General features: G+C 41.8%; 4 protein-coding genes and 2 pseudogenes across 9 annotated transcripts; 3 read left to right on the top strand and 3 right to left on the bottom strand.

Moving 5' to 3' along the window:
• Positions 1 to 10,034: 10,034 nt before the first annotated feature.
• LOC309817241 (RE1-silencing transcription factor-like) lies at positions 10,035 to 35,529 on the top strand (the record flags this gene model as incomplete). 3 transcript variants are annotated; one of them, XM_082645364.1, is made up of 4 exons in its annotated part: positions 10,035 to 10,196; positions 16,558 to 17,461; positions 22,530 to 22,613; positions 29,926 to 35,529. In XM_082645364.1, 3 exons carry the CDS (start codon positions 16,567 to 16,569, stop codon positions 31,893 to 31,895), a joined length of 2,949 nt encoding a protein of 982 aa, XP_082501490.1. In that variant the 3' UTR covers positions 31,896 to 35,529. The 3 variants fall into 3 exon arrangements, with proteins under 3 accessions (XP_082501490.1, XP_082501489.1, XP_082501488.1); XM_082645363.1 differs by lacking the exon at positions 10,035 to 10,196 and adding an exon at positions 11,142 to 11,231; XM_082645362.1 differs by lacking the exon at positions 10,035 to 10,196 and having other exon boundaries at positions 16,552 to 17,461.
• Positions 35,530 to 45,445: 9,916 nt separating this feature from the next.
• On the bottom strand, positions 45,446 to 56,975 carry LOC309798930 (nitric oxide-associated protein 1). The gene is made up of 7 exons (XM_082611695.1): positions 55,677 to 56,975; positions 54,375 to 54,539; positions 53,536 to 53,741; positions 50,449 to 50,580; positions 49,303 to 49,419; positions 46,188 to 46,308; positions 45,446 to 45,741 (listed from the first exon to the last, which is right to left on the bottom strand). The coding sequence occupies exons 1-7, from the start codon at positions 56,824 to 56,826 to the stop codon at positions 45,539 to 45,541; spliced, it is 2,094 nt and encodes a 697-aa protein (XP_082467821.1). The 5' UTR covers positions 56,827 to 56,975; the 3' UTR covers positions 45,446 to 45,538.
• A 733-nt stretch (positions 56,976 to 57,708) lies between these two features.
• On the top strand, positions 57,709 to 104,519 carry POLR2B (RNA polymerase II subunit B). 2 transcript variants are annotated; one of them, XM_082630896.1, is made up of 25 exons: positions 57,709 to 57,823; positions 60,267 to 60,339; positions 63,581 to 63,731; positions 68,217 to 68,329; positions 68,455 to 68,674; positions 69,054 to 69,212; positions 72,828 to 72,992; positions 75,110 to 75,306; positions 75,470 to 75,589; positions 76,604 to 76,790; positions 80,204 to 80,347; positions 80,615 to 80,754; positions 80,852 to 80,963; positions 84,621 to 84,775; positions 85,660 to 85,858; positions 86,170 to 86,338; positions 96,583 to 96,679; positions 97,798 to 97,892; positions 98,908 to 99,158; positions 99,239 to 99,328; positions 99,917 to 100,024; positions 100,769 to 100,882; positions 101,277 to 101,437; positions 103,573 to 103,768; positions 104,272 to 104,519. In XM_082630896.1, the coding sequence occupies exons 1-25, from the start codon at positions 57,805 to 57,807 to the stop codon at positions 104,359 to 104,361; spliced, it is 3,525 nt and encodes a 1,174-aa protein (XP_082487022.1). In that variant the 5' UTR covers positions 57,709 to 57,804; the 3' UTR covers positions 104,362 to 104,519. The 2 variants fall into 2 exon arrangements, with proteins under 2 accessions (XP_082487022.1, XP_082487023.1); XM_082630897.1 differs by lacking the exon at positions 57,709 to 57,823 and adding an exon at positions 57,958 to 58,061.
• Positions 66,510 to 67,721, bottom strand: LOC309797285 (coatomer subunit zeta-1-like; annotated as a pseudogene). Its single transcript has one exon. The product of its transcript is annotated as a coatomer subunit zeta-1-like (transcript).
• Positions 104,429 to 189,399, bottom strand: IGFBP7 (insulin like growth factor binding protein 7). The gene is made up of 5 exons (XM_082630918.1): positions 188,876 to 189,399; positions 122,273 to 122,382; positions 106,586 to 106,702; positions 105,803 to 105,929; positions 104,429 to 104,702 (listed from the first exon to the last, which is right to left on the bottom strand). The coding sequence occupies exons 1-5, from the start codon at positions 189,348 to 189,350 to the stop codon at positions 104,683 to 104,685; spliced, it is 849 nt and encodes a 282-aa protein (XP_082487044.1). The 5' UTR covers positions 189,351 to 189,399; the 3' UTR covers positions 104,429 to 104,682.
• Positions 145,872 to 146,900, top strand: LOC309795520 (protein FAM3C-like; annotated as a pseudogene). Its single transcript has one exon. The product of its transcript is annotated as a protein FAM3C-like (transcript).
• Positions 189,400 to 288,358: the final 98,959 nt, after the last annotated feature.

The raw sequence follows: 288,358 nt of genomic DNA on the forward strand, positions 1-288,358 counted from the left end.
GGATCTTCCCAGATCAGGGCTCGAACTCGTGGATTCTTAACCACTGCACCACTAGGGAAGCCCTAATTTGTTTATTTTATTTATTTATTTTGGCTGCATTGGGTCTTTGTTGCTGCTTGCAGGCTTTCTCTAGTTGGGGCGAGCAGGGGCTACTCTTTGTTTTGGTGCACTGGCTTCTCACCATGGTGCCTTCCCTTGTTGCGGAGCATGGGCTCTAGGAGCGTGGGCTGCAGTAGTTGTGGCTCATGAGCTCTAGAGCGCAGGCTCAGTTGTTGTGGCACATGGGCTTAGTTGCTCCACGGTGTGTGGGATCTTCCCGGACCAGGGCTTGAACCCATGTCCTCTAGCATTGGCAGGTGGATTCTTTACTACTGTGCCACCAGGGAAGCCCCTCAGGTAATCTTGATGAGCCTCTCTGCTTCCTTTAATCTGGCCTCAGGTAATCTTCTCTGGTATGAGGAATGCTGACATAATCCATTTGGGGGGTTTTAATTCTATAAAGAGCTTAAAGACATTGTTATGCTATTCCTTGAGAGGGAACCAGGACCCTGCTCCAAGGCTGCACTACTGTTTCTTGGTTGCTCCTCCTTTGTCTCTGCATCCCCTCCCCTCCCTGATTAGCAACTATTTGAACCTGCCCTTTGGAACTCAGTGAAAGTCATGGAGGCCGAAACCTATTCCCTACAAACAAGAATCAAGGGACACGGAAAGGCTTCCTTGCCCAGAAGCCCCACAGGGTCCTGCTTGGTTTCACTATTGAAAGGGTCAGTAATACCCACTCACTGTGGCATAAAAATTATTTTATCAGAAGGCATTTGAGTTTGTGAAATCTCTTATCTTCCTAAAAGCAGAATTAAGAACTCAATTGTCATAAATCCCCTACCCTAGAGGCCATCCCTGGGATCCACCAGGGATGATTGACTCTAATCAAGAGCCATGAGAAGTCTCCACACCACATGTAAACAGACATTGTCACACAACTATCCTATCTCCCATCTGTTCTCCTGAGGCCAATTTATCTTTCCAGAAAGTCATTTGTTTCCCCATGAATGCCCTTTCTCCCTCCCTTTCCTTTATTGAGAACTCATTTGTTTCCCCATAAGTGTCTTTCTCTCCCTCCCCTTCCCAATTAAGATGGTATATAATAAGCCCTAAATTCTAACTGCCCCTTGAGTCACGTTTTTCTGCGCACCCTCTACATACCTTAACGAAAATATGGTGATTGAATGTTATCTTTTGTTAATCTGTCTTTTGTCAGTTGAATTCAAAAGACCTGAATCAAGAAAGAATGAGTACAGGAAAAGTTTTTGTTGTTGTTGTTCTTTTCTTTTTTTATTAAAGTATAGTTGATATACAATGTGTTAATTTTTGTTGTACAGCAAAATGATTCACTTATACATATATATACATTCTTTTTTAAATATTCTTTTCCATTATGGTTTATCTTAGGATATTGAATAAAGTTCCCTGTGCTATACAGTAGAAATTTGTTGTCTATCAATTCTATATATAATAACTTACATCTGCTAACTCCAACCTCCCACTCCATCCCTCCCCCAACACCCGCCCACCCTTGGCAACCACAAGTCTGTTCTCTATATCCACGAGTCTGTTACTGTTTCTTAAATAGGTTCATTTGTGTCATATTTTATTTTATTTTTTAAAGAAATTTATTTATTTATTTATTTTTGGCTGTGTTGGATCTTCATTGCTGCGCGCGGGCTTTCTCTTTTTGCAGTGAGGTGGGGCTACCCTTCATTTCAGTGTGCAGGCTTCTCATTGTGGAGCACGGGCTCTAGGTGCATGGACTTCAGTAGTTGTGGCTCGCGGGCTCTAGAGCGCAGGCTCAGCGGTTGTGGCGCATGGGTTTAGTCGCTCCGTGGGGTGTTGGATCTTCCTGGACCAGGGATCGAACCCATGTGCCCTGCATTGGCAGGCAGATTCTTAACCACTGTGCCACCAGGGAAGTCCCTGTGTCATATTTTAGATTCCACATATAAGTGATATCATATGGTATTTTTCTTTCTGACTTACTTCATTTACTGTGATAATCTCTATCTCCATCCAAATTGCTGCAGTGGCATTATTTCATTCTTTTTTAGGGCTGAGTGGTATTCCATTGTATATATGTACCATATCTTCTTTATCCATTCATCTATCAATGGACATTTAGGTTGCTGCCTTGTCTTGGCTATTGTGAATAGTGCTGCTATGAATATAGGGGTGCATGTATCTTTTTGAGTTATAGTTTTGTTTTGTTTTGTTTTGTTTTATTTATTTATTTTTTGCGGTACGTGGGCCTCTCACTGTTGTGGTCTCTCCCGTTGTGGAGCACAGGCTCCAGACGTGCAGGCTCAGTGGCCATGGCTCACGGGCCTAGCCGCTCCACGGCATGTGGGATCTTCCCGGACTGGGACACAAATCCGTGTCCCCTGCATCGGCAGGCGGACTCTCAATCACTGCGCCACCAGGGAAGCCGAGTTATAGTTTTGTTAGTATATATGCCCAGGAGTGGGATTGCTGGATCATATGGTAATTTTATTCTTAGTTTTCTGAGGAACCTCTATACTGTTTTCCATAGTGGCTGCACCAACTAACATTCTCACCAATAGTGTAGGAGAGTTCTATGGGAAAAGTTTTAACTCCTAGACACTTTTGTATGAGTGTATTAAAATTTGTTTATTCATTCGCTAGCTGGGCTTTAGGATTGTTTCAGTTCTTGGACACTAATCTATAGGGTTTTTTGCATGGCATAAGTTTTCAGTTCTCCTCAGTTGATACCTGGAATGGCATATCTAGATTGTATTCTTTGTGTCTCTATAAGAAACTTTAAGACTATTTTCCAGAATGGTTGTTATGGGGGATGTTGAACCAAAAGACAGAAGCAAGCCAAAGATTGGGAGAAGTGAGGATTTATTACTTGCAGCAAATAAGGAGAACACTTGGGATGTTTCCTAAAGCAGTGTCTCCCAAACAGCAAAATTGGGGAACTTTTAAGCTAAGGGTACATACATATTCTTGAAGGAGCTAGAGCAGAGAATTCAACACAGAACTGGGACATAGGTTGACTGAGTCCAAGCTTTAGTTGATAGAAGTCAGAAAAGGTCAATATCATCATTGCATCCTCCACCTGGGTAGGGGCCTTGGTTCCTGCAGGGCTCAAAGATATGTAACAGATTGTTATTTATATCCCTTGAGGAGGAACTAAACTCGTCTTATCTCTGAACTATTGTTTCCTGACTGCTTTTCCTTTGTTCCTTTCTTTCCTAATTTCCCTTAAGATCATTAATTACTGAGGCAAGCATGGTGCCAGGCTTAGATGCAGAAAGCTTAGGCCAAATTAGTTTCTCTTATGTTGGGAAAGCCATGCCTGGTTCTCTTTCTCTGGGGACCCCCTACCCTATCAGTTGTACCAGTTTTCATTTCCATTATCAATAGATGAGAGCTCTAGTTGCTCAGCTTCCTCATCAGCACCTTATATGGTTAGCTATGTTACTTTTAGCCATTCTGGTAGGTTAAGTGATTATTTGAAGACAAATAAGGAACTGTCCATTGAAGAAACATTTATTTATAAAACCACCACCTGGTTTTAGCTTTGGCTGGGTTGATATAAATACTTTGTTTGATTTTATTGACGGTGTCAGAAATAAGATCATGTGGAGAACACACAACACAATTCTTTATCTCTTCAGGTCCTCATGGTCAGGTCAGAAAGGGTGTAAAAAGTATGTACAATAGTATACCTCTCATGGTACTCTGGAAGATTTTGCCTCTTTTTGGGAGGAAGGGAAAGACAGCCAGAAGTCGCCTTTTGAATCAAGTCCCATTTCCCCTAAATCGACAATGAGCTTTGTAGGTTAAAATGTCAATGCTGGGGCATGAGTGTTTTAAAAGCAATGGAGGACAATAAGGGTTTCCCTTGCCAGAAGGTAATCTTAACCTTAAAATAGGCTTAAGAGTTAAGGAAATGTGGATCTGAAGAGACTTCTTACCTCAGATATACACTATCTGTATAGCCATTGAACAAAGTAATTCACCAGGCCCAAAAGAGTAAAAGATGTTTTAGGTAAGGGCAGACTGCTGCCAGTGAAGAGAATTTAAGGCACGTGGGAAGGGCACTGGACCGGTTGGGAATCTGTGTCCCTGGATCCAAGTTCCGGCCGTGGCCTAACTAGTTGTGCAAATCTGGACAAGCCAAATGCTTGCAGGCCTGTCTCTTTTTATCTATAAAACAAGAGCTTGGACTCCTAAGATCTCTTCCAGTTGCGACATTTTGTGGTCAGCATATGACATGGAGGAAGGATTCTGGGAAGAAGGACAATAGGAGAGGCCAGAACAAAGAATGCAGGGGAGGGGCAGGGCTGTGCAGGGAGAGGGGTGTGGCTTGTATTTAAACAGGGGCAGGGAATTCCCTGGCAGTCCAGTAGTTAAGACTCCTTGCTTTCACTGCTGAGGGCCTGGGTTCAATCCCTGGTCGGGGAACTAAGGTCCCACAAGCCGTGTGGTGGCGTGGCCAAAAACAAAAAACAAGGGGCTTCCCTGGCCGTCCAGTGAGTAAGACTCTGTCCTTTCCCTGCAGGGGGCACGGGTTTGATCCCTGGTCACAGAAAGTCCCACATGCCATGTGGTATGGCCAAAAAAAATAGAGGCAAAAAACAAAAAAACAGGGGCAAATGGAGGGACCCTTGAGGCCCAAACGGACTCTTAAATTTCACCAAGGAAAATCCAAGGAAAGACTGGTGTGTGGAACTAGGAGTGTGCTAGGAATACAATATGCAGAAGAGCAGGAAGGGAGATTTTCAACAGGAAGGCAGCACATAGGGACCGGTGATCTGAGAGCATTTATTTATCCATTCAATAAATAGCTATTGAAAAGGGGATATTTTAGGGGCCATTCAAAGAGGCAGGCCAGCATTTAGCATGAGGGAAGTCTGTGATGGGTATTGAGCTGGGGGTACCAATGGGGATATGAGGGGCCCCATTTTGAGACTGTGACACCAAGCTAGGATCCCGTAAATTTAACAAACACTTGTTGAGCAACTACCATGTTATAGGCACTGGAGACAAAGACTAATTTCTCTGCTCTTCTGCACCTTGGTTCTAGTAAGGAAAGATAAACAATAAAATGATCAATAAAATAAATAAATAAAATACATGTCATGTTTGTTAGTGATAAATGCTAATACGAAAAACAAAGCAGGGAAGGACAGTAGGATTGGGTGTAAAGGGAATGGGGCTGTAATTCTACTAAAGAGTGTGGCCACTGAGAAGATAACATCGGACCCAGGAGGGGAGGGAGTAAGCAGCATGGACCGAGAGGTACTGGATAGTCTTTCAGAAAAAGAACAGCAAGTTGCGAGAGTAGCCAGGGTTCAAGGAGGCCAGTGAGGTGAAGGGAAGAGGAACGAGGCGAGAGTAGTTCAAAATGTGGTCTGGGCTCCATGAGGAGGCAGGAAGGATCCCGGCTCATTCTGGAGCTCCCTTGCTCACCTCCTTCCCGTCCCTCAGCATTTAGGGAACACCTCTGTGGCTCAAGCTGCAGATACTGTCATGGATAAGACACTGTGTTCCAGTTACCAGAACCAGAACAGAAGGTCGGGACTCAACTGGCAGCGAGGGTAGATGAAGCTGCCATCAACAGCACTAGATCAGGCCTTAAATCCCTGTCTTCAGACACCATCAGTCTTGAAGGCAGTGTGACTCAAGGCCTACTGGTGGGTCTCCCCACAGAGGGCAAAAGAAGCTACAGAGAAGAAACTAGGACTGCCAAGTATATTGAACTAATATATATAATATATATATTATATATAATATATATGTGTTCTAGGAAATACCTGCACAAGATTCAATTTTTTTAAAATAAATTCATTTATTTATTTATGGCTGTGTTGGGTCTTCGTTGCTGCATGCAGGTTTTCTCTAGCTGTGGCGAGCGGGGCTACTCTTCCTTGCGGTGCGCCGGCTTCTCATTGCAGTGGCTTCTGTTGTTGCGGAGCACAGGCTCTAGGCGGGCGAGCTTCAGTAGTTGTGGTGCCTGGGCTCAGTAGTTGTGGCTCGCGGGCTCTAGAGCACAGACGCAGTAATTGTGGTGCCCGGGCTTAGGTGCTCCGTGGCATGTTGGATCTTCCCGGACCAGGGCTTGAACCCGTGTCCCCTGCATTGGCAGGCGGATTCTTAACCACTGCGCCACCAGGGAAGCCCAAGATTCAAATTTTAACAGAATAAAATGCACCTTATTGCTGTACAGCAGAAACTAACACAACATTGTAAGTCAACTATATTCCAATAAAAATCTAATTGAATAAAAAGCGCACCTTAGACTACTAAGCTGCTGAGAATTTTAGCCATCAATAGTGCAACCTCTTCATTTTACAGAAGAAAGTCAAGAGCAGTGATTTCTCAAAGCAACATAGGGAAGGAGAAACCGTTCTCTAGCCTATCTGGCCAGTGCACTGTCTAATCTGTTGCTGGAAAAATGGGGCAGGAGAGGATAGTCATGTCCCAGGTCTCCAGTGAGTTCCTGGGACGGGCGCCAAGTGAGGGTCCTTGGCTTCTCGCAGGAAAGAATTCAAGAGTGAGTAAAGTGAAAGCAAATATGTTTAGAGAGATACACATTCCATAGACAGATTGGGGCTGTCTCAGAAGGCTAGAGGCCCTGGGGTGTGCAGGTGTTTACTTTTTATGGACTGGGTAATTTCAAAGGCTAACAAGTGGGAGGAATATTCTAACTATCTTGGAGAAGGGGCAGGGATTTCCAGGAATTGGGGCAGCACCCACTTTTTGGCCATTTATGGTCAGCCTTGGAACTGTGATGGCACCTGTGTGTGTTTCATTTAGCATGCTAATGTATTACAATGAGCATATAATGAGGCTCAAAGTCTACTGGAAATCTAATCTTCTGCCGTCTTTGGCCTAGTAGGTTCTAACCCGTTTCTGTCATATCCTGATCTTCTTAATAGTTATATCATTCTTTTATTTGTTGTGCCCTGCCCCCTTCCTTTTCTGTCTCAAATCGATCACAGCTTTTGTTACTGTCCCCAAAAGTTTCAGAATAAGATTGTAGAGAGCACAAAGCAATATTTTAAGTTACTGTAAGTTATTGTTAAGTTATTGTAAGTTATTATAAGTTATTGTTAAGTTATTGTAAGTCACTGTGAACTAAATGAGAAATGGAAATTGTGCTGACTCAGAGAACACACATTTCAGAGCCAGATTTTAATCCTTACAGGATCAGTTATAACTGGAGGAGACTCCTGGAGGTGCAAGCTGGAAATGTAGGGAAAATGGGAGAAAGACCCCAGGTATTCGTCCAATGTTACCTCTTTGGCTGGTGATAGTGATAGTGGAACCATAACATTTCAATATCAGGATGGAGATGTTGTACCCTAATTTTTAATCAACACAAACCTTGAGTAAGATGTAACATTTAAAGTAGATTATTGAACTTCAGTGTAACATTAAAAAGAGCTCAGTCAAATTAAGCTCTTCCTGAAGAAAAAGCGAATCATGGTCAGGAATAAAAAGCATAGAAGCTCAAAAACAATATTTAACCAAACTTATGAAGTGAATCTCTAGAGAAAAATATCACTAAGAACATATGATAATTAAAAATTTTTAAATGATGAATTAAATTGCTGGGAAAGAATCCATGGGCTCAGATTTTAAAAACCAGAAATCAGTGACAGTTTAAAGTCTTTATTTTGCAGAAGATCTTAAATTTTGGATGCAGCAAAGTAATACAGAGCTTCTTGAAAACAAGTAATAATTAGTTTATAGAACCAGCTTCTCCATGGATAGTTTCTATTGATTTGTAACTTGGCTTTGAATTTGACCTGTGGCCTTCATGTCCTGATAATTTGGGTCACTCTGAATATGCCATCTCTTGAACAAGGGCCTCCGCTAATTTTAAATGAATGCAGCTGCTGATTTGCCATTCATCTATTTGCATCACAATATGTGGGAATAAATTCCCAATTAATAAAACATTTCCAGTAAGCAGTCAGACTGAGGAATGAAGGACATTTATCTAGTAAGTTTAAAAAGAGATGTTGCCTTTTTGGACATGAAAAAGGGAAAGAATGTTAACATTTTTGAGGGCTTTGATAGAGGACAGAATTGTTCCCTGGGCTACAGCATCTAAAAAACCCATGCAACCTCAAATTAGATTTTAGTTAAAAAAAATTTTTTTTAACTGAATAAATGTAGAAACATTTGGGGGATTCCCTGGTGGTGCAATGTTTAGGACCTGGCGTTTTCACTGCCAGGGGCCTGGGTTCCATCCCTGGTCAGGGAACTCTGATTCCTGCAAGCCATGTGGTGTGGCCAAAAAAAAAAAAAAAAAAAAGTTTGTTACCGGGCCTACAAAGGTTTTCTTCCTTCTTTCCTTTCTTCCTTCCTTTCATTCCTTCTATACTCCCCCCACCCCCCATTCTCTCTCTTTTTTTTACTGTTCCCTTCTGCATTTTTCTTTTTCTTTTGGGATCAGTGAAGGTGAATACTTCTTGATTCATGGGGAGAGTTTGCATTTGATATTAAGTATCAAAACCTTTGGTGGTTAAGCACCATAGGACCTTCATTCCATTTTGCATCTGACATTGCATTAATTAATAACATTGTCAACAGTTAGGAAAAGAAGTCTACTGAGGAGTAGACCAGAGTCTGGAAGCTCTCTCATAAGAGAAAAAAGTGAAGGAACTTTAAAGAGAAGGAACTGGGGGAGCCTGAGAAGGAGGTAGGGAAGTCTCAGGTAGGTTTTTGAGCTTGCTGTTTTCGCTGTGTATAATGTTCCTTCCCTTATTTTCTACCTGTTGAAATTCTCCCAGTTCTCAAGGCCAGATCAGATAATCATCTACTGTGACGTTTCTAGATCCTCTTAGTTAGAAACTATCTCCCTCCTCTAAACCCCTAAAGCACTTGCTGCTACCTCTTTTATAAAACTGATAGTCCAACTTATCTAGATCTGGGTAGTCAGGACCTCGAATGCCACACTAAGGGGTTTAAGGGAGCCATTCAATTTCTGAGGACAGCTGTTATTTAAGACATCTAAGGCATTTCTGGTACAAAAAGAAGGGAAAGGGGCATGAAACTACTCTCTCTCTCTCTCCCTCTCTCTCTAGCATATTACTATGTAGCAGGTAGCATGCATGGGTTACCCCACTTTATAAACGTGGAAGCAGGTTACTCTCCAAAACTTGCTCAGGAAGCAGCCTCCACGTGCTCACCACCCTCTATACCCTCTGTAATCTAAGGGTAATTGCTACACTGAAATAGTGCTTTGAAGGCTCAGCAATGACCTTCCATGTCTAGGGACTTGTCCCCTCTGTCCTCATTCTCACAATTTTGAATCCACGACCTTCCTGAAACATTTTCTTTTCAGAACTCACTAACTGATTGCGTTTTTTTTGGCTTACAGTTTAAAATTTGGAAGGCATTTTTTACGTAGAAGCTTAAAACGAAGCTTAATTAGTTAAGGGTGACGACTTGAAGAGATTCTGAAAGGTATTTTCAAGCACTTTAGACTTGAAAGGGAGGGTGACAAAGCTTATACATTTTTCTTTTAACAGTGCTGTTCTCATGCATGCACGCCAGGGCTGGGAGTTAACTTTTCTGATGTTTATGATGGGAATCAAGAAAGGGAGGCGGGCTCGCTTCTCTTTAGACATAAGGGTCAGAGTTGGGGGTCTGAGGAAGTTAGGGTCCGCTATCCGTGGGCGCGCCCCCAGCACGGCCGGGGCCCAGAGCAACCTCCTTCATCCAGGGGCGGGGCGCGCCAGGCGGCCACGCGCGGGGGCGGTGGAGGGGGCGTGTCCCGCGGGCGCGCGCGGGAGGCAGAAGGGGCGTGTCCCGGGAGTGGCGGCGGCGGCGGCGGCGGTGGCGCCGCGGGCCGGGTGCGCGGCGCAGCCTTCTGTGCTGGAATGTGCGGCTCCCGAGAGCTCACGGCGCAGGAGCAGAGCAAGCGCCGCCGAGGCCCGGGGCCCCAGGCGGCGGCGGCGGCGGCGGCCGGGACGGCAGGGCGAGAGCTGGAGGCCTGAACACTCTCTGCAGTCCCTCTCCAGGGTCTTCGCGGGCCTCGACTGCCCCAGCGTCCAACTTTTCCGCCCTCTCCCTCCCCTCCCCCGAAACTCCAGCAACAAAGGAAAGTAGTCCGAGAAGGAGCGGCGACGCGGGTCGTCGCCCCTCCTCGCCCAGGAAGGCCGGTAAGCGTGGCGCGGTCTGGGAGACGGTCGGGTGGGGGCGGCGGGCCGGCCGGGCGGTCGTGGCGGCGGTGGCCGTGGGAGGGGGAGGGCGCGGAAGGACGCGGAGCGAGGCGCTGTCCAGGGCTGATTTGCAGATACTGTGGCTCCGGCGGTGGCGGCCGCGTCGGGCGGGGACTGGCGGCTGAGCGGGATCGGGTTACATCGTCGCGGTCCGGGGGCTGGGCCGGGGGCGTTGGTGGGGAGCGGCGCGGCGCCGGGACCCCCTCCTCAGTTGAGGCCGGGCTGTCGCCTCCGCGCGGGCCTGGGCGTCCCTGGGAGTCTTGTCCTGAGGCCAGGAGCGGAGCTGCTTGGGGCCCTAGTTCTGAAACTTCCTCTCGTGCTCCTGCTCCAGGTCCCGCCGCAGCTCCTTGCCTGCCGGCGGCCCTCCCGCCCCCCTCCCTCTGCGGCCTTTCCCTTTCGCCGGAAGGCGCCGTTGAGTGCGGCCGGGAGGGTTGAGTCAGCCTGGGGCTCGGGCGGTTCTGCCAATGGGGCTGGACAGCGATTTCTGCGCTCGGGCCGCCCCGCCGCCGGGGCCCTCTGCGCGGGGCCACCTAGCCGCCGCTGTCGGCGGGTCCGGGGCGCGCGTCCCGCGGGGCGCCGTGGGGGAGTGAACCCGCAAGCTTCCGGGGCGCAGGGGGCCCCCCTCCGGCGCTCGGGGCCCGGCGCCTCGGGAGGGCGCTCGCGGCGGCTCCTCGGCCCCCTGCGGAGGGCGAGCCTGGGGCCGGCGAGCAGCCGGGACGGCGGCGACGCGGTAACTTTCCTCCCTCTTCCCGGACTCGGGCGCGCGGGCCAGGAGGGGGCAGCCTGGACTGGGGAAGACTTGGCCTGGCCCAGCGGCACCCCGAGTTTGCCCGTCTTGCAGTCTTGAGTGTTGGGGAGCCCAGGGAAAGGTTCAGGACGAGTGTGGCGGCAACTGGTGTGTCAGTGGTGCAGTGAGCGGGCCGAGCCGAGAGGAAGCGAGAGCTCCCGAGTTTGCAAAGAGCTGCTTTGTGTTTGGTACGTATTTTGAGAAAATGGCCGAATGCCTATTTCAGTTAGGAATGCCGCCGCCGAGGCAGGCGCTGGTGGCAGCAGCACGTAGGAATTCGCGCAGCATGTTGGGCTTTCGGACTGTGCTTGGACAGTCTTCCCGACCAACGTTAAAATCCCTTTGGGGATGGTAGTTAGGGTTTGGGAAGAATTAGAAATGACCGAGTAGTCTGGGCTGTTATGTTAAACCCTTGGACAGCGTTTGCTTTGTGTGATGGCATTTGATTCCAACTTTTGTTGGTACCTATGACTCAACGGGTTTGTGTTTATGCACTTGGGTGAGACAGGATTACTTTTTGTATTTTGGGTTTAACATTTTTTTTAAGCCTTTGCCACCTATTTTGCTTTTTCTAATTTGCAGGAGAACACCTAATTTGAGAATTACACCGTTTAGATTTGAAAGTAGCGTGGTTAAGACAGTTTATAAAAAAGCCCAACATGTTTTCGAGGTGATCTTGTTATGGCTCCGCCAGGCAAGTGGGCCAAGTCAAGCGCAATGCAAGAAAGTTGCTGATTTGGAGATGAGTTGTCCAGTTATTTTATTAAGGGGTTTGAAAGTTTCTGTATTTTCATTTGTGTATTTTTGAATACACCAAACTTCCCTTTTCACAGGAAGACAGGTCCATAACTTTTGTTTACTTTGAACCAGGTCATCATCAAAAAAAAGAAACTAAGTGGTACTTCAATGGTACTAAGTACGTTTTCAGAGTACATTGGACCCTTGAACAACAGGAGTTTGAACTGTGTGGGTCCACTTATATGTGGATTTTTTTTCAAGAAATATATTGGAAAGTTTCTTAGAGATTTGCAACATTTTGAAAAAATTTACAGATGATACACATAGCGTAGAAGTATCGAAAAAATTTAGAAAAAGGTACCTGAGTGCATAAAATATATGTAGATAATAGTGTATTTTATCATTTGCTACCATAAAATATATACAAATCTAATAAAAAGTTTAAATTTATCAAAAATTACATAAACACAGACCACCCATGGCACCATTCCACTCCAGAGAAATGTAAACAAATGTAAAGATGCAGTATAACTCATTACTGCGTAATATTAACTGTAGCCCATACTGTAGTACTGTAATAATTTCATAGCTACCTCTTTTTGCTATTTTGGTGAGTGCAAGTGTTGCAGGTATCCACTCAAAACGTCTTGTGAGTCTAATCATTTCCGGGTGAGCAGTTGGTCTCTCCAGTAAACTGTGTTTGCAGTAAAAAAAAAAAAAAAAAAAAGTCACCCCTCGCAGTTCCTGAGTGTTTTTCATCGTGTTTAGTGTGATACCAGAAGCCTTGAATAACACTGTGGGGCCTATATGAAGTGCTCTAGTGAGGCTGGAAATGCTCCCAAGAAGTAAAGTCATGACATTAGAAGAAAAAGTTGAATTGCTTGATATGTACCATAAACTGAGTTCTGTAGTTTCTGTTACCCGCCATTTCAAGATGAGTCCAGTGTAAGGATTGTTGTAAAAAAAGAAAAGGAAACTTGGAAACTGTCTCTGCATTTTTGCCAGCAGACATGAAAGACTTGCACTTTTTGCGAAATGCCTCTCTATCTCGTATTGAAAATGCATCTTTTACGTGGGTATAGTATTACTATAAGAAAGGCATACCTATAGAGTCTAATATGATTCGAGGAAAAGAGAAGTTATATGACGACTTAAAGCAAACGGAAGGTGAAGTTTCTAAATCTGGAGAATTCAATGCCAGCAGAGGATAGTTTGGTAATTTTAGAAAAAAATATCAAGATACCAGAACCGGCTTTGAGTTCCCAGATGCCGTGAACACAATTATTATTATTATTTTTTTTTGCAGTACGCGGGCCTCTCACTGTTGTGGCCTCTCCCGTTGCGGAGCACAGGCTCCGGACGCGCAGGCTCAGCGGCCATGGCTCACGGGCCCAGCCGCTCCGCGGCATATGGGATCCTCCCGGGGCACGAACCCGCATCCCCTGCATCGGCAGGCGGACTCTCAACCACCGCGCCACCAGGGAGGCCCATGTGAACACAATTATTGAAGAGAAAGGCTGTCTGCCTAAACCAGGTTTTTAACACAGAGAAATGTGCCCTACTCTGGAAAAAATTGCCAAAAAGATCATTCATTAGTAAGAAAGAAGCGAGCATCAGGATTTGAGGCTGATTGAAGACTAACATGTTTTGTGAAAATTGATTTTTTTTTTTTTTTTTTTTTTTTTTTTTGCGGTACGCGGGCCTTTCACTGTTGTGGTCTCTCCCGCTGCGGAGCACAGGCTCCGGACACGCAGGCTCAGTGGCCATGGCTCACGGGCCCAGCCGCTCCGCGGCATGTGGGATCTTCCCGGACTGGGGCACGAACCTGTGTCCCCTGCATCAGCAGGCGGACTCTCAACCACTGCGCCACCAGGGAAGCCCAGCAAATTGATTTTTTGATCAGATCTGCTCTTATCTATAAAGCTGCTAAGCCCATTATCCTTTTTTTTTTTGGCCACACTGTACGGTTTTCGTGATCTCAGTTCCCTGACTAGGGATTGAACCTGCGCCATGGCAAAAGCCTGGAATCCTAACCACTAGGCCGCCAAGGAACTCCTGAAGCCCACTGTCCTTAAAGGGAAAAAAGATAAACACCAGTTGCTATTCTTTTGGTTGTACGATAAGAAGCCCTGGGCAATGAGAACACTTTTCTGGATTGGTTCCATCAGTGCTTTGTCCCTGATCACTAAGTACCTTGCAGTAAGGGACTGCATTTTAAAGTTCTTTGGTATTGGACAATGCCCCTGGCCACCTAGAACCATGAGTTCAACATTGAAGGTGTCAAAGTAGTATACTTGTCCCCCAGCACAACGTCTTTGAATGAAGCCTGTATCGAGGTGTTGTAAGGACCTTGAAGGCTCATTACATGTGGTACTCTATGAAAGGATTGTCAATGCTATGAAAGACAACCCCGATAGAACATCATGAAAGTCTGGAAGGATCACATCATTGTGATAGAAAAAGCTGTGAAAGTCATCAAGCCTAAAACAATAAATTCCTGCTGGAGAAAACTGTGTCCAGATGTTGTGCATGACTTCACAGGATTTACGACAGCCAATCAAGGAAGTCATGAAAGAGATTGTGGGTATGGCAAAAAGGTGGGGGGGGGCGGTGAAGGGCTTCAAGATACAGATCTTGGGCTTCCCTGGTGGCGCAGTGGTTGAGAGTCCGCCTGCCGATGCAGGGGACACAGGTTCGTGCCCCGATCCCGGAAGATCCCACATGCCGCGGAGCGGCTGGGCCCGCGAGCCATGGCCGCGGAGCCTGTGTGTCCGGAGCCTGTGCTCCGCAACGGGAGAGGCCACAGCAGTGAGAGGCCCGCGTACAGCAAAAAAAAAAAAAAAAAAAAGATACAGATCTTGGGAATATTCAAGAGCTAATAGACACCATACCAGAGGAATTAACGGAAGTCGATTTGGAGTTAGGTGCTTCTGAGCCGGTTGGTGCCAGATGATGAGGAAAAAGACATGGAAGAAGCAGTGCCAGAAAACAAATTGACATTAGACTGTCTGGCAGCAGGGGTCCTTTTGTTGAAGACTACTTTTGACTTCTTTTATGACTTGGACCCTTGTGTGATACAGACACTAAAACTAAACCCAGTGGTTGAAGAAGGATTAGTACCCTATAGAAACATTTTTAGAGAAGTGGAAAAGCAAAAAAGTCAGACAGAAATTAAGATGTATTTCCCTCAAGTTACACAGAGTACCTGCCTCTTTCCACTTCCTCCACCTCTTCTGCCTCTGCACCTCTTTTTGCCTTCCCTTCCACTTCCTCTACCTCTTTCCACTCTGTGACTCCTGACTCAGCAAGACCAACCCCTCCTCTTCCTCGCCCTCCTCACCCTACTCAACTGAAGACAGAAGGATGAAGACCTTTATGATGATCCACTTCCACTTAATGAGTAGTAAATAATCATGCCATTCAGTTAATAAACTTATCTGTTGGGTATGTGTGTGTGTGTCTTGTGAAAATCTAGTAATTGTATAGCAAGAGCTGGGAGACGTTGTGTCATCATTGTCATTACCTAAGTATTCATTATGTGCAAGACTTGTACAGAGGTATAAGGTGATATTTAATATGAAGTTAATAATGTATTAGTTTTTCTACTGCTGTATAACTTTGCTTTTAAATACTTACATTAAAATACAGTATACCTCTTATAATTTGAGAAAGTGTATCAGCGTATCATCACATGTATGCAGTTTTTTAAAACCAAACAGTATTTCTAATACTATATTATGAATATGTCTTATACTATATGCTTAAAAATTTTGTGATTCATTCATTTGCATATAGGCTAGGCTACTGTGAAGCAGTCCTATTGATTACAATAGACTACCATAAAGCAATCATATTGCTGCTGCTTCTTTATTGGTGCATTAATCGTTATACCTGTAAATAAGTATGAATTTCTTTTTCACATTATCTTTTCTCTTTTGATGCCTAGTGTTAGTAATACCTATAACATCTACAGTATTTTGCATCATATAATACAATATTGATAAAGATACTGACAAGCACAATTCATCTTGTACACTATTATATAATGCACATAACATGCAAAATACGTTAACTGATTGTTAATGTTATCCATAAGGCTTCTGGTTAACAGTAGGCTATTGGTAGCCTAGTTTTTATGGACCCCAAAGTTACATGCAGATTTTTAACTGCACTAGGGGTTGGTGCCCCTAACCCGCTTGTTCAAGGGTCAACTGTAGATTATTCTTTTGGAGCTAGTTGAGTTCATATGAACTTCAATTCACTAACTATAGGCTTCTGCTTTTCAGGCTGTTTGTACTTAATAAATGCACAGGTAGCTTTTGGATTTTTCCCCTTTGTGATTCAGACCAGTAAACTTTTGAAGGGGGAGTTGAGAGGACAGCAGTTTACTGTTCATATATGGAATTTAAAATAAAATTTTAATTAGCACTAAAAATGAAGGTTACTTATATTTTTCCACTAGAAAAAGTAAAACTGCTTGAGGGAAGGCAAGCCAGTGGTAGACCTAGTTGATGGATGAGTTGTGTCAAACACTTGATAGAATTTTTTGTAGGGGGTCATAGAAATTTTTTTGATGACTGCAGTAAAGAGAATTTGGAATTACAAACGTATTGTAAAGGCTTATTTTCAGTAGTTAATGAGGCCGATTGAGTTGAAAGATTATATGGGAAAATGTATTTTTTTAAGTTACGAAGAATTACAGTGATGTTGTTTTAGACCAGTAAAAGTTGTGTTTACACTGGTGCTTTCGTGTTATTTGTTTTGTTTTGAATGCAGAACACCGTTATGGCCACCCAGGTAATGGGGCAGTCTTCCGGAGGAGGAGGTCTGTTCACCGGCAGTGGCACCATGGGCATGGCCTTGCCTAACGACATGTATGACTTGCCTGATCTCTCCAGAGCTGAACTGGCTGCGCCTCAGCTCATCATGTTGGCAAATGTGGCCTTAACTGGGGAAGTAAACGGCGGCTGCTGTGATTACCTGGTTGGCGAAGAAAGACAGATGGCAGAATTGATGCCTGTTGGGGATAACAACTTTTCAGATAGTGATGGAGAAGGACTTGAGGAGTCTCCTGAGGTAAAAGGCGAGCCCAGTGGGCTGGAAAACGTGGAACTGGAGAGTTTGGAACTCAGTGTTGTCCAACCACGGCCTGTGTTTGAGGTGTCAGCTGCCTCAGAACCGTACAGCGCAAATAAAGATCTTCCTCGGGAAACACCTGTAGCAGAGGACAAATGCAAGAACTTGAAGACCAAGCCCTTTCGCTGTAAACCATGCCAGTATGAAGCAGAATCTGAAGAACAGTTTGTGCATCACATCCGAGTTCATAGTGCCAAGAAATTTTTTGTGGAGGAAAGTGCAGAGAAGCAAGCCAAAGCCAGGGAATGCGGCTCTTCCACTGGGGAAGAGGGAGATTTCTCCAAGGGCCCCATTCGCTGTGACCGCTGTGGCTACAATACCAATCGCTATGATCACTATACTGCTCACCTGAAACACCACACCCGAGCCGGGGACAATGAGCGAGTCTACAAGTGCATCATTTGCACGTACACCACAGTAAGCGAATATCACTGGAGGAAACACTTGAGAAACCATTTTCCAAGGAAAGTATACACGTGTGGAAAATGCAACTATTTTTCAGACAGAAAAAACAATTATGTTCAGCATGTTCGAACTCATACAGGTAAGAGGACCTTTCTCGTTTATAAGTGTACGCTACCCCCCAAATGAAACACTTTAAGAATGAAAAATTTCAAACATCTCAGAAGTAAAGAGAATGCCCCGCTGCACCCATGGGTCCCCATCACCTATACTCAAGAGTTATTAATATTTTGTCATATTTGGCAATTCATTTTTTTAAATAACAGCTTTATTGAGATGTACTCCACTCCCACACAATTCATCACTGAAAGTTAGAATGCATTGGTTTTCGTGTGTTCACAGACTTGTGCAGCCAACACCACAGTCAATTTTAGGACATCTTCACCCCAAAAGGAAACCCCTCTCAGTGGTTGCTCCCCATTTCTCCCCAACACCCCTTAATTATTCACTTTTAAATTGACTTTCAAATCTTTGTAATTAAGGGGTCTCATTTTTTAAAAACAGTCTTTGTAACTACTGATAGTTATGTTAACATTTTCCTTATACGAATTGGTACCTTTGAGGACTGATTACTGGTCTGAACAAAATGGATAGGGTAACCTAGTACTCTGCATCAGAAGTGAAAAGGGGCTGTGGAATGCTGTTTGCATCAGATCCCTTTTGCAGTAGTTGTCACTCTGCAGGACTGAACCCCGTGCTGAAGTGAGTCATACTGAGGAGAGGAATTGATGTTGCTTTGCTTAAGTGGTAGACATAAACAAGAAAACTTGCAGATGAAATTCCATTATAAGGAAGACCATGTGTAGCAAGATTCCTAAGCTCTAGTAGATGGCTTCTGTGTAATTTAAAGCTTTAAAATCTAGTTATGTAAAAGAATTTGCAGTCTTTTTGGAATTTGTTATAATCTGTGATTGATTGTCTCCAGGCTTCAAAACCATTTTATTTCAAAAGTAAAAAAGTACAAACACTTCACAATTACATGGCATAGGAAATGAGAGTTACCTGTGAATCCTACACCATTAATCACTTAACAGTTTTAATTAAACAAACTGTTAGACTAAACTAACCTCACCTGCAGTATCATAAAACAAATCCCAGATACCATATATTCTTTAGCCATAAGTACTTTATGTCCTTTCACAGTTTTGTGAAAACCTTGGGGCCTAATTTAGAATTGGCCATAATCTGTAGGGCTTTCAGGTAGTAACTGTGACATATGGTAAAAGTGCATGACTTTTATGTGTACACCTTTATGAATTTTTTTAAATTGAGGTATTATTGACAATGATGAAGTTTTACAAATATATATACTCATAGCCACCATGCAAGTCAACATAAAGAATATTACCAGTGTTGGGACTTCCCTAGTGGTTCAGTGGTTAAGACTCTGTGATCCCAATGCAGGGGACCTGAATTCGATCCCTGGTCAGGGAACTGGATCCTGCATGCCGTAGCTAAAAGATTCCCGCATGCCGCAACTAAGACCCAGCGCAGCCAACTGAATAAATAAATAAATATATTTTTAAAAAGTATTAAAAAAAAAAGAATATGACCAGTGTTTTTGTCTTATTAAATTTTGATTTTTTGGTGTCAGTTGTATTTTGATACTTTCAAAATTGTTGAGTCACTGAACAGTTTAAAAATTTTCCCCAAAACCTAAAAATGTTTTCAACAATAAGTCTAAATTAGTTGATTTAAGAAATTTTTAGAATTAAAAAAAAAAGGAGGGCTTCCCTGGTGGCGCAGTGGTTGAGAGTCCGCCTGCCGATGCAGGGGACACGGGTTCGTGCCCCGGTCTGGGAAGATCCCACATGCCGCGGAGCGGCTGGGCCCGTGAGCCATGGCCGCTGAGCCTGCACGTCCAGAGCCTGTGCTCCGCAACGGGAGAGGCCACAACAGTGAGAGGCCCGCGTATCGCAAAAAAAAAAAAAAAAAGGAGAATGGAGAGAACTGGGAAAATTTCAGTTTTGTTGTATATTTCCAATTTTTTATGTATACTTTTTTTTAAATAGGATCTCTACTTTTTGCCATTTCTTAATTTTTTTTCTTATAGTGGTTTCTTTTCACTTAATTACAGTCTAGGTGACTAATTTTAATGGCTGTATTTTATATACGTCATCATTCATTACTTAACTTTTTCTCCACATTAAAGTTGCTATTTCCACAATAAGGTTATGACTTACATACCTGACATTGGTTGTACATATCTCATTTCATTTTAGTATTAAACTTATTTGGTCTTAATACATTTTTTATTTAAAAAAATTTATTTATGTGTCTTTTAAATTAATTAAAAAATTTTTTGGCTGCGTTGCGTCTTGGTTGCTGCACACGGGCTTTCTTTAGTTGTGGTGAGTGGGGGCTACTTTTCACTGAGGTGCGCGGGCTTCTCATTGCAGTGGTTTCTCTTGTTGCGGAGCACAGGCTCTAGGCGCGCGAACTTCAGTAGTTGCAGCACGCGGGCTCAGTAGTTGTGGCTTGCGGGCTCTAGAGCGCAGACTCAGTATTTGTGGTGCACGGGCTTAGTTGCTCCATGGCATATGGGATCTTCCTGGACCAGGGATCGAACCTGTATCCCCTGCATTGGCAGCCGGATTCTTAACCACTGCGCCACCAGGGAAGTCCTCACAAATTCTACTTTAAAAGATGACGTTTTTGCCTATATGTGTGACTGAAAAATTACTAGTGCTTCTAGAGTATTTATGCCTATTTTGGTTAGTTGCACAGGCAGAAGCAATTTGTTTCGTTACGAAGAATTTAAAAGTAAATTATCCTTAGTTGATCCTTCATGTTAATCTGTAAGGGTATCAAATTTTTCTTCCGTTAACTTTTTTTGGTAACAGCTTGACTGATACACAATTGATGTACCATACAATTCACTGTAGATTGGCCTGTTCTGAACATTTCATATCAATGGAATCATATAATATGTGGCCCTCAGTGGCTACCTTCTTTCACTTAATATAATGTCTTCAAGGTTCATCCATGTCCTATGTACAGTACTTGTTTTCCTTTTACTGCCAAATAATTCTCTCTTGTATGGGTAAGCAACATTTTGTTTATCTATTCATCAGTTAATGGATTTTTGGATTATTTCCACTTTTTGGATATTATGAGTAATGCTGCTGTGACCATTCTTATACAAGTTTTTGTGTAGACATATGTTTTTATTTCTCTTGGGTAAATATACACCTAGGAGTGGAATTGCTAGGCCATATGGTAATTATGTTTAATCATTTGAGGGATCGGCAAACTGTTTTCCAGAGTGGCTGTACTGTTTTACAGTCCCACAAGCACTGTATCAGGGTTCCAAATTCTCCACAACCTAACAAATAAACGTTAACGTCTGTTATTTTGATATAGCCATCTTGGTGGGTGTGAAATCTTCATCTCACTGTGATTTTGATTTAATTTCTCTCGTGGCTAATGATACTGTGCATCTTTTCATGTGCTTATTGGCCAGTTATGTATCTTTTTTTACAAAAATACATTCAACATTTTTTTTTTATAGTACGCGGGCCTCTCACTGTTGTGGCCTCTCCCGTTGTGGAGCACAGGCTCCGGACCTGCAGGCCCAGCAGCCATGGCTCATGGGCCTAGCCGCTCCGGGCATGTGGGATCTTCCCGGACTGGGGCACGAGCCTGTGTCCCCTGCATCGGCAGGCGGACTCTCAACCACTGCGCCACCAGGGAAAGCCTACATTCAGCATTTTTTAAGCTATCTTAAAATTCATCCAGGCTAAAGTAGGCATTCTGTTACCATGAGCTATTTATGTCTAATCTATAGTACCAGCTAATAACAGCTGAACAGTTATTAGGAACACATTTCACACTTATCACCACATTCTCTTTTTATTTTTCACTCTGTCTATTCCTTTCCTTGTCCCATGTTATTAAATACATCTGTTGCTGTAATGTATAATATAGACAAAATAACAACTGGTGTTTATTGAGTGCTTTATGTGCCAGGTACAGGGGTTGAATGCGCTACATGTATTATCTTAAATTCTCACAATTCTAGAAAATGAAGGTAGTGTTACTGTTATAGATGAGGAGGCTTGCCTGAAGTCATACTTATTATCTTGTGGCCAAAAAATAGACAAAAACAAATTGTCAAGGTGTCTTTTTCAGTATATTTTGTGGTCGACAACCCATGTCCAAAAAACACATTTTCTGCCTTTGAATCTTAAATTCTTTAGTAGTAAATCACTGGTCTGTTATTGTCAGCTGGTTGTTGTCCCTGTGGCTTTATGAGTATAATTTAAAACTGACCTGAGTCTGGGACTTCCCTGGTGGCACAGTGGTTAAGAATCCACCTGCCAATACAGGGGACATGGGTATGAGCCCTGGTCTGGGAAGATCCCACATGCCGCAGAGCAACTAAGCCCATGTGCCACAACTGCTGAGCCTGTGTGCTAGAGCCCATGAGCCAGAACTACTGAAGCCTGCGTGCCTAGAGCCAGTGTTCTGCAACAAGAGAAGCCACCGTAATGAGAAGCCTGTGCACCACAACAAAGAGTAGTCCCTGCTCGCTGCAACTAGAGAAAGCCCGCACGCAGCAACGAAGACCCAACGCAGCCAAAAAATACATAAATTTAAAAAAGAAAAAAAAAACTGACCTGAGTCTTCTATAAAACTTCTATTTACCACTTGAAATTTTTAGCTTAAAACAATAGCCTCCCCACTCAAAAATGTTATTGCTTTAAGCTAACAATTTAAAATGGTAGATTTATCATTTACAAGGATCCAAAAAATTACCCAAGCCATAGCATCAGAAAATTTGGGTACATGTTTTTTTTAAGGATAATTCTGATTTTCAGAAGTTGATTGATAGCTGATCAAGATAATTTTTCAGTTCTTAATATTTGCTATTACACATGTAGCATTACTGTGAAAATTAAAAGGGCTGTAATTCAGAAAGCCAATGATACTTTTTCTTCAGCAAAGCAGAAATAATGTAGTTATGTGTGTTCTGAATTAAATCATTTACTGTTCCAATAAATGATAAAAATTGGCCATTTTGCCAGGAATAGGGAGAAAAAATTCTTGGTAAAAAATTTATGCTCAGTATTGAATAATGTATGTATTGTTAGTGAGAATTGTATTTGCCTTATTTTATTATTTGAACATTAATCATTATATTTTTGTAGGAGAACGTCCATATAAATGTGAGCTTTGTCCTTACTCAAGTTCTCAGAAAACTCATCTAACCAGACATATGCGTACTCATTCAGGTTGGTAAGAAATTGGAATTTTTCTATCATTTTTAGTAAACTACCATTATAAGGAAGTTCTTCTAGACCTGGAACTGGGTCATTATTTAGGATTTATTTTTAATATAATGTGGATATTTATATACTTTTAATAATTTCAGTGTGTGGCTGCTGGGTTCCAGGGATTCCTACTGAGCTGCTTTCCTGAAATTTGGGTTTGTTCTCGTGAGAGTTGATAAGGTTTCTGAGGATTGATTAACAAAAGCCAAACTTTAACGAATGATTGATAATCCAGGATCCCAATTTATTAACCTATAATAAATAAAATACAGGACTATAACAAGTGAGAGATTTATCCACTCTAGAACTGAAATAATCATTGTCACCATCCAGAATTGGTCCCCTTTATGAAGGTATCTAGATGGCAAAGTTAAAAAGTCAATATTAGCATAGGTGGTCTTGAATGGATAATTATTTCATTTTGGCCACACTGACCCTTGGGTGGTCCTAGAGATATTGACGTGATCCACAACTCTTCCTTTCCTTTTCTCAGTAGATAAGTTACCATTTCATCTTGGATGAAATATTCCGTACTCGAGGAAATACATCCAGTTGGTATTTGCCTTTGTAATATTTTTGTAGGTATCACACTGGATAGTTCCCCCATCCTGCTAACATAGGAATTCATCTCCCATTGTAAGCACAGTGAATGTGTGTTAAAGGGAATTGACATCTTATTAAGTTTTTTCACGAACTACTCTTTTTTTTAAACATCTTTATTGGAGTGTAATTGCTCTACAACAGTGTGTTAGTTTCTGCTTTATAACAAAGTGAGTCAGCCATACATATACATATATCCCCATATCTCCTCCGCCTTGTGTCTCCCTCCCACCCTCCCTCCCACCCTCCCTATCTTACCCAACTAGGTGGTCACAAAGCACCAAGCTGATTTCTCTATGCTATGTGGCTGCTTCCCACTAGCTGTTGATTTTACATTTGGTAGTCTATATATGTCCATGCCACTCTCTCACTTCGTCCCAGCTTACCCTTCCCCCTCCCTGTGTCCTCAAGTCCATTCTCTACGTCTGTGTCTTTATTCCTGTCCTGCCCCTAGGTTCTTCAGAACTTTTTTTTTTTTTTAGATTCCATATATATGTGTTAGCGTACGGTATTTGTTATTCTCTTTCTGACTTATTTCACTGTATGACAGACTCTAGGTCCATCCACCTCACTACAAATAACTCAATTTCATTTCTTTCTATGGCAAAATAATATTCCATTGTATGTATGTGCCACATCTTCTCTATCCATTAATCTGTTGATAGACACTTAGGTCGCTTCCATGTCCTGTCTATTGTAAATAGAGCTGCAATGAACATTGTGGTACATGACTCTTTTTGAATTATGGTTTTCTCATGGTATATGCCTGGTAGTGGGATTGCTGGGTCGTATGGTAGTTCTATTTTTAGTATTTTTTCTTTAACTTTTAAAAAAATTTTATTTGTTTTATTTATTTATTTTTGGCTGCATTGGGTCTTTGTTGCTGCATGCGGGCTTTCTGTAGTTGCAGTGAGCGGGGGTTACTCTTCGTTGCAGTGAGCAGGCTTCTCATTGCGGTGGCTTCTCTTGTTGTGGAGCATGGGCTCTAGACACACGGGCTTCAGCAGTTGTGGCTCACGGGCTTTAGAGCGCAGGCTTAGTAGTTCTGGAGCACACACTTCGTTGCTCTGTGGCATGTGGGATCTTCCCAGCCCAGGACTCGAACCCTTGTCCCCTGCATTGGCAGGCAGATTCTTAACCACTGCACCACCAGGGAAGCCCTATTTTTAGCTTTTTAAGGATTCTCCATACTGTTCTCCATAGTGGCTGTATCAATTTACATTCCCACCAACAGTGCAAGAGGGTTCCCTTTTCTCCAAACCCTCTCCAGCACTTATTGTTTGTAGATTTTTTGATGATGGCCATTCTGTGAGGTGATACCTCATTGTAGTTTTGATTTGCATTTGTCTAATGATTAGTGATCTTGAGCATCCTTTCATGTGTTTGTTGGTGATCTGTATATCTTCTTTGGAGAAATGTCTATTTAGGTCTACTGTCCATTTTTGGTTTGGGGTGTTTATTTTTTGATGTTGAGTTGCATGAGCTGCTTGTAAATTTTGGAGATTAATCCTTTGTCAGTTGCTTCATTTGCAAATATTTTCTCCCATTCTGAGGGTTGTCTTTTCATCTTGTTTATGGTTTCCTTTGCTGTGCATAAGCTTTGAAGTTTCATTAGGTCCCATTTGTTTATTTTTGTTTTTATTTCCGTTTCTCTAGGAGGTGGGTCAAAAAGGATCTTGCTGTGATTTATGTCATAGAGTGTTCTGCCTATGTTTTCCTCTAAGAGTTTTATAGTGTCTGGTCTTACATTTAGGTCTTTAATCCATTTTGAGTTTATTTTTGTGTATGGTGTTAGGGAGTGTTCTAATTTCATTCTTTTACATGTAGCTGTCAGTTTTCCCAGCACCTCTTATTGAAGAGGCTGTCTTTTCTCCATTGTATATTCTTGCCTCCTTTATCAAAAATAAGGTGACCATATGTGTTTGGGTTTATCTCTGGGCTTTCTATCCTGTTCCATTGATCTATATTTCTGTTTTTGGGCCAGTACCATACTATCTTGATTACTGTAGCTTTGTAGTATAGTCTGAAGTCAGGGAGCCTGATTCCTCCAGCTCCGTTTTTCGTTTTCAAGATTGCTTTGACTATTTGGGGTCTTTGATGTTTCCATACAAATTGTGAAATTTTTGTTCTAGTTCTGTGAAAAATACCATTGGTAGTTTGATAGGGATTGCATTGAATCTGTAGATTGCTTTGGGTAGTACAGTCATTTTCACAATGTTGATTCCTCCAATCCAAGAACATCGTATATCTCTCCATCTGTTTGGATCCTCTTTAATTTCTTTCATCAGTGTCTTATAGTTTTCTGCATACAGGTCTTTTGTCTCCTTAGGTAGGTTTATTCCTAGGTATTATATTTTTTTTGTTGTAATGGTAAATGGAGTGTTTTCTTCATTTCTCTTTCAGATTTTTCATCATTAGTGTATAGGAATGCAAGAGATTTCTGAGCATTAATTTTGTATCCTGCTACTTTACCAAATTCATTGATTAGCTCTAGTAGTTTTCTGCTAGCATCTTTAGGATTCTCTGTGTATAGTATCATGTCATCTGCAAACAGTGACAGCTTTACTTCTTCTTTTCCGATTTGGATTCCTTTTATTTCCTTTTCTTCTCTGATTGCTGTGGCTAAAACTTCCAAAACTATGTTGAATAATACTGGTGAGAGTGGAGAACCTTGTCTTGTTCCTGATGTTAGAGGAAATGGTTTCATTTTTTCACCATTGAGAATGATGTTGGCTGTGGGTTTGTCATATATAGCCTTTATTATGTTGAGGTAAGTTCCCTCTATGCCTACTTTCTGAAGGGTTTTTATCATAAATGGGTGTTGAATTTTGTCGAAAGGTTTTTCTGCATTTATTGAGATGATCATATGGTTTTTCTCCTTCAGTTTGTTAATATGGTGTATCACATTGATTGATTTGGGTATATTGAAGAATCCTTGCATTCCTGGGATAAACCCCACTTGATCATGGTGTATGATCCTTTTAATACGCTGTTGGATTCTGTTTGCTAGTATTTTGTTGAGGATTTTTGCAACTCTGTTTATCAGTGTTATTGTCCTGTAGTTTTCTTTCTTTTTGACATCATTGTCTGGTTTTGGTATCAGGGTGATGGTGGCCTCGTAGAATGAGTTTAGGAGTGTTCCTCCCTCTGCTATATTTTGGAAGGGTTTGAGAAGGATAGGTGTTAGCTCTTCTCTAAGTGTTTGACAGAATTTGCCTGTGAAGCCATCTGGTCCTGGGCTTTTGTTTGTTGGAAGATTTTTAAATCCAGTCTCAATTTCAGTGCTTGTGATTGGTCTGTTTATATTTTTTTATTTGTTCCTGGTTCAGTCTCAGAAGCTTTTGGTTTTCTAAGAATTTGTCTATTTCTTCCAGGTGATCCATTTTATTGGCATATATTGCTTGTAGTAATCTCTCATGATCCTTTGTATTTCTGCAGTGTCAGTTGTTACTTCTCCTTTTTCATTTCTAATTCTGTTGATTTGATTCTTTTCCCTTTTTTTCTTGATCAGTCTGGCTAATGGTTTATCAGTTTTGTTTATCTTCTCAGGACTACTCTTTTTAAGATGAAAAAAATATTTTATTCAGCAAAAATTTTTTCCTCTCACGGAATACTTGATGGTTACTATGGAGGCACTTTTTTTTTGGCTGCGCAGCTTTCAGGATCTTAGTTCCCCGACCAGGGATTGAACCTGTACCCCGTGCAGTGGAAACACAGAGCCCTAACTGCTGGACCACCAGGGAATTCCGTGGTGGCACTATTTAATAGCTGGGTCATTTTATGGTTTGAGAGTCTTTTTATGAATTTTATTTATTCATTATTTTTTTTTTGCGGTATGCGGGCCTCACTGTTGTGGCCTCTCCCGCCGCGGAGCACAGGCTCCGGATGCGCAGGCTCAGCGGCCATGGCTCACAGGCCCAGCTGCTCCGCAGCATGTGGGATCTTCCCGGACTGGGGCATGAACCTGTATCCCCTGCATTGGCAGGCGGACTCTCAACCACTGTGCCACCAGGGAAGCCCTTTTTATGAATTTTAGATTTTTTTTTTTTTGGCCACACCAGGCAGCATGTAAGATCTTAGTTCCCCCACCAGTGATCAAACCTGTGCCCCTTGCATTGGGAGCTCAGAGTCTTAACCACTGGACTGCCAGGGAAGTCCCTAGAATAATTTTTTAATAATTTTTACTAAGGTTTAATTTACACATACGAAAAGGCACACATCTTAGGTATACGGGGCAGTGACTTTATGTATGTTTTCTCTTGTTTGTCTGCCATCTAGGTGGAGACATGAAATGTTTTACCACCTTCAGAAAAGTTCCCTCCTTACCCTTTCTAGTCAGTACTCCCATAGTCCCCCCTCAACTGATACTCTGACTTATGTTAAAAAATGTAACATCTTTCTGTAAAATATTTTTGAGATTGATTTCATGCTGCGTTTTCAGAACTCTATATTTATTGCTGAGTAGTATGCCCCTGTTACTCACTAATTAAAATTTCCCTTGTTACTCTTTCTGGGCTCTTCTTGATAAGAATGTGTAAAGCTTATAAAACTCCCTTTTTGAATTTGCCGTACATCTATAAATTAATTTGGGAAGAATTAAACAGACATCTGACATTTATAAAGATGAAAAGCAGGTAAAATTTTACTAGAACTGGAAACGGGAATTAAGTTAAAACTGTTGGTACAGGGCAAAAGAATTTTCATTCAGCTAGGTATTAATAAGCTAAACTTGATGAATTGATTTTCCAATATAAGAAAGATTTGATGGCAGTAAAGCAAAAATGGGTGTGGGGTGAATGAATCAAATAAATGATGTCACAGTTTTATACAGAGTCCTAGGAACTCCCATTCTCTGACCGTTTCACAGGTGGAGGCTTGCATCTTGTTTGATGCTGGCTGTGAAAATACTCTCATTCATTAGGGCTTATAAAATGATGACATTTTCTTTATAATTCTTTTAAGAGCACAGCTATTTTCCTGAAGAGATAAACTCCATTTATCAGCCGTTTGTTTACTCAAAAGTAGGATTTATGTACTAAGGCAGGATAGGCACATGAAATCTTCCCTTTTGTTTACCTATTCTAAAACTTACCAGTTCATTCCAAAGGTGATGACTTCCAGGTAATGAGTATTGACTGCTTGGCTATCTGTACTATGCTAAGAGCTCTATGTGGATTAGATTATTTATAGCTCACAACACTTAAGAATACTTTACAGATGAGGAAATTGAGCCTTAGAGAGTTTTCAGTACCTTGCTCAAGACTTCACAGTAAGTTGCAGAGCCCATATTAGATCTCCCCATGTATTTTTACTGTAGAACAAGTTCTTAACCGTTATGTCACATACCTTTTCCCCATTCTGTATCTATATATGTTAAGTAAACGTTTGTCTCCATTAAAGTCATTCAATGGAGAGGACAAGATAGGGCGAAGTATAGAGTAATGTAGCATGTTGTTAGAAACCTCTATTTATGAATCTGTTAGTGGACTAATATGGAAGAGTTGTCCAGTTAGCTGCATTTACAATCTGACATAGGTGGATAAGTTTTTGTTTTTGTGATTGAGTATTCTATCATCAGACATTTTTTAATCATGTAAAGCTTACCATCTACATGGTTTTACTTCATGTCTGAGTAGTTTTGCTTTATGAAAAAATTAAATAAGATTTGATGTGAATTTGAGAATGTTTGAGAGATGAATTTTCATAAATGTCAATTTCCATTTTTCTGCTATGCATTCCATTGGACCAGTGGGGTATGGATACCATTTGGTAATATTTGCTAGAGTGTGATCTAGATGGGTATGTATTCAGGTAGAATGAGTTAATCTTAATGCCTTTAATTTGGGGGTTGGGGGTGGGCTTCTAGTCTTGTATGTACGTGTGATTACTTCCTTTGCTAATTTTATATACCATATATATTTGTATGCCCCTTTTCACTTACCTAGTTTCTTTGCCCATTCTTTAGAAGAAGGTGGGAGAAAATCAAGAAAAGATTTCTGACTTGTTATATTTTTGCTGCAGAATAGAAACTCCAGCAGTGAAAAAGTTTGCTAAGTGAAACTTGACTCAGCTCTTGCCACGATGCACAAAAGGGTTAAATTTAAAGAAAAATCCTTTTGCTCCCTGAAGCCAAAGCATTCTTTTAAAACTTTTACACGGAAGGTCTGGGAGTGTAGCCTAGAGTGTATAATATTTCTTTTGAAGTCTCAAGGTTTATCTGAAATGTATGGGATTTTTATGTTCTATTCCATTATACATTTGTTTTAACTAAACATAAAAACTTTAAAATTATCTCATCTCTTTGAGTGCCCTTGCCCCAAAATTAACATCAAGAGCCCAAGTCACTTTTCCAGTAATTGTGTATTTCTTGATGAATCTGTGTCCTTTATTAGTGCTTGAGAGCCCCAGCTTGATGAACTTTTTAGAAGATGGTGATTAACTGAGATAATTATTCTCCCATTTGTTATGAGAATCAACGTCAAGAGATAGAGAAAGGATATACAAATAAATATGGTAAATGTAATTTGCATGATAAAGTCTTCAAGAAATAGTTTGGTGGTTTTTTGTTTGTTTGTTTTTTTACATATATCCAATTCCTTATAAGTATGCTTGAGTAAATCTTGAATTCATTTCTTAATGTATGCCTTCTGCAACATCTCTTGTTTACCTTCAGGTGAGAAGCCATTTAAGTGTGACCAGTGCAGTTATGTGGCCTCTAATCAACATGAAGTAACCCGTCACGCAAGACAGGTTCACAATGGGCCTAAACCTCTTAACTGCCCACACTGTGACTACAAAACAGCAGATAGAAGTAACTTCAAAAAACACGTGGAGCTACATGTTAATCCACGGCAGTTCAACTGCCCTGTATGCGACTACGCAGCTTCCAAGAAGTGTAATCTGCAGTATCATTTCAAATCTAAGCATCCTACTTGTCCTAATAAGACCATGGATGTCTCAAAAGTGAAACTGAAGAAAACCAAAAAGCGAGAGGCTGACTTGCCTGATAACAAAATCACCAATGAGAAAACAGAAACAGAGCAGACAAAAATGAAGGGGGATGTGACTGGGAAGAAAAACGAGAGGTCTGTAAAAGTGGAGAAAAAAGATAATGTTTCAAAAGAGAAAAAGCCTTGTAGTAATGCCTCAAGCCAAGTGACTACCAGAACTCGCAAATCGGCACTGGAAGCTAAAGAAATGGACGTGCACCCAGGAAATAATGCCGAAAAAAGCTGTAAAAGCAAGAAAAGCAAAAGGAAGACAGAAGCTGAAGCCCGTTCCTTACAAGAACCTGTTAATGATGAGGAACCTATGACAAAAAAGAAAAAGAAGGCAGAAAGCAAACCCAGAAATAGTCAGGAGGTGCCAAAGGGTGACAGCAAAGTAGAGGAGAATAAAAAGCAAAGTATTTGCATGAAAAACAGTGCAAAGAAGAAAACTCTGAGAAGTAAATCATGTAAAAAAAGCGGCAAGCCTGCTCAGAGAAGACCCACTCAGATAGAGCCTCCTCCTCCCATGGAGTCTGCTGAGGGGGGGCCTGTTCAGACGGAGCCTCCTCCCGCTGCCCCCCCATCTCCTCCTCCTCCCCCTCCCCCCGAGCGGCATGCTGAGGTCGAGGTTGTTCAGACGGAGCCACCGCCTCCTCCTCCCCCTCCTCCTCCCCCTCCTCCCCCCCCATCTCCTCCTCCACCTCTTCCCCCGGTGCGGCATGCTGAGGTCGAGGTCGTTCAGAAGGGGCCTTTTCATGCGGAGCCTCCTCCTCCTCCCATGGAGCCGATCCCCAAAAGGTCTCCTCAAAAAGATAATGGCAAGGAACAGTCCAACCTGCAGAGTGAAATGGCACAGAAGGAGCAAGTCCTTATTGAAGTTGGCTTAGTGCCTGTTAAAGACAGGCAGCTTCTAAAGGAAAGTGCCGGTGCACAGGATCTCTTACCACCATCACCACCTCTGCCAAAGGAAAACTTAAAAGAGGAAGAGTCAGAAGACCAAAAATTAGTGCCTTCAGACGAAGGACATAAAGAAGCTCCTCTTCAAAAAGTGGAAGCAGAAGAGGCAGATAAGAGTCTAGCTGGTCTTGCTGCTGTTACCAAGGCATCTGCCAATATTTCATCCTCTGAACAAAACTTGAATATGCCAGAGGCTGAAACTTTAGATGGTAAACATCAGGCTGACACTATGCTTTGTGAAATGAAGATGGACACTGATGAGAAGAAAACAGAGAATCCCCCTGGCAGAGACTTGGCGGTTGAAGAACCAACTTCACCACCACTTCTTCCTCTACCGCTAGAAAAATGTGAAGCAGCGTCCACAGCTACTGTGGCATCACCTCCTGTCACCGTGGCAGTAAATGAGTCTCAGGAAATGGATGAAGACGAAGGCATCCACAGTCATGATGGAAGTGACCTAAGTGACAACATGTCAGAGGATAGTGATGACTCTGGATTGAATGGGGCTCGGCCAGTTCCACAAGAGACTAGTAGAAAAAATGGAAAGGAAGCCTTGGCAGTCAAAGTGGCCGAGGGAGATTTTGTTTGTATCTTCTGTGATCGTTCTTTTAGAAAGGAAAAAGATTACAGCAAACACCTCAATCGCCATTTGGTTAATGTATACTTCCTTGAAGAGGCAGCTCAAGGGCAGGAGTAAATAAACGTTGGGCAAGGCTTCAGTTCTTAGTTTGTAAGGTCTGTGACATTTTGTATTCATTTGTAGTAATAGACAACCTTTTGTTTTTAACATTGCTTTAATTAGTATCCAATCTTGATTTTTAAGTGGCATTCTTTTCCTTAGGAATCCGTGTACCTATTGATGTACACATTTTAGCAAATCCAAGGGAGTTAGTGTAATAAACCAGCAGACATCTAAATCTATTAGCTTTTGCTTTTAATTGAACCCAGAAAGCCAAGGTGGTATTAGAGCATTCTGTCGATTTGTTCAGCTATAACTTGTGAGTTTTTTCCTCATGTCTATCTTCCTGTTTCACTTTAGTTTATCCTTAGTTCCTTGTTTAGCTCTGTAAAAATTAGCATACTTAAATAGCAAATTACTTGAAGAATTTGCCTGCTTTACATAAAGTTAGCACTTTAAAATTGTTTTAGAGATGAGAAGAGACATTTAAATTGAAGAGAAATTCTCCCAACAATGGACGTTATATCAGTCCAAGTATTTACTTCCTGAGTTTTGATCAGTATATGTGTTTTGTGTATGTCAATCGTCATAAAAAGTGATTTTGGTGGGTTTTTTTTTCTTTTGGTGCTTTAATGCCTTAAGATGTTGCACATTGTTGTTTTTAACCTATGCAGTTAAATTTTTTATAGAAATAGCATTTGTGTTGTAACACTTTATATATGCATGTTTATTTTGACCTCTTTGGAGGGATGCTTAAGTCTTGTTGGCAAAAGAGCAGTTTTCTTTTCCCCTGCTGCAATTGTCTTTTTTACAGAATATTAGTCTGTTCAAATTTGTGAGCAAATGAAAGATGCAGGTTCAGTCCATTGATTTTGATTTTAACATCTTATATCTATGCCAGAATCTGTATTTCATATAAGTTATTTATTTTAAATTGATGTGGTGAATCACAGCTCTCAGTTTGAACTTTACAATAAATAAACCACTAGGCTCTATACTGAATGAATTTTTATCTCAAGTACCAACCGTAAGTAAACTTTTGGTCTGTTTTAGTAGATTTACTTCCTAAATGTATGGTGTTAAATCGTATCTTAGAGGAAAACCTCTTCTTATAGATGGCTGGTGTTTTTATGGCTACTCCGCTGAATAAAGAACTGTAATTTTTATTTGGAAGCTGCAAATCTGGAATTAGGAGGCATAATTACTCCTTCAAGTTATACAGGATATCAGTTTGTGAGATTCCAAAGCCATAGTGATTATACAGAAAACCTAGGATGAGAAAGGTAGTATGAGTGCTGGTAGACCAGCTGCTACTTCCTGTGAATTCAATGAAAAAGGCCTGGTGAAAGTTCAGTTCAGTCCAGATTAAAAAATCATACTTTCTCAGGGATGTCCTGGCTGTTCCCAGGACAGCCTTTTTCTACAGGTGAGGCCTCAAATGAATAGAAGCTATTCTGGTGTTCCTACAGGACCACTTTGTATGGAAAAGAGTATGTACCCCATATTTGTTAGTAGGTTCTTTGGCCAGTCACCAAAGAATATGAAAGACTCTAACATAGGTGTTTTTCCTTGCTGATAAGTTATTCATTACAGTAAAATAAAATATGATCCCAGTAGGGAACTTTGATTCTGATCCTCCCATGTTCTATTCTGAAGTAACCACTTTATATTTCATTTATTTTCTTTTGTCTGGTGATCTCTGAGGCAGGTTTCAGAGTTTGGCAATGCAACATGAAAGATTAGGAAAAGTATTAAAGTGTGGGTAGAAAACTTATTAACCTGAGAATGAAATTTAAGGTAAAAGACATTTGAACCTTGGAATTGGCTGGGAGGCCAAAGATTTAAAGAAGCAGAAGATTTTCTCAAGACATGAGTAAGTTGTTTGTTACTGGTGTGTGTTTTGTGTGCATGATGGGGATTTGTAAATGATGTTGAATTCTAGGTGAATTCTCAGCTCTGACAATCATTGTCAAACAGATCAATCTGCAAATATTTATGTTTTAAAACTTAAATTATAAAGCTAGTTAAACTTTTCTAACAACTAGAGTTAATATTCATGGATACATTTTATGTTAAAAAATTACCTTTTACAGTACATGTGAAAATATTCATGTTAAGTTCAAATTAGAGATTGGGAATCCGTTTGGGGAAGAGGTTTTGTGGATTCTTTGACATTTCAAGAGAAAAAAATAGACTTCTGGGGAATTGGACTAATTTTCTTATTTAGATTTAAAACTAGAATTCCAAAAACAAAAATGTGAAGGAAATTAAAACCCCTTATTATTAAAGTGATCTGTGAAAACATTGTTACTGGAAATTGAATGAACTTGAGGCCTTTCCTTCAGAAAACAAGGACTTGATTGTCAGGCCTATATTAGGTTCTGAACTTTAATGCCATGTATTTGTTCTTATTAAAAATTGTTTCATTGAAAAGTATATTAGTAATATGAACTTCTGGTCTAGTTGGGAGTTTTTCCATTTGAAAAATGTGCTATTTGCATGAGACTGTTTGAATCTTTTTGTTTTCTCAGTTTCCCCTCCACTGGATAGGATTGAAGCTAGACTTTTCCCTTTTGATAACAGAATAAAAAGTGAACATCTTGTTTGTAAATTGATGTTTAGTATTAGAGTGAAAGTTGAAATACTTAGAATACATTATAAGCCTAATGCTAGGTAGCCTTGTAAAAATAGATCTCTTTTAACTATCTTCTGCGCCTATATTCACATTGCTTTTCAAGATATTTTAAGTTATATTTTTTTCCTCTTTTCAGAGCTGCTTCTTTGGGGCTCTTTTTTTTTTTTTTAAATTGAGGTGTAATTCACAAAGGGCTACATTTTTTTGATAAGACTTCTTATAACTATTGCTAGATGTTTTGCTGTAGTCTTCCAGGAAGGGCCATTTTATTTTTTAGAGTCACTTCTAAAGTCATGTGGTCCTTAACTTTGGGGACTCTTGCATCTGAGTGCTAATTCAGATTTAAGCCTAAGTAACCTCATTGCCTCTCACCCCATGAATGTTGACAATGGATGAAATACTTTGCTGTAGTTCTGGACTAAAATGCTGGGGAAGAAACTTAATTTTCTTTTTTGCACAAATCAGGAAAACAGCTACTGTGCAGAGTTTCCTTTTGACCTCAGCAGATGAACTGGACTGATAGTGTTAATTCAGATTTAAGAAATTATCTGAATCTTGGTTTGAGTTGATTCGGGATCTACATGCAATATTAACTAGATCGGATACCTTTTATATTTTCACATGTATACATAGGCTTTCCTCACCCTCATCAACATCCATTAGTTATTGAACTTTGTGAACTGGCATTGAAACATTACAACAATGTTTTGTTGCACCAGTTTTGTAAAGTTTTACAGTGCAATACCTGTTACTTTTCAGAGACAAACCAAAGGTTAATTTCTCAAGGATCTTGCTGTTTGCTTTAGCAGCATTTGATGGAGTATCTTTTTTTATATATATACATTTGTAATAGATAAAAAATAAACCAGATTGCAAATCCTTTTTTTTTTTTTTGAAGCAAACCATGTACCAGGTATTTGGTCCAAATTGTGTAGGATAAGTTAAATTGCATTCTATTAACCCATATGAGTGTATTTCTGTATGCATAGTTATGTTGAAATAAAGTTTTAAAAAGCATTTTATGCCTTTGTTTATTTTTGGTACATCAGATGTCAAGGAAGCCAAATTTACTTGGCCGGAACTGCAAGTGTATTAATAATTCTCAAAATATTTTCCCCCCGATAACCTAGGTAAGTAGAAAGGTTGTGGAAGTCTTTATTTGGGGTAAACAATCCAGTGGGTAGTAGTCCAAATCCTCTCTTCCTATAATCTTCATTCTGGGAAGTGGATGTGGAGGTAGGGGAGAAACAACCTGAAGACAATTTTATAGGAAGTTTTATGTGGTAATATTTTCCAAACCACAGGTCCCCTTAACAGTTGTAATATACATGTCCATTCTCAGTAGCAGGCCTGGTATCAGTAAATTTTCACGCATAATTGGAAAAAGATGCATCGAAGGGAAAATAAGATTAAGTTACATTGAATGTTCACTGAATGCTAGGGCAGTATTTTAAGGATTTTTCTCTACTAATGGAAGTCTGAGATGAAAATGAAGTCCAAGGGAAAGTGATAAGCCATATTGTAGTAAGGTTCTGCTTCTTTTGTTAATGGAAATAAACAGTTGTGCTGTATGTTGAAGGCTTAGGTATTTGTGGACTTGAGAGAAAAGGGAGAGTGAGCTGGAGAAACATCAGAACAACTGGATTGCATTCTGTCCTGATGCAGCAAGTGACCTAGAAGATCGTGAGTCAGGAAAGAATGCATATTTCTTGAATTGATGAGTGATTCACCCTTTTTCCTCTCTTGCAAGACTCTTTATCAGTGAAAAGCAAAATGAATTTCCAAGCATTTATTTTATTGGCATGGTGGAATCGATAACAAGAAGTATGAAAATTTCTGCCTGACTAAGGATATATGGGGAATTTATCACGAATATATAAATGTTATTGATGTGTGACTTGGTTTGTTACCTTCAAGTTACAAGTGTGTTTGGTTACAAGTATGTTTCTCCAGTCCTTTGCTACTCCTTTCTCAGTCATCCATTTTACGTTTACCCTTTGGCCATGCTTGTATTCTGCTTATGTCTCACTAAGGGCTTGACCCTAGTTTGTAGGCAGAGTTAACGGTACGGTAGTATGAGCTCCCCTCCAAGAGTAGTTCAGAGGTCTCATCCTCAGCTCCATAAGGGCAGGTTGGTGAAGATGCTAAGGATAATGTACTGATCTCTGGTAATCAGGGGAAGTTTCAGTGTCACAAAATGCCTTTTTAAAGGATTTTGATGCTTGCTGTACTAAGTGCTTGGTTGACCTTGCAATTAGAGCTGGTTCACGATGGGCCTCTTACTGCTGTAATTGGGCAAATCATTTTTAACCTTACTGAACCTGTTTCTTCATCCAGAAAATGGGGGCATATGGTACTTCTATCCATAGAGTGGCTTTTGAGTGTTAAATGCTTTTGTTGGTTTTTAAAATATTTTTTTTGGCTGTGCTGCATGGCTTATAGGATCTTAGTTCCCAGATCAGGGATTGAACCTGGGCAATGGCATTGGAAGCACCGAGTGCGAACCACTGGACCGCCAGGGAATTCCCGAGTGTTAAGTGCTTATTAAGCACTTAGCCTAGTGCTTGGCATGTAGTTTTAGTATTAAGACCTTTTGCACTAGATAACAAAGCAAGTAAGTATCCTTAAATATATAAAGTGCTTCCTCTATTTGGCATTGATTAAGTTGTATAAGCCACCTGCTTCTCTTCCATGTCTTGCAAAATAGCTTTTAATGTTAAAGTAGTATGTGGGCTTTTGTGTCAGATGATATTGTAATCTCCACTAGAGTCAGAATGCTTTTGTATTCACTGCTTTACTCAAGTACCTAAAACAATATCTGGCCCTTAGAAGGGCAAATAGTTGATTGCCCAGGCCAAGCATTGTGTGTGTGGTGTTTTTCTGTGTGTGTGCTTCTCCTTGATTTCAACTAATTAATATACAATGGTCGTTTTACTGTAATTTAAAAATTCTGGTAATACAGAAATCTTGGTTCATAGACTTCGGTATTGTCTGGATGCATTAACAAGGCAAGGAGGAGAGTTCACTCAAGTAGCAGGAAATAGCAAGTCTTGAGAAAGCGACTGTAAGAAACAGAAATGTGTAAACTTACAGAGAAGTTGGAGGAATGGTACCCTGAAATCTTGTGTACCCCTTATTTGGATCCACCACTCACATTTACCTTCTGTATATTATGTGTGTCTTATGTGGTAGACCCCCAGAAATTAAGTTGTAGGCATACCCCTTCATCTCTGAATACTTCAGTTTGTATCTCCTAAGGATAAGGGCATTCTCTTGTACAATCATACTGTAAAAATCAAATTCAGGACTTTAAAGATTGGTGTAGTTCAGATTGTGCCAAATCGCTTAATACTAATCTTTAACAATCTCCCTGTTCCTAATCCCTCATTGTATTTAGTTGTCACATCTCTTCAGTTTCCTTTAATTTGGAATAACTCCTTAGCATTCGTCCTTCACAACATGAAGAGTTGGAAGCTGTTTAAAGAATGCTCCTTAATTTGGATTATTCTAATTGCTTCTTCATGCCTCAATTCAGGTTATGCATCTTGGCAGGAATAGTAAGTACTGGTGCATTACATCAGAAGACACATGATGCCATTATTGGTTGTGTTAATTTTTACTATTTGGTTAATGTGTTGTCTACCAGATTTCTCCACTAAGTTATTATTTATTTCCCTTTGTAGTTAATATTCTGTGGGATGATATAGCGAAATTATCTTACCCTTCAACAAACCCATTGATTTTAGTGTATATTGATTTTTTGCTTGAGTCATTTATATCTTTTATGGTAACTGATATTCTCTATGAAAAAGAGCTTTCTTTCCCCTTTCCCCATAGATGCAGGTTCTTGTTTCTGTGTTATCTCACAGTCATTTGTTTACCCTCATTCATCCTGTGGAGTTGGGGGAGGGTGTCCTTTCAGGCTCCCTAAATGAGACTCTTGTGAGACTATTACACTGAACGACTGAAACTCAGATTTATCACATTTCTCTCTGCTTATCTTGTAACAGTGCTATAAAATTTATGAACGCTTGATGGAATGCCTTAAGGATTAAGTTGTGGAAATTTACCAGTGGTCAAGATTCTACCACCAGAAGGGGCAATTTTAGAGAACAGAATCCTAATTCTTGTATTGATTTTGAAATACCACACCTTTCATTTCTTTTTTATTGTGTGCTCTACTTTTTAAAGATCACATAATGCGCGTACAACTGCATACTTATAAAACTCAAACACGTTAAAATCTATCTTGACTAGCTCTCTTCCTACTAGTCTTATTACTCTCATTTGTTTCTTCAGAATTAACTACTATTAATGGTTAATATTAACTCTTTACCTCCATATGTGTATGCATGTTAAATGCTTGATTTCTATGCACTTTACATAACTGAGGTTATTGATACTCTGCAGTGAGTAGAATTTGGAGATCTTTAGTCAGTATTTAGGACTATTTTCATTCTTTACAACTATCGTGTCATGTTTTATTGTATGGATATATCTGGTTTTATCACTTTAATTATTGCCAAAATTGGTTGACACTCAAAGTACTTTGAGAGTGGACGCCATGTGAAGTGAGTGATTCAGGGAACCCATAATATCGTACAGCCTTACAAGTTATGTTTATGCTTGTGTTCTTAAGATAGAACTTCTTTCAGGGCTTCCCTGGTGGTGCAGTGGTTAAGAATCCGCCTGCCAATGCAGGGGACACGGGTTCGAGCCCTGGTCCAGGAAGATCCCACATGCCGTGGAGCAACTAAGCCCGTGCGCCACAACTACTGAGCCTGCGTTCTAGAGCCCGTGAGCCACAACTACTGAAGCCCACACACCTAGAGCCCATGCTCTGCAACAAGAGAAGCCACTGCAATGAGAGGCCTGTGCACTGCAACGAAGAATAACGTCCACTCGCTGCAACTAAAAGCCTGCATGCAGCAACGAAGAACCAACGCAGCCAAAAATAAATTTAAAAAAAAAAGGTAGAACTTCTTTCAGATTTGCTAATAGTAATCATGTCTTGCACTCTTTATGTTCAAGTTGTTTTTTTTTTTAACACAGATGTATATATTCGGGATGTTTAGTGTTGCTTATAATAACAAAATGATGGATAACGTGTTAATTTAACATTCAGCATTGATGTGGTAAGGGAGTAGAGATAGCCTAGATTTGCATCTGAATAATTTTTGGTCATCTTAAATTTAGGAAAGTAATACACCCACAGTTAAAAAAAACCCAGACTATTCCTAAAAGATTTATGATGAAATCAAAATCCTACAGCCTTGTGTTCCGTCCTTTTCTCAGTCACGTAGCTACTCTATGTATCTGACTCCTGAGGTAAATTTAAGTTAGCATCAGATTTCTTATTTGATAAATTTACAGTGGATTCTCTTCACGTAGGTCAGAATATATAGCATATTATACTGCATTTTCCTCAAGGTGATGAACATGCTGAAACCTTGTGGTGGATGAAAGTGGCCACAGATTCTTTGCAGCCCTTCCAATCAGCTCGAGTCTGCTGCCATTGCGACTTGCTTTGACCAATAGAATGCAGCAGAGTGACATTGCGTGATTTCTGAACTTCAGCCTCCAGAGGCCCTGCAGCTTCTACTCTCATGCTTTTTCTGAACACGATGACCTTGTGAACAAGCCTGAACTGGCCTACTTTAGGATGATATTCTAGGTAGAGAGAGGGACCCATTGAAAAAGGTCCAGGTTTCTCACCTATTACAGCCATCCCAGCTGAAGCTTCTGACATGGACTGAGGTCTGTAAATGCATGTCCCCATAGAGCAGAAGAACCACTGAGCTGAGCCCAGATTAAACTGCCCAACTAAAGAGCAAATAGAAGCTGTTTCAAGTCACTAAGTTTTGGGGTGGTTAGCTGCTCAGCAACAGATGTGGATACAAACCTAATTATGCCCTCAATCTGGTTAAAAAAGAAGCATTTCCAATTGACAAATGAGTAACTGTACCTAGAAGTTACTGAAGCCACACTGAATGGTAGAGTTGGTGGGTTAGTGGGACTGCTAAGCATTGTTTTCTTTTATTGAACAGTCTTAGCCAAGTCCCCGTGTTGCAGATCTTCAACACATTCCTCAGAATTACTTTATGTGATAGCCTTAGTTGTCCAGTGAAAAACACATTTTCTTTAGCTAGTGCTTCAATAAAATACATCTTTCATCTGATATTTTAAGGGACAGTCGTCCCCATGTTTCTAATTTTCCTTCCTGTTGAATATTTAACCATAGTTTAAAGTCAAAAACAGGAAAAAAATCTTTTTAGGCCAGATGTTAAATGCTGAGGAAAACTGGAGATTAATAAAAAGTCTTTAAGTGGGCAACTGGGATCCCCTTTTAGTGAAAGTAAGATGTGAAAAGGAACAGGAAACAGGATGAGTGCTACACAAGTACAAAAGACAAGGCCACTTAAACAAGTTCAGGGCCAAATTTTGTTTTTGAAGCTATTGGTTTTGTGAATAAATACGGACCACCAATTCTCCTATGTCACTAATAGGATCAGGATTTTAAGTAGGTTTCTATTTTAGGATAGTTTAGTGATCTAATTCTTTGGATGTTTGCATTCCAAATTTCCTGTGTATGTAATTTCCTATTTTCTTAATCAGGATTGTGGGTTAGGATCTCCACTCATGCTGTGATCTGTCCGTGGTACTTGGCAAAGCTCACTAGCAATGTGAAAAGATTCCCAGCCAGCTATGAAAGCACTTTCATTTTAAAGCTGCCTGAGATGGTAAGACAGCATGGAAATCACAGTGGGACACTTGTTTAGGTTTGGGCAGCATTGCTGAAGTAAGACAGCAAGGGTGCAGCACACCACACACGCACACACACACACACACACACACGCACACACACACACACCTGGGTGCTGTTGGAACTTTTCTGTCCTGATTATGGTGGTCATTAAATGAACCTATACGTATATTAAAAATCCATAGAACTGTACATTGAAAGGGAAAAAAAGTCATTTTTACTGTATAATTAAACAAGCCCACAGGGTACTGGAGCTTGTGTTTGTTTGAATCACAGCTCTGTCACTCATTAGTTGTGTGACCCTGGGCAATTACTTTTACCTCAGCTTCATCTCTAAATACAGGTAATAATAGTATATACCTCCTATATGGGGTTGTTCTAAGGATACAGTTAAAATATATAAAATGCTTAAAACAGTGCCTGGCTCGTTGTATGTGCTAAATAAGGGCTAGCCGCTAGTATTATTATAAGAATGTAAGGAATTAAAATAAGCTATATGGGCTATCATGTGATCATAGCAGCTAGGAATAGTCTCACATACAACTATCTTAAGGTATTGCATTTAGGCAGGATGGGAAGAAACCCTAGAAAAGTGTCAGTGCTACTAAGCAAATTTAAGTCTGCTCTATTACTATTTTTCAGGGAAGGCAAAAAACAACCCCCCAAATAGAAAAGTCCTTTCGTTCTCCTAATTCACTCATTCCTGCACTGAATGCTGGCTATTTTCCAAGGACTTACTGAAAAGTTAGAAAGAATCTTGGCAGTCTCTCATGTCCAAAATTACCTGATGATGTGTTCTCTAGCACATGTGTCTGTGTGTGTGTGGCCTCAGTTTTCTCAGATTTACCAATGCTCCTGGCCAGAGGTACTGACTGTCTGTGATTAAGCATCATACCTGTTGCACCTACCAGTGAGAATATTATGACCCAATTCTTCCACTAGGTTGATTAGCCAGAAGGTAAATTCTGAGAATTGTTTGAGAAGCAAAAGGAAGCTTCTGCAAAACAGGAACCTGGGGCTCCAAGCCATGGGTATATTAAGTATGCTCTTAGGTATATTCAGATCATGAGACTCCTGTACTAAATGAGAGAATATCGATGGTCTTTGACCTGAAGGGGGAAAGTGAGGCATCATTCCTATATGATGTTAAAATGTTAATCTTTAGCCATTCCCACCCACTACAGGGCATCAGTGGGGCAGACAACATGACAGAGACATTAAGAGCAGGCAGAGGTGCTATCTATTGGATTCACATGAGTCTGAAGTTTTGTTTTTATTGTTTAAGCTCTACTCTTTGACGGTTGACAGAAAACAATCCCCTGGGGAGGAGGAGAGCAGCCAAGAGAAAATGGAACATTCTGAGAAAGAATGGAAATGATTCTATTGCTCCACAAGACAGAGCCAAGTGGGAGGGAAGCCAGAGTAAATGATCAGAGGCCATCTACAAAACAGCTCGCCTCAGCTTCAGTGCTGGGTGCCTACTCAGTGAATAACAGCTCTGCCATGTCTGGCATAGCTGGAGCTCCAAGTTAGTCATCTGCAGGAAACTAGCCTTGATTTCCATTTTGCAAAAAGTGTCTGAGTGGTCAGGAAACACAAGCACACAGGATTGCATCTGTGCTCCGCTTTTCCTTGGTTGTCATGGGAAGTGTCCCAAGTATCATAAACACATTTAGACTCTGGGGAACTACACAGTAAAGCCCTGATGATTGGTAGGGCTTGCTGTTTATGGTAATGAAAAATACAAAATGTGTTAAGCTTCAATTTGTAACTTTGAAGAAAATGCTGCTGTTTTAAAGGTGACGGCAGGGGTGGTGGGGAGAGAGATGGGGGTACTTCAACCTCTGTCCTGTGGACAGGAGGGGGCTGTCCTGACACCTTGCCATTAATTTCTACTCTACTAATTCCTGCATGCTGCCACAGTGTAAATGATTAGCGATGGAAGGGCAGTCTTCCTTAGATCAATGGATTAAGAAGTATCAGTAAGCTGGGCTTCCCTGGTGGCGCAGTGCAGGGGACACGGGTTCGTGCCCTGGTCCGGGAAGATCCCACGTGCCGCGGAGTGGCTGGGCCCATGAGCCATGGCCACTGAGCCTGCGCATCCGGAGCCTGTGGTCCTCAACGCGAGAGGCCGCAACAGTGAGAGGCCCGCGTACCACAAAAAAAAAAAAAAAAAAAAAAAAAAAAGTATCAGTAAGCTGACTTAGAAACCAACACAGAGAACTTTCTTATAGCAAATCCACTGTGAATCAGTTGGATCGACCGGCAGTGATCCTGGGCTGCATTATGTTGGCAGAATGTAAATTAATAGCAGATTCTAGCAGCAGTTCTCCACTGTCTTATGCTCAGAGGGCCTTTTTTTTTTTTTTGTCTGAGGTATTGTAACCACCCTTTCCTGGGTTTCCTGCCTGTTTTTGCTGAGAATCATAAAAGGTTAGGACTGAGAAATATATAGTGTAATTCCCTCATTTATAGATGAGAAAATGATGACCCAAAGAGACTAATATAACCAGGGAAACAAACTTACTTAGTAAATTGCACTATTTGAAACCGCTAGCAAGGTACATTGGAACATTTTTAGATATGCCTCGGTCAAAACGTAACCATTGAATTTTAGAGGTAAGAGAAACCTGAGAATATAAGTTATGAACATTTAAAAATGGAATCTTTGCTAGTAGAGAGGTGTAAAAGCCTAGAGAGATTAGGAGGGAGAAATGTTCTGCTCTCTAAAATACATTATAAGCATCGTTTTTGGGGTTCTGTATATTTACACAAATGCCAAATTTACCATATTTTCTTCATTTAATCTAAAGACTCAGGCCTAAGCTCCAAACTATGAACAGTACATAGAAATATAATGGTCACAATTTTAACTTGTAAAATTAACAGTATTTCATTCTCTCCAAAATCAACTAGAAATCGACTACCAATCATTTTCTCAACTTGGGAAGTTACCGCCCTCTAGAGGGTGGGTCTGGAAACGTTAGGGGTACTTCTCAACTATCACGATGAGGTATGGGGCTGGAGTGTTGCTCCTGGCCTTTCATATCTGGGGATGAAGGATGCACATAAAGAACTACCTTACCCAAGATGTCAATAGTATTCACTTTGAAACTCAATGAAAGTGAGATCTACAGAGTTTTGACAAGTTTCATTTTAAAACACTGACCGTTTATCCTACAATGACTTACTTAGTGAGAAGGGAGCTAGAGTGTACACATTGACAGAGAACATGGGACTATTGAGAAGTTCATGCTAAACCTGAGTCCATGGGAAGCTCATGGATCTGTGTTTCAGCCCAGCTTACTCCACGAGCTTTTATCTCAACATTGGGATCTGGGACTTGACTGGCCAGTTCATTGTCCGCAGCTCTAGTACCACTTACTCATTTAGGAATATATAAAGGTGAAGACTTCTGACTGATGTAATGTTATACAGTGTTTACAGGCAAATGTTGATGAAATGGTTAAAGTGCTCTGATCCTTGCAGAAGAAACTCTGAATGCCAGAAAGACATAACATGAATTCTTTTCTAAGATTTTCAGGCCCTTTTAGATTATGTAAGGGAAACTTCTACTTGTTTTCCAGTTCCCATTCTCCCCTTCTTCCCTTAAGTAATACAAGTCTGAAACCCCATTTCCCTCTACATCCTCCAGCTTCCCCAAGGGGGGTGTGGCCATGTAAGTGTTGACCAATGGGCACTGTGAGTGGGGAACTTCCAGCACTTCCCCCTTTTCAGTAGGGGGCTGCATGCTCTTCACTCTCTTCTCTTTTTCCCATTGTGAAAGGATGACAACTTGAGCAACCACCTTAGACCCAGAGATGGAAGCTGCGGCATGTTCCCCCGGTTGGGTCCCTGGATGACTCTGTGGAGCAAAGCCACTTACTCGCTTCTATCTCATTTCAGCCCATGTATGTTGAAGGCATTGATGTTCTGCCATTTTTTCATAGGCCAACTGCTAAGCTGCTCTCTCAACTAGCCTCCAAATTAGAAATGCCATCTGGTTTCATTAAAAATATAGTGGGAGAAACCTGAATTCAACAGAACTCCTTTTTAGGTATATCTGAATCACAGATACACACATATACGTACCCAGCAAAAAATAACTTCTGTTTACAAACTCAATTCATTAAAAAGAAGCACGGTCCTTGGTAGCTTAAAAAGGGTGGCGGAAGGTTTTATTATAGCAATATTTAATGCAATGTAATGTATACAGTATGTTCTGTATTGTTAATCTTCAGTGTGAAGGTCAGCTTCATATATTTATCTTTTTTTCTTTTTCTGCAGATTGTACACAAGGGCAGGAGGCTTTTTGGTTTTATAGGCCACGCTTCTCCGGATGCGCTCTCCTTTGATGTTAACTACATGTGGCAAGAGTGGGCGCCGGACCGTCAGAACTGTTCCTTGAGGTGTGTAGCCTCGGAGGTGCAGTTTGTCCTTAAACTGCGGCGTTACTGCTACCCAGCCTATGCAAGAACACGGCAGAACACAGACGGTATTAGCAACTATCTTATTAAAAACACCAAACACAGCTCAAAATGGAAACCCAAGGGAGGCTACTGCTGCCTTTCACTCTATTTTTTAAAAGCATGCAATGCATTTGTGAAAAGGTACAGATTTATTTTCAGAGTAGGTTACATCTTATGAATAATCTAGTATGTATTTCTTAAAATATTCAGCTTATGTCAGTTAAGGCACATCTGTATAGAAATATACTAAAAGTCAGTAAGGCTACTTTATTCACCTTTTCAAAAGTGCTTGGTGTAGGGACCTCCCTGGCGGTCTAGTTGATAAGACTCCGTGCTTCTATTACAGGGGGTGCGGGTTCGATCCCTGGTCAGGGGGCTAAGATCCCACATGCCATGCTGTGTGGCCAAATTAAAAAATAAAAAAGTGCTTGGTGTAAAATTACCTGCAGAGGAGAACTTGATGTCAGCCACTGCTTCAGATTCCCCAAGTCCTTCATCTAATGTGATGTCTTCAGCAACAAGAGGAGGAAATCCTGCCATTCTTTCTTCTCCACCCATTGGAACCTTCCATTGGGAGGAGATGAAGATATTTGGAGGTTTAAATTAAACTCCTGATAACTCTAATATTAAGTAAGGCACTGATAAGATAATACTGTACAGGTATCAAGAATAAAATCCTTTTAAACATTCAACTGTTGAAAAAACCTCAGATCACTTCTAGGTCAAATGAAAAACCCGGGAGCTCTGTGATAGGATGAAACCTATAGATCCCAGTGACAAGGGCCCCATGCGGGCATCCATCTGGTGATAACCTCCAGACAGCAGAATCTTGCTTTATTAGCTTACAGTTTTTACAGTCCTCCATAAAGCTTCAGACACAATAATTTTGGGCAATTAAAGCAACATCCTTCCAAATACCTTAGTACTTACAGGCCTGGATGGACACAGAGATTAATCCCTGCCTCATCACCTCTCAAGGGTACATGGATAATGGGTAAGATTCAGGTGTTTCCATGAATTGGAAGTAACTGGATAATAATTTACCTGTTTATTAACAGATCTCTCTGTGTTTAGCACTGAGGACACAAAGATAGCTACTACAATATGTTCTATATGGTCCCTACCCCCGAGGAGATCAGACGGTGGAAACAGCAAGTAAATAAATTACAAGGTAAGAAACGTGATGAGAGGCATCTACTAAGTACTGTGATTGTGAAGGAAGTAATGAACAAGGTTTGGTCAAGGAAAACATTAATGAAGAGCAGACTTTGAAAAACAGCTTAAAGTTACTCAGTGGAAAGGTATCCCGGGTTAGTATTATGTACAGACACACAAATTGGAAAAAGGATAATGAGTTCAGAGAACTGTAGTTTAACTGTGCAGAGTATGTTATGTGTGTGTGTGCATTAGTGATGAGGCTATCAGTTTAGACTTCTCTCAGTAATGTGGAACTACCAAGGAATTATAAGCAGGAAAGAGAAAAGAATCAAAAAAGAATACTGTGGCCTGCTTTGTATTTTGGAAAAATCTGCATAGTGCAGGGTTTCGCAACCTCAGCACTATTGACCTTTGGGGCCAAATAATTCTTTGTCTCGGGAGGCTGTCCTGTGCATTGCACAATTTTTAGCAGCCTCTACTCAGCATCCACCAAGTTGTGAAAACCAAAAACGCCTTCAGTCTTTGTCAAGTGTTCCCTTGAGGTAAGAGTCAACCCTGGTTGAGAACTACAGCTGTGGTGGGGTGAGGGTGGGCAGAAGGCAGTAAAACTGGGAGCTGGGAAAATACCGAAGGATCTCAAAACAGCCTAAAGAAAGTAGATTACAGTTTGGACTATGAGGCTGGTCTCAGTGATAATTAGGAGGCAGGAGTGACTTTGACTTGGGAGGTGAGTAAGAAAACCAGAAGGCAAGGATGAGCCACAGAGCAGCCCAAGGAACCATTTGTATTACACCGGGAGAGAAGCCTCAGTGTTGTTCTGAGAAGTATCAGTGAGTCCACTCTGAAGACTACACGGATGCGTGGGGGTGGAGCCTTACCCTGCAAATCCTACATGTCTCTGGAGTATTAACTTTAGGGCATTTATTTCGATGGAGTTTTAATTTCACTCTGGCTTTCTTAGGAAATCCAGAGAGAAAGAAGCATTTACTTCCCAAGTCAGGTTGGTTTTATCCTTGTTGAAGGGCGGGTGTGTATTTTTGTGTTTTGACTTATTTTCAGTTGTATGAGCATTAATTAATGGTAAATCACCTCTGCATTGGACGTACCCGCTATTTTTGCAGTAGGTATGTCCCATAATCTTCATCATCACAAACACTTACGTAGCAGTGACAACAGTCCCCTTGTGCTTGATCTTCTCCACAACCTCGTGGTGTAGGTACAACAGAGAGAGGTAAAGGAAACTTACCTAAAGTCCCACATCTTCGTTAAGTGGTGGAGCAGAGCAGGCTTTGGACCCAGCCTGGCTCCAGAGATCTTCACTATCATACACTACACACCAGCCAACAGTGTGTAGCCATGTCTGGTTAAAGATCTGTAAACAGGCCCCATTCAGTCTCTGGTGAACTTGGAACAATTTCGGTGGCATAGAAAGGGCACAACAGGGACTGCAGAGGATGGGACGTGAGGAGTAAGCTTGATTGTAAAGAGGAGGAACGAGCGGGACACTGAGTCTTGTTTTGTTTTTTTAAAGATTAGAGAGGGACTTCCCTGGTGGTCCAATGGTTAAGACTCTGTGCTCCCAATGCAGGGGGCCCAAGTCTGGTCCCTGGTCAGGGGACTGGATCCCACACACATGCCGCAATGAAGATCCCAAGTGCCACAACTAAGACCCGGCGCAGCCAAATAAATAAATAAATTAATAAATAAATATTAAAAAAAAATAAAGATCAGAGAAATTTTAACACACTGCTTAACAGGTCAAAGGAAGGAGCAAGTAAAGCAGGAGAGAGGAGGTACGATAACCTCTAAGTGCCTGGGATTAAGAACCTGGGAGGAGATCTTTTCCACTCATACAAGAGCTTCTCAACTCAGCACTACGCACGTTTTGGAACAGATAATTCTGTGTTGTGAGGTGCTGTCTTGTGCATTGCATTATGTTTAGCATCATCTCTGGCTTCCACCCACTAGATGCCAGTAGCATCACCCAGTTGTGAGAAAATCTGTAACTTCACTCACAGTATACAGCACAACTTTCTGCAATGATGTGACCGCTGGGCAGTTGAAAAGTGGCTAGTACAAGTGAAGAACTGAATTTTAAAGTTTATTTCATTTTAATTAACTTATTTAAATATGCACACAGGCCTACCGTATTGGACAGTATGGCCTAGAGAAAACCTAGGTGTGTCACTATTCTAGGATCGGTCTAATCCAACATCCCTTTTCTATAGGAGCCTACCTCACATTATAGTCAAAATCCTCAAGGTGAACAAGGTCAGGGGAGAGCTAGCTGAGGGTGTAACAAAGATGGTTCTGTCCAACAAAGGCTTTTTTAGCAGGGCCGTGGGACTATCACAGGGTGTGTTAACCTAACTATGCAACCATCAAAGCGTATTGCCTCACCTTGAGTAACGTATGACCCCTGTGCTTCTGATATACAGTGTCTGCCTTGTCCAACGAAGTAATGTGAACGGGAAGGAAGTTGGAAGCCACAACTGTAAACCAAGCTGACTGATTTCCCTTAAGAAAGGAAGAAGGAACTTATTTTATATAATGAAAAACTTGCAAAACCAGCACATTACAAGGTATGATTAAAAAAAAAAAATTGGGGGAATTCCCTGGTGGTTCAGTGGTTAGGGCTCTGCACTTCTACCGCAGGGGGCACGGGTTCAATCCCTGGTTGAGGAACTAAGATCCTGCATGCCGTGCAGTGCAGCCAAAAAAAACAAGGTGTGGGGGGGCAAAATATGGCAGAAGCACTGCATTTCACCCATTTATATAAAACTATGATTCCTTCCATAGGTTTGTTGATACTTAAAAAAACCAAACAAACATCTATTATAAAAAACAAAAGAAAATACTGTCTGCTTTAAGTGTCCCTGTGTAAAGTTTGGTTTAAAATGTTAACATTCTGTGGTCTCTATGGAAATACATAAGGTTTTAAGTGTGTAAGCCTAAATTTCCAACAAATTATGAACAAACACAAAACCAAGAAGTGTGCTAAGGCAATGGCTTGCAGGTTGCATTTAGTGTTGTTGGACATATCAATGTTTCATTTTCCATTTTTCTCCTCACTTTGGTAAAACGGGGATCAATTCTATAGATGCTCTAAAATCTCTGAGTGATGCTATGTAAATGAATACCAAACCCAAAAACACATCTATAAAAGTATACACATCATGGAATATAAAGAGCATGGAATATATTTAATGCATATTAACCCTGCACTTAAAGGTACGATCTCTGATTTCCACATAAGACAATACCACAGGAGAGGGAAAGTATCTTTGCTTAATGCCAAGCTGTATGGGGCACTCAACTGCCTATTGAAGATATAGTTTTTTAAGACCTATTACTTTTTTTCCCCCCATTTCATTATCCCAGGTTTTTATTATAGACATTTTCAAACACACACAAAAGAATAGTATACCAACCCCGACATAGTCATGACCTAGTTATCAACATTTTGCTAGTCTTGATCGTATATCTGCTTCCTTAAAGTAAATCCCAATACTACAGTTATTTTTAAATGGTACGGACTTTCCTTACCTTCAGAAAATCTATGCGGCCTATGGCACCCAAAAATAGAACCATTCCTGGTTTAAGCACGAAAGTTCTTGGAACAATGGAATGTGTTGGCAAAACAATATTTACTTCTTTTTCTGTTAGAAGACTTAAAATCTGTAAAGCAGAGGGCAGATTTTTTAGAGAATTACTTTCGATGAACGTCTGATATATCGTGCTTTACCTGTAAGATAAAAAGTTATTATATATTCCAGGCTTCACAATAAATCAAAGTATATATTTTAGAATTTGCTGCACATAAAATTCATATATTCTTTCCAAATGAATCAATTTATAGATGGCTTTACTCTTGTTTCACAACTTAATCTTGAGTAATGGCAAAATAACTTTATAGGAATATGAAACAGCAGCATCCTCCGAATTCTGTCAAATTTGCTGTGAATTGAAAACACTGATGATTCAATCCCAGGAGAGAAAATATGTTCTCTCGTCAAGCCTCCTAGGGAGCAGTAGTTTTCAGATAAAGGTAAGGTAATGTGCTATATTCTGTCCTAGTGGCAGCTATGCATGCGTTAAAGGAAAATGATCACCCCATTCTTGGAGCAGGTAAACAGCTTGAAGAAGCTTTTCTAAATTCCAGTCTTTGGTTTCCTTATTTCTTCCAAATACTCAGCAAAAAAAAAATGAGAGAAAGTTATAAATCCTGTGGCTTCTAAGGATGAAGAGTTCTTAAATAGACTAGAGAAAATGGAAAAGAAAAGCCAGGCAGTACAAGATTCTGATAAGACTTAGGGAATCAAAATCTGATTTAAAAAATTTTGAGAAAGTAAAAAAATGGCTAAAAATCTTTTGTGAACTTCTTAAGAAAAATAACAAGAAGATAACAAAATATGTGATACCTAGGGAGACTCACAAGAGAATATGTAAGGGGGCTGTGAGTAGTTTTCTTCAGTATTTGTGCTTGAAAAAGCACATTAAAAGCCACGTGCAGTAAAGAAATATTTTAACCCTTTTAGCAGAGACCCTAATACTTCACAATAGAGTTCCTTGGTTCAGTTTGGGAAACACTGGTTCAAGGCATTAAATAAATGTGTCAGTAAACTGACAGAAAATCAAACTGCCTGAGAGAACTCTTTTTTTTTTTTTTTTGCGGTACGCGGGCCTCTCACTGTTGTGGCCTCTCCCGTTGTGGAGCACAGGCTCCGGACACGCAGGCTCAGCGGCCATGGCCCACGAGCCCAGCCACTCCGCGACATGTGGGATCCTTCCAGACCGGGGCACAAACCCGTGTCCCCTGCATCGGCAGGCGGACTCTCAACCACTGCGCCACCAGGGAAGCCCGAGAGAACTCTTATATCTAAAAACTTGAGGCTCTCACTGCAAATTAGCACATCTGAATTTGCGAGTTAGCAAAGTCTTGCCTTTCTGACTAATTGATAAGAGGATATACATGACTGAAGTAACTGCTATCCCTGACCTAACTGAGCCTAAAACTGAAGAATGAGTTGGTGAAGTTAAAGCGATAGAACATTACTAGGAAGCAGTACAGTTACTCTGAAGTTCTGGATTGCTAAGGAAGTAAAGACTGGACACAATTATTCTAGGAGAGAAAAAAAAAAGTTAGAAGATCTATATAGGTACATCAAATTCTGAGAATGAAACTATAAGTGATTCTGATGAGGCAAAGGAAGGAAAAGTATCTAAGAATCTAATGTTGTTTCACAGGGATATACAGAGATAACTAGGTGAATTAGAACCTGGTCACTAACCAGATTCAAAGGAAGGTGATTAGTGGATCTGTTGAAAGGCAGTATCCTGGATACACACTTGATTCAGTCAATGACTTGGATAATGATCAAAACTGCAAATGAGGGCTTCCCTGGTGGCACAGTGGTTAAGAATCCGCCTGCCAACGCAGGGGACACGGGTTCAAGTCCTGGTCTGGGAAGATCCCACATGCTGCGGAGCAACTAAGCCTGTGTGTCACAACTACTGAGCCCGTGTGCCACAACTACTGAAGCCCGCGTGCCTAGAGCCCGTGCTCCACAGCAAGAGAAGCCACCGCAATGAGAAGCCCACACACCGCAACAAAGAGTAGCCCCTGCTCGCCGCAACTAGAGAAAGCCCACACGCAGCAATGAAGACCCAACCCAGCCAAAAATAAATAAATTAAATAAATAAATTAAAAAAAACAACAACAAAAACTGCAAATGAATAAAAGGTTCTGAGATATAACAAATATGTAGGATATAGGCTGAATTTAAGATAAAATCAAAGTTGCCCGGGAGATCCTGCAACTGGACTGAAAAGATATACAAGGGCAAGATAGGTAGAGTTGATCCTATTCTAAATTAGGTTCATCTGAGGGCACTTACATAAGAAAGTTAGTTCTTTGTGTCATATTTTCAGGAACAAAAACAAATTAGAATTCATTCTGGAAAGGGTCCTTTGTTCATAGCCTATTCTCATAATAGCTATGGGAAATGAAGACAAACCGTCTGGATTATGTCAGCACAGTAAGTGCTCCATGTTTGTTGGCTGAACTAATGAAAGAGAAGAAAAGGGTAGAGTGAGGAAGAGAGAGGATATTATACTCTAAAACATTTTAATGTCTGGCAAAGGGAACTAGACATTATATTTGTTCCATACACCTTTGGGGAACAATAGGTACAAATTACAGGGACACTGCTCGGCTCAATATAAAGAGCAGGGTGACCTTGGGAGGTGATGTGATACTGCTTCAGCTGATGGTGAGTCACTCCTTACTTCAAGGTGGATGCACCTCCTGGTGAATATGTTATAGAGGGAACTCAAGCATGGAACGGATGGCTGGACTGCAGTGATATTTATGATTTCTTCCAACCGCAGAATCTAGGGTTCTGTAAATGTCTCCCTAACTAAGGTAACAACCACAAGGATAGAAATAGATTGTTAGCAGTGACGTCTACCAAATGGCATACAGTACTTGATGACATATAGATTCATCCCTGAAACACTTCTATGCATGAATCAGAACTGAGTCTAAAATGAAAGGATACCTCTTTTTCTGCCAATTAAGACAGTACTCTTGCAACTGAAAGTTAATGTTTCTAAAAGACATTAAATACCTACACAATTTTCTTTTGTAATTCCAGGGGTGTCATAAAACCAGTGGGCATCTTTCACATCTTGTGGGGTCAATTCTACTCGTTTGGTGGATTTATCTGCAACCATAACAGGTTCACTTCCCATGTCAAAGGCAAGTGAATCGGCATCAAACTCAAAGGCAGCTTTATCCTTCTGTTCTTCTGAATACAAGAATGTTCTTCCAACTCTTCCTAGAACAAGTTATACTGAAGTTAGTAGTCACTCCTTTAAAGCTTTTGACTCGAGACAGGTAGTTCTTATGTTTGCCTCGAAGAAGTTACTAGGACTAACAATGGTGTTTGGAAGGAAGTGAGACCACAATGATACTTTTGCTTTATTTCTAAATGCAGTGGGAGTCAGACTCTTGCATTGATCAAGTATGTGTGGCTGGCTGTGCACACTGGGCGAAGGGGGAGAGTGTTGGGAATCAAACTGTTTTTAGTAAAGAAAGGTTGTAAAGAGATACCAAGGAAAGGGGGACAATCCAGTTTAAACCTGCTACAGGTCAACAACTTGTACTGGTGTGTAAGGAGGGGGCTGGTATCTTAGTGAAAATGCTTCTGTTGCTGACAATGGCCAGATAGGCAGTTATTTGCATTTCCTTTCCTGGATCTCTCCAAGTATCTACTGTCTCAGTTTTCCCAACACAGTGAATTCTGGGTTTCCAAACAGTAGCCTTGCCTCTAAAAGGCCTCTACGTTCCAGAAAGAGGAAGTGTCTCTCCCCACAAAAACTGGCTAGCCCCAGAGAGCTCTATTTCAGGTTGTTCTACAGAAAGTTTTAGCATAGGCCTAAGGAAGAGTTTTCCTATAGAAGATGCTTACCTACTACATAACCATGCTTTTTCAAGAGATTAAGTTTATTTTGTTCTTGCTGACTAAGATCTTCTTCTGCTTCAGTTGCATCTCTTTTAAGCCTTTTTTGCCTTTGGAACATTCTGTAAGGAGTTGGGTTACAAATAGGAAACTTCAGAAGGTTTAATGTAGTACCTGAAATACCAAAGAATACATACGTTGTTATAAACATTGTACAAGAAAATGGAATAAAACATTTATGAGGATCTACTCTGTCTTGGAAACTGTGATTATTCCTCTTAACTTTCATGACAACCCTCCACAAAATTATTCTTACTTTACAGATGAGGCAATAGGTTCAGAGATCGGCCCACAAGCTCAACCAGGATTTGAATGCCAAATCTATAGGCCTGATCTTTTTCCATCTTCTGCATACTCCTAACCGGTATAAAAGCACTTCTGTGTATAAGTCAACCAATGTCCCTGACAGAGAAGTACAGCTTATCAAGCAATGTTCAACACTGGTTTCAAAGGATCAAATGAAGTAGTTCGCTTTGCCAACTGTTAGATACAAACAGGTCACAGAAGGACCCATTTTGCAATTACTACAGACATTTCTTAAAGTCACAAAGCTGATATTTCTTTACAACAAAGCCACATATATTGCATTAGTGAATTATTCAAATGTTAAATCTGTATAGTACTCTCCTGACTAAACTCAAGATATGAAGAGTGAGACTGAAGGGTGGCGGGAGGTTTAGAAAGTAAAAGGACTTTCTGGAGAAACGTACGAAGAACTAAAGTTACGAGGGGAACCTCCAAGAGAGCATACACTGCTTTGTCCCCTGGTTCATCTACAGTGCCTAGAACAGTGACTGGTACCTAGAAGTACTCTAATTATTTCTATTGGAAAGTTACTAAAACATGTACTGAATTTCCAAGCATTAAACTGACACAAAAGAGAAATGTGACCGAAGGAGGTAGAGAATTTTTAAAGGAAGCCTCCAGCCAGCCCCTGGTGTACATTAAGGAAGGATATAGGACTAGGTGCCTGAACTACGATCAGACTTCCAGCTTCTCAGAAGACGAAGGAGGGTACTTCCCTGGTGGTGCAGTGGGTAAGACTCCACGCTCTCAATGCAGGAGGCCTGAGTTTGATCCCTGGTCAGGGAACTAGATCCCACATGCATGCCACAACTAAGAAGCCAGCCTGCCGCAACTAAGGAGCCCAAGTACTGCAACTAAGGAGCCTGCCTGCCTCAATTAAGACCAGGCACAACCAAATAAATATTAAAAAAAAAATATGAAGGGGACGGGCGTCCTAAGGCTCACCAGGCCAAGAGGAGATGGTGGCTCTGTCGATAGCCTCAGCGCCCTTGGCAATGCAGTAATCGGACTCCAGGAGCTTGTTGAAGAGAGTGGACTTGCCAGCGTTGGTGGCGCCAACCAGGTAGACGTCGCCGCGGTAGCGCCAGGAACGCTGGAGCGCGGAGATCAACTCTTCGACTCCATAGCCAGTCTTGGCGCTGATGAGCCGCACGTCTCTGAGCACCGTGCGGGACCTGGGCGAAAGATTCACATTCTCTTCCCCGTCCCGTGGCCGGTCCCCGCTGGGGTGTTGTGGCCTTCGGTAGCCAGGGGGCGGCAGGAGCCCGGCGCGGGCACAGTCGTCCCACAGTCGCTCCCGGAGCCGCTGTCGGTAGCCGGGAGTATCCTGGGGCAGCAGGTCCACCTTGTTTCCCAGCACGATCAGCTGCTTGGGGCCCACCAGCGCGGGCAGGTGGGGCAGAAGGGCGTCGGGCAGATCAAGCAGGTCCACCATGTACAGCACCAGCGCGGGCTCGGGCCGCCGCAGCGCGGCGGTCACCAGCTCCAGGTACTGCTCGCGACTCACCTGCATATGCAGGGCGCGCCGGTGATGCACCAGCAGCCAGCAGCGCTGGCACACGGTCTGCGCCAGCCCGCCGTCCTCCTGCGCCGCCGCGCTGAGGAACTTCTCGCTGGGCAGGTAACCGGGCACTCCCGGGTCCTGGCAGTGCAGCTCCGCCCCGCAACCCGAACAGTTCAGGCCGCTGGGTGGCACCGTCGCGTCCGGGTGCCCCACGACCGGGTGCACCCACCGGCCGATGCGTAGTTTCTGCTGCCGCCGCTCCTCCCGCCGCTGCAGCACCCGTCGCTCCTCCTCCTCCTGCCGCTGCTGCAGCTCCTGCAGCTGGTCCTGGAGGGTCACTGCGGGCTCCGAATCCGGGACGTACTCGGGGAACAGAAAACTCTCCTCCATGTCAGCCCTTCCTTGGTTATCCGTAGTCGCTGTCGCGCCACGGGGAAGCCCACATCCCTGGCCGGATGGGTGCCGGGAGGTGGAGTTGGCCGCACATCTCCTCTCGAGGAGCGTCTCCCAGGGGCCATGGCGCGCTATCGTGGGAGTGGATCCCCGCAGAAAGCTGCACAGCAGCCTACGAGTGAGGCCTGCGGGCAGCATGAGAAACGCGGGCGTGGGCAAAGGGGCTGAGCCACCTTTTCGCACGTGCTCTGTGGCCCCAGACGTGCGTAAAACAGTAGCGACAGCCCGGGACTACCTGAGAGCTGTCATTTTTCAGCGTCGCACTTCAGCTCCTCCTCCTGCGTCTAATCTCGTGAGTTCTCGCGATGAACTCTCTGTGGTCAGAGAGCCGATTTAAAGCGGAGATAAATGCTCCGGGCACCTAAACTGGGGTGGGTTGGCCGAATAGGCTAGTGAGTGAGGGTTTATCCACTTTCAGGCTTCTTCAACGCGCCGCCGCTGGCACTGCCTGCCGTTAAGAAATCACATTTTTTAAAGCTTCGTGTTGTTTTGTCTTTCGGACTGGAAAATAGAAAATCTAATGCCGCAGACTTATGGCCACAATTAAAACCTTTTATTAATACGTCTTCCTGGCGTTATTATTTTTGGGGGGTGTCATTATTTGTGCAACAACATTAAAAATAATATTTCTTAAACATTTTTTTTAAATTTGACTATGGTTTATGTACACAGAAATCATTTTTTAAAGCTTCGTGTTTTTAAATCTTTGGAACCAAAAAAAATAAAGCATGGCTACAACTAAACCCTTTATTATTAAATCTTTGTGACTTTTCTTTTTAGGTGCCATTATTTGTGCAACAACACTGAAAAACAAAGTTTCATTGTCTAGATCCGACTCAAAATGTAAGGAACAGTCCTCACTGTCAGGCACGGGGGAAACTTCAGCCCACAAATCGCGCATACACAATACTAACCCTTAACACAGCTCAACCTACCCTTCGCGCAGGCGCAGACCTTAATTGGCGTCTTTGTGGGCGGAGCTTCGTGTGGAACGCAGAGTATTCTGGGAACGCCGGAGACGGAAATTATTTCGCCTCACGCTGCGGACGTGGGAGCTGCTGCGCGCCTTTCCGTGTGTGATTTCTAGAGTTAGGAGCTTGGGAACTGTTTGCCAATATGTATGACGCCGACGAGGGTAGGTGACCACTCAGAACACTCCGCGGCGACCCATTAAGGGGGGGAAACGTGGGTAGCTGGACGCATTGAGGATTTGCGGCCTCCTCCTCGGTCCGCCGCACCATGGCCCCAGTCGTTTCCCCACACTCCCGAGGCCGGGAACGAATCCGGGATTTTGAGAGGTGGAGGGTGCAGGGAACGTAGCCTTTATCATCTCGGTCAGGGTGACTCTTGTTCTCTCCTCTGTCTGCCCCTGGGTGAGTCTGACACTCCCTTCCCGTGTTGAAAATAGCGCGCAGAGCCATGCGACAGGTTCCGTTGTTCCGACTTTGAAGCAAAGGACTCCTTTCTTGATTTCCCTTAGGCCAGAGTTAATGAATTTATGAATAGTTGGATTTTTGAGCGTCAGCCTGTGCCAGGCATTGTGTTAGGCTCTGGAAGAACTCCGGGGACAAGGAATATAGTTCGTGTGTGTGTGTGTGCGCGGCGCGGGGTCAGGGTTTGGTTTAGTTTGGCGTTCCCTCATGCTGTCATATGCCTAAGTAAATTATCTTAAAAGATGACCTTTACATTTCCTCTTTCCGCGTGATGACACATTTCTAGATGGTATGTATTTTAACGAACAGGGACAGTATGTCTTTTTTTTCTTTTTACATGTAGAGTTCGTAGTCACGTATAGTGTATTTTCATTGTATATTTTTAATGCTCCCTCTTCCGTTCTCCAAAGCTGTTATTTCAAAGTTCGTTTTCTTCTAGCTCCCAATCTCCTGGCCACCGCTTACGTTTCTCTTTATTCCCTCAGCTACTTCATGGAGAAAATAGAAGCAAAAACTTAAACTCTACTGTTTAAACTTCTGTCTCATTTTTATCTTGCGTCTAGAAATTTATTAGCATCATTGTATTCTTTTTCTTAACTCCTGAGAAAAAAATTCAAAAAAATTTTTTTCAGCTTAATTTTTTGAGTAGGTAATAGTCTCATTTCTCAGAGGCTAGAAAACATAAAAATGTTAAAAAGGATAAATGATCTACAAGTATAACTAAAACTGACTTCATTATTACCTCTCCTTTTCCAACCTTCCTACTTCTCCTGGGTGGCTGTGATAATAACATCTAGTGTGCCATCAAAGCTAGTAATCTCCAAGCCATTTTAGATACCTTTGTCTATTTTACCTCTCCCCCCATGTGTAGGAGTCAGTAATTCCAGAGCATTCAAGAAGCACTTATTAATAATTTATTTTGGATATGTATCAAATTTTGAATCAAAGTTGTTAACTTTTACAGACTATGTATATAGGTCAGAATAGAAAAACAAAACTACAGCACATTTATTCTTTTGCATAAGAAGATGAGACTAATACTAGCACCAGTGCACACTGATTTTTCAAATGCCCCATTTTATAAATTACTGTTGCTGCACAAACTCCCCAAAGTTTTGCTGCTTAAAAATTATTTAATATGTTCATGGATTAAATGAGCCAGGAATTTGGACAGGCATAGTAGGAATGGCTTGTCTGTTGCCTAATGTCTGTTAGTGGTTGAACTGGGAAGACACAAAGGCTGAGTGTTAATTGCTGGGGGCTGGGTGATCTGGAGTGTTTACTCATGTGTCTGGCATCTAGCCTAGGAGAACTCAAGGACTAGAATTGCTGATTGCAGCATCTCGTAAGTGGGCCCTCCCTTTAGATTTTCTCACCTAAGTAGTAGGAGTTCTTAATGGCAGCTCAGGGCTCCAGAAGTAAGTGTTTCAATAAAGAAGGTGGAATTGCATTGTTTTTCCTGACCTAGCTTCTAAAATCATGTAGCATTGATTTAGCTGTATTCTCTTAGTTATGGAGAGTCAAAAACCCACCCAGATTGAAGGGGAGGAAGCATAGACCCCCTATATCTTGATGGTAGGAGTGTCAGGATCACTTTATAAAAGAGCATGTGAAATGGAAGATAGTTGTGGCCATCTTTGGAAAATACAGCCTGTCATCCCTGTCCATGTGTGAAATGTTGCTGTAATAGGCAGCCCACCTTAAGGTATTGCCCAGCTATTGGAGTCCTTTGCTGACTCCTCCCTCTTAACCTGATCTCTGGTCTCTGAGGAGCCTATTGATAGAGGATTATGAGCTTGCTCCTAGTTATCATTCTAGTTAGTTATTAATGAGAATTATATGGGCTTCTTGGAGACGATGGAACAGTTACAGATTCACACGACTTGCACTGAACCTTTCTCATGAGGCCTCTTTGTGTATTGGTAGAATACCTATGTGACGTAGACCTATGTATGTGTACATATATACCTGTGTATATTGTTTCATTATAGTTCAAGTAATGTGATGACTGAAATTTTAAAGAAGTGGGGTAAAGCGATTGTTTTTTATTTAGTAAAGAGTAAATGTGTTTTTGCTACTTCACATCATAGTAAGATGTGATCTAGCAGTATTTATTGCAAGTGAGAATGATTTTTTTTTTTGCAGATATGCAATATGATGAGGATGATGATGAAATCACACCAGATTTGTGGCAAGAGGCATGCTGGATTGTAATTAGGTAACTTTTTAGACCAAACTGAATAAGTTTTAAAAGGCACTGTAAACTATACAGGGATTTCCTGCTTATTCTGTGTTTTAAAATTAGATGTTTTATGTGAATATGCTGCATGAGAGCTGGTTTGTCATTTTATTTATTTATTTAACTTTTAAAGTATTTTGATATACAGAAAAGTTACACAAAGAATTCATGTACACTTCACCCAGATTCCCTAAATGTTAACCTTATGCTATGTTTTCTTTGCCTTATTCTTTCTCTGTCTACATGTTTTTTTCTGAAATATTTGAGTCAGTTGTTTACCTAGGAATATTCTTTTACAGAATCATAATCTTATTAAAATAAGGAAATTAATACAGTAATCTTATTTAATCTAGAGACCTTATGCAGATTTTGCCAGTGTCCCAGTAATGTTCATAGCAAAATAAAAATTTTCTTATCCTGGATCCAACATAAGATCATATATTACATCTTGTTTTCATGACTTATTCTTTTGTCTCCTATAATCTAGAACAGTTCCTCAATCTTCCTCTTTTCTTTTTTTTTTTTCTGTTTTTCAAACTCACCATCTCTCTACAGCTTCCCATGGCCTCACTTTTTTTTTTGACCTTGACATTTTTGAAGAATATAGGCAAATTACTTTTTAGACTGCCCCTCAGTTTGGGTTTGTCTGTTTCCTCATCATTAGATTCAGATGATTACTTTTGGTAACAGTGATGTTCTGCTCTCAGTCCATTGTATCAGGAGGCACATGACGCCTATTTGTTACATTACTGGTGCTGTTAATTTGATTCCTCTTGGTTTTCGCCTTGTTTTAAATGGATAAAGTTATAACAGGTGGTATTTCGACCCACATTCCCATCCAATTCTAAGTGTAATTAAACTGTAATAAAACTCAGCAGCAAGCCTTACATATAGGTAAGAGAAGTAACTTTTAAGTAATAAAGTAACATCCTGCTATGTTAGGATATAAAATGCTACAAGTCTTCTCACTTACCAAACTGACAGGTGCTTTGTATATAGTAACATTTTGATGCCTGTTTGAGCCCCACCATCTCCAAGATGCACATCCTCTCAGTTGACACTCTCCCTTTTCAGAGAGCACAAGCTTCTGACATTCTACCAGTTGTATATGGAATAAAACTGAACCTTTTGCTGAACGTTGTTTTGTTAAAAATATGAGTTTTGGGGATGTAAGTATGTATTTATTTTTCCTATTAAACATGGGCTATAAACACTTTGTATTGAGACATTTGTATCTTCTATGATTTTGAGTATTAATCACGAAGAGACATTTTACTAGGAAACAATAGCCAGATATTTGGAGTATGCCTATATTCTGTGATTGCCAGGGAGAAAGAATATTTTGATCTTAGCCAAAAAAAAAATTGTTTTCAACTTATGTGACAAATTGCTCAAGGATTATATATGCTATTTGACAAGTCCTTGCATTTAACATTTGTTACAGAATAAAATGCCATTTGATTTTTATATTTTAATTGATTATAGGTGCTTTAGTTATTTGTGATATGACTTTGTTTTTTCACTATTTAATATCAAGTGATCTTTCCCAAGCATTGTGAATGTGATATTACTTAATATATAGTGACTTCAGTAAGATGTCTCTTGGACAATAGTCATGGCAGTAGATACGATAAATAAGAACTATTCAAATAGTTTAGGTGTTTAAGGGATGGCATTCTAATGAAGTACTGTCCTAATGATTTTGGGGAGAGTAACTATGGTTCAGCTTCCTGGGAGGATGAAACTTGTCCATAGTTTTTTAAAGATTTTTCATTGTAAATTGTCCATAAAAACCATTGCTGTTTACCTTACAGATTGTGCTTTCCATGTGCTTATGTACCAATGGCTAACCCAAATGGTTGTGAGAAATTTCTTTCCTGTCAGCTCACAGTCTCTACTGAAGGAAGTTGCCTCCACTCTTCTTGAGTCTGTGCTGTATACAGGGATGAATGTGTACTGTGTTCTCTGCCATAGAGAGCTTCTAATATTGGTGGTCATTGTTGATTGAATCAGGGTGGAACCTTGACCCAAAGCCAGCCAATCTGTAGGCTGGCCAGTGACGTGTGAGGTGATCTGATGATGCCAAAATGGAAGGCTGATGATTAGTTGGGCTACGAATGTTGTCTCAGAAAATTGATGTGAGGATGGGGGGAGTTAGTTACTAGGCAGAGAGGGCAAGGAGCTAATTCCAGCTATGCAGCTCTTCCGGTGTGGTGGTGAGGGGAGAGATTCCTCTTGCAGTGTGTCTACTCTTTTCGAGTCTCTGTCCTTCTTTAGGGCTTCAGTATTTGATTTCTGTGTCTGTACTAATAGCTTTGATCTTTCACCCTTGCTCCATTTTTAATCAGTCATTTGCTGAGTATTTTCACTTGAATGACTTAGTCTCATCTTACCTTTAACATATTCAAAGTAGAATAATCTTTAACCTAAAATAGAAGTTCTTACACATGCTATATTTTAGTCATTGATATCATTTTCTTCCCTCTTATTCAAATTAAAGTTCTTATTTTTATCTTTTTTTTCATGCTTTTTTTTGTTATATAAGTTTTAGGTGGACAGCGTTACAGTTCAACATCTGAATACACTACAGAGGGATCACCACCACAGTCTGGTTACCATCCATCACCATACATTTGACCCCTTTCACCCATTTCACCCACACACTAACCCCCTCCTCTCTGGTAACCACTAATCTGTTCTCTGTGTTTGTGAGCTTTTGTTTTCTTTTGTTTGTTGGTTGGTTTTGGTTTGGGTTTTTTTTTTTTTAAGATTCCACATATGAGTGAAATCATGTGGTATTTGTTTTTCTCTGACTTTTTTCACTTAGCATAATATTCTCTTGGTCTGTCCATGTTGTCATTTATTTTTCTCTTTGACTATGCATTTCATTAATTTTGAGAAATGTTTCAAGAGGTTGGATGAAATTTATCTATAAAGGACATTTATAAATTAGGGCTTCCTTATACTTCTTATGTTGTGCTTTAATAATTTTACCCACAAGTATGTCTCATTTCCCCAAACTTGACAATAAGTTCTACAAAGAAAGTGTTCCTAATCTCACCTCTTTTTTGGATACCTCATAGTATTTTATGTAGTGATGGGTGCAGAGTGTTGGTATTTAATGATTAGTATTTGTCAAATTTGATGATAATGAAAATGGGGAAATATGCTAGAAAACATCACTAGTTGTAACTGATTATGAACTCAAATATTTTCCCAGTTCCTATTTTGATGAGAAAGGCTTGGTCAGACAACAGCTGGATTCTTTTGATGAGTTTATTCAGATGTCTGTTCAAAGAATTGTGGAAGATGCTCCACCTATAGACCTACAAGCCGAAGCTCAGCATGCTAGTGGAGAAGTTGAAGAACCGGTAAGATGGTTCAATAAAGTAACATAAATAAGGGTATTGATTTGAAATTTCGGTCCTTCTCTCACCTGGCTTAAAGGTTAAAAAAAAAGGGGGTTTTTTTTTTTGTTGTTGTTGTTTTGCGGTACGTGGGCCTCTCACTGTCGTGGCCTCTCCCGTTGCAGAGCACAGGCTCCGGACGCACAGCCTCAGTGGCCATGGCTCAAGGGCCTAGCCGCTCCACGGCAGGTGGGGTCCTCCTAGACCGGGGCACAAACCCATGTCCCCTGCATCGGCAGGCGGACTCTAAACCACTGCGCCACCAGGGAATCCCCAGGAGGTGTTTTTATTAGTGTACTTATAACGTTTCCATCAGCTCCTGATTTATTCTTACTAATGGAGAGATGCATTTTTGCAAGTAATGCAGAACCCTAATTCTTATTCAGATAGTATGTGTTTAATAGCCAGGAAGAGGAAACTCAGAGGTATGATGAACTACAAAGAGAAGCAAGCTAGAAATAGTCATGTTGCCTCAGAAAATCCCACTTTTTTCTTTCACAGAGTAAGGAATCAAAAGAAAAATAGGTGAAGGACCTTTTTCCCTTGATTATTTGTTGCATGAAATACAGTATTATATCAATATAAGAGATAATAAGGGAAAATCACCCAAATATATTAGCTCTTTTAATTTTTCTAAGTTCATTGTAGTCTTTTTTTTTACACATATGCATGTTTTCAGCATTGTTAAATCATAGCAAGGCTATCATTTTAGAATCTAGTTTTACATGAGTGATTGTAAATACGTGTGTAGTCCAAAAAATGACTGTCCCTAGTTTTTTTTTTTTTTTAAACATTTATTTATTTATTTATTGGCCGTGCCACCTGGCTTGTGGGACCTCAGTTCCCTGACCATGGATTGAACCTGGACCACGGCAGTGAAAGCCCAGAATCCTAACCACTAGGCCACCGGGGAACTCCCATGTCCTTAGTTTTTGAGTAGAGAGGCAGCATGATGGGCCTTGAGGGACAGGGAAAGCTAAAAAAAAAATGAGGTAGAGAAGAAGTAGAATTAGACAGAGGGAGAGATTATTATTTCCTGCCAGTTCAGTCCCTCTTTTTTGTAGCTTATCTTGTAAGGGCTGATGTATTATTCTTATTCTGGTTGGAGGTGCTGCACAGACTTTTACTGTTAAGAACAAAAATAATTGGCTCTTCTGGCACTGTGTTGGAAAAATGGGTGTAAAATGCCTTTCCTATACTTACGGCGTTTTCTCTTCATGGTCTTTTCAAAACAAGAGAGATAACAATATAACATAGCAGCTTCATAGTGCCAGAATAAGTACTACCAAAGAGATCTCTCAAGTTTGGCTATCAGAGCTTAGTGGAAAAGATGGGAGGGACTTAAGCTGACTGTGAAGGGTGTTTGTCTTAGTAGGGAAAAGATATTTAATCATTTCAGCAAAAATACTTTGTGTTTTTGGCTTATGGCTGGAATAGAGGGACCACAGTAGTCAGTATATTGTTTTTGGTTTGATCTGTTTTTGATAGGTGTTCATGGAAGATAAGATGGAACCAGATTGTCACATGCTTTGGATGTCATTGGATGTCATGGGGCATTGTGGAAAGATTGTCAAAGAATGTGCATGAAGCGTTATTTTTAAAAGGTTACTTTGGAAATAGTGTTTACTTGGAGTGGGAAGAGGCTGGAGTCAGATTAAAATCTTGGAATAGCTGAAGTTTTAGTTAATAATGTCCTAGATTAGGGTAATAGTGGAAATGAGTAGTTGGATGTCTGAATTCCTTTTGGTTCATTATCACCACTAGTTCTCTTTGCTCTTTACCTACTCCAGTTTGGGAAACTTGGGTATTAATAATTTTCCTTCAGTGGTCTGCTTAGTCCCATCTTTTCCTTTTCTGATATTTGATTTAGAGAGAAATCCACTATCCATTTAGCTCTGGAAAGTTCTCATGGATCTTGTTTTATTGGGTAGCAGATAGATATTTAATTGAAAACTTTTCTTTCTCCTTTCTTCCTTTCTTTCTTTCTTAACTATGGACTGAGCTAAAGTCAGCCAGGGTTGGAAATTCTCATTCCTTTATGTAGAATAGTAATTAGGATTTTCTGTGTGTTTTTAAATTCCTCTTTGCACAGAGCAGTATATGAAGGTGGCTGTCATCCTGACTCTGTACATCTCTTACACAAAAATGCCCCCCAAGGATGCCCAGTTATCCACCCCACTTCAGTTTTGGAGAATTGGCAGGTGGGGCAAAACGCTAAGTCTCAGGAAGGTTTCTTGAGACATTTTTGTGGGAAGTTTTGGGTCAAGGGGAGAGATGAGACCCAACAGTGGGTGTTCCATCCTCTGCTTTCCTGGGGAAATCCAAATCCCAAAAGTTTTCTGAAGAGAGGCACCTCTCTCAGTGACCTAGGGAGGGGAGGTGACCAGATGACCAGACCTACTGCCTGGATGTAAGGCTGAGGCACAGAGAGGACAGGGTTAAGCAGATATCTCACACCCAAGACAGAAGAATGAAACGCATGAGGTGGGGAGAAGGGGACTGAGAGATCCCAGAGGCCCAAGTCATAAATTCCACCCTGTCTCCAGTTCTCAGCAGAAACTCTTCCCAAGACTGCAATGGAGTTTTAGTTCAGGGACTGGCTTTGCTCCAGAGCACAGAGAGGACAAGCCAGGCAGAGATCTCACAGGTAGTGAAGGTGGAGAGTTAAGGTATCGCACAGAAAGATGGACACTCCCACAATGAGTACGCACAGACCACAGCAGTTTTGAAACTATAAGCCAGGATCAGGGTAAAACATGCAGCTGTGGCTGAAATATAGAATGTTATAGGCCCTCTCCAATAAAATTTAAATCACTGCTTATTCCACTCTGTCCCCTGCCTATGAGCTGTTCCCAAGCTTTCTTCCAAGGCTGGAGTCCTGGACAGTAAGAAGGAATGGGAGAAAATATTGAGGCCAGCATGTAGGGCTGCGGCTGAGACTTGATATGCCTCTCCCCACCCCCACTCATTCTGTAGAAAAGAATTTGCTCTCCCTCCCCTTGATGGGCTGTTGGGATGAAGGCAGGGTAAAAGACAAAGGGAGGAAAACACTCAGCACATTCTTTCTCCTGCTTTGATCTGAAGTGTAGCCGCAGCCAAAGAGCACAGAAGTGGGAGAGAAAATACGGGGGATAGGAGAGCATGGGAGCTTAATCCAGTTGAGAAAGGAAGAGGGTTCTTCCACTGCCCTGTGTCCAAAAATCTGCTGAGAGCTTTAGTCCCAGAACTGCAAAAAAGAGTGCGAAGGAATGGGAAGCGTATACGGGTTTGTGGGGGAGGCAGCCACAGACAGGATGGAGATCTAAGGATCCCTGTGATCCCCGAGATGACCCTGAGAGCATTAGTTGGGGGACTGGATGAGAAGTCACAGCAGACGTGGATTTTTTGAGGGGGTAAGGAGCCAGCAACAGTGAGGTCTTCACCGAAGGAGTGACCTGACCACTTGATCTGTTCTTTGGCTGACTGCAGCACCTGAGACTCGGTCTGCTCTGTAAGGGGGACATCTCCCCTTAGTGCCACCCACTGTACCCCTTGCTGGGGATTGCTCTTTAGGATCTCCCCCAATCTACGATTTCATCCACAACCAAGAAGAACCCCTCCATGTTCTCCAGCAGAGCTCGCTTTTCTACATTTTTCCTCAGCATCTGGCTCAGTGAGTCGAAGAAGAGGCAGTTCAGAATAGCCATGAGCATCATCTCATTTTCGTATGAGCTGCCAATCATATAGAAATAGAGATCGATACTGCTTTTGCATACCACTGTCAGGCCTCCCAAGAGGGCAGTTTCAGTGTCAGTCTGACAGGTTTTGTTGAAAGTGTTCTTCTCAAAGGCCTTTTGCTCCTTGACACCGGGGTAGCTGTCGTCACAGTAGTTGGCAAAAAATATCTCCATCATTGTCCAGAGTCAGAATGGCTTTGACGGTGTACAAGGAGGGGTCCAAAATCAGTGCATCCATCTTGCCCCATAGCTGGTACCGATGTCTTCTGTACGTTTAATTGAAGAGATAGGTTTACTTTTTTTCTGTCTTCTGTTGATTAGTTTAGAACACGCTTCTAATGTATGAATTTATCTTTTCTTTGTTTTCTGATAACTTTGTTAACCTGATCTAAACCTGACCTAAGGAGAGGGCACATGAAACAGCTATACAGATCATTAATGCAAATCCATTTCAGTTGTTTGATAGGAACTCAGAGCTTAGTCTTTATTTACTTGTGATATATTAAATCTCCTTTTGTCTTCCACCTTAAGAAAGTGATGAAGTATAAAACTTGACATCTGTGGAGTATGGATGTTGCCTTGGGAGAGTCACCATTTTAGTAAAGTGGATTAACTTTGGCATTTTCTAGAGCTGTTTCTATTCAAAATGTTAATGTTGATTAAAATGGAATCATTAAATCGTTTATGGAAGAAAGTTATTTACCCTTTTCCATTGTTTTTGTTTTCATTTTAGCCAAGATACTTGCTGAAGTTCGAACAAATTTACCTCTCCAAGCCTACCCATTGGGAAAGAGATGGTGCTCCATCACCGATGATGCCAAATGAGGCCAGATTAAGAAATCTCACGTAAGAAAGATATTTCTTCTCCAGCAGCTGATATTGAAATAAGATTCAGAAAATAGACTTTTAGCCAGTGGAGAGTTTTCGTAATCCCCTTACTGTTCACTTGTGATCTGCTTTTACTTGCAAAGGTACTCTGCTCCCCTCTATGTTGATATAACAAAGACCGTCATCAAAGAAGGCGAAGAGCAGCTGCAGACGCAGCATCAGAAAACGTTTATAGGGAAAATTCCAATCATGTTGCGTTCAACTTACTGCCTATTGAATGGCTTAACAGATCGTGATCTTTGTGAGTTAAATGAATGCCCCTTGGATCCTGGTGGATACTTCATTATTAATGGATCCGAAAAGGTATAGTAGCATTATTTTTTTTTAATTACCAAATGATGATTAAGATTTAAATCATGAAAGTTGAAGTCAAAAAGTAAACTTTTGTATAATCTGGAAGTAGCAGTTGAATTCTTAAGAAGGTGACAGCCGAATTTATATTAAGCCAAAACTTTGTTTAGTTGTAAATATTGGGTTGGTCAACCCAATAATATACACTAGAAATTTGGTCTGTTTGAGCTTATATGTTTTGGTGAAGCGTTTATGCAAAATGGAGTGTGTAAAGTTCAAGAATTGATGTTTCAGTAAGCCTATACAGACTAAATAAAGATGCAGCTTTCACTGTTCTTTCTAATTCAAAGACCTTGTCGGTTTTATGGCTGTAATTTTATTGTCCATATAGGTTCTGATTGCTCAAGAGAAAATGGCAACAAACACAGTCTATGTGTTTGCCAAAAAGGATTCTAAATATGCCTACACAGGAGAGTGTAGGTCATGTCTGGAGAATTCTTCTCGACCCACCAGTACTATCTGGGTTAGCATGCTGGCAAGAGGAGGACAGGTATGGACTATTCTATGCTATTTGGGTTTATTCCTTTTGGTCTAGTTTTGTAAGTTAGCAGGCTGCATGTTTAGTCAAAAAGCTTTTCTGGAGCATATTATCAGTGTTGTATGGTAGGCATTTTATTATTTACTTATTACTGTGTAATAAATCATTCCAGTAGCAACAGTTATCATCTCACAGTGTCTGGATGTGGATTAGCTGGGTCCTCTGGTCACAGGGCTGCAAACAAAGTGTTTGGGCTGCAGTCATCATCATAAGGCTTATTTGCATGACTGTCGGCAAGATCCAGTTCCTTGCTGCACGGCTCCCCTCCATATAGCCCCTGACAATATGGCAGCTCACTTGTCAGAGAGAGTAATTAAGCAGAGCCATAGAGCATATGAGCAAGGTGGAAATCACCATCTTTTATACCTTAATCTTGGAAGCAGCATCCTATCATTTTTGCCATGTTCTTTTTGTTAGATACAGGTCAGTACATCTAGTCTGTACTCAAGGGGGGACTACACAAGGCAGTATTAGTAGGCAGGGATCATTAGGCACCATCTTAGAAGCCACCTACCATAGGCATGTTACTTACAATAACGTAATCTAATAATAGCATTTCTTGACTGTTTGCTATGTGCCAATTATGTTACTCAGATTGCTTGATTTAATCTTTGCAACTATACTGGAAATTTGTTGTAATTAACTATTTAATTTCATGTACATTTTTGTTTGTAAAAATTTAAAAAATAAGTCGTGTACACATTAAATAGTTCAAAAAAGTACAAAAAAGCATACACTATAAAAATTAGTCTTCCTTTGACCCCCAGATCTCTTCTCTAAGAAGCAGCTGGTTTTGATAATTTCTCATGAATCCATCCAGAAATAGTCTTAATTAAAAAATGCAAATGGGGGCTTTCCTGGTTGTACAGTGGTTAAGATTACGCCTGCCAGTGCAGGGGACACAGGTTCGATCCCTGGTCTGGGAAGATCCCACATGCCGCAGAGCAACTAAGCCCATATGCCACAACTACTGAGCCCACATGCCGCAACTACTGAGCCTGCATGCTGCAATTACTGAACCCTGCATGCCTAGAGCCCGTGCTCTGCAACAAGAGAAGCCACCGCAATGAGAAGCCCGTGCACCGCAACGAAGAGTAGCCCCTGCTCGCCCCAACTAGAGAAAGCCCACTTGAAGCAACGAAGACCCAATGCAGCCAAAAATAAATTAAAAAATTTAAAAAAAAATGGGAGCATGCTATACACACTGTTTGAACATTGCTGATATCTTTTAAAAACAGGTTTAGATCAGCAGTTGATCATTGTTTCTAAGTTGTGATATTCCATGCATAGATATAGCATAATTTATTGAGCCATTTCCCTTGTGATGGATGTTTAGGTTTCCAGTTTTGTGCTCTTATAACAGTTCTGCAGAGTCTAATGTCACTTTAATAAGTTTTATAAAGAAGAAGAACTTGAACATTAGAGAGGTTTAAGTACCTGAAGTTAAAACCCTGTGTGGAATAGGTGTTTTAAAGAATTAAAATGGTTTTTACTTGTGAATGGGGGTAGAATGGGGCCCAAGTACAAATGTTTGGAAAAGATCCCCAGGTTATTGTGATGTGCATTCTTTGTTGATAAGCATTGGCCTGAATTATGGAGGGCAAAAGAAAAGAAAATCGTCTAGATTTAGTGATAAGTTTGATATGAGGATGAATCAGTTAAGATTCTTCGGTTCTTTCCAGAATTTTCATTTAATCAATTTAAGAATCGGGCCTGGGTGTCCATGTTGCTGTTGTTTTTAATTCCCCAGAGTACTCTAATGCGAAGCCAGAGTTGAAAATCACTGAGCAAAAACACAAGGTCTTTGTCTTATAATCATGGGAAATAAAATTAAAAGGATAATATTTTAAAGGGAATGAAGTGAACAGTCAAGGTGTATGGTCTTTATTTTGTTGAAATTCAGTATACACGTATATTTCTGTGTAGGTTTTTTGTTTTGACCTTGCCACTTGGCTTGCGGGATCTTAGTTCCACAACCAGGGATTGAACCCAGGCCTCGGCAGTGAAAGTGTTGAGTCCTAACCACTGTACCACCAGGGAACTCCCTCTGTGTAGTCTTTTTAATTTTTTTTAATTCACAGACAATTGTTCATAGTGATTCTGTTGACTTGGACGTTGTGGCTAAAAGATGTAGCCAACTGCCCATTCCCATACTCTGTGTGCTTTCGGGGTGCTTTGTAGTCAACCCTGGCTAAGTATGGGACAGTTGGTATCTCACAACTCCTTGTATCCACCAGACTTTGTGTAATCATTGCGAAGGGCTTCATTACGCCCATTAGTGCCCACAGTAGCTATTTTAAAACAATCTGAAACCTTCCCTCACCTTTCCAACTTTACAAATTACTTGCCTTGGGCCTTGAGGCTTGCTGGCAATGGAGTGAAATTAGGATTCTCAGCCACTGAATTTCCTGTATTTTATTAGGCTTCTAAAGTGTGTGCACCCAAAAAGATGACTAGTCTGCCTGAGCTGCCAACATTGTGATTATAAGTATCAGCAGCACGTGGGCAGCCGCGAAAAAAATTCTATCGTTCTCTTCTGAGGTTCTAGATTAAATAGAGAACGTCCAAGAATTGATTTTTAGAAAGAACCTAGTGAGTTCAGTTTTAGACAAAATGTTTGGAGGGGACGTGGTGCATGGTGTAGGCATTCTTTTTGAATGTTTTGTGTATTCTGAAAAAGGTCTATGATGAAACTAATGGAATAATTGAAAACTAAGTTGAAACAGCCAAATGGCACTTGGGATGGAAGGGTTGAGAGTACAGGAAAAAGGTCAAGATGAAGATTTGCCTGTCCTTTATGTAAAGTTGTTACTGAACATCCGTTAGATGGGTTAAGGTTTCTAAGGAAGGAGGCCTGAAGTAGGAGGAGGAAGACAACAGAAACTTATTAGATGGACCATGATAATGTAGGGTTATGAGGCCAAGAAAAGATAGAGTTTGATATTGAAAGAAAGAAATTTGATTAATATTGAGAAATCAGGTGTTTGTATGCCAGTGTAGTAACTTTTTTCACTTCTGTCTGTGTTGCAACTAAAGAGGGAGAAATTGGAAGAGAATCTTATGTGAGAGAGGCTGTTTGTTGATTTTGAAATATTATTCATATTTGGAGATATGTCACAGACCAACTCTGAGTTAGTACTTATTTTTCATTCTGAGCTTTTTTCCACATTTGTCTAGCTATATTCTCTCTTATTTTCCCCTCATCTATTTCTTTCTTCCAAAATTTTTAATTGTTTTGGTTGGGGGAAAGGACGGGGGGTGTCTGTGTTCATACCTGCAGCCAAAGGTCATTTCCAAATACAGTCTGGAGCAGTTCTAGAGGATCTTGGCAGACAGAGAGTAGAGAATGGAAGTTCTCTCAGGTTCAGATGACCAGTCTATCCATCAAATAAGTAAACCTCTTGCAGTGGTTTTTGAAAAGCAGCCATAGGACGTTCCTTAGAATATGAAAGGCATGCCTCTTTTGAAATACCTACAATGAACATGTATATAAAATGGTTCTTGTGATGTTTATGTATGGCTATAACGTCTGTATTCTCATATTCTAATGATTTTTTATTTTTCTAGGGTGCAAAAAAGAGTGCTATTGGTCAGCGCATTGTGGCAACCCTACCATATATCAAGCAAGAAGTTCCCATCATTATTGTGTTCAGAGCATTAGGTTTTGTGTCTGACAGAGATATTTTAGAGCATATTATTTATGATTTTGAAGATCCAGAGATGATGGAAATGGTAATGTGCAAGCAAAATATATTCATAGTATTTTTCAAGAGGTTTAAAGTTACTGACTGTTGCTAATCCAAAAACATAGTAGAAAGCTGCTCTGAAGATCAGTTTAGCTGTTGCAAACCCCATGCTGTTTAATGTGTAGTGAAAACCTTCAGCCCTGCCTTGGCTTCTTTCTTATTTATTTTTTTTAAAGGCATATAAATACCAGAATTTAATGAATGAATTTTCTGTTTTACCTTTTTTTTTAAACACCTTTATTGGAGTATAATTGTTTTATAATGGTGTGTTAGTTTCTGCTTTATAACAAAGTGAATCAGTTATACATATACATACATCCCCATATCTCTTCCCTCTTGCATCTCCCTCCCTCTGACCCTCCCTATCCCACCTCTCTAGGTGGGCACAAAGCACCTAGCTGATCTCCCTGTGCTATGCGGCTGCTTCCCACTAGCTCTCTATTTTACATTTGGTAGTGTATATATGTCCATTTGGCTTCTTTCTTGACAATTCTCTGTAAAATCAACATGAAAACTAGAGGCAGTCAGAGTTCATTGACAGCAGCAAGAAGAAACAGTAGTAAGGAAAATCGTAAAAGCATACTAGTCTGATGCAGTTTAGTAAAATGGGAAAATGTAGTTGATATCTTTTTTTTAAATAACTTTTTATTTTGAAATCATTTCAAACTTACAGAAAAGTTGCAAGTAACTCCTGTATACTCCACCTATTTTAAGCAGTTGTTACCTTTGCCGCGTTTGCTTTAGGATTCTCTTTATCTATATATACACATTTTTTTTTCTGGATCATTTGAGAGTAAGTTTTAGGCATCATGCCCTTTTATTCCTAAATACTTCAGTGTATATTTCCTAAGAATCAGGATATTTACTCACATAATCATAGTATTACAATTTTTAAAATTGGTACTTCAGTGCAGTACATACTGTTAACTTGGAGATCTTATTTAGGTTTATGTCAGTGGTCCTGATCATGTCCTAATGGCATTTCTTTTTTTTCCTGGTTCAAAATCCAATCCAGGATAATGTATTGCATGTTGTTTTTATGTCTCTTTAGTCTCTTTTAATCTTCCTTTGTCTTTTTCCTTAGTGTTTCATAACACTGAAGTTTTTGGAGAGGATACGCCATTTATTTTGTAGAATATCCTTCAATTTGGGTTTTTCTGATATTTCCTCATGATTAGATTCAATTTATGCATTTTCTGGCAGGACAAATACAGAGATCATATTGTGTGCTTTCCAGGGCATCACATCAGGAGTCACATGATTTTATTTTGTCCCATTATTGGTAATGTTAATTTCACAGTGCCGTCTGTTGGGTTCCGCCACTGTAAAGTTATTTATTTTTGTGGGAAGGATTGTTGAGTCTAGAGAAATATGCATTTCCTTATCAATCTTTTCCATTGATGATCCTTGGCTAAGGAGTAGTTGATATTCTTAAAGTTGTCCTGAATCATCCAGAATCTTTAAGACTACAGACAAATAAGGTAAAATACAGGCTAAACATCGGTCACAAAGAAAGTGGAGTATATTTTAGTTATTAGAGTATTTATTGATATGGTTACATGACAAAAATGGATTCTGGTTAGATTTTTACTTTAAGTTTTTGGCAATAGTCACATGCTTTTTTTAAAAAAAAATCTTAAAGATAATAAGTATTTAGATACTTAAAAGATAACCTTTTAAACCAAGGCTGAAGACAGTATGACACATTTATTCATTTGAGACTTAGTAAATTTTAATTTGAGTGTTAAACTTCTCTAAATTGATTTTAGACATTTGAAAGGAACTTTTTAAAGCTATTGTTCATTAAAATGTAAAAAACAAACAAAACATCCCCAAGACTCACTGTGCTCTGTTATAATGGAATTATTTGTATTTTTCTGGAAAGTATAATTGTCTGTGCTGATGAGTGGATTTTTTTTCAGAGGTCCTTAGATCTCTAAGGTGTCTTCAAGTTCTAAGATTTTGTGATTGCTTGAATTTCTAAAAATATTTGCATATTCAGTTAGGTTCATAGGGATATTTAACATAAATTAAGTGACAGTTGCCTTATTTTAAAGTAAAGATATGAATTTGAAAATAATTTTTATTTAAATTAACTGATAGGTTAAACCTTCTCTCGATGAAGCTTTTGTCATCCAAGAACAGAATGTTGCACTAAATTTCATTGGTTCAAGAGGGGCAAAGCCTGGTGTCACCAAAGAGAAAAGAATTAAATATGCAAAGGAAGTATTACAGAAAGAAATGCTCCCTCATGTTGGCGTCAGTGATTTTTGTGAGACCAAGAAAGCTTATTTCTTAGGGTATGTCAAATTTCATTGTTTTAAGTTCTTTGCCAAGCTGTGATTGAGATAAAATTTTTCTTAAAGCTAAAAATGTCAAAATTGATGTTTTTAATGTATAAGTTTTAAAAAAATCCCAAACCATATGCTTTCTTTTTTACTTCTTTCTTTTCTTTTTTTAAAGGTACATGGTTCATAGGTTGCTGCTAGCAGCTTTGGGTAGAAGAGAATTAGATGACAGAGATCACTATGGAAACAAAAGATTGGACCTTGCTGGACCACTACTTGCATTCTTATTTAGAGGGTAAGGAATTACAGAATGATACTGTTAAAAGTAGAGAGATTTCACTTCAGATTGTTTATTGCACTTGAGATGCTAAACTATCTTGGCATCCATATTGGGTACACATGAAGTTAGCTACATTCTTTGCCACTTGCTCAGTTTAGTTCTATTGATACTTCATATTTGAGAATTTCAAGATTGTGAGGAAATTTATAACTTGTTTACATTTTCTCTACAAAGCATTTGAGAAAGCTGAATTATTGCCTTGATTTTCTAAGTGCTGATACTGGAATTTTTTGAATTTTTTGTTTTTTTGTTTTTTTTTTGCGGTACGCGGGCCTCTCACTGTTGTGGCCTCTCCCATTGAGGAGCGCAGGCTCCGGACGCGCAGGCTCAACGGCCATGGCTCACGGGCCCAGCCGCTCCGCGGCATGTGGGATCTTCCCGGACCGGGGCATGAACTCGTGTCCCCTGCATCGGCAGGTGGACTCTCAACCACTGTGCCACTAGGGAAGCCCTGGAATTTTTATGAGTTCTGCTTTGCAGTTTATAAAAACACAAAAGCTGGAAGGAAGTCTATCAAGATATTAGCAGTGGTTGTCTCAGTATTGGGGTTATATGTGATTTTTATCTTATTCTTGATATATTTTTATATTTTTCATATTTTCTATAATGAACATATAATACTTCTATAATTAGAAAAACTTATTTGTAAAAATAATGTGGGCAATTTAATACAGAAATAATATTAGCAATGTTTTGTACGTGTTCTGTTATTTATTATGTTGTATATTAGTGTTTTTCAACCTCATTTTGTTATCGCCCCACTAAGGGGCCTCTTTTGACTATTTTTCTCTAATTGCTTTGCTTGTATATGTTTATGGTACCATATGTACGTCTGTGCTTTTTATATAAAATGTAATAACACTTCCCTCCCTCTACCTCAACCACTTTTCGCCCCCTTGTGGGCAATATTGTCCTTGTTAAGCATGCATATTGTAGACCTTTACATGTTTAAAACATTTTATTGGGCAGAATGTTTAAGAATTTGCTTAAAGAAGTACGGATCTATGCCCAGAAGTTCATTGATCGAGGAAAGGATTTTAACTTGGAGTTGGCAATTAAAACAAGGATTATATCTGATGGCCTAAAATATTCTTTAGCTACTGGGAACTGGGGTGACCAAAAGAAAGCTCATCAAGCCAGAGCTGGAGTATCTCAGGTAAGGATGTTAACTGTGACTACAGGTTTGATAAAAAATGTTATGGGACTAATAGAATCTTTCATTCACTGAATGTAAATTGTTTTGCCTTTTTTTTTTTCTTGGTCAGATATAAAAGTACTTGGGGGCTTTTGAATTATGAAAGTGAAATTTTTCTTAAATTAGCTGTTAGCATTATTAAGAGAGATTTAAAAGTTTTGACTTGCATCAAGATATTTAATGAATTCGAGTAGCTTCTTGGGAGGTGAGACAGTCCATGTTTGTGAAATTTTTGTCTTTTTTTTTTTTTTTTTTTTTTTTTTTTGTGGTTCGCGGGCCTCTCACTGCTGTGGCCTCTCCCGTTGCGGAGCACAGGCTCTGGACGCACAGGCTCAGCGGCCATGGCTCACAGGCCCAGCCGCTCCGCGGCATGTGGGATCGTCCCGGACCGGGGCACGAACCCATGTCCCCTGCATCGGCAGGCGGACTCTCAACCACTGCGCCACCAGGGAAGCCCTGTCTTTTTTTTTAATGCTGTAAATATTCTTTTTTAATTAATTAATTTATTTATTTATTTTTGGCTACACTGGGTCTTTGTTGCTCTGCGCGGGCTTTTCTCTTTAGTTGCTGTGAGCGGGGGCTAGTCTTCGTGTGGCGTGTGGGCTTCTCGTTGCAATGGCTTCTCTTGTTGCGGAGCACAGGCTCTAGGTGCATTGGCTTCAGTAGTTGTGGCACGCAGGCTCAGTAGTTGTGGCTCACAAGCTGTAGAGCACAGGCTCAGTAGTTGTGGTACACGGGCTTAGTTGCTCCATGGCATGTGGGATCCTCCCAGACCAGGGATTGAACCCATGTCCCCTGCATTGGCAGGTGGACTCCCACCAACCACTGCGCCACCAGGGAAGTCCCAGTTTTTCTTTCTTAAAAGCTCTGTATTAGAAGCTGATACCCAGAGAATAAATGGGCATCTACTTCCTTTTTTGCAAAATGTAATACTTCTAACAGTGATTTCTCTATGTTGGCCTGTTGTTATGTACAGTGATTGCAGTAGCTACTCTCAGGAGGGGTAATGGGGGAAACCTTTTACAAAAATGTCTCACTAGGTATTTTTATTAATTTTTTTATTTTCATATAAGATTGAAAATTTATAGTCTAGCTTTATGGAGGGGATCTCCCCCTCTTTTTTTTTTTTTTTTTTTTTAAAAACTAGCCTATACCAGCATCACCTGATTAGTTTGGCATTCAGACACCAACTTTAAGCTCCTGATTCCTAGAAACCTAGATGCCTTAAGAAATTCTGGAAGGATGCTTATAGCCCAGTTAAATTTCTAGTTCCTTTTAGTTTAGTAAGGATTTGTTGAGTCTACTTGGTGTTTGTGATGCTGGGTTCACAGGGTTGAATGAGATGCTCTTCTAGCCCTCGAGCTTATCATCTATTAAAGGAAACATTCGTCCGTGTACAGCTCATTTTGCCTTGAGCTGAATTATGATAAATGCCATCCTGCCAATTCAGTTCAGTGTGTGTACTGGGACCTAAGATGTGCCAGGCAGTCTGTCACACATTAGAGATACAAAAATGAATAAAACATGATCCTTGATCTTCAGTAGTTCACAGTCTATACTCATAGATGTAAACAGATATTACAACATGATACAGTGAGTATTAAATGAGAGCTGTTCACACCTGCTCTGTGGGAATGCCAGAGAAAGGCATTTAGCACTGGCTGAAAGGGTGAAAAGAAGTGTTTTCTTTAGGAGGTGACACTTGAGCTGAATCTTGAAGGGTAGTTGGGAAATAGCCCAAGTCTTGGAGGAGGGTAGAACCAGTAGCTCATAGGAAAACTGGAGAAAATTAATATCCTGAACAAAGGTACAGGGAGGAAAGAGCATGTGCACGTGGAAGGAACTAGAGCATTCTTGGGTTTTCAAATCAAAGCGGGAGAGTTAGGAGGATGGGGTTGGAGTGGAGAGCTGGAACACCTCATAGAGGGGGGTGACATGTTCATTTTTGCGTTTTAGGTAGCTTCACAGTAATTGGCAGTGTGGAGAAAGATTTGAGAAGGGCAGAGTTGGTGGCGGAAAGATTGTTGCAACAGCCTTAGTGAGAAATAATTAGGGCCTGCACTAGAGCAGTTTTGTAGAGGTGGAGAGTGGAGTCAAATTTGAGAAATATTTAAGAAGTAAGTTTTGTAAGACTTTGTGACTGATTAGTTGAATGATGGAAAACTCCACAGAGTAGAGAGAAGAGAACAGTTCTTCCTGGTGGTGGGTCGTATGTCTTCTATGGAAGTGGTAACATTTCACCAGGCAGAGCAGAATGGGAAAGTACATTCCATTCTGTGGCAGTAGCGTGGTCAGAGTTGTGGAGGTGAGAGGGTGTTTGGCAATGTGGGTGGAGTACAGGAGTTCTGGAGACTGCTGGTAGGGGAAGGTCATTTGGGGCTTCATTGAGAAGAGCTTCAGAGTCATGCTGCTCTAGTTGGAGGGGAACTGTTTAATATTTTTTAATTCAGGTGAGTGATGTGAACTTATCTATATCTGTGTTTTAATAATTCTGGTAACTGAGGAGAGTAGATTGGAGAGGACATTACAGGAACTTACGAGCTGATGGCAATAGTATAAGTAAGAGGTAAAGGGCTGGTTTATTGCTGTGACATTGGGAATGGTTTTTTGAGAAAGTTTGAAAATAGAGTTGACAGAATATGTTTATTGTTTATTATATGTGAAAGGAGGAAGTCAGACAGAAATATCTTGAGATTTCTAGATTGGGAGATAAAGGGAAGGGTGATGCCATTAACAATGATAGATTTAGGAATAAGAAGGAGGATGGGTTGTTGTAGGGCTGGGGAACATGGTGATTTTGTTATTAGGTACATTGAGCTTGTGTTGCTTGCTTTATATCCTTCTAAATATTATCTTACTCACAAGTGTTACCTTGCTTAGTGTTCTGTAAGTACTGAATCTCTGTGTTGGATTTAGAGGCCTCAGCCTGGGAAAAGTTCTGGGATGGATTAGTGGTGTCTGCTATGGTCAAAGAAATGTGAGTTGGTAGCGTATAAGACTTACTGAGTGCCTAATGTATGCCAAGTGTACTGTTCTAGGTACAGGGATACAACAGAGAACAAAACAAATAAAAATTCCCCACCCTTGTGGAACTAACATCCTAGTGGTTGGAGATAGACCGTAAACAAAACATTTATGTGGCATGTTAGAACTGTATGTCATATATTTGCCATCCCTGCTGTAAGGGTCAGTTAAGTTACAGGGGTGAATAAGATTATCCAGGGCAGGATGGAGAAAGGAGGGATGGGGACAGTTGGACACTGAGTGGATTATATGTAAAAATATGACTTTGCCTCATTCTAATATTTGCCAAAAACGTGATAGTGTGAGTAACCGAAATGCCCAAGCTTTAAAGATTTACTATTGTTTTCTAGGTATTAAACCGCCTAACTTTTGCATCTACTCTTTCTCACCTGCGTCGTTTAAATTCTCCCATTGGTAGAGATGGCAAGCTAGCAAAACCAAGACAGTTGCATAATACGTTGTGGGGAATGGTGTGTCCTGCTGAGACTCCAGAGGTAATGCATTAGAATTTATGTTCAAGACAGAAAGTCCAACAGTAATCATGTAGGGTATAATTACTTTTATAAGTAATTTTTTGTTACTTATAATTACTTTTAATTTTATTTAACTATGTAGTATAGTTTAGAACTAAGATATTATAATTTTGTTCTTAGGAAGTAAGAGTACATTCTGAAATCAAATTGGAGGAAAATGTTTGTGGAAAAGAATTTGGACAGGCATGTTAAATCAGTATGAGTAATATGTACTTTATTTATTCCAAGGGCCATGCTGTAGGACTTGTGAAGAATTTAGCTCTGATGGCTTATATTTCAGTTGGATCTCAACCTTCTCCAATTCTCGAATTTTTAGAAGAATGGAGTATGGAAAATTTAGAAGAAATTTCTCCTGCAGCTATTGCTGAGTGTGTATAAATACAATTTTAAAAAAACTTGTTAATCTTTGGTTATAGCTTATTAGAGGGTTACTAAGTACAGAATGCTTTTGGTTTTGCATTTTAGTGCAACCAAGATTTTTGTTAATGGCTGCTGGGTTGGAATACATAAAGATCCTGAACAACTTATGAACACTCTACGGAAATTGAGGCGTCAGATGGACATCATTGTGTCTGAAGTAAGAGTCCTTAATTACTTAAGAGGACATGATCTCTGTGATTTCCAAACGAGGCATAAAGACTAGTGAAAGTTATCTTTGCGTTGGTATCTTTCTTGAACTGGTTTCCTTTGAATTGTAAAGTACATTTTCAAAAGTCTAGATGATGTTTTGAGCTAGATTTAATTATAAGATATTGTTTGCTTTAATGCCTTAGATATACGCATCTAAAATTTTGACATGTAATTTGTTATTAAATTATATTTTGGAATTCAAATTATATTTTGAAGTAAAAAATTCTTTTGAGAATCTTTTTGTAAAGCTGACTACAGTGCTTTTAAAAAGCGAGTGAATATCTCTGATTTCTCCTTTGTCGGAATCCAGAGATTCATTCATGAAATGTGATACACCTCTATTAGATTCCTTTATGTTTAGGTGGATGTTGAAGTGCTCTGGGATTAGGATGGATTTTTTTTTTTTTTTTTTAGTTATCAAAATACTGTATGAGCTTTATTCCTCCCCAGAATAGGGCTTTTGCTTTTAGTGTACTGTATTGAGGGCTGGGCTCAGGCATTTGATTTCCCCAAATCTACACCTTTGGGTCTGTCTCGGTGAAAGTGGGTTTGGAGAGAAACTGTAACACACTTAAGCTGACCTCCTGTCTATGTAGCAAAGCAGAGAATCGAGGTTTGGGTGCTCCAGGCCTTCCTCTAACAGGCAAACCCTGGATTTTGACCCAGGCGTATTCATGGCTTGAAGAAGTCAGGAACAGCATGCTTCACTTGAGTGTGGCGGGCAAGGCTAAGAGAAAGCCTAAGAACCAAAATTGGTTGTGTTTTTTGTGATTGAGAACTTTGTTAATGCCAGGTGTTTCTGCTGAGAGCTACCTTTAGGTTTTCTGTCTTCTCTAGGATAAAATTAAATTCTTCATGCTGTTTTAGGCCTCTTTACCTTTCCATGGGCCCATTCCCTCAACCTGGAATGCTTGTGCTCCTTGTCACCCATGCCTCCTCAAACATGGGTAATAGGGAGAAGGGTGCTTATTACTTTTTTTTAGGTAAATCTCACCAATTCTGCAAAACTCTAGTGTTAACTTTCGTATCCTTCAGGATATTTCACCTGACCACCCAGTTTGATTTAGACCAGAGGTTGGCAAACATTTTCTTTAAAGGACCAGATATTAAATATTTTAGTCTTGGTTTACCTTACAGTGTCTGTTGTGTATTCAGCACTGCTGTTGTAGTAAAAAGTAGCCATAGACAATACATAAATCAGTAAAACTTTGTTTAAAAAAAATAGATGGCAGGTGAGGGCAGATTTGGCCTGCAGGCTGTTCGCTGAGCCCCTGATTTAGATCTATCTCTGTGACTATATGTGGCATATTTTCCTTAAATAACTTCTGACAGAATGCTTATACCAGATAGTAACTGTTGATTTATTTGCCTACCTCACTTACTAAACTATTAACTTCTCAGAGGCAGGGAACATGTCTTAATATGACTTTGTATTTTCAGTTCTGAGCATGGTGCCTGACATGTAGTGTCTCACACTGAGTGAGTGAGTGTTGAAACTATAAACGGACCCTGTGTCCTTGGACTAGGCTCTTTAATCTCCTATTGGAGAGTGTTGTTGGGAGCTTCTTAGTGGGAAAATTGTGTATATTTTTCAGCAGTCTAGTACTTTTTCTTTTCCTTCATATTTTCTGATAATCAGAGGTCCTCATTTTACCCATTTCTAACTTTAGCCTTGTGTTGGACCTGTTAGGCTTTCCTGTCAATAGTCCTCTCAAGAACACCTATTTCCTTTGGAACACAAGATACTGTTTGGCCTTTGAGGCGACACAGCTCAGTTTATGTCTTCCTGTTAAGACAAGAGCTATATTCTATTAACTGTATTGTAATATTCTATATTCTATTAGAAATTCTCTAAGGATTCAAGGTAAGCATTTGAGAATGCTACTCATGGTGTTTTTGCTCATAAACACAGTGTTTCATCTCAGATTGTTTTCTAAGGACAAGAAGTGGGCTAGGAATGTGGGACTTATCTTTTTCTTGGCTTTTGACTCTTTGGGAGAACTTGGTGTTTTTGATCAAGCTTTTATGATTTACTATCATTTTAAAACTGAGTAATCCAAACCTTTCCTTTCTTAAATAAACCCAATCTTTTCTTTCTTTCTTTTTTTTGGCTGCATTGAGTTGCTTGCATGGTTTTAGTTCCCCCACCAGGGATCGAGCCTCGGCCCCGGCAGTGAAAGCGCGGAGTCCTAACCACTGGACCACGAAGGAATTCCCCACCCAATCTTTTCTTTAATAAAAGTATCCAGATGTGATTTCACTTTTTTGAAGTACTTTTGTGTAGAAATACCAATCTGTTTTTCCATTTCCCAACTCATTGGCAATTCATTTCTTAGTTGACTTTTAAGATTATATATTAGATCTAGATAATTTACTGAAGATTCTTATTTGTTTACTTATTGACTTATTTCTTTTTATATTGGCACTTCAGATTCTGTAGTGCTTTTATTTTTTATTTTTTTGCGTTACGTGGGCCTCTCACTGTTGTGGCCTCTCCCGTTGTGGAGCACAGGCTCCGGATGCGCAGGCTCAGCGGGCATGGCTCACGGGCCCAGCCGCTCCACGGCATATGGGATCTTCCCGGACCGGGACACGAACCCGCGTTCCCTGCATCGGCAGGCGGACTCCCAACCACTGCGCTACCAGGGAAGCCCTGTAGTGCTTTTAATATTATGTTCTTTGTAAGTTTTCCCAAAATATTTTTGATGTTTTCCAGGAATATATTTTCTAGCACTATCCAGTAGAAATATAATGCAAGTTACATATGCAATTTATGTTTTTCTAGTAGTCATGTTAAAAAAGTAAAAAAAAAAGGGAATTCCCTGGCGGTCCAGTGGTTAGGACTCTGCACTTTCACTGCCAAGGACGCGGGTTCAGTTCCTCGTCGGGGAACTAAGATCCCGTGAGCCATGCGGCGTGGCCCCCCCAAAAACAGAAATAGATGAAAATAATTTAAATATATTTTATTTGACCTGATACATCAAAAATATTACAATTTCAACATATAATCAATGGAAAATTATTAATGATAAATTTTATTTTATTTTTTTATACTATCTTTGAAATCCAGTGAGTAGTTTATACTTACAGCGTATCTCCTTTCAGAATGGCCACATTTCAAGTGCTCAGTAGTGATGTGTGGCTAGTGACTGCTCTGTCAGAGAGCTAGACTGTAAACCATTTGTCTTATAGGTGATTGTGAGAAGTCAGGCTTATTACTGGGAAAGCCTGATCAAGGCAGAGTGATATAGGGCTGGATATTGAAAGGTTACACGCGTGAAGTACATGTAATTACCAAAGAGGGAAAGCAAGAAAATAAGAAATATACTAGTATTTGTGATATCAAACATATATGTTCTTCATTTTAATTTATTTTGCATGACATTATTACCAGATGTTGTTCAGCTTTATAATTACCAAGGTTAGATATTTGTCCTATATAAAATTTTAAATTATACCTAGGTTTTTAGTATATTGAACAATGATAAACTAAGATCTATTAATTTTATTTGATAATTTATCAATCCTATTGTATTTTTAGCTAAGCCTTAATGATACAGAGAAAATAAAAGTTCATGAGACTGTTTTGTCTTTTTATGTATAGGTTTCTATGATCAGAGATATTCGAGAGAGGGAGATTCGTATCTATACAGATGCAGGCCGTATTTGTAGACCACTTCTTATTGTGGAAAAACAAAAGCTACTTTTGAAGAAGAGGCACATTGATCAATTGAAAGAGAGAGAATATAACAACTACAGGTAAGAACATGCAGTTAGAAAAAAAGTTAGATACAATTCACATGCCCTAAAATTAAGCATTTTAAACTATGTAGTTCGGTGGTTTTTAGTATAGTCACAAGATTGTGCAACCATTACCACTATCTAATTCCAGAATATTTTCATTGACCCGGAAAGAAACTTTGTACTCATTAGCAGTCACATTTCCTTTTTCTTAATTTTTGTTATCAAGTAAGAGACTTTTAGGGTTTTATTTAAGTGTAAAAGTCTTTGTGACATGGTAAAGACTATCTCTGCTACTAATAAGAAATAACCTCTGTGCTTTCACTGCATGGGGCTTGGGTTCGATCCCTGGTTGGGGAGTTAGGATCCTGCATGCCGCGTGGTGCGGCCAAAAAAAAGAAAAAGAAATAACCGATGTGATATAAACAATGTATAACATAATATGAACAATATAGTAATAAATTTAATAAAAAGAATCTTTTACAATTTATTATTAGTGATATATGAATGTATATATTTTTATTGTTAAAAATTCAAAAAATAGGTGTAATAAAAATATATAAAAGCCCCCAATTCACACTCTCCTTTTCAGAAGTAAATACTGTTACCAGTTGGGGTATTTGTTCTTCCAGACCTTATTTTTGTTTTTATATACTCACCCTAGCCCCACAAGTAGGTTCTTTAGATCAGAGCAGAGCAAAACAAACTAACAGTAGTTACAGAGCCATACTTTATGTGTATTGTTCAGTAACTTGTTTCTTTCACTGTTAACAATAATATGCTTATTTTGGGACTCTTTCTATGTGAATGCATACAGATATAGGAATATTCTTTATTAAGTAGGAAGCCTAGTTAATTAAAATAGTTCAGGAAGTAAGGAAATTAAATGAATTCTTTTTTAGTTGGCAGGATCTTGTGGCCAGTGGGGTAGTAGAATATATTGATACTCTAGAAGAAGAAACAGTGATGCTCGCAATGACCCCAGATGATTTACAGGAGAAAGAAGTAGCTTATTGTTCCACATATACGCACTGTGAGATTCATCCATCAATGATTCTTGGTGTCTGTGCATCTATTATTCCTTTTCCTGATCATAACCAGGTTGGTAGCAGTTTTTGACTATGCTTTGTGAGGAATTGGGGGAAGCAGAATAAAAATTAGAGATTAGTCTGTAGCTTTTTCTGAAAGAAAAGCCTTTTAGTGTAAAGACGATGAACTACAGCATTTAATATGCTTATTCTTGTGTTTGACTCTTAAGAGTCAATTGATTATTCCAAATGGCTATCACTTATTTTTCGGAAAGAATAGGAACTTTACCAACCATATTTCTGATTTATGAAGTACCCTGTAAAGTCTATTTATTTAGAAGTAATTAAAGTTTCACCGATTCTGCTTTTCATTTCTACCTTTAGTCCCCTAGAAACACATACCAGTCTGCTATGGGTAAGCAGGCTATGGGGGTTTATATTACCAACTTTCATGTTCGTATGGATACATTGGCCCATGTTCTCTATTATCCTCAAAAACCACTTGTGACTACACGGTCAATGGAATACCTACGATTTAGAGAGTTGCCAGCAGGTATGTTCAGTTTTGTTTTACATTTTTTAAGATCCTGCCATGCTTAAGACACTTTTTTGGGTTCTTTGGAGGGTTAATAAATGCATATGACACACTCTCTATTCTCTTAGAATTTATAATGTGGTGGGAAAACATGAGCACAATTCAATAAAAAGGTAGATATGTGTATAGTGTTATGATGGAGGTATAGATTCCTTTGGAAGCACAGGGTGAAAGAAATGATTGATTCCTGTTGGAGTCTAGAGCCAATTCCATAGGGGAGGTAGCATTTTGGACTAGAGTGAAGTTGATGAAAGGGTATTTGAATTTGAGAGATGGTTTGAACAAGGTCCTGGGTGCATGAAGGCAACTGTCAGTATTTATGTCAGTTTAATATGGCCTGAGTGGAAATGCATGGGAGTGATACTTGGTCTCATAGTGTGGAGACAGCAGGTTGAATTTTATTTGGAGAATGAAGAACTATCCAGCCTTTTTTTTTTTTTTTTTTTTTTTTTTTTGCGGTACGCGGGCCTCTCACTGCTGTGGCCTCTCCTGTTGTGGAGCACGGGCTCGTGGAGCACGGGCTCCGGATGCGCAGGCTCAGTGGCCATGACTCACGGGCCTAGCCGCTCCGCGGCATGTGGGATCCTCCTGGACCGGGGCTCGAACCTGTGTCCCCTGCGTTGGTAGGCAGATTCTTAACCACTGCGCCACCAGGGAGGCCCTATCCAGCCTTTTGAACAAGGAAGTAATACAGTTACAAATTTATTTTACAGTATAATTCTGGCAGTCACGTAAAGGATCGATTAGAGTCAGATACGGTATTAAGTAGGGAGGTAACTTAGAGGTTCTTGTAGTGGTCTAAGTGAGAAATGGTAAGGTCCTTATTAAGACATGAAAAAGTGTAAGGGCCTGAGACACCTGTTGGAATACACTTGTTAAGATTAACACTTGATTACTTATTGGATGTAGAATGATGAAGAGAGGGTAGAAAGGAATTAGAAATATTGTTGGTGTTCCTGGCTTGGGTGATCAAGAGAGAGATACTATTAATAATATTGGGAGCATGTTAGAAGAAAGAAGAGGTTTTCTTTCTTTATTTTTTAAAATCAATTTTTATTGGAGTATAGTTGATTTACAATGTTGTGTTAGTTTCTGCTGTACAGCAAAGTGAGTCAGTTATACATATATCCACTCCTTTTTAGATTGAAGGAAGAGGTTTTAGATGTAAGATAATAAGTTCAGTTTTCAACATGCTGATTTTGAGTTGCTGCCAAAACATCTCAGGAATGATCCTCCAACAGTGAGTTGCAAATGTGGTTAGAAAGAAGGTCAAATCAAGAGCTGTGAAGTTTTTGATATATTAATGATAATTATAGATTACTGTGAAATTGCTGAGGGAAAATTCAGAGTGAGAATAAAGCCAGAAACCGTCAGAACTTCAGGCACCAGGAAAAGAAATCCAGAGAGGAGATTTGAGATGTAGCTGATAAGGAGAAGAATCAGGAAGTTGCAGGAAGAGATTCTCAAGGAGACTGGACAACGGGTAAAATGGTGCAGAGAAGTCTGAAGGGTATCAGTGTTGAATATAAAGGAGACAGCTTAGTTCTTTGGCAGAGTTGTCTTACCGTATTATTAGCGGAATTTTAGCTTTGACCGTGGATAACATTGTTTAGTAAAGTTTGCCTTGTAAATAGTGGCTTTAAATTATTTACTGTAATAGGGGATCTAACATTTTGATAGCAAATTCTCAGAGGTTAGAATGATTTATTTTCAAAGTCTTCCACAAGGGGTTACTATTGTCTAGAAAAACAAAATCTGTTACGTTGTCTACAATGTGCTGGTATCTTTGGGCTGTACTTGCAGTGCTGTGTTTTTCTTCAGCATTTAGATAATAATTTCTTCATGGCTAGAGAAGAAAAGAAACAGGTGAAGGATTGGATTTGAAATAGAATGTTCCTTTGGCACTGATACGAAGTGGTGAGGGCATGGCTGGTAGGGACTACAAGCCTTTCAGTTCTGTTATTGCTTCATGCCTTAATCTTGTTATCTATCTATATTTTTAAAAACTTTATTTTGAGATAGTTTCAAGCTTACAGAAAAGTTGTAAGACTGTTACAAAGAACTCCTATATACTATTCATCCAGATTTCCTAGTTCACATTTTGCCACATTTGCCTTATTCTTTCACTTTCTCTTTCTTCTTGAACCATTTAAAAGTTAAGTTACAGACCTGAAGCCACATCACTAATTAATTAATTTATTAATTAATTAATTTATTTTGGCTGCGTTGGGTCTTTGTTACTGTGCACGGGCTTTCTCTAGTCGTGGTGTGTGGGCTTCTCATTGCGGTGGCTTCCCTTGTTGCGGAGCACAGGTTCTAGGCACGCAGGCTTCAGTAGTTGTGGCACGCGGGCTTTAGAGTGCAGGCTCAGTAATTGTGGCGCACGGGCTTCTCTGCTCCGTGGCATGTGGGATCTTCCCGGACCAAGGCTTGAACCCATGTCCCCTGCATTGGCAGGTGGATTCTTAACCACTGTGCCACCAGGGAAGTCCCACATCACTCTTTAATTCTTCAGTGTATGTTTCCTAAAAAAGACATTATCCACAGTACAACCGTCAACATCAGGGGGTTAACACTGATACCCATCTAGTCAGCAGTCCCCAATTCAGACTTTGCCAGTTGTCCTCATAATGTCCGTTATGGGTCTAGGGTCTAATCCAGGATAGTACATGTCTCTTTAGTCTCTTTAATCTGGAACAGTTCTTTAGTTTTTCCTTGTCTCTGTGACCTCCACATTTTTGAAGAGTCCAGTCAAGTTACTTTATACATTATCTCTCAATCTGGGTTTGACTATTCTTTCCCCATGATTTGTATTCAGGTTATGAAGTTTTGGCAGTACTAGCATAGAGGCAGTGCTGTATTCTTAGGGCATGATATCAGGAAGCACATGCTATCTCTGTCCCATTATTAGTAATTTTAACTTCTGTCATTAATTAAGATGGTGGTGTCAGGTTTCTCCACTTTTTATTAATTATAATTATTTTGTACTTATTAGATAAGTAATAAGTTTTTGTGAAAAGATACTTTGAGATGATGTGAATAGCTATTCCTTGTCACACTTTCAGTCATTAATTTAGCAGGTGATTATTGCCAAATGGTGATTTTCTAATTTTATCACTCCTCTGTGTTTGATGCTGAAATTGTCCCAGATTTTCCAATGGAAGTATCTTCAAGATGACTCCTGATAGGTCCTCATTGTTCTTCAAGCACTTCCTTACATTTTGCCTCATCTTGTGCTTTTCTTCCCCTAAACTTGGACTTGGTCATTTCTCCTTTTAGGATAAAAGAATAGTGTGTAGAAACCAAAATCTGGGTGGTAGGTGTGCTCTTTGCTATTATAATATCATCATTTCTAGGTCCTCTCGGCTGTTGGAACTAGGAAAATATATGTATGCATATACCCCTCCCCACCTTTATCTATTTTTATATCTCTATATACTAAAGAACCATGAGTTCATATCAGTACCATATCTCCCATCCCAGTACAACACCATAGTGTTTATTTTAGAATTCCATTCTCTGACAGTGAGAAACCTGGCTCCTGTTGTCCTCAGTATATTTAGTTATTTGCTCAATCTGTTGATGTAACCAATCTCCTGACCATTGTGGCTGACTTATTAGCTCTGGCCCTGCCTAACCTGCCAGCTGCATTGGCCAAATTCTGAGCCCTAAGGGGAAGGGGCTAATAGGGTTATCTTAAGGAATGTCTTTGGATTAGTATCATTCCTATTTCTATAGAGTACCGTTTCTTTGGTTGACATCTTCTGGGAGCAAAGATCCTTGTGACAAAAGTTCACCTTGACTTAAAGTGGGTCAAGATACTTAGAGCCTCCTTACTGCTGAGCCGAGGTTTGAAGTAGGTGGGGACAGAATGGCTGAAAGGGTTTGAACCTGGCTGACAGGTGGGTTATAATCCTAGATTTTATAGTCTTTGAGATCACAGATACTTTTTTGAAGTTACTAATATTTATTGAGCAGTTTGTGTGAACCACCACCCAAGGCACCTTACACGTTATTTCTAAGCATCATAAAAGCTTTGTGATGTTTTTTCACCTACAAAATGAGAATAATAATAATACCTACCTCATAAGGCTTTTGTGATGATTAAATGGTTAAATCCACTTAAAACTCATGGCTTAGTGCCTAGCAGTTAATAAGGGAGAAATAAATGTTAGCTGATTAGTGATAGTGGTGGTTGTATCATCTCTGTTTTACAGATGTGGTGACAGGATCAGAAAGGTTATTTGCCCAAAGTTTATACAACTTAATTTGAAAATCCAGAATGGAAACTCTGGTTCTTTTTTTTCCCTTTTAGACCAGATGTACACCTTCCCCCCATTTCACTTTCTTGTGCTGTTTCCTCTTCACTACATTGTTTCTTGATTTGGGGCTTTTAAGCTAAGAAGAAAATATTAGACATATAATTCAGAAGTTTACTGTTTTTAGTTAAATTTAGCTGATCTTTCAGACTTGCCCAGATACCTTGGATAAAGGTTGTAGGATGGAGGGGGTTGCCTCCTGGGCTGTAGTTGATATAGCAAGTGTGGGCGATCCAGGGATTGTCACCCGAGAGGACGAAAGCCCCACAAAGGCCAAGACAGTTGAGCACCTATAGGCTGTCACCTGGAGAAGAGGGAGGGCATAGATAGCGCTGCACAGAAACATGAGGACGTGCTAGGGAAGTCTTGCCCATTCGATGTATCACAGATGTCACGTATGTCCTGCTCCTGGCTCCCTAGTAGTAGGATCATATCACATCTCCCAAGACCCTGGGATTTCTGCAAATTCTCGACTCTTTTCAGATCCCCCCCCTGCCATCAGGATCCTGCATCTTTTTTTTTTTTTTTTTTTTTTTGCGGTACACGGGCCTCTTACTGTTGTCACCTCTCTTGTTGCAGAGCACAGGCTCCAGATGCTCAGGCTCAGCGGCCATGGCTCACGGGCCCAGCCGCTCCGTGGCATGTGGGATCTTCCCGGACTGGGGCACGAACCGTGTCGCCTGCATCGGCAGGCGGACTCTCAACCACTGCGCCACCAGGGAAGCCCAGGATCCTGCATCTTTATGTACTTTTTCTGCGTTATGCAGCTTGACTGTGTGTGAAAATTAAAATTCTTCTAGTTTTCTCAGACAATCCACACAAAAGAGTGGTGACTAGTGTGGATATTACTAAAGATTCCTTAGAGGAAATAATTTACATTTCAGGAGTTTTCATTGCACACCTGAGGAGAGACTATTTGACTTTTCTGATCTCTGAAAACTCTTCTTGGCTCCCTGCTATTGGGTGCTTTATCTCTGGTCCTTCCCAGGAAGGACTCAGCTTCCTTGACACTGCCTTTCCTTTGGAGTATTTCTTACTCCCCTTCCTCTCCCAGCAGAGCATTTTAGTTTTTCCTGCTCCAAATACAGGTACACAGACCCATCAGGGTGCCCAGAACAACAGATGCCCTCTTGTTACTATGATCCTTCTTTAGAGAGCAATCAAGGTTATATTTAGCACAAAGTGTTTCGTGTTATCTCTTCAACAGAGCTTGCAGTCTCAGATTCATACAGGCTTAGGCAAGACTGGTGAGTAGGTGGAGCTGAAGAGAGGTTTGCCTTTTTGCTGAGGTTAGCCCTATTCAGCTTCAGCGGTGGTTGTGATGTGTACGTGCAGACCCAGTGATGCCAGACCTGATTTTTCAAGAAAAGCTTGAAATCTAAGCTTTAGTGTGAATTTATTTTTTAAAATGTTATGATCAGTGCATTTAAAATAGCTAGTGGAAAGCTTTCTATGGCACAGCGGGCCATAGAAATGTAGTTGTTAAGGAGGAGCAAATGTGGTAGGGAGGAGGGCCTGCTGTTTGTGTGTATCTCTTTCTACAAATCTATTCCTACCTTGGGTTGGGAATTACTGAGAATCAGAGACTTGGAGAGGAGTGTGTCTTTAGTGACCCAGATTCAGACCAGCAGTGCTGCCACCCCTTACCTGCACTCCACTTATGAAAACTTTTGTATCCCTGCTGTACACATAAAAGTGTGAATGAATGGTGTGTCTCCTCTTGAAGGGTGGGTTGTGTTTTGAAAGTTGAATTTAGCTTTAAGGAAGCAAATATAAACAGTTTATTCAGAACTTAGATAACCAAAACAGTCAGTCATCCAGATTTTGGTTCCTTTGTATTCCATAGTCATAGTTTTTACTCCACATTTGAAATACTTAGATCAAGATATTATGTTACTGTAGCTTTAGAGTTGAGTGTGTTTCAATTTTTGGAAAATCTGATGATTCATGTATATATGAATTATGTTCATTCAAACCCCACTCAGGGACTTCCCTGGTGGTCCAGTGGTAAAGAAACCGCCCTACAATGCAGGGGACTCCCTGGTCAGGGAACTAAGATCCCACATGCCGCAGGGCAACTAAGCCTGCGTGCCATATCTACTGAACTCGCACGCCTCAACTAGAGCCCACGTGCTGCAAAACTACAGAGCCCACGTGTTCTGGAGCCCGTGCGCCACAACTATAGCGCCCACGCACCCTGGAGCCTGTGCGCCACAACTAGAGAAGAGAAAACCATGCCACAACTAGAGAAGCCCGCGCGCCGCAATGGAAGATCCCGCATGCCGCAACTAAGACCTGATGTAGCCAAAAATAAAATAAAAAAATAATAAATCTTAAAAAAAAAAGAAACCCCACTCACATTCAACAGTCATTTCTTATATTGCAATCTACTAGTTTATAGAGTTTTCAACTTTTTTTCTTCTTTAATACTTGTTACTTTATTTAAATATAATTTTAATTTTATATTGTAGTTGATTTACAATATTGTGTTAGTTTCAGGGGTACAGCAAAGTGATTCAGTTATACATATATACATATCTGTTCTTTTTCAGATTCTTTTCCCATATAGGTTATTACAGAATATTGAGTAGAGTTCCCTGTGCTATACAGTAGATCCTTGTTGATCCCAAACTCCTAATTTATCCCTCCCCCCAACCCTTCCCCTTTGGTTAACCATAAGTTTGTTTTCGAAGTCTGTGAACCTGTTTCTGATTTGTAAAAAAGTTCATTTGTATCATTTTTTTTAGATTCCACATATATTCCAAATATCATATAATATGTGTCTTCCTCTTTCTTACTTCACTTAGTATGATAATCTCTAGGTCCATCCATGTTGCTGCAAATGGCATTATTTCATTCTTTTTTTTATGGCCGAGTAATATTCCATTGTATATATGTACCACATCTTCTTTATCCATTCCTCTATCGATGGACATTTAGGTTGCTTCCATGCCTGGCTATTGTAAATAGTGCTGCAGTGAACGTTGGGGTGCATGTGTCTTTTTGACATGTGTTTGCATGTGTTTTCTCTGGGTATATGCCCAGTAGTGGGATTGGTGTGTCATATGGTAGTTCTGTTTTTCATTTTTTAAGGAATCTCCATACTGTTCTCCACAGTGGCTGTATCAATTTACATTCCCACCAACAAGGCATGGGGGTTCCCTTTCCTCCATGCCCTCTTCAGCATTTATTGTTTGTAGAATTTTTTGATGATGGCCATTCTGATCGGTGTGAGGTGATACCTCATTGTAGTTTTAATTTGCATTTCTCTGATAATTAGTGATGTTGAGCATCTTTTCATGTGTTTGTTGACCATCTGTATGTCCTCTTTGGAGAAATGTCTGTTTAGATCTTCTGCCCATTTTTTGATTGGGTTGTTTGTTTTTTGATGTTGAGCTGCATGAGCTGTTCGTATATTTTGGAAATTTATCCCTTGTCAGTCACTTGGTTTGCAAACATTTTCTCCCATGCTGTGGATTGTCTTTTCATTTTGCTTATGGTTTCCTTTTCTGTGCAAAAGCTTTTAAGTTTAATTAGATCCCATTTATTTGTTTTTATTTCCATTATTCTAGGAGGTGGATCCAAAAAGATATTGCTTCGATTTATGTCAGAGTGGTCTGCCTATGTTTTCCTCTAAGAGTTTTATAGTGTCCAGTCTTACGTTTAGGTCTTTAATCCATTTTGAGTTTATTTTTGTGTATGGTGTTAGAGAATGTTCTAATTTCATTGTTTAACATATAGCTGTCCAGTTTTCCCAGCACCACTTATTGAAGAGACTGTCTTTTCTCCACTGTATATTCTTGCCTCCTTCGTAGATTAATTGACCGTAGGTGTGTGGGTTTATTTCTGGGCTTTCTATCATGTTCCATTAATCTATATTTCTGTTTTTGTGCCAGTACCATACTCTTTTTATGACTGTAGCTTTGTAGTATAGTCTGAAGCCAGGGAACCTGATTCCTCCAGCTCTATTTTTCTTTCTCAGGATTGCTTTGGGGTCTTTTGAATTTCCATTACAAATTTAAAAATTTTTTGTTCTAGTTCTGTGGAAAATGCCATTGGTAATTTGATAGGGATTGCATTGAATCTGTAGATTGCCTTGGGTGGTATAGTCATTTTGACAATAATTGATTCTTCCAATCCAAGAACATGGTATATCTTTCCATCTGTTTGTGTCATTTTTGATTTCTTTCATCAGTGTCATATAGTTTTCAGACTACAGGTCTCTTGCCTCCTTAGGTAGGTTTATTCCTAGGTATTTTATTCTTTTTGATGCGATGGTTATTGGGATTGTTTCCTTAATTTCTCTTTCTGATCTTTTGTTGTTAGTGTATAGAAAAGCAAGAGATTTCTGTGTATTAATTTTGTATCCTGCAACTATACTGAATTCATTCATGAGCTCTAGTTAGTTTTCTGGTAGCATCTTCAGGATTTTCTGTGTATAGTATCACATCATCTGCAAACAGTGACAGCTTTACTTCTTTACTGATTTGGATTCCTTTTCTTTCTTTTTCTTTTCTGAGTGCCAATGGCTAGGACTTCCAGAACTATGTTGAATAAAAGTGGTGAGAGTGGACATCCTTGTCTTGTTCCTGATCTTAGAGGAAATGCTTTCAGCTTTTTACTGTTGAGTATGATGCGAGCTGTGGGTTTGTCATATATGACCTTTATTATGTTGAGGTAGGTTCCCTCTATGCCCACTTTCTGGAGATTTTTTGTCATAAATGGGTGTTGAATTTTGTCAAAAGCTTTTTCTGCATGTATCAAGTTGACCATATGGTTTTTATTCTTCAGTTTGTTAATGTGGTGTATCACACTGATTGATTTGTGGCTATTGAAAAATCCTTGCATCCCTGGGATAAATACCATTTGATCATGGTGTGTGATCCTTTTTTTTGTGGTATCTTTGTCTGGTTTTGGTATCAGGGTGATGGTGGCCTCATAGAATGAGTTTAGGAATGTTCCTTCCTCTGCAATTTTTTGGAATAGTTTCAGAAGGATAGGTGTTAATTCTCTCAGTGTTTGATAGAATTTGCCCGTGAAGCCATCTGGTCCTGGACTTTTGTTGGAAGTTTTTAAATTCACAGTTTCAATTTCAGTGCTTGTGATTGGCCTGTTCATATTTTCTATTCCTTCCTGGTTCAGTCTTGGGAGATTGTACTTTTCCAAGAATTTGTCCATTTCTTCTAGGTTGTCCATTTTATTGGCATATAGTTGTTTGTAGTAGTCTCTTATGATCCTTTGTATTTCTGTGGTGTCAGTTGTAACTTCTGTTTCATTTCTGATTTTGTTGATTTGAGCCCTCTCCCTTTTTTTTTTGATGAGTGTAGCTAAAGGTTTATCAACTTTGTTTATCAGTACTTGATACTTTAAATCTTTATGGTCCCATCAAAAATAGTTTTGGCAGGGGCTTCCCTGGTGGCGCAATGGTTGAGAGTCTGCCTGCCGGTGCAGGGGACGCGGGTTCGTGCCCAGGTCCGGGAGGATCCCGCGTGCCGCGGAGTGGCTGGGCCCGTGGGCCGTGGCCGCTGGGCCTGTGCGTCTGGAGCCTGTGCTCTGCAACAGGAGAGGCCACAGCAGTGAGAGGCCCGCGTACCGCAAAAAAAAACCCAACACATCTGCCTTAACTATGACTTAAAAAAAAAAAAGTTTTGGCAGCAGCAACTAAATAAGATTGTTTATATTAAAAACTTGCTTATATCAAACATTTAGCCATCAGAGTAGCTGTCTCACAGATTCCTATTCCAGGAGGAGTAGACTTTGACATTTACCATGGTGAAAACATTTGAGGCAAATATGATTAAATAAAATTGATTTAAAAGAAAGGGGTAATTTTTCTTTGTTTCTCATATTGTGCTTTAATGTTTTCTCTTAAATGCACTGCAGGTATCAACTCAATTGTGGCCATTGCATCATACACTGGATATAATCAAGAAGACTCTGTTATCATGAATCGTTCAGCTGTAGACCGAGGCTTTTTCAGGTCAGCTATTTATAAAAGTTGTCAAAATACACATATTGTGGAAATATTAATATTTTATTTTTAAAAAGTTCTTTAAAAATAAGTGCGAATTGTGTGTTTCCAAACTTTTGGGGGTTTTGAATGTCAGTCTGGAAGAAATTTTGATCTGACAGCAGAGAAATTTTTCTGTTAGGATATTTAATCTTCTGCCTCCATTCATGACACGTTGTGGATATCTGCCAGGCACATGTTGTTGTATGGTTTCCTATATAGGGGTTAGTGTGGTAAAATCAGTGCCCTATTCCAGAAAGTAGAAGGCCTGGGTGATGGTCACGAACAACTGAAGACACTGCTTCTTGTATCTGAGGATTTTCAGTTACTAATATTTTGAGCCCCCCTTTATTTGTAAGCAAATAAATGTTTGTGTTTAGATAATATAGAAATGTCTAAAGTAAAAATAAACCTAGAGTTTTAGGACTCATGAACATTGGGTTGGCTAAAAAGTTCATTTGGGTTTTTCTGTAAGATGTTATGGAAAAACCCGAACGAACTTTTTGGCCAACCCAATAACAACTGTTAAAATTATAGTATATTTTCTTTTTCAATCTTATTTTCTATTCTTCAGTTTGATTATTTTATTGTCAAACATTAATCTCAAATCCATGATATGTGAAAGTTGGTTAAAAAACTGGGAGTTAAGAAGAGAGGATGGATTTTTTTTTTTCTGTATAGTTTTCAGAAGATAGGCACTAAGACCAGAGGTGGACGTTATAGCTTAATATCATAAACTTCTCACTAGAAATATTGGGACAGATCCTGGGTGACCATCTCTGAGGGTTATTATGGGAGGGATTCTTATTTTGGGTAGGAGGTTGGACTCAGTGACATTAGTCCTTCCTGGTCTCACATATAATTCCAGCTGTGTTAAGGTTATGGGTCAAATGCTACATGTGTGGCCTGTGTAATAGCTCTTAAGACTTAACTTTGACCCTTAATACAGTTAACTCTTGTCCCAGATTCATGGTTTAAATTGCCATGGTTTAAATTACCACATATCAATTAAGCAAAATTTATTGGTATGTTCTAAGCCCTGTTATTAAAGGAAAACAGAAGTTAACTTTAGAACCATGTGTTTTTAGGTCTGTTTTCTATCGATCATATAAAGAACAGGAGTCTAAAAAAGGGTTTGATCAAGAAGAAGTTTTTGAGAAGCCTACACGTGAAACTTGCCAGGGTAAGCAATACTGACATTGAAATTATGGAATTCAAAGTTAGCTTACCATGGTTTTCCTGATTAATTTTTTTGGTTTTGGCCACCCCCCTTTCTTTTTGCCATGTGGGAGTATGTTTTCTTATTATTCTTAGAGCTTATATTAAGGAAATAGGTATATTTGCCAGAAGTCTTTGCACCTAGGAGTGGGCTTGCTATAGTCCTTCCATTCTGCTAGGTCTTGCATTGAGGAGGGGATTTAGGAAATCAGAGAGGTCATGTAATTTCATGGGACACGCCTCAGCCCCATTCTCACTTGTACTGTGTCCTGTCCCTCAGTTTATCTATTTGCATGGGAACTTCCTCTCCTCTTCACATTGTGGTGTGACCATAGTGTTTGTTTAGCCACAATATTTGTATGTATTTAACAAATAACTAATGAGAGGATACCTAGAACTTTCTGTTTCCTCTGGAAAACTCAAAACTTATTTTCTAGTTATTATTTTTACAGACATTTAAAGTGGGATGGATGGGGTATCCCAGGGAAAAGGGTTATCTCTCCTACAGTTTTGGCTTTTAATAGTATTGCATGAAGCAAAACGTTTTTTTTTTTTCCTTAGATATCTTCCTATTACTCCATTTCCTGTGGGTGGTTCTCTGTGGTAGTGAATTGATGTTCAGTGGAGTTAAGATTATAGATTAAATTCAAACTTTCTGTTGGAAATTATATGTAGAGGACATAGATACTCTTCCTTATGCAATATAGAGATCAGAAGATGGCAACACACTTATCCAAAGTCACTTAGCAAATGGAGAATCTGAATCAGTCCAGTGCTTTTTTACCGAGTTCAGAAGTTTGTAGTATTTGGAATAAGGGCACATTACTACACATGTTAGAGATTCCTATGAACTTCTCTCTGACTTTAAACTGATTTATATATTTGGTTTTTAATCTTTTGGGGAGGGGGATTATGGGACATTTTAAATACTTTTCTTTATGGTATTACCATTTCAGAAAATTCTGTCTCTTTCTTCTCAGGTATGAGGCATGCTATTTATGACAAGCTGGATGATGATGGTTTGATAGCTCCTGGGGTTCGTGTATCAGGAGATGATGTTATTATAGGCAAAACAGTCACGTTGCCTGAAAACGAAGATGAATTGGAGGGCACTAATAGACGCTACACTAAGAGAGACTGTAGCACGTTCCTCAGGACTAGTGAGACGGGCATCGTGGACCAGGTTATGGTGACTCTCAACCAAGAAGGATATAAATTTTGTAAAATAAGGGTGAGTAGAGCTTTGTCATATTGCTGTTTATAGAAGGTAAACCAGAATGACTTAACCAACCTATTTTTGTGTGAATTCAGGTACGCTCTGTTAGAATTCCACAGATTGGAGACAAATTTGCTAGTCGACATGGTCAAAAGGGTACTTGTGGTATTCAGTATAGACAAGAGGTAGGTATCTTTTATCACCTCTAACCCAAAGTTTTGTTGAACATTTTATTAAGTCAAAATGTTCTTTAACTTAAGAGCCCAGAGGCAGTAAAGGCTTGACTTTTAATTTTAGTGTTTTTTTTTTTTTTTTTTTTTTTTAGATTTTATTTATTTATTTATTTATGGCTGCATTGGGTCTTCATTGCTGTGTGTGGGCTTTCTCTAGTTGTAGTGAGCAGGGGCTGCTCTTCGTTGTGGTGCATGGGCTCTAGGCATGCAGGCTTCAGTAGTCGTGGCTCGTGGGCTCCGTAGTTGTGGTTCATGGGCTCTAGAGTGCAGGCTCAGTAGTTGTGGTGCATGGGCTTAGTTGCTCCACGGCATGTGGGATCTTCCCGGACCAGGGCTTGAACCCGTGTCCCCTGCATTGACAGGCGGATTCTTAACCACTGCGCCACCAGGGAAGCCCTAATTTTAGTGTTGAATAAGTAGGTGAACACACTACGTTGAACAGAATTTAGGACATAGAAAAGTTTAGATGAGCGGGAGTTCTAGTTCTCTAGCTAAGAGATTTAAGTTTTTTTAAGTGTCTTTTAAAAAATTCCCTTATAGGATATGCCTTTCACCTGCGAAGGTATCACCCCCGATATCATCATAAATCCCCATGCCATTCCCTCTCGTATGACTATTGGTCACTTGATTGAATGTCTTCAAGGGAAGGTAAGAGATTTTCTTTAAAAATATAGGTTCAAAATTGATGTTTCTTCCGAAATGTTAGGTCATTTCTTTCATTTGAGCCAGGGTACTTTGGAAAAAGCCAATATGACACTTAACTTTCCTGCTTTTAAATTGGTTTGATTATGTCTTTTTTTGCCAAACTTTGCAAAGTTATGACTGAGAAGTTTTGCAAAATTTACTACATCCAGTCTTTACTTGTATATATGGTTATTCTTTTGACTGGTTCTTTTCTATAAATGGTAGTTAGTTCAGATTGAACCTAATGGTTTTATAGCTATACTATTAGCTATGCATGCATCTTTCAGTGGAGGTTTTTCTATTTTTAAGTATCTTATTAAGGCAGAGTGGCTACAGCCTAACACATGGATGGCTTGGTTTTAGGGCATTAAAATGTCATTCTCCTTGAGTCGTAGGAAGTACTTGGGAGTCTCACTCTTTTTGTATCTGGTCTCACAGAGAGCTTCCTACTTGAAGGCTTATAATTGAGTTGTTTTTATTTTTTAGGTAAATTAGTTTGTTATATTTTATGTAAAATGCTAATAAAATGAACCTTACTGTATTACAGCTTTCCATAATATAGATATTTAAGTTAATCCTTAATCTTAAGTTCAAAATCTTCCTTTCCAGAAAGGATCTTTTTTTTTATTGAATATATTTGTATTGACATAGACTTCTAAAGGGTGACAGAAGGAAGCAGCCTTTTAGAGATGACTTTTCGTTTTAAAGGTATCAGCTAACAAGGGTGAAATTGGTGATGCCACTCCATTCAATGATGCTGTTAATGTACAGAAGATTTCTAATCTTTTATCTGATTATGGCTACCATCTCAGAGGAAATGAGGTATGTTTGCTCTTACATTGGTAATTTGTTATGAGTATTCTTTTTTGTATGTTTGTAATTTCATTTTTTTAAAAATTAAATTTTTCATTAAAGTATACCACATACTTCAAATTGCATGCAAAACCGTAAATGTACAGGTTGATGAATTTTCACAAAGTGAATACAGCTGTGTGACTGGCACCCAGATCTTGAAAATTACCAGAACCCTTTTATGCCTAGATGCCCCCCTTGTGTCCCCTTCCAGTCACTACCATCATACCCCCCCCGCAAGGTGACTACTCTCTTTACACTATAGTTTTGTTTTGATTTTTATAGAAATAGAATTATATAGTATATGCACATATATTCTTTGAACTTGTTTACTTTTAAGTCTGTGCTTCAAAATCTGTTTCAGGTCCTATACAATGGATTCACTGGTCGAAAAATCACATCACAAATTTTTATTGGCCCCACTTACTACCAGCGTTTGAAGCACATGGTGGATGACAAGATTCATTCTCGTGCTCGGGGACCTATTCAGATCCTTAATAGGCAGCCCATGGAGGGTAGATCTCGGTAAGAGAGCTGCATCATCATCATTATTATATAAAGGAATGGTTCTCAAATTTCTTGATTCCAGGACCCCAAAGGCTTTTGTCTGGGAGTTGTATCTTTTTTTGTTGTTGCACTGGGTCTTAGTTGCAGTAGGCAGGCTCCTTAGTTGTGGCACGTGGGCTCCTTAGTTGTGGGATCTAGTTCCCTGGCCAGGGATTGGACCTGGGCCCCCTGCATTGGGAGCACAGAGTCTTAACCACTGCGCCACCAGGGAAGTCCCTGTATCTTTTGACATTTATCCCGTTAGAAATTAAAACTGAGAAAGGTTTAAAATATTTATTACTTTATTTAAAAAATAACAGTAACAAATCCATTACACATTAACATAAGTAACCTTTTAGGTGAAAAATATTTTCCAAATAAATTTAGTGATGAGTGACTTTGGTTTACCTTTTTGCAAACCTTTTTTAATGAACTGGTTTGTGAGAAGACAGCTGGATTATTGTGTCTGCTTCTGCATTCTTCCCATTGCAGGATTTTATTTTTTATAATTAAGTGTTGCTATATGAGGAAAATCTGACCTCACACAGATGTGTGGTTGGAAAGGGAAGAATATTTTAATAATTGTCAGGTGATTGTGGATTTTTTTTTTTTTTTGATGCTACATCAAAACAAGTTGTCCTTTTTTTAAAAATAAATTTATTTTTGGCTGCGTTGGGTCTTCGTTGCTTCGTGCGGGCTTTCTCTAGTTGCTCCGAGCGGGGGCTACTCTTTGTTGTGGTGTGCGGGCTTCTCATTGCAGTGGCTTCTCTTTATTGCGTAGCACAGGCTCTAGGCAAGTGGGCTCAGTAGTTGTGGCGCACAGGTTTAGTTGGTCCGCGGCATGTGGGATCTGCCCAGACCAGGGCTCGAACTCGTGTCCTCTGCATTGGTAGGTGGATTCTTAACTACTGCACCACCAGGGAGGTCCAAGTTGTCCTTTCTTAAAGGTTACTGGTGATGCAGAATTTGAAACCACTTAGGTGAATCTTTTATGTTTATTATATTAAAATTCATTGGCCTTACACTTTGTATCTTTTATACTTATGTAATTTTGTAGTATCATATTTGGTCATTTGGAAAATATTTTCTCTCAGCAGTGAAAGCGCTGAGTCCTAACCACTGGACTGCCAAGGAATTCCCTCTCACAGTCTGGATTTTTGTTGATTGCATTCCTGGGCTCTGTGTTCCTATTTTTCTTGTAAATAGCTAATCGGATCTAGAGCCTTGATGAGGTGAAGGGTTTGTGTTCTCTCACAGTAATACTTCAAAGGCAAATACTTTCAATATCTGCTTGTCTCTTTTATGACTTTAGCAGCTATTAATGATCATTACGTAAAACCTTTAATTATTTAAAGGTTTGCAAACTGATGAGATTCTAATTTATCATTCCTTCATTTATTAGCTGGAATACTTTCATAGAGAGAAACTTTGTTTCCTCAGCTGCTAACCTGGTGACATGGTTCATATACTAAAAGGCAAAATAAATGCTTAATTCTTTCCTTTTATTTACCAATTTTCAAAATGATGCGTTGGTTGCCTAGAATCCTCCAAAGCTGACCAAATGTTTTGTTTTTGGTAATATCATTAGAAGCTCATTGATCTTATGTATTTTGTATATTAAGAATGTTAAGGAAGCCATCACCATCCACTTGCCTGGCCATCAGAACAGTGCATTTCACTTACATGTGGGGAAACCTGTGACTAGTCACCTGTTCTTTCCATCACTTTTGCCGACATGCATTTATCATTTCAGGTTTGATTGCCTGGGAGTCTCTTTCATGGAGAAGCTGCTTTATTTAGACTGACTTTTTTATTATTCATTTTTTAGTATAGAGGTGAATTCTAGTAAGTTAAATGATAGTCTGATGAGATTTTATTTTGTACTTCATTGTATTTTATTTGGAAAAGTATATGCTATACTTGAGAATCTTATGTGTTTACTCTGGGGACCTTCTAATTAATGCACACCAAATAGTTGATAGACTTCTCAACCTCCCCACCATGTAGAGAGAATGCAAGAGTAGAAAAATCGGAGTCTAGTTCTCTTTCTTTCTAATATTCTTTATGATAATAGAAAATCAGTACAAAATAGTCTGTTGTTTTTTCCATGACAGTGATGGTGGCCTGCGTTTTGGAGAAATGGAACGAGATTGTCAGATTGCCCACGGAGCAGCCCAGTTTTTAAGGGAAAGATTGTTTGAGGCATCAGATCCATATCAGGTTCATGTTTGCAATCTTTGTGGAATAATGGCGATCGCTAACACCAGGACCCATACATATGAATGCAGGGGCTGCCGAAATAAAACCCAGGTAGGTGCAGACCTTACTGACAGTTGATATCTGTTTAGGATATAACCACGTTGGCCTAATCATCCAGGCAGATTTAGTGTGGTGGAACAGATTGGCATTTTCACAATTTTGATAGCATGCTTCTATAAGATTCCTAGTTTTAAATGAGGAAAAAGGTAACAATTCTGTTTTTCTAAAAACTAGTTTAAGTTTTAGTGTGGTAATTTCTCTAAGCTAAGCTGTTCATCTTTTGGAAATAATAAGGCCTTGTACAAGGAATTTTAAACAATGAGTTTTGTTAAACCTTTTAATTGAGAAGGGTGAATATAAATTATATCTGGCAGAAAGGGCAGAATACCAAAGCCTTTTAGGAGAAGAGCCACCAAAGGCTAAGGTAGGATGAGTGTTATCAGCCTCATTTGTTCATCACCTCCAGTACCAAGTCTTTAGCTTTTTCTGGGGTAGGGAAGTGGGGTCCCTTCAATACAGCTTTGCTAATTACCTTTTTTTTTTCTCTCCCCCAGATCTCTTTGGTGCGAATGCCTTATGCATGCAAGCTGTTGTTTCAGGAACTCATGTCTATGAGTATTGCACCTCGAATGATGAGTGTTTAGCTCTTTTAAAAATCTTTGTGTCTTGTTTCTATGATACAGCTTTAAAAAAATTTTAAAACAACAAAAATGTACTTGTACTATGAAAAAAACATTTTATTTGTTTTGTTTAATGATATGCATGCTTTTCTTCTGTAAATAGACAATTTTTGTAGACAGTCTTGATGTGTTATCTTTATTTTGTATTTCATGGTGTAAAACCAGTGAATATAACTAAAGTGTTAGTGGACTGGATGAAAAGAAACTGGTTATTTATTAGGCAAGAACAGGGGTTGTAGTTACCCAGACTACTTTTAGCTATGCAGATTAATATATTCTGCAGGTTTACAGCTCAGCACCTTCACCTGTTTAAAAAGAAAAGATAAAAATTAGTTACATATATGGACATGATTGACTTTCTAATTTTGAGGCAGTTTAGTGTTTCCAAATAAATGAAGTTGTTAAAATGTGGGATAAAGGATGTGTGAGTAACTATAAATGATATGGTGGGAATGCTTTTTGGAATTTGAGCCATATGATTTTAGATGTGGAAGGTGATTTTTGTTGTACTTGTCTATCTGTAAGCGACAGACCTTACTATAGAACTGGGAGAAGCATGTTTCACAGATGAGCAAGGTGAGATCCAGAGAGGCCAAGGAACTTTCCTTTGTCATCCAGTTCTCATTCAGAATTTAAAATGGAATAATTAGTGGCAGAGCTGAGACTCAAACACATGACTCTTAGCTACTGCTCTGTTTCATCACTTGACTTTACACATCTTGGCTAAAGAGACTCTGACCAAACACATCTTTACTTGATATTTCTTCCTTTCGTACCACAGCTGAGTGATCCACACAGTGGAATGGTTTTGACAAATGCTGACAGTAAATTTCGTTATTTTTGGCTTAAGGAAAAACCAATTCAGACATCAGTCTAATAGAACTATATAAATGTAAAGTAGCATTACTCTCATACCGCCAGGATGGATGCTTAAGAGGAAGCTTTTGACAGTGAAGTGGATAGAGGCAGAACAGAATTTGAGTACTTGCCAATATACTCTTTCTGGTTTTTTCTTAGAAAAGCTCAAAGTGAAGGACCAGAATTGTCTACAATCATTTCCTTTTAAATGGGAATTTAATATAATAGTCACAACACCATGGAAAATGCTGTGAAGATAGATAGAAAGTTATGGGAAATATAAACCATTCCAATCAGGTTTGACTCTTATGTGTAAGATAAAGTGAAAGCATCTGAGTCATAATAATAGCATTCCATCAACCACTGAATGTTCTTTTGGAGCCATGCACTCTACATTTTGATTACATACTTAATGCCCTTCCCTTGTGGGTTCCTAACATCACAGAATTTCATTAAGAGCTATGTCTGATACTTTCATACTTGGTTCTGTCCTTTATTAAACAAAAGCACTAGTCATTTTTAAATGGTTATGAGATTTATTACCTACCTTTTTTCACTGGTATTTCATGTAAGGCGTCAACCACTGTAATTTTTGCTGATGCCGAAGCCTGTCCTTGGGAATTGGATGCGTGGCACTCATATTCTCCGGCATCTTCCTTACTAAGAGGAGATACCTGTGAAAGAAAAAGGATCTTTAGTTTCTCTATGGCAGTGAACTTTTTTCCTGTGGCTTCAATTAGGTCATTATTTCATAAGTTTCCTAACATGACCAGGGGTTTCATAGCAAAGTATTTCTACTGCTAGAAACAGTGCAAGTCTTGTGTTAGGAGTAATTATATAGCTATCATATTTGGTCTGTCAGGAGGATTCATGGACAACTTTAGGTCACATTGCGTAGGTTAAAAACAGGATAGGTGCACATATCCTCGTTTGAGGGAGACCTTGGTGTAGGGTATGTGATCTAAGTACTATCCATGCGTGTCCATGGCTGTCAGAGGTCAAGTAAAATAATAATTGATTAAAATAATGCTTGGGTCATTAGTTCCCTTTGAGGATTTTGCTTTGAACTCTAAGGGGGAAAAAAAAAGTTGGTTCTCACTTATTTTTTGGTGGTTTCCAAAACATCCTAATAAACCCCAGCTGTTTTTTGTTTTTTGTTTTTTTTTTTTTTTTAGTTTCCTTTGAAAGAGAAACAGCAGCTCGTGGTAAGGCTGTTCTAAAGCGATGTGGAAGGGCAGATGAATACTTTGAGCCTGGCAGTACATCAGGCACCTTTGGTTTGCTGTGTCTATTCCTAAGAGTGAAATCCTTGCTAGCTCTTGGTACTCACCAGCACCCAGCCAGTTACTTCATGCTTTTCTGGGCCACCCCGGGTCTGAATGGCCAGGTTGTCTCGGTCACCAGGCAAGAGTTCTGTTCTTTGAACTCCATAGTGACCCCTTTTAACCTGCAAAAAAAAAAGGGGTGGGTGGGATATAGTCTGAGTTCTCTGCACTGAATCAACTTGAAAGTGGTCAACATTCCTAGAATTACACAGGGTATACATCAGACTTCCTAACTGGATTAAACCCAGCAATTTCCATATTACCCTTTCCTGAATACTTATGTAAAATATACATTCTTTTTTTTACTTCTTCCTGTCAGTTTCCCTCTAAGCTTGTATATTTTGAATTAATGTATTTTTCTGCATGTTTGGGGAATACAGACTGTCACACTTTCCTGCCACTGGCTACCATCATTAACGCATGCCCTTGTAAGTTCTGCTTCTCAATGTTGGGTCTTATTTGCCATATGCCATTTTGATAAAGTGTCACCGAGTCCTAGGTTTGATACTTGGGACCCTGTGTAAGAGCTCAACTCTTGGGACTCTTCCTGCAACAGCCTCATCAATGGAAAATAACAGGTTGAGTCCAAAGCCAATACCATTACTTTGTTCTGAGGGCTAAGGGTTCATCACATGATTTACTAAAGACCTGAGAGCAAAAACGCCTGTCAAGTACAAGCTGCTGTCATTGTTCTCTTATGACAAAACTTGCTATCCCTGTGCATATCATGATGAGATTCAGAAAGATGAAGTAAGAAGAAACTGGGTTCCCTTGGCTTGAGGCCACTAGAGAATACTGTCCTACTTAAAGGTAAACTGGGCTTCCCTGGTGGCGCAGTGGTTGGGAGTACACCTGCCGATGCAGGGGACACGGGTTCGTGCCCCGGTCTGGGCCTGTGGGCCATGGCCGCTGAGCCTGCGTGTCCGGAGCCTGTGCTCCGCAACGGGAGAGGCCGCAGCGGTGAGAGGCCCGCGTACCGCAAAAAAAAAAAAAAAGGCATAAAAAGGTAAACTGTGTTCATTATATAAACTTTGGAAAATGTATAAAAATTCACAGAAGAATAAAATTTACCTGTAACCCCTCCATACATATACATTTAGCATAAATTTCTAGAAGTGGAATTGCTGAGTCACAGTATAAATATTTTAAGGCTTGTGATAATGATGGGTTTAAAAATATATATCAAAGAATACATGAAGCAATGTTTGTTTATTCCATCCCAGCCTTCAAGGGTTAGGTTGATGTTTATTGATATTACCTTTGTAATTAGAAAAAAGGATTTACAGTCTCAAATAGGTAGTTTTCATTTTCTTTCATAATTAAGCAAATCTTGAGTTAGATCATAGTATCCAATTTTTTTTTGACACTTTACATCAGAGTTGCTTCTCTTGTGAGCCCACTGCCACCACATGCTGTTACTAAGCTGTTGTCTCAGCATCAAACCCACCCTTTATTTTTTCTGCTTCATAACACCAGGATTGGCACTCTGCAGACCATATGGAATCTAGGCCAACTCCTACTCTATAAAAAATACCTAGCATTACTGATTTGGAATGCCTGGTTTTCGCCTGTTTGCTTTTCTTGTTTTCCCTGAGATTTCCCCATATTGCCACTATTAGTGAGAGAAAACCAGGTATCTCAGTGTTTTTCTCATATGAATGTTATAAAGACAAAACAGATAAACTCAATAGGCATCTTTTTCCTTCAGTTCCCAAGTTCCAAGCTGGAAGAAATGGTTTATACTAGTGCAGATCTTGAAACACTTACTTAAAAACGGTTTTAAATAATGGTTTTGGTATTTCTCTTTTTTTTTTTTTTTTTTCTATTATTATTATTTTTTTAATTTATTTTATTTTATTTTTTTGCTTTATAACAAATTTAATGAGTTATACATATACATATGTTTCCATATCCCCTCCCTTTTGCGTCTCCCTCCCACCCTCCCTATCCCACCCCTCCAGGCGGTCACAAAGTACCGAGCTGATCTCCCTGTGCTATGCGGCTGCTTCCCACTAGCTATCTACCTCACGTTGGTAGTGTATATATGTCCATGCCGCTCTTTCACTTTGTCACAGCTTACCCTTCCCCCTCCCCATATCCTCAAGTCCATTCTCTAGTAGGTCTGTGTCTTTATTCCTGTCTTACCCCTATGTTCTTCATGACATTTTTTTTTCTTAAATTCCATATATATGTGTTAGCATACAGTATTTGTCTTTCTCTTTCTGACTTACTTCACTCTGTATGACAGACTCTAGGTCTATCCACCTCATTACAAATAGCTCAATTTCATTTCTTTTTATGGCTGAGTAATATTCCATTGTATATATGTGCCACATCTTCTTTATCCATTCATCCGATGATGGACACTTAGGTTGTTTCCATCTCCGGGCTATTGTAAATAGGGCTGCTATGAACATTTTGGTACATGTCTCTTTTTGAATTATGGTTTTCTCAGGGTATATGCCCAGTAGTGGGATTGCTGGGTCATATGGTAGTTCTATTTGTAGTTTTTTAAGGAACCTCCATAGTGTTCTCCATAGTGGCTGTACCAATTCACATTCCCACCAGCAGTGCAAGAGTGTTCCCTTTTTTCCACACCCTCTCCAGCATTTATTGTTTCTAGATTTTTTGATGATGGCCATTCTGACTGGTGTGAGATGATATCTCATTGTAGTTTTGATTTGCATTTCTCTAATGAGTAAAGATGTTGAGCATCCTTTCATGTGTTTGTTGGCAGTCTGTATATCTTCTGTGGAGAAATGTCTTTTTAGGTCTTCTGCCCATTTTTGGATTGGGTTGTTTGTTTTTTTGTTATTGAGCTGCATGAGCTGCTTATAAATTTTGGAGATTAATCCTTTGTCAGTTGCTTCATTTGCAAATATTTTCTCCCATTCTGAGGGTTGTCTTTTGGTCTTATGGTTTCCTTTGCTGTGCAAAAGCTTTTAAGTTTCATTAGGTCCCATGTGTTTATTTTTGTCTTTATTTCCATTTCTCTAGGAGGTGGGTCAAAAAGGATCTTGCTGTGATTTATGTCATAGAGTGTTCTGCCTATGTTTTCCTCTAAGAGTTTGATAGTGTCTGGCCTTACATTTAGGTCTTTAATCCATTTTGAGCTTATTTTTGTGTATGGTGTTAGGGAGTGATCTAATCTCATACTTTTACATGTCCCTATCCAGTTTTCCCAGCACCACTTATTGAAGAGACTGTCCTTTCTCCACTGTACATTCCTGCCTCCTTTATCAAAGATAAGGTGACCATATGTCCGTGGGTTTAACTCTGGGCTTTCTATCCTGTTCCATTGATCTATCTTTCTGTTTTTGTGCCAGTACCATACTGTCTTGATTACTGTAGCTTTGTAGTATAGTCTGAAGTCAGGGAGCCTGATTCCTCCAGCTCCATTTTTCGTTCTCAAGATTGCTTTGGCTATTCGGGGTCTTTTGTGTTTCCATACAAATTGTGAAATTTTTTGTTCTAGTTCTGTGAAAAATGCCAGTGGTAGTTTGATAGGGATTGCATTGAACCTGTAGATTGCTTTGGGTAGTAGAGTCATTTTCACAATGTTGATTCTTCCAATCCAAGAACATGGTACATCTCTCCATCTATTTGTATCATCTTTAATTTCTTTCATCAGTGTCTTATAGTTTTCTGCATACAGGTCTTTTGTCTCCTTAGGTAGGTTTATTCCTAGATATTTTATTCTTTTTGTTGCAATGGTAAATGGGAGTGTTTCCTTGATTTCACTTTCAGATTTTTCATCATCAGTATATAGGAATGCCAGAGATTTCTGTGCATTAATTTTGTATCCTGCAACTTTACCAAATTCATTGATTAACTCTAGTAGTTTTCTGGTAGCATCTTTTGGATTCTCTATGTATAGTATCATGTCATCTGCAAACAGTGACAGCTTTACTTCTTCTTTTCCAATTTGGATTCCTTTTATTTCCTTTTCTTCTCTGATTGCTGTGGCTAAAACTTCCAAAACTAGGTTGAATAAGAGTGGTGAAAGTGGGCAACCTTGTCTAGTTCCTGATCTTAGTGGAAATGGTTTCAGTTTTTCACCATTGAGGACGATGCTGGCTGTGGGTTTGTCATATATGGCCTTTATTATGTTGAGGAAAGTTCCCTCTATGCCTACTTTCTGCAGGGTTTTTATCATAAATGGGTGTTGAATTTTGTCGAAAGCTTTCTCTGCATCTATTGAGATGATCATATGGTTTCTCTCCTTCAATTTGTTAATATGGTGTATCACGTTGATTGATTTGCGTATATTGAAGAATCCTTGCATTCCTGGAATAAACCCCACTTGATCATGGTGTATGATCCTTTTAATGTGCTGTTGGATTCTGTTTGCTAGTATTTTGTTGAGGATTTTTGCATCTATGTTCATCAGTGATATTGGCCTGTAGTTTTCTTTCTTTGTGACATCCTTGCCTGGTTTTGGTATCAAGGTGATGGTGGCCTCGTAGAATGAGTTTGGGAGTGTTCCTCCCTCTGCTATATTTTGGAAGAGTTTCAGAAGGATAGGTGTTAGCTCTTCTCTAAATGCTTGATAGAATTCGCCTGTGAAGCCATCTGGTCCTGGGCTTTTGTTTGTTGGAAGATTTTTTATCACAGTTTCAATTTCAGTGCTTGTGATTGGTCTGTTCATATTTTCTATTTCTTCCTGATTCAGTCTTGGCAGGTTGTGCATTTCTAAGAATTTGTCCATTTCTTCCAGGTTGTCCATTTTATTGGCATAGAGTTGCTTATAGTAATCTCTCATGATCTTTTGTATTTCTGTAGTGTCAGTTGTTACTTCTCCTTTTTCATTTCTAATTCTATTGATTTGAGTCTTCTCCCTTTTTTTCTTGATGAGTCTGGCTAATGGTTTATCAATTTTGTTTATCTTCTCAAAGAACCAGCTTTTAGTTTGGTTGATCTTTGCTATCGTTTCCTTCATTTCTTTTTCATTTATTTCTGATCTGATTTTTATGATTTCTTTCCTTCTGCTAACTTTGGGATGTTTTTGTTCTTCTTTCTCTAATTGCTTTAGGTGCAAGGTTAGGTTGTTTATTCGAGATGTTTCCTGTTTCTTAAGGTGGGATTGTATTGCTATAAACTTCCCTCTTAGAACTGCTTTTGCTGCATCCCATAGGTTTTGGGTCGTCGTGTCTCCATTGTCATTTGTTTCTAGGTATTTTTTAATTTCCTCTTTGATTTCTTCAGTGATCACTTCGTTATGAAGTAGTGTATTGTTTAGCCTCCATGTGTTTGTATTTTTTACAGCTCTTTTCCTGTAATTGATATCTAGTCTCATAGCATTGTGGTCTGAAAAGATACTTGATACAATTTCAATTTTCTTAAATTTACCAAGGCTTGATTTGTGACCCAAGATATGATCTATCCTGGAGAATGTTCCATGAGCACTTGAGAAAAATGTGTATTCTGTTGTTTTTGGATGGAATGTCCTATAAATATCAATTAAGTCCATCTTGTTTAATGTATCATTTAAAGCTTGTGTTTCCTTATTTATTTTCATTTTGGAAGATCTGTCCATTGGTGAAAGTGGGGTGTTAAAGTCCCCTACTCTGATTGTGTTACTGTCGATTTCTCCTTTTATGGCTGTTAGTATTTGCCTTATGTATTGAGGTGCTCCTATGTTTGGTGCATAAATATTTACAATTGTTATATCTTCTTCTTGGATCGATCCCTTGATCATTAGGTAGTGTCCTTCTTTGTCTCTTCTAGTAGTCCTTATTTTAAAGTCTATTTTGTCTGATATGAGAATTGCTACTCCAGCTTTCTTTTGGTTTCCATTTGCATGGAATATCTTTTTCCATCCCCTTACTTTCAGTCTGTATGTGTCTCTAGGTCTGAAGTGGGTCTCTTGTAGACAGCATATATATGGGTCTTGTTTTTGTATCCATTCAGCCACTCTGTGTCTTTTGGTGGGAGCATTTAGTCCATTTACATTTAAGGTAATTATCGATATGTATGTTCCTATTCCCATTTTCTTAATTGTTTTGGGTTCATTATTGTAGGTCTTTTACTTCTGTTGTGTTTCTTGCCTAGAGAAGTTCCTTTAGCATTTGTTGTAAAGCTGGTTTGGTGGTGCTGAACTCTCTCAGCTTTTGCTTGTCTGTGAACGTTTTAATTTCTCCATCAAATCTGAATGAGATCCTTGCTGGGTAGAGTAATCTTGGTTGCAGGTTTTTCTCCTTCATCACTTTAATTATGTCCTGCCACTCCCTCCTGGCATGTAGAGTTTCTGCTGAGAGATCAGCTGTTATCCTGATGGGGATTCCCTTGTGTGTTATTTGTTGTTTTTGCCTTACTGCTTTTAATAGGATTTCTTTGTGTTTAATTTTTGACAGTTTGATTAATATGTGTCTTGGCGTATTTGTCCTTGGATTTATTCTGTATGGGACTCTCTGTGCCTCCTGGACTTGATTAACTATTTCCTTTCCCATATTAGGGAAGTTTTCAACTATAATCTCTTCAAATATTTTCTCAGTCCCTTTCTTTTTCTCTTCTTCTTCTGGAACCCCTATAATTCGAATGTTGGTGCGTTTAATGTGGTCCCAGAGGTCTCTGAGACTGTCCTCTGTTCTTTTCATTCTTTTTTCTTTATTTTGCTCTGCAGCAGTTATTTCCACTATTTTATCTTCCACCTCACTTATCCGTTCTTCTGCCTCAGTTATTCTGCTATTGATCCCATCTAGAGTATTTTTTATTTCATGTATTGTGTTTTTAATCGATGCTTGATTCATCTTTAGTTCTTCTAGGTCCTTGTTAACTGTTTCTTGCATTTTGTCTATTCTATTTCCAAGATTTTGGATCTGGGAAATAGAATCTTGGATCATCTTTACCATCATTATTCTGAATTCTTTTTCAGGTAGACTGCCTATTACCTCTTCATTTGTTAGGTCTGGTGGGTTTTTATCTTGCTCCTTCTCCTGCTGTGTGTTGTTCTGTCTTCTCATTTTGCTTATGTTACTGTGTTTGGGGTCTCCTTTTTGCAGGCTGCAGGTTCGTAGTTCCTGTTTTTTTTGGTGTCTGTCCCCAGTGGCTAAAGTTGGTTTAGTGGGTTATGTAGGCTTCCTGGTGGAGGGGACTAGTGCCTGTGTTCTGGTGGATGAGGCTGGATCTTGTCTTTCTGGTGGGCAGGTCCACGTCTGGTGGTGTGTTTTGGGGTGTCTGTGGACTTTTTATGATTTTAGGCCACCTCTCTGCTAATGGGTGGCGTTGTGTTCCTGTCTTGCTAGTTGTTTGGCTCAGGGTGTCCAGCACTGTAGCCTGCTGGTCGTTGAGTGAAGCTGGGTGCTGGTGTTGAGATGGAGATCTCTGGAAGATTTTCACCGTTTGATATTATGTGGAGCTGGGAGGTCTCTTGTGGACCAGTGTCCTGAAGTTGGCTCTCCCACCTCAGAGGCACAGCACTGACTCCGGGCTCCTCAATTTGGGATGATGTGTTGTCTATTCATGTATTCCGCAGATGCAGGGTACATCAAGTTGATTGTGGAGCTTTAATCCGCTGCTTCTGAGGCTGCTGGGAGAGGTTTCCCTTTCTCTTCTTTGTTCTCACAGCTCCTGGGTCTCAGCTTTGGATTTGGCCCCGCCTCTGCGTGTAGGTCGCCGGAGGGCGTCTGTTCTTCGCTCAGATAGGACAGGGTTAAAGGAGCAGCCTCTTCGGGGACTCTGGCTCACTCAGGCCGGGAGGGAGGGAGGGGCACGGAGTGCGGGGCAAGCCTGAAGCGGCAGAGGTCGGCGTGACGTTGCACCAGCCCGAGGCGCGCCGTGCGTTCTCCCAGGGAAGCCGCCCCTGGATCCCGGGACCCCGGCAGTGGCGGGCTGCACAGGCTCCCGGAAGGGCGGTGTGGGCAGTGACCTGCGCTTGCACACAGGCTTCTTGGCGGCGGCAGCAGCAGCCCCAGCGTCCCACGCCTGTGACTGGGCTCCGCGCTTTCAGTCGCGACTCGCGCCCGTCCGTGGAGCCCCTTTAAGCAGCGCTCTTAATCCCCTCTCCTCGCGCACCAGGAAACCAAGAGGGAAGAAAAAGTCTCTTGCCTCTTCGGCAGCTCCAGAGTTTTCCCGGACTCCCTCCCGGCTAGCTGTGGCACATTAGCCCCCTTCAGGCTGAGTTCTCGCCGCCAGCCCCAGTCCTCTCCCTGCGCTCTGACCGAAGCCCGAGCCTCAGCTTCCAGCGCTGCGCGCCCCGGCGGGCGAGCAGACAAGCCTTTCGGGCTGGTGAGTGCCGCTCGGCACCGATCCTCTGTGTGCGGATCTCTCCGCTTTGCCCTACCCAGGTATGTGGGGAGTTTCTTGCCTTTTGGGAGGTCTGGGGTCTTCTGCCAGCGTTCAGTAGGTGTTCTGTAGGTGTTGTTCCACGTGTAGCTGTATTTCTGGTGTCTCTTTTTTTTAAATAATGGTTTTAAGTATTAATTTGATATAGTGGCTAAAGTAATATGTTTCTGGTCTTTATATATTGAATTTCAGAATTCTTTAAGGGTTTTGTATGTGACCAAAGCAGAAAAACACTACTGCGTTGAAATAGTGAATCTTAGCAGCTGAGCTGTTGCTCCTCAGCTCATGTAGCTCTCAGTAAAGAGCATTCTGTACCAATTAACCTGACCCACTGTGTGCCAAGAAACTGTTCTTGTTAAGTATCTGATTGGAAAATGAATGCTTATATTCAACAGAACTCATTTTAATGAACATATTGTAAAAAGTTTTATATCATGTAGAAAACATACAGAAAGAAGTGCAAAGAATTTTTACGTGGCAAATTTTTATACGGCAAACTACTGCCTTACTTATGTAAGGGGAGTTTGTTGATAAATACATTTTTGGTTTGAGAAAAAAAGATGCAGGCTGAGCTGAGAAAAGTGATTTCTAATAACAATTCTACAGATGTGCAATGGGCTGGAAGTTTGTAGGGTGGAAAAAACTGCCTAGAAGTCACTGCTCACCATAGAGCCTCAACTAGGTGAGGGAGGGAGACCCAGGATCATCTCAGCCCTCTCTGGTTGTGTTTTAGCTGCAGCAAGCAAAAACTAAGAAAAAGGTGCCAATGACTACAGAAACAGGATGCATTAGTCTGATTGCTACAGGTTGATAAACCTTAAGCATTCACTGAATTGCAGGGGTCATTTATGCAGCTTAGAACATATTTGCTGTGCCTTTTTGGTGAAGTTTCAGAATTCTGTGATGAAATAGAATACACAACTTAAAATTTTAAGCTCCTCAGCCACTGTAAACAAAAGAATGGTTGGCTAGGAAAAAATATTTGTAATACATGATAAAGGGTCAGTGTCTCTAATGTACAAAAAGCCACAAACTGATAATAACAAGAATCAACTCAATAGAAAAATGACTAAGGCTATGAACAGGTAATTCATATAAAAGAAAATTCAAATATAAAAATATTCTCAATGTAGTCAAGGAAATTAAAGCATTAATGAGATGATACTTCTACCCATCATTAACAAAAACTAAAAAGAGTGGTAATATTCAGTGCTGGTGAGGATGCAGGGAAATGACATCCAAACATTGCTGGGGAGAGTGTGAACTGCTACAATCCATTTAGAAAATGATCTGACACCACAGCAATCAGACAAGAAAAAGGTATCCAGATTGAAAGGGAAGAGGTAAAATTGTCATACTCAGATGACATGATTCTGTATATAGAAAACCCTAACTGTCCACACAAAAACTACTAGAACTGATAAACGAATTCAGCAAGACAGCAGGGTACAAAAATACCATACAGAAGTCGGTTGCATTTCTTTACACTAACAATGAAGTATCAGAAAGGGAATGTAAAAAAACAATACCTTTCAAAATTGCACCCCCAAAAGTAAAATATTTAGACATAAACCTGACCAGGAAGGTGGAAGACATACGCTGAGAACTATAAACCATTAATAAAGGAAACTGAAGATGATTCAAAGAAATGGAAAGATATTCCATGCTCTTGGATTGGAAGAATTAATATTGTTAAAATGGCCATATGACCCAAAGCAATCTACAGATTTAATGCGATCCCTATCAAATTACCCATGAGATTTTTCACAGAACTAGAAAAAATAATCCTCAGGTCTACATGGAACCATAAAAGACCCAGAATTGCCAAAGCAATCCTGAAGAAAAAGAACAAAGCAGGAGGCATAACCCTCCCAGACTTAAGACAACACTGCAAAGCTATAGTAATCAAAACTGTGGTACTGGCATGAAAAGAGACATATGGATCAGTGGAACAGAATAGAGAGCCCAGAAATAGACCCAAACACCTACGGTCAATTAATCTTTGACAAAGGCAAGAATATACAATGGGAAAAAGTCTCTTCAAGTGGTGTTGGGAAAATTCGACAGCCGCATGTAAATCAATGAAGTTAGAACACACCCTCTCACCATAGATGAAAATAAACTCAAAATGGCTTAAAGACTTAAGCATAAAACAAACCATAAAACTCCTAGAAGAGATCATAGGCAAAACATTCTCTGACATAAATCGTACCAATGTTTTCTTAAGTCAGTCTCCCAAGGCAATAGAAATAAAAATAAACAAATGGGACCTAATCAAACTTACAGGCTTTTGCACAGCAAGGGAAACTATAAAAAAACCTGAAAAGACACCCTACAGAATGGGAGAAAATGTTTGCAAAGAATGTGACCCACAAGGGCTTAATTCCCAAAATATACAAACAGCTCATACAACCCAACAACAAAAAATGACTCAATCGAAAAATGGTCAGAAGTCCTAAATAAACATTTCTCTGAAGAACAAATACAAATGGCCAATAGGCACATGAAAAGATGCTCTACGTTGCTAATTATTAGAGAAATGCAAATCAAAACTACAATGAAGTACCACCTCACACCAGTCAGAATGGCCATCATTAAAAAGTCTACAAATAACATGCTGGAGAGGGTGTGGAGAAAAGGGAACCCTCCTACACTGTTGGTGGGAATGTAAATTGATACAGATACTATGGAAAACAGTATGGAGGTTCCTTAAAAAACTAAAAATAGGATTACCATATGATCCAGCAGTCCCACTACTGGGCATATAGCCAGAGAAAACTGTAATTCAAAAAGATACGTGCACCCCTGTGTTCATAGCAGCACTATTCACAATAGCCAAGACATGATGGACATTTGAATGGATAAAGTAGATCTGGTTCATATATACGATGGAATACTACTCAGCCATAAAAAGAACAAAACAATGCCATTTGCAGCAACACGGATGGATCTAGAGATTATCATACTAAGTGAAGTGAAGTAAGTCAGAAAGAGAAAGACAAATACCGTATAATATCACTTATATGTGGAATCTAAAATACGACACAAATGAACCTATCTACAAAACAGGAACAGACTCACGGACATAGAAGACAGACTTGTGGTTGCCAAGGGGGAGGGGGTTGGTGGAGGGATGGAGTGGGAGGTTGGGATTAGCAGATGTAGGCTATACTCAGATATATAACTGAATCACTTTGCTGCACAGCAGAAATTAATACATTATAAATCAACTATAGTTCAATTAGAAAAGAAACCAGAGAATTCGTTGAAAACAGGAACAAATGAGATTAGCAGAGTGCATAACACACTGTAGATAAGAAATAAATGTTTACTGTATTGAGGGTACTAAAGAGTACTCTAAGAGGTACACTGCCTCCAACTTGTCAGATTTTTTAACATTTTCATAATTATTAAATGAGGTGGTAAAGAATTTAAAAAAAAGTAATCTGACAATGTCTATTAAGACTAAAATTAAATAAATCTTTTGACTTAGTCATGTACCTTTTGAGGGAATCTATCCTATAGGGGAAAAAAAGGTAGTTGCATGTAGGATATGTATACTCAGATATTTAAGGCAGCATTATCTAAGGTGATGAAAAGTTGGAAATACAGAAACTGTACTTATTATGGTAAATCCACACTTAGAATATTATGTAGTTCTTGAGAAGCAGACCTGGAGGGATGCCCATGAAATATTTCTTGAGAAAAGCAATTTCAGAGTAATTGTGCACTACATCCTCACCTCACCCCGCACACTGGGAATATGTGTTTGTATACATTTGGGCATGAATAAGGGTATAGAAAGATAAAAACCTGGGAAGTTCACATTGGTGATTTCAAGGAGTGGAAGGAGGTGGGAGGATATTATGAACTCTTTCTTTATACATCTTTGGATAGTTTCTCCCTTTTACCACAATCACACACACACACACACACACACACACACACACACATATACATACATACATACATACATATATATATATATATTTTTTTTTTTTTTTTTTACTAAAAAAAGAATATTCTTAGAGGTCATGAAAGCCCTAATCTGAAGAAATGTTCAGGTAGGAAAAGAATAGGAAGCCTCAATCTCAGAAACATCTAAATGTTTGGAAGGAATTCTGGTGTTTTACCTTCCCTGTAAGCATCCCTCTGACTTACCAGGGTTAAGGTAAATTCAGCTATTTCAGTTCATTTCCCCATTTCAAAATATTTCCCTTGGAATCTTTATAGGCTAGGGATTTTCTGAAAAAAACTATGGGACTTGTTAAGGTCAAATGATAAATCCTGGTCAGGATAGCACAGACCACTCACAAGGCTGGGCCTGCCATAGAACTGTCACTGTAGCCTGAAGTGTCTCGGAGAGAAGGCTCATCCTGTCAGTTCTGCTGTTGCTAAGAACCCTTGAGCAAGAAAGACATGCTACCTTCTTTGAACCTTGGTTTAACAAGTGAGGATTCTAAGATTCATTTATGTCCAAAAAGCAGTCCTGTGCTTAAATTGGCTTTGACAGGTGATCTTAAATATAAATCTATTCTTTTTTTTTCTTTTTTTTTAAAAATTTATTTATTTATTTATGGCTGTGCTGGGTCTTCGTTTCTGTGCGAGGGCCTTCTCTAGTTGTGGCAAGCGGGGGCCACTGTTCATCGCGGTGCACGGGCCTCTCACTATTGCGGCCTCTCTTGTTGTGGAGCACAGGCTCCAGACGCGCAGGCTCAGCAATTGTGGCCCACGGGCCCAGCCGCTCCGCGGCATGAGGGATCTTCCCAGACCAGGGCTCGAACCCGTGTCCCCTGCATTGGCAGGCAGACTCTCAACCACTGCACCACCAGGGAAGCCCTATAAATCTATTCTTAACAGGTTGGTTACAAGGAGAGTGGGGCAGAAAACAAATGGCCTGTTTTAATTCTTTAGGTCAGTGACTCTCAAAGTGCTTTGACATGGTCCATAGTAAGAAATATATTTTGCATTGCAATCTGGAATATACAAAGGAAAAGTTTTATGAAATACCTTTACTAAATGTACCTTTACCTAAGACACTTTATATTCTATTTTTTATTTTTTAAGAAAATGCTCGTTGTGATCCCTACATTAAATTCAAGACTCACTGATGGGTCATGGTCTGCAGTTTGAAAAACACTGCTTTAGGTCATGCATGTGGCAAAGTACATTATGAAGGTGGAAGAAAATCAGCAGAGCCTGGCAGTTGGGTTTTTGTTTTGGCAAGTCTGTAGACATTTTTTTTTCTGTTTCTCTCTCCCCACTCCCACTCCATCCATTCCCACCCTCCCCCCGAACTCCCCCAGTTGACAAGCCCTCAGGGAAGCCCATGGAATCTGCCCCCATAGGATCCTAAAGTTTAAAGGAAAAGATTCCTGAGGCTAATTTATTCCCTGGTATGTGCGTATGTTAGCTGGAGGGATAGGCAGAGCAAGGACTGAAGAAATTACTCTCTGTCAAGATTGGTCCTGAAGGTCACGTGCCCTGGGACGCTTGGGTCACCCTGGCTTCTCATTGTGTATCCCTAGAGAACTGCACAGAGCTTTTTATGGATATCCTTTGGAAAAGTTGTTCCTCACCTCTCCACCCCCTGGATCAAACCAGCAACCTCCAAATAAGCAATGAGGAGCATAAGCAGCTTTTGCTGAAGGCCAGGAGGAACATATCCACCGGCTGCATTTTTGCTTTTCACTGCTCCTGCCTCCCCTTTTTAAAAAAATAGTTTACGGAGGTAAAATTTCATCCCTCCCTTTAACAGACGTTCTGGCTGTAAAGGACAGTAATAGCACAGCTGGTGTCATCTCTGCCCACCCCCCAGCCCCAGGGAGGTTCCAGAGTCACCCTGACACCGTTCCTGCCAGACGGCCACATGGGGGACCCGGAGGTTAGCAGGTGACCTAGCCTGGGTCAGAACCCTTCAGTGGGAATTCTACAAAGCAGCAGGGAGAGGAGGCGCTTTCTTTCCTCTGGGGTCTTTAAACATTATAATGTGACCTTGGAGCTGCCAGTGACACTATGGCCTACAGCATGGAGGAATCTTTCTGAAGCAGAAGGAAAAAATGATACCCTTACATTGAAAGCAAAGAGCCAAGAGTTAGACTTCTGACCCCACAGTGCACCTGGATCCAGCTGCCCTTGAGGCTAGAAACGTACCCCCCCTCCCTTTTTTTTTTTTCCTCTTTTGCCTAAACTAGTGTGAAGTGAGTTTCTACAACTTGCAACAGAAAGAGTTCTGACGATGGGAGCCAAAATCCCTCCTGGAGTTCTAGAAGTTGCTCCTCTGGTCAGACACCAAGCAAACAAGATAATCAGGAGAGACCACCATCCACCTTAGAGCTTGCTGGAGAAGAAAAGCACCTGAAAAGGGGCTTCTTGTCATGCCTTTTAACTGAAACTGTATTTCCCTTTTGTTAGCATGAGTTTGATGGTATTTACCCCACAGACTGTTGTGAGACTTAAGTCAAAAGGTATAAGGGCAATAATGTAAAATAATGTACAGTATGACTGTAAAGTATTACTTGATCTGGCAAACAAGTGTTTTCTCTTCCCTTCTACAGACACACTAAGAATATGTTGTCTTTCAAATATGAAGACAGCTATACAAGATAACCGCTCCTCAAAGGAAAACATGTTCAGGAACAAGAGCTAACATCTCCTGAGTGCTAATTACTTACCTGACAATGGGCCAAGTGATGTAGCTGGGTTACTTTATGTAATCTTTACAAGAATTCTATGCCATGTTCATGTGGAGGAAAAACTGAGACTTAGAGCATTGTTTTTCAATCTAGGGTGGCTTTTCCCCCAGGGAACATCTGATAATGTCTGCAGGCATTTTTAACCATCACAGTGGTGTGTGTGTGTGTGTGTGTGTGTGTGTGTGCACATGCGCAACTGCTACTGGCATCAGGTGGGTAGAAGCCAGGGATGCTGCAAAACTACTTACTGTGCACAGGGCAGCTGCCACAACAAAGAACCATCTGGATCAAAATGTCAACAGTGCTGACGCTGAGAAATCCTGGCTCAGAGACAACCCAGCCAACCCGCCCAAGGAACTCACAATCTTAACTTGTAACAGTGTTACACTGTGACACACATGCACACACACACACACTCACATATGCACACACACACACACTCAGAGGGTGGGATGGGTGTTTAGCATCATAGTTCTTCCAGCTCCTAAGGCTCCCTGCTCAGGGACTGCTAACAAAAGCAGGGCAGGGACTATTCTGGAGGTCAGTAAAATTGTTTGATAGATCCAGAACAGGTGTCTGGAAGACTGTCAGAAGGCCTTGAGTTTAAGGAGCCGCAGGCACTGGACTGGCTGAGGACTTTAGGCTATTACTACCCTGTGCAGCATAAGAGGAGCCGGTCAATCTAGGGTAGCTTCTGAAATCTGGGCCACTGACCTTGTTCCAGATGAGGACAGGGGTTGGGATTCCGATGACCTCACAGCTCAAGTACACCTGGGCGCCAGTGACATTCCAGATATCCTTGGGGGGCGTCACGATGGAGGGACCTATGAGAGGGCACAAAGTCACACCATCCTTTTAAGCAGTCTTTAACATCCGTCAGCGTGCTAGTAATCTGTAAGTATTACTAGGAAGTAACTACCTCATTATATTTAGGAGGCTATCCCCTCTGTTGATTACGTGAAGCCAAATTCAAAGACCAGAGTAGCTTACCCCAGCCACCAGCGGGAGTTTAGGCTATTCTTTGGTGATGCATACATCTTGACAGTCAAAAGACAATTAGGAAGAAAAACATATTGCTTACTAAATTTTCTTCTCCCACGAATCATGCTTAAATGAGTTTTAATTTACCAGCTGTTTTGCTTATCTGCGACTTTCCAATTAATACAGTGAAATTTTACTCCCCAAATAGTTAATGTTTCTCTTTTTTATATACCAGTATTTCTGTTTGGACGGGAGGGGCAACAAACAACCACTCCTTGGTTAATGTGCTGGACACTCAGCACATCCACTGCTAATTCACAGTGCCTGGTTTCAGGCACCAGGGGCCTTCAGAAAGTCTGCATTAGAGGGAAGGAGAGCCAGGAGCCTGGGGTGACAGCGCACTACTTCCAGAACCGAACCTGGCCTGAACCCAAAGCTCGACGCCATTGCTTCAAAGAATAAGTTAATTATTCCCTCTGAATTTCAGCTCTCCGCTGTCTTGAGTCTTCCAGCTGAATAAAATATCTAACTTTAGGGTCATCTTGCATCACAGTCCTGGGAAAGGGACAACCTTCCCTTGGGGCCTGGAAAGTTTTCTGGCATAAGCAGCATTCAAAGCGCATGAAGTCTCCCCTTTTCCAACAGGCTATTTCCAGCCCACGATTAACTTCTTGAAACAGAAAGGAAATGATAACAGCATGTAAGATTTTTCCCACTCATCTAAAGTATTGGAAGCTGATTTTTTAAAAATCCCTCAGGGTAGTTTTATTTTTCCCCTTTGTCAGAATGTGCAAAACAAAGTTTTGAAAGCTCTAAATATATTTCGTGTTTCCTTCCCTCTAAACCCTAGGTCTGAAAGGAAGCGTCTATCTTGGCCAGGGGTCTTGGCTTTTCTGTGGCAAACGTGGATGTGGTAAGCACAGCGGTGCTGTGTTTATGTGTGTTGCTGGCTCTGTCTCCGATGCTTCCTCGTCTGTCCTCACCAACACAAGGCCCCACAAAGGGCAGGGCTGGGCCTCACTGCATCCTGGGCTTCCTCCAGGGCCCTGGGACCCCAAGAGCTTGGACACCACAGAACCGGATCTGGCTCACCTCTGAGGGCCCCGAGAGACTGTCCTCCTTCCCACACACGGACTTGGTGGGATGACCTCAAAGCTTGGGGGTTCTCAAGGGAGTGTTGAGAAAAATACACCAGTGTTCAGAGATTGGAGGGGCTCGGGAACAAAGCTGCCTCTCACGTAGCAAAACCACAGGAGGAACGCAAGATTCCTGTGAGATCTGAGTGAGTGCCTCAGCCTTGTGACAAACCACTTATTTCAACTCGCAGCCATCTCTCTATAGGCAGAGCAGGAAGTAGAGTTATCCATCTTTGCCAGGGGCAGATTCTGGAGAGCACACGGAAGAACTCCAGCCTAATTTTCTGTCACACATCTTGAAGACATGCTATGGATTCCTCTGACAGCCTAATTTTTTTGTTTGTTTGTTATTTTTTGCGGTACACGGGCCTCTCACCATTGTGGCCTCTCCCATTACGGAGCACAGGCTCCGGACGCGCAGGCTCAGCGGCCATGGCTCACCGGCCCAGCTGCTCCGCGGCATGTGGGATCTTCCCGGACCAGGGCACGAACCCGTGTCCCCTGCATCGGCAGGCGGACTCTTAACCACTGTGCCACCAGGGAAGCCCCGACAGCCTAATTTTAAAACTAAGATATTCTTTTTTAAAAATTTATTTATTTATTTTTATTTATTTATTTAGCTGCGACGGGTCTTAGTTGCGGCACACGGGATCTTTTGTTGCGGCATACGGCTTCTCTCTAGTTGTGGTGCACGGGCTCCAGAGCGTGCGGGCTTAGTTGCCCCACGGCATGTGGAATCTTAGTTCCCCAGCCAGGGATCGAACTGGTGTCCCTTGCATTGGAAGATGGATTCTTAACCACTGGACCACCCAGGAAATCCCAAACTAAGATATTCTTTATTTATCTTATTTATTTATTTTTGGCCACACTGCGTGGCTTGCAGGATCTTCCCTGACCAGGGATTGAACCTGGGCCACCACAGTGAAAGCCTGGAATCCTAACCACTAGGCCACCAGGGAAGTCCAAAACTAAGATATTCATAGTTTTAATATAGTCTGATTTATCAAAATTTTCTTTTATGATTAGTGCTTTTTGTGTCCTGTTAAGTTTTTTTTGCGTAGCCCATGGCCCTAAAGATCTCCTGTTTTCTTCTACAAGCTTTATGGTTTTACCTTTCACATTTAGGTTTGTGGTCCATCTTGAATTAATTTTTGTGTATGCTATGAAGTAGAGGTCAAAGTTCATCACTCTCTCCCCAAAGGACAACCGATTGTTTTGGCATCATTTGTTGAAAAGACCATCCTTTTCCTACTGAAAGTGGTGCCGTTGTGGTAGATCCATTGATCATATATGTGTGAGTCTTCTTCTGGATTCACTGTTCTGTTCCATTGGTCTATGTGTCTATCTTGTACCAACAAACATGGTATGATTTAGAATTAAATGTAATAAAACTGAAGCACTGAATGGAGAACAGATCTGTTTTATCTCCCTGCAATCCTCTCCTTATTCCATGAAGCAGAACATTTCAGGAGGAGCAAAAATTCTTTAAAAACATCTGAACCTACCCAGGAACACTCTGAATGAGAGCCATCCCCAGGGCATTCAAGATTAGAACGAATCATTCTTTGAGTTCCTCTTTCTCTCTCCCAACTCTTGAAATACATATAAAACCTCGGGTAGATGGGCTGAGTCAATACTTGGACCATCCCGAGAACATAGATAATTTTGTCGATTCTGCTACCAGGCAACACCTAGAATTCAACAAGATTTGCATCCACAAAAATCTGTGTTACTCACTGACCCCTGTTGAGTTGATGGGGTGGAGAGGCAAAGGAAGGGCCATCAGGACCAGTTTGCTGCACAACATTTACAAAACCCCTTGCTACTTCAGATGTCCTTGAACAAATGTTGACCCACAGAGACACCAAGTGGACATGTTCTGTATGGAAGTGAAGGAGGGTGGAAATATGTGGGGCTGATGTGATGGCAGATCCAATGGCACTGCACCCCACCCCACCCTAAAGAACCACCAGCCCACAGACTCCAGTGACAAGCAATGTCACTGCCCAAATCACCTCAAATGGCATGTGTACCATGCAGCTCAATTCCTGAAGGTTCTGTTCTACCTCAGGAGAGCAGTTGACAAAATGACTCTTTACCAAAATAATTTCTAAATCTTTCCACGTTGCCTTTTTTCCAAGAAGGCCAAAGCAGATCCAGAATTATTTCTGTTTTTAAGGATAAAATAACTTTTTAGTTCATTCTGAGCTCATTTTTGGGCAGAAAGCTCAAAATCAGCCCTTGAGGCCAAGCCAAGGGTAACAACATTGCCATCTAAATCATGCACAGTGTTTGGATTCCACTTAAAACAAGTCACAGAGTATTTAAATGTATAGGGACGAACACCAGAATAGGTTCAATTATTTATTTATCCTTGCTTTTGTTCCAGTAAGGACTTCAGGCTCCACAAACATCTGTCTAGCAGACATCCTGTACAGATTAACTGCCCACTGCCTCTCTCCTCTCCTTCCCCACTGTGGACAACTCCAGGCAGCAACCAAGCTGTCACAGTGATGTCTGGTGGCTGATGTGAGGAGAGTCCATCCCAAGACTTTCCCCACCTCCAACTCACCCTATCTTTCTGTTTCACATGAATGTCCCCAAACCAGGCTACTCCATGTTCCATTCTTACCTAACTCAATTCTCATTCAATTTCATTTGATCTTTCTCAGCCCTCTAAGTTTGTTTTCTTGCTCCCTTATTTTTTATAAGTCTTGCCTGGTAAACTTAGGTGGTCCCTTCCTTTTAATCAATCCTTGAAGAGAAAGAGGGAGAAAAAGAAGGGAGGAAGGGAGGAGGTAAAGGAGAAGGAGAAGAAAGAGAAAGTAAAATAAAGAGAACCAGGTCCTGAATGAAACTGTGTAAGGAAGAAGAAAGTTTTAAGTTTGGAAGAAAACTAAAATTCAATTTAAGGAACCAGTGTCACCTTAAAACTACCTGGAAGGAGTCAGATTCTCCTATGGAATGCCCACCTAAGTCTACATCCTCCCCCTCAGACACTCTTAATTAAATTCTAGACAAATGACCCACAGACCACAGATTGCTTATTCAATTATAACCTAAAATTAGCTATGGTCTGAAAAATCACTAAAGATATAGAAAAGGAAGAATTGTCGATGGATTTAAATTTGGAATATTTCAATTTGATTCTGAAGAGGTAAAGGGCAGTTCTCACAAAACACACAAATGTCATGAGAAAAAGACCCTGAAATAGAATTAATTTTGAACTTGACAAGAAATTGATTCAAACTGATCTTACATAAAATTGTAGGAGAGGACAGAGTTAAAATTTGTTACTGATAAAAAGCATGGGAATAATATAAAAGAAATATGTGAACAATTTCCTAGTCTCTTACAGAGCACAAAACACTCTCCAGACATGACCTGAGATGCCCTCACCACGTTACCATTAAAACAAACAAACAAACAAAAATACCCAAAGCACTTTTGGGAAGAGAACACTTGGCTCTGGATCCTTGTCTACTGCTTATAGCCAAGAGACCTTGGACAAGTCACTTACCCATTTATACAGAAGAAACCAGGGCAGGTCTAAGAATTTTCTTTTTGGGTTGGAAGTGAATGTACCCATCATGAATGTGTCCTAGAGCACAGTCATATGGCATCTTTGACATCCATGAAGTTTTGAGGCTCCACTGCCTGGTTCTGGGAGCTCTCATTCCCTACAAATCAGTCCAATGCACCACGTCATCTACCTAAATGCACTGTACATGACTCATAACAAAGTTCATTCTCCCAGTGATGAAAAAAACAGAGCTTTATTATAAAGGTATCAGTGGTTACCTAGTTAGCCAATTTTTTAATCTGGAAAAGCTGCACAGAAGATGTTAGGAGAGGTCATGTTTTGGAGCTAAATATACATACTCGATTGAATCTGGGAAATGGTCAAAAGTCAAAGTCTCCTTAACAGTCAATTTTTGTTCAATTTTGTTGATATCCTATTTAACCACATTTTTCTTCATTGTTGCCTTCACTTTCCCCATGATCTCTCCCATGTTTACCCTACAAATTCACTCTTCTTTCTTATTTCTACCAAATTCTCTGCTCCTAGCATTCATGCTCACTCTCTCATTACATGCTTACTACCACTTCTAGAACCTTTGCTTATGTTGATGTACTTGCCTACTTGGGATGTCCTCCTTCCTCTCATCTATTATCTATGCCCTACCCTTTTATTTGGAGCTCTAAGGCTGAAGTTTCATCTCCTTTTTGACTTTTTTTTTTTTTTTTTTTTACAGCTCCAGTTTGCACTTATTTCTTCTCTGAAATTTTGTTGAGTTCAGAGTTAGTGTTACATAGCTTAGTGCATCATTATTCTCTAGTGCTTTCCTTAGCAGGGCTAATTGAAGATGCCAGTGTCCTGATAGAGTCATAACTGAGCCAGAAACTCTGGAATCAGATGTACTTCGTGTTCATTGGCAGGAGGGACAGACCAGATTGTATGTAGTGGGAAAAGGGCAGCAGTAAATTCAGAACATAACACGACCAGTCCTACGGAGCTAAGAAGATAGCCACGACCTTGAAAATATACCAGTGTACACATTTGCCAAGGTACCTAACCAAAGTGGTGCTATAGTCACTTCTTATTTATCAACTGGAAGATTATTCACTGTGACTTTCTTTAATCTTCCACTTGACTTCCTCTTGACATAAACAAGGTTTCTTGGCTTCTGCCCACTCAACAACCAATTTGTATACAATCAGGGATGTAAAGTAATTTAAATATATATTAGCCAAGAAAGTTCCAGTGAGAAGGGTAGATCTGCTGTGGGGAAACGATCATCAATCAACCTCACATCAAAAACAGGGTTTCTGGGGCTTCCCTGGTGGTGCAGTGGTTGAGAGTCCGCCTGCCAATGCAGGGGACACCGGTTCGAGCCCTGGTCTGGGAAGATCCCACATGCCGCGGAGCAACTGGGCCCGTGAGCCACAATTACTGAGCCTGCATGTCTGGAGCCTGTGCTCCGCAACAAGAGAGGCCGCGATAGTGAGAGGCCTGAGCACCGCGATGAAGAGTGGGCCCTGCTTGCCACAACTAGAGAAAACCCTTGCACAGAAACGAAGACCCAACACAGCCATAAATAAATAAATAAATAAATAAGCAAACTGTCAACAAGTAAAAATAAATAAACACTATAAAAAAAACAGGGTTTCTACAATATGCTGGGTTATATTATTCACATTATAGCTCTCACTGAGTACTTATTAACATGGCTAAGAGAGTCGAGTATAAAGACTTCTCCAAGTTATGGTAGATTTGCAAACCACACTCATCTTGTCTCTTAATGATGCTGGGTCCTAAAATAGCTCACAGAGAGTATGTGCATTCATACCAAAAAAGGAGGGTTTAAGAACGAAGTGAGACACCACATATGGAGATAAAGAGTTCAGACAACTTGGCAAAAATCCCCAGATTGGATTCCGATAACACATTGAAGGGAAAAGCACCAAACAAAAGTACAAAATGGGAAAAGAATAGTAGGAAGGCACTATGGCCAAGAGGGGGAAGGGGATGAAATATGTGGAAACTTCCTGATATTAAATAAACGGAAGCAGGAACTGTATGGCTAATTAAAGGGCAGAGCCATCTGCCAAGGCAGGTCATTTCGGGAACTTCTAGAGGTGCGGTGATACAGCAAATGACCTTAGGTATGAGAATCTGGCACACAGTCTCATGGGTATCAGTTGAGGACAGTAAGGGCAGGAGAAAAAAGTACTAAATCTTAAGCACCATAGGCCAGATTTAACTTCAGGGTTTTTGTTTAAGGCAAAGTCATCTCGTTATGGTTGTTACTGTTGGTCATTTACATTTTAGTGTGAGTGAAGACCCAAAAGTTTATAATGATGGAGTTCTCCCAAACACTGCTGGGGGTAAAAGTATGTAAGAAATGCTTCCTCTTTTTTGGATACAATATATTGAGGTGGAATGGGGAGGTTTAACACATATAGACTGAGATTAAAATGCTAGGAAGGTAATAGACTGCTCTACCACTTCTGAGTTATGTGACACCGAACAAGTTATTTAACTTTTCTCAGTTTATTCATCTGTGAAATGGGATAATACCTAAGTCATTAGATTTTCAGAAAGATCAAACAAGATACAGCAGTTAGCACAGTAGCTGGCATGGGGTAAACACTCAGTAAGTATTGGTTACTGCTTTTATTTCAAAGTAAATCCTCACGACTGGAGCTAATACAAATTGCTTCTTCAGAGAATGGAGATGACACATCGTTTGGAGCTGGGGTGGCTGGCGAAAGGAGCTGGTATCTGAGCAGGCCCTGAATTTCAGAAGTAAACTTTCTCTCAAGGAGGGTTTTCAACTTCAGAGACCTGTCTGAGCAGAGGTGTGGAGGCAGGAAAACACCAGCTGACTGGTGGAACAGCAAGCACCCCAGTCCGCTCAGGGAGAGCATAGCTGAGATTCGGGTGTGGAGCACAGTGGAAGGAGGAGGGGGGGTCACTTTGTGGTCCATTGCGTCTCTGAATGTTGGAGAGATGTGATTCAAGTGACATTTCAGGAGATGACTTTGGAGGCCTTTGCAGCAGGACTGGGACAGGGTGGGGATTAGAAGCCTAAATCAAGGTGGTAGCAATGGGAACACAAAGGAAAGAGGCAGACTTGAGAGATTATTCAGGAAGAACCAACACTACCTGGGAACTGACTGGATGTGGGGAAGAGGGAATGAGTCAAAAGTTGTGGGCTGGGTAAGAGGAGGCTGCGACACCATGGACAGAAGCCAGGGTGTCTGTCTGAGGAAGGCCTTGGATCGGAGGACGGGGAAAGGATGAGGTTGGGCTTAGATTTGTGGATTTGGGCAATGAGGAGGTGCCGAACCCCACAGAGAGAAAGGAAACAGACTGGGGGACAAGTGGTACCAAGGTAAACACTGTCAAGTTTACACTTTAGCCCTGGCAGGCTGGGTTGGGGGTTCCTGGGTATGGAAGGAAGACAGCTTTGGCTCGCTTTCCCATGGACAGCTTCTCTGGAGGGAATTCCATCAGCTCGCTGCTGACACCCAGCCCATTCTCACCCCACCCCATCCCAGGTAAAGCAGGGAAGTAGACAGCTAAGACACTGCTTAGCAACCAGCCACTTATCTGCAGGGGCAGTTCGTCTGAAAGTAGACTGTCCAGTATGATGCAACCCTGGTAACGGCATACACAGATCTTGTGAATTACACTTCCTGGCTGACAGCTAGTTATCTCTGGGTTAATGGGACACCCCATTTTGGCTCCAATCTTTGATACTGAAAATCTTCCTAGAGTGTATTAACCTTTTTTTTTCTGTAGTAGATATCATAGTATTCAGAATGTCTTTCTATGACTGTGACTCTTGCAATGTCTCAGAAGTATCATAAGTTTGAACTGACCATGGAACATAAAAAGAAAGTTGCTGTTCCTTATAATTTGTTGCTTGCAAACCAATCTCTTATTTGATGATGTCTTCTTATTCTTTTCCCCTAACAAGTATGGACCCAGCACAAAATGATAGAATAATAACCAAAGGTCTGACTCCAGGCTGAGGTTCCCACCCACAGGTGATTCTGGTACATGTGGTCTGGGGTCATCCTTGGAGCAACACTGCACTAGGTAAAATAAATCCATGAAGGATTTAAAGCCAAGTTCAGATGTGTAAGGTGGAGAGATCACTCTGGTGGCCATGTGGTGGCTGAGCTAACCTGGGGCTGTGTCAGCAACATCGCCAAGGGATGAGCTCATGTATCCGGCAAAGCTCCCACGGAGCTGGAATATCTAAAGTACCATCACAACACCGGCATAACTGACGTCCACACAAGTTAAATTAGCAGGCTACATTTTTATGTGGTTTGAGCATATGGAAGAACTGACTTCATACAGAGTACCTTTATGAAGGGAAACTCCCTACTTATGTGGGTGTATCTTGTTCATGCTAATGAAAACTTGGAAATACTTTTTTTCCCCACATTTCATGGGCCTGTCCTATCTGGACTATGACTCACCTTAAATCCAACACGTTAAAATTTTGGGTCACTTTTTCCTATTCTGCAAGCACAGAACTGGGTGGGGAAGTTTCCACAGGAGGGCACTTATTGCCAGCTGATTCTGAGCTTCCTAGAAACCCAGAGTGCAAGTTCCCCCAGGACACTTCATCTTTGAGTCCTTGCCTTCCCTACACACCCCCAGTGCCTGGTGTCGTCAGGCATCAGAAGTGTTTCCTGAGCTGAGCTGTGAGCTGTAAGGGAAACTCCTCCAGAATCTGGAGGCTCACCCACCTTCAAAGCTTAGTCTCTGTCCATAGGACCTGAGCTGACTAACAAGGGATGTAGTCCAAAGAAAGAGATGCTCTTGAACCCTGCCCCTAGGGGGAAGGATACGAGGGACTGCCAAGTGGCCTTCAACTTCAGGAGGGCTGGACTTGCTAAGCCTAGTGCCTAGAACATTTTGGAAAGCTGAAGAAGGCTGAGGCCTGAGCTACCAGGAGGACCTGGGAGGATGCTACCGTGATGCCACTTCTGCTGTTCCCTGTCCACTAGACAGCCCGGGCTCCAGGGAGCTTCCTACCTGGGGTCTTTAGTAGAAGACTAAAGTTCTTCAGCTCCCTGAGAACTAGATAAGTCCTCAATTCCACTTCATCCAAGGAAGAGATTTACATTGTAGGAGGCCCAGTAAATCCCTCAGGCCAGGCTGACCACTCTGGAAACAAACTGTGGGGATTGACAGTGCAGTACCGGGTCACTCTTTTAGATTAGGAATTATCAAAAAGAGGAGATTTGTTCAGTTTCTGGAAGATTATGCAGGTTGGAAGAGAGCTTGCAGAGGGGCATCTGCAGGAATAACAGGCACCAGACACACAGCCAACAGGGCAAGCTCCAGCCACCCGGGAACCGGCCTCTAGGAAGGATGCTGTCTTGCAGTGGCTGCCAATCCTGGCTGCACACTGGGCTCCTCTGGGAGCGGTTAACTAGTACGCAGGCCTGGGCTGCATTCCCAGAGTTTTGCGTTGGTCTGGGCGTTGGTCTGGGTGTGGGGTCTGGCACTGGAATTATTTTTTTTCAACTCCCCAGGTAGAACCACTCAATTAAAACAGAGTGAAGTAAGTCAGAAAGAGAAAGACAAATACCGTATGCTAACACATATATATGGAATTTAAGAAAAAAAAAAGTCATGAAGCACCTAGGGGTAAAACAGGAATAAAGACACAGACCTACTAGAGAATGGACTTGAGGATATGGGGAGGGGGAAGGGTAAGCTGTGACAAAGCGAGAGAGTGGCATGGACATATATACACTACCAAACGTAAGGTAGATAGCTAGTGGGAAGCAGCCGCATAGCACAGGGAGATCAGCTCGGTGCTTTGTGACCACCTATAGGGGTGGGACAGGGAGGGTGGGAGGGAGGGAGACGCAAGAGGGAAGAGATATGGGAACAGATGTATATGTATAGCTGATTCACTTTGTTATAAAGCAGAAACTAACACACCATTGTGAAGCAATTTTACTCCAATAATGTAAAAAACAAAAAACAAAAACAAAAAACACGGCTTCAGAGCAGGAGATGCTCAGATGACGAAGACAACACCAAGGTGGAAAGTAAGAGAGGAGAAGAGGAGGACAGATCTGGAGAAACACTGCTCCCAGGTCTTTTCAGGGAGAGGCCGAGGACACTGGGAGGTGCAAGCATTGAAGGAGAAGAGAGGAAAGTTCCAGGAGCTGGAGTGAAGGGTATAGATACCCGATAACCTTCTTATTGTTACTATTATCGTTCTAGCTCCATGGGGGGTATGGTGGGCCATGTCTGACCTCCCCCCCGTTTGTCACAAGCTTTGAGTTGCCTGCTCTCAGAGTCTCAGTAGTTCTCCTTCTATGCTGTTTTCCATTTTCCTAAAATAAAGCACTTGGTTCACATCCCCAGCCCCGCCCCTGCCCCTCTCCTGCCCTCAGAATTCCTACACTTGATGGCAGTGCCAGAGATGGGGCTCTGCGTCCGTCTGGAGTCTGTGGGTCTCATTTAAGAGCCCACTAAATCCGGACCCTTTGCCTTTGCACATTTAGAGTCAGATCGCCTCCTCTGCTAATACGCGTTCAGCTCGGCTTTGCGAGGGCCTGGAGCCGCATTAAACACAAGGGATCTGTGTGAGGCACAGCCCCCTCCGTCCCCCGCCAACCATGAACACAGTGCGGGGCATGCCGTGACTGTGCCTGTCTAGCATTTTTACCCGGTGATGTCTTTGCCCATCAGGCCCCAGTCTCTACAGCTCTCATGGTTACAGTTGCCTCCTTGGCCCCAAACCCCAGACATTAATCAGCCGCGCATAACGGCTCCCCCTGTTCTTTCTCAGTGTTTTCCCCTCCTTCACTTGTGCCCTCTGGTTATTTTCTGTACTCCTCTGTGATCTCCACAGACTTGAAAGCTCTCAGCTATTTACCCCAAGTTTCATCCTTTGTTTATCTCTGCTTTGCTGAGTGTTCTCAGATTTCCTCCCCACTTCCTAGTAGGATTTAGGTTCCTTCTCCCATGTTCTGCACTTTTCTAGCACTGTCCTCCAGGCTCAAACTGGAACAGAACATTCCTCTTACCCATGGGCTAATTCTTCTCATGTGCGTCCTGAGTACTTACTACATTTGTTACTGTGTACTTGCTTTGTGGACATACTGTGTGTTCCCAGTATAACAAGACATTCTTTCTGAGTGCTGAAAGGAAATTCACATTACAGAAGGTGCTAGATGTGGGTGCAGTGGACCATCTGAGCTTGGAAGAGCTAGATTGTTCAAAGAGGCTCAGAAGTGCCAAGTAACACTGCTCTGAAAATCAGGGAAATGGGCAGGTCTCTGATCACGGGGGAAGAAGACCTCTCTAAGAGGAACTGGGGGACTTTGAATAAGGGTTTTGTATTTTTCATTAATGAGGCAAGTCTTGCTTGCTCTTGTTGGGTGGAGGTTGACCTGGAGCCCACCCTGCTGGGTGTAAGCTATGAGAAGTGGGAACCAGACTTCCCTGGTGATGCAGTGGTTAAGAATCCGCCTGCCAACGTAGGGGACACACGTTCGAGCCCTGGTCTGGGAATATCCCACATGCCGCGGAGCAACTAAGCCCGTGCGCCACAACTACTGAGCCTGTGCTCTAGAGCCTGTGAGCCACAACTACTGAAGCCATGCGCCTGGAGCCTGTGCTTCGCAACGAAGAGTAGCCCCCGCTCACCGCAACTAAAGAAAGCGCACGCGCAGCAACGAAGATCCAACACAGCCAAAAATAAATTAATAAATCAATTAAAAACAAAAAAAAAGAAAAGTGGGAACCAGGTAAAGGAAAGCTATGCTACCTCATGGGCGAGTAGTTACCCCAGAAGGAGGGTCTCTGGGGGCATAAAAATGCTCTTTGCTGCTCTTACTGGTATTTATAGGACCAGACAGCTTTACTTTGGCATCTTGATTATTTTCAGACAGTGATTATTTTTCTATAATTAGTGGTTCTTTTTCTTTTCTTCTTTTTTCTTTTTTTTTTTGAGTTTTGTTTTCCTTGAGTTGTTAATTCCTTTTACAATGCAGGGAAAAAAGGGGCTCTCGTGGTTTCAATAGTAAACTGGGTTTGAAAGTTTAAGATACTGCATCTTTACAAGGACTTGGAGCAACTGCATGTGAAGTGTGCTATGGGGCCTGTCATCGAAACAACCTTTCCCTCTGCAGGTGTTTCTTCTAGGGCAGCCACCAGCTCCAGGCTTGGAGATTCTATTTTTCTGTTTAAGTAAAGGAAAGTAATTTCCTTCCAGAGCAGTAGCCGGGATTTCAGACTGGGCACCTCTTTAGAGCAGCCATGCATAAAAGCAGGAAACTCGTTCTTTACAAACTTGGGGAAGAAAATGTCCATGATTTTCCCAAAATTGACATAGAACCTGCGCTTTATGCCTCCTTAGTCCTTGCCTTTTGGGTACATTCTCAGGGGATCTCTCTAGCAAACGTGTGACCCCTTTAGCAAGCTGGGGGCTTCAAAGATGAGGCTGGTTCACAAGGGGGTGATGCCTGCTCTGCCTGTGAACAAGGGGTGGAAAGCAGCCCAGACTTACCTAGTCCATGGGAAAGGATTATGGTCTCAGAGCCTGTAAATCAGTTAAACTGACACTTGAAGAGAAGAAAGTAGACTCAAATAGATAAACTGAGACAAGACCCCCGGGACAAGCATGACACTGGTAATCACGAAACCTGCTTCCACCCACACATCCACGGGCCTCTGTGAAAACACAGTCATGATCTCTGCAGCTGAGAGAGCTTAACCTCACTCACAGACAGCTCTGAATAATGCTTTGGAAAATAACAGCAGCATTTTAACCTACACAGCAATAATGAGGAATAACAGATCCACAAATACTCCAGTGTCAGCACTAGATAGCTTTCCCAATGTCATAACATGCTCAGACAATTAAAGAACGGATATTTTTGGAACATACTGATCAAAAGATGTAAAACTGGGCTGGCCAGGGACTTCCCTGGTGGTCCAGTGGTTAAGACTCTGCGCTCGCTCCCAATGCAGGGGCCCCGGGTTCCATGCCTGGTCAGGGAAGTAGATCCCGCATGCCACAACTAAGAACCCACATGCCGCAACTAAAGATCCGACATGCTGCAACTAAGACCCGGCACAGCCAAACAAACGAATAAATTAAAAAAAAAAAAAACTGGACTGGCCAGTGGTTTAATTCCTATTAGTTAGGGGTTATCAAAAGAAAAATGTCATCTAGTCATCATTAATATTCATTTCCTATAATGAGAGCACTAACTTCTACTGTTGCCTAGATGAAGTTACTCCTTAAGGAAAAATCCCTATGGAAAAAGGTATAAAAGTTGAGAAAGGGGCCTCCCTGGTGGCGCAGTGGTTGAGAGTCCGCCTGCCGATGCAGGGGATATGGGTTCGTGCCCCGGTCCGGGAAGATCCCATATGCCGCGGAGCGGCTGGGCCCGTGAGCCATGGTTGCTGAGCCTGTGCATCCGGAGCCTGTGCTCCGCAACGGGAGAGGCCACAGCAGTGAGAGGCCCGCGTACAGCAAAAAAAAAAAAAAAAAAAAAAAAAAAAAAGTTGAGAAAGACTCACAATGAAACTAAATTGAATTTTAGCATTGTATGGCACTAAGCAGGTAAAAACAAGGAGTGGCTTAATTCATTCAGGTCCTCCACAAACTAAGTGCTGTGCTGGGTGACAGGAGGAATGGAAAGATGATGGGGTTGGACTCCTATCTGATACGGATTTAGAATCCACAAAGTGTAGACTAGAATACAAGTATAGAATCAATTATAATATCGAAGGAGTATGACTGGTCCTATGATATAAATATAAAAAGCATTCTGACTGAGTAGGTCAGAACTGAATTCATGGAAGAGGAAAAGGGCTTTCAAAGTTAAAGGCAGTGGGTGGGGTTGGTAAGGAAATTCCAAGCGAGGGGGTCAGCCTGCTCAAAGAGGTGAGATGTCGCTGTATGTTGGCGTTAGGGTTTACAGCCCACAAAGAGTTTTTATACCTATTACTTCATTTTGACTTTCCCAACAATCAGCTAAGCGAGTCATTTTACAGATAAAGATATTGAGGTTCACTAATGTTCAGTGTCTTGTGCAAAGTCCCCAAGCCTGGGAGTGGTGTGTCCAGGACATGAATCTACGTTTTCTGAGTCCAAACCCAGAGCTTTCCCTAGGCTCCTGTGGTGCCTCTCTACACAACCCAGTATTGCTGAAGTGTCCCTTCTTGCTTTGTTTTGTTGGAGGGTGAGGGGTTTGGAGAGAAGGAAAAGATGTCTTGAGAACTGGAGGCCAGACTAGTTTGCAGCGGTTTTCAGTGTCAAGGCAAGGAGATTAGGTATGTCTACAAGTTATCAAGAAGAAAAGAAAAACAAGATAATGAAAACATTAATGTCTTTTGGAGAAAAGATTACACAACTGTGAGAATCCTAAACAGTGGTCATGGCTCACCATTCACACTCCGGCCTGAAATGTTTCAGGGGTATTTTCTGAGCAGCTCTGGGTAAGCAGTTTGGACTTGTAACCCCAAACAGGTCAGAATTATCCTGCTCATGCTGAATGCTCAGCAGATGTTAACTCTACCACGACCACATAGTTAGAGTCCTACCACATCTTAGAATAAAACAGTCTGAGAACGCCAGTCCTTTTCGTTAGATTTGAATGGTTTCAATGAATGTTTAATGGGAAAATCAGTATTTGAAAATATGCTTCGTGTTTTGTTTTGCAAATCATTAAGAAGATGTCATCTTTTTAGAAAGTACCTTATATAGGCAGGAATCCTATGAAAACTTTATTTTTTTATTTTTATAAATGTATTTATTTATTTATTTTTGGCTGTGTTGGGTCTTTGTTGCTGCACGCGGGCTTTCTCTAGTTGCGGTGAGCGGGGGCTACTCTTCGTTGTGGTGCGCAGGCTTCTCATTGTGGTGGCTTCTCTTGTTGCAGAGCACGGTCTCTAGGCGTGTGGGCTTCAGTAGTTGTGGTGTGTGGGCTCAGTAGTTGTGGCTCGCGGGCTCTAGAGTGCAGGCTCAGTAGTTGTGGTGCACGGGCTTATTTGTTCCACAGCGCATGGGATCTTCCCGGACCAGGGCTTGAACCTGTGTCCCCTGCATTGGCAGGCGGATTCTTAACCACTGCGCCACCACGGAAGCCTTTTTTTTTTTTTTTTTTTTTTTTTTTAATAGAAAACTTTAAAAGTCAATGTTAACAGTTAGTAAACATTCCTGGGCAGAGCCAAACAATCCTTCTATTACTGAAAATGTCTCCTCTTTGGGCTTAGATATGCTTCAGATTTACATCTTCATCTTGAGAAAATATTTAACTGCCAGAAAGGGGAGAAGGGTTCGAAATGACTACATTTATTTAAACTATAAAATCCAGAATAAATAAGATCTGGCCCTGAGTATGTTCCCAGCCTCCTTTCTTGCCTTGTCGCTCCTGAACTCTGAGCTCCAGCCATAATGAACTTCAGTGTTCCTCAAATGTGTCCTGCTCTCCCTGGCCCCTAGCCTTTGGGCATGTCATTCCTTTTCCTGGAACATTCTCCCCATTTCCCATTCCTCCCCATCTTTGCCTGGTTAACCCCTAGATATCCTTTAGATCTCAGTTATCTTTTTGTTTGACAAACCTCCCTTGACGTCTTTCCTCATCCCCCTTCCCCCTGTTTAGAATGGGGGCCTCCTCAAGAATATACAATGGGGAGGACAGTCTCTTCAGCAAGTGGTGTTGGGTAAGTTGGACAGCCACATGTAAATCAATGAAGTTATAAGAAACCCTCACACCATACACAAAAATAAACTCAAAATGGCTTAAAGACTTAAACATAAGGCATGATACCATAAAACTCCTAAAAGAGAACATAGGCAAAACATTCTCTGATCTAAATTGTACCAATGTTTTCTTAGGTCAGTATCCCAAGGCAATAGAAATAAAAGCAAAAGTAAACAAATGGGACCTAATCAAACTTATAAGCGTTTGCACAGCAAAGGAAACCATAAACAAAAGAAAAAGACAACCTATGAACTGGGAGAAAATATTTGCAAATGATACAACCAACAAGGGCTTAGTTTCCAAAATATATGAACAGCTCAGACAACTCAATAACAAAAAAACAAATAACATGGGCTTCTCCAGTGGCGCAGTGGTTGAGAATCTGCCTGCCAATGCAGGGGACACCGGTTCGAGCCCTGGTCTGGGAAGATCCCACATGCCACGGAGCAACTAGGCCCGTGAGCCACAACTACTGAGCCTGCGTGTCTGGAGCTTGTGCTCCGCAACAAGAGAGGCCGCGACAGTGAGAGGCCCGCGCACCACGATGAAGAGTGGCCCCCGCTCACCACAACTAGAGAAAGCCCACGCACAGAAACGAAGACCCAACACAGCCAAAAATAAATAAATAAATATAAATTAAATTTAAAAAAACCAAATAACCAAATTGAAAAATGGGCAGAAGACCTAAATAGACATTTCTCTAAAGAAGACATAGAAATGGCCAAAAGGCATTTCAAAAGATGTTCAACGTTGCTAATTATTAGAGAAATGCAAATCAAAACTACAATAAGGTACCACCTCACACTGGTCAGAAGGGCCATCATTTAAAAAAGTCTATAAATAACAAATGCTGGAGAGGGTGTGGAGAAAAGGGAACCCTCCCTACACTGCTGGTGGGAATGTAAATTGGTGCAGCCACTCTGGAGAACAGTACGGAGGTTCTGCAAAAGACTAAACATAGAGTTGCCATGTGATCCAGCAATCCTACAGCTGGGCATATATCTGGAGAAAACTATAATTCGAAAAGATAGATGCACCCCAATGTTCACTGCAGCACTATTTACAACAGCCAAGACGTGGAAACGATCTAAATGTCCATCAACATATGAATAGATAAAGATGTGGTGTATAAATATATACATAAACACATACACAATGGAATATTACTCAGCCATAAAAGAGAATGAAATAATGCCATTTGCTACATGAATGGACCCAGAGATTACCATGCTAAGCAAAGTAGGTCAGAAAGAGAAAGACAAATACCATATGATACCACCTATATGTGGAATCTAAAATATGACACAAATGAACCTATCTATGAAACAGACTCACAGACAGAGAACAGACTTGTGGTTGCCAAGGTTGGGGGAGGGGAGGGATGGACCGGGAGTTTGGGGTTAGTTGATGCAAACTATTACGTATAGAAAAAACAAGGTCCTACTCTATAGCACAGGGAACAATATTCAATATCCTGAGATAAGCCATAATGAAAAGAATATAAAAAAGAATGTATATATAATGTATAACTGAGTCACTTTGCTGTACAGCAGAAATTAACCAACATTGTAAATCAATTATATTTCAATAAATAGAACGAGGGTCTCCTTCCTCGTTCTTGCATGGTTCTATTTACCCTCATCACAGCAATTTCTCAGGGCTTTAACTGTGTCTTCGCACCCCATTAGACTGTGGGCTCAATGCTGGTAAGGACAGGCCAACTTCTCTCAAGTTCTATTCTGTATCCCAGTGCCTGGCACTGAGTAAATGATCAACAAACCTGAGTAGCTGAGTGTACTGATGCTGTTACCAAAATATACACCAGGTTTTGTGCTTTCATGTAAAGGTTTAAGTAGCAAGACTTTAGGAACCATTCCAAGAGACTGGCTTCCTTTGTCATTAAAAAGATTTTGGGGGGCTAGCTAGTTATAACTACTTTTATTCCAGAGTTTGTACAAGGGCATGTTTTACCATTTGGGCAGAAATTTTTTTTTTTTTTTTTTTTTTTTTGCTGTACGCGGGCCTCTCACTGCTGTGGCCTCTCCCGTTGCGGAGCACAGGCTCCGGACGCACAGGCTCAGCGGCCATGGCTCACGGGCCCAGCCGCTCCGCGGCATATGGGATCCTCCCAGACCGGGGCACGAACCCGTATCCCCTGCATCGGCAGGCGGACTCTCAACCACTGCGCCACCAGGGAGGCCCTGGGCAGAAATTTTGATTACTGTGGCTTTTTAAAAATTTGTCCTCAGCTGTCCATAGGTACAAACAGGCCAATGTTTAGAGATGCTCTGTTTATGTTCCTGACCCAGCTACTCAACTAGAGCAATAAAATGGCCAGAGTTGCTGATGCTGTATTCTTATGCTTACATTAACATAGACCATATGGTAAAAATCTATACAAAAGTAGCAATTTCATTAAAAAATTTAGATAAAACCCAGGAGACAAAAGATAAAGGCTGACTCTATAGCAAAATGCTGTCTTATTAGTCAGTTTATGAGATTTAAAAATTGGGGGTCACTGGTCAGACTTTTAGTGGGAGAAACCAGAGTGAAGTTTGGGGCAACTATTTAAAAGTGCAAAAGGGCAAGTCTATGTTGACAAGCAATAATGTTATATTAGAAAAGATGGATTTAAAAGAAACAATCAGCAAAGCATAAACCCCAGCTCCCTAAAACATGTTAAAAACATTTATGTGGGCTTCCCTGGTGGCGCAGTGGTTGAGAGTCCGCCTGCCGATGCAAGGGACACGGGTTCGTGCCCCGGTCCGGAAGATCCCACATGCCGCAGAGCAGCTGGGCCCGTGAGCCATGGCTGCTGAGCCTGCGCGTCCAGAGCCTGTGCTCCACAATGGGAGAGGCCATAACAGTGAGAGGCCCGCGTACCGCAAAAAACAAAACAAAAAAAACCCAAACATTTATGTGAGGTTTTAAGTGAAAAAGGTCCACTTTAAAGTCTGTTTCCAAACATGAAAGAAGAATTGCTGATTCCACGTGCAGAGGAAAAGCACCGGCTGACAGACAGGCCCTTTCTGGTGGGATGCTTCACAGGAGACAGTACTGAGATTCTCCTCTTGTGGTAAATAAATCCTACCCTATTAATACTTCCATGTTCTTAAATTATCATATAGCCAGTGACCTTTAGATGTAGAAGGACCCTAAGATCCATCTTGTCCAAATTCTCATTTTACAGATGAGGTTTGGGACGGGCGCTGGTTCAACATTTGCCTACACTCATTCCAGGAGGCTGGCAGAAGCGGAACTAGAACCGTATGAATTCATTTCCTTGTACTTTATTAATAATCAGAAAAAACATTATCTGTTCTCAGTCAGCTGGCTGCCATTTAAACAGTGTAAAGCTGAGAGATTAGAAAGGTGCTAAGCAAAAGCATTAAGCATGAACAGCTGCATTTCCCAGGCAGAAGGGCGGCACACAGTTTAGTTGCGGGAGGATTTCCAATTTGCATGAATGGAACATGGACAAGTAAGATAAAGCTGGCTCCAGAAAAGTAATTCCCCCAATTTCCATGAGCCTGGGATTTGGGAAACTGCGGTCTGCTCTGGAATTCGGGGACATGACGAACGACACTGGGAGGAACTCCCTAGATGACCTCAACCCATGAACACACAGAGGCTTGTCAAGGTCCCAGGTGCTGGGCTCGCCCACGGGTTGTGGCTGAGACAGAAAAACAAAGAAAAAAAAATGCTCCCCAAACACGCACATAAGAAAAACTATCTTCCTGTGTTCTCTGCCAAGAGAAGTGGAGCCAAAGCCGATGAGTTCAAGAATCGGATTCATCCATCAAGACAAATCAACTCAGTCTAAGGAGGCTAAAAGGGCAATTTAGGAGGTAAACAAAAGTTCAGTTTCAGAAAGAGGCTTTGGAGAAAACACAGAGGCCATCCCTGGAATCAAACTCCATAGTGAAAACAGAAAAGGGCTCAGTATTTTTTTTTTCCAGTACGTGGGCCTCTCTCACTGTTGTGGCCTCTCCCGTTGCAGAGCACAGGCTCCAGACGCGCAGGCTCAGCGGCCATGGCTCACGGGCCCAGCCGCTCCGCGGCATGTGGGGTCTTCCTGGACCGGGGCACGAACCCATGTGTCCCCTGCATCGGCAGGCGGACTCTCAACCACTGCGCCACCAGGGAAGCCCAGGGCTCACTCTTAAGGCATGGAGTTCTGAACATGCCAACAGGTGGACATGTTCAAAGGGGCAGCTCCAGAGGCAAACAGCACCAAGACGTTAGCCCTCCTCCCATGTGGAGTCTGGGTTCTGAGCCAGCTCCTTGCTGAGCTGAAGAAGAATCTCTAATGAAGAAGGCCTGATAGCAACAGGAAAGTCATATCGGCGAAAAGTACTTCCCCCTCCAGCAGTGCCAAGCTCCTGGGCTGGCCTGGGGCATCCACCCTTGCTCATGGTCAAAGCCACTACTCTTACCTGTATCATTTCTCTGGTTTGGCTGTCCAGTTGTTCCCCCAGTTCCCTCCCCCACTACTAGCCCCCATGCCAGCCACAGACTGGAGTTTGTGTCCACATTCTCTTTCTCTTTGTCTCCAGGTATCACTAGAGTATCTGGTCCAGATCCTGTTCTTCCCTTCTGCTTCATGGGTCTCCCATCCCCTTATCAAATCCTCCCTTTTTAGGTGGAGCCGAATTCTGCTCCCCTTGAATGTGGGCTAGACTTAGTGACTCCATTCTAATGAAAAGAATGTGGTGGAAGTGACAATATGTGAATTCTAAGACTAGGTCATTAAAGGCATTGCAGCTTCCTTCTTGCTTTTTCTTAGATCACTTGGTCTGGGAGAAGCCAGTTGCCATGTTGTTAGGATGCTCAAGCAGTGCAGTGGAGATGTCCATGTGATGAGGAACTAAGTCCTCATGACAATAGGCATGTGAGTGAGCCAATTTGGAAACAGATTCTCCAACCTCAAACTTTCAGATGACTGGCCCCCACTGACATCTTGACTGCAACCTCATGAGAGAGCCCCAAGCCAAGGACTATCTAGATAAGCCAGCCCCAAATTTCTGACCCACGGAAACCGTATGAGATAATAGATATTCATTGTTGTTTTATTTAGCCTGCAAATTTTGGACTAATTTATTGTGTAGCAGTAAATAACTAATACAACATCTTTGAGCTTTCTCTACTGTCAACTAGAGCTGTCCCTTAATTAATCATAATCTCTTTTTGGAGAAGGAGGGTTTTTTTGTTTTTGTCATACAGTTCTTTCCTCAAGGGTTACGGCAAAACCTCCCACATTTGTACAGTCCTCATGGATGGACATTTATTGATTTGGGGTCATTATGGCTAAGTCTCAAGGAGATAACTGCAATAATGATAATATGCATTTTCAAGGACTGTTCTTTGTACATGCTCTCCTAGAATCTTTTACGTTACTTCATCATTATATAAAAAAGAATTGGACCTTATATCCCCCCAGGATCCCCCAAACATAAGCCTTAACTGTAAGCATTTGTAACCTTAAACAGCCCATAGAAACTATAAAAGACTTTTTTTTTCCCCTTAAGGGTCTTATATTCACACTTCAGGAAATAGTGAGATTAATCTGCCATATACTACAACATGGATGAAACTTGAGGACACTAACCTAAGTGAAATAAGCCAGAAAAACAAATGTTGCATGATTTCACTCACATGAAGGATCTAAAGTTGTCAAACTCATAAAAGCAGAAAGTAGAATGGTGGTTGCCAGGGGCTAGAGGTAGGGGGGATGCAGAGTTGCTGTTCAATGTTTCTGCAAGATGAGAAAGTTCTAGAAATTTGCTGTATACCAATGTGCATATATTTAATAATACTGTATGTACACTTAATTTGTTAACAGGGTAGATTTCATGTTATGCATTTTCTACCTCAATTAAAAAAAAAGGAAATAGTGAGATTAAAATGACCTTATTCCAAGATTCACAGCAGTGATTCCTTTTTGCAACGTCTTTTCCAATACACCACTGAGTGTCATGTCATCCCCAAGCCCCCTCAAAACTAAAAAATTTTTTACATGTTTTTACATTAAAAACCAAAAAATGTTGCTCTCTTCTTCCTGGAGGATTGATAGGGTGAAAAGGGAGGTAGGATCTCATACAAACCAAACGTAAGGATAGGTTGTTACAATTCCCAGAAGTTTGGGAATCATTGATCTGGAGATATGTTGAGGTTTCAGAAGAAGCATGCTTGAAAAAACATCTGACATGTGCCTAGAGCCCGTGCTCCGCAGCAAGAGAAGCCACCACAATGAGAAGTCTGTGCACCGCAACGAAGAGTAGCCCCAGCTCGCCACAACTAGAGAAAGCCCGCGCGCAGCAATGAAGACCCAATGCAGCCAATACTAAATAATTAAAAAAAAACTTTCAGGCAAAGAATCAGAAAAATGTTAGCCATAAAAAAGTACAAATAAGTAATAAAAAAAAAATTCTGAGCATTTGAAAAAAGCTAAGCTCCAATCAAAGGACTGCTGTCGCCAGTTTACTATCTAATTCTCCATAGAGACAAGACCTATAGACATCATAACCAAGAGATCAAGGCAAAACAGAAGCCAGTGAAGACTCAGATAAGCAATGAGCTAATGCCCAGATAAGAGGAGCCTAGTAATGCATCAGCAATGGCAGAGAAAAATAAGGAGACTGAAATACTTTCTATCCATTAATACATGATTGGAGTCAAAAGTGAAGAACAGGGCTTCCCTGGTGGCGCAGTAGTTAAGAATCCGCCTGCCAATGCAGGGGACATGGGTTCGAGCCGTGGTCTGGGAAGATCCCACATGCCACGCAGCAGCTAAGCCTGTGTGCCACAACTACTGAGCCTGCATGCCACAACTACTGAAGCCCACGCGCCTAGAGCCCGTGCTCCGCAACAAGAGAAGCTACTGCAAGGAGAAGCCTGCGTACCGGGGAGGAGCCGGAGGAGCGAGCGGGCGTGCGAGGCAGAGAGGCAGGCGGGAGGCCAGAGCTTATTTAATGAAAAGTGCCACAGACTGAAAAACCAAACATGAGGGTAGCAGGTGCTGCAAAGTTGGTGGTAGCTGTGGCAGTATTTTTACTGACATTCTATGTTATTTCTCAAGCATTTGAAATAAAAATGGATGCGAGTTTAGGAAATCTATTTGCAAGGTCAGCAATGGATGCAGTTGCACATTCCACAAAACCTCCCAGATATAAATGTGGGATCTCAAAAGCTTGCCCTGAGAAGCACTTTGCTTTTAAAATGGCAAGTGAAGCAGCCAATGTGGTAGGACCCAAAATCTGCCTGGAGGATAATGTTTTAATGAGTGGTGTTAAGAATAATGTTGGAAGAGGAATCAATGTTGCCTAGGTAAATGGAAAAACAGGAGATCTAATAGACACCAGATATTTTGACATGTGGGGAGGAAATGTGGCCTCATTTATTGAGTTTCTGAAGGCCATACAAGATGGAACAACAGTCTTAATGGGAACATATGATGATGGAGCAACCAAACTCAATGATGAGGCCTGGCAGCCCATTGCTGAATTTGGGAGTACATCTATTACTCATCTTGGTTTTAGAGACAACTGGGTCTTCTGTGGTGGAAAAGGCATTATGACAAAAAGCCCTTTTGAACAGCACATAAAGAACAATAAGGACACAAACAAATATGAAGGATGGCCCGAAGCTGTAGAAATGGAAGGATGCATTCCCCAGAAGCAAGACCGATGTGGAGAAAATTGAAGAGAGCTCACTTTCACTTGCTAATGGGAAAGCCCTAATGGAAAAACTACATGTAAATATTTTAAGAGCATGCAGCCATCTCGGTGTGTGCATGACCATTATCTCTTTTGGTATCAGGATTATTTATTGCTAAGCTAAATAGACATCTTTGTAAATAGTCATCATAATGAGCAAATCACTGAACCAATTCTAAGCACATCTCTCTAATGGTACAATGTTCAGACTACGATGATAATGGCATCTTTTAATTCCAAAACCATTACCCAATGGATAACTGAAGAGATTTGAAAACTATATCGATATATATACTAGTCACTGTGAAAATCTATCATGGGATAATATGGATTTTAGGAAGGAGACTTTTCTTTTATATATAAATATATATATAAATATATATAACCTTTTGATGATAGTATCTTTTAAATTAAAAAGATATTGGGCTAGTTGTGTTGTTACTTTACAGTCTGACTCCCCTGTTCTATTTCTTTTCTTAGTCTTTCTCTTCCCTTTCCAAGGAACCTAGAAATAAAATATGAAGACTTATATCCAATATGTGAAGAGCACAACAGAATTCTTTAATGTACACAGTAAAAAGTAAATATATACATGTAGGTGGCATCATGGCTGTAGCTTGCTGGATTTTGTGTTAACAGTGTGCATAAGTTGATTTTGTATAAGCTATTTAGAGTAAGACAAGAAGGGGCCACTTCACAGAGCGGAGGAACCAGGCCAGGTCCCTTCCCCAGCCTTGGTAGGTCATTCAGGACAGCATGTCAGTACAATTAGAGCAATACTGGCCTAAGTTTTCCTTATTTAAGTGTCATCAGCATTGATCAAATGGTTTGGAAAGAGGCATGCTTTAATGCCACAATAATTTTGGATTGTAAACCAAGAAATTCCGTATTTACTTTCATCTAACTTCATGATAGTAATTTTTGCCTGAAAAGATGACGACATATTTAGAAAAATCCTAATTACTGATTGGGACTGATAACATTTAAAAATAATTTTTATTTGACACACAATGACTTTATACCCAACTCTACATAAAAATATAAAAGATCTAACTTCAGATGTTCACAAAATGATTCAAGTCTAAAAAATATTTTTAGGGCATTAAATATCTGTTGTGTGAAGTGTCTTAAACTGGAACATATCCTCAACAAAATACTAGCAAACAGAATCCAACAGCACATTAAAAGGATCATACACCATGATCAAGTGGGGTTTATTCCAGGAATGCAAGGATTCTTCAATATATGCAAATCGATCAATGTGATACACCATATTAATAAATTGAAGGAGAAAAACCATATGATCATCTCAATAGATGCAGAGAAAGCTTTCGACAAAATTCAACACCTATTTATGATAAAAAACCCTGCAGAAAGTAGGCATAGAGGGAACTTTCCACAACATAATAAAGGCCATATATGACAAACCCACAGCCAACATCATCCTCAATGGTGAAAAACTGAAACCATTTCCACTAAGATCAGGAACAAGACAAGGTTGCCCACTCTCACCACTCTTATTCAACATAGTTTTGGAAGTTTTAGTCACAGCAATCAGAGAAGAAACGGAAATAAAAGGAATCCAAATTGGAAAAGAAGAAGTAAAGCTGTCACTGTTTGCAGATGACATGATACTCTACATAGAGAATCCTAAAGATGCTACCAGAAAACTACTAGAGCTAATCAATGAATTTGGTAAAGTAGCAGGATACAGAATTAATGCACAGAAACCTCTGGCATTCCTGTACACTAATGATGAAAAATCTGAAAGTGAAATCAAGAAAACACTCCCATTTACCACTGCAACAAAAAGAATAAAATATCTAGGAATAAACCTACCTAAGGAGGCAAAAGACCTGTATGCAGAAAATTATAAGACACTGATGAAAGAAATTAAAGATGATACAAATAGATGGAGAGATATACCATGTTCCTGGATTGGAAGAATCAATATTGTGAAAATGACTCTACTACCCAAAGCAATCTACAGATTCAATGCAATCCCTATCAAACTACCACTGGCACTTTTCACAGAACTAGAAAAAAAAAATTCACAATTTGTATGGAAACACAAAAGATCCCGAATAGCCAAAGCAATCTTGAGAACGAAAAACGGAGCTGGAGGAATCAGGCTCCCTGACTTCAGACTATACTACAAAGCTACAGTAATCAAGGCAGGATGATACTGGCACAAAAAACAGAAAGATAGATCAATGGAACAGGATAGAAAGCCCAGAGATAAACACACGCACATATGGTCAACTTATCTTTGATAAAGGAGGCAGGAATGTACAGTGGAGAAAGGACAGTCTCTTCAATAAGTGGTGCTGGGAAAACTGGACAGGGACATGTAAAAGTATGAGATTAGATCACTCCCTAACACCATACACAAAAATAAGCTCAAAATGGATTAAAGACCTAAATGTAAGGCCAGAAACTATCAAACTCTTAGAGGAAAACATAGGCAGAACACTCTATGACATGAATCACAGCAAGATCCTTTTTGACCCACCTCCTAGAGAAATGGAAATAAAAACAAAAATAAACAAATGGGACCTAATGAAACTTCAAAGCTTTTGCACAGCAAAGGAAACCATAAACAAGACCAAAAGACAACCCTCAGAATGGGAGAAAATATTTGCAAATGGAGCAACTGACAAAGGATTAATCTCCAAAATTTATAAGCAGCTCATGCAGCTCAATAGCAAGAAAACAAACAACCCAATCCAAATGGGCAGAAGACCTAAATAGACATTTCTCCAAAGAAGATATACAGATTGCCAACAAACACATGAAAGAATGCTCAACATCATTAATCATTAGAGAAATGCAAATCAAAACTACAATGAGATATTATCTCACACCAGTCAGAATGGCCATCATCAAAAAATCTAGAAACAATAAATGCTGGAGAGGGTGTGGAGAAAAGGGAACCCTCTTGCACTGTTGGTGGGAATGTGAATTGGTACAGCCACTATGGAGAACAGTATGGAGGTTCCTTAAAAAACTACAAATAGAACTACCATATGACCCAGCAATCCCACTACTGGGCATATACCCTGGGAAAACCATAATTCAAAAAGAGTCATGTACCAAAATGTTCATTGCAGCTCTGTTTACAATAGCCCAGAGATGGAAACAACCTAAGTGTCCATCATCCGATGAATGGATAAAGAAGATGTGGCACATATATACAATGGAATATTATTCAGCCATAAAAAGAAATGAAATTGAGCTATTTGTAATGAGGTGGATAGACCTAGAGTCTGTCATACAGAGTGAAGTAAGTCAGAAAGAGAAAAACAAATACCGTATGCTAACACATATATATGGAATCTAAGAAAAAAAATGTCATGAAGAACCTAGGGGTAGTTATAAAGCAGAAACTAAAAAAAAAAAAAAAGAAAGAAACTAGGGGTAAAACAGGAATAAAGACACAGACCTACTTGAGAATGGACCTGAGGATATGGGGAGGGGGAAGGGTAAGCTGTGACAAAGCAAGAGAGAGGCATGGACATATATACACTACCAAACGTAAGGTAGATAGCTAGTGGGAAGCAGCCGCATAGCACAGGGAGATGAGCTCGGTGCCTTGTGACCGACTGGAGGGGTGGGATAGGGAGGCTGGGAGGGAGGGAGATGCAAGAGGGAAGGGATATGGGAACAGGTGTATATGTATAACTTTGTTATAAAGCAGAAACTAATACACCATTGTGAAGCAATTATACGCCAATAAAGTTGTAAAAAAAAAAAAAGTAACGATCAAACTGCTATTCACAGTAAAAGGCAGCACTTCAATTTTGGATCTAAATTTTAGATGACATGTAAGAAAAATTAAAAGCAGTATTTTTTTATTTTGTTATAAACCAAGGTGAAAGTTATTCAGCTATTTCTTAAATATCAGTGCATCTGGGGGTACTGTTTCTTCCCTCAAACTGAATGTAATTCATGTATGCACCTTACATATCTAAACAATTTTTGTAGACTTTTCAGATTTTTGGTGCTGATACACTAAATCACATTCAGCATGTGTGTTCTGACATTTAAAATACTTCCCTCGGGCTTCCCTGGTGGCGCAGTGGTTGAGAATCTGCCTGCAAGCGCAGGGGACACAAGTTTGAGCCCTGGTCTGGGAGGATACCACATGCCGCGGAGCGGCTAGGCCCGTGAGTCACAACTACTGAGCCTGCGCGTCTGGAGCCTGTGCTCCGCAACAAGAGAGGCCGCGACCGTGAGAGGCCCGCGTACCACGATGAAGAGTGGCCCCCGCTCACCGTAACTAGAGAAAGCCCTCGCATAGGAACGAAGACCCAACACAGCAAAAATAAATAAATTAATAAACTCCTACCCACAACATCTTCAAAAAAAAAAATCATGGTAATGATATCAACATTGTGTATGAGCAGGAAACATATTTAATAAATAAAATAAAATAAAATAAAATACTTCCCTCGATTCTGTAAATTAAAAGAATGGCTATTTTACAGGTCCAGGGATTGTGAAATAAGTGTTGCTTTTTTTTTTTTTAAATAATGAGAATAACTACTCTTGGTTTTGCATTGTGAATTTTTTTGTATTATCTGGCAAAGTAATATGCCTATAGAACTTCACACTGAGATTTGTCAAGCGTGTACTGTACTGCTTAACATGCAAAATTAAAGTCATTCCTATGGGTAAACACACTAATATCCTCAGGATATATCTTAACATGGATAGAATTTAAGTATCTAGATGGCAGGACATCCCTTTCAAGATAAGGACTATAACGTGATAGCTTTGTAGAGCTGTATAAAATGCCAAAAGAAGGGATAAAGATTGGTTATTTAACTGTTTTCATGCAGTTTGCTATTGTTTCAATTCTGCCTTGTATAGATTATGTCAACATAACTTTGGGAAGCAATAATTTTACTATATTTTATTTTCAGATAGCTTTTAAAAGTCAGCATTGTAAATGCAGCAATGCTCATTTAATGTTCAGAATTTTCATTAAAATCAGAAATTTGGCATTGACACTCTGGTTTTTTAAAATGGTGTTTAAGGACTTATGGATGTGTATTTTTAAATTTGTAATCATAGAGGCTGTCCCAGACTGTTAAAATTCAGCAGACAGTAGGAAAATAAGTGATATGTGGGAAATTAAAGAAAAATTGAGGCAGAATCTTTATATTCCTGACTTTAATTTGATTAAAGTTTATCACTGTTCTTTCAAAACAAGAAGCCCGTGCACCGCAACTAAGAGTAGCCCCCGCTTACCACAACTAGAGAAAGCCCGTGTGCAGCAACGAAGACCCAATGCAGCCAAAAATAAATAAATAATAAATTTATTTATTTATTTATTGCGGTACGCGGGCCTCCCACTGCTGTGGCTCCTCCCATTGCGGGGCACAGGCTCCGGACGCGCAGGCTCAGCGGCCATGGCTCACGGGCCCAGCCACTCCGCGGCATGCGGGATCTTCCCGGACCGGGGCATGAACCTGTGTCCCCTGCATTGGCAGGCGGACTCTCAACCACTGCGCCACTAGGGAAGCCCAAAAAATTTATTTTTTTTAAAAAGTGAAGAACATGCAGATGGCAAGTTTCTGTTACATAATTTTCCACAAAAAAGGAAAGAAAATAGCGAAAGAGAGGAAATGGCACATGAAGGGTTAAATTTTCAGGATGCATATACATAATTATCATCACCAGGTAGTAAACCAGGAATGGGGTTAGTGGAAGGCAGGGAGGGAAGTGAAAGGAAACTTCCGGTGTTACAGGGATAAGGAGAAAGGGACAAATTATATTTAAATTTAGAACATCCACTAATGCTCTCAAAGTTGTCTGACAGCTGGAGTGCGCTTTCTCTTCAGTCATTCCTCAACTTGCTTTTTTGTTTGTTTTTAACATTAAAAGCTAATTCTGTGAAGCTTTTCAATTTGCCATTCTGGTATGCAGAATCCATCTGAAGGACATGAGAGAAAAGCCAAAGCTCTAAGGAAGCCTTTCTAGCCAAGACTAGAGAAATGTTCTGAGCCTCTTGCCCAGACATACAGTAGGGTCCAGGGCGGGGGGCTTCCTCGAGGCCACCACTCTCAGGCTTTCCTCCAGGTGTGCTCCCAGGAGTGTCAGAGACTGTTACATCCTCTCCTTGTATGGTTTCAGGACAGAATATTACCATGAGACACACTGACTTGCCCAGGAGGGAAACTCAAATTGGTGTAGAAGCCTGAAGGCCCCTCTGAGTCTCTTGGACCATCTGTGGGGCTGGACGGAGCAGAAGAGAATAAAGATGGCAAATGAGCAGAAGCTGGGCAGGAAGCAGAGGCCGGGCCACCGGGGAACTTCCAGTTACTGGGATCTCTCTCTCTCTCTCTGGGTTGTTTATGGTCCCTCACCACAAAACACAGATGGGAGGCCCGCCACCAGGAGTTCTCTTTAGATTTCCTGCAGGAATCTTAGGTGAGTCTTTCTTTCTTCTAGAAGTCCTTCCACAGTAAGATGTTTTCTCTTCAAAACGCTGATCATACTCATTGTAAAATGTTGTCTTATTAAGAAATAAATTTTATAAAGAGGCTGGTTTAAACAAAAATGAAAATCAAGTACATACTCATTTCATGTTTGTTTGTTTTTTTAACATCTTTATTGGAGGTTAATTGCTTTACAATGGTGTGTTAGTTTCTGCTGTATAACAGAGTGAATCAGCTATACATATACGTATGTCCCCACATCCCTTCCCTCTTGCATCTCCCTCCCACCCTCCCTAACCCACCCCTCTAGGTGGTCGCAAAGCACCGACCTGATCTCCCTGTGCTATGTGGCTGCTTCCCACTAGCTAGCTATTTTGCATTTGGTAGTGTACATATGTCCATGCCACTCTCTCACTTCGTCCCAGCTCACCCTTCCCCCTCCCTGTGTCCTCAAGTCCATTCTCTACATCTGCTTCTTTATTCCTGTGCTGCCCCTCATTTCATGTTTGACAGAGCTTTTTCTATCTTTGTTTCCCCTATCCTGTCCCCAACTCCCAAATCTGACTATATTCACACAGATTCTGTTTATCTATGCATTTCCATTATGGCTAACAAATTAAAAAAGCACATTTCCTGCTGAAAATCACATTTAACAGATCCCTTTGGGGGACAGAAAGAAGTGCACACCATTGAAAAAGACTAGTTTGTAGGAGGCAGAAGTCAGGCCCCAATCACTCCTTTGCATCAAGCTAGTTAAAATGAGGTGGGCGCCACAGGCCACATTTATAATGATGGAAGTTTCTCAATCTCTGACTGTGGGCCTGAACCTCTATGAGACCATAATCAGTCTCAAAAACATGCAAAATGAACCACCAGAAGTTTAAATAAGAATGCTTCTCTTCTGAATGCCTCAGACCCCTTGAGCCGGCTCACAGATTTGGGGGAGGAGTAATGAGCAACAAACACAGGGGGGCCTCAGTGCATTTTTCTATTTGGTTAAGATTGATTCCTCCTGAAAAACAAATGTGATCGATCTTGAAGATCAATGCTGAACAGTACAACACAATGTATTAAAGAATGTATTGAAACAAAACTGCTAATTAAAAAGGCCAATTTGGGCTTCCCTGGTGGCGCAGTGGTTGAGAGTCCGCCTGCCGGTGCAGCGGACACAGGTTCGTGCCCTGGTCCGTGAAGATCCCACATGACACGGAGTGGCTGGGCCTGTGAGCCATGGCCGCTGAGCCTGTGCGTCCGGAGCCTGTGCTCCGCAACGGGAGAGGCCACAACGGTGAGAGGCCCGCGTACCGCAAAACAAAACAAAAAAAAGGCCAATTTTTCTGCAGATGGGCTCTCCCTGCATGTGCTCCTTTTTCACTACATGCTATTTCTTCTGCTCTAAACACACCAGGCTCACCTAGTTAAGGAAGCCCCTCGGTCCTTGTGCATGTGGCAGTGGTGAAACCTAGCTAGAGGAAGTGTGTGAATCAGTACAAGCTGCATCAGGAGTATATTTTGGCCAAAAGCGATGCTGATCAATGCACAACTCTAGGTCCTACTGAAGGCACCATTTCTTATATCTCTGGGGTATGAAACACTAACTTGGAACTTACAAAGAATGTTCCTCTTTCTTGCTCTAGCCTTTGGAAAGCCTCTTCTAGTCAAACACTATGTTCCATGCTGCTATTGAGTACATATATGTCTCATCAAATCAGGCGAGTTCTGCGTGGGTAAGGAGAGAAGGACCAGTCAGTAGGAGGCCTACTGAGGCTGTTATATTTAGCAAGCCTATTTCCTTCCTCTATCTGTGCTGACAAACAAATGTTCCCTTTCATTCTGGCACTGTCCCCCGTTCTTGATCATTCAGGCTTAGACTAAGCAACCCCAGATTCCAACACTGGCAGGTTCTAACACACACAAGGTAAGACAGCTTCCCTTGGTTTTTCCTGGGTGGTCACGATCCTCTAACAGCACATGCTGGGCCATCACCCCGGCCCACAGTCCTGGCTCCCAGCCCAGCAGAGGGGGCTGGGCTGGGTTAATATCATGACAGGTCTAAGGGAGCCACACTGGTGTTGTGCATACTGTCCTCTCTCAATATCTGCAGGGGTTTGGATTCAGGAGTACTCACGGATACCAAAATCCACAGATGCTCAAGTTCCTTATATAGAATGGTGCAGTGCGATGAATATAGTCGGCTGTCGGTATACTGAGGATGCAAAACCCATGGATTTGGAGGGCCGACTGTACTTGGTGTGGGGGAATATCTGGGGACTCAGGAAGGCAGGTCCACAGTGGCTTTCAAAACTTTGAGCCTGCTTAAGAGGTCTTGTCTTGAACAGCTTTTCTCTGCGGCTTGTGAACCCTTGCTGCGGGAAGGGAGGTGGTTATAAAGAAAGCCAGAACTGCCTGAGAACTAGGGTCTCTGGATCAGAAGGGACAATAAGATGGGCCTTCTGAGTAGCCCCATGAGCTTGCACGGCTGCGAAGGAACTGGCCAGGCTTGGAGTCAGTCAGGATAAGACATCACAGTCATCATCACCACCTCCAGCTTGCTCCACCATCACTGCCCATTTGTGGAGAACTTTCTAAAGTGTGTTATCTTACCTGACCCACAGCACAGAGCTGTGGAGTTGGTTGAGAGCCTCTGTGATCCCTAGTGCACAGAGATGAGGAAACACAGTGTGTGTGTCGGGGGGGTACTTAGTAACCTGCCTGAGGCCAGCGACTCACACAGCGGGTCCTGGTCTGAGCACACAGATCTCCAAATTGCATTTTCTTTGGAAAATGCACCTCTAACACAGAACTAAACCATTTATTGTTTCTGCCCATCCCTCCCTCTCTCCTACCTGCCTTGGAAGGTATTAAAAGGTGAAAGTCAGCCATCATTGGCAACTGGGTTCTGCTTGTCAATCAGGCAAGTTGAAAAGCACTACATGCTTCTTTCATTTATTTCTGTCACTACGCAGGATGCTCCAGTTTCCTCTCCAACCTTACTTCAGCGGCTTAATGTCACTCTTGCCAAAATGCTCCATTCCTTTCCCTTTATCTCTTGATAAAGGAGGAGGCCCTCCTTTCATATGACCATTTGCTTGCTGCCCTATTTATACCATTCTAATAACTGAGCCCCCTTTTTTTTTTTTTAAAAAAAAACAAAAACACCTTTTCAGGTTTTCCCTGGTGGCGCAGTGGTTGAGAGTCCGCCTGCCGATGCAGGGGACACGGGTTCGTGCCCCGGTCCGGGAAGATCCCACGTGCCGCGGAGCGGCCGGGCCCATGAGCCATGGCCGCTGAGCCTGTGCGTCCGGAGCCTGTGCTCTGCAACGGGAGAGGCCACAACAGTGAGAGGCCTGCATATCGTGCAAAAAACAAACAAACAAACAACAACAAAAAAACACCTTTTCAGACAGCTTGCTTCAAGTCTTTCAATTAAAAGAGATACAGCTCCTTAAAAAAAAAAAAAAAAAAGTCACCAGCACCCAAGAATTGCCGTGCTTCAGGAACTTTTACTTCATTTGGTATACTCTGTGTTGAAACAATATAGCATTATCTTTTTTTTTTTTTTTTTTTTTTTTTTTTTTTTTGCGGTATGCGGGCCTCTCACTGTTGTGGCCTCTCCCGTTGCGGAGCACAGGCTCCGGACGTGCAGGCTCAGCGGCCCAGCCGCTCCGCAGCATGTGGGATCTTCCCAGACCGGGGCACGAACCCGTATCCCCTGCATCGGCAGGCGGACTCTCAACCACTGTGCCACCAGGGAAGCCGTAGCATTATCTACTCTGAATGCACTAGAAGCCCTCCCGGTAGCTTTTTTGTATGAGAGACATTAAATCTGGTTGGAACTCAACAAGAAACAGTGTCATGTGGGAAATCCTTGCCTGTTGGACCCTTGACTGATCGTATTTCAAAGTCCAGTGCTGTGCTAAAGGGCATCTTTCTTTAAAAATAAAGCAATCCTATTAGTCAGATCCTTCTCTGCACACCATAGCTTTGAAGGAATTTGATAGTTTGCAAATTCAAAGTTGAAAATTAAAAACCCACGAATAAGACTTGAATCCATTTATTCATGGTAAAATGAATATAGCTTTGAAAAGTCTACCCTCATTAGGATCATTTCAATGTGATCTGTGACCTGGAGTGAGTCTGTTTAACTAGGCTCTTGCCACAGAAAGAGACCCATTTTCTAAAGTAAGTCCTGTCTTCAAAGGACTCAGGAGATACCACAGAATAATATTAAATGAAGTGCAATTCTTTTTCAAGAATGTTTCATTGTTTTCTTAATCAGTGTTATTTTTATTTTGCCAGATTTAGAGTACCTCTTCCCCTTCCCCCTCAAATGCATTAAAATAAACCCTGGCCCCTGCTGGAGTGATCAAAGCTTCCCAATTCACAGAGGAATGTCCATTCCTCCAAGCCTGGGGAGGTTTCCTAACTAATGAACTAGAACACTGTCAGATGTCTGGTTGCCAAGTAATATATTAAAGTGCTTTTCTAATGAGATTTCTGCAAGGTAACTATAAAACCATAATAAAAAGCACATTAACCTTCAGTAAAGCAAAAACATTAAAAAAAATAACCAAATGCCTTTAAGGAAAAGAAGAGTTCAACACAGCAGCTAAAAAGCTGAAGAGAATTTGACAAGTGGAAAAATAAAGCCCAACAATTTCACATCTGAGAAAAAAGGGTGGACACAAAGCAGAGCAATGTAGGAGTTAGATCAAAAGGAGCCACCTGATGATCTCAATACGTGACTTTAAACATCTCCCTTTCCATGCACCCTTGTCTATTTGTAACATGGATCTGTGATAAACGTAGCTACAAATGCCCCCTCTTATGAAAAGAAGAAACAGCTTTTCATTTTTAGAACTTGTGCCTGAGAATTTAGGAACAGTCCACACAAATCTTGAATATCAAGGATCTTTTTGTTAGAACCAACATGAGGAACTCTCACTTGAAATACAAACAATAGCAATGACATGAAGCCTCTACCATGGACCACTTTGAAACGGTTTGGGGAAATCCTTCTGTTGGCTTCTGCTTATCACCCTGCCTTTATTATTTAACCATGGAGTCTACTATGACATCAGTGAGGCTAGGAGGCTGGAGGCCATCTGTCTGGGTCTGCATTTGTGTGACCCTGTGGCTGCAGTGTGTTCTGTATTGATCCAGTCAGTCCTGCAGTCCTGGATCTTGTTCAAACTCTTAAGGGTGGAAACCACCCATCAAAGACTGGTGTGGGGTCTGAAAACCAACATAGAAGGTGATGTGGGTGTTTAGCTTAAAGAAGAGATGCCTGGGGTGGGGGACTGCCTGTTAAATATCTTCTAACATCTGAAGGGATGCCATGTCAGGGAATGAGAAGTCTTGATTTTACTTACTCCCAAAGGAAGCACTAAGATCAAAGACACATCACATATTTAAAGTCAAGGTAACAAAGTGTTCGTCAGCAGTTAAAGATGTCTAACACTTTTAAATGCATTCATGCATCGATGAGCAATGGCTGAGAGTTGTCAGGGATGAATTCATTTTATTCACAATTTCAATCAAATCCAATCAAACGATGGATTGATTCCAAAGGAAAATTTTTTATTACTTAATATTATCATTTCTTTTAAATAGCTAACCAAGAGCTGGGAAATGATTTACTCAAGATTAATAGAATTAAAGTACTTTTCAAAATATGGTGCCTGGATTTATATAGAAAAAAACAAAACAAAATAAGGCGTGTATTCATGGGTATTAAATATTTGCTTCAATGGGACCACAGAACACAATAAATCAGTCCTCTCTTTGCAGAGGTTCTCCAAGGAAAGCACACTTTAAAAAGTCAAATAGGGACTTCCCTGGTGGCGCAGTGGTTATGAATCTGCCTGCCAATTCAGGGGATACGGGTTCAAGCCCTGGTCCAGGAAGATCCCACATGCTGCAGAGCAACTAAGCCCATGCGCCACAACTTCTGAGCCTGTGCTCTAGAGCCCGAAAGCCACAACTACTGAGCCTATGTGTCACAACTACTGAAGCCTGTGTGCCTAGAGCCCACGCTCTGCAACAAAAGAAGCCACTGCAATGAGAAGCCCGCGCACTGCAAACGAGAGTAGCCCCCGCTCGCCGCAACTAGAGAAAGCCAGCGTGCAGCAACAAAGACCCAATACAACCAAAAATAAATATAAAGTAATAAATCAATTTATATTAAAAAAAGTCAAATAATTGACAGAACAATGACCCTAGCACTCCAGGTCCAACGCTCGTGCTGGGATGCAGCCTTCAGTCGAAATCTGTCCTGACAGTTGAAATCTGTCCTGAAGCTTTAGTCTTCAGGAATGTGATAGAAAATGGAAAGCAAAGGGAACAGAACTGCTGTGTTCTGAACATAATCTCTGGATTCAGACAGATCTAGGTGATGTTGGGTAAGTTACCTAACATTTTGAGCCTCAGTTTTCTCATTGATATAAATGGGGTAATAATAAGTACCAGGGCCCCATGGGATTGTTAGGATGCATGCACAGGGCTTCCCCTGCTGTCTGGCACACAGTGAGTACTCAATAAACGGTCACTGTTATTTATGATTTCAAATTAATTATTTTAAAGTGGAATAGGATTTGTTTCCTGGTTAAGGAGGAAGCTGGACCCAATGACTTTCATAGTTTCTCACCACCATATACTCTGTTATCCTATTTCATGCTAATTGTTTCCCCTCAACTCAGTCCTGCCCCTCACCTCCCCACCAATGGCCATTCACAACAACAGCTACGCCTATTCATTGACTGCTCACAATGGGCATTCAGGTGTGTAACTAATCTAACCCTGTCAACCACTCTGTGAGGTTGGGGCCGCCTCCCATTTCACAAGAGGAGACACCTGAGGTACAGGAAAGCTGAATGATTTGCCTAAAGTTGCGAGGCTTATAAATGGTAGAGCTGGGATTCAAAACCAGGCAATTTGGTTCTAGAGCCCAGGCTCCTAACCACTGTCCCATATGACCTTCCAGGTAACCTAAAATTCTGCCTCGACATATCAGCTAACCAATGTGTAGTCAACTACTTGCTGCAGCTGATGAAAAAGTGGTACAAGATCCAGTGTTTGCCTTCAGTCTCCTCTTCTCTGTCTTTGCCACAGATCTTCTAGCTTTACATTCCAGAGTTTCATTCCTAATCACCAATTTCTCTCCCTTGCCACAAAACACCCTGACCCTTGATGAGCCAGTGATATAAATATGCATTTCCATTCACTTGTGGGTTTAGGGTTGTTTTTTTCCTTCAAAAAAATGGCTCTACCAAGTTCCTCTGATCTTTGCTGGTGATGCAGACCAGGTCCCTGGAGGGCTGGCTAATCCTGAGCTTACAGAGCCCTGAGCACAGTCAGGCATTTCAGAAATGCACTCAGATGATGCGGAGGTGGTTTCTCTAACAACAGAAAGTTCCCGAAAAAGCTGTTAGGACTTGAGAGGCCCAGCTCCACCACCAACGCCTGCTGGCCCGGGAGCTGCCACCTGGGTGGAGCTGGTTCCTGCCCACAGGGTCTCCAACCCTCCTGGGCTCAACTCAGGCCTCCTGCTGCAGTTGCTCGTTCCTTCCTGTTCCACGTTTCCTCTAGCACCAATGGTTAATGCCCTCTCTTTAGGGTGAGAAAAATGACCTTGCTGTCCATGCAAGTAGGGACCACTCATTCCATCTACAAGAGATGCACACAGCTACTTGGTTCAACTCAAGAGTATCCTCTCTGCTATCTTGTCACTTTTTCTTTTCTTTTCTTTTTTTTTTTTTTACATCTTTATTGGAGTATAATTACTTTACAATGGTGTGTTAGTTTCTGCTTTATAACAAAGTGAATCAGTTATACATATACATATGTTCCCATATCTCTTCCCTCTTGCGTCTCCCTCCCTCCCACCCTCCCTATCCCACCCCTCTAGGTGGTCACAAAGCACCGAGCTGATCTCAAGTCAGAAAGAGAAAGACAAATACTGCATGCTAACACAAATATATGGAATTTAAGAAAAAAAAATGTCATGAAGAACCTAAGGGTAAGACGGGAATAAAGACACAGACCTACTAGAGAATGGACTTGAGGATATGGGGAGGGGGAAGGGTAAGCTGTGACAAAGCGAGAGAGTGGCATGGACATATATACACTACCAAATGTCTTGTCACTTTTTCAAGCAAGGTATTACATTGCCTTGTAATTTCCTTTTTTCTCTTAAAACCAAAACAAATTGCAGATGATTCCTTGCAATTCGTGTTGCAAAAATTCACATTCTGCTGTACTTCATTAGTAAAAGCTCTTTCGTCCCCACCTTTCAACACTGCTCTATGAGATGCAAATAGAACCATTTCAGTTTTCCAGTTGAACAGCCAGGAAAAAGAACAAAGAAATAAAAATGAGCAGCACCCTGCTTATCTCCATGTTACACATTAACATGGTCCTCCTTTGCAGAGGTTCTTCAAGGTAAGCACACTAAAAAGTCAAATAATTGACAGAATAATTACCTTAAGCACTCTAAGTTCAATGCAAATGCTGGGATGTAGCCTCCAGCTGAATTCTGTACCAAAGCTTCAGTCTTCAGGAATGTAATAGAAAATGGAATGCAAAGGGAAAGGAATTTCCAAATTTCTCCACTAAGATGTCATTGAAAAAAATAATAGAGCTCAAGGGAAAGAAAGTCCACAAGTCATCTCCTATCCAGCAATCTCTCGCCTGCTGAAACCTATCACTTTTGCTTTGCTCTCTCACTCTTGTGCTGTTGGTCTCATTAATAATAGTAATTGCTGGGCTTCCCTGGTGGCAGAGTGGTTGAGAATCTGCCTGCCAATGCAGGGGACATGGGTTCGAGCCCTGGTCTGGGAAGATCCCACATGCCACGGAGCAACTTGGCCCGTGAGCCACAACTACTGAGCCTGCGCGTCTGGAGCCTGTGCTCCGCAACAAGAGAGGCTGCGACAGTGAGAGGCCCGCGCACCGCGATGAAGAGTGGCCCCCGCTCACCGCAACTAGAGAAAGCCCTCACACAGAAACGAAGACCCAATACAGCCCTAAATAAATAAATAAATAAAATTTAAATAAATAAATAAATAATAGTAATTGCTAATAATAGAAATTACTACTATCCTTACCATAACCTCTAATACTGCCTCTACCACCACGTATGAGCTTATTATATTCCAGGCACGGCACAGGTTCTCTCATGTTATTTCAGGTAACTCTCACAGGAATCCAATGAGGTGTTTATGCTTATTAGCCCCATTTTCAGGTGAGAAATCAGAGGCTCTGAGAGGTTAAGTACCTTGCACAGAGCGTATCCGTAGCAGGGCCAGGATTCTACAGTACGTTTAACTCCAGAACTTTCATCCTGACCATGATTCCCAGTTTTCTGAGTAATGGCCCATTGACATGGCCCATTCCATACCCCCAGAGCCCACCATAGGGCTTGGAGGGCACTTGAATGTATGAATTAATGAATGACTACATGAAGAAACAAATCAACAAACAAGTGGATGTGCTTTCTGAAGACTAGCTTTTTAAAGTAAAGTTCTCTCTCATGTCTAAAATGGAGTATGGGAATACTCCATGACTCCATAGTCATGACTTCAAAAATGAGATCTTTTCTCCACCTGCTTAAAACTCAACAGGGAGTAACTGACACAATTGCATTCTACCTACATTGGTCCTCAGTGCTCCCGGCCACAGAGGTAATGGCTGAAATAACCGAAGCTGACATATTCAAAAGAACTTTGATTTCAGATACATGAAGGGTTTCACTAAAGTTGACATCAACGTCTCTTTTTCCAATACTGAATCCCCCTCCTCCCATTTAGAGGGAGCTTGCTGAGTGACATTTATTCTTCTTGCTTTTTATTTAGTACTGGGGAGACAGAATGCCAGTCTTTACCCACATCTCCTTCCCTCAACACACACGCATCCAGGAAACGTAAGGAGACAAACCAAAACAGCCCACGGGCAGGGAAGCGCTCAAGACATTGTATCCGCACTACCAGTGAAAGCGCTTTGGGTCACAGAAACTATGCTGCTTTCTTTTCCCCTGTGAAGGGGACATCTATGCTGGCTCTCTGCTCTTCAATCTCTGCTCCTTGTCCTGGGCCAACGCCCCAGAATTCCTTGGGTGGGCTGAGGATGCTGAGAAGTGCCATCTGGACCAACTCACCTTTCCTCCCCCAGAAGTCAACGCCCATTTCCTCTACAGAGCTTCCCCCTTTTGTCAGCATAGGAAGGGGGCATCCCAACCGGGTACTTGAATTGTGCCTTGAGGGCATACGTTTTGGAGCACTCGTGGCCTGAGGGTGGGAAACAGGGAAACCAGCCCTAATTGCCCTGCTTAGCTCTAAACTTGCTTGGTAATCACTTTGGAATTGCTGGATCTTCTTCACCTTTTCCATCTCTCTTCTCTTTTGGCAAGCACCCAGCTATGGGTCCTAAGTATGAAAGCCTGTCAGAGTATTAAAAATGGTTGCTGCTAAAATGCATAAGAATTATGGAAGGAGGAAGCTGATGTTTAGATTTATTCCCCTCTACTCCCTCCCACTCACACCATAGACTGCATAGTTTCCCCTCAGAAAGGAAAACATTCTTGACCTCTGTTTAAATGTTTATCAGAAGTTGTCTGGACTTGCAGAGTCTGAAGTCACATTCAGTATTAGTCACATCCTTCTCTGTGTGTGGGGTAACCCTCCAATCAGGCCAGGAGGAATGCCTGGACTTTGTACAGAAACCATTTGGTGCTAGAAGCATCCACTACCACCCAGGGATTTTCACTTAGCCCAAACACAGGCAGAAGCTGAGCAAAGAACTTGAGCTTCCTGATGGCTGCAGGGCTTCAGTTTTGAATAGGTACAGGAAAAAAATAATCCTCTTAGCTCTGTGGGTCCTGTGGGGTCTTGATTTTAAAACAAAGCTCTAGCATGGAGCTTGGAACCATTGGAGGTTCTAGGTCTTCAGCACAAAATGAGGGTCATTCAGAGTTTTATCCTTGCTCCGAAACACTCCTACTTTGGAGTAGGAAAAATTGCTTTGCCTTCTTGGGCCTTTGATATTGATAAATTAGTTTATGCTTCAGAAGTTCTGTAAGTAGTACGTATCTAACAGACCTTGTATCAATGCATGAAAGGCACTGTATGTAAACTCGACTAGGTGATGCTGGTGTGTGTCTGAGAGGAAGGTATGACTAAGGCAATAGAAAGTGTGAGGTCTGGCAGGTAGGATAACTGGGTTTTGGTACCACTCTCACCACATGCAGGTTACACATTCCACTCGTCCTCAGCTTTTTCATCTTTAAAACGGGAAGTTTGAAGCAATCATCTAGGAGGTCCTTTGGGGGCCAACAATAATTTCTGATATTTTTGTCTCTAATATCTGAAGCTGAGGAAATAGGCATAAGCTTCAGCCCAAAGGACATGAGTCACAATAAGAAAGACTTTCCTGAGAGTAACCCTGAGTTTGCAAAGGACACTCTGGAATTTTCCCTTCTAGACCAGCGTGGGTCTTAAACTGTGGTCCAAGAAAACTCTTCCAGGACTGGTGTTTTGGAGCTGTCAAGTTTGAAATCTCATAGACTGGGATGATACAGGATGTGGGCATTGGATGGTTATGGTGAACTAAAATATCACTTGAGAATCACTCTAGATCTATGAGTCTACACTTGAAATCTAATTAAGTTTTTTGGTAATTAAAAGAAGGGAAAGAAAATTTCCCTTCACAAATTTAGCAGCTTTTATCATGTTACACAGGGATCACCGATGCTGTAATGGTACAGTATTTTTTTAAAAAATTTTGTTGGTATTTTAAAAAAATACAAAAGTGCATGCTCATCAACATCATTTATGATAAAAACTCTCAAAGTGAGTATAGAGGGAACATACCTCAACATAATAAAGGCCATATACGATAAGCCCACAGCTAACATACTCAACAGTGAAAAGCTGAAAGCTTTTCCTCTAAGATGATAAACCAGATGAAAATGCCCACACTTGCCACTTTTACTGAACACAGTATTCGTAGTCCTAGCCAGAGCAATTAGGCAACCATCCAAATCAGAAAGGAGGAAGTAAAGCTGTCATTATTTGCAGATGACATACTGTTATATATAGAAAACCTAAAGACTCCACCAAAAAACTGTTAGAATAGACAAATTCAGTAAAGTTGCAGGATACAAAATAAATATACAAAAATCAGTTGCATTTCTATATACCAACAGTGAACTATCAGAAAGAGAAACTAAGAAAAGCAGTCTCATTTACAACAGCATCGAAAAGAACAAAGTTCTTAGGAATATATTTAACCAAGGAGGTGAAAGATCTGTACACTAAAAACTATAAGACACTGGGCTTCCCTGGTGGCGCAGTGGTTGAGAATCTGCCTGCTAATGCAGGGGACACGGGTTCGAGCCCTGGTCTGGGAGGATCCCACATGCTGCGGAGAGGCTGGGCCCGTGAGCCACAACTACTAAGCCTGCGTGTCTGGAGCCTGTGCTCTGCAACAAGAGAGGCCATGATAGTGAGAGGCTCTCACACCACAATGAAGAGTGGCCCCCGCTTGCCACAACTAGAGAAAGCCCTCACACAGAAACGAAGACCCAACACAGCAAAAATAAATTAATTAATTAATAAACTCCTACCCCCAACATCTTCTTTAAAAAACAAAAACAAACAAAAAAACTGTAAGACACTGATGAAAGGAACTGAAGAAAATACAAATAAATAGAAAGATATCCCTTGCTCATGGATTGGAAGAATTAATATTGTTAAAATGTCCATACTACCCTAAACAATGTACAGATTCAATGTAATCCCTATTAAAATGGTGTTTCTCATAGAAGTAGAGAAAACAAACCTAAAAGTTGTATGGAACCACAAAAGAGCCTGAATAGCCAAAGCAATCTTGACAAAGAAGAAGAAAGCTGGAGGCATAATGTGTCCTGATTTCAAACTATATTACAAAGCTGTAGTAATCCAAACAGGATGGTTTTGGCATAAAAACAGACACATAGATCAATGGAACAGAATAGAGAGTCCAGAAATAAACTCACACACTTATGACCAATTAATTTACAACAAAGGAGCCAAGAACATACAAAGGGAAAAGAAGAGTCACTTCAACAGCTGTGTTTGTAAAACTGGACAGCCACATGCAAAAGAATGAATCTGGACCACCATCTTACACCATACACAAAAATTAACTCAAAATGAATTAAAGACTTGAATGTAAGACCTGAAACCATAAAACTCCTAGGACAAAACATAGGGGGTAAGCTCCTTGACATTGGTCTTGGCAATAATTTTTCAAATCTGACACCAAAATGAAAAATAAACAAGTGGAACCACCTCAAATTAAAAAGCTTCTGTACAGCAAAGGAAACCATCAACAAAATGAAAAGGTAACCAACTAGTGGGAGAAAATATTTGCAAATCATTTTATCTGATAAGGGGTTAATATCCAAAACATATGAAGAATTCATACAATTCAACAGCCAAAAACCAAACAATCTGATTAAAAAATAGGGAGAGGATCTAGATAGACACTTTTTTCAGAGACGACATACTGATGGCCAACAGGTACATGAAAAGGTGCTCAATGTCACTAATCATCAGGGAAGTGCAAATCAAAACCGCAATAACACTTCACATCTGTTAGAATGACTACTATCAAAAAAGAAGAAATAACAAGTGATGGGGAGGATGTGGAGAAAAGGGAACCCTTGTGCACTGCTGGTGGGAATGTAAATTGGTGCAGCCACTATGGAAAAAAGTATGAAGGCTCCTAAAAAAATAAAGATAGTACTACCATTATGATTCAGCAATTCCACTTCTGAGTATTTATCTGAAGGAAACAAAAACACTAACCCATAAATATATGCACCTCTATGTTCACTGCAGCATTATTTTCACTAACCAAGACATGGAAGTAACCTAAGTGTCCACTGATGGATGAATAAAGAAGATGTGCTGTATATATATACAATGGAATAATATTCAGCCATAAAAAAGGAAATCTTGTCATTTGCAATAACATGGATGGATCTTGAAGGCATTATGAAAGGTGAAATAAGTCAGACAAAGAAAGACAAATACCATTATGATCTCGTATGTAGAATCTAAAACAAACCAACAATGGAACTCATAGATACAGAGAACTATACTTATAGATACTGTGGTTGCCAGAGGTAGGGGGTTGGCGAAGGGGGCAAAAGGTACAAATTTCTAGTCATAAAATAAGTCATAGGGATGTAATGTACAGCATGGTGACTACAGTTAATAATACTATATTTGAAAGTTGCTAAGAGAGTATACCTTAAAAGTTCTCGTCACAAGAAAAAAATTATAACTATGTGATGATGAATGTTAACTAGACTTATTGTGGTAGCCATTTCACAATAAAGTATACAAATATTGAATCATTATGTTGCACACCTGAAACTAATATAATGTATGTCCATTATATCTCAATGAAAAAAACCTTTAATAAAAAATAATCACAAGTCTCACTGTATAACATTAAGCTATTATAAAATTATTGGGGTTGAAAAGAACCTTAAGAGTCATCTAGTCCAACCCTCAAACTGGATACAAAAGTCTGCTCTCCAACAGCTTATGGTTCTCTGCCTGAAAACTTCCAGAGACCCTCACCCAAGGTTCCCAAATCCATTGCTGAATCACTGTTGTTGTTATAAGGTTCTTCCTTAGGTGAACTAAAATCAGCCTTCCTGCAACTTCCACCTTTGATTACAGTTCCACCCTCCAAAACATCATTGAATAAGTTAAATTGTTTTTCAAGATGACTAAAAAAAAAGTACATGCTCATTGTAACAATTAAAACAATATACAAGTATATAGAGACAGTAAATTGTCCACTTTTAATCTCATGATAATCCTAACCTCCCAATAACCTGTAAAGTTTATACATCCATATACTTTTTCATTTTATTTTTTAAATTAAAAATTTTATAACTATCACCCTACAAATTTGCCTGTTATCAGTGATCAATATATCATATATTGATTTATTAGGTCAATACACATAAATCAACTTCATTCTTTTCAATAACAGTAAAATGTTCCATAACACGGGTGTACCTCTTTAATAATATTCAGGATGTTTCAACTTTTTTCTATATGCAAACTATGATACAATAAATAGTCTTACACATATTCTTAGTGCTTTTGTTTCTGTGGGATAGGTTCCAAGAAATGTGCTTTCTGGGTCAAGGGTATGAGAATGTGTAATTTTAATAGACATTCTTAGATCACTTTCAAAAATTTGTTAGGAATTCTTGCACTTAGTGATAGTGTATGAGGGTGCTCATTTCCTCACACATTTCCCAGCAATGGGAGTTAGGAATTTTAAAAAATTAGCCCCAGTTGAAGGAGGAAACGCTGTATGTCATTGCTGTTCTAATTGCATTTTCAGGACTGCTTGTGTGGTTGAGCAACTTTTCAGAGCAACTCTTCACATGTTTATTGGCCATTAGCATTTGTTCTCACTTTAATTCACTATAATTTGTTTATTTGCCTTTGGGTCATTTATCAATTTATATGAGCTCTTGTTTATTACAGATATTTCCTCTTTATATTTTGCGAATAATTTCTCCATGCTATGACTGTCTTTCAAGTTTGTTTGTTTTTGTTTTTACAGACATTTATTTGTGGTACTGGTTGCCATATAGCATGTAAGCTCTTTGAGAGCAGCGATGCTGGCTCTTTAGCACACTGCTCTATCTTCAGCATCAAGAACAGTGCCTGGCACATAGTTCGCTCCCAATAAAAATAATGCCTGACTAACTGAATACAAGCTTAAAACTTGTATGTAGCTGTCAACCTTCTCCTTTATGATTTCTGGGTTATCAGAATAGCTCTATTTTTATTACTTTTACTTTTCTGCATTTAATCCTTTAATCCATCTTGAATTTTTTGTTAAAAAATTTTTTTTTCCTATTTGGAGTGCTAATCCATCTTGAATTTGTTTTGCATGCAGTAGGAAGCAGGGTAAACTGTTTGACCCTGCTTTGGCCACTACTTTGTATAAAAAGCATTACATTAAAATAAGTTCTAAAAAGAACTTGCATTTTATGTGTTCTATACATTAAAATAGAAGTACACCCTACCAACCATTTTATGTGCTATTAAAATATCTAAAATTAATTATTCAAAAATAAAGATGGTAACTTGCTTTTTGTGATTTCCTTGTTCTGTTTCCCTCCCCATTTTTTTTTTAACCTCCCCACTGGAAAATTTTTTTAATTTTTATGTAATTGGTGCTGAGCTGCTCCCTAGGAGAATTACTTGATAAGAGACCCAGGTGCTTCTTGAGACTTATTCTGCTTAGACAATAAAATTATGTCACGGGCTTGAATGTGGTTGATTACACTTTATATTATAGTCTAGGAACCTTAAAGATAGAAATCATACCTTATTCATTCTACATCCTGCCATAATTCAAAGATTATTTTGATATATTAAGCAGTCAATAATACTTATTTAAATTAATACTGTGGTAGTAGAGCATGCATTTAACTTACCCAAGAGAACTGAGGATATTTTGAAAAGAGGCTCAAACAACTGCATATGTCACCCTTGAAGACTCATTTTGCATGTGTGATAACATATCTACCAACTGCAATGAACAGAAGAATTCCCATAGACTTAGTGTGACTGCACTATTTGAAGATCAGAGGCCACAACATAATTGGGCATGATGGCAAGATAGAAGATAGCAAATTGTTGCAAATACTGTTGATTATATACCCAGTAGGCAGGCCCCTTCTTCCTTGATGGCAAACCAGGCTTTTGTTTGGGTCTCCAGTCTCTCATGCGACAGAAGAAGGTTAATTCTTAAGTGGTGAATTACAACTGGTGTCAGCCCATCATGGTGTCTCATTCCCCTTGGCAGTGATTGGTTCAGGCATGGGTGTGTGCTCCAATTCTGGCTGATGAGACTCACGAATAAATCTACTGGAGCATTTCTTGGAAAGATTTTCTCTGATAGCAATGTGGAATGCATAAGAAGATAGGATCCTCTTTTCTCCGGTTGTTGTTGAGCTGTCTCGAAATCACAAGGACCTAAATCTCTCCCCAACTGCCTTTGTCTTTCCTTCATCTCTGTTGTCTCTTTCCTGCTCAATTTTGATTCTACTTCTAGAAGTTTCTTCTTGGTGAAGGACCCTGTCCTGGAAGGGAGTCCTAGCTAGTCAGTTGTGAGAATTCACGGGGCTCAGGATGCTCCAGCTCCATAGACCCTCCCATGGGTGCTTGCGCTCACCCACTAATGGACTGGGTGCACCACACTTTCCAGTGAGTGAACACCTGTTGGCTATGTTGGAATTTTCCTATTATCAGGTCTGTCTTCACCTCATTACTTCCCTCTGCTTCCTTCCACAGAGCTGCTGACATCATGCAGGCCTCCCAGCACAGGGGGCTTGTTTAAAGCCACTTATATTTTGGGATTCACAGGGCTAGCTTGACACTTTTGTGTGGTAAATGTTATCCATGGGGGTTTTGATTTTGGTATCTAATGGTTTTATTTTTTACTTTTTTAAAAACTGTAGTAAAATATGCAACATAAAATTTACCATCTTAGCAATTTTTAAGTGTATAGTTCAGTAGTGTTAAGCATATTCACATTTTTGGGCAATAGAGCTCCAGATCTCTTTTCATCTTGCAAAACTGAAACTCTATAGCCACTCAAAAACTCCCTACTCTTCCTTTCCCCCAGGTCCTGGCAACCATCCTTCCAGTGGCTCTGTTTTTATGAGGGGATTGAATTCAGGGAGATCAACAAACTCTGCTGCTGCCACGGTCCCATTATTAAACTGTAACTCCTGGAGACTGGAGCCTGTTCCATGCCCACAGTGCCAGTGTAGCACCTGACACACAGAAAACATGCACATAGTTAACTGATGAAGGAGTCATTCTTAATTCCTGTTCCTTTTGGCAGGGTGATAGGATGCTTTCTTGTACTCATTAAAGTGATTGATGGTTAACATAAAAGTTGCCATCCTTACCTGGACTAATACCTTTCCAGGTCAATATGCAACACGAGCTTCTAGATGGGAGAGCACTGCCAACTCTTGATGACTCAACAAGTGGAGGGCAGGAGAAGAAAAGACTAACTCAAATGGATGCTGATTTTAAACTACTTTATATTTTTGCTGTGTATGAATTTGTTGGAGCAGATTTCCTTACTAATTATGTTTGGTTCAGGCTAACATTATAATATAAGCAGTTCCTGGGCACTATTTGCTGGTAGTGATTTGAAGGGAAGGCGTACATGGGGTGGCCTATTAAAAAGTAAACATTTGACACAGGTGTACACAAGGTAGTTAACTAATTGGGCATATTTGAGAGTTGTTGCTATAGCAACGGGTGAAATCAAAGGGAATAAAATCTTGCATTCATACAGGGCTTTACAGTTACAAAGAGCCTTCAAATCCATTACCTCATTTCTTTCCCATAACCTTAATCCTTTAATACAGGTCTTGGTAGCTCCATTTTACAGGTGAGGAAATGGACAGGACTGGGAGATTAAGTAATGTGCTCACAATCACACATTTGGTCAATGTATAATCAGGACTCTGACTCTTCTAAGACTAGTGGTTTTAAAATTTTTTAATAATTTTATTGTATTTATAGGTTATACCCACCCTTTTCATTCCTAATACCATATGTTCATACCCTTTATTTTAATTTTAATTTTATTATTATTATTATTATTTTTATTATTATTTTTTTCTGGTACGCGGGCCTCTCGCTGTTGTGGCCTCTCCCGTTGCGGAGCACAGGCTCCAGACACGCAGGCCCAGCAGCCATGGCTCACTGGCCCAGCCGCTCTGCGGCATGTGGGATCTTCCCGGACCGGGGCACAAACCCGTGTCCCCTGCATCGGCAGGTGGACTCTCAACCACTGCGCCACCAGGGAGGCCCTATTTTTAACTGCTGTCTAATTGACCTACAACACTATGTTGATTCCAGGTACACAACATAGTGATTTGATACAAGATTAGTATTTTAGAACACTATTGTTATACCTGAAGAGTGTGATGATGTAGACTACCTCATATTCCATTTTGGAAGAAGGCAGGGTACAAATTATAAATATATAAAGACAAAGAGGTTCTGGACTAGTTTGGGCAATAGCCTTCATTTTCTCCATACAATCCCCCCAAATTACTCCTACCATTCAGTTGCCGCCTCCATCCTTGATTACCACATCTCTAGGCATCCTTGCAGAAAAAGGCAGAAAAAGACCAAAAAAGAGGGAAGAAGGGCAAAAGTACCAGGATGACATTTGGGGGCTGTTCCAGAAGCACTGGCACTACATCTAATATGAGGTAATGACCAGACTGTGAGCCCCTAACTGTGTGTGCTGAGTACCACGCTTGAAGACAACCATGAAAAGTAGGCAATATCGTCCCCACTTTACACATGACAAAACCGAGGCTCAGAGAAGTTACGTAACTTGCCCAAGATCATGCATTTAGTAAGTGGGGGAGTGGGAATTTGAACCTCATGCTCTCAAACATTAATCTCTGCAATACATATGATTTAAATAAGCATAAAAACATTACAGCAATTAGAAATTCACCATACTTAGACCTGAGGATGAACTGAAGTTCATCTTTATACAATTTATGAAAAATCAAAGTATGCTTGTTTTCTAAGCATTTTTACAGCTCTTACCCACAAACAATTAAAAACCCTACTTTCCTTGTTTGAGTTAATTTCAAATGATCCTTTTCCACGTATTTAAAGCAAATAAGGCGTGAACACTCATCTGTTAGCCATCATTTCTGTTAAGGAAACTGTTAAGGAGTGAAATATCGTTTCTTTCAAAATGGTCTCTATGAACATCTTTGGCACCTTTTAGATATGACTTCTTCCCTCTTCCCACTGAATTTTGGGAATGACATATTTTTCTAGAAAGCTCTTTTTTCCCAGCCATGATCTATTTTATCACCTGCTTCTCAAAAGTAACTGATTACTGTTCAGTGAAATCTGAGGGGGTCTGTGGACTCTCAAACACTGAGCTTCCAGTCATCCTTTAAATTTGCCTCCAGCAACTGTTTCTGAAGTGTAAAACTGATAACTGCTGCCCAGCTATAGCAGACATTGTAGGTAGGCAGACTCTGCCCTAATCTCCACCCTCCTTCTCAGTCTTTCTTGCAGCTAGAGGTAGCCAAGTGACCCATTTTTGGCCAATGAGATAGACGTTTGCTGAAGAGTGTACGGGAAACTTTTGCTCACCTGATAAAATGGGACCTATGACAGGCACTGCCCTTTTCCTTGTTCCTTCTAATTGCCTTGAATTAGGACTCAATGATTGGAAGTACTGCGGCCTCCTTGTGACCATTAGGCATGAAGTCAGAAGCCAACACACAAAGGACGGCAGAGCACAAAGAAAAAACCTGGGTCCTCCAAGCTGTTATTGTTGAACTGTTAAACCCACACCAAGAGCTGTCTACACCTGGACTCTGTTCTGCAAGCAACTAACCCCCTTCTAAGGGAGCCACTGTAGCCAGGTTTTCTATTACTTGCAGCTGAACATGTGCCTTACTGATAGACCAGCTGTTGCCCTTTTGGGTGATCATTCTTCTTTTCCTCTTCCCCAAATCTAAACATCCCCTTATATGTTGAAGGAACTGGTATAAGAATGGCACTTTCACATCAGGTACAAGCTCACATAACCTAAAAAGTATTTGCAAACTAAAATATAATGCACACTAAATTACACGAATGATTCAGAAAATTGCTGAGAAACGTTCCTTCACCTCTGACTAAGGATTTCTTCAGTCTGAGATAAATGTCACGCTTTCATGAGAAACCTACTATTTCCTGCTTTCTTTGGCAGTATCTGAAGTCAAGGCCTTCTAGTTCTTATGACATACTCTGTTAGTTTTAAGGACCTCTCGGTGGGTCACATTCTCATTCCACAAAGATGAAGCACACTCACATGAATTCATGTGACACAAGGAAAAAAAAACCCAAATCTCCCTGAGACTCAATTTTATTCAAATTGATTAAAAATTTAATTTGTTCTTCACAAAGTTCTCCTTAGGCTCTTCAATGATATAGGTTTTATTTTCTAGAAAACATGTGAAAGCAGCGATTTATCTCATTACCTTTTCTAACTTATTTTGCACTTCCCTCAGAACACTGAATGGCACACTGGTTATTTCACTGAGCAAAGCTTACAGATCCTGGCAGTGTGCTTGCTTTGGGAGTTGGACTACCTTAATTAACCAAGTTAATCACAAGCACTTGGGGAATAATTATTTCATGCTGTATTAGACAACTGCCACTGCCAAAACCTTGAATTTAGGTTATTTGCTGAAACAACAGCTTTGGATTCTCTGGACATCTTTCTTCAAAAACACATACATGGTTTAACAAAACAAGCACAAGTATATACATTTCCATACTTTAGTAATAATCAGAGTAACTTAACAATACAGGCGGGACTTCCCTAGTGGTGCAGTGGTTAAGAATCCGCCTGCCAATGCAGGGGACACAGGTTCGAGCCCTGGTCCAGGAAGATCCCACATGCCGCGGAGCAACTAAGCCCGTGCGCCACAACTACTGAGCCTGCACTCCAGAGCCTGTGAGCCACAACTACTGAAGCCCACGGGCCACAACTGCTGAAGCCTACGTGCCTAGAGCCTGTGCTCTGCAAGAGAAGCCACCACAATGAGAAGCCCGCGCACTGCAATGAAGAGTAGCCCCCGCTCACCTTACCTAGAGAAAGCTCGCACAGCAACCAAGACCCAACGCAGCCCCCCCCCAAAAAAAACCCAAAACAAAACACAATACAGTCAATTTAATGGAGACACAAGTTTAGGAATGGCAACTGAAATCCACAGATCAAGAACTGGAATGAAGCATTTATGTTTAACTGGCTCTGAAATTCAATTTTAGCTTCCTGTGGCTTTAAATATGGGCACACGGGTATGTGTGTGTGCACCCATCTACACAACAGCTCACCCAAAATCCTTGCTCCAGCTTCACTGGATTCCCCCTTAATTAGGGCTCTGTTTGGGCACTCAAACTGAATCATGGTTGCCTAATTTATAATGTGGGGATAACACACCACAGGGTTCTTGTGGGGATTAAAAAGGTGATATATGTGTGCATGTATGTGAAAATGCTTATAAACTATACTGTGCTATGTTGATTTAAGGTCTTGTTAGTATTCCTCTCTCCCAGTCAAATATGGGAAAAATTCCACCAGAACAATCACATACAGAGTCTCCATTTTATAAATATACTCTCAGCACTGTTTAGTTACTGTCTTAGCTGGAATAACTGCCTTACAAAAGACTTTTGTTGCTGAATGTGCTGGAGATTAAAGGACTTAAGGAAAAAAGAAACAAGGCTTTGCCGGTCTCTTTAAGGACCCAAGGAAAGCTCCAAGGACACGTGCAGTAAAATGTTGTAAGTAGATTCTTTTCCAGTTTTATGAAGTGGAGCAGGCCACAGGCTCTCACTGAAAGGTGGAGAGTAACAGTGCATCTCACAAACAGATGAAACAGGGGTCAAACCATGGTCTTGGTATTATGCACACAACTCGTATTTAAAGAGATGCTGAGAATCAATTGTACGTATATTTGGCTGTAGTCAAATAAAGCTGTGAAGGCTATTTTTTTTCTTCTGTGAAAAAAATACCAAAGACAAACCTTCCAAATTTCACAAAGTTTTTACTGTTTACATCTCATATAGGTGGCTGCCACTCCAACAGACATTTTCAAGCTACTCTAGCAGGGATGCATGTGCTTTGCATAAACCCCAATTCAATGATGTAACCAGAGTTCTAGCTGATCTGAACTATTCCCGATGCCTGGCAGTCTTGGATGCAAACTAGATGGCTGGCAGGGCCCTTGGTTTTTTGGCCAGTCATTACAAATTTCATAAATGGGAACTGGGCTGAAGGAACAACTCTCAGTGGTCTCTATGCCATCAGAGAGGGGCAGTCACAAGTATAACCCAAGTCTGAAGATAATTAAAAAGTAATTCCAACGGCATATTGAAATGCTTTGCTTTTGGCCTTTTGTTTAAATTATTTTGGAGAGGCTAAGTTTTAAACTGGAATCTACCAATGTCAACATGTATAAAAAATGTTTAAATGTTCACACCTTTGAATCAGTAATTCTAATTTGCAATCTATTCTCAAGAAATAATGCAGAAGAAAGAAGATCTATATGTCCAAAGATGTGAATTTAAAGCTTGTTTTTGACAGAGGAAAACTGGAGTAAATTATGGCTCATACGATGCTTATGCAACATCGTAAATATTTATAAAAGATTTTAAATACATGGAAAATAGTTATAAATGAAAAACAAGATGTAAAAAATATATGGATAGCACTATCAAAAATGGTTGTATAATACATGCCTAAAAAACACTAGAATAAAATATAATAAAATATGAACTGGGTAGAATAAAAATATTAATGATTGATTTCAATGAATTCTACAGATTTCTTTATTTTTCTTCAATAACAAAGATCTTTATTGAAAATGAAATTAATTCTGGGAATTAACATTCCCAGAACACACAGCTGAAATTAAATGAACAAGGATATGTAAGTCTAGAATTTAAAACCCACTGTGGTTTGTCCGAAAAGCTAAACAGCTGATGGATGTTTAGCAACTGCAAAATATATCCTCCTGGTCTCAGTAGGGCATTGCCCGTTTAAAATTTTGCTTTTACACATTGCCAGGGAATTAGGTAGAGCAAAGTGAATTTACTGAGTATTTTTTTTTTCTTAGTGTTACCAAAGTATTTAAACACAATCTTAAAGATTCTTTTGGGTCACTATTCTATCCTTAGTTCAATTCTGAGCAAACAAAAACAAAATTCACTTGTCTCCTCTCCTGAATGGCACTTTGGGCAAAGTAATAGCTAATTCATTTACATACTACACACCTAGCCATAGTTACATTACTTATAAGCTCATAAGTCTATAATTAAATTATGATGTATTCATAGGCCACAAACATGAATGTACTTTTGTTCATCTTTTCCCTTCCAATATAAATTGCACAGAAAATAAATGCTTCCAATGATAAAGAGTTGAGGTGAGTACATATGTGTGTGTGCATTCTTTGCTCCTATGCATTCTTATTAACCTGACTTACAAAGGGCTCTTTTATTTTAGTCTAACTGCCACTTCTGCCTTCCCACACTTTACAAACCACCAGATGGACCACAGGTTTGTAGGCTTCTTAGAGAAGGGGCATTATCTTCCTCACCACTGCAAATTTCCTTATTATGCCACCTTGCACAGCATTTACAAAAAGCAGGCACTTGACTGACAGGGAAATCATTATCATTTTCCACTTCTAATGACAGTGAGGACCAGGTAACCGTTGTTTCCCTAGTTAAGTGACGAGTGAGCTCATAGGAGCCAGGACAGAGCCTAACTGCTAAGCATAAACCTGGAGAGGGATGAGAGGCCCGGCTGCAGGCAAGGTGAGGGATGGCACCATGAGCCTGGCTCTGCGTGAGGGAAGGAAGGGCACCCAGGAGACCAGCTGGTGGTAAGGCTGGAGAGAGAAACGGGAGGACCTTCCTGCCGCCCTACAAAGACTTAGTAAAATCTACACTTCTCATGAACACCTTTGGGATGGGAGTCCTGCTTGCAGGTGGGTGCAGGGCAAAAAAAAGACTGATCAGGGGGACAGTCAACACAGGGATATAGCACATGTGCTTGTTAAACTGGGTCAAGAGTCCAAGAATAATCTAAGCACCTGCTTGGCAAGTACCTCCAAGCACCAGAACTATGCAAAGGAGGCATAACCCATACGTGTGCTCTGCTTTCAGAAACCCTGCTAGTTACCTTTGCTTGTCACTGATCTGACCCTTTTCTAACAGTGTTGATCATCATTATTTGTGGGTTCCGTATTTGCGAATCCACCTACTTGCTAAAATTTATTTGTAACCCCCAAATCAAATCATCCTTGGACATGCACAGAGTGGCAAAAAATGTGAGGCCCAGCTGAGGTCGAACAAGGCGACACCCCTCTTCTTGTTCCTGGTCTCACACTGTAACCTTGCAGTCTATTTAGTGCCATGGAGAATTCAACAGTGAACAAAAAGGATAAAAAGCACTGGGCTCATGGAACTTATGTTCTAGTGACGCGATTGAAAGGTTGGATTGTGTGCATTTAGGTGAATACTTAAAGTACTGTGGTACTCAAACTTTTATTAATACCAACAAGACCGATGGATGTAGAAATATTTTCATTCCGTCTGATTCAAATTACAGCATTGGAATAGTCAAGGAGACAGGAAGCAGCCAAGCCACCACGCTGCTTGTGTCGTATCGAGTGATCATGTTTTCTAGGGCTTCCGTTTCCTATGGTGTACTAGATAGCCTGAAAAGTCAACCTGCTGTAAAACACTAGAAGCTGGATAAACTGAGCAAACATTGGCCCATCATTATTATAATTATCCCGAGGAAATGATGCACCCCCTAGGTCACATGAAGTCTTTTAAGAACAATGGTCTGAACTTCGCCTGGACATTAAATCATCTGGGGAGCTTTTAAAAGTCCTGCTGCCCAGATCACAAGCAAACCAATTAAACCAGAATCTTGGAGTGGCACTCAGGCATCAGCATTTTATAAAGCTCCCTAGGTGATCTGGTGTCCAGCCAAGGTCAAGAACTACTGCTTTAGAAGGTCGTAGGGTATGCAGTGCATGGAGAGGCAGTAGTCCCAATGCTCTGTCAACTTCACTCAAAATTACTGATGCTGGGGCATCTGAAAAGTTATCCAGCTTCTTACATCTCTTCTCCACCACCTCATTTCTTCTGCTTTCCCCCCTTACACTGGGAAGTGGATGCTATCACTTTTCAGATGGATGCAAAGAACCAACCTAAGTGATTACCTTCCTGAGTCTAAATATGCCCGTTCATAGTTAAACATTTGATTTTTTAAAATGAGTTCCTGCTAAGCTAAGGCTACATATGAAAGCCAAAGAAGAGACACAGGAATTGCAAACAAAAGACTATTATTTCCATCAATAAGTCTCTCAAAGTCAAGGATAATACCCAATATGTACTTAATGGATACTAATCATACTCTTCCTCTGCCAATCTCTGTGGTTTTGATTCACATTCCTCTTTGGAGACAATAACTCCATTTTTTTTTTTTTAAATGAACCAACCAGCAAAACCCCACAACATTTCCTATACATGTAGGGAAGAAATAGACCAGTAATTACTGAATTTGAGTGTCCTGAAAATCCAAAATGTCCTCTATACATAAAAGGTGTTATTAGAAAATACTGTGTGTGACCTGTGCTCGAAGATGGAAATATTCCATGCTGTAAAAGCAAAGTGAACCCTCTGGCAGGTATCCTGGGGGGTTCCCATGTGACTGTGTGCATTTGGACTCTGGTATCTCTCCCAGATGGAGTAAGACTCCCTGTCCTGGAATCCTTGAAGAGCAAGAACAAGAGCTAGATGGAAGTTTCCAGGGATTTGTTTATAAGAACATTATACTGCTATTTTGTTTGCATAGATCTAAACACAGGTTTCAGATCTAACCTAGAGATAGTTTGGATTGGTCAAAGTTAAGACATCAACACGACACAGTCAAGGCACTTATAAACTAACTCATACCAGGGTTTATGACACTAATAACAATAAAAACTGAAATGAAAACAGCATTTAATGAGACTTTACTATATGCCAGGTACCAGTGCTTTTCATGTATCTCATTTAAGCTCCCAACAACCCTAAGTGGCCGACATTATTATTATACTTGATTTGCAAGTAAGAAAACTATGAATCAAGGAGGTTAGAGTCATACAAACAGTTAAGTGGCGGAGAGGAATTTGACTCAGGTGGTCTGAGTCCAAAGTTCACATACTCACCCCTCTGCTGTATTTCCCCACGCATACCAGCCACGTTTTGGTTTCTGGTGACCAGCATAGTCACAAGAGTTGAAGACAAGGGTCAGGCCTGGGGTCAGCCTTGGGGATCTGTTAAGCCCATGGTCACCATGGGATGTGGCCATCTCCCCAACCCTCTGGACTGGACCTGAGAGGGGTCACAGGGTTTGGGGCTGATAACACGGAACGGATTAGGCTCCTAAGACATCTGAAAAACTGCATCCCAAAGGAGTATCAAGAAGAGAAGGGACAGCCAACTCCTGGCTGATGTGGACCGAGCTGGCTGCCTTATAGGGGTGGCACACCAAGTGTCTGCATCTTCACTGTCTTGTGGGAGAAGCCAGGAGATGGCTCATGAGTCTGGGGATGGAGCTGAGGGAGCAGACTGAGCAGAGTTCACCATTTATAAAGTTGCTGGCCAGGCTCTGTAGCTAAGAAAGGGGTGGGAGGTGGAGAAAGAACACCACATTTCTTTGCACTCAGTCAGACAGGAAAAAGGGGCAGCATGTAATGACAGGCCAGGCAGAGCAGGTGAAAAGAAAGAGGCTTCAGATGAGGTGGGGCTGACAACCCGCCCACATCACGACTGGGTCCTGAACAGGCCTGCCCTGGCCCTGACAGTTATCTTCTAGTGAATCAAGGGCTCTGTGGTATAGAAAGAGCCAAGCTGGATCAGCTTCTGTCTTCTGCTCTGCAGCTCTGATCTGAGACACACCTGAGCAGAGCGGCCTCTGGCTCCACAGTCCTGACCTGTCAAAACTCAGGCAGCATCTTCATTTCTGCCCCAGCCTGCCCTCTCCAGCTGGGCTGAGCATCTCTAATAAGCGGTCTCGCTGCACGGATCCCTGGCCTCACCTCCTCTAACTCAGAGCTGTGCTGCCGCCTGAGCACTTCATTCTGGATCACGCGCTCTACGGCTTCCTGAGGGGTGTCCCCCGGAAGCCAGGGCTGCAGTGTAATTGCTGCAGCTGCTATTGAAATTCACTTTTGGATTTCCGTTCCCTGAGCAGAAAGTTCTGAAAGCTCCCAGGGAGAAGGGAGCAGGCTTTGCATCCTGCAGGCTCGGGCTATCCTGACAAATTCCTAAAGCCTCATTTCTGTGTGGTCTCTTTCAAAACCTTCTGAAGGTTCCAGGAGATCTATTTCTTGATAACTTTTTCTCCCTTGCTTGAGGTCTGGGCCAGAAGAGAGCTGAACAGATGTTAGATCTGAAGCTTTCCCAATTCAACCACTTGACCACCGGCCTGCTAATCTGCCCTAATGTAAATGAAATGTCTTTGAGCTTTTCTCACTCAGAAAAAGACAAGATTCCAAAAAAGCTGGAGACATCCCTTCTTCAAGAAAAATAACATAAAAGAACAGGGTGATTGGAGTCAGCTGCATTTCTGCCTGTTAGAATATTAAAGTGTGCTTTTTTTCCTCTTTCTCAGAAAGTCACAATGGATTATCTTGAGTTCTCAAACTCCTACATGCATTTTTCCTTCTTCTGCAAGTTGTCACTTGACTGACAAAAAATATGCTTCAGTCCCTAAAAATGCAAATTCCCTGAAGAGAGTACTGACCTACAGTGAACTACAGCTCAGATGTGGAGTAAATGTTATTTTCCCAACTAGGAATATTGATGGCTGCATGCTGGGGGCAGGCCTCAGTCAGCACTCAAGGGCTAAAACCTCAGGTGAAAGCACACACTTGAGTATGTTCACAGTTATCTTAGTGATTTTCTCCTATATCCTGCTTGGAGTTACCAGAAAGGCCTGGCCAGTGATCAAACACCACACACAAACATTATACCCCAAGAGGTCCTGCTTGGGAAAATATCCAGGCCAGCTGCCCCCAGCATACTGGATCTATAAGAGCCTCTTGGTTGCAATTAAAGACACTGGCTCTCCGATTTCCAATCTGGCCCTGGAAGGCCTGACTCTAGACTCTGGGCTCAGCGATCTGTACAAAGGCGCCTCAGAGACACTCATTCATTGAAGACATACCATCTTTTGCTAAATATATTATGACATTTATTACAAGGTATACCACATAACCACAAAAAGCCAATTAAACTATGATATCAATGCTGTTATCATATAGAATTTCTCTTTTATGCTATTGAAAGAGCTCTTTTAGAGCAGTTTAGATGGGAATGTATCACATATCCCCCTTGTCAATCCATCAAAAGGCAAACAGAAGCAAGATAAATTCATTAAGCTCTTCCTAATGCTTTTTCACACCCAAGAGTTTGACTTTGTGAGTCCCTTTTGTTTTAAGCTGTTAATTTTGAAATAATTTTAGGTTTACAGAAGAGAAAGACAGTATGTACACAGAGCCGATGCCACTGGTCTACATGCCACACTGTGAACAGCAAGGCTGTAGCAGAATTCCTAGATTTATGTACCAGAACTGCTAGTTACTGGCTGTGTGATGGCTGACCTTCAGTTCCTTATTTGGAAACTGGGATAATAATTCCCCTTATCTTCCAAGGCTGTTGTGAGGTTTTGGAGGAAACATCCACAGAAACCCTAAGTACTGCACAAACATCAGTTATCATTAACACACCCTACAAGGCACTATGTAGAGTTTTGGCCCCAAAGGAGTTTACAGTCTAGTCAATAATGGTTCTTTACATTTACTTGGTGCTGCAGTTTTACACAGTGACTTCATATCCATTCTATAATCTGACCTTCGCAATGATCCTGTGAAGTAGGTAGACTACACTGTGCCTTCATTTATTATATATGTTATCCTGAAGTTTGGAGGGGGTTCCTTTTTTGTTTGTTTGTTTTTGTTTTTACGGTACGCGGGCCTCTCACTCTCGTGGCCTCTCCCGTTGTGGAGCACAGGCTCCGGACGCGCAGGCTCAGCGGCCATGGCTCACGGGCCCAGCTGCTCTGCGGCATGTGGGATCTTCCCGGACCGGGGCACGAACCCGTGTCCCCTGCATCGGCAGGTGGACTCTCAACCACTGCGCCACCAGGGAAGCCCGGGGGTTCCTTTTTCATAGTGGTAAACTCTACTTTGAGCATGTTGGCTTGTCCTTGGCCTTGCCAACACTCTTACTGTAAGTAACTTCAGACCATGTGAACAGGGCTTTGTCAACAGTGGGTTACTAGGTCTGTCTAACCTGGTCTGAACCTTTCTTATTTTTCAGACACCAAACTTTGCAACCTGGACCTGCTTTTGGGCCCAGGCAATTTCATGGATGCCTCCTCTCCCTGGGAACCCACTGCTTGGTGGAGGCCCTGAGGGGGTGGGGTTCTTGCTAGCTCCAGCTGTTTCTAATTAACCTCACCCTGCTTTCCTCCTAGGATGGTTAAGTCAATTCAACAGATTAGCATTTTCAAAGGCACCAGATCATTTGCCATTAAACCAGCTTGGGGTAAAACAGAATTCAACCATTTTACACATTAATTTTAAGTCAAGAATAAAACACCCCTCCTTCCATTATCAACCTGTTTTTTTTTTTCTCCTAACCTCCTCACTTTCTCTTGGAGACTTCATAGGGGTAGTGAGTGGGATACTGGTGGGGTGATGGTCTATGATCAACCTGAAAAATCCACACCAATCAGGCTTGGCAAAGCTTTCCTTAGATATTTCTATAGTCCCTCCCACTCTCCTCCCCCCCTCATAAAGAGTAAAGGACTCACTGGGAAATCTTTAAAATTTCCTAAAGTAACTAGACTCATTCATTTACATATTCCTAAGTCTGCTTCCATCTCAAAGCTTTTTAACAGTGCCACTCCCGGATCTAAACTACAAAAAAGGTTACACTCATATGTTCCCTGGCTTAAAAATTCTTTTGACAATAATTCAGGTTTTTTTTGTTTTTTGTTTTCAAACAGTTGCTAAAAACAAGATGTTATTTATCTTACAATTAAAAACACAGATGAGGTGAGATAATTTGTGGGGTAGCTTGAGGTAAGGGAAGCACCATAATCTTATCCACTGTGGGGAGGAATTTAGAATGAGGGAAGGCTGGCTGGCCTTGAAGCCTATCCAAGGGAGTTCTGTCACTAAACTACCCAAAAGAGAGCCTTATAAGGCAGTTTCTTCTAGAAGGCAAGTCTGTAATAAACCCTGAGGGCAGGCTCTAGAGAAAGATGGAAATCGTATCTAAGGGCATCAAATAAATGTCTTCTCAGCTCAATCACTCCATAGCGTAGGTCTAGAGTGTAAAAGATCTTAAAAGTTATAACATCCTCTCCCAGACACTTCCCCTCCTCCCTTATGGAGCTGAGAGATAACCTAAAAGGGAATCTTGGAAACAGAATTCTCCGGACTCTCACATGGCACTTACAGTATCCAACAGCTTTTATTGCAAGTTCTTCCTGGTGTGCAATTTAAATGTGCCTTGTGGCTATTTAATTCCAGCCTGTTAATTCCTCTCCTGAAGAGCTGTAGAACAGTAGGTCAGGCACCTTCCATTTAATTCCCAAACCATGAAGAAACATTAACCTGTTCTTTCGATTACATTCCTTTAAAAGAATCTTTGTGTGTGTGTGTGTGTTTGAAACTCTTGTATTTTATTTTATTTTTTTTACGTCTTTATTGGAGTATAATTGCTTCACAATGGTGTGTTAGTTTCTGCTGTAGAACAAAGTGAATCAGCTATACATATACATATATCCCCATATCTCTTCCCTCTTGCATCTCCCTCCCCTCCTACCCTCCCCATCCCACCCCTCTAGGTGGTCACAAAGCACCCAAGCTGATCTCCCTGTGCTATGCGGCTGCTTCCCACTAGCTATCTATTTTACGTTTGGTACTGTATATATGTCCATGCCACTCTCACTTTGTCCCAGTTTACCCTTCCCCCTCCCCGTATCCTCAAGTCCATTCTCTAGACCTTTAAAGGAATCTTAAGGCAACCTACGGAATAGGAGAAAATATTTGCAAATGATGCAACCAACAAGGGCTTATTTTCCAAAATATACAAACAGCTCACACAACTCAAACAAAAAAAAACAAACAACTCAGTCGAAAAATGGGCCGAAGACCTAAATAGACATTTCTCCAAAGACATACAGATGGCCAAGAGGCACATGAAAAGATGCTCAACATCACTAATTATTAGAGAAACACAAATCAAAACCACAATGAGCTATCACCTCACACACCTGTGTCAGAATGGCTATTATCAGAAAGGCAAGAAATAACAAGTGTTGGTGACGATGTGGAGAAAAGGGAATCTTTGTATACTGTTGGTGGGAATGTATATTGGTGCAACCACTACGGAAAACACTATGGATATTCCTCAAAAAATTAAGAATAGAACTACCATATGACCCTACTATCCCACTCCTGGCTATTTACCTAAAGAATAAGAAAACACTAATTTGAAAAGAAATACACACCTTACGTTCATCACAGCATTATTTACGACAGCCAAGATATGGAAACAATGTTAAGTACCCATCCATGCATGAATGGATAAAGATGTGGTACATATACACAATGGAATACCACTCAGCCATAAAAAAGGTGAAATCTTGTCATTGGCAACAACATGGATGGACCTTGAGGGTATTGTGCTAAGTGAAGTAAGTCAGACGGAGAAGGATAAATATTGTATGACTTCACTCATATGTGGAATCTAAAAAAAAAATAAAACCGTAAAATAAATAAACAAACCAAACAAAAATAAACATGTAGATATAGAGAACACAGAAGTGGTTACCAGAGGGGGTAGGGTGGGGGAGATGGCAAAATGGGTAAAGGGGGTCAACTGTATGGTGACAGATGGAAACGAAATTTTTGGTGGTGAGCACCCTGTTGGGCTTACAGAAGTAGAAACATAATATTGTACACGTGAAACTTATCTAATGTTATAAACGAACGTTACCCCAATAAAAAATTAAAAAGTAACACCCTCCACCCCACCCCCCAAAATGTATAAACAGAATCAGAACATAAAAAAAAAGTCTGGAAGCCTACACAGAGCTGCAAAAGGACAAAGACATCATTATGGGGGGTGTGGAGGGGAAAGACAAGGGGTTTCACAAAGAAAGTGACACCAGCTGTTCCTTGAAGGCTAAGAGTTCAAAGGGTGGAAAGATAAGTGAGGGTGTGATTATAAACAACAGCAAAGAGCAAACAATTACGGTGGCCGGACCACAAAGGGGGTTGGACAGAAGAGGCCAAAATAAGAGTTATTGTGAAGTGCTAGATAGTTTTAACTTGCTACTAAAGGTACTAGCAAGGAAGACCCTTAAGAGTGAATTCTGATTCCACAAATAAAAATTAATTCTAAGGAAGAAGAGGGGATGGGACCCAAAGGAAACAAGGGATTGCCAAGGAGCTCAGATATAACGGACCATGAACAAAAGGAGTAACCAAGAACTGGAATAAAGGAGCACCATGTTCTCTTCTAACTGTGAGATTTTATTACACATCTTGGTGTCTCTATTAACTTTTTACTAAACTGAATTTTCAAATCTCCTCTTCCAGTTTCGCATGACTTCAGGGACCTCAGTAAGATCTAATGGTACTAAATTAATGATAACAGTTTTAGATTTGAGATTATTATGTCACTACCTTTTAGATAGATTTTTTTTTTTAGAAAGATGGCTTTGCCTCTTATCACAGAGGCACAGAAAGCAAGCAGACCAAGGTCTCTCCACAGAAGGTGGGTAAGTGTTGACCTCAGAAAAGAAGGGACTGGGAAAAGATTCAGAGTGTCTCCAGGGCTCCAGGGCAAGCACTCTGGGAGGTAGGTTTGTAACTTGCATGGATACTTTGTTAAATCAACAAGACCAGACCTGTTTTGTGTATCCTCAGCTGTACAGAATCTTAGCACAGTGCTGACACCTGACAGATACTCAATAAATGCAGGTTAAATGAGACCAATCACCAGAAGGAATGATGCCCCCTCCCTCTCAATACTTGAGGAAGCATAACAAGTTTCCTCTGAGGGTAGAAGAAGAACCCCTTTCTAGGCTGGAAGAACCTAGAAAATGCATTTCCTATTCTAAAAGCCCCAGTACTAAATGGCACAGAAGTTAATGGCACTCTGACGGGTTTGCTTCTGTAATTGTTAAAACACTTCCAGGAGAAATATATTAGGAGATCTGGCTTTAGCCCCTGCTGTGGGAAAGTACTCTGGTGGACCTCACATTCTTTTCTGCTCTGCCTGGCATTCTTCTATAAATGGCCCCAGGCACTAGACCCCTTATCTCTAAATTTAGGTTGGGAAGAAAGGTTAATTTATGACAAGGTTTCCAGTTTTAGATGCTATTTCTCTTAACATTTTCCCAAACATAAAGAAAAATTAGGTCTGTACCCTCCTGAGGTTTGCAGTCTGGAGAGATGCTGAGGATCTGGTTTTCATGATAATGAGGTTATATGACTAGTTCTATACGACTATCAGTCTCAATATTTTATAATTGCACTGTGTGAGGGTTTAGAGATGTAAATAGGATGAGAGAAGATGGATAAAACTAGCTACAGGCTAGAAGTGACGATAATACTTAAATAATCACCAAGCTATCCTTCTGCTCTGATAAGGCAAGTTCCAGTGATTTGGAAAGACTGTGAGGAAAAAGTCCCCTTGGAATGTGTAAGAAAAATGTCAATATTTGGAATGAATTCTTAAGCTATGCCCATTTCTCTTTTCATGGTATGACTGATAAATTAGACCCAAAGGACTGTTTCTGTTGGGAAAGTGTGTGATTATTTTAGATCGTGATTTAAGTTTAAGGTGATGATAATATAAATAGTTAACAGTAAGTTGGTTTCACTATTTAAGGCTTTCAATTAGTGAATTCTGAAATCAGTGGCAGATGACCTATTAGCCATGTGGACTTCTGGGAAAAACTAAAAAAAAAAAAAAAAATTACTTGGAAAGCTTGGAGAAAGTCTGAGCTGTGTTAAAGAAGCAACTGCTTCTGTCATTTCAGGAGAACTGCCTCTTCTCTCCCTTTTTCCTACCTTGGCTGGCACCAGGAGAGAGACTGCCAAGGTTGGATTTCTAACCTTCCCTTGAAACTACTGCCTAAACAGACATTAGAATTAAAAGCTCTTTTTTTTTTCTTTTTTGTAAGTCTAGACTCTATTTTCCCCTTTCGTTTACGGCAAGCTTGGACTTGTTTGGAATAAAATAAACGATCAAAAATAACCTCAAAGGCATTCCTGCTGAACAGTGCATCCTGGGGACAAATTACACAAGAAAGGAAAAAGAAAAACAAAACGGTCATAAGGTTCACAACACAAACGACATCATAAAAACATCCTTCAAAGAGTTTGTATTTTTTCGCCCACAAATAATTAGCTAGTTAGATTACTGTTTGAGAATCTGTAACTTCCAGTAAGTGAATTATTTTCCTTAATATTAAGAAACCATGAAATCCAATTTTTAAAATTCTTACAATCTAGCCAATCAAACATGGGACAAACAACTTCTCTCTGAAAGTCCTTATACTGTATTTCATCGTCAAACGCCTTTCTCCTATCTCTTGACTTCACCTCTAGACACTCAAGCCAAGAAAGAATGGAGAGAAAATGACATTTTTGGGTTCCTAGCAGAGTGGGGGCAGCTTTTGCGAATCGACTTGCCAGCTGTTAGCATGAGCTGGGTGAGCTTTGGGAACGGGAGAATCTGTGGTATCTGGAAATCTTTTCTATACATACACTCGCCCTGCAAGTCCTCACTTTCTTGGCGCACGCACCAAACTCTCAAAACCACCAAAAAAAGAGAAGGGAAGGCGTCGCCCATCCCTCCCAGCATCACGCCGCTGCCAACTTCCCCCTCCCCGAGTCGGCCCGGATGACCACGGGAGGAGCCGCGGGAACCAGCCAGGTGCGCCGGCCGCGGAAGCCCGGTCGGCTCTTCCCCACAAGGGGGCACCTGGTTCTCCCCGCCCGGCGGGGCGGGGTCGGAGTCGGAGGGGGAAAGCGCGCATGCCCACCTTGCTCGCAGGTGCCCTTGCTGACCTGGGTGATGGCCTTCTCCCCGCGGCTCTCGGCCTTCAGGCTGGCGGTGCGCAGCTGGCAGCCGCTGGGGTAGGTGATGCCGTTGCTGCCGCACACCGGGTAGCGGCTCTTGCACACGCACACACCGCTCACCTCCGGGCCGCCGGCTGCTGCCCCGGCTTTACCCTTCCGCCTCTTGCGGCTCTTCACGCACTCCATGCCCGGCGCGCAGTGCCCCCTGCCGGCGCCGCTGCCCCCGCACGGCTCGCCCTCGCCGCGGGCGCACACCGGGCAGCAGCCGCACGCGTCGCGGGTCTCGCCCAGCTGGCAGCCCCGCGGGGGCAGGGGCGGGCAGGCGGCCGGCTCGCAGGGGCCGCAGGCGTCCGAAGAGGAGGAAGAGGAGAGGGGCAGAAGCAGGAGCAGCAGCCCGGCTGCGCCGAGGAGCAGGGCGGACAGCGGCGGCCGCTCCATGGCGGGGAGCGTTCGCGGCGGTGGGAGCGCGAGTGAGCCGCGTCCCCCCGGCCAGAGCTTTAAATCCGGCGCCCCGCCCGGCCGGGCCGCGGGAACCACACCCCCCGGGCGGCTAGAGCTTGGCCGCCTCGTCCGCACCGCCCCTCCCGGGACCGCGGGGCACAAGCGCGCCCCTGCTGGCGGGGCATCCGCTGGGCCCGGGGACGCTCCGTCTCACGCCTCTTCGCTTTTGGTTTTGGCTCTGAGCGCACCCCGCCGGCTGCTGCTCAGCCCCCTGCTCCCGAGGACGGCACCCCGTCCTTTCGGGCTCTCCCGCAGTGAAGACAGTTCCCTCCCCTCTGGTCCCTCGACTCTCGCAGCCCGGGTATTCACACTTATTAACAACAGCTTTGAGATGACCCCATGTGTAATCCATTATATTCTCCGTGAGTCTGGGAGACCTGAGTGTTGATTGCTCTGCGGTTTGGGAAGCTCTTTTAAGAACAATTAGTTTTTCAAACCCCGCTTGGGGATTTTGTGTCCCCGTTGGCCACAGGCCCGGTGTGGTCTTGGGTGTCAAGCTAAAAGGACAAACCGTTGCCAACCACTCCTGTTCTCAGCACCTCATAACTGCTTCCTTATGCGAAGTTTTAAGTGTGAGTACTGGAACCCATGCGAGAACAGTTCCTGTCTTCAGCTTATAATATGTGGTGCTGGACCTCCATCAAACCTCTCCGGAGAACTGAGCACAGCTGGGGGTGCCACTGAGGCCCCTAAAGCACCTCAGTTTTCACCAGTCATTCCGTGAGGTTTTTGATATAAACGACTGACAATTCCTCCTCAGTCTTTCTCAAAAGTGCTCTGCAAACTCAACTTCAAAGCTTTTTCCAAGAAAAAGGACTCTTCAAATCCCTCTTACCCAGACTTTTGTTTCCATGTTTATTAAATATACAACACTGCAGTGTGCGTCATTCTGCATGTCACATCTGAGTTCTTTTTTCTTAGCACAAATCCAAGGATGTATAGGATTGCTAACTCAAAGTGTGCGGTTCACTATGCCACCAGCAATGTATAGATGTCACTCTCACCAGTCTTCCTGGGATAATCGTTGTAAACTTTTCTGAAAATTAAATAGTCACAAAACTCAGAATAAAAAACGAACCTCTTAACCAGAAAACCTAGCACCTATTCTTTGGCCTCTCCTTAGCATATTCTAGAAAAGTGGCACTTTTTTTTTTAAAGGTCATGTGTTGACATGACAATTGTTTATAAAACAATGAAAAGTCTTTGGAGCAGACTTTTTCTAAGTATTCTTGCCTTTGTCTCTCAGTAATAGAGTTTACATGACCCAGTCTACAGTCCCAAACTAAAACAAATGCAGAGAGTACACTGATATTTCCTGTTCTATCTCAATTTTATTAATTCGCTGGTCAAGGTCCACTAAGTTGGTTTCATGACCTGTTATATAACTGTTACAGTTTTAGGATCTCCAGAACCTGAGACAAGGATTCCAGTACAAGTAGTTTACCTGAGAGGCCATGTCAGGACATACCAACTGGGGGGGGGGGTGCGGGGCAGAGGCGGTAGGGAGTGAGCCAGAGGGGAAGACAGCCAATAAAGATGCTTATCAAGTCAGCTCTGGGCAGGGTGGGCTCTGTAGCCAGATGAAGCCTCCTCAGGCTCTGCAAAGTTTTGTGTATGGGGGGGCTGGAGGAGTAGGGGGCAGACACTGCACCACTAAGGGCTGTATACCACAGTGTTTTTCAAACCCTGCGTTGGAGCCAGCAGTAAGAAGGCAAATACGAGGCACAGTAGAATCCCTTTGGCGGCATGAGGAGACCCTTACTGCCCAGCAAGCAGAAGAACAAGTAGGGTTTTTAATCACTGAAGACGGTGCCTGGGCTTTGTGTGATGACACCAATCTGGAGGACTTGAAAATAAGAAGAGATGTGGTTATTCAGAAGAAGAAAAGGCAGGAAAATGGGGCCTTTACAAAGAAACTTGACAACCCCTGCCTTCCAAGAAAGAAGATATTGTCACCCATTCAGCTTCAGTTCTGGTGAGACGAAGAGCCTAGATGTGGAGACAGGATATGTTATCTGCAAATAGAGAGCATTTTACTTCTTCCTGTTTAAGCTGGATGACCTATATTTCTTTTTCTTGCCTAATTGCCCTGGTTAGAACCTCTAGTATAGCATGGAATAGAGTGGTGAGAGTGAGTGAGCTTCATTGCCTTATTACTGACCTTAGAGGGAAAGCTTTCAGTCTTTCACCATTAAGATGTTTAGCTGTGGGTTTTTCATAGATGGTCTTATTACACTGAGGAAATTGCTTTCTATTTCCAGTTTGTTGAGTGCTTTTATCATGAAGAAGTATTGCATTTTGTCAAATGTCTTTTTTGCATCTACTGAGATGATCAATAAAGTTGTTTTTTATTTTATAGATTTTTGAGTGTTAAACCAAGCTAGCATTCCTGGATTAAATCCCACTTGTTATATAGTAATGTATAACCCTTTTAAATATGTTTCTGGATGTGATTTGCTAATATTTTGCTGAGGATTTTTGCATCTATATTCATAAGAGATATTGGATTGTAATTTTCTTGTGATGTCTTTGATTTTGGTATCAGGGTAATAGTGGGTTCATAGGATGAGTTAGAAGTATCTTCTGCTTTTTTGGAAGTGTTTGTGAAGAATTGGTATAATTCTTCTTTAAATGTTTAGTAAAATTCAGTGAAGCCATCTGGACCTGGGTTTTTCTTCGTGGGAAGTGTCTGGCTATTAACTCAATCTCTTTACTTATTATAGGTCTGTATTAGTTTGCTAGGGCTACCATAACAAAATACCACTGACTGTGTGGCTTAAATAATAGAAATTTATTTTCCCACAGTTCTGGAGGCTGGAAGTCCAAGATCAAGGTGCCAGCAGGGTTGTTTTCCTCTGAGAGTCATAAGGGCAAGATCCTCCCCACAAGGTGCCACCCACAAAATACCAAGAACCCTCCTCCCTTCACTAAATAAGACGGCTGCTTTACCAGTTATAGCTTTACATTGCTCAAGTCTGCCTTTCTTATAGATAAGATTTATTGAGATACTCAATCACAGAATTCTCCCCATCTAGAGCAAGCTCCTGCTTCCTTAGACCTTTGCCAAAATTACTCAACCAGAGCCCAAATCCCATAATAATTTCACAACTTCCTCTTACTGAGACCCCCAACAGTTCCATATGGAGTCCATTCTCTCTTGCTAAGATGGGTAATAAACCCAGCGTATTTGACTACAGGTATGTTCCTGGAGGTCTTTGGATGAAGGACAATGACACATGAGAGATTTCCTTTCAGCTCCTTCTCTTCTATCCTACTTCAGCTCAAAATTCTCCTGCCTGAACCCATATACACTCCAATAACCTTCACTGATGGGTCCTTGTACCTGGCAAGCATCCTTCTTGGTGGGGCATCTTCAAGACTTCTCTGGCCAGCAAACTTCAGTGACATTTGTAGGAAACCCATAGTGCCATGCAGCCTACACTGCTGTGTCCCTCTGTGCCCATCCTTCCCAGCAGTCAGATGGCTAACTGGAAAATGGAATGTTTGTCTCCCTTTATTGCAATCGTCACAAATATATTGGCTTCTCCCCCTTTACTTGGCTTCTTTGGGTTGGGGGGACAGGCATGGAAGGGGAGGAGAAACCCCATGTATCCTCCACTAGGCTCTTATCCCCAACCTCCTTATATAGAGAGGGGGTTAGTGTGCCTGGAGGGGTTGATTGAGGTAGGGCCACTTAGGAAAATTTGAGGAACATTCTGCTTCAGTTCTTGGTGGCTCTTTTTCAGAATGTGGGGACACATAGCACTTGTAGTTTAGGGTTATGGACGCTAGTGCCATTTTCAGGCAAGGGAAAAGTTGTTCTATTCAATAGTCTGTTACAGTAATTATCTATCATCTTTATCATCATCTCATTTTTTCCCCTCTCCCTCCTCCTTCATCATCACCAGTAGGTAGATGGTCAGGTGGTGGGATGGGATGTGGATGACCCTCCAAGCCTAGATAAACAGCATGTAAAAAGGAATGAAGCCAGTAGAAACAATTTTGGCACATTCCAGCAACCGGAAAAAGTCCAGCACGGCTGAAGCAAGGTGTGGATGGGGGGAAATGGGGGGAAATGAGTTTGGAGAGAGGGCAGATGTCAGATGACCAAGGGCTTTGCAGATCATGCCCAGGACTTTGGACTGGAACTTATAGGTGACAGTGAGCTGTTGAAGGATGCAGGGGAGAGGCAAGATCAGGTTTTCAATGTAGGCAGGTCAATACAGAGGAGAGAAATGCATTCAGATGGAAATGGACTTGAGAAGTAATGTAATTTTCACAGTGAAGAAGCGACCTGAAGCCTATGCAGTGCCTTCATATGAGAAACTATCAAACTCTTAGAGGAAAACATAGGCAGAACACTCTATGACATAAATCACAGCAAGATCCTTTTTGACCCACCTCCTAAAGAAATGGAAATAGGGCTTCCCTGGTGGCGCAGTGGTTGGGAGTCCACCTGCCGATGCAGGAGACACAGGTTCGTGCCCCGGTCTGGGAGGATCCCACGTGCCGCGGAGCGGCTGGGCCCGTGAGCCATGGCCGCTGGGTCTGCGCGTCCGGAGCCTTTGCTCCACAACGGGAGAGGCCACAACAGTGAGAGGCCCGCGTACCGAAAAAAAAAAAAAAAAGAAATGGAAATAAAAACAAAAATAAACAAATGGGACCTAATGAAACTTAAAAGCTTTTGCACAGCAAAGGAAACCATAAACAAGACCAAAAGACAACCCTCAGAATGGGAGAAAATATTTGCAAATGAAGCAACTGACAAAGGATTAATCTCCAAAATTTACAAGCAGCTCATGCAGCTCAATAACAAAAAAAACAAACAAACCAGTCCAAAAATGGGCAGAAGACCTAAACAGACATTTCTCCAAAGAAGATATACAGATTGCCAACAAACACATGAAAGAATGCTCAACATCACTAATCATGAGAGAAATGTAAATCAAAACTACAATGAGATATCATCTCACACCAGTCAGAATGGCCATCATCAAAAAATCTAGAAACAGTAAATGCTGGAGAGGGTGTGGAGAAAAGGGAACACTCTTGCACTGTTGGTGGGAATGTAAATTGATACAGCCACTATGGAGAACACTATGGAGTTTCCTTAAAAACCTAAAAATAGAACTACCATACGACCCAGCAATCCCACTACTGGGCATATACCCTGAGAAAACCATAATTCAAAAAGAGTCATGTACCAAAATGTTAATTGCAGCTCTATTTACAATAGCCAGGAGATGGAAACAACCTAAGGGTCCATCATTGGATGAATGGATAAAGAAGATGTGGCACATATATATACAATGGATAAAAAGAAACAAAATTGAGTTATTTGTAGTGAGTAGAGTAGAGTCTGTCATACAGAGTGAAGTAAGTCAGAAAGAGAAAAACAAATACTGTATGCTAACACATATATATGGAATCTAAGAAAAAAAAAAAAGTCATGAAGAACCTAGGGGTAAGACAGGAATAAAGACACAGACCTACTAGAGAATGGACTTGAGGATATAGAGAGGGGGAAAGGTAAGCTGTGACAAAGTGAGAGAGTGGCATGGACATATATACACTACCAAACGTAAAATAGATAACTAGGGGGAAACAGCCACATAGCACAGGGAGATCAGCTCGGTCCTTTGTGACCACCTAGGGAGGGTGAGAGGGAGGGAGACGCAAGAGGGAAGAGATATGGGAACATATGTATATGTATAACTGATTCACTTTGTTATAAAGCAGAAACTAACACACCATTGTAAAGCAATTATACTCCAATAAAGATGTTAAAAAAAAGTAAGTGACAACTTAAATGATATATGGAATATTTTGCTGACTTACAAGAGCATGCAGAATTAAATATGACAGAGTTGAAAAAAAGCACTGTAGGCAGATGTGGCACTGAGGGTACAAGACTTGGCAAGCAGCTGGCGCCTTTGTGCCAAGAAAAAGGACGCTCTTTCTCCTGTGAAGAGGACCTGCACCCCACCAAGGTGCATGGCTTGGCAGGTGGAGGGAGGGCTGAACTTTGGCCTCACTTGCTCCCTGGGCTGGGCACCCCTGAACAGTGTGCAAACTGCACAGCCTTACAGGGAAACCCAATCTGGTGCCAACATTGTGTGTGGTTCAGAATTAGCACTCAATTAAAAAGTTTGAAAGGTAGATGGATGAAAGGGAAGATCAGTTGGGCAGCTACTACCACCCACTACTGTCAACTACTACCACCATCCAGGCAGGAATCAATGAGAGCTTGGAGTAAGTCGTGGCCATGGGGCTGGAGGGAATGGACTGTATCATTTCTGGCCCTTCCTGGATAAGTTTGTGAGCAAAAGGGGGCAGTGTTCATAATTACACTGGACCATAGGCATAAATCAAGATTGCCTTGGACAACAGGGACATATGGTCACCCTAAATAGAGGGGAAGGGATGGTTGAGAGATCTTTAAGAGGTAGAATATATCAGGCCTCAGGAAGCAACTGACTTGTGAGAGGAAGTCAAGAAAGACCTTGACATTTCTTGCATGGGAGACGGGGTGAAAGCTGCTGCAGGTTTGTGTTGGGGGAAGGAAACCAGCTTGATTTTGGACATGCTGATTCTTTACAAAACCAGATCTATCCTTTTTGGACAGTTCTAGAAAGGGAAACAGGGGAAACTATCTAGTAATCAAATGACATTGCTCTAGAGACACTGCAGGGCTCTGACTTAGAGTAAGCCCTTGATGTTTGTTCTCTCTATATGTGAAGTCCCTCAGTGATTAAATCTTATTGTTTAATAAAGGACAGAAACTGATTTCTTATCAGCATTCTGTATCTGATCTCTTAAAAGAGCTATGGCTATGCAGGGAAATAGCTAATGATATAATTGAAAAGGCATTAATAGCCTATAAAATTCAATATTAGAGACAGAACTTGAAGGACTCTCTAGAGGTCACTTAAAGCTCGCTGACACTGGAGTGTGCCATTAGCCCTGATTGTAAGAGATAACTGAGAACTCAGGGGCACAGAGATAACTGAGAACTCTTAGAGATCATCGAGGAAGATGGTCTTGTTTGTATTCTGCTCTATTATTTGACGGTCTTTCAAGATTTCAGAAAGTCACTGAATAATTAGCCAACTTCCAAATATATACAGTTGCAAAGAAAATGTAGGTTTAAGCTCTAATCCTTACTATAGCAGATATGTCATGTGAGGCTTTTAAACCTCTAGGAGCTTCATTGCCTGGCTTAAAATTCATTATTTTATACCTTAACTTTGAATTAACATAGACTTTTACATTTACATTCCTCTATAAAATAAATTAGAAAGCATTGCTTCTTATGACAAAAAGTAGGAAGAAATCTCTTTGGGTTATTCCATAATTAGGCTTCATCCTTTTTTGTTATGGGGGAAATGATATGATCATTTGGTGGTAAATGATGCAGTGCCCCTATATTAATCTTCCAGTTGCCTGATTCCATAATTCACCTTGGCAAAGTAGAAAAATAAAAAAATTAAAAATGGCTCCTCATCGTAAGAAGCCTGGGAGAACATCAAACCAGGAGGAAAAAAAATATTTTCAGGGAATAAGCGGTTCAGTCACAAACTTAACTGTGAGTGAAACTTTGTGCTCATGAGGGGGTTACATGGGTGTCTTTGATCAGTGGTCCCCAACCTTTCTGGCACCAGGGACCAGTTTCATGGAAGACAATTTTTCCTCTGATGGGGGGGGTGTGGGGGTGTGGGTTGGGGAATAATCCGGGCGTTAATGCGAGCAATGGGGAGCGATGGGGAGTGGCAGATGACGCTTCGCTCACTCGCCTGCCACTCACCTCCTAATGGGCAGCCCGGTTCCTAACAGACCACGGACCACTAAGGGGGTTGGGGACGGCTGTCTTTGATAGTTTGTGAGGGTGTTTATCCTGAGAGCCTCGATTCCTTCCCTTCTGAACAGATGATCAGCTACAATGTTAAGAAGTTGAGGAACAAATTTTCTTTCACCGATGCTGTTTTATTTATTTATTTATTTATTTTAAGCTTGTTAAGGGATTAGAATAACACTAATAATAATGTTATTAGAATAACATTCCTTTCAATGCTGCTTAAAATTCACTTTTTAAAAAGCTGATACCCTAAGGACATGATTGTTCCTTTATTCCTGCAATGGAGCTACCTAGCTGGGATGTCAGCCTCTTAAGGGAATAACAAGCTAATTCCAGTATTGTCAAAATCCATATCTTATCAAGCTTCAAATTAAAATCCCTTCATGCCAAGCCACCTCCCTCATTAGTGCCTCCTCATGTCATTCATGTTTAATAAAAAATGCTTGCTTTTTTTTTTTTTTTTTTTTGTGGTGCGCGGGCCTCTCACTCTTGTGGCCTCTCCCGTTACAGAGCACAGGCTCTGGATGCGCAGGCTCAGCGGCCATGGCTCACGGGCCCAGCCGCTCCGCGGCATGTGGGATCCTCCCGGACCGGGGCACGAACCCACGTCCCCTGCATTGGCAGGCGGGCTCTCAACCACTGCGCCACCAGGGAAGCCCAAAATGCTTGCTTTTTAAGAGAAATGGTGATGTGCCAGGACTGAGGGAATACTGGAAAAGTGTAAGTCTCTCTTCTTTTTAATTCTTGCTGAGTGGAATTCTCTCAGGTCATTTGAGTATATTCCTATGCCTTCTTGAGAAGTAACATTTTTAGGTTTTCCCCAAGGTTCAAAGGTGAAAATTTTGTCCTCAAAAATGTCCTGAAAGCCCATGAGATGCACTCGTTGTTGGCTTGAAAGTCAAGGCCTTCAGGGGCAGGGGAGGTTCCCCAGTGACTTTCTTACTGCAGAAAAAGTGATTTGGGGATGAGGTAGTCAAGAAAGGGGAGAGAGGATACAACTTTAAGAGAAAGGAACCAACGCCTCCTTGGTCCTGTGCAGTCCCAGGTCTCAGGAATCCACGGGGCAGGTTAACACACAGCAGGGGACTCTAGTGGAGGCTTGAACAGCCTTCAGGGTGGGAAGCAGACCCACTGAATTGTCCTGGTAGGTGCACAGTGAGTGGCAGGAGGGGCTTCGTGGTGGCAATGGCACAGGTGTGGAAAAATCCTCCACCTCTTTAACCATGGCAGTCAGGTGATGCACATTCCAGAGTCCAGGAAATTCGCTTACTGTGGGAAAGTGACACATTACAGCTTCATGTGCCTCTCAGAAACCATCTTGCTAAATCTTTTAAGGTCACATTCTTAGTGTAATTGTCTACTACTAGCATTCACAAGAAGAGCTCACTGGGGACCGAATTAGAGATTTTCTCAGGTATAACTGCATCAAACCATTCAGAACATATAAAATTCTTCATCTGGGCCTCTCGAGGCAGGTCTGGTCAGTCGAGGGTTTATATTCAAATAAATACTATTGATTTATCACCCCCAGTTAATAAGAAGAATGCCATACTTCTTACAATTTTCTTTTTCTTTCTTTTTTCTTTTCCCAGCCAGGGATTGAACCTGCACCCTTTGCAGTGGAAGCATGGAGTCCTAACCACTGGACCGCCAGGGAAGTCCCTTATAGTTTTCTTTATAAGGCACTTTAAAACCTGTCCTCCAGCTGCATCGCTGCACCCTTTTCCTTTGACCTCTCTGATCCACCAAACTGAAAGGCTTCCAGTTTTCTGGATGTGCCATCTTCTCTAGACTTCTCATGTGCTGTTTCTGCTTTCTGGAATTCCCTGGAGAAACTGAGCATTCATCTTCCCAAGACCCAGTTTTGTCTGTGATGGAACCCTGCCTCCTTTGCCTGTTTCCCTTCTGGGAGCTGTGCTTCTGAACCCCAGCCATGTCTGGACTCCTGCAGTTTGTTGCCAGGTCTGTCTGATGCCCATCTGCCCATGTAGACCTCTGTGTCGTCTGCTCCAGAAGTTCAGTTCCTTCTTGCTGGGCTGTCCTGGGCAGGCGCTTACCTGGACTACCTTCGCTCTGCATATGTCGTATCGTCCATGTACACATCCACACTCCAGGCTGCGTTCCCCCACAGCGTCTGTAGCTGGGCTTGCCCGCCAGGGGTTCCTTCCTTTCAGTAAGCACATCACGTCCCAGCTTCCAGCCTTTCCCAACACATCCATCCTGCCTTTACCAAGCCCTGTCTCTTTCCCTGGGGGCTTGTAGGGTAGGAGGAAAAATAAACTCTGACTGAAGTCGCTTGGGATTTGGCTGTCTTCTCTTCTTTGGGTGTCTATTTTTAAAACATTCAGGGCTCAGGAGGAATGAAAACTTTTCCCCAAGACTAAGGCATTCTGCTCTGACCCCCAGAGCATCCTGGCTCCTCCTTCAAGTCTCGGCTCAGACACTGATCTCCATGGGAAGAACATTCTCTAACCCTCAGGTCCGGTGGAGGGGTCCCTCCTGGGCATGTTCTCCCTCTTAGCTTCATTGCACTCTATCCAACCAACAGACTGTGCAATCTCAAGGATGATGAATGGCTTTAAAAACTGATTGACTACTAATGTTGTATCTCTAGCACTCAGCCCAGTAGGAGCATGCATGCATGAATGAATGCTTGAATGAATGTCTTCTCTCTATATCTTCCACGAGTTAGCTCTCTGTTGTCTAAGACATCTCAGTTACCATAAATTCTTCACTCTTTTTTTTGCGGGGAGGTCCCTTTCTTCTCTTATTCCAGTTTCCAGCCGTTTCTAGCTGTATGACCTGAGTAAGTAACTTAACCTCTCTGTGCCTCAGTTTTCTCATCTATAATGTGAGGAAAAGAGTAGTAACTACCTCACAATGTTGTAGGAGCATCAAATGAGCTAATACACATTGAGCACTTAGAACAGTGCTTGGGACCTAATTAACCCTCAATAAATGTTATTTTTCTATCATTTTCTGTGCATTCTTTGGTGTTTTCACAGGATTACTAAACCAACAATTTTGTCAAAATTGATAGAATAAAATATTGGTGGACATTTTCCTCTCACTAGGTTGGTGGGAATTATGTAACATAGCTTTATTTTCCCTTCACTTTGCTTCTGCATTTGACTCCTCCTGTCTTTCTTGGAAGGACTCAGGGTACTGAGGGGGGTGGGTAGCTCTGTTGGTGGCCCTTGGGGCCAAATGACTTTGCAGGCCACACTTAGGATATTAGTGATACCTAAGGTTTGAGACTTAAGTTTGAAGATGTTTCAACAGTTTTACAAGGACATCCGTATTTAAAAAAAAAAAAAGCCCTATGTGAACACTGATAAAATTAAAATGGTGCCTGGGACAAAATGAAAACTTGTTTGTGTAGGGCTAGTCTTTCTAGCCTAACTTGCAAGACTTACAAGCTGGATCTCTGAGCCATGTGCTGATGGGAAGGTCTCTAGGAGAACAGTCCATACTTCTTGAAAAGCACCGCCTCCTCTGCACCCATGGAGTTCTTCAGTCTCATGGTGTTGCCTTAGGACCTACAGAAGTGTGTGGATTCTCCTTCCTCATTCTTTTCAAATAAGCAATAAGGCAGAGGTTCCAAGGCATCAAAGGGTTTTCCTATTGCTCTTTAATTCTCTATCTCAAAGAATTGGAAATGACATTTAAATATTCCCCACACTGGTTTCAGCCCCCTGCCGGTCAAATACCCTTTTTTCAGAAGGCTAAATATTTCTAGTCCTTCACTCTCAACCACTGCACCACCAGGGAAGCCCCTCTAGTCCTTCACTTTTAAGGGCAAAGTGAACACAGAGGGTTCTGTTCACAAACGGGCTGATTCAGAGGGGTTGGGGTAGGGCTGTTTTTATCTCTTTTTATTATCTCCCATGTAGCAGAAATGATGATCAGTGTCAATATCCAATCTGAATTTAATCACCCCATTTGAAGCAGGTTCATAGTTAAGTCCACCTCTGCTCTGTAGTAGCAGCATTGAACAGTGAACTGGCACAACTTTTAGGGACAGGTGTCTCCCAGGAATTGCACAAGCATTACACGTTCCACCTGTTGCAGTATTTGTCTTTTTGGAAAAGGTGCTTGCAGATCTCAGTGTAACTTGTTTAATATTCATAGATTCTCAATTCCATCCTCTTTTCCAGAGAGAGGAAATATTAATTTCATGGTGAGTGTTAGTGGGTGGTGTCTTACCTATTTGATGAAGCAGAGCCTCCATAAGGAAAACCAGTAGATGCTTTGGAAATATCCTGTCATTCTGGCCTGAATAATGGAGGGGGTGGTGGTTGTATTAGTTTTCTATTGCTGCTTAACAAATTAACACAAGTTTAGCAGCTTGTAGGACTGACTGGGTCCTCTGTCTAGACTGAAGTGAAAGTGTGCGTTGGTTTGGGTTCGTATGGAATCCATAAGAGGGTCTGGGGGAAGAATCCACTTCCAAGATCATTCAGGTTGTTGGCAAGACCCAGTTCCTGTGGTTGTAGGACTGAAGCCCCCACTTTCTTGCTGGTTGTTGGCTGGTCATCTCTCTGGTCCTTGCCTGTGGCCCCCTCCATCTTCAAAGCCAGTAATAGCATAGTCAGATCCTTCTAGTGATTCAAGTCTCTCTAACTTCCTCTTCTGCCACAGAACACTCTCTGCCTTTAAAGGGATCATGTAATTGGACTAGGCTCATCTGGACAATCTCCCTTTTGATTAACTCAAAGTCAATTGATCAGTAATAATTTAATTATATTTTCAAAATCTCTTTTGCCAGGTAATATAATGTAATCAGGGGCATGATATCTCATCATATTTACAGTCCTGGAGATTAGGGTGGGAAATCTTGGATGGTCAGTTTGGAATTCTGTCTATCACAGTTGTCAAGTATTGTTTTCTGAAATTAGCTTTTCACTGAAGTCAAGCTTCTGTGACTTTCCTTTCTTTCTTTTATGTGTCTGTGAACCTTGCAGTTTGTTTCCTGTTCCCTGTCTTATCGATGTGGTTCAAAGAGGGTGCCAACCTCCCAGGGCACTGATTCCTGGGGCTCTCTGTTGGTTTTGGACTTTGAGGTTTGGTGTTCCAAGCACCCATCTTTGCTTGGACCACCCAAGGAGAGCTATGAGAAGCAGATAGCAGTCAACAGAACCAGGGCCAGCCTCCAAACCTGGGTGTTTTTAGTTTTACAAGGAAATAAGAAATTGCTGCTGTATTCACAGACCAACAATTATCCCATTAAATAACTTCTCAGACCTTGATTTAGCCATTATGAAAGATGTTTTGGTAAAGAACATCTGGTGTTGTTTTCAATTAAATATTGTACCACTAAACTTTGATTAAAAACTGATTTAAAATTTTAATAGCCCCTTCTTTAGAAGATGGCTAAATGCAAAAAAGAAAAATGTCACTTATTAAATTGTTCCCTCCCCCGCCCTTTGTTGCTCTATTTTATCCGGATTCCTATTAATGACTGTTTAAAACCCACGCAATTTTGGATGCAGTAAATCTAGATGCATAAATAAGATTACCATACCAATACTGCTGTTCTCACTCTTTTACTATTGGTACCTCATTTTATTTTTATGCTTTAATTAAATTGAGTATATTTTATGTTTCAGTTTGCTTTGAAACAACTGCAGTGCCTATAATTGACACTATTTCATCCTTGTTAGAAAGTGCTGAGTTGAATTAAACACATCAGTTCCATTTCCTTTTACATTTACTCTGTGGAAAAGTCAAGACAGAAATAATATGAACTGTATTTCTTTTCCAAGTTGCACTGATAGGTGAAAATAACTAACCGCTTAGTAGTTACTAATAAAGACTGAAATGAAATTTTTACTGTTAGCATACTCTTACCTATGTAAAAATATTTAGTGGTATAAGGTAATTTTACTTAGTAATTTTTCCCAGATGATATGTAACAAACAACAAATACATTATTGCTCTTCCATGTACTCCACATAAAGCATAAATCTTCAAGCACATATTTTAATATATTTTTACTTAAGATATCATGTCTAGCCTAAGTATTTTGGGTGGGGAAATGACATTACGCCATGTTTCTGAAGAGCAGCCTTGGCGAGAATTTTTTTGGTTAAGGGCCACATAGGAAATATTTTCAACTTTACAGGCAATATGATCTCGAGACTATATAACTCTGCTGTTGTAGCATGAAAGCAGCCAGAGATGACAGGTAAACAAATGAATGTGGCTGTGTTCCAATAAAACTTTATTGACAAAAACAGGTGGTGGGCCCCGGGTTTGACCCATGGGCTATAGTTTGCTGACCCTATCGAGGATAATGACCAAGCATTGGCTAATATAAACAGCTGAGAATAATCAATAGGTCACTTCATGGATTAGGGTCCTGATTAGGGTCCAAATTTTTGTTATCATAGATTTTTTTTGCTTGTCTTGCAATAGTTTGTCTTAATTTAATCTGTTGATTCCCACATTGGAATTCCCCTCCCCATCTTGTATTTAAAGTGGGAACCTAGGCTCATCGACATTTCCACAAGTCTAAATTAAGTCAATGAATAATTATCCTGATTAAAAATTTCTGTTCTCTGTTGGTTCAGACCATAATGACAGCATATTTATCTTACACACAAACTTGGCTTAAGTCAGGCTAGACTTTGCAAGTCTCAGTTCATAAGACTGTATTTTAGATTTAGTGCCAGTTTTGGGTGGGAAGAGGGTCAAGCAGAGAGAAGAAGCCAGGAAGCATTTCTTGAATGGAATTTGGGAACTGGATACTATTATTTTGCTAATAACAAACAGGAAAGATATTTCTCCTTGCCTCTTGTTCGTGATGATGGATTTCCCCTCACATACAAATGTGCCTGTAAAACGTGATAGGTGCCTGGCCCATGCTCATGTGATGTTCCCATAGTGCTTTTGCTGCACGTTGCTTTCTGTGGGCACAGCATTCTTATTCAAGAGCAGCTACTGACTTCTATGTCAATTGCTTTGTGGCAGAATAGCTGCCTCCTGGTCTGTAGTTGCTGACACAAATGTTATTTAATAAGGGCATATTGCCTTAATGAAAAGTCAGATTCTGGACGATGTTAATTTTCAGAGAAGCATGCATCTGGCCTGACAAACAACTTTCCTGTATGACTGGACTGAGGTGGCCTACACAGAAACAAAGCAACCCGTAAAGCACTAATATTTTTTCATGCAGGTAACATTGCCTTACATGTTTAAACCATACAGTGTTAAATATCAATCTGCAACAGGTTGGAGGAAGGCATTAATAATACTTATACCCACCATTTCATTGAGGGTCCACTATGCTCTAGGAATTGTAAACATGTTTTCTCTAATCCTTACAATCATCATACGAGGTAGGAATTATTAGCACCAACTCACCTGCATGGAGGTTCAGAGATTTTAAGTGAAGATGGCACGTGGAAGATGGCAAAGCTGGTAAATGGTGGAGTAGGAATTCATGCTCAGCCTGCTTTGGAACCAAAGCCCTTGTCTTTCTCTTATGATAGGTGTTTTGATACAGCTTCAGGCCAGTAGTTTTTCATGAGCACACCCTACCTCAGAGCAGTTAAGTCACAATCACTAGATTGGGGTCTGGACTTTGGTAGTTTGCAAAAGTACTCCAGGTGATGTTAATCATTGGTCCAGAAGTGCAATCTAGAGACACCTGTATTTGGGTAAAGGCTGGGCTTATCCTGGTTGTTAAATGGGCACAATGTTTTCCCTGGCTGCCTCTTTCCATGTCAGTTTGTGCTGCCACAGCATTCTCCAGTGGCCTCCTTCAGGAAGGAGGCCACCTGGCATAGATGTCATGCTTTATCTCCATCTTATTGTGAATAAGTCTTTGGGTTACCACTGCTTGGGTTCTTTGTGTGGCATTTTATTACCTGATTCTTGCCTTTCTCTTAGAAAGAAGCCTGGAGTAAGTTCCTAACAGAAGTTAAAACAAGGTGGCCCCTTGGGAGAAAGGAGTGACTAATTTAGAATTGCAGAATCTGTAAAAGGAGTAAAATCTGAGTTGAATTCTGAAGTGAGGCTATAACATCTATAGACTGGTAGTGGGGCTGGGCTAGTTGGGGCAGGGTTTTTTGGCAGAGAGGGAATAGCTTGAGGCAAGATCTGGAAGCAGGGGATACAGGGTGACCTAACAAAAATTTTGGAGTGCCTAATTTGAGCCAGGTGTCTGCATGGTGAGTGGCCCACATGAATGGGATAGAGAATGGGTTGCACACACACTTGTTCACACATGTGGGTAATGAGAGGTAAATCTGCAAAGTGGTCAGCTCTCTCTGAGACAGGTTTCAGTATCTTCTTCATCCATAGAGACTTCTAGAGACCCAGCACCTCCCATTCTCTTGGAAAGGGCTGTCTATGACTCCTCCCCTGTGACCTGGCTGATCAGACCAAGGACAGATGCCATAACTAAGGGCACAAGTCCATTAGTTGGCCAGAGCACCAACCGGATGATCTCTCTTGGGAATTTGAACCAATGATCACAGAGATTTTCACAGCAGAGGGCACTGGGTGTGAATGATCATGCATTTACAGAGTGTTACCTGCCTCATGCTGTTTTAGGGCCTAAGACAACAGTGATGCACATGAGAAAGTCCTATTCTCATCCAGCTCATGTCAAAGTGGGGAAATGGCTGAAGGAAATTTTAGTGTTCATTGTCCTAGTCAGTTTGGGCTGCTATAAAAAAGTACCATAGATTGAGTGGCTTATAAACAACAGAAATTTACTTTTCTCAGTTCTAGATGCTGGGAGTCTGAGATTAGAGTGCCAGAGTGGTCACATTCTGGTGAGGACCTGCTTCTTGGTTTGCAGACAGCTGTCTTTTAGTTGTATTCTCACATGGTGGAAAGAGGGCTAGGTAGCTCTTTGGCCTCTTCTTATAAGGGCACTAATCCCACTCATGAGGGCTCCACCCTCATGGCCTAATTACCTACCAAAAGCCCCACTTCTAAATAACATCACATGGGGGGTTCAGTTTCAACATACGAATTGTGAGTGCGACACAAACATTTGATACATTGCAGTGATAAAGGCAATAGAATGATAAAACAGGGTCATCTGATAGAGTATAACTGGGTGAGACAGATAGCACCATATAGGGGGGTCAAGGAAGGCCTTTCCAAGAAGGTGACAATGCTGTTGGGCCGGGAGGCCATGGCCACAAACAGGAAAATAGTTGACAGGTGGAGGAGTCCATGAGGGAACCAGAGATGGGAGGGGCTATGAGATCCCTGAGGGATTTAGGGAGGCCACAGGTGATTCCTGGTGGACCCCTGGTTGTTTTGAGCCTCTTTGCATTCCTTCAATAATATCGATACACACACACACACACACACACACACACCCTCTTTTGAGCTAGCTTGAATGGGTCTCCCATCTTGCAAGCCAAAGAACAACTTTGGCTTCAACTAAGAACAGGGATAAATGGAGGAACATTCTGAGTGGCCGTCTGCAGTTTTGGACTTTGTCTCTGAAAGGGCTTTTGAGCAGTGAAGAGCGTTGTCTTCATGCTCTGGTGTCAGGGAAAACATTCCTGTTTCAAGAGTGGAAAGCTTCTGATTATACTGAAGCATGCATTCCTCTGCCAACTGTTGGAACAAGAAAAACCACCACCACCGTCCTGACTGCCAGCAGTCTGCCCAGCCAACACATGTTCTCAATGTCTGTGTGTCGTGTTTAGCTTAGCTAGGCAGCTCCAACAGCACCTGGGGTGCAAAAACATCCTGAATTTCTCCAAACACCACAGCGGGGCTGCTTAAACAGCATGATATTCAGGAAATAGTCATTATCTCCACACCTCCTGATTCCAGTGGGTGGATTATTGGATGAGCTTCAGAGGGCAGCTCCAATGAGTGCCAAGTCCTACCCACCTATATCTCCCATCCACGTGGATATGCTGCCAGCAGGGAGGTGGGCGCGATGGAACCAGGCTGCTCCTCAGGATGTTGGAGAAGAATTTGGGCTGGATTCTTTCCTCCTGTGTGGGGTCCTCTCTGCACATCAAATGAACTGTCTACATCAGCACAAAAAATGGGTGCAGATTTGCGAGGGAAGGGGAAGTGACTGTTGTTTTTGCACATCTTTTCCGCAGGGGCTACTCTGGCCAATTACAAGTGGGGAAAGGTGGAGGTAGGCGGAAGAGTCTCGTTTCTCTTCACTTCCTCGGAAAAGAAAGAGGATACACTGTCAGCCATCACCTGGTGTCATCTTCCCTTCATTTCCTCTTTCCTTTCCATATCTGGCAGCTATCAAAGCTGACCTCAGAGGGAAAGCAATTGTTATGAGTTTGGGCTGGATGAGGTTCTCATTAGGGAAACATAAGTTGGTAGTCAATAACTATGTGAGACTTTAAAAATACTCTTCATTTTACCACTATGTATTGTCACCCTCTGGTGTACCCTGATGTGCACACCTATGCTTTTGTGGTTTTTAAACTTTACTTAAAAGTCAAGCCCTTTATTCATGTGTATTTTATAAAGCTGGATTAGGAAGCAGGTCAGCTGAGCTACTTCCTAGGGAGGCAACTATAAGGGATTCTGGAATAAATCAGAAATATGGTACTTTTAAACTCAGGTTTCCACCTGCTGTTATCTTCAAAAGCGTCAAAATGTACACTGTTCCTAATCCTAGTGAAGCAGAAGCCTTCGTGTGGAAACAAAAGCAAAAACACGAAACACTCTTTGAAGGTGGCGGCCAATTTTGTCTGAATGTTTTTGTGACTCTGTGAAGTTCAGTCGGCCCCAATCAAGCCTAGCCAGCCAGCCAGCAACCAGCCAAAATTCTGAAACCCAACAGCACTCACTTCGTCCCACTTACTGAGAACAAATGATTTATTTTATCACATAAATTTTAAGACCTTTAATGTCTCCTAAAATATATCTGGTTTGGCTACACCCAGATTTACAGACTAAATAAGATCAAAGATTTCAGAAAACAGAATGTTCTGTTAACAAGAACAACAAAACAAAACAGGATAAAAGCACATTGAAAAAGCCATGTAGGCTCCTTCTATCCCAGTGAGTCTGAAGAGCGGGGTACGAGTGCACAGTGCTTAGCAGCTAAGAATAATGGAAAAATCAGTGAAACGAAAGACAATTGCAAATAAGTTAAAGTATTATGTTAATGATAAGTATATGGAATCGCCTGTTGTTCTGAACATAAAAACATATATAATTTTTATCAACAGAAGTCAGTTCATTTCTTTCTCCTCTCACCATATAGGCTCACTCGAGATTTAAAGAATTGGCAGTAACCATTAGCCAGGCCAGAGAACCCATATGCACCCGACTAGCCTGATTAGGTGGAATTGTAATATATGTTGAATGAGGGTAAGGCCTCTCTGGTTGAAGTGGGAGCCAGGAGACCCACAGCTGACCTTCTCCTCCTTCCCTGCAGCTACTCTGTTCAATCATTGTCTGATGGTTCCTAATCTTCATCTCTTTCTCTACATTCACTAGTCTATACTGACTCCATTCTTGTATTTTCCGCCACCACTCAGCTGGTAGTCCCCAGATGCCAGTGCTCAGAGCAGCCCTGGCCCCTGACAAAGTTCATACTATACATGGTGAGTGGTGAAAGAAAACATAAGCACCCTGTAGGGAGTTTTTGCAAAGCCCAGTTAATCAATATAAAACATTTTCTTTCATCATGGGATAATGTCTACCATACCTGTATGTCTGTTAAAAAGTCCTTTCTTTTATGAAATAATGAGGATAGCAAATTAAATAAATAATCATTTGGGAGGCTAAATATAAAATTATTATCCCTGTGTTGGTTCTCAGAATTTTTATTAAAGTTGTACTTGTCTGTAAAATTCTAAAATCTGGGCACCACTGTCTTAAAGTGCATTTTAAAGATGCTCTATGTTTTATTGGAAAAAAAGGAAATAGGTCTTTCTTTCTGATTACAGTGTTACACATTTATTAGAAAATTTAGAAAATAAAGATATGATAGAACTGGTGACACAAAAAGTATTAACGGGTAAGTAATCACAGCTTTCCCCACTCCCTCCTTTTCTGAGAAGGCTCGGCTCTAACATCTTGCTGTGCTAATTGAGGAAATGTGAGGCTGCAGAACTGGAAAGAAGAGAGAGACTAGACTGGTTTTTAGTGGGAAGAGCCCAGAGCTACTGGGAGAGCAGAAAGGGTCTCAGAGCAAGTGGCTGGGGTGAGAGGAAGAGGGATGGAGTTTTGCGTGGAGCTGCCAAGGAGAAACATTAAAAAAAAGACAAAGACATTTTCCCAAGTGTCATGCCATCTAATACCCCTTTCCCACGCTCTTCAAAAGAATTTCATAAAAATTTTAATTGCTTTTCAATGTGCTTTTTTTTTTTTGATTTTGGATTCTTTTGCATGCAACACTGTGTTGAAGCTAACCATGGAATACCCAGTTTTGTTTGGCTTACAAAGGGAAAAACAAGAACATTTTAAAAATGCGTAATTCCACTTTTAGCATCTATTAGATTCTTTGAAAACATGGTAAAGATAGCATTTCACATTTATTACCTTTCATTCCTCTGAGGAGAGCAAGCACATCAGAAAATAAGTCATGCTGTTTTCAAGTAGGTAGAAACGTACTAGCCACTGTCTTCTTTTGATAATGGGACGCTAGTGTCATCATTAACTTGGTCTCTGCTATAATGTTTCTTTCTGATAAAGGGCTTTCGGCTGCTGGAACTTGTGACCGATGCTTTAGGGGCAATCCAGGGATTTCTTGGCACTTCTGAAAAACTTGGGTTCCCTCTCCCCTTCCCCCCACCATTTCTCTATGGTGTCTGATATTTAATACCTTTAATACCATCTTCAGTTATCACTGTTGCATGTTAGTTCAACATCCAGTAAACAGCTTCTATCTGCCAGGTGTGCCTCTTGGGACTGGAGATAGAGACAAAGATCACTGAGGTCGTGGTCCTTGCCCTTGATGGTGGGAGAGGGAAAACCTCCACATTGATCTCTATGCACAATCCCCACCATTACATAGATGTGATGGCAAGTGGGAGAGCTGGGAAGGACACCTATATCTGCCTGACCCTAAAGATCTGTCTGTTAGAAAACAAACTTATGATTACCAAAGAGGAAGGGGTGGGGAAAGGGATTTTCAGTTTGGGATTAGCAGATACAACATAATATAAACAACAAGGTCCTACTGTATAGCACAGGGAACTATATTCAATATCCTATAATAAACTATAATGGAAGAGAATATGGAAAAGAATACATATATTGTATATATCTGAATCGCTTTGCTGTACAGCAGAAATTAACACAGCATTGTAAATCATCAACTATACTTCAATAAAAATAAAGATCTGTCTGTGCTCTTTCCACTATGCTGCACCACCCTGGGCTTGCCTGGAAGGCTGAGGAGCAAATCCCCAGTTGGGGGAAAGAGAACCACACTTGAGCATCCACGATGTGACTGGCACTCTAGAAATATAGTTTAAAGGACATAAAGTTTAGTCATTGAACATAAAGTCTAGTCTTTGCACTTTCTCCATGGAGAGAGGATTGAGATGTCTTTGAATTGGAGGAGATAGGTGCATATTTAGAGGCTGGGAGTGAGAAGGTGGAGAGATGGGAGCATTTGTGATGAGGTGCTGGATGGGGTAGAAATGAATATTTCAAGATACAGCAGGAGGCAAAAACGGGCAAAACTAAGAGAAAGTTGAGGTGTTTTTTTGGGAAGGGAAGTGCATTTATCCCGGGATGAGTTTGAAGGAGGGACGATGAATTATAAGTACATTCAAAGGTTGAGAGGAGAGAGTTTGGAGGATTTATCCCCAGGCAGGTTTTCTCAGAGGCCAGTGGGTCCTATGATGAAGGTTGCATTGGATAATCTCAGATGGGTCTAGTTGTCCTAAAACACAAGAGGTAAACTGCTTCAATTAGTAATAGAAACTGGAGAAGTAAAATAGATACACATGAAGTAAGTGGGATGGGAGTGCCTGTGTAGGAACCACCTCTATCTATTTATAATGGTCACATAAAACAAGCCAGAAAAGAAACTTAGTGAATTTTGGAGCTCGGGGCAATTATAGGATCCATTTTTGTTTTGTTTTTAAATTTTTTTGGATCCATTTAGAGTAGAAGAGTTTCAGTCAGTAGAGACCTTGCTGAAAAGAGATGGTAAAGAGGCCTTGAATACGCACATGCTCTAAGTCTCAAATGAGTGGGGGGAACTGACTCCGTTCTTACTTGGGGGAAAGAGAAAGATGATTAAGCCAGAGGGAGAAACATGATTAAGTCATTAGACAAATCAAGAGCTGACAACGATAATAAAGCATTGATATAGCTAAAGAGATTTTTTTGTGAAGCTCTAACAAATATTTTACACTTTTAAAAAAGCAGGTGGGGACTTCCCTGGTGGCGCAGTGGTTAAGAATCCGCCTGCCTATGCAGGGGACACGGTTCGAGCCCTGGTCTGGGAGGATCCCACGTGCGCGGAGCATGTAAGCCTGTGTGCCACAAGTGCTGGGCCTGAGCTCTGGAGCCTGTGGGCGACGACTGCTGAGCCTGTGTGCCACAACTATTGAAGCCCACACGCCTGGAGCCCGTGCTCTGCAACGGAAGAGGCCACCGCAATGAGAGCCCTGCACACCGCAGTGAAGAGTGGCCCCTGCTCGCCACAACCAGAGAAAAGCCCGCACGCAGCAATGAAGACCCAAAGCAGCCAAAAGTAAACAAACAAACAAATAAATAAATAAATAAGAAGGTGAAGTCAACTAATTTGTTTTGCTGTATAAAGCATTAAAAACTTTTTTACTGACACTCGATGATATTGAATGGTATGTTTCTCCTCTTCAAATCCTCCATGCCTCAAGTCTGTCTGCCCCCCTGGTTCTGTTTCCCTTATTAGGCACCTGGAAACAACCAATGAAATGAGGTACAGAGCTGGAAAGGCATGAAAAACCTCTTCCGGGACTTAACTGAGTTTCCAGGAACATCCTGTGGAATTTTACTTCTGTCCATAGAGCATCTCACTGGGACTGATTTCTCATATAAACTGGATTGGTATTTTACTTGAGATGATCCTCGGCTAAATTGGAAAGTAGGTATCTGTGGTGTCTTTTTGCATTTCCTTTCTGTGACTCTCTTCCTGTTCCTCCTGTCTCTCCCCCATCAGGATGCTTCAAATTGTCATAAAACCTTGTGCTCAGTGCCTGCCAATTTAGAGGACATCTCTGCTAAGGTGGAGATAATATTTAGCCCTCTCAGTGGTACTAGAATTTCACAGGGACCACTGAGAGACCCTCAGTTTGACTGAACTCTAATGAAACACATTTTTAATGGTGAAATTTTAGGTATAATAGGCTCCCGGGGAAGGGCTTGGGGTTAGGGAAAACCTTAGGAGCCCTTGAATTCTATCCTGTGAAAAACTTCATACTTAAAATTCCTGAGCTCACTGGACTCTGATGTCCTGGGGTTGTGAATAGCATGAGGCTGATGCTCAGAGAGACTGTTCTCTTCCTCTGTCGGCCAACAATGACCAACCAACTACCTTCCGCAGGTTTTAATAGTATTCTGGTAGCCAAATTAGCCAGTAATTTTTTTTTTGCGGTACACGGGCCTCTCACTGTTGTGGCCTCTCCCGTTGCGGAGCACAGGCTCCAGACACGCAGGCTCAGCAGCCATAGCTCACGGGCCCAGCTACTCTGCGGCACGTGGGATCTTCCCAGACCGGGGCACGAACCCGTGTTCCCTGCATCAGCAGGCGGACTCTCAACCACTGCGCCACCAGGGAAGCCCGCCAGTAATTCTTAATTCATCAGAAAGTGATAAAAACAATGACTGGTGCATTTGAGCAGCAAGAATGAAGTTTGGTCTGGCCTGGGGGGAGGTGATGACACCCAGTATATGTGCTGGTTTCCATTTGGTCCCATTCTCAGTCAAGCAGAAAGTGTTTACAAACTAGGTAGGTCAGGCCATCAGAGATTTAAGTTGTTAAATGGTGGCCGGGCCTGGGAATATGGAGTGACTTCTGAGGAATTCAGTTCTGCAAAAGTTTAAAGAATATGAGGGTGCCTTCATCTTAGTCAAATGCAGGCAATCAATCTGCCCTTTGCATGCAATAAACCGGGACCTTAGAAGGGAAGATCAAACAATTCATGGTGGAAAATTGGCTGGAGAGTGTCCAGCCTGACCTGGATGTAGACATTTCTCCTGCCTTATCTTGTCTCTTGCTGCAAATCATCCTGCAAGGAATAGGCAACAGCAACTTCAATCCACACACATTTGAAGGATGGTGACTTCCGCATTATCCATGGTGAAATACACAGCCAACAATCATTATGTATTTTCAGGCAAAGAACCATCATTCATTTCTGTTATCGGACAATCTCAGGCAGAAATCATATCTTTTGTGACTTGAATGCACAGCATTTTCAACCGCTTTTATTACTGTGACTGAGAATAGAGCTTTGCTCTGACTGGCATTTAGTTGCCGCAGTTTTCTGAACTGCCATTTGTATTAGGTTGTCCAGGATAAGTGTGAGTTTTGGGGGAAAAGAAGGGGAAGAAAGGGAAAGAAAAAGTTGTCCTTAGGGAAAAAGCTATTTTTGTTAGCTTGAAGCAGCTTAATTTGTTATCATTGACACTGAGTGTAATGTTGATTTAACTTTTGCATTTGGGGGTATTGATTTTATGGTGAAAAGCCAGACACCTGCCATTGTCTAACAATGAGCATCACGACTAGAACTTCAGACCCAGCATGACATAGAGGATGAATGGCTGCCTGAAGACAAAGGGTCTTGTCCTGGCTCTTTGAAGAATTAGCTTGAATGACACTAGACAAGTCACTTTACCTCTGTGGGCTTCAGATTTTGCATCTATCAGGAGACAGATGTGGAATGCTTGACTTAAGATGCTTTCTAGCTCTGAGAGTCCTTGACCCTATAATTGGGGTTATGTTTTACTCTTCATTAACATCATAAATGCCTAAAACGAGGCAGGTTTCTAGTGAATGAAAGTAGGTTGTTTCCAACTCTTTGCTGTGACAAACAATGCTTCAATGAACTTCATGACTGTACATATATATATTTCCATACTTGTGAGATCATTTCTGAAGATTATTTTTCCGGAAGTAGAATTGCTAGGACAAGAGTTATTGCACATGAAAAAAAATTTTTATAGATATTGACAAGTTGCCTAACAAAAGCTGAAATGATTTATACTCTGTACCCATTAAAATGGTTTTGGTGTCAGGTGATAGAAAAGTCAACCCAAAGTGGAGAAGGAACACTTAATGGACCTTCTACCAAACCACTCTGAGGCATGGTTCAATACAGGCTCGGAAATGATGTCATCTGGCTCCAGTTTCTCTCTCCTGGCCTCTCAGCTCCTCTTCCTCTTTGGTGGCTCCATCTCAGACAAGTTTCCCTTCATGCAATTAAAACAGCTATGGAGTTCTAGGCTTCATCACTTCAGATTCCACTCTAGTGAGAAATTTCACATGTTTATATCCCAGAAGCTTTAATCAATGTGTCTTTGGCCTTGATGGGTCATATGCCCATCTCTGAATCAGTTAGAGTACCCAGAGCTGGGTGTGGACTCAGCTGCACTAGAACTTCCTGGTCTGAGAGTGGGGCAGGGTGGCTCAACAGTTAGAGTAGGCAGCTCTTTCTGGAAGTAGGGTCAATGGATAGAGTGTGAAATCAATAAAGGTGTATGGAGTCCTACTGTGGAGACAGGCACTTTCATCTGGATTTAGGAGCTTAGATTGTGTTCCATCCTGTGAGTTGGGTTTTTTTTTTTTTTTTTGCGGTACGTGGGCCTCTCACTGTTGTGGCTTCTCCCGTTGCAGAGCACAGGCTCCGGATGCACAGGCTCAGTAGTTGTGGCTCACAGGCCTAGTTGCTCCGCGTCATGTGGGATCTTCCCAGACCAGGGCTCGAACCCGTGTCCCCTGCACTGGCAGGCAGATTCTCAACCACTGCGCCACCAGGGAAGCCCTGTTGTATTTTTTAGATTCCACATATAAGTGATATCCTACAATATTTGTCTTTCTCTGTCTGACTTGAGTTTGAGGTTTTTAATCTGGAAGAGACCTATGAGGTTATTTGGGCCAGTGGTTCTTAAATTGGGGGGAGAATCACCTGGAAATTTTGTTAAAACAGATTTATTGGCTGAATCCCTGAGATTCTGATTTAGTAGTTCTGGGTAAGGCCCATATATTTGCATTTCTAATAAATTCCCCAGTGAGGCAGGTGCTGACGCTGTTGGATGGGAGGACCACGCCTTGAGAAGCACTGATCAAGGCAACTTCCCTTTCTCTCAGTTTATAGATGGGGAAATTAAAACTTGGAGAGGTGAGGGGCTGACTCAAGATGACTCTGAGAATAAGCAGAAAATCTGGGGTTAGAATCAACTCCCTCTTCTCTCTCCCCCTGCTTCCCCTCTGTAAGGAAACTGAGCCCCAGATTGATTATTGCCAAGGTCATAGAGCAGAGTTAGGAAAGAACCCAAACCTCGTGACTTTTAGTTTGCCCTTTCTCCTTGTGTCTCAAAGATTTCTACTCCTAGAGAAGTAATGCACCAGGGGATTATGGGTTTGCCCTTTCAATAGCCAGATTATTCAGAAAGTGTTTCCCTTCAAAGTAGAGAACAAGGAGCGCCTGCCTTGTTTGGTAGAAAGAAGCCGGAGCCCCATAACAGGGAAATTCAATAGCAGTCGAAAGCCTCTCTGGCTTGGAATAAAAGACTGTATATGGTGTTGGGGAGGAAAAACTTTCTTCTACCCTGTTAAGTTCAGTATCTGGGGGCATGCGAATTAAACTAACAAAAGACAGACTGGCAAGAGAAAAAAGTACAATTTTATCAATATTTTATTTACACAGAAGTTCACAGAAAAGAGGTGAAACTCAAAGAAGTGATGAGACTAGGGGGCTTATATACCATTTTAACAAAGGAAAATGCGTTTTGGCTTCAAGGGGTATAAATCATGGGGAAGTGACTAGGAAACATATGGGGGCACTAATATGGAATATACAGGTTACTTAGTAAGGTATGTTTATGCAAACCCTTCTCTGTGTGGTAAGAATGTTCCTCTCTTCCTGGTATGGAATGGGAAGGCAAATACCTTCACAAAGGGAGATAGGTGCCCTGCTTGTAGGCAGATAAGAGGAAGGGCAGAGAATTTCCTGCATATGTTGACTCTCAATTACCTTTAGCTAGAAATAATCTTTATACCAAAGTGGCTTATTTGGGGGTTAGCATATTCTGGATGGCTTCACTGGATTCAGAGACTTGCCAACATCAGGGCTGGTGAAACTCAGACTTCTGCAAGAGCAGTGTCACAGTGTTATAGGGTGAGACAGGGTGATAGTCATCCAGCCCGAGGGAAGCTATGCTTAGATTAAGATTTCAAATGATTTTATTTATTTTTACTAAAAAAGCTACCCTTAATTGTGTGTTATATTTTAGAGACTAGTATTTAATGATGTTGCTTAATGAAGAATTCTATTCTGACTTTTAGAAAATATCTATGTTAACAATGCCCGTGTAAATTATAGCGATTTTTACCACCAGACAATTACTAAAGGACCATTATCTACCTTATCTCAATTACGGGCAACATAACTAGAAAGAAATAAACAGCTGTGGGAGTGTTGGACTTGCAAATGCAAATCCATTAAGTGACATCATGATCCTCCTGCTTTAAAATATCTTCCCAACCCGGAATCCCTGTGCTTACATTAAACATTTACCGCTTCCTGAGTTATCTTGCAAAATGTACATGTGTTGTCTGCATGTCATTCTGAAGGAGTTAGTTTATCAGATCACTTTCTTGATGATAGGATAGGAACAGGAGGCAAAGCAGAGGATGATAGAAAGGAGCACAGAAAGTGGTGCCTGGGGGCCTGCGGACCTAACCCTACAAATACATTAAGTGAATTCGATACTCCTCTCAGGATTATGTATTAATTTTTCTTCCAGTTTTGGGACTGTAGTCAGCCCCAAAATTGGTCAGGTGGGAGGAGTATTTTGGGTGCAGGGGACCTTCCGAGAAACCTTGAAATCTCATCAAATGGTGAATCTGCAGTTTTTCTCCCACCTCTGCTCTTCCCTTAAAGGGGCTCACTCATTCCAGAATTTCTGGTGCACTTTAGGTCATCAGCAATTCATTTGGGGGGTCTTCTAATCAGCAAGCTCCTGGTGGTAGCATACACTGGTGCTGGATTGGCTGAGTTCAACCCCAGTTCTGCCACCCTGTGACCCAAGGGCAAGTTACTAAACCTCCTAGAGCCTTGGTGTCCTCAGCTGTAAAAGGGAAATTCTATATCTATATCTATATCTATCTATCTATAGCATCTATGTCTATGTCTATATCATCTGTATCTATATCTATATCATCTATATCTATATCTATATACCATCTATATCTGTCTTTATATCTGTATCATCTATATCTACATCTATATCATCTATATCTATATCTATATCTATCTATATCCAAGTCATAATAGTGCAGATGAAGAGGGGCAACGTGTTATGAAATCTAGGCCACTGCAGGCTGGGTTTTTCAGAAGCAGATGCTGAGATGGAGATTGGGGTGCAAATCCTTTCTAGGGACCTGTCTCTGTGAGTAGCAAGGCGGGGAGGCATGCCTGGGCAGAGGGAGAGCTGGGCTGCAGTGCAGGCCCCCAGAGCCCTGGAGTGAGTACTGCCCATCTGCATGGTCCCACGAGGGGCTGAGATGGCCGGCCCTCTCCATCCCTGCCTCACTCAACCACCAGATGTGGCTGCCTTGGAGAAAGGCGTACTCTTTGGTTAGGCAGCTCCTGCATCAGAGGCAAACCCTGAGCTGACATCGGGAGGCTGCCTGCTGGCCACAGTCCTGCAGCAAAGCAGCAAGGCTTCCCTGGAGACTGGGTCAGCGGGTTTATCTTCACGTCTACCAGGTAGGAATGCAACAAACATGCCTCCTTCCGGCCACCAGAGCCATCCTCTTTTTTAGCTTTTCTCCATCTTCTTTCCATTCTCCATCTGTCTGCTTCTCTTGCACCTGCTCCTTCAGGAGCTCCCATCCTTCCCATAGTCCTGAGAGCTTGCGGCTCCCCTGCAGGGGGCCTAGAAGTGTGCACACTTCAGCTGTCTTCTGTATAGTTCTATGAAAGCAGGAAGTTTCTTAAAAATTTGTTGTCTCATTCAGATAATTTGTCAGTTACTCATGACTCCTCTTTTACTTTGGTAGAGAGAAAAAACAGCCAGGCTTTATTCTGCTGGATAGAACAACACAGATGCTGGTGAATGCACTGTCAGTCCACGGCCTGCCAGCTGGTACTAACAATAGGGGAGAAGGCTTGGATGCCTTGCTTACAGATTTCCAAGAACACCATGGGCAGCCAAAAAAGCCATTTGGGCTGGTTTCTTTTCCCTCTGTTACCTTTCTAAAAGATAAAGAGGCTGACAGATCCTGAATGGGAACATGGATTTGATAACATTTGGGAGGAGGTTAATGTCAAGGGTGCTGGGAAGCCAATGTACAAAATAGAAAATAGGAGAAGATGATACATTTCTAATGCTTTTGACATTCAGAAGCTGCTCTTGTGGGAAATTTGAAGGTGCATGGGCCATGGGAAACCAGATCATGGGCAGAGGGTTGGAAACAGCTGTGAGGGCCCCCAATGGGTTTGTGATTGTCTTCCTAATATGACTGATCCTGGCATCACTCCCTGGAGATGCTGGCGTGTTTTTGTTTGTTTGTTTGTTTTTTTACAACAACCACCGTTTTAATTACTTGTGATTCTATGCGTCAGCAAATTAGGCTGGGCTCAGGTGGGTGGTTCCCGTGTTGGTTTTGCCTGGGGTCACTTCATGCAGCTGCAGTCCTGTGATCCACATCTCTCTGAGCTCCTGGGATAGTTCCAAAAATGGCAGAGAGAGTGAGAGCATGTGCATCATTTGGCTACATTGTAGAGAGGGCCACTGATTCTGTGTTCTGGCCGTTGATTTGCTCTATGTGAAATCTCCTACGTCTGGTCTAGAAGCCCACGTCAGGGGCTGGAAGAGACCACCAGCTCTCTCCACGGATGGCAACCATGAAGTCCACCCTACGGGGCCCCCTCATGCACTAGCTTCCTTCAGGAGTCCCACAGAGGGGAGTCCTAGGGAAGTAGAAACTCCCTTTCAGGCACTATTTCAGGCCTCAGCCATTCTTTTTTTTTTTTTTTTTTTGCGGTACGCGGGCCTCTCACTGTTGTGGCCTCTCCCGTTGCGGAGCACAGGCTCCGGACGCGCAGGCTCAGCAGCCGTGGCTCACGGGCCCAGCTGCTCTGGGGCATGTGGGATCCTCCTGGACCGGGGCACGAACCCGTGTCCCCTGCATCGGCAGGCAGACTCTCAACCACTGCACCACCAGGAAGCCCTCTTTTTTTTTTTTAATTTTACTTTGCTAAAAATACTTAACATGAGACCTCTCTCCTTAACAAATTTGAAGTGCACATATTACTGCTGACTACAGGTACAATGTGTTCAGCAGGTCTCTAGAGCTTATGCATCTTATTGAGTTGGCCAAAAAGTTCGTTCGGGTTTCCCCGCAAGGTGTTATGGAGAAACCTGAATGAACTTTTTGGCTAAGCCAATATTTAACTGAAACTTTATGTCAGTTGATTAATAACTCTCCATCCATCCCTGCCCCCCTGCCCCTGGCAACCATTGTTCCAGTCTTGGAATTTATGAACGTGACTATTTTGGATACCTCATATAAGTGGAAACATGCCGTGCTTGCCTTTCTGTGTCTGGGCTTATGTCACTCAGCATAATGTCCTCAAGATCTATGCATATTGTCGCTTATTGCAGAATTTTCTTCTGGTTTGAGTCAAGCCTCAGATATTCCATGGGAGAGGCCAATAGCAGGACCCCAGTTTAGTTCCATGTTTGGGGAGGTAAGCCTGGAATCCTGGAGTGCCTTGTGCAGGAAAAGAGAAGCATCAGGTTTGGAGGTGTTGAAACTTGACTGTCACAGCAATGCTCCATTTCATTTGTGAGGACACCGGCACCAGAGAGGCTGAGTGACTTGCCCCAGGTCTCACTGATTGTGAACAGTGGGGCAGGTCCCGAGTTCTGGCCCCATCTGGCTCCATGGACTTCAGGTCCATGGTGACCCTGCTTCTGATTTTGATCAAATCAGAGAAGACATGGGGACATAGACATTTAATCCCATGGACACTCAAATCAGGCTGACTAAATAACCAGGGCTTCAGAGGATGCTCTCACCCTCATTTATAAGTAGTCAGACATCTTCTGCCAGCCCCTGGACTGTGCTGGCCACCAGCACATGAGGCGGCTGAGCCCTTGAAATGTGGCTCATCCAAATTGAGACGTGCTGTGTGAATTTTAAAAGCTTAGTATCAAAGAAGAAGGTAAACTACCTCATTCACAATTACTAGATGGATTACATGCTGAAATGATATTTTGGATATATTGGGTGCAATAATTACATTTAAAAATTATACTTTGTATTTATAAGAATATAAAATATATTATTACAATTAATTTCACTTGCTGCTTCTTACTTTTTAAAATTGTGGCTACTAGAAAATTTAAAATACCCAAGTGGTTCACATTACATTTCTATTGGATTACTCTATATTCACCCACATCCCTGAATGCCTTTACTCTATTTTTAGCTTCTGCTTCTTCATTTGACATCACTGTTACTAGTGGAGACCAAGTAGGTCTTCTGCTTTGGACCTTGAAACTTAAGAGGTAGTTCACAGCATGGTGTTATTTTATACTCAGGTATGAGTTATAATCGGGTGTTCATCAGGGTCTTGGTAGTTTAATATCAATGAAGAAGGCTCCTGGGGTCATTCACTCAACAAATATTTATGTAACATCTTCGTGATGATGAACTACTATGCCAGGTTCTGGGATTATGTCTGAGAACAAGAAAAAATAGTCACTGGGTTCAGGGAGCTTACAGTCTGGTAGGGGCAATGGACATTATGATGGTTAACTTTCTGTGTCACCTTGACTGGTCCATGGGATGCCCAGATATTTAGTCTAACTTTATTCTGTGTATTTTAGGATGAGGTTAACATTCTAATCGGTCGGCTGAGTAAAGCAGATTGCCCTCCCCAATGTGGGTGGGCCTCATCCATTCAGTGGAAGATATGAATAGAACAAGAAGGCTGAGTAGGAAGGAACTTCAGAGGCAGCTCCTTGAGATGGAAAGCAGTCTGTTCTTCCTTTGGGCTTGTACTGGAATTTACACCAGCAGCTCTCCCGGGTCTTCAGCTTGCTGACTGTGGATATTGAGATTTTTCAGCTTCCATAGTCACATGAGCCAACTCCTTAGAATAAATTTCTTTGTCTCTCTCTCTCTCTCTCTCTCTCTGGAGAATCCTGACTAATACAGACATTAAACAAACAATTTACATACTAAATAATTATATAACTGCTTGGGGATGTGGTATGTGGTGAGCTGATATGGAAATATCTAGGGGCTGAATGTATTCTACCATCTTCAGGGTTATCCTAGTCTCTGGCCTTTTTCCAAAGCACCCTGGTCCACTGGCTCACCTCCCACAATTTGACCACCTCCTTGCACCCACAGGGCAGGACATGACCAGCCAGGTCTCTACCTTAAGTCTGGTCCAGAGTGGAAAGGCTCTTCCTGTGACTTTACCAGTCTCTACTCCAGGCAGGGGAAATCTGCTCTGTTTTTCTGTTCCCCTCATTTCCTTTTTATTATTTAAAGTTCTTTTGGTAAGATGAATTAATGAAAATGAACACCTTGAACACTTCTGCCACCTGGCGTTCGGCATGTTTTATGATGTTTTGACAGTGAAACAAAAAATGTCATCCTTCTTTATATACCTCAATACCATGATTACAGCTTTAGAAATAGTTTTGCATTCCTGGTGCAGAGCCTGGGGGTGGGCAGGGGGTGGGTACTACTCTGTGGGTGGAAGCATGTGGGTTTTGGATGTGGTGTGGTCAGATTAGCATGGATGTCAATCCCGGCTGTCTACTGTCTATGTGACCCTGAGCAAGTCATTCAGAGTTGCCAGACCTCAGCTTCCTGGTCTGTATGATGGGGCTCACACCACATACTAGGTGGGTTTCCAGAAGGATTAGTGATATAGTACAGAAAGCACCTAGCACCACTCTAGCATACAATAGATGCCCAATTAATGGTTTCTATTGCCATGGTGGATAATTTTCATAGGGAGGCTTCCATGTTCCTCTCTTGTTCCTTTGTCCTAGTTGGTCAGGTTGACAGAGGGAGAGTCTGAACACAATGTTGGAACGATGTTCTGGTTATCTATGACAGCATTACACACTACCCCTAACTTAGGGTATAAAACAACAGTTGTTTTGCTATGTGCATGGATCCTGTGGGTTAGGGATTTGGATGGCACATGAAGGAATAACTTGTCTGCTCCACCATGTCTGAGTGGGAAGATTTGAATGGTTGGGGGTTGGAATCATCTACAGTCTTCTTTACACACATCTGGCTAGGTGTGAGGTGGGTTCTCTGATGGCTAATGACGCTGATGATCTTTTCATATGCTTATTGACATTTGTATACCTTCTTTGGGGAAATGTCTAGTCAAATTCTTTGCCCATTTTAACATGGGTTGTCTTTTAAAATTATTGATGTATATGAATTCTTTATATATTCTGGATACAATTTCCTTATCAGATATTCGATTTGCAAATAGTTTCTCCCATTCTGTAGGGCATCTTTTCACTTTCTTGAAGTGTCCTTTGAAGTACAAGTTTTAAATTTTAAGTCCAATTTATCTATTTTTACTTTAGTTGCTTGTGTCTTTGATGTCGTAGCAAAGCAGTCTTTGCCTAATCTGAGTTCATGAAGATTTACTCCTATATTTTCTTCTAAGAGTTTTATGTTTTTGCTCTGACTTAGGTCTATAATCCATATTGGGTTAATTTTTGTATATAGTGGAGTAAAGGGTCCAACTTCAGTCTTTTACATGTATATATCCAGTTTTCCCAGTACCATTTATGGAAAAGACTATTCCCCCCCCCCCCAGTTTAATTTTCCTGGCATCTTGGTCAAAAATCAGTTGACCATAATGTTAAGGTTTATTTCTGAGTTCAATTTTATTCCATTTATCTATATGTCAATCCTTTTGCCCATACCAAATTTATACCATGATTACTGTAGCTTTGCAATGAGTTTTGAAATCAGAAAATGTGAGCCCTCCAACTTTGTTCTTTTTCAGTATGTGATGTTTTGGCACCAAAACCACATCCCATCAACAAAGCCAAAACTCTAGGTAAAACAGTGAAATAACAATTTTGGGCAACCTGCCTCCCTTTCTGTATCCCTTTTCTTTTTATTCCCTGTGAGCATTCAGACTCTCTACATGCTTTCCATCCATCTCTTTATCAAAAGCTGCTCTCTAGGGAAGAATATAACAAACTTTTTCTTACGTAGGTATAGATAACTAAAAAAGCTTAAAGTTATTATCATTCTCGGGAGAATTTGCTTTTCAAAAAGGGAACAAAAATGTCTTAAACCTGAGGAATTATTGTCTAATGGTAACATCTTCTCTATAAGCAGGTATGGAAAGTGCTTTTTTTTAGGCAGGGAAGTCCTCATATTGCATTTGGAAAGATGTTATGGATGGCCCCGTATCCTGCCTATGCCCAAGGCTTTGTTCAAAGTTTATTGATTAATTCTCCCCCAACTGTGAGTTTTATACCCATCACTTACTTGCTTTATGTCCTTGGGTAAATTAACTTCTATGAACCTCAGTTTGTCTTATGCAATATGGAGAAAATCATTCTCACTGCAAAAACGTCTCGCATTTGTTCTGCTTAGCTACGAAAAATAAGACCGACATACATTTTGACTTAACAAATACAACTCCAAAAACCTAATGACCTCATCATTATCTCTCCAGGAACAGAGACAAGCTTTCTGTTAAAGTGATTTAATTCTTCCTTACAAAATCCTTAGGGGTGGTATGGGAGAACCATTCAGGAAAGTCAGGTTTTATAGAAAACAATATCTGGGAAAATGGAACAGAGATACTCAAATCCTCTCCTCCCTACCAGCAGCTGCTGTATGTGCGACATCTTCAGTCACCTCTGATTTGGAAGAAAAGTTTGCATTTGATCACAGCTAGTGATGACATGTAGTTTTATACTTTCCACACTGTTCCCAAGGATCAGTATATCTGATCCCCCAAGCATTCCTGTGAGGGCAACTTTATTGCCATGTTACAGATGAAGAAACTGAGCCCAGAGAAACAAACAGACTTAAGACCCAAACACTCTTTCCATGCGCTTCACAGATTTATAAGGCTGAGAATGACCTTGGACCCTAAGACTGCCACCCACACAATTCCAGACCCCAGAGACTGATCTGCTCTTTGTTTTATACACTTATTGGAGATTTTATCCCATTTGGCCATGGGAGCGATTCTGTGCCTAGAAGCTTTTTTGTGGATGTTTTAAGACGGAAAATCCAAAACCAATGACCCCCAAACACAAAACACCTGTATATTTTCCCGAGTTGCTATGTGAGCCGGTGAGTTTGTGTGGCTAAGCCTGAAAACCGCTCGCTAAGACCAGATCCGGTGCCACAGTTGAGCTGGACGTAGCTCCCTCTGCATTGAAGTGCCGACCCACCCCCACCCCGGGGCGAGCGCCGGGCCGGCCGGTAGATGGCAGCATTGCACAGCCGATGCCTCCTCTCCCTGCGCCAGCCCCACTTCTCCCCTCCCCGTCTTCCTTGTGCTTGACCACGAGGCAAAGGTAGCAGCATCTCCTGACTCCCCGACTTCCGCCGTGCTGCACCATCTACAGACGGTCTGTGCCTGGCGGGTCACAACAGGTCGGAATCCACAGCATGGATCTGACTCAGGCTCGGGTGTTTTTGTGGCTCCGGCCATAACCTTTGCTTTGGCTAATTGGCCCAGATCGGTACCCTCCCTCCCCGCCGCCCCCCCCGCCACCCACCCAAGGAGAAGTGCAGGAAAGTTTGAAAAACGTACCCCATCCAAATGGTTTCTTTTCCCACTCCTTTTGTGGCATGAGCTTTATCCTTAGCGACCCCTGTGTCCCCAGCCGCTCAGGGTCCCGAGTCACTGCCTCTCGCTCGGGTTCTCCCGCCAACGGAGACTCTGCGTGCCGTACGATTCCGACTATCGCCACTAGAGGGCACCGACGTCACGTGCTGCCCAGGAGCCCGGCTGGGAAGGCGGCGGCCTGGTCCCACGGTCAGCGTCCTAAGCCTGACCTTGGGACCTGCAACTGCCTGTGGCGGGGGCATTCCCTCTTCCCGTGGGCTCCTTCAGGGGTGTTGGGTCCCTTATTCTCAGAAACCTCATTCCACCCATCCTCCCCCTTCTTGCTTGTTTCTCAATCTCTCTGAATAGATTGGCTCTTTCCCATCAGCTTTTAAACACCTTCAGGTAAACCTCATGGGGGTGAGAGCGGTGGATCTCCGTGACACTGAGTTCCTCTCTGCTGTCTACCCGCGTCTCTCAAGGCGCCCTCCCCCACCACCAAACTGGCCAACTTCCTCAATCCCCTTCACCACTCTTCCACCCCCTCCCCTCCACTTCTCAGAAGCACATCCTTACTTTTTTTCCATCTCTCTAGAGTTGGCACCTTGTCCTTTCCTCCAAGATCTGTGCCACCTTGGCTAGATTTTGGTTTTGAGATTTCCACGGCTTTGGCTGTTCCTTTCTCTATTCTTCAGAAATGTGTTCCCTTGCCAACCCTTTAAATATCCATGGTCCTGACGTTCTGTCTTTGGTCCCCTTCTCACTCTCCTCACCTTCCCTGAGAACCTGTATATGTGCCTGGAGCCAACCTACCACCACCTTGTCAACAACCACCAGCATTTTTTGATCACTAATCCTGATGACAACCATTTTTTATCTCCAGTCCAAATTTCTCTTTTGAGCTACAGACCCATTTGTTCACTTTTGCCAGGCTAACAGGGCCTGCATGGAATTAATGTTTAGAAAGTAGTCTCTGGGCTATCACACTGAGCGTGGTGGGCGAAGTTTGTCTCCTGTGTAGCAATGCTTTAAATTAACAATGTTTTACCTCCAAACAGCTGGTGCTTCTCTTTCAAGGCTTGTCCAAGATGGAAAAATGTCCTTCCCTCGAGCTTAACTAGAGATGCAGTCACTGAACCTAACCATCCCTTCTTCCTCCACCCCCTGTTGAGGGAAGCACATGGGGCCACATGATCCAAGCCTCCATCCCAGCCCTGGGCCCATGATTGGACCTGGGCAGGATGCCTGACCCAAAGCTACAAAACTGGAGTGGCAATGGGATGATCAGAGTCTCCTTTTGAGATTTTGGGACTGGGACACTGAAAAGAATGGTCTAGTCAAACTAGGGAGAGCTGAGCTGAAAAGTCACGTAAATTGGGCGTGGGCATGTGAAAGATGAATAAAGTGAGGCAGCTAGCTGAGTCGAAGGAAGAAGAAAGAGGGGAGGGTTAGGTAGCCCAGAAGGTCTTCATTGCGAGTTTCTCAAGAGACCCAACAGTCCTCTCTGTCCTTGGTTGCTGACGGTTTTTTCTATCCTTTCAGTAGCCTTTTCATTTTGAGCCAGTCCAGAATTATAGCTATTTCATGAAGAAGGGGAGGACGGTAAAAGCAAAGAAAGAAAAGACAGGCAGCAGAAAGGACTGGCAGCATTGAGCAGGCACCCCGCTGGACTGACAGAAGCTGGGGAGGTTAGTGGCTGGTGATGCAGGAGGAGGACAAGCAGAGACTCAAGGGCCCTCACATGGGATTTGCCGCCTCTGTTACTGAGAATCTCCACACCTCACCTATCACTGGACCTTAGTTTGGAGTTGGTCAGCCATGGCTCCAAAAGTCTACTGCTTTTTTTTTTTCTTTTTCTTTTTTTTTGCCGCACGCGGGCCTCTCACTGTTGTGGCCTCTCCCGTTGCGGAGCACAGCCTCCGGACGCGCAGGCTCAGCGGCCATGGCTCATGGGCCCAGCCGCTCCACGGCATGTGGGATCCTCCCGGACCGGGGCACGAACCCGTGTCCCCTGCATTGGCAGGCAGACTCTCAACCACTGAGCCACCAGGGAAGCCCAGTCTACTGCTTTTTGAAAGTGTCACGAGACCTGTGGAACGGGACAATACCCAAAGACAAAGTGACATGAAGCATTTGTTAACTACCTATTCTGTGTCAGGAACTGAGTTGCTTTCTGGGGAAACAGAGGTAAGATATGGTCCCTGCCCTCAGGGAGTTCAGATTCCTTCAGAGAACACAAATACCTACATATAATACAGGGCGAAAATTCTAAAGTAGAAGTATGTACAAAATGCTACAGGAATATAAGCAAAGGAATCACTAGTTCTGCCTTTGATGGAAGTAGGAAGGAGACAAGGAGACCTTCCAAGGGGAGATGACTTTTGACCTGGACCTTGAAGGATGAGTAGGAGTTTGCCAGGCAGAGTGGGAGTTTGCATTCTAGGGAGACAGAGCAAAGGCTCAAAGATACGTGAGCACATGTTCTGTGGGAAGACTTGTAGTATTGCAGTATGTTGGGGGAGGGTGCCAGGAGCAGCAGATGACAAGGAAAAGCAGACAAGGACCAGAACATGACGGACCTTGAATGTCACTATTAGGAGCTTGGACTTCAGCCTGAGGACACTGTGCAGCCACAGAGGTTATTAATCAGGGAGTCGTGTAATCAGAGCTGCCTTTGGAAGGACAGTTGGAGGCTGAATAGAGGATGCCTTGAGGGAGAAGAGGGTAGAGGAGGTCAGTCACAGCACAGCCGGACCTCAGCTGTATCTGACAAACTCTCTAACAATATCCTGGGGCTAAGATAGAACGTGGGCAGGTCATACATTGTAACTGATTGAAGCTGTACTCAAGGAAGGCTGATGAATCCATGCATGCTGCCATCCATGCAAGGGGCAGGGGTTCTATGGCTGTGCCGCCGTTGCTGTTTTCATTCCTTCCTCCCTTCCTTCATTCAGCGTATGTTTATGGAATATCACTTTAGGCCAAGTACAGCATTAGATACCATGATGAGAAAGCAGGCGTGGCCAGTGCTGTCACAGAATCCTTTGTTGAGTGGGGGAGACTGCTATGAATCAGCTAATTTTGTGAGTGTGTGAATTTCCCACGTGGAAGGAAAAGTATATAGCAAAGAACTCACCCTGGCTCAGCTAGAATTGAGATGTTGAGAGACTACGGGGGGTTCACCAGGGGAAGGGAGGGGGTTTCAGCTGAGGGAGCAGAATGTGGTGGTGAGGTCCTGTGGCCGAGAGAGCAGGGTATGACCGACCACTTGGAAGGCTGAGTGTGAGATGAGCCAGTGAGAGAGGCAGGAACCAAACCATGTGACTTTGTCTTGTCCAGGTCAAGCTTTAGATAAAGTATTCGTTTGAGGAGAACAGGTCAGTTACATCTGAATGACACAAAGGTCGGGGAAAGTGGAAAATTTGAATTGCAGAATCAAGATCCAAGAAAATCTCACAGGTCTAAATTTAAAGTGATGGAATTCAGTAAATGTGAAGTTCTACATTTAGGTTAACATTTTAAATAGACTTTCAAAGATTTATGTACAAGGATGTTTATCACTGCACATTTGTAATAGTGAAAAAATAGGAAAATGAAATATCCAACTACTGGAAAATGATCAGATATCCTGTGTATTCAAAATTGGGTTCAGATGCTAGCTTCTCCATTTACTAGCCATTATTAACAAGTTACAAAGCCTCTTTGTACCTCCGTTTCCTTATTTAGAGTACAGGGTTACTAATACTATCTCACATGGTAAATGCTACATAAGCACTACATTATATTATTACCTATTAATATTACATTTCCAAATATGTTTAGTCATTAGAAAATGCTCAGTATATGATGTTAAGTGGGGAAAAAAGTCTACTTTATGCAGCTTAATCTCATTTTGTTACACATTATGTGAGTGTGTGTTTGTCTGTAGTTTAGATCTTCTGCTTTGTCAGCTTGGGGTATAAGATGAATGAAGATGTGGTCACATGTCTCCAGTGAACTGAGGAGAGGCCCCATCTCACCTAGCATGAAAATTCCCTTCTCCTTCCCAGTGGTCCCCATCTTGTGATACATTTAAGGCTCCTCTGTCCCCGTTTATTAAGGATCAGTGATACTCTCACGTGCCTTGTGGAGAGAGTCTTGGAGAATCTGGCCCACTGCAGGCTGCATTTGCTGCTTCCAGCACTGGTGTCTGGTGGAAGCAGTTGACCACCACCTTGGGCCATGCCTGGCTGTGCCATCACTGCTGGTCAGGGCATTGTTCTCATGGTTCTGAGAATAGGATATATCTTATTGTTCTATATGAACAATGGCCTGGGCTCCCAAAGTTTCAGCTTCTTAGCTGGCCCTCGAACACATTTTCCTCAAACTTTCCCTTGGTGCCTCAGGGGTTGCTGCAGTAGAAGGCTCCTGTGTTGGCCTCATGCTCTGTGGAAACCACTTCCCTTCAACACCAACAATTCAGTAGTCCAGGCTCCTGCATAAGACCAACTGAACTCATCAGAGATGTTTGAAAACAAGTGAACCTCAGGGGAAGTAGTTGGGGTCTTGATTCCTTCCCTCCTAGGAAGCTTCTGGGCTCTCTCAAACTGGCTCACCTACTTCCCAGTGACATTTGGCCTTAGTAACGGAGGACGAGATGGACAGCCTTTGTCAAGGAAAACACTGTCCTGTGACTGACATTCTTGCCTCTGGATGGTAGGAGCCTCTGCCTTATGTCTGCAAAACTGAAACTGCCCATGTGATTGTTTCCAGATACAAATGTGTCCCAAGATGACTTGTTAGACATGGAAGTGGCTGGCAACTTTTAACTTGCAGGTTTTCTTGCTAACAAAAAATTTTAAAGATTCTGTCTCATCAGGGATGCTGCTGCATATTCATGAAAAAGAAATTGACTGGAAAGAGCTATACCATAGTATTAGCCATGCTAATCTCTGGGTGGTGGGATTCCAATGGACTATTTTTTTTTTTGGTTATGTTTTCCAGATTTTCAACAATGAATATGTATTACTTTCACAATTCGAACCATAGATTCTGCTAATAAACTTATTAAAAAACCCAGTCACATAGATGAATACCAGATGGTGATATCTGTATGAATTTTTGCCCCTGTCCTAGATTCACCCCAGTTATTCCAAATGACAACCCTGTTTTCTGCAGGCATATCTGGCATATTCCCCCACTACCAGTGAGAAGCCAGTGGGACTCTTATATGAGTCCCATATCATCACAAAGAGGGAGGTCTGGAATTTGTCTTTGTATTGGGTTCTACGTGTGAGTTCTAAGCCTGCCAACAAGGCTACTGGTCATAGCCACCTCCTCACAAATTCTGCCATCGGGGTATCTGTGTCGGGTCCCCAAGATTACCCTCGGGCTTGCCGATTTGCTAGATGGACTCACAGACCTCAGAGAAGCTGTTTTCTGTTTACACAGTTATGGTTTGTTACAGTGAAAGGATGCAGATTAAAATTAGCAAAAGAAAAAGGAGTGGAGTCCAGGAGAAACCAGGCACGAGCTTTCAGATGGCTTCACCCAGTGGAGTTGCATGGACAGTATGTAATTCCCCAAGCAATGATGCCTGACAACACGCATGCAGGATTGCTAACTTGAGCCTTGGTGTGCAGGGTTTGTATGAGCAGTCAGTCATGTAGGCATGCAGTGTTTGTGTGACTGGTCTTAGCTACTCAGTCTCCAGACTCCGAAGAGGTCAAAACGATAGAGTCTGGCCCAGTGCCCCAGGCAAACAAACATAGGCATTTGCCATATATCACATTATTATTATAAACTATTTGCCCTGGCTCCGGGCCCCAGGTATACAGTATTCTTCTCAGGCAGGATATTCCAATGGCTTGTAGGTTATCTCCTAGGAGCCGGTCAAGGGCCAGTTCTTCCTTTGGAATATGCAGAGTTTGGGCCCCCATGCCTGCTGAATTAAGCCTTTCCTGCGCAGAAATTCAGGCTCTACAAGCTTGGGCCTAGCTCCCTTCTGTTTGGATCTTGGGGTTTTCCTGTTTTTCTAGACCCCTTTCTAGATCATGGGGCCTGAGCCAGGCAGGCAAAGCCCTGCTTTATTCTCCTTGTGGCTTTATACACTGTTTTCCGAGGCCCTGCTGGAGGCAGAATTCTGCGTAGGACCTTGGGTTGGCTTGACATTCTCATAGTATTTTATACCCCTGAAGCTGTGTCCCTGCTCTGGTCTCCCCACAGTTCTTTCTGAGACCCCTGGAAATGGGCTGCATTGGCTATGTATCTGCTTGGATTAGGGTTTGGACAATTGATGGCCTAGGCTGAGGCCACAGCTCTGCCCACACTGCCCTGTACACCTCCCAGGCTGGGCCCAGCCTCTTTCTCCCAGCATGCCTTGGAATGAATGCCACTACCTTGCAAAGTAACTTATTTCCTGCTGGGTGCAAATCCTTAGAATAGGTGAAGGTGAAAGAGGTCTGGAGATTGTAGTTGACTATAAATTCTAATGAAAGAACAGGGAGGTGGTCATTAAGAAAATATTAGGCAGTGACAGAAAGAGTGGACAGCAAACAGCATTGGAGTCAAACAGAGCTGAATTTGAGTCGTTGCTTAGCTATTTTCTAGTTCTGTGAACTTGAGAGAGTTATTTGTTCTCTGAGTTTCAATTTTTTTCATCTTTAAAATGGGAATCCCGGGACTTCCCAGGTGGTGTTGTAGTTAAGAATCCGCCTGCCAATGCAGGGGACACAGGTTCGAGCCCTGGTCCAGGTATATACCACATGCCTTGGAGCAACTAAGCCCGTGCACCATAACTACTGAGCCAACGAGCCACAACTACTGAGACTGTGTGCTACAACTACTGAAGCCCACTTGCCTAGAGCCTGTGCTCTGCAACAAGAGAAGGCACCACAATAAGAAGCCCGTGCAACGCAACGAAGAGTAGCCCCCACTTGCTGCAACTAGAGAAAGCCCATGCGCAGCAACAAAGACCCAACGCAGCCAAAAAATAAAATTAAAAAAAATGGGAATGCTGGGACTTCCCTGGTGGTCCAGTGGTTAGGCATCTGCCTTCCAATGCAGGGACGTGGGATTGATCGCTGGTCGGGGAACTAAGATCTTACATGCTGCAGGGCAACTAAGCCCGCCCACCACAACTAGAAAACCTGCATGCTGCAACTACAGGGCCTACGTGCTCTGGGGCCCATGCGCCACAACTAGAGAGAAGCCTGTGCACTGCACCTAAGACCCAATGTAGCCAAAAATAAATAAATATTTTTTAAAATGCGAATCCTAACATTGGCTGTAGTTCTGATTAGAAAAAATGTATGACGTGGTGGGCTGCAATGAATAGTAGTTACTACTACTATTATTTGGCTGTATTAACAGAGTAGGTGTTTCTAGATCATAAGAGGTAGTTAACACACTCTTAGCTTCATCTGGGGACACATTCAATTTGGGTGTGTGAGTGTGTGTATATACACATACCTGACTAGATATTTGGAGTTTTTCCAGGAATGGTGGTCAGGAAGGCAGAGAATCTGGAAAATATGTCATATGAAGGAAATGGGGATATTTAGCTCAGAAAAGAGAAGGCTTAGTTTGCTCTGTCTTTAAATATTTGCTGGGTTACCATGTAGACACATGGTGGTGTAGCTCCAAAGGACAAACTAGACCCAATGGGGAAACTATAGGGAGGCCAGACCCTGTCAAAAACAATTCCAGCTGTCTAACAATTTGAGCTGCCCAATAGCAGATTAGACTGCCCCTGAATTGTCCTGGTCCTGGAATCATGCATTGGAAGATATGTGACAGGTGGGAACACGGAGATTTCAATTTAGGATGGGAGCCTGGCTGAAAATCAGTCCAAGTCTCCATGTCTTTAGTGGCTGTCTTGCCTGTTTCTCTTGTTAAGATTCCATAGGAGGCACTACTCATAAAGACGCCTTGGTACCAAATACCGTTATAACTGTGAAGGAGCTGGAAACACCCACGGAATGAGAAAAGTGAAGTCCTCTTCTCCTCTACCTAGTTGTCTCCCTAGAAGGAAATTTCAGCTTGGTTTAGGAGAGAGTGTCCCAGCAAGTGTTTCTCTTCAGAATGATTAAAGTCTTTAGGCCCATCTGGACTCATTCATTTTAACTATTCCATTTCCCAAGAATATCATCTCATTACTTTTTCAATGACCCAATATTTTCAGCACAAGTGAATGAGTCCGGAAAGTCATTTCAGCCATTGATTATTTTTGGTAACCTTCTGATCTGTTCTGAATCCCTTTTCTTTTAATTTCCATTTATGTCCTCCTGTCTTGTCATCTGTTCTGAGCTGAAAATAGTAACTTGGTTTGACCTTATTATCTACCATTTAAGATTTTTATAGTCTTTGGTTAAATCTCATCTTAATAAGTGTAGCTAGGCTGTAGACTGTAGTTTCTTCTTCTTCTTCTTCTTTTTTAAAGGCTGATCTTTGTAGCTCATATCTGTTATCACAAGACCAACTTTACACTCCTCTAAATATGCCAAAATCTCACTTCACCTTTTCTATAAGAGCTGGCTTCAAAGCCAGTCTTATGAAGATATACCTGTTTGTTTAGAAACAAAAAATACCTCCTCTTTAGCCTTGAACTGTCTCCCAGACCTGTTGTGAATATACAAAAAAATCCTACTTCTATGGGATTTCAAATGTCACTGGGCAGGGCAACATACTAAGTGGTATTAGATCTGAATGTACCTGAATTTATCAGCTTCTTTGCTAGGAGTAAATTTTGATGCAGGAGAAGAGCTGGGGCAATAGGAGAACTCTGGTCATTTATTTGAGCAAACAATATTCTTTAAGCCAACATGTATTGGAAAACCTGGTTATGATTTGGTAGTAGGATATGGAAACAAACATGAAAAAGACACAATAGTTGACCTCAAGGACCTGGCGTGCAGAAGTGTAGGGCTGTGGGTTAAGACATGTAAGAAAACACAGACAGGGAAGTTTCAGAGCCTAGAAGACAAACTTCATATTCTGAGAAGAACAAGATCTGAGTAGCCTAAAGTAGTTTTCATACTCAGAAGTGGGGAGAAAGGAGACAGAAAGTGGTAGAAAAGAATAATTTTCTTCCAGCTCTCTGGGATGCTATTTTCATTGAAGAATAGAATTTCTTTCGATTTTAATGATCTTTCTAGTATGTCCTACTTGGTTGAGTATCACTAAAACCCATCCAGTTCTTTGAGGTTTGGGCAGACTTCTGATGCATGTCCTCAGGGCCTGTCTTTGGTAGCAAATCCAATTTAAGAGGAGGCAGCAAATCAGCAGGAAAGGAAAAGACTCCCCTTTCTACGTGGCTAGAGCCCTCCTCCTTCCTCTCTGTGACACCAAGCCGTCTTCATGTTCCCAGGCCCAGCTTGCATTCCACCTTCCCTGTGGCACCTTCTCTGAACCCCAGCTGAACTTGAGCTCTTCTTAGCTGCAGTGAGTTCAACCATCATTCTCCAGAACTCTCCTGTGGTGCTTACCCTCACTGGCTGGCCTCTTGAGCTGTCCTTCCTGTTTAGGGTGGGAGGCTGGCCACAGTCATATCACCATCATCACTTTCAAATGGTGGGAGAAAGCCTACCAGGTCAAGGACTCATAAAGGACAGCACTCAGGCCTGCCTTCTGTCAAGGGCTCACAGTCTAGTCCAGTCTTTCTCCAAATGAGGTTTGCTGGGATTATCTCAGGTACATGAATTCTATGAGAACTTTAAAAAATTGTCTTTCTTTCAATAATAAAAAATATTTCTGTCAGTTATAAGGATTGAAATTATATTTTTTTGCAATGATAATTTGCTACCGAGAGACATTTTCAAACAATAAGAGTGAAATATGTTATTTAAGTTAGGGTTTTATAGACAATCTCTGGGGTCAAGAGATTATTATTTCTCCAGAAGAGGTCCCTCATATTGCTCAAATTTGAGATATGTTGGTTTAGTTGATTTCATTCATTCATTCATTCATTCACTCTATAAACATTTATTGTATGTCTACACGTCATGTACTGGGCACTGTGTCAGGCCCATGAGCAAGTGGTCAGACATGTTCTTGGCTCCACAATCCTAAGTGATGTTACTGACTTACCAGGGAGCACCTCCCACATGGATCAGGTTGTCAACTTTTCTATGCTTTGCTTTCTCCATTAATAAAACAAAGGTGAGAGTGTCTTATCTACTTCTGTCATCTCAGAGGTGTAGAAAAACATACCCTGAGATTTCAAAAAAAAAAAAAAAAAGCCCATGACAAATTACTAGTATCCAAATTTGGTGTTTCTAAGTCAGCTGCAGGTGCTAAATCCACATCTCTTCCTACCTTCTGCTAGTCTCAGGGAGAGGGATCCAGGACCCATGGAAAGTCTCAACCAGCTTTAGCAGAAATGGGTTCTACACTGCAGAGCAGAAGATTTTTCACAAGAGCTATTTTCAGATTTGTTTATGCTGTCATCGACCTCCAATTTCACATTTCACAAACTCCTGTGGGGCTGAGGAGTTACTCCCTGGGAATATTCTCTGCTTAGTGGAAACTCAAGGGCAGCGTGCCAGTGGGTCTGGTGTTTAAAGAACGATCTGTCACAAAGCTAAGGGGCATATGACTCATTCTAATACTGAGCACTAAATAAACAGCAGACTAGACGGAGACATAACCTGGGACCTTTAACACAGAGCTAATATGAATAGCCATTAAAGTAGCACATTTGCAAACCCACCACTCACTGAAATAGCTCTTGTTAAAAATGCCTAACCATCCAGCATCTAGTTGCAGTGCAGTCAGCAAGAACTACAGAATGATACTTAAACATGTCAGAGTCAATCTCTAAGAGGGCCACTACCCTGCTATTCCACTACTACCATAGTAGTAGGTGAGATGCACTTCGTGTTAAAGGGAGAAACTCCTTTTAAACTATGCTAACAGGCAAATGTGGATCCCGGGTCCCTCAGTCTAATTGGGCAAGTTTTTCTGATCCTGAGCATCACATCCAGCAGGGCAAGCACACCTCCATTCTGCCAACATTTATTGAGTGTCTACTTTGTTCCAGAGACCACACTAGATGCAGAGATACAAAGGTGGGTAAGACACAGTCCCTACTTTACAGATGCTTATAGTCCAAGTGGAGATACTGACAAGTAAAGAGGCAATTCTAATAACAGAGCAGTCAGAGTGATGCTGACTGCTTTGACCCAGTCTTAGAGGACCGGAAAAGGCTTGTTGGAAGTTCGAACTGAGACCAGAGGGTGTATAGGATATAGCAAGTCAGTTTGAGGGAATGGTGAAGTGTATAAGTCCCAAGGTGTAGGACAGCATGTCAGTTTGGAAACTACATATATTTCAGGACAGTTGGTCATAGAATGCAAGATGGTATGATGAGAAATGAGATGGGAGAAGTAGATGTCCTGGATTAAATTGCCTTCTGGTTGTTTTTCCCTGCACTCCTTCCCCAAAGCAGACATGGCAGGTATACCTCTATGAGTGTGAATTAAACAAAACAAACCAAAATCAAAAAAGAAAAAAAAAAACAAAACAAAACCCAACCCTTGAGTAACATTTTCAATTGCTTGGTTGAAGGCTACTTAGAAGTAAAGTGATGGGCTCTGCTTGCTCCAAGTCAGGTTGGGAAAAACACCACATGTGAGGCTAGTTATCACAAGGGCTGTGACCTGGCTATTTGCTAACCTTGCAAATGTTCAACTGAAAGTTCAGTTTTTAAGAAAAAAAGTTATGCTTGGTATAGTAACAGAAGGAACTGTGCCAGAGGGATGTTAGGAGTAACTTTCACATGTGAATGCAAGACATCTGAATGTCTAGTTGTGCAGCCTTTGAGACCTGCAGGAGTAGAAACTGTAGTCCTGTGAATAAGATGGTGACTATTTTTTTTGTTTTTTTTTTGCTGTACATGGGCCTCTCACTGTTGTGGCCTCTCCCGTTGCGGAGCACAGGCTCCGGACACGCAGGCTCAGAGGCCATGGCTCACAGGCCTAGCTGCTCCGGGCATGTGGGATCTTCCCAGACCGGGGCACGAACCCATGTCCCCTGCATCGGCAGGCGGACTCTCAACCACTGTGCCACCAGGGAAGCCCGATGGTGACTGTTTTGTGACAACTTGAGTTGTCAAATCAAGACAGCAGGTGTAATTAACAATAAGAAAAATATCAAGTCTTGGCATAACAGTTTATATATTCAAAGGATATTGCAATAATTAACATATTGGTTCAGTTGCTATATCAGAGAACAAAATAACAGTGGATTTAATAAAATAAAAGGACCATTTCTTTCTCCCATAGAAATCTGAGCTGGTATGTGGCCCAGGGGTGGCAGGCAGCTCTGCTTCATGAGGTTGTGCAGGACCCAGACATCTTCCATTTTGCTCATCCACTATCCTCTAAGGTCAAAGATGACCCACCAACACCACGTCCAACTTTCACTGTGCAGGAAGAAAGAAAGAGGAAAGTAGGGCAAACAGCTCCTTTTTAAAGGCATGGCCTGAGAATTGCAACTATGGTATCCTTTCTCTTTGTATTGCCTTGGCAAGCAGTTGGTTGCTTGGTCACATCTAGCTGCAATGAAGCCTGGGAACTGTAGTCTCTGGCTGGGCAGCATGTGTTTAGCTGGAATTTGAGGTGTTATTGCTGAGGAAAGAGGCAGGAATTGATAGTGGTGGGTAATTGGCAGCCTCTGCCACAGATGTTAATCTCCATCATGTCGTTTGGATCTCTCAACAACCTTGTTAGAAAGGAGGCAGAGATTATTTATCTTCCTGTTTGTAGATGAGGAAAATGAGACAGAAAGACTAAGAGACTTGGTCAATATATGCCTCATGGCATAGCAGGACAGCCACAAAAACCTTGGTCATGAGGTGCCCTGGTAGGGCACACTATTAATCACTATGTTTTCTAAAACGTATTCCTCAGCCTGGGAATAGTGTTCCCAGTGATGTAGTGCCTTTCAAGAAAAATCTTCAAGGTAAACCTGAGTTAGAAGCCCGAGGAACACAAGTCCAAGGGCATTTTGAACATGGCCCCGTGTCTGGGCTGACCATGTCTTATCGTGACTCTTCTAATCCAAGCAAAGATCCGGGCAAATAGGACAATGGGGATTAATGGAAAGAACATTGAATTAGAGGTCAGGAGGCTGGGTTCTGGTTCTTGTTCTGTGACCCATGTAGTCATCTTTAACTGGCAATCAACGGCCTGCCTAGGAAATCATTGTCACTGAGCCTGACACCAGCATGTCTTCTCATGTAACCTCAGAACAACATTGTGAAGTGGATATTATTATCTACATTTTACAGAAGACATCACTGAGGCCCAAAGAGCTGAGCTGGGATTCCAACCCAGGCTCTCTGACCCCAAGCCCAGAGTTCTTCCTGCTAAAGCACACAGTCCTATATGCCAGGCAACTGCTGGGCGAACCGGATCTGAAGTCAAATCTGTGACCTATTGCGTGCACAACCCATAGCACATCTTGGGGCCCATGGAGTTAGGTTGTGCCCTTGTGACTCTGACTTTTTGTGAAAGAAGTCCCTATACTGGAGGGCAGATCCCCTAAACCAGCCTTCCTCACACAGACAGTCTGCTTGATGGGCTCTCCCTGGGCAACTCTTTTTCCTCTATTAATTTTCTTCCCTTTTCCAAATTACCAAAGGAATACATGCTCACAAAATTCAAATAACATGGAAGGGTTTCCCCAGCCTCCCCACCTTCCCTTCTAGTTCCTTTTCCCAGAGGCAACCACTGCTGGCAATCTGATAAGCATATTCAGATGTTTTTGTCTATGCATTTATTTTTTGTCTAGATTTTTAAAAAGTAAAAATAGGAATGTGTAGATTGTTCTGCAATTTGCTTTTTTCACTTAACAATACATTGCACTTATCTTTCTATCCTGAGACATTAAAATTGCACTCTTTCTTGCTGATGGTCATCTGTTGGACTGGCCATGTAGCCGACTTTGGATCCTGCTCACATTTTGGTATTATCAGATATGTTGTTAATAGTGTGGACTTTAGATCCATACCATTTCCCTTCTGAATCCTGGATCCATCACATATTAGCTGAGCAATCCTGGGAGACTTAACTGCTCTGTGCCTCAGTTTCTTTGCCTGCAAAGTGGGGTTAATAAGAGTAACCTTTCTCATAGCATACTTGGAAGACTAAATGAATTAACACATGTAACATACCTAGATCCTGGCATATATGTCATATGAGTGCCATGTGAGGATTAGCTGGTCTATTTTTATTTTTTTCTATTTTATCTTATTTTTATCATCTTTATTGGAGTACAATTGGTTTACAATGGTGTGTTAGTTTCCACTTTATAACAAAGTGAATCAGCTATACATGTACATATATCCTCATATCTCCTCCCTCTTGCATCTCCCTCCCACCCTCCCTATCCCACCCATCTAGGTGGTCACAAAGCACCAAGCTGATCTCCCTGTGCTATGCAGCTGCTTCCCACTAGCTATCTATTTTACATTTGGTAGTGTATATATGTCCATGCCACTCTCTCACTTCGTCCCAGCTTCCCGTTCCCCTTCCCCATGTCCTCAAGTCCATTCTCTACATCTGCGTCTTTATTCCTGTCCTGCCCCTAGGTTCTTCAGAATCATTTTTTGTTTTTTAGATTCCATATATATGTGTTAGCATACGGTATTTGTTTTTCTCTTTCTGACTTACTTCACTCTGTATGACAGACTCTAGGCCCATCCACCTCACTACAAATAACTCAATTTTGTTTCTTTTTATGGCTGAGTAATATTCCATTGTATATATGTGCCACATCTTCTTTATCCATTCATCTGTCAATGGACACTTAGGTTGCTTCCCTGTCCTGGCTATTGTAAATAGAGCTGCAGTGAACATTGTGGTACATGACCCTTTTTGAATTATGGTTTTCTCAGGGTATATGCCCAGTAGTGGGATTGCTGGGTCGTATGGTAGTTCTATTTTTAGCTTTTAAAGGAACCTCCATACTGTTCTCCATAGTGGCTGTATCAATTTACATTTCCACCAACAGTGCAAGCGGGTTCCCTTTTCTCCACACCCTCTAGCTGGTCTCTTTATACTTGGATAGCATTTCATATTTTGTCCAGTTTCCTATTACTTGACATTTAAATTGTGATTTCTTTTTTTTCTTTTTTTTTTTTGCTAAAGCAAATGCTGTTGTGATCAATATGCTTTTACAAATACTTTTGTGCACATGAGGAAGTATTTCTGTAGAATAAATTAGAATAAATTTCTTGGAATAGCATTAGTGAGTCAAAGGTTATGGGCATTTCCAATAGTGATATAAGCTGGTGCGCTTCACCTGACCATGCTTCTCTTGGTTCCCTCGCATCGGCTCACCCAGTAGCAGCTATTGGGCTTTGTGCCATCATCTTGGCCTCCACAAGGCCAATGGTTGGCAGAGTTACATGGCAGCAAGCAGTCCCCTTTGTCTTCCCAGGGCCTGGCCCTTTGTGAACACACATTAGACTGGATGGCTTCCTGGTGATCCTGGTGGGGATTCTGAATTGTCAATTTATGTTAAGTGTGCACGGGGGACAGATGACCCTGGCCAAGAACCTTGATCAGATCCCACATGCCCATTGTTAGACTGAGGCTGAGATGGCCCAGGTGGTCAAGAGAATGGACGTGTGGTTTCACTCCTGAATCTGTCCAGCTTCACTAAGGGCTTGATGACATGGGACTTTTTTTTTGCCATCATGTCTTTGCTGAGTGACATGGGGGGAATGAATGTGGCAGGTATGGATGTGATGATTCACAGGACACAGGGACCAAGGGCACCTCCAGAAAAATAGGAAGAGAAACAAGGCAGTGCTATGCATTGCTGCTATGGTATTTCCCTTGATCTAATTAATACAACATGGGCTAAGGAATAAATGTGATAATCTGACTTGGGGAATAAAAGGTTGGTGATTTGTTTATCTAGTTAATGAACACTGATTGAGCAGATACTTTGTGTTGGGCACTATGCTTGTGATTTGCTGGGGGTACGGAAATGACTAAGACATAATTCCACCCTTTGAAGACACCACAGACATTTTAAGAGTCCTTGAAAAGACTTAAATTTTCAGGGACAATGGGAGTGATGATGATAATAATTCATATGAGGGCCAGAATTCTAACACAGATCTGAGGCTTGGGGATGGGTGTGAATGGGTGTTTTGGGGTCCCTTTGCATAGAAATGATTAGTGGGGAGGCTTTCCTGTACAAATATTGTAAATTAAAAATTACATTCTAGGGCTTCCCTGGTGGCGCAGTGGTTGAGAGTCCGCCTGCCGATGCAGGGGACATGGGTTCGTGCCCCGGTCTGGGAAGATCCCACATGCCGTGGAGCGGCTGGGCCCGTGAACCACGGCCGTTGAGCCTGCGCGTCCGGAGCCTGTGCTCTGCGACGGGAGAGGCCACAACAGTGAGAGGCCTGCGTACCGCAAAAAAAAAAAATAAATAAAAAAAAAAATAAAAAAAATTACATCCTGTTTTCTTTCTCTTTGATTAGAAAAGATACAGTTGTATAGACATTAAGAAAAATCTAAAGGAAATTAAAGATCACCCATAACTTTCATCTAGAGACAGCCATTGTTAACAGTGTGTTTATGTTTGATCACATTTATAGTAGGTATATGTCCACCCCTGCACAAACAAAGCCTTTAAAAATTATTGAGAAATGCACACTCACACACTCTTAGCTGATACAGGAACAATAAAGGGCACAGGGATTTCAGCCTTTGTTGATGAATATACCCTGGGGAGGTGGCGAGGGCTCACTGGTTGATTATCACTGTTGTTTCTCCGGGACTCCTGTTTTTTGCTTTTATTATGATTATGATTTATTATGATTTTTTTTAAAGATGGGAAAAAAATCTAGAATTTTGAGTGTTGAATCCCCATCCCTTGCAAACACTGCTTACAGGCACACAAAGCAACATGATTTCAGTGTCTACATTCGTTTTAGTATTTAAAGACCACCACTGAAAAATTCCTTCTTAGAACTTCATTCGGGCCTTACCTCTGACCTGATTCAAAGCTCACCATCCAAACTCTCTGCCCTTCCCATTTCCCAGTCCACTCACCTAGTGCTGTTTCTGCTTCCTTTTTCAGACACCTCAGCCGCAGCTGACTCCAGAAACATTTTTCCTCTTTAAGTCTGCTCCACAGACTGCCCTGTTCCCCTCATCGTTTCTCCTCACCGTGAAAATCTCCTTTCTCTCTTTATGGCTTCCTGAAACCTGAAAATAGAGGTAATTTAAATTTGGCAATTATGACGACAGTGAAACATTTTGTGAAAAGCAGAGTTGAAAATTCAGGAGTTTCCTGCTGTTGAAACCTAACTCTCTGTTTGCCTTCCTTCTGTGGATGACACTGGCGGGGGGTGCCTCTGAGTTCACTCCAGGCCTGGCTGCCCAGCCCTACAGGATGAGAAACAGTGACCACACACAGGTGACTTCTATCACCTGGAGGGGTGAGGTGGGGGCGGAGTCAGTCAAAATGATCGAGTTCAGCCCGGCCTCTTCTACCTGGAATGACCTTCCTAACCCCCACGTGGAATCTCTGCCCTCCTACCCTGCACCCTGCCCTGGGACTGTCCCATGCTCCAGCCCTGGGGTGGCATTAGGTAGCTGAAATCCCAGAGTCAGGGCTGGGGAGGGTGCGATTTCTTCTCTGCTAATGCCTAGAGGAGGCTCATGGCAATCTTTTTCTCCATCCTTGGAGCAGCATCCTTTTTCTCCTTCTGAAGACTTCACCCCCTCCATTAGGAAGTGGTTTGAACTCTCCAAAAGTCAGCAGCAGGGCTTCCCTGGTGGCGCAGTGGTTGAGAGTCCTCCTGCCGATGCAGGGGACACGGGTTCGTGCCCCGGTCCGGGAAGATCCCACATGCCGCGGAGCGGCTAGGCCTGTGAGCCATGACCTCTGAGTCTGCGCATCTGGAGCCTGTGCTCCACAACGGGAGAGGCCACGACAGTGAGAGGCCCGCGTACCGCAAAAAAAAAAAAAAAAAAAAGTCAGCAGCAAATGTATTAGTGCGATTTAACATCCCACTTCCCTGGCACACATCTAGGCTACCACTTAAACAACTGGCTCCTATTCTCAGTAAAAAAAGATCTTCTAAAATCTGGTTTCAGAAGGAGGACACAGGAGGCATATACATGGAGCCCATCTCCCGACAGGCGCCATCTGTTCTCATTAAAGTGATCTAGCAGCCTCAGCTTGGGAGGGAGGGGCCTCCAGGTGCTCAGAAGGAAGCCTGCTTGCCAGTTATTTTTTCGGAGACTTTGCTTTTTTGTTTTGCTTAGTTTTGTTTTCTTCTGGCAGGCTCAAAGAGAGACTGTCCTACTTTCCAAGAGAATGATCGTTCCAACATTTTAAGAAATTAAGTCCCTAGGAAAAAAAATCTCGTTCGAGAGGGCTTGTAATGGCTCCTTGACCACATGCTGTGCTGTCCAACTTATAAGGGAGAAATATTACAGAGGTTGGGAGCCAAAGCTGGTGTGCACAGCCATTGCTTAAAAAGGGATGGATGCTTCCTGGGAACAATGATCCTCCCACCGGACACCCCAGCATTTATTCAATCTGGAGAGAATCTGTCTGCCAGGCTCCCACTCCTACAGTCCAGGAAGAGCCAGGCCCATTCATTGTCCTCTGTGTTTGGAAAGTGATAATAATTCCTCTGAGATGTCACAGGGCTCGGGAATATGTGATCAAAGTCCTGCTGGTGATGGGAACTGCCTTTGGCGGGCGATTTATACATTTTGCAGGTGTCTTTTTTTTTTTTAATTTTTGGCTGCGTTGGGTCATCATTGCTGCGCGCGGGCTTTCTCTAGTTGTGGCGAGCTGGGGCTAATCTTAGTTGCAGTGCGCGGGCTTCTCACTGCGGTGGCTTCTCTTGTTGCGGAGCACGGGCTCTAGGCACGTGGACTTCAGTAGTTGTGGCACATGGGCTTAGCTGCTCCACGGCATGTGGGATCTTCCCAGACCAGGGCTCGAACCTGTGTCCCCTGCATTGGCAGGCGGATTCTCAACAACTGCGCCACCAGGGGAGCCCTGCAGGTGTCTTTTTATTGCAAGCCTGCGGGCATGCCCACTGAGTCAAAAATATATTACCATGAAGATATTCCTTTTGAGGGTATCTTATGTCACATTGCAGGGAGAGGCAGATAAAATAACAAGAGCATTTGGCCCCAACTTTAAAATGACTTTTCCTAGATTTTATATTATCGACTTTGCCTGCAAGATTAGCCCTGCAAGCCTGAGGGCTAAAATGTGACTCCAGGTCGGTCTCCAGCATACTAGGAATATGTCCTGTCCTGGGGTCTCCTTCCTGCCTGTCCCCTGCACCCCTTACCAAGCTGCTATTCTACCTCCTGTGAAGTGCTTCGTTTGTGTAACACGTCCTGTCAGCTGATTCCTGCTAAAATGTTAGCGGATGTTAAGATGTTAGGATATTCTCAAAGGGGGATATTTGCATTTTAATAGGTGGTTTGAATATGGAAAAGCTTCAGCCTTAAGCTGTGAAGCCTCATGAGGGAAGAGACAGGCAGTTTTGGATGGGGACAAGGGTGTGTGAGATCTGAGATATTATCAGATCCTACAGGATTGATAAGAAGGAACTAGCCCTTCTTCTTTTCTTCTTTTATCTCCAAACCTCAGAGTATACAGCACCTCACACATTCTTGTGGGGCAGAAAGGAAGCCTTTTACAAGCAGGTGGGAAATAAGACAGCAACTTTTCCAAGAGTACTGGAACTCAGTAAGTCCCAGGGTGGAAGCAGTATCATTGGGAAAAGCCCCTGGCACCTGCTCCTATATAAGGGGGCAATTTAAGCTATATTTTTTTAAACTACTAAGTAAAATTTTGCTCTGGAATTTGAGGAGGAGATGCACTGATGTGACTGAACAGAAGTCAAAGACTGAGTGAAAGGTGCTTCTTTCTGTTCCTGACCCTGGGAGCAGATAGGGGCTGAGGTGGGATCACAGTTAGCACCCTCCCCAACCTCCCACCCGTGGACTGCAGGATTTAGCAAATAAAAATACAGATGCCCAGTTAAGTTTGAATTTCCAATAAACATTTGTCAACTACAAATTGGCACTTGCCATTGGCACTCGCTGTCTACCTGTACAAGGATTAAATCATGCACTGCTGCAGCTGCTGATTTTCAACACCCCCTGAAAGGAGTTCAGGGTGGAGAGCAGGAACAAGGCACTCTGTGCTCTGGGAAAAAACTGGCAGAACAGGCCTTCAGATAGTTAGATAGTTTCAGGAGCCGATTTTATGAGCCCAGTTCTTATATCTCCTCATATCTAGAAAAGCACTAAAACCCTTCATGGTGACAACTGCTCCTTGTGACTAGCAGAAACCTGCTGCAAAAAAATATGTGCTCGAGGGCTTCCCTGGTGGCGCAGTGGTTGGGAGCCCGCCTGCCGATGCAGGGGACATAGGTTCGTGCCCCGGTACGGGAAGATCCCACATGCCGCGGAGCGGCTGGGCCCGTGAGCCATGGCCGCTGAGCCTGCGCGTCCGGAGCCCCGCAATGGGAGAGGCCACAACAGTAAGAGGTCCGCGTACCGCAAAAAACAAAACAAAACAAACAAAAAAAACGTGCTCGATGGCATGTATTCCCCCTTCACCAAAATCACATATACTAACCTTTCCCCCTACCCCTTTGGGGCAGTTTCTCGGAGCTATCTGAAATGCTGCCTCTTGGGCTGCAGTCCTCATTTTGCCCCAAATAAAACTTAACTCGCAACTCTCACGTTGTGCATTTTTTTAAAGTCGACACATTGAATTTTTTTTCTTTTACTAGGAATATGTCCCGCGTGATATTTGGGACATATTTAAATAAAAAAAAAATTCTTGTTTATCTGAATTCAAATTTAACTGTGTGTCATGTGTGTTATCTCGCAACCCACTACCACACTAGCTTTTTGTGATTCCTTGTATTTGTTGTTAAAAAATAATTTTTAAAAAGGTAAAGTCAGGGTCTTCCCTGGTGGCGCAGTGGCTGAGGGTCCGCCTGCTGATGCAGGGGACGCGGGTTCGTGCCCCAGTCTGGGGGGATCCCACGTGCCGCGGAGCGGCTGGGCCCGTGAGCCATGGCCACTGAGCCTGCGCGTCCGGAGCCTGTGCTCCACGGCGGGAGGGGCCGCGGCGGTGGGAGGCCCGCGTACCCCCCCCCAAAAAAGATAAAGTCATAACTCTTATACAAGCATAAAATGAACATACGTCAAAAATTTTTTTACTCATCGATTACTGAGAAAACCAGTAAGATGTCACAAGTGGCTCAAAAGAGAATTCAGTACACATACACACACACACACACACACACACACACAATCAGGAAATGCTAAAATGAAATGTTTAATAGATGCAAAACTAGCCATATTCATAGAGCAATAATTAATTGCATTCCCTTGGGCAAAATTAGTTTACATTTCTATGGACATCACTATCAGTTTTCTACAACTTGCAATAGTTGTAAAAGAGACCAACAATAATGAAAGGCACAGATAACCAGGAAGGGTGTGACAGACAGAACGTCCAGTAATCATTTTTGCCTATTTTCAAGTTTTTTATCATTTCTCCTGGGAGTGTCATGCTTGCTCCCATCTCAGGGCCTTTGCACATGATGGTTCCCCCACCTCCTCAGTTATTTTGTACTTACTGTCAATATCTTCTCTCAAATATCATTACCCCTGGGGATCCCTCTCTGACCCTTAATCTGTTAGATTCACGTGTAATATGCTCTCATAGGAGCATATTTCTTTCACTAGAGCATTTATGTCAGTTTATAATTCCTGCCCTTACTGAGGTCTCTAATTCCTTGCCCAGGCAAGCCCCTGTTCTCACCAGCTTCCCTTCAATAATTATGCTTTGGTAATACTTTTCTCCTTTCTGTTCTTCGACCATAACAAGTTCTCCCTTGCTTCAGGGACTTTGCTATTCCCTGTGCCTGGAACATTTTTGTCTCTTGGCTTTTGCATGGTTTTTCTTTCTTTTTTTTAATCTCTCAGGTCTCAGTTTGAATGGCAGAAAGGCCTCTCCAGATCATCTTATCTAAAGATGCTCCCCTTCTCACTTTACTTTCAATCCCAGTGGTTCTTAAACCATTAAGCACAGATCAGAATCCCCTGGCAAGCTTGTTAAAACATGGATTGCTGGGGCTCATGCCAAAGTCTTTGATTCAGTAGGTCTGGGGAGGGGTGTGAGGATTTGTGTTTTAACAAGTTCTTGGATGATGCTGGTGCTGCTGGTTTGGGCACCACTTGTGGAGAAAAAATACTCTGATTATTTTCTCTCAAAACTTAACATTATCTTTTTTCCCCCTTTACTGATTTGCTTTCTGTCCCCTATATAACTGAAAATTCTACATGGAGAACGATGCCTCTATTCTCTGCTTTGTAGCTCCACAGTAGCAAGGGCAGTGCCTGGTTTATAAAAGATGTTCAATAAATATTTATTGAATGAATGAATGAACGATTTTCTCTCCTTGTTCTGCATTGGTATAAAGGGTTTGTTCACCAAAGCACTGTTGAATTCAGGTGCTGAGACTAAGCCAGAGAGATTGGCTTTCATCACTAAAATGAGTTTGGGAAGGAGAGGTCTCGATAAACCACACCAATATCTGTTCAATAACTTGGATAAAGACCTGTGATTGTTGGGGCCTGTGCTGTCCCATGAGTGTGCCCTCCTCCTTGGGGCCAGTGTGTCTAGCCTACAGTTAGATGTCCTCAAGGCTTTGGGTTCTGTTGGCAGGTGTTGGGCTGCACCTCGCAGGCCTGCAAGGCTTGTACTTGCCCAGCTTCAAGACCAAAGAAAGAGTCCCAAGGGTTCTGAGTCAGTGACAGAGACATCAATGGTTTAATGGACGGGGGAGCTTACGTTTCCGAAGCAAGGTCCTGGAGCGACACCCCACAGTCTGCGGCAGACAGCAGGCAGGACCTGGCAGCAGCCTTCACTTCCAGGCGGAGGGGGAGGTTGCCACTTGTGGCACAACTGATGTCAGGTTGGCTCACTGGTTACCAGGGAAACGAGCGGAGGGGACTGCCCCTCACTGCCCCTTTGATAAGAACAATCACTAGCTGGGATCTGAAGCAAGTACGCAGGAAGGTCAGGCATGTGAGTAGGATGTAGGGGAAGCAGGCACTGGTCAAGCAGGGGATGTACAGAGAGCAAGAGAACAGCCATCTTGAGTGGCCTGACCATATTGCAGGGCACAGGCTGACCTAGGTTTTACTAAAACCAGCAGCTACAATGAGCTTGCAGAAGACATGGGCAGGTATGGGGAGGAGGGGCTTGTGCTTTGGCCTCAGGTGTGCTTCCTTGATGAGGCAGCTTGCGTAAAGAAACAGAGTCAGGAGCAGGCTATAGGTATTGCTCTTACATTTTTGGCATCTTCTTAAATAAATGTCTTAGCATTCTTTGCCTTCTGGTCTTAACTCTTGGCCTCCTGCTGCCAATATTTTGTTCCAAAGCCCTCAGTTCAGGCCTCACAGCACACCATCAGGCCTTTCTCCCCAGCAGCCCTCCAAGTTCTAGCTCTTTCTCATCTACTCTCTACTGTACCATTCCTCTAGGCTTTCGTCTTCTGTACCATTCATCTAGGTTATGTAGTAAACTAATGGGTCCTTGAGAAAGACAATATGACATAGTGCTTAAAAGACCACACTTTGAAGTCAGCCCTAGATTCTAGTCTTACTCCTGCTAAATACTGTGTGTGCTTGAGAAAGTTACTTAACCATTCTGTACATCAGATTATGGGGATAATGATAGCACTAAATCTTAGGGTTGTTGCTGGTATAAAAGAGATGATACTTGTAAAAAGTTTAGTTCCTGTGCCTTGTAGCTATGGGATAATGGCCTGGTACTCCTTTATGAAAACAGCTTTCCATTTTAACAAGGAACTTTGGTAGGCACATGCTTTGCCTGCAAGAGTCTTGGTAGGTCGAATACTTGGGGTCCTTTAGATGACAGCATGTGAGCAGATGCCAATTGTGTGTGTAGGTTAGAGGAACCTCTGCAGACCTCTCTGGGGAACAGAGCACTAGGGTACTTGGCTATTGCCTCTCAGCCTAAGAGAGAAGCCCTGCGCAGACCCTGGCAGTTAGGGGTAAGACAATAATAGCAATGTTGTATTCAGGAGCATTGCTTTAAATAATCCTTCTCCTTAATAGCTTTGCCCCCGGCATGTGACAGGTGTTTACATTATTAAGTAAAAACATTTCAACAGTGACCTCCTTGGTATAAGGGTGAAGGAGATTAAAATCCAAGCAGTGCTCCAGCCATTTTAAATCAATGAGACGTCAGATCTGTAACACATGAGCCACTTACAGGGCGCAGGCACCTATTGTTTCTGAGCTTCAAGTAACATCTCAATATGCTCATTCCTTCAAAGTCTGCCCAGGCCCTGGGATGCTTGCTAAAGCCCTGGTCTGGCCATGGCCTCTCTCCCTTTGGAACCAGCATTATTTAATAAACAATAGCATTATTTAATGGCAAATGTGCACCAACTAGTTATGCTATTAGGGAAGATGAGAGCTTGCGTTGATTCCTGTTTAGATAAATGACCTTTCAAGGAATTCCAATGGTCAAGTCCCTAAGCTAATCAGAAGCAGGGACCATAAATGCTGTTCTTTCCTGCATTAGGGCCTGTTAAACCAGGCTGCTTGAGTTCACTCACAGTCACCCTTTCTTGAATTGTGTCATTCTAGTCTTAGCCACAATACTGGCAACCTCATGTCCATCAGCAGCATTGAAGAACAGAGTTTTTGAGACTTAAAACTTTTTTTTTAAAAGCTTCATGCTCCTTATTCTCTCTCCCTTAATGATCAAACCTAGATTTTCCATATGTGGCCATGGAGGGGGAAATCTCCATGTTAAGAATTGCAGCTGAGACTTAAAGATCCAACTCTTATTCTTTGAGATTTATCTTTCCCTTGGAGGTCTCTAGCTACTTTCTGAAGGTACCACCAAGCTGGTTTCAGGGTGCTGATTCATTATTAATGTTGCAGTTCTAAAGGGGACATTTGACCCTCCAATTCCTAGGATTCACAGTTGAATCAGGCTGGCCACAAAAGGAACTGCATGCAGGTGGGGTTACAAGGCAGAGTTTACTTTTCTTCCACTTATGGCCCTATATGCTGGCCTGCAGTGGGGAGTGGGCAAGACCCTGATCCCCGAGGGACTGCTCGGGTCCCAGCTACAGACATGCCCTGATCCAGCAGAGGGTGAGGAAGTTCCTCTGTGGACGGTCTGAAGGGCTCATTCCCAGAAGACTGACTTGGGTGATGGTTTTCACTTCCGAGGAAAGCACTCCTCCTACTCACAGAGGTAAGGTGAGGCATGGCCTCTAGTGTCTACAGAACTTCTTTGTCAAAGTGCAACATCAGGGGCTTTGCACTGGAAAAGAGGTAAGTGTAAATAATACTGGCCACCTGCACGTTCGGGACCAGCAGCCTGAGCATCCCCTGGGGGCTTGTTAGAAATGCAGCATCTCAGGCCCCCAGACCTGCTGAAAGAGGATCCACATTTTAACAAACTCTCCAGTGATTTGTGTGTCTGCGGAAGCCTGAGAAGCACTGATACAGCACTAAGAGGGCTATTCTGCCCACACCATCTCCCCCCCCCCACCAGGAAACAACTCCGTTTAAGCCTGGCTCAGGGAGGAAAGTTCCCTGACATCCCTGTCCCTTGAAGCTGAGGCGTCAACATGGCCTCTGTGGGGTTCTTCTGGGTTATGGCAGAATGACTGGGGACTCTTGGATTTCTGAGACTCTTTGAAGGAAGAAGGAATGTTAAGGACCTTCTGCTCAGAGCAAGGGGATAAGATAGCACATCATGGGCAGGAGACCACTGCACAAGTTAATTTGTTTATTTCCATAAGCATGGTCAGTACCTCCAACAGCATGTGACCAATGGTGTGCTGGTCTCCAGGGGGCCTGGAGCAAGACCGGTACCCAGGGAGCAGCCTCCGAGGAGAAAGCCCTACTCAAAGCACTGGAAAGCTTCCCAGGCAATGGAACACTCATTTAGTTCAATCAATTCCGTCAAAAGCCCATGCGATGAAAACAATACCTCATGGGTGTCCAACTGCTTAGTCAAGCTGAGTCTCCACAGCAACTTGGAAGCCATTGATAAATGCAGGCTTAAGGTATTGAAGGAATTCAGGTATTTATTCACAGAGGCAGTAGAGACCCCTTACCCTCCACTTGTGACTGGACCCAAGTGTTTAACCTCCCCACCCTTTAGTTTCTCCATTTTATTATTATTATTATTTTTTTTTTAATTTTTATATATATTTTTGCGGTACACGGGCCTGTCACTGTTGCGGCCTCTCCTGTTGCGGAGCACAGGCTCTGGACGCGCAGGCTCAGCGGCCATGGCTCACGGGCCCAGCCGCTCTGCGGCATGTGGGATCTTCCCATACCGGGGCACGAACCCGTGTCCCCTGCATCAGCAGGCGGACTCTCAACCACTGCACCACCAGGGAAGCCCACATTTTATTATTTAAAAAAAATTAATTATTTTTGGCTGCGTTGGGTCTTTGTTGCTGCATGCAGGCTTTCTCTAGTTGCGGTGGGGGGGCCTACTCTTTGTTGTGCTGCGCAGGCTTCTCACTGCGGTGGCTTCTCTTGTTGCAGAGCATGGGCTCTAGGCATGTGGGCTCAGTAGTTGTGGCACGTGGGCTTAGTTGCTCTGTGGCATGTGTGATTTTCCCGGACCAGGGATCGAACCCATGTCCCCTGCATTGGCAGGCGGATTCTTAACTACTGTGCCACCAGGGAAGTCCCTAGTTTCTCCATTTTAAAATGGCTGATCAGAATGGTACTCATCTTATGGATGTGTTCAAATACTAAGGTTAGTACTCACCCTGTATAACACTCACTCTGTGTTACTCTGACTTAAATTCATCTCTACAGGAGGTAAGAATTTTATTTCAGTAGTGGAAGGAATCTTGAAGTCACCAGATAGAAAAGGGATGAGAAAGGATAACCACAAAGATGAAAAAGGCTTCTGTTTTCATTTTGCCAGAGCCCTGGGTTCCAACTCTAGGTCTGTCTTTGCGTTACTGAGATCCAAACAAGCATAACCTCCCAGTGCCTATGAGGAACTCGGCAAAATATGAGGTAGGAGCAGAAGTGGGGCTGCTGCAGGTCAGCTGGAGGCCATCAAGCTAGTTGACGGGGAAGCTAGATGAATCTATTTGTCGTGGCAAAATATCAGAAGATCTGAGGTATCAATAGTGTTGGAAGAGAACACAATGTTTTATTCCTGATGACCGATATTGCCGTGAAGGAGAAAGACACAGCCAAATACCACATCGTGGGCTTAAAAGGTGCTCCTCCAGACGAGCTCACAAGCGCCCCTGTGGGCTCTGCACCTCTCCTGCTTGCCCCTGTCTCCACTCCTCATGGCTGCCAGGGTGCCAGTGGGCAGGAGGAGGTCCCAGCACAGAGAGGATTTTCTGGAGCCATCAACAAGCTTGCAAAAGCACATGTACTTTCTAAGGAACATTCACTCTTGCAGTGATTCCTGGGGCTTGAATAGCTTGCTGTTTTTCACCAACAAATGATTTTGGGTAGGGAGATCTTGTGACCTTGTAAATATGGCATGTATATTTGAATTTTTTATTCTGGAAGCTAACTACTGAAAGTAAGAGTTAAAAAAAAAGATCTCCCTCTGTCTTATCTCTGGCAGAAGCTAAAAATACAAAAGAGGGGTTTTCATTCGGCAGTGATCTGGGTGCCTTCTCACTGCCTGTTTTCCACATGAGCTCGGCTCCCACTTTCAGATTGCCGTCCTTTTGATCTTCTATTCTCTGTGTTCACGTAACCTTTTGTGCCTACCTGAACCATGTGAAACAAATCATCTTAACTGCTTCAGGTCTGGCTTCCTTCTCTGGTTCTCATTTTTTGAAATTCCTGCAGTGGTTACCAAATAAATCTGTGTGGGGCTCTAGCCCTTGGAAACAGCATGGAGGCACCTGCAGCAGTGAGAGGAAATTCAAAGTTAGTTAAAAGGCACAGGAGGAGTGAGGGAATTGAATGAGAACCCCCCTGGTTTTCAGTCTGGAGATGTGAGGCTGACTGTACATCAAGTCCATGTTCATTGCAGGGCACAGCCCTCACACCTTTGCCTGTAGAAGAGAGAATAATTAATGCTGTGTCTCCTTGTTGTGGTACCCAGAGCCCCGCCTCCGTCAGCCGTGCCCCAGATGGGGTAGGAACATACCCTCTGCGAGGAAGCTCAGGCAGGCAGAGAGGAGGAAGGAGATGGTGGTGTGTCCTCACCTGTGGGGACTCCCTGGCTTAGCCATTAAGAAGCCCCTAGCAAGGCCGAGGGTCGTGGGAAAGTGGGCCAATTCCCGAGACCTGTCCCTGAGCTGGAGCTGGGCTGTGTGGGGCTGCATTCTCAGTGAGCCATTCTGAATGAAGAACCACTCTGGCGGAGAGGTGCCGAGGCAGGCCAGGCTGTGATCCTGCACTCTGGGTGGTCCAAGGGGAGGTAATTAGGAGCCATGAGCTGAAACCGTGGAAAAGAAAATGTAAGCTGCGCACCATAAAAACCTTCCTGACAGTGATGTCTATGAGCCGATGGCATGCTCTCCTCAGGGAAGTTTCGAAAGACCCATTACTGGAGGCTTTAAGGGGGCTCTGGTAACATCTGGGGTGGGGGTGGGTGGGGTAGGGGGCTGCTGGGAATTGCATTGCTGCTTCTCAGCAACCAGTGCTACCAGCGCCGGCTTGAGGCCAATTGCTTGGACACCTCCCCCTGCCGTGCTGTTGGAAGGGCCACTTAACACACGTTCCTCCAGCGGGATCGTTTCCCTTTGGAGTGATTTCTGCCCCTGCAAGAGGGAGGTGCTACATAGGCCCGTCTATAAATACAGGCAGCACACTCCACTCCACAGCCCCTGAGGGGTGGGAGGGACCATTAGGTTCCATAAGAGAAATTTTGAAAATAAAATCTTCACTGGTTGGATGATGGTTTGCAAAATACTTTTGAGGGAGTCTTTTCAGAGCTGGATAAGGTTTACTCATCAAGCATGCTTAATGTTTAAAACCTGGTGATGAATCAGGTTAGAGTCTGCCAAATAGAAGTGTCACTCCACCCCCTCTCCCCGATGGCCCCAGTGCCCTGGGGGACCTTGAAGGTCACCCAAGTAACCAGGAAGTGGCTTCTACTGACATAACCATCACTGTCCTCTCTCTTTCCTTGGTTCTATTCACAAAACAGCAGTGTGTTTGGCACCCTAGGGAAACAAAATGAATTAGATTTGGGCCCCACCAGGGTTTTGCACTCTCTTCCCTTATTCCCTTCCTTCAAAGGGGCTTTTGGTGATTACTGGCAGCCATTTAGGATGCAAAGCTGGACTAAGTCAACAGCTTGAACTTGTAGTTGCTTTGGGCTCCAGCTTACCCTTGATTTTCCTAGGCCATTATTCCTGTAGCCCTGTTGATAGCTTTTCATAGTATTGCTCATATTCACCATCTCCATCTCATGTTAGATGATCAAGGGCTCATTCCTGGATAATTGCATGACCTCCCTTTCTTTATATTTGTTCCTTCTAACCCATCCTTCCACCCTAGCCAGGTCCATCTCTGGAAACCACCTTTTCATCATGACTCTCACTTTTGCAAAATTTTTCAGTGGCTCCCCACGGCTTCTAGGACAGAGGACTGGGCTGGAATGAAGGTCCTTTTCTACCTATAAAAATGGTTGGCTCTGGTAATATTTTGAGAGATTCAGACCTATTCATTTCAGGAATTGACTAGGATTGACATTAAGGACTGGTGATTTCCTCTTCATGACTTACGATTTTAAAATATATCTAAATATTGACATTGATAATCAAGCTACATTCTGAATCGTTTACCTTTTAAGCTCACCCTCCTCAGTAAAATCATGAGGTTGTAATAGGACAGTGGTTCTCAGCCCTGGCTGCATGTCGGAGTCATTTGAGAAATATTTCAAATTATGGATGCCTGGATCAGAATCTTTGGAAGTGGGGTCTGGGTGTTGGAATTTTTAAAGAGTTCCCCAGGTGATTCAAATGTGCAGCCACTGCTGGAATTAATATATTAGGATTATCTCTAAGATATCATATCATTTCAGATGTTTTTTGTTTCCCATAATTCTTGAACTGTTCTAGTTCAGCTCAATACTTCTTAGGTAGCATGAAGTAGGATCCTTTTAGTTAGATACAATGTTAGATCCAAATTGACAGTGCTCTTTTGTGGCCACTATAATCCCAAACAAGATTCTATTTTCCTCCTATTCAAAACACAGTCATCCCCCAGTTCATCCCCCCTGCCAATTCACCCATTCTAAAAATGTTTATTGAGCACCTACTAATTGCCAGAAACCCCATTCTAGTCATTAGGAAAAGATACAATGGTGAGCAGGGAAGACAAGGAGCCTGTTCCCATGGAACATATTCTAGAATCAGGTTCAGATTAATATGAATCTCATACTGGTCTTGTTTGAATCACTTTCCTAAGCTTTCAACCATATTCTTCTGGTTACTCATTCCTGCTTTGTCCTAGGGCATCAACATAAAGTCCACATCTATACTTGATTATCTTTCATCTACAGAAAAGCACTAAATCAGATAAGAGATAACAATTGTGAAGAACAGTATCCAAAGGGTATTATGGTGCCTCCACAGCAGGTGGGATTAATATTCTTTCATAAGTAAAATGGTTAAGGAATCTAACCATTTGGATGCATATATTTTCCTCTCCATATTTAAGAGGAAGTGTTTCTTTTGGTAGTGGACATTTCTTGTTGCTATCACCATTCATTCACTCTCTATTGGGAGGAGACATTTACTCCCCATTCCTCCATTGTTGTGTGTAGCGACTTCTTCATAGTAACAATCCAAGCTTCTCTACCCCCTGTACCCCCCTTCTCCCTTTGCCCCAAGGGAGGAAGAGTGACTTGCCTGATTGGTGAATTTTGGTGCAGTGACCAAACACATTAAACTCAGCCTCTTTTTCTCTATTTTTCTTCATCATCCACAGTTTTCAGAGTGTTCTCTGCTTCTCTATGCCATAAAGCTGACAGGGGCGGGCCTTGGTGGGAGACTGCAAGTCTGTGGTGGGGCAGGTCCATCTAATTCAGGAGTTAGTAAGCCGCCTTGGTTAACAGACCTAAAGACATGTTGTAAAGGTGACATTTTTGTATCTGTCTACCTAGCTCCTGGGTCCTTCAACTGGTTCCAAGCGTGGGGCACTGAGCCTCCTCGAACAGTATCTATACCCCAATTCCCCTCTATAGAGCCCCCTTCTCCAACCCATGGTTTGGATTAAGTGAAACTGATTCCATACATGAGACCCACAATTAGTTCCCCCTGCTACAATGATTAGTTTAAGGGTGAACATATGACCCAATCAGATCCAATGAGCCACAGCGATGTTTTCCTCATTGAGGAACTCATGATCTTATCTGCTGGACCTAAAGAGGGTATAAGGGTTGCAACCATTGCTGCCATTCCATTCCAAACGTGAAGCTGAGAGATGGAGGGAAACAGTCCTGATGATATTGGTTGAGCTCAGGATTCAATCGTGACTGAAGCTAAGTATGCCTCTGGACTTTTCATTCTAAGGGAAACAATAAATTCTCTTTTTGCTTAAGTTAGTTTGGGTTCAACTTTATGCTACTTGCAGTGGTAAATGAGCCATTCTTCATTTTATTTTCACAGTTTTTATTTAGTTTTAATTGATTTTAGAAGCTCACAGGTCACCTCTCTAACTCACTCTAGATCCCAGGAGTAGAGATGACTTCAGAAAGTATTAATTCACCACAAGGAGTATAGTTAGGTTACAATGTTGCAATATTAATTGTTTTAGGCATTTTTCATTGCTTTTTTTCCTTTGTCTATTCATTTGTTATTTTTTGGAAAGATAATTTGATGTGATACTTGACTCAAGTCTTTAATCAAAAACTTTCAAAATGCAAACTGCTTATATTTTCCTTCTGATTAACTGGAGAAGAATGAACACTGTTCTTTCAATTTATAATGATCATAATAAATATCCTCAAGGAAATAAAAAACTCTTTGGGGAAAGTTACTTTATCTACTTACCAAGATAAAGGACTGGAATTTTTTTTTACTGGGAATTCTGATGGAGGTGAAATATAACCAGAAGGGTGTTGAGGTTTGGATGGACAACAAGAAGGGGGAAGAGCCTTCTAGTAATGGGGAAGGAGGTTATCAGAAGAAGCACAAGCTATATTCATGGCTGCTGCAGTGGAGATGTCCACAAAAAAGTGTGGTCTCCCTTCCATTTTGTAGAATTAGGAAGTGGCTGTCCTGCCAGGGACTATATTTCCCAGCACTCTTTGCATCTAGATATGGCCATGTGATTAGTTTTCACCAATGAGATGTGAGTGGAAGTGATATGCAACACTTCTATGCCAAAGCTTTTAAAAAGTGGTTCGATTTCTGGATATTTTCCCCCTTCTATCTGCATATATGGTCCTAGTGGTTAGTAGAGATGTAAGCTCAAAGTAGCTTGGGTCCCTGAATCACTGAATGAAGGAAAACTTTCTTTGGATCATTTTATAAAGGCAACTAAACTTCTATTGTGTTTGGCCACTATACATTTACAGATATATTTGATACAGTGAGAACTCGGTGATGCTCCAAGTATGGTCACCAGACCAGGAGCATCTGCATCACTGGGACTTATTAGAAATGCAGATTCTCACACACCATCCTAGACATACTGAATCAGAAACTCAGATCCATAAATCTGTTTTAACAGGCTTTCCAGGTGATTCTAATTCATGCTCAAGTTTGAGGACCACTGCCTTCTTTATCAACTTCACTGTCACCCTAACTGATCAGTAAACGTGAGTTTTTTCCTCAGTTTTTTCTTAGTTAAATGCTCTAAGCATCATAAATTGCTGGCTTTAGTTAGGAATGGTGACTGAAAGTTAAGAATAAATTCAGAAAAACTGGTGCAGTTGGGAAGACATTTAGTGAGTTTGAAGTTCCGTTGAATTTTGAGAAGGACAAACACATTCTCTTAGAAACAACTTTCATTCAGTTCTAAATATTTTCCTTGTTTAAAGGGCTTATATCCCAGAACAGGGGTCACAACCCTAATGCCTACCAGGTAGTCTAATCAAGGGAAGTGAGCTGAGTGGAGGGAAGCAACCTGTACTCAGCTACAGCTGATGGTTGAGAATGTGGGCCCAGTGTTTTCAAGTCTAAATGTTTTTAAAGGGAACTGGAAATTTGGATTTACACATCAAATTTTCTGGTCTGTACATCTTGGCTTACATTAAAAAAATCAACAACAAAACCCCCAAAACTAAACAACAACAACAAAAAAGCCAAAAAACTTTGTGTGGGCAAACATGCTGTAATGTTGAATTTGGCCCCTGAGCTGCCAGTTTTATAACCTTTATCTGGAAGAACCAGGGAACCAGTCAGGCTGGCTAATGTCTCCTCTTAGTCATGAGGAGGCAAAATAACTTTTACATACATGATAAGCTTCAAAAGAGGGAGGAATAAGAGCTGTACAAAGTAGTTGCCAAGGTAACATCTTGCTGATCAGAAAGGGGTGGTGATTAGGTTTTATGTAGACTCAGTGGGAGAATGAAACATAATCTTTCTTTGTATTCTTTCTGTTTAAGATCAGTGAGGAAATGGATGTGGACTCAGTGTGGTTGCCTGAGATTATCAGGAAGCAATTCTTTGGAGAGACCCCTGTGAGACCTGATCACCAACTAGCAACACAGGGAAGCCACACCTTAAATCTTCCAATTTGCTAGCAGCAAATCAATGAACTCCAAGAGTTGCTGCCCTAAGCTGGCATCCAGGGAACTATGGACAAGCTGTTTGATACCTGAATTTTAGTGAAGGAAAGTTAAAGCTTTTTCTTAAAGCAGGGGAAAAAACTTCTACTATGCAATGAGAGAAGAGAGTTGAAGTTTTGTGAAAGAGAGTCAGTTGTTTTAAACTATCTTAACTAAAATATATTGGAAAACAATTGGTAACTAGTGTTTTGCTGTTTATTTATACTAACAAATTAATAAAGGCTTTTATATTTTATTTCATTTAACTGATGCTTATCTTTAATTTTTATTATGGAAATAAGGCATTGTTTTAGGGCATGCCAAACTTAGGCAGTCTCTTCTCTCTGGGCAAAATCAGACTTTGGTATATTTTCAACACAATAAGATGGAAACTTTAGGACAGATACTTGCCTGAGGAGTTTTACTTGCTCTTTGATCCTTATCAAATATCCAGATATTACCTGCACTGCCTTGACATGCTGCCTGAAGGTAGGATTCTTTGATTGTATGAAAGAGTTCTAGGCCCAAGAGGTAGTCTAACTTTGTACTGGGGGCAAATAACAGGGTGTTGCCTGTGACATAATCAAGCCTCTTTTTCATTTAACAACCTACTTTGGACATCTTTTGGTAGAGATCTGCCTCATCCCTTTTTAAAAATTTATTTATTTATTTATTTTTTTTGTGGTACGCGGGCCTCTCACCTCTGTGGCCCCTCCCATCACGGAGCACAGGCTCCGGACGCGCAGGCTCAGCGGCCATGGCTCACGGGCCCAGCCGCTCCGTGGCACGCGGGATCTTCCCGGACCGGGGCACGAACCCGTGTCCCCTGCATCGGCAGGCGGACTCTCAACCACTGCGCCACCAGGGAAGCCCCCTACCTCATCCCTTTTAATAGCTGTGTAGAATCTTGGACATTTGGAGGTCTCCAAATTTTGGTTGTCATTTGTGGTGTATTCTGTTTTTGTTATTATGATAATATTGCAATAAGTATCCTAGCAACCCATTTTTGCTTTAATGTAATATAGCATTTTTAAAGGATAAATTCTTAAATGTGAAAATAAAGGGTCAAAGTATATATAGATTTGAAATTTCAGTAGTTATTACCTAATTGCCCTACTATGGGATTATAACAATTATATTTCCATCAATAGTTCACAAACTGCTGGTTTCCCCTCCCCTCTGCCTTACTATATATTATAAAATTTCTAATATTGTCCTATCTGGTATGAAAAAAAAGTGTTTCATTGTTCTAACTTATTTTTCCTTCATTATGAGAGAGTTCGAATACCCTTTCATGTTTTAAAGATGCTTGCATTTCTTTTTCAGTTGAATACCTCTTCATATGTTTGCTTTTCCAAAAATTGTTGGGATTTTTTTATGAACTATAAAAGCTCTTTATATGTTAAGCAATTTAGCCTTTTAGGTAGGTTTAAAAAAAAAAGTTCTAAGTATTTATATTCTCAGCCTAAGACACCTGGGGAAAGTCTAGACAATGGATACACCTAGCTAATTGCCCAGCGAAAATTGCATGAATCTCAGAGCGGATAACCTAGAAAGACTTAACCTGCACATGCAAATCTATAAAGGAAGACAAAGTCTTAAGACCATCTGGAGACAGTTTACTGAGTACTTAGTTCAATGTCGTGGGCACAGGTGATGGTTGGAGGTGCCGGGATGAATGCGTGGTGGGAGGGGAAGTCAGGGCTAGGTCTGAGGTGGGATTAATAAGAATGATGTGTATGTGAGCATCTCAGAGCTAGGAGTCTCATGGCAGAGGTGCTTTTCATTTGTATTCAAGGAGAGCCATTTTGCCTCACTGTTTCTTACTTGTGCATGGAGGACATTTAGTTTCCTGTGGATGCTTTTTTGCTGCCAAGTGCCTTTCCAGGCTAGGACTTTGCTCGCACTCAGCAGGATGCTTGTTTAGGCCAGCACCAGCCTCTCTTGGGGATAATAGACATATTTTCTTTTGAGTATCTTGTGTGGTTCCCACATGACACTTTCCCTCATTTTGGGTCCCAGGCTGGCCCAAAGCTCTCCATTAAAGCTAATGGAAAAACCACAATTAGAGTTAACCCAATTTTCCTTCTTTGGTATTTATAAAAAGCAACACTTAAAAACCTTGAAAGTTACTTAACTAACAAACAAACAAAAAAACCATTGCTCTATTAATTCCTTCCTTAATTCTTTAATTAATTCTATTAATGTGGGAGATGGTTCTTTTTTCTCAAATAGGCCACTTTTCAGACTAGAAATCACCCCAAATCTTCAAATAGCCCAATGTTTTTCAAGTGTGATTCCCGCAAATTGCTGTTTGCATGATGCCTTAGTGGGAACTCACTTAAGAGCTAGATTTGTTACTGTATTTACTGACATTTTAACATGACATTTTTAGCTTCCCAAATAATTGTAATATTTACCAGAAAAAAAGAAATCAAAGTAATGAAATATACCAAAATTATTCATATCTCAACATTACAAGCCTTAATTTCCTGCCTGAAGCATGGTGAATGACTCAGTTTTAAAGTCATCTCTAGCTACTGGGAGTCTATGGTGATGTATATAGATGGTTTATAGATTGGGAAAATCATTGAATATCACAGATTGTCAAGATAGGCAGTGTAATTATAGAATAATGAGATCAGCTAAAAACATTGGATCTCAGACATCCAAATTGTAAGGAGAAAATGAGGACTAGGGAAGTAACTTGCTCAAAGTTTTGTGGGTACCAAACAATACAGCAACATCTCCCCCCACCCCCAACTCCATGTCTAAGATCTTCTGCCCTTACCCCCTTTTGCCCTTACTATAGGCTTAGGTGGGCTGGGAGATGACTTTGCAGAAGCAGAAAACTGTGAACTAGGCTTTGGGGGATAGGCTCTCTGGTTTTACCATGACTATGCCCATGCTGGGAGAGACCTGTGACAACATCTAGGTTAGCCAACCTGTGGACAGCATGGGAAGCCCTCATAATTTGAATAAACAAAAATATGCTTACTTGATCAAAAAATACTTTTCTTCTCCTGATAGAAACTAATATCAGTAGAGTCATTCCTTAAGGGCTCATGAGTTTAAAGGTGCATTTTAATAGGCTAAGTGCTCTTCTAACTGGGAGGGATAATGCATTCCTAGGAAAATAAACATGTGTTATATCCTCCCTTCCCCTATCTCTGGTCTTATAAACCTATGTGCATCTTTATGCCTGTAAGGCTTTTCTCTTGCCCTAGAAAGATCTTCTCAGACTGGATAACTGTCATAATTTTCCAAGGCTCAGATCAAGTATCACTTCTTTCTATGGTTTTCTTGATCCTTCTTCCTAAGTAAAAATAGCACCATACATAAACCTGTACAATTCATTTGTAATTAACATAAACCTCCTCGGTCTGCGGATAATTTGAGATAGCTTACCAACATACCTACAAAAGGATAAAGAAGAATTTGGGGTCAAGGGTAAGCAAGAACAGCAAAATAAATACCTGCCACCCACTCTGGTACAGTTGCTCAAGAGGACTACAGATTTGGACCTAAGCTTCTGGCAGCTAAAGCAAAAATGGAAACACAATGAATTATAAGATTTTGCTGCATCTGTAAGACAAAAACAGATGAGATGTTCTGAAAAAACTCTTCCTGAATCTGAGATCTAAGAAGAACTCCCCCATGGGGTTCTTAGAAAATGAGTACAGTGTGATGTAGGGGAGGACAATCTCAACATTCCTACATTGGGTGCATATTTTATTACATTCAGCAGTTTAAAAATGTTGTTCATTCTAGGAAGACGATGAGACATCAAAGTACAGCCAAGCAAAAGCAGTTCTACTGAGGTTTAAAAACAAGGCTGTGGCTCATGTTGTTTTAGTTCTTCATAGATTTTTTTTCAAACTGAATTATGCTTCTATGTACATAAATAGTAAATTTTAGGATATCTGAAGTAATAGATGGGCTGTTTGTCTTTTAGGTAAACCTCCATAAATTATTCATTGTAAATATATTTGATAAGGATTTTATGACTGAGTTCAAGGTTGCATTTTTTTTCCCCAGCAAGAACCAAGAGTGCAGATAACCTGCAGCCAATCGAGGACAGATCTGTATGGTCTGTCAATCAATCTGTCAGAATGTACCTGTAGTGTAGCACTTATCACTTTGTTTTATAGACATCTGTGTCCCTGGCATAACTGCATACTCTTCAAGGGCAGGAACTATTTCTTTTTTGTCTTTGCATCTCTAGCCCCTAGCATGCTTGAAACATAGCATCTCTATAATAGACTTTGTTGAATTGAATCACCTTAAAAACTTCCCACTATCAACCAGTGCTACTTAGCAAAAATGAGAGTTCTGAGGAGACAAGGACAGGGAGCATAGGATAGCTAAGCTTTGAAGACAGGGAAAAGGCAAAGGAGGCAAGGCATGACTGGAACCAACCTTTTCCTGTTGTGCCAGCTATTGTCTGTTGTTGGTCCTATTCCCATCCTTATTTCCTCTCCTCTGAATTGCAAGCTGCTGGAAACTTCTCTAGACTCCCTTGGTAGCTGGACTCTAGGTAGGGTTTGTCAATGGAAGCACTTGTGGGAGATTGGAAAGTGGTAGGAACGGAAGACCATTCATTTGGCTGTGAAGGTGGTAGCAGAGGATGGTGGCATGGGTGACTGGAGCTCCAATAGCATTGGGGGGTGGTTCCAGCATCATCAGTAGGAGCTGGGGCTCCTGGGTTCCTCCTAAGCAGCCGGGAACAATAGCCTCTAAAATGGTCTTCGATGATCCTTGCTTCTTGATATTCATGGCCTCGTATAATCTTCTCCCCTAAAGTAACTTGCTGCTGACAAATAAAATATTGCATTGTTGAGGGATACCACTTCTGTGATTTGTTACAAAAGATTTTGACTACTGTCTTGCTAGAAGACTCTCTCTGTTGCCTTCTCAGCTTGCATTTTTTTTTTTTTTTTTTTTTTTGCCACACCACACAGAATGAGGAATTTTAGTTCCCCAATGACCAGGCATTGAACCTGTGCCCCCTTTACTGGAAGCATGGATTCTTAACCACTGGACCACCAGGGAAGTCCCTCAGCTTGCATGCTTTGATGAAGCAAGGCACCCTCTTCATGAGACCCTCATGGCAAGGAACTGAGGATGAGCTCTGGCCAACAGCCAGTAAGGAACTGAGGTCCACCAGCCTACAAGGAACTGAATCCTGCCAACATCCACATGAGCCTGAATGTGTATCCTTCCCCATTTGAACCTTCAGATGAGTATAGCCTAACTGACACCTTGACAGCTTCCTGAAGAGACCCTGGAGCAGAGAAAGGACTCAGTTAAGCCATCCCAGATTCCTGACCCACAGAAACTGTGAGGTAGTAAATGTGTGTTGTTTCAAGCCATTACATTTTGAGGTAACTTGCTACACAATAGCAATAGAGAACTAATATAATGGCAGAGCCATCAGTTGCAACTTCAGCAGGGAGTATGTGACGGTGGACTCTGGGTAACATCACATTCTCCCCTTCACTCCTCCAGCTATGGGAGGACTGACAACTTTCTGCAGTTGCCAGTCTCTAGGTAATGCCGCCTTCCCCTTAGCCAGCATTTCTATTACTGTTGTCACTTTTTTTTTTTTTTGTACTAAATTCCCCCTGTCTGAACTATCTAAGTGGTGACTGATAAATCTACATAACTGTTTTTCCTGGGAAGGAGATGAAGGGGAGCATCACATTATTCTAAATGCAGTCATGTCTCTTTAGACATGTTAAAAAATGTGATGCAACTTTTGGTTTGTTTTTTAAAAAGCAAATAGAGGTTTGCTTTTCTGCAGGTCTTGGCGTCTGGGGAAGGTCAACTTCAAAAGGTGGAGTCATCTGTACCTTCTTTCCTGAATATAGTAGATATATATCTCTGCCCACCTGCAGGCAGCAAAGGCAATGCATAAGGGATTCTGAAGCCCACACAGTGGCTTCTTCTCCATTTTCATGTGGGAGTACATGGAAATACAATCACTGCATGCTCCCTGTAACTAGAATAAAATAATATGGCATGTGTTGAGGGCAAACTCTTAACTCAGCAGGTGAACAACCATATCGACTCCATTTCCCCTGGAGACTGTGAAACTAGAAAGAAATCTTTGTATCAGGCCAGAGCAGCCCTTGATGAGGCTCAAGAGAGAGGTGGCAAACTCACAACTACACAGCAAAATACCACATCAGAGGTAGCAAAAGAACAAAGGGAGAGAAAATGACTAGTCAAAGAGGCCATATCCATCCAGCCATAGAACACCCAGTGAAGAAATAGAGCTACACTTCTCCCTCTAGAAGGCTTGGGGGGAGGGAGATATTAAGAAAAACCACAGGGGTAGAAAATTAGATAGTTTATCTGAAAGAGAAGAAGTGAACTTAAGTGTGCTTTTGATATATGGCTGAAAGTGAGGACAAAGGCAAAGCACCAACATATACTTGGCATCAGAAGAATGCCTTTTATCCAAAGATCTCAAAGCAGTTTAAGTCTATTAGTTGACTTGTGAGGCATTTAATTATTATTCGTTCACTTTATGCAGCATTTTATTCTAAAATTTGTTAAACATTTTACAACCCAAGTACATTTGTTATTCCCCAAATATCCTGATAACGTACAGTGTGACCATTCCTGTTTAGCATATGTAGAAACCAACCCTCAGAGAAGTTGGGTAACATATTGAGTATCGGGGCATGATAGAGGATCAGAAATGAATGTATAAACTTTGACTAAGGAGTGGGGAACTCTGCGGAGACAACTCAGTGTTTTCTATGGTCAGTCCTTCATGGCATCTGTGGTAAGTAGAATAATGGTCCTTCAAAGGTGTCCAAAACCTAATCCCTGGAACCTGTGAATATGTTAACTTATATGGCAAAGGGGGCTTTGTGATTAAGTTAAGGATCTTGAGTTGGGGAGATTATCCTGGATTATCTGGGTGGGCCCAATGTAATCTCAAAGGTCTTTGTAAGGGAAAGAGGAAGGTAGGAGAGCCAAGAAGGAGATGGAAGCAGAGACTGGAGTGATGTGAGGCCATGAGTCAAGGAAGGTGGGCAGCCTCTAGAAGCTGGAAAGGGCAAGAAACACATTTACCTCTAGAGCCTCCTGACAACCCATTTTAGTCTTCTGACTTCTAGAACTGAAAGATATAACTTTGTGTTTTTCTAAGCCATTACATTTGTGGTCATTATAGCCATAGGAGACCAATACAGCATCTTTGAGCAGGGGAGATGTGGATAATGCTCTGACACTACAAACCTAAAATTGTATTTTCTGTGTTATTTGGGTAGCACAATTAAATAAGATTTTGGGAGGGGGGTTGAGATTACTTGGGTATTTATTCATGACAATTACGAATTTAATGGTTTGAAGGAAAAGAATAATGGCAGTAACCACAGTAATAGTAATGAGTAATAGTTACTGAGGCTTAATAGGTGCTGAGTGCTGGGTCAGCCTCTTGATGTGTCTGCCTTCTGTCTCATATCTTACCACAGCTCTATGTGGTAATAATTATCCTCATTTTACAGAGGAGGAAACTGAGTCTGAGAGAGACATTCAGGTGGTGAGGGAGTTGGCATTTGCACACCAGTATATCTGACTCTTAATCACTACTTGAACTAGCTTTTCTAGAGACTCCTTAACTCATTGAAGGGAAAGAACGAGTCCTGTGTGAAGGCAGGCTGTGACAGATAGTCCAGGACAGGGCTCTCTGTGGCTCCGAGGAGGTGTGATGACTCTGCTTCCCCAAGAGGAGGTGAGGGACAACTTCTCCTTTCCTTCTTGTCCTTCTGGCACTCTAGCCAACCACTTTATAGAGTACCCACCATCAGAGGGCAACATCTTTCCCCCACTCTTTTTTGCCAAGAGACATCTCTATTGAAAGCAAGCAAGCAATTTCGCATTGCATGGTGAATGTCTTTTCTACTAGAAGCAACTACAAGGGTGCCGAGGTCCTGGGACTTCAGCTTACATAAGTGGCGAGGGGGTTTCAGTGCATGGGGTCAGGGGGAGTTGAGTTAAAAGGACCACAGTCTTACTGAGATCCTGCTGGAACTAGCGTAATCAAGTTTGGTATCAGTTAGAATTGAATACTTCAAAATGTTATAGGCGCTATTGTAAAATGTACACTTATAAAAATCCCTACTTCATACAGTAGTTGTGTGAATTGAATTAATAAATGTAAAGTGAATAGTAAATAGTCCTGTAAAAATGTAGCTGTTACTCTATGGCACTCACTCCTGCTGCTACCAATACTGCCATGGTTATCACCACTGCTACAATGACTATGACCCCATTGCTACTACCGCCACTATGATTACTACACCGTTGCTACTATTACTACCACCATCACAGTTACTTTTATTTCTATTACCATTGAATACCTCTGCTACCATCACTATTATTTCAAATACTACTATTACTACAATAATTATGACTATCACTATCACTACCACTATTGTCAACATCCAGGCATGGCAAATGCTTCCATCATGATAAATATGCAACACAGACTTCTGTACCTTCAAAAAGGGGCGGCTAGAGCAAATCCTCAGGTCATCCTGGCTTTGCCTGCCAATACTTCCTTGTCTGGTTCATTTTTGGGGGCTGTTGTCATCCTTTTGCTACTGTTCAGGCTTCGACAAAGTGGCTGTCATTGCCCTGAGCTCTCTGAGGTAGCAACCCTGCTTGCTTCACTAATCCTTGTCAGTGACAAATGCTCCTCAAATCCATTCCCAATGGCCCTTTGAAGTGGACAAACAACTCCACAGCCATGAAATATCATGTTTTAAATAGAAGGCACTGTGTCAAATGTCATCAGCAACTCAGCCAGAGGGCTGCTGATCTCAGACTGATTCAGATAGTTTGCAGATAATAGTAAGAACTAAACTATATTGAGGGCTTATCAGATTTTATCAAGTGCTTTTTGAGGCACTAAACATAGACTGACTTATTTAGCCCTCCACAAAACTTTATGAGGTAGTTCCTGCTATTAATCACAAATAAGAACAAATGAGAGCACTGAGACACAGGGAAGTTGAAGCACTTGTCCAAGATAACACAGTAAGTGGGAGAGCTGGGATTTGAACTCAGGCAGTTTAACTCCAGAGAAGATAGCTGCTGGCCCCAGCAAACCAACACACTGGCTTTACATACACAGTATTCTAGTCAAAGGTGATGAAGACCTGGTAAAGACAGCTGCCCATAGTAGGTACTCAATAAGTGCTAGACCAGTGAATGAATGAATAAACAATGAGAGGAAGAATGAAAGTAACCTAACATGTATGTCATTTGTGTGAGTGAAGAACGGAGGAGGCATTATGAGTGTTCTAAACCAAAGGGGCAACTCAGTTATCTGCAGGAACAAATTGGAAAGGGAGTCACAGAGGTCAAGAAGAAATTGATGAGGAGGTACTACCTTGACATTTACCTTGCCAGAGATCTAGGGAATTTGTCACTAGGTTCTCAGCCTGTAAGGATTTTCCTGGGCTTCCTGAGTCTGCTGGTGGCTGCAAGTGGAAGGCAGCTCAGTGGTGGGAGGACTTCTGGTCGGTCGACCTTGGCTTGGGCTCGCAAAGTACGTTACGCGATATGATTCCATCCTCTACAAGTCGGCCCCTTTCTCTCATGTGGAGAGTGATTTGTTTGCTTCTCTTAGGTATTAAAATTGTGTGCCATAGAATTTTAGTGTTGAAGAACTCCGTGAAGGTCAACCCCTCTCATTTTCCTCATTAGGCACCTGAGTCCCAAAGGCATCAAGTGACTTGATGAAGCCACAACACTAGCAAGGAGCAAGTTCCCTTGATTCTCCAGGCACTAAACCACACCTTTAATTATGGTTTATTCGTTTGTCTGCTCTGATCTGGTGACAGTCCCTTGTGCTGACTTGAATGCCTTGGTGTTTCAGATAAAATGGTTGGCTTGAGCCAGGGCCTCAGGTACTCTTTGCCTTCCATGGCACTGGATACAACAAAGACCTAATTAGCTAATTAATCTATATAGCATTCCCTTGACACAAGGTCATTCAACTTTCATCTTTTTTTTTTTTTTTTTTGCAGTACGCGGGCCTCTCACTGTTGTGGCCTCTCCCGTTGCGGAGCACAGGCTCCGGACGCTCAGGCTCAGCGGCCATGGCTCACGGGCCCAGCCGCTCCGCAGCATGTGGGATCTTCCCGGACCGGGGCACGAACCCGTGTCCCCTGCATCGGCAGGCGGACTCTCAACCACTGCGCCACCAGGGAAGCCCCCCAACTTTCATTTTTAAGATGGATGAACTAAGGTAGTTTGCATTTGCTTTCATTTAGTATTTAAAATCTCTTTGTAAGAGGAAGCGGCCCCAAAGAATTCTATTTGCACTTAAATTAATATCACTTAATTTAAAACATTTTTCAGCATTATAACAAATAGAGCAACTACCTTTGCTATATGTTCTTCCAGCAGCAAAATTTTGTCTCTTTACCTAGTTAACAAATATGAGTATCATAAGACTGTAATAAATTATTTAGAGGGTATTTACTTTTAATTATTATTTCCTCAATAAATTCCAAAATTCAATTCCAAAGAAACTAAGATGACTTAGTTACATACAAATGTTTCACACAGGACTTATTTTGGCTTTCTAGAAGTGACTACATTATTTTATTAAAAGTTTCTTTTGTCTTTAATAAGGGAGAGACCACTGTGTCATTTAATTGCTCACTGTGTCCTGCTTAGCATGTTAACTTCTCTATAATTGTGCTTTTCCATAGTTCTTCCTCCTGAATAGAAAATATTAAATCTCCTAATTATTTCTCCTACATGACAGAAAAGGGTGATTAAGTAACTCATGTCTAGAACCAATTTGATATATGATAATAAAAATTTCTTGTCAAATTCCAATGTGATCTGGGTGATTTAGGTGTATACACATAGCCTGTTATTGATTTTCCCTGCTTTGATAATTCAGCATTACTTGTCTTTGGATTTTCTCTAGCTCAAAAGGAAAACAAATTCCATTTTTATCCTTACTCTCACCAAATTTTTTTTTTTTTTTTTTTTTTTTCGGTACGCGGGCCTCTCACTGCTGTGGCCTCTCCCGTTGCGGAGCACAGGCTCCGGACGCACAGGCTCAGGGGCCATGGCTCACGGGCCCAGCCGCTCTGCGGCATGTGGGATCTTCCCGGACCGGGGTACAAACCCGTGTTCCCTGCATCAGCAGGCGGACTCTCAACCACTGCGCCACCAGGGAAGCCCTCACCAAACATTTTTATTTATAAGCGACCATCTGGTAGTAGTCACATATATTCTGCAGTATTATAATTCAGGAGAGTAATCTAGCCCTAATACCTTTCAGCTATGGATGGGCACACATTTTTCTTGGTTCAATGATGTACACTTCAACCTGAACCCAAGATATTCCCAAGTTCCCTTCCCTCTTTTATTTCTCTCTTCCATTATTCCATTATTTGCGTCTTGTGGGATTAATATGAATTAGCACAGAAAATGGAACTCAAGTGTCTGGTTTGAAGCCCCTTTCTTCCTTTGTAGAGCTCACAGCAGAGAAAAATGTAGCTCCAGGAATCTCTTCGTTTTATTTGTGACCTCGTCAAGGAGCCACTATTATTTTTCCATTTTATAGATGAAGATATTAAGACAGAATCAGCTTGGGGACTTGCTTCAGGTTATATAGTGAATCAAGGTTGCAATCAAGGGGAATAAAACATAGGAATAAAAGTCAGTTAAATAAAGAAAGTCATTGCCCCATGCACAGTATTAGCTGAAAATGCTAGTATAAAACTCAAGTAGGGTTTAAGTAAAGTTGTGGATGATAGAGCCTTAATAGGGATTTAAGGACATTTAGGAGTTGCTGCTAAGCTTGTGAGGTCATGATTATGGAGGAAATTACAACACTTCCTTACAAAATACCTCTTGGTGCTATTGTCAGACAGTTGGTCTAAGCCAGTATGGCAATTCTTATTTTGTTATGTTTCCCAAAACCCCTTTTGGTGTTTTATCTACTGGAGCGTTCATTTGAGACAAACAGCTTATGTACTCTTTCTAGCCAAGCAGAAATCACAATGAATGAGAAAATCGCCTCAGAAAATCTGTCCTCCTGATTTCCCACATGAAGCTGGCTGGAGAGTCACTGTTCCCGTGACAGAGCCTCCACAGTACTTGTCAACTCCCTGGCTTGTCGTGGGGATGGTGGCAGCTGCTGCTTCCGATTCTTCCAAATAAAAACCGCAAATAAGTATATTCAAAAAGTGTGCCCGGGGTTTCCCTGGTGGCACAGCGGTTGAGAGTCCGCCTGCCGATGCAGGGGACACGGGTTCGTGCCCCGGTCTGGGAAGATCCCACATGCCGTGGAGCGGCTGGGCCGTGAGCCATGGCCGCTGAGCCTGCGCGTCCGGAGCCTGTGCCCCGCAACGGGAGAGGCCGCAACAGTGAGGCCCGCGTACCGCAAAAAAAAAAAAAAAAAAAAAAAAAAGTGTGCCCACCTTAGTTCATCTTTCCAGCTGTTTTTCTGGAATTAGATTAGTGGTGTAAGTGAAACCTTTTCTGAACCTGACTGAAATCCAGACTCGCTTAGTCAGTGGCTTCATTTATTTTTATTTACCTTTATTCTTATTTATATATTTTTCTTATTTTTATGATAAGGCACTATGCAAAAAGCTTTATATACTTAGTTCAGGCTGCTATAATCAGATACCATAGATTGGGTGGTTTAAACAATGGAAATTTATTTTTCACAGTTCTGGAAGGTGGGAGGTCCAAGATCAGGGTACCAGCAGATTCAGTGTCTGGTAAGGGCTCTCTTCCTGATTTTCAAATAGCTATCTTCTCATTACATCCTCATGTGGTGGAGAGACTGAGTTCTAGTCTTTTATTTATTTATCTATCTAGTTATTTATTTATCTTTTTATTTTTGGCTGCTTTGGATCTTCATTGCTGTGCACCGGCTTTCTCTATTTGCGGTGAGCGTAGGCTGCTCTTCGTTGCGGTGACTTTTCTTGTTGCGGAGCACAGGCTCTAGGTGCGAAGGCTTCAGTAGTTGTGGCACACAGGCTCAGTAGTTGTGGCTCACAGGCTTAGTTGCTCCATGGCATGTGGGATATTCCTGGACCAGGGATCGAACCTGTGTCCCCTGCATTGGCAGGCCGATTCTTAACCACTGCACCACCAGGGAAGTCCCTCTTTCTTTTAAGAACACTAATCTCATCATGGGAGCTCTACTTTCATGACCTTTTCTAAACCTAATTACCTCCCAAAGGCCCTACCTCCTAATACCACCACATTGAGGATTAGGGTTTTGACATGAATTTTTTTGAGACACAAAGGTGCAGTCTATAACACATATATCTCATTTAATCTCAAAATAGTCCTACAAAGTAGATGTTATTATCCTTAGTTTACCATGTTTAAGTGACTTGCTGAGGTCACCCAGCTGGGTGGCATACTCAGGTCTGGCTGACTCCAGGGCCTAGGGTCTTAATTAGGGTACTCCTAATTAAGGAGTACCCCAGCTGGGGACTTTATAGTCTTGCAGAGTTGAACCCCTTCAGATGTCCTTGTAGATGCACACCATGAAGATGTGTTCTTAATGACCCATTGGCACTTCATTTTTGTATACTTCCTAGGGACTGGTGGTAATGACTCAAGCTTTCTGTGAGCTCAATTTTCATGTGTCAATTTGGCTTCAGTGAGTATTGATCTGGTCCCAGACTTTCTGGTTTGCATGTGTGCATGTGTGTATGTGTGTGTTTTCTCTGGCTTGGAGAGTCAGCAATTAGTGATGATCAGAGTTCTTAGTGTGCCTTTATTCCAAGGTCAAGTTGAGTATGGTAGTTCTCCCAGATCCTTTCCTCTTAACTCAGCAAAGACAAGTGGAATATTTTAGAAGGAAAAAAAGGGAAAAACAATCAACACCAACACCCAAGTAACTATATACATGCAACCAAAAATATATGCAACATAGATGGAGATGCATTTTCAGAGCACAGATTGATTATCTAAAGCATATGCTGACACATATATATGGAATTTAAGAAAAAAAAATATCATGAAGAACATAGGGGTAAGACAGGAATAAAGATACAGACCTACTAGAGAATGGACTTGAGGATATGGGGGGGGAAGGGTAAGCTGTGACAAAGTGAAAGAGCGGCATGGACATATATACACTACCAAACGTAAGGTAGATAGCTAGTGGGAAGCAGCCACATAGCACAGGGAGATCAGCTCGGTGCTTTGTGACCGCCTGGAGGGGTGGGATAGGGAGGGTGGGAGGGAGACGCAAAAGGGAGGGGATATGGGAACATATGTATAACTGATTAAATTTGTTATAAAGCAAAAAAAAAAAAAAAAAAAGCAAGCTGGACTGATAGTTTCTTGTTGGCATTGCCAAGACTTACTTCTGAGCCTTTAATTCTGCATATGAGCCCTATTGTCATCCCCTTTGGGGTTAGGCTCTCCTTCATCTGTAGAGTCACTCAGGCAAGTCTTTCCTGAATGCGGAAGGCTATTCTCTCTGTGGTTACACAATCTCTTCCTGGAATATAGGCTATCTGGTGCTCTGATCTCACCTTCTCTCGTCCATATACCCTCCATTTGCAGCTTTCAGCGACACTTAAGCTACTTTACTCTTTGGGGGTTAGGGCAAAGAGTGGCTGGGCTTGTTTTCTCTTAAGTTTCTGGATCTCTATGGTTGAAGGATCCTTCCTGAAAATGTCTTCACTCCAGTTCAGCTTCCTGTCAAGGTAAAAAACCTGCTTTTCTTCCAGTTTCAGAACTTTGCATCCCTTGTTGGATTTCTTACTGTGTTTCTACTTCAGTCCTAAGGGATATCTCTTGAGCTCATTTGCAGGGACGGGATTATTGAAAGAACTCTACCATGTTATCAATCATTTCACTTCCCTAGTTACTCTTGGGAGTCCACCTAACCAGAGAGATGGGTAACAGTACAAAAGTACCTCATACATAGTGTAGCAATAATAAACATATGAGAGAAAGAGTATTCATTTTCTGTATGTGTTTCTCATATTATTAAAAAACATAAAATAGGAACCTAGAATAATAATGAGCTTTTTGGAAAGCATACTTTTTTCCCTTAGGCTGTCTCCCCATTCTGGCCTCACTCGCACATTCATGGAAATCCCATAATGATGGATATCGGTTATGATGTTTTGGGTTGCAATTAACAGAGATCAACTCTGACTCTAAAGCAAAGAAGGGACATATGGAAAGCATAGTGGAGGTTGGGAGATCACGTCTGGAAAACGAACATGAACTAGAGAGTTGAGTCGCAAGGGAATCTGGCCACGTCATTGTTGTGGTCATGTTGCTGCCATGAGGACATTTAACCAACTCTTTATCTTTGCTTCACTTGCTCAGAATTCAGATAGTTGAGAACATCCGACAGGCTGAGCCTTGATTGTGTGCTGGCATTGCCTACCAGGGGGTGGGAGCTTCTGGGAAACCTCTAAGAGAATGCTCAAGGAGGTAGGAGGTAGGTACACCTCAAAACCAGGAAGGGGGCAGGTTGGATGCTACACTGCCATTAAAGAAAAAAAAAAAAAAGACAAAGAAGACAAAGGACTATAATGGGAGAAAAAAATGGGAGAAAAAAATCTGATGGTGAGTCCAATATATTTTCAGCACTGTTTTTTAAAAATCTCAGTTAGTATTCTTAACACTGTTCTTAATTTCTATAGCCCTCCCTTTTGTTTTCTTTCTTAAACACATACTTTTTAGGTTAGCAATTGCCTTAATACTGTCAACATTTTATACTGAGCCCATACAGTAACTTGCTAAAGTGTGTAGTCAGAATTGGATTCAGAAGATTGATGTCCTCTTCAGGCTGCAGACCATCTGATTACTGGATCTCCTTTGGGCAATGAAGCTGCCTCCTTTTTCTCCTCTCTCGACCGTCAAGCTTGCACCACAGTAATAATATTTAATAAAAGCAGCAGTAAAACTATGTCATTGCTTCTCTGATGGTCAGAGTGGAATGCAGCTCCAAATAAAACAGGAGTGATAGTCATACAGATAATACAGTTGTTTTAGTTCCTTCACCTTGGGAAAGGATGAGGTAGCCTGAATGCTGATTGATGCTTGCCTCTCACAGCCTACTGGAATAATACATTAGGTGTTTGGGTGAAACTGTGAGGTGCACTTGATCATGTATTAAACATTTGCAAGCTATTTGCTGCTGTACATTCTGACTGGATCTTGAAAAACAGCTTTGCTAGTTCAGGATAAAGGAAATAAAGCCTTTGTGTTTTTGCCTGCTCTGCCTGTATCAGGTGGCTTTTTGTGAGGATATCCAAGCACTTTGCCTCATTCATCTGCCTTTTTCTCATGTCATCCCAGAATAAGTGAAGAATAATATTAAGATACAGGGGAAGCTCATTAAAAAAACCTTCTACATACGGAAATCAGAATTTATAAAACAGAAAAATTGTGGGTAGGTTATTTACATTAGAGAAAATTTTCTTTTTGGTTTTATAAAAGAATTCACATTAGGATTTTTTTAAATTGCAAAGTCCCTTGCTGGATTAAGAATATGACTGAAGCACTATCAGAAATACATCTACTATGAAAACAAGCCATGTTTTATGTCATCTAATTTTATAACTGAAGAACTGGGAACAATTCAGAAAAGAGGCATAGAAACTCTCTGTAGCTCTAGAAAGAGGATCTAGGATACCTGATTTTTCACTCCCTTACTCTCCTAGAAAGAGAATAGTTTCCATGGAAATAAAAACTGAGACCTGGAAGATTCCCACATTGTCATGATATAATCATGAGATCGTTCTATTACCAGTGACATTTTCAAATGATGTGAATAAGATATCATGTTGATGGTTTGAATTTTCTGCCTTGGAAAAAAGAATTTTAGCAAGTTTGACATCTAAAAATAAAATACACTCCAAGAAAATACTGTCTTCAGGTTCCTTACCTTGTAATTTAGGGGAAGACATTTCACTGTGACCTTTTTGGGACTTAGTTTCCTCACCTGCAAAATAAATTTTTTAAAAATTGAGATATAATTAACATATAATGTTATATTATATGAGCTTTAGGTGTACAACATGATTCGATATTTGTATATATTGCGAAATGATCACCACAGTGAGTCTAGCTAACATCCAAAATGAAGGTCTTGAACTAGATAATCTTTGAAGACTTTTATAGCTTCCAAATTTGCTACTTAGTTCTTTATAAGAGTGACATTAATCCTATAATTCTCAGATTCTATCCCCTTTCCTAAGCTTAATTCAAATCTTATCTTAAATCACTGATTGATCTATTCTATGCTTTTTCTCATCTAATAAATATACTCAGTGTTCTTAAAGCCTGTGTCCAGACTTGTAGCCAGTTAGAGATCTGAAGAACAGTGCAAAAGATTCCCTTTTTATTTTAATGAGCAACAAAATCTTAGATTGTTTCACAGTGGAGGTGAAAAAAGAATAAAAGTGTAAGGGAGGAAAACTCATAGAGCCAATGAGCAGAGATTCCCCCCGTGGGGATCTTGAGGCAGCTGTGGTGGTTCCTCATTATCCTGAATGAGCCCTGGGTCTAGTGGGTTAAATTAAGATCACCTGCTTAAGTGGGATAATCGAGCACGGACACAGAAGCAACAGCCCTGAGAATAATGTTGCTCATGAAAGCCATGTGATGGTGGCTTCTGAATCCTGAAAATATTTTTTAGCCAAATTGAGATGAATATAGGAGTTTCCACATAGCTTTGAGCAATGACTTCTGACACTAACTACACAGACTTAGGCCAAACTTTACAGGTTAAGGGCACAGTCCTCCACAAGATTTCCCTACTTCAGACACCAGCCACAGACACGGGGGTTCCCAAGCCATGCTCATTTATGACCAATCAGTACAAATTTGGGGGTGCCCACCACTTTGGAATAATTTGCTAGAATGACTCACAGAACTCAGGAAAGTGCTATACTTATGACTACCATTTTATTACAGCAAGGAGGATAAAAATCAGAACCAGCCAGAAGAGATGCATAGCATGAGGTTTCCTCCTACCCTGGAGTCAGGATGCATCACTTTCCCAGACTCATCAGTGTGTAACAATACACACACAGTACTGCCAACCAGGAAAGCTCATTAGAACTTCTGTGTCTGGAGGTTTTTTTTTTTTGTGGCACGCGGGCCTCTCACTGTTGTGGCTTCTCCCGTTGCGGAGCACAGGCTCCGGACGGGCAGGCTCAGCGGCCATGGCTCACGGGCCCAGCCGCTCCACGGCATGTGGGATCTTCCCGGACCGGGTCACGAACCCGTGTCGCCTGCATCGGCAGGCAGACTCTCAACCACTGCGCCACCAGGCAAGCCCTGGAGTTTTTTTTTGGGCTTCATTATGCAGGCACGATTACTGGCCAAAAGTTTGAATTCAATCTCTAGTCTTCCCCAGAGATCGGGCTGATATCACTACGGTTCAAAGTCTCAACCGCCTAGTCAAATGGTGGTGTTTCAGGTGTGGCTGGCCCCCATCCTGAGTCCTGTCATTAGCTTAAACTACATAGGCTTCATCTTGAATGATCTTGTTAGCATAAACTATCAGGGTCCACTAAGAATAACAAAGACACTCCCATTACTGTGGAAATTCCAAGGATTTAGAGGCTTCCTTCCAGGAACTCAGGACAAAAACTACCCAAATTCTTTATAACACCTTGCCTTTGTTTTTGTCTGTTCTGTAGTCTTTGTAAGGAGTACAGATTCTAGCTCTATCTTTAACAGGGACTTCATTAGGTTAGAGACCGGGTAGCAGCATGGCTAACAGCAAGGACTGTGTTGGGTTGCTCCTGCTTTGGACCTTGGCATGCATTAGATTGGCCCCGTCGAAGCCCCAACCCAGAGCCCCTGCCCTGGGCCTCCTGCAGTCCTAGAAACTTGCGGTGGCGCATGCGCAGTTCACTGCCCCAACCAGGCCTCAGGCGGTCCTGCCCCTGCACCTCCATAGGGCAAGAGGATGGTTGGTCTCCCACACCCAAATTAGCCTTTGGGGCGAGCCGGCCGCAGCGCTGTGACTGACTAGGGAGCACGCGGGGGGAGAGGGGGGCGCAGAATGGGGAAGTGTCCGTGAGGATCGAGGTTTGCTTGAAAGGTAGCACAAGCCATAATCCTTACCGGGTGTTTCTCATTCCGGGACTTTCCAGCCCATCTCTGCAGAACTCCCGCGAGATCCCGCGAGATCGGGCTTCCTCTGGGAAGAGTAGGCGGCAGCGTCTTCAGGCGGATTGCGGTATGTTTAGAGCGTCGGCTGTCGTCCTCTCCCTGCCCCAATGTCTGGACTGAGCCTTACTTTCCCTGTCCTCTCCCATTCATCGCCACAAAGTGCGCCCTGAAGGCTCCAGCGTGCCTTGCTTCCCTTTGTGGGAAGCCCCATATTTCACCTACTCAGACCAGGCCCCTGGCATGTCTCCCGTGGTGTTCACAAAAAGAAAGCATTTCCTGACTGAGGGACCTGGTGAAGAAGCCAGCTGCCCCGTCACAGCGTGCTGGCACTTGGGCTGGGTCAGAAAGAGAGAGCAATGCTCAGAGGCTGTTCTTCCGTGGAGAGGCGCCAGGTACTGGTAGTGACGGTCTCCTGGGAAGACTTCTGGGCCCTGGCTGCTGCCAGGAGGGACAGCTGACCCCTGCGACAGAGAAATGGCGTGTTTTGCGTTGCTGCGGCCTTGTACCTTGGCAGACGTGGGATTGACACCCCAGGAGCCTGCGCATAGCCTCTAAGAAAAAAAGAGACAGGTAGGCTGCTTGGTTTTATCTTGGTTCCACCACTCATCAACTTGATGATCTTGGCCAAGTTGCTTAACTTTTCTAAGCTTCAGTTTACTCATCAGTAAAATGGTAGCTTACCATGATGCAATAAGTTAATGCTTGTAATGTGCTTAGCATAGCACTGGGCACATAGGAGAAGCTCAGGGTTTGCCATTAATGATTACTTTTGGGCTTTTGAATAGCCATTGAATGTTACCAAATGTTTATTTTTTTAAGGTGACACAACCAAAATATTGCCAGGTCAGTGGTTTTTATCAAATTTTTAGAAGTCAGTCCCTTAAGGAAATCCTTCACAAAATACTAATCTATAAAAGCAGATAAAAATCTATGCAGGGACTTCTCTGGTGGCGCAGTGGTTAAGAATCCTCCTGCCAGTGCAGGAGACACGGAGCAAGTAAGCCCGAGCGCCACGACTCCTGAAGCCCGTGTGCCTAGAGCCTGTGCTCCGCCACAAGAGAAGCCACCACAACGAGTAGCCCCCGCTCGCTGCAGCTAGAGAAATCCCGGGCGCAGCAACGAGGACCCAACGCAGCCAAAGATAGACAGATAGATAGATTAAAAAAAAAACTATGCAAAGCTGAGCTCCTCTAGTTGAAGAGGGTCTGGCTCATCTAGCCACTCTTTTTTTTTTTTTTCGGTACGCAGGCCTCTCACTGTTGTGGTCTCTCCCGTTGCGGGGCACAGGCTCCGGACGCGCAGGCTCAGCGGCCATGACTCATGGGCCCAGCCGCTCCGCGGCATGTGGGATCTAACCGGACCAGGGCACGAACCCATGTCCCCTGCATCGGCAGGCGGACTCTCAACCACTGCGCCACCAGGGAAGCCCTCTAGCCACTCTTTTATCTCTAGGGCACTGAGGCATGTTTGATGAAGTCGGCATGAAAACTAGTCTACAACACTGCCAGTCTGGCTCTTTTCTAGCCTTCCCTCAACTAGCTTCTGTGATAGGGTTAACAAAGCACCTCTTACAATGTCAAAGTCAGGCTATAATTTTCTTATTTCAGTTTCTCCATGAGCAAAATGGAGAAGATAACGCCAGCTTTATTGTGACAGTGAATTATATAATGTCTGCAAACTATTTTGAGCTTTTGGGGATCAGCTTTAGGGACAAAGACCCTTGCTATCTCTAATTTCTAGTTTGTTTTTTAAATATGGTATTCTAAACACACTACTTAAAAATGGGTCAAACACTTATTTCTGTGTAATTTTAAGATAGAATGGAAGCAGTGACAACCATCCAGGAAAAAATGTTCTCTGGTTAATTGAGCAGAGAGATTTTTGAATTAGAGTTATTCAGAAAATCTGTTGGGAGACCAGAGAAAGATATGTGGTAGCATATACAAAAAGCTGTCTATGAAGCTGGGTTATAATCTGGTCTTTCTAGTAGTTTAATGTTCTTTGCTGAGGCCTGAGACAGACCCTTACTATAGGCTCCCTCTTCCAATATGACTAGTTTCACAGCCATGCCTGATATAATCATTCTGTGTTGCAGTAATGGGAAGTGAGAAGGCATGGCGGGTTATGGGAAGTGAGACGGCATGGCGGGTTATCAGCGTGCACCCTGCTGTTAGTCTTGAGTTTGGTCCTGTTTCCATCACATTATCAGAGGAAAGTCTGTAGTTTATTTGAGCATTGGAAGAATAGAAATAATAACACCTATATCAAAGGTTTGCTATAAAGGTTATATGAGGTAATACATGGAAAGCATAATGTGTGATAGCATAGTAAATAATAGTTATGTTAGACATCAGTATTTATTACTGTTATTAAAATTTCTAAAAATCAAGTTATAATTGACATAACATATTAGTTTCATGTGTACAGTGTAATGATTCGATATTTCTATATATTGCAAAATGATCACCACAATAAGTCCAGTTAACATCCATTGCCATACATAGTCACAGTTTTTTTTCTTGTGTTGAGAACTTTCAAGATCCTCTAGCTAGCTACTTTCAAATATGAAATATAGTATAGTCACTACAGTCATTGTGCTATATACTACATTCCCATGACTTACACATTTTATAACTGGAAATTTGTACTTTTTGAGCCCTTTCACCCATTTCACCCACAACCCCGCCTCCCACCCCCACCCCCACCCCCAGGCAACCATCAATCTGTTCTCTGTATCAATGAGATTTTTTTTTTGATTCCACATACAAGTGAGATTATAGGTATTTATCTTTTTCTGTCTGACTTATTTCACTTAGCCCTCCAGGTCCATCCATGTTGTCAGAAATGCCCCGATTTCATTATTTTTTATGGCTGGATAATATTCCATAATATATATACACACACAGACACACGAATACACACACACACACATGTTTACACATATATACTAATATACCACATCTTCCTTATACATTCATACATCAATGGACATTTAGGTTTTCCATGTCTTGGCATTGTAAATAATGCTACAGTGAGCATGGAGGTGCATATATCTTTTCAAATTAGTGTTTTCATTTTCTTTCGGTAAGTACCCAGAAGTAGAGTTTCTGGTCATAGGATAGTTCTATTCTAAATTTTTTGAGGAACCTCCATACTGTTTTCCATATTAGTTGCATCAATTTACATTCTCACCAACAGTGCACAAGGGTTCCCTTTTCACCACATCCTCATCAGTGTTTGTTACTGCTTGCCTTTTTGGTAATAGCCATTCTAACAGGTATGAGGTGATACCGCATTGTGGGTTTTGTTTTTGTGTGTGATTAATATACTGACTTTATTTTTTTAATTTTTATTTTATATTGGCATATAGTTGATTTCCAATGTTGTGTTAGTTTCAGGAAAGTAATTTAGTTATACATATACATATATCTATTCTTTTTCAGATTTTTTGCCCATATAGGTTATCATAGCATATTGAGTAGAGTTCCCTGTGCTATACAGTAGGTCCTTGTTGGTTATCTGTTTTGTACATAGTACTGTGTGTATGTTAATCCCAGAGGGATTGCCCAGGAGTGGGATTGCTGGATCATATGGTAGCTCTATTTTTAGTTTTTTTAAGGAAGCTCCATACCGTTCTCCATAATGACTGTACCAATTTACATTCCCACCAACAGTGTAGGAGGGTTCCCTTTTCTCCACAACCTCTCCAGCACTTATTGTTTGTAGACTTTTTGATGATGGCCATTCTGACCGGTGTGAGGTGATATGTCATTGTAGTTTTGCTTATTGCGGTTTTTATTTGCATTTTCCCAATGATTAGTGATGTTGGGCATCTTGCCATGTACCTGTTGGCCATCTGAATCTCTGCCTGTTTTTAGATTGGATTTGTTTGGTTTTTTGCTGTTGAGTTGTATGAGTTCTTTATATATTTTGGATACTAATCCCTTATATGATTTGCATATATTTTCTCCCATTCAGTAAACTGCCTTTTCATTTTGTTGACAGTTTCCTTAGCTGTGCAGAAACTTTTATCTAGTCCCACTTGTTTATTTTTGCTTTTGGTGTCAGATCCAAAAAGTCATTGCCAAGACTGATGTCAAGGAGCTTATTGCCTCTGTTTTCCTCTAAGAGTTTAATGGTTTCAGATCTTACATTCAAATCTTTAAAACATTTTTTTTTCCTGAATGCAAGCTCAGGCTGTTTTTATTTTTTTGTTGTTTTTTTGAATTTTTGAATTTATTTATTTTTTTTATACAGCAGGTTCTTATTAGTTATCCATTTTATACATATTAGTATATATATGTCAATCCCATTTTGAGTTAATTTTTGTGTGTGGTGTAAGATAGTGGTCTAGTTTCATTCTTTTGCATGTGGCTGTCCAGTTTTCCCAACACCATTTACTGAAGAGATGTTCTTCTCCCATTGTATGTTCTTGGCCCCTTTGTCATAAATTACTTGACCATGTATATGCATGGGTTTATTTCTGGGCTCTCTATTTTGTTTCACTGATCTATGTCTGCCAATACCATATTATTTTGATTATTATAGCTTTGTTATATAGTTTGAAATCAGAGAATGTGCTGTCTAGTATTATTAATTATGTTTGTCATCATGGATGCTAAATGTCTATATCTATGACCCTGATCTAAAATTCCAAGTTCTGAAATCATCAAGATGTTAGAACTTGAGGGATAATGCACTTTTATGACTGAAAAACCTGAAGCTAGGAGAGCTTTTGATTTGCTGAAAGGTAATCTGTGAGTCCTTGTTACTTGTTATTTAAGTCTTCATTATCTGGGCCCTTGCAGTTATGAGCTTTCATGCAGGAAACAGAGCTCCTTATGTACCCCCCACCCCCCACCCCTGCAAAATGAAGTGACCACTTATAATATTAATCCCATTTCAATATCCTTGGGTAATATTAGCTTCTATCTCTGTTGATCTTATTACATTGTTTTAAATTAGTCTCTTGTTGATTGCCTTAAGTTGTTAACTTCAGACAATACATAAAAAGAAAAGGAAAACTGGTTGCAGAGTAAAATTACAAATCTTATAAAGGATGCAGCATTTCATGAGGGTAACGAAAGTGATATTGGAGAACTGTCAAATCAGTAAATATTTATTGGGCACCTTCCATGTAGCAGGTACTAGGTATTGGAGACTATCCCTGAATAAGTCAGATAAAAATCCCAGCTGTCATGGACCTGACATGACAGATTTACAGAGAACCAATGACAAATGGATCTGGCAGAGTTGAACCAGTCAACAATCAGAATAGAAAATCAACAAAGAAGACATGATAGATGGTTTTGGTAATTTAAAAACAAGTTCACATATTCTTTGACACTCCTCTTAAAGAAGGTAGAGCCTAATTCTCCCCTTGAAAATGGGCTGGCTTTAGAGATTTGCTTCTAAGGAATAGAATGTGGCAGAAATGATGCTGTGTGACTTCCCAGCCTAGGTCATAAAAAGTGATATGGCTTCTGCCTTCTCTCTCAGGGGCCTTGAAGTGCCTTGTATAAAATCCAGCCATCTGAGGCCACTAGGCTAGAAAAACCGCGTGGTTTGATCAGGGAGAGAGAGAGAAAAAAGCCCAAGGAACCCTTGCTGTTTTGGCCTCCAGCTGAGTCTTTCCAGCCCAGGTGCCAGACGTAATAAAGAGCAGGCTGGCAGATGGTCCCAGCCCCCAGACTGCTCCAGCTGATGACAAGTGGAGAGTGACAAGCTGTCCCCACTGTACCCTGCACATATTGCCCATTTGTGAGCAAGCTAGGTATTGTTATTTCAAGGCACTAAGTTTTGGGGGTAATTTGTTAATGTAGCCATAATAACTAGAACAATGCCTCAAAAGAGAATGATATGAATATCAAAAGAAAATAGAGACCCATGAAAAAACTGAAGAAACCTTTAATGTTTTTGCAAAAATAGCACTTTTATGATCATTCTTTAAAACTCAAATGGGAAGTGATGGATCTGAAATTGAATAGTCATTCAGTTGACTATTCAATTGAATAGTCATTTGGGGGAAAAAAACGGACCCCCCCCACATTAAGACAATGTTTAAAGATGTTTAGAGTCTACATTCTGTTAAATATAAGACATAATACACATATTCTCTTAATACATACTTTCATTTTTCTAAACAGGGTTATAATCAAACCTTCCCTGCCCACCATGACTTTACTCTTCAGATTTGTCCTCCCTGTTAAGTGAAGTCACATTAATTGGCTTTTTCTCATTTCCCTGTTTTCTTAGGATGTCCTGTAGCAGTGACAGGAAGGGAAGTGGGACTGATGAGGAATTTGATTTATTATGGTTGTTACACAGTGGCTTTCCTCTGGTGAGCTCTGGAGAAAGTATGGAGCACTTTCTTAACATCAACCTGAAGCATAAATAATGAATCACTTAAGAGGCGGAAGTGTACATGTAGGGTCATCATTGTATTTTAGGTATTGTAAGGTGGTGATGGTCTTATCAGAGGGTGCTATAAACCTAACCAGTCCTTCCTAAAGGTTCCTGTAGCAAAGGCCCCCCATTTGGTTACAAAGACCTTGCCTTACATCAGACTATAACAACACAATTCATGGTTCATTAGAACAAGCTTTCACTTTGAAAACCAAGATGTATGAGTATCTCGAAGAGGTTGCCACACAGAATAAGGGGTCAACCATTTAAGTTTTGGTACTGAGCGGCTTAGAGTTTTTGTTTTGCAGTTGGGATCCCTTAGGATGAACCTGGCATTTTTGTATTGATTGCCTTCTGCACTAATGTAGTTAGAAGAGAGAATTTTTACAGAATGTGGAATTTAGCAGAGGGAGAATGTATTAGACTGGTTGTGTTTCCTTGCCTCTGGGCACGGTTTGCTCCTGGAAGGTTAGAGCCGAGGGAATTCTTTATCTTCCAACATTTTCATTTAGGGCAATCAAACACCACAATGTGCAGTATTCAGCTTTAGGGAATCTCAGATTTCAATAAAGAGGATGGTATTTTATTATCTCCTCAGGTTGTTTTCCGAACTTTGAAAAAAAATCACACAAACACTTCTACTGACTGGATGACTTATAATGGGGCAGAACAAACCACTTGAGTCTAGTTTCACTTAGGAAAGCAATTTTCATTGTTCAAGACACTTGTAGTAAGGATACTGCTACAAGTAAGGTTTTGGATTTCTTAGAAACCTCTTCTGTAAGTAGCCAGCACTTCCATTTTTCCCCCTCATAAATTTATTTATTTATTTTAAAAATTTATTTATATTTATTTATTTATTTATTTATTTAAACATCTTTATTGGAGTATAATTGCTTTACAATGGTGTGTTAGTTTCTGCTTTATAACAAAGTGAATCAGTTATACATATACATATATCCCCATATCTCTTCCCTCTTGGTCTCCCTCCCTCCCACCCTCCCTATCCCACCCCTCTAGGTGGTCACAAAGCACTGAGCTGATCTCCCTGTGCTATGTGGCTGCTTCCCACTAGCTATCTATTTTACGTTTGGTAGTGTATATATGTCCATGCCACTCTCTCACTTTGTCCCAGCTTACCCATCCCCCTCCCCATGTCCTCAAATCCATTCTCTAGTAGGTCTGAGTCTTTATTCCCGTCTTGCCCCTAGGTTCTTCATGACCATTTTTTTTTTTTTTAGGTTCCGTATATATGTGTTAGGATACGGTATTTGTTTTTCTCTTTCTGACTTACTTCATTTTGTATGACAGACTTTAGGTTGATCCACCTCACTACAAATAACTCAATTTCGTTTCTTTTATGGCCGAGTAATATTCCATCGTATATATAAGCACGTCCATTTTATCTAGTGCACAGAGATGGGAAGTGGCAAATCAAAGGGATTGTTCATGGTAGACAAATGGAGAGCTCTAGAACTTTGTTTTCCAAGCTCTAATTGGCCAGCACAAACCTGATCTACCCTCTGTGAGATTTTTTTCCCTTCAAAGGTAAATCTGCTTCTGAAGTCCTGTCAGGGTGAATGTAGGGAGATCTGTTAATGGGCCTGAATTTGGGGTCTAAGGTTTCCATCCCAGCCATGACTCTGACTGCTACATGCCCGTACTCGAGCCGTTAAAAGACTTGTTGAGTCTCAGTTTCCATGTCTCTCAGCTGGGGGAAAGTAATAACTTCCTTGCAGCTAGGATCAGAGGCTTATGTGAGGTGGCTTGTGTAGTGGCCTCAGACAGTACCTGGCATATAGTAGGTGCTCCGTGAGTATTAAGTAGCCGTCTACATGCTCCCCTGAGCCTTACCTTTCCTGTCGTTATCATCACATCAGGAGGCTGTGAGGATCAGATGTCTGTGACAAGGAAACTGCCATGCAAGGGACAAGTATAAGGCAGGTGGCTATTCACTTCCATCTAGGAGGTAAGAAGGGTGTCAGTTATGGATATGAAGAGGGTGCCTGAATGAGCAGTCTTTGAGCTGATCAACAACAGCCAGGAGCTAGGTCATTGGAAGAGTCAGTCATCGGGCTCTCAGAACTTGGGCTGAAGGACTAAATGTTTCCACCACAAGTGTGGGCTCTATCCTTTATCGTTCAGGCAGAAGAAAACATCACTGTTATTCCTCAGAAGTGGGCTTGTCATTCTTGGGCCTGTGGCAGGTTGGTAGTCCTCACCTCCCCTGAACACTGGCCAGAGTGTTTGGGTGCTCGTCCCCGATTGACCTGGAGCAGTCTAACCTCAGGCCCATGAGAGAACCCCAAGATGGCCAACACATCTTCTTTGCTCAGGGCCTGGTAACAGCAGTGAGGGTAAGATGCTGAGCAGTGAACACTGCAGGAGACCCAGATGGGAAAATGCCAAGTCTCAAACCAGGTGCAAGGGCAAAGTGTTGGTGTGCAACCAAAATGGCTTCTTCACTTGGCAGCATGGTTCTTCTAAACAGGACCCCCTCCCACCCCGTACGCTTCTGAGTGATTACGTAGTTGATGTGGGTGTGCTGTGATGCAGTAGAGGGACAGCTAAGAAGGAGGGAGTTAAAGGTCAACTAGTTGGGGGAAGAGAGAATTTAAGTTATTAAAATTAGGTTTATGCCCAATCTTGGAGACAGTTTGCTTGTGGCATCTAATGGAATAGACGTAAACCATTTTCTCTCTGGCTCCTCTCTCTGACTTTGTCTCTCTCTTTAGCCCTCTGTCTCTTTGTCTCTGACTCTCTCTCAGTCTGTGTTCCCCCCCTCCCTGTCTTACTGCCTGTGTCCCATCTCTCTGCTGCCTTTCTCTTTTTCTGTCCCTCAGTCTCTGTCTGTGTCTCTCTGTTGGAGAGAAAGGAGGTTTTCTTTTTCATTCTTTGTTATTAGATGCAAAAAAAATAAGTAAATAAAACCAATTTATCTCCATTGTCTAAATAAGAGTTGTTGGATCTTGACGCCACCTTCTTCTCATTGGCGGAGAAAGTAACCAATCCTTTCAAGTCCAGCCCCAACCAGTAGAACGAGACTGAGCTTGGTTCAGAAGTGAAGGAAAATTTTATTCTTTGGTTAAAGGATGGAGAGGTGTGAGCACGCTTTCCCTGAAAGGCGGTTGGTGGGGCTGTTTTATAGGTATCTCTTCAGCAGGCTGTGGGAGGGGGTGGAGCTCTCAAGGGGCAGGTGAAGCTGTGCTGCTTACGTGGCTCCAGATCGCAGTGCTAGGTGCAGTGGTTCTGCACGCAGCCCGCTGCTGCCATCTTGAAGGGAGGAGGTGTGCTGCACACAGCCCACCGCACTGAGGTGTCTTGTGCAGAATCTGACATGTTAAGGGCGAGGCCCCTGCACACAGTCCCCTATAGGCTAGTGAAACTAGACTAAGCACAAAAGAAGAGGTTAGACCTTATCACCTAGATTCCCTCTTATTTTATTCTGGGGACCCCAGTGGGCTTTGCTGGTGACAAGACTACTCCATAACGTTCAAAGCACTCTTGTCTGCCCTGGTCTTAGGTAGTTTTCACAGGAACTAATCCGGGAAAAATGTAGGGCAAGAATTATTATCCTCAGGCTTTAAATAGGTAGACCTCAGAGAGGTTGGAAACTTGCCTGAGGTTATCCAGGCAGTGCGCTGGTGGCCGGAGCATATACTTCTACCAGAGGGGCCTTTCCCTCCACCACACAGATGGATTCTCAGGTTGGAGGTGTTCTAACCTAGGCCTGTCTGGTCTGATCTGGAATATAAGAT

This window comes from Mesoplodon mirus (assembly GCF_964341445.2).
Source record: "Mesoplodon mirus genome assembly, chromosome: 2".
Taxonomy (NCBI): Eukaryota; Metazoa; Chordata; class Mammalia; order Artiodactyla; family Ziphiidae; genus Mesoplodon; species Mesoplodon mirus.

Bases quoted from the DNA above. Each gene is read 5' to 3' on its own strand.
- LOC309798930 (XM_082611695.1), bottom strand. From the start codon at position 56,826: ATGCTGCCCGCAGGCCTCACTCGTAGGCTGCTGTGCAGCTTTCTGCGG. The intron at 49,420-50,448 runs GTAAGGAAAGTC...TCCTTTCTTAAG, and splicing joins GCCGCATAGATTTTCTGAAG to GGAAATCAGTCAGCTTGGTT. The intron at 46,309-49,302 runs GTGAGGCAATAC...TCCCAATGGAAG, and splicing joins GGGGTCATACGTTACTCAAG to GTTCCAATGGGTGGAGAAGA.
- POLR2B (XM_082630896.1), top strand. The intron at 72,993-75,109 runs GTAATGTGCAAG...ATTAACTGATAG, and splicing joins ATCCAGAGATGATGGAAATG to GTTAAACCTTCTCTCGATGA. The intron at 100,025-100,768 runs GTAAGAGATTTT...TTCGTTTTAAAG, and splicing joins TTGAATGTCTTCAAGGGAAG to GTATCAGCTAACAAGGGTGA.
- IGFBP7 (XM_082630918.1), bottom strand. From the start codon at position 189,350: ATGGAGCGGCCGCCGCTGTCCGCCCTGCTCCTCGGCGCAGCCGGGCTG. The intron at 122,383-188,875 runs GTGGGCATGCGC...GCCCTCTCATAG, and splicing joins CAAGGGCACCTGCGAGCAAG to GTCCCTCCATCGTGACGCCC. The intron at 106,703-122,272 runs GTCAGTGGCCCA...TTTTTTTTGCAG, and splicing joins CTGTCCTCATCTGGAACAAG to GTTAAAAGGGGTCACTATGG.